Source organism: Equus quagga, chromosome 1 (genome assembly GCF_021613505.1).
Source record: "Equus quagga isolate Etosha38 chromosome 1, UCLA_HA_Equagga_1.0, whole genome shotgun sequence".
Lineage (NCBI taxonomy): Eukaryota > Metazoa > Chordata > Mammalia > Perissodactyla > Equidae > Equus > Equus quagga.
This window is the reverse complement of record NC_060267.1, coordinates 73,627,270-73,915,627: the sequence shown is the minus strand read 5'-3', so window position 1 is coordinate 73,915,627 and position 288,358 is coordinate 73,627,270. Positions and strand designations below refer to the sequence as shown.

Genomic DNA, 288,358 nt, shown 5'->3' with positions numbered 1-288,358 from the left:
TCCTCTCATTCCTTGCCTTCCTCTTCCTCTCCTCTCTTTTGGCAGGTTCCTCCAAATTGAGCAGTTTCTCAGCCTTTTATCTCTTGCCTCCAAGGATCAAGTGTGAGTGAATAATTACTTTAGGCTATTTGCCCCGATCCAGCCCCATCTAATACTCTGCTCCTCTCCTCCTACAGCCCAGATACTATTCTCCTCTGTAGGGACAAGCTTGGGCTGGAAGTAAAAGAAGGGATTACCAATTCTTGGTTCTAATCCTAGTTTAACCATCAATTGAAACCAACCCAGATTGTACTATTATTTTGTATCTGCCTTTGTGGACTGCCAGGAGAGAGAGAGAGAGAGAGAATATTTGTGTATGGTAAAGCAATAACAGGGTACGTCTCATCTTTTACTTTGCATCAGAATCACCAGAGAGTATATTTAAAATGCAAAGTCCAGGGCCAGCCCCAGTGGCCTAGTGGTTAAGTTCGGCATGCTCAGCTTTGGCAGCCCAGGTTTGGCTGCCAGGTGTGGACGTACACCACTCGTCTGTGAGTGGCCATGCTGTGGCAGTGGCTCACGTACAAAAAAAGAAAGACTGGCAGTGGATGTTAGCTCAGGGCGAGTGTTCCTCATCAAAAAACTCCCCAAAAAACAATCAACGTCCAAGGCCCTTTCACAGATTTTGATTCAGTCAATCTGGGAAGGATCCAGGATTCTGCGTTTTTAACAAATGCTACTGGTGGACCCTATTTTCTCTGACAAACCCTGGATTGGGGGACTTCAATTTTTATAATTTTCTGTTCATAGTAACAGCATTTTTCAAAGCTGGACCCATTTGAAATGGCTGTTATATCAGACTCTAGATTTTATTTCGTTATAGTGTGTTCTCGAAACACCTCCAATCTGGAAATTTAGGTGAGAGCAAACGAGATGTTGGTTTCCTCATGTTCTGGGTTGGTCAGAACCACCCAGCAAGGGTACTTGATTGTGTTTGAGGTGCCATCCTTTAAGAATGGTAGTGTTCTCAGCGGAGAGTGGAAAGGAATTGTAGAGGATCTGTGAAATAGGAATCACGAGAGAGGAAAGAAAGAAACAGGTGACTCGATCTCTGTCTTCATCTGCCTGACGCCTCTTCAGGTGTTTGAAGGATGAGAGTGAGTTTGATTACAGAAGAGCAGCTGGCTCCCATGGATGGGCTTTTTTTTGGTCAGGATGATTTGAACTACATTTAAGAGAGAATTTCTAGTGAGCAGCCTGCCCAAGGACTTCATGGCTGGCCTTGGAAGGTAGTGAGCTTCCTGTCATTGGAAGTGTTCCAGCAGATACCGGAGAATGTAGATGAGATTAAAGCATTGGATAAGAGGTAGAAGTAGATGACCTTAGAAGTTTCCTTCCAATTGTGAGATGCTATTAATTTTATGAATGGTGCATTTAAAAGTTTTAGGACACAATACAAGAATCCAAGGTTAAAATAGGACTAGGTAAACTATAGTTGGTCGATTGATTATACACACATGCACTTATGCACACAAATGATGAATGCCAGGTGGAGAAGCCCTTAGTTTTAGCTTGTAATGTTTCTAAAAGCGAAGTGCTCACTTGAACTGTCTTTGATTTGATGTTTATACGTGAAGTCTGCTGTGAATTTGGAAAGCATTGCAAAATCACTCCTTTAAAGATCAGAGGAAGGCTGGATAGAATAAATTTGAAGTTTTCTCCTGATATTTTGAATTCTTTTTCTTTGGCTGGGGATCTGCCTTCAGAGATATGCCTATGGAAAGAGAGGAAAAGCCATGGCATTTTGTGTGAACTCAGCTAGGCAATGTGAGGTGTTCCTATCGTTAGCTAATAATATGTATTTAAAGTCACAGGAAAGTATGTTTCCTATGGCCTGAATTTTTATTCCTGAATAAGTTGGAGATTAAAATCTGTGGTTTCTAGTTCAAGGATATTGTACACAAACACAGAAATCATATATCTGATGTGGATTTTGATGTCATTAAGATGAGAAGTGGTAGCAGCCAACATTACTAGCTTTGCCGTCCTTCTCTTGGTTGCATTGGTCTTTTCCCCTTAGGTTGGAAGGCCATAGTGGATGTTGACTTTACTCCTCTAAATGGCAATAATTGTAAATCTGAGTGTGTTTTGAGATAGGTGGTTTTAGCCCCTATCTTATTTTCCTGGTTCTCTTCCTTCCACTGTTCTGGTTCCCAAGACTGAAAATTGAGGCCAGATGTGTGTCAACACTGGAAACCCTGACTGGCCCTCTTGTTTTTTCCCTCCCCAGATGTTAATGCCACAAGGAAACTGTGGCACCAGGGACAGCCACTGCTTGCCTTCTTCTGTTATCTCTGCCCAGTATGACCCTGCAGGTTCTTGATGAGATCTGTACCTATTTTTATTCTGTGCTTTAAAATTTTAATATTTAAAGGCAACACTTTCCCATAACATTCTAAGTCTCTGCAAACATTGTATATAAACATATGGATATACTGCATATTTGTTTTCAGTTTTGATTGTTTTAAAATGGGGTTATTTTGCACAAAGTTTTACCCGGAATTCTAAGGCCGGCTGACCTACCCATGTAACCACATAAATATGTTAAAATTTTTTTCTTAATTCTGAAATAACAAATGAAAATGTATAAAATGGAAAGCATAAGCAAAAATAACAAAATTTGTAAAATATAAAAATGATAAATCATGTAACAGCATCCACAATAAAATCACTATGTATTAATGTTGTAAAATACCAAGTCTTTTTCCATCTGTATTTATACATATAATTTATTTGGTCATTGATTAGAAACCATAGGTAAAAATTATCCAAATTCTTACAAACTAGAAATATTAGCTGTTAACATTTTTGGTATATGTTTCTTCATATCCTCAAATATATTGCTATGTTCAGTATTATTTTCTTGTAATTTTTGGTAACTTTTCTTACCATAAAAGTGATACATATATAATTCAACCCCTGGAAAAGATAAAAAGCATAAATCAAAAATTGACAGAAATCAGACTGGCCCTGTGCTGAGTGGTTAAAAAATTCTGCCTGCTCCACTTTGGCGGCCCAATCCCGGGTGTGGACCTACTCCATTCATCAGCCATGCTGTGGTGGCATCCTACATATAAAGTAGAGGAAGATTTGCACAGATGTTAGTTCAGGGTTAGGCTTCCTCAAGCAAAAAGAAGAGGAGGATTAGCAATGGATGTTAGCTCAGGGTGAATCTTCCTCACACACACACACACACACAAATTGACAGAAATCTTTCCACTTAAAAATAAACTGTTCTTTACAAATTCTTTCAAGTATGTACATGTGTCTGTAAATGCTCATGTTTTGAAAATAAAAATACTGGAGTATATGTGGTTTGATTTTTTTGTGTGTGGTTTGATTTTTTTTAACTTTGGAATGTATGAGACAGTTTTTGCATCGATAAATGCTCTATTAAACTTGTTTTGGTGTGGAGTTTTTTTTTTTTTTTTAAATGATCTTGTTGTTCCCTAAATCTGAGGCTTCACGTCTACCACCAATTCTGGGGCATTTTTGTCCATTATTTCTTTGAACAACAGTTTACTTCTGTCAATTCTCTGTTTCTGGGTCTCCATTTAGATGGTTGAGACATTTTCACTCTCATTCCTGCCTCTGAACCTCATTTCCAAATTTTTTCCCTGCGCTTCTGTCCTCTGTTCTGTGTAGTTTTTTTTGTAACAATGGTCTCATTTACTAATTTTCTCATCAGCGGCATTTAAGCAGGTATTTATCTCACCCATTGAGTTTCTAATTTGAAATACTGTGTTTTTCATTTCTACAAACTCTGGATATTTTTCAGGTTTGTGTGTGTGTTTTAAAAAATATATCATTCTTTAAGTATGTCCTTTCTTATTGTTAAACATAGTAAACATCTTATAGTCTGTATCTGATAACTCCATTACCTGTAGACTTTGTAGGTCTAATTCTGCTATTTGTATGTGTTGGCTTGCTTCCTCATGTGTTTTGTGTTTTTTTTTTTTTTTAATATGAGTTCTCGTGTCTTAGGAACTTTTTCTCTGGGAATTCTTTGAGAACTTATGGTGAATCAATTCAAAAAGAACTTGTATTTACTTCTTCTGATGCCTTAAGGGCACCATCAACTTGTGTCCTCATCAGTTTAAATATTCAGCTTGACTTTTTTGATAGCTACACAGATTGTATGAATTCAGGCCCTCAGTCTGTTAAGAGCAAGTGTCTGGGTGTAAATTCTCAGGAGAGAGTTCTTTCCACCTAGATCCAAGTCTGAGACCGTCAGTTTTCTTACCCTCTCCCTGTGGGATGTCGGTCGATATATTTTCCCCTAGTTCACCTGTTGAGGTGGGATGTCCCAGCTTTTTGCAGAACTCTTTGATCTGACTTCTACTTTCCTCTTGGTTTCTGCCTGTAAAAGTCAAAACTAGAGGTCACCTGGGATTGGAATGTAACCGGTTGTTAGGTTCAGTGTTATTTTTATTTTATTTTATTTTTTTTACCATGATTGATTTCTTGATGTATTTTGGCTTCTCAGGAGATTCATTTCGTTTTTGGCCGACTTGGCTAAGCTTTTACAGAGCTAGGGCTGTGTGTGTATGTGTGTGTGTGCGCGTGCATATGTATACACACACCCAGGGATTTTAGATGCTTTGGTCCTGGGAGGGTTTTCAGGGTATTTTGCCCTCTGTATTCCTGGAAAGAAAGTCTACAGTATGACTTTTTAATAGTAGGACATAGTTCATCCTTTGAATATATTTTTATTTACTTAAATAATCCCTTTCCTTGAAACCTTAAGGTGGCTTTCAATTTCTCTTTTTACAAAGGATGCTTTCATCTAGCTATCTTAGCATAGATCACTGATTATTTCCTCACGATAAGTATCTTGAAGCAGAATTGCTGCGTCAAAGGATATGCTTGTTTGGTTTCTGGTAGATACTGCCAGAGTCATTCTGAAGGATCAGGATGCTTGTTCCATATTGAAAATCCCCATCAGAGTACTTGAAAGTGCTACACATCATTAATGCCTAGGGTTATAAATTTAAACAAATCATCAATGTATTGGGGGAAAAGGCATTTATTCTTAAGATTCATATTTCTTTGATCATTGAAGAGGTTAAGCATAACTTTTTCTTATGCTCATTGAACATTTGTATTTATCATGAATTTCCTGTTAATGTATATCATTTTTCTATTAGGATGCTCACTGGCAGGTTTGTTTTTATTTGTTTAAAGTATATAATAGATATAATTCTTCTTTTTAAAGATATTAACAGCTTTTCATATGATTTAAAACATTTTTCCCAGGGTGCGTTTTCCTTCTTTTGAAAAAAATACAAAGAAGCTTTAGATGTTTAGGTGGTCACGTTTATCAGTGTCACTTTTATCAGTCTTTTATTGTTTTAGTTTTGGCATTATGCTAAAATAGCCACCTCTTATTGTAGGATTATAGAAATGTTCTATTATGTTTTCTTTTAGGTCTGTTAAGGCTTTATTTTTTGTAGAAAACGTATTTATGAAATGTAAGGATCTGTCTCTTTATACCACTGTGAATTTCTTTTTCAAGATGGTTTGCCTGTGTGCCTGTTTGAAGGTGTGATTTACATAAAGCCAGATCTTTTGGGAATTTTTTCATGTGTAGGCTGTAACTTTTGAAAATGGAATTGGCGTGCTATGGAATTGGTAGCGTAGATGTTTGTACAGGCGGTGGTGCACTCCAAACTCATGATGAAGAAGGCAGGTGAGTGTGTGAAGGAAGAAGGAATGAGATAAGGGATGCATTAAAGAAGAGGGTTAACTATAACGCTTAACCATCACAGGGTCATCTTCCCAACAATTTGTATTTTCTCTTTGCCTTCCTAATGGCCACTGGGAATAGAATGCGTGGGATTGATAGGAAGGCTCTTGCACTGTCAAGGTTTGCAGTGATTTGAGAAAGCTGGGAAGAGTTGATATTACCAACACTTTGTTTCTTGTGTGGCATGGCCTTTTGTATGCAGCGGGTGCTCAATAAATATTTGTTGCATGAATGAATGAATAAAGGAATTCACTGGATAGAATATAGAGTTAACTTGTATTTAAATACTTTGTACTTTTGGGTAAACCAATGCTTTACTTAACTTTTCATTTCTAGTGGCCATATATCTACATTCATTTCTCCTTTTGTTATTCAACAGGCCTTTATTGAGTACTGTCTATATGCCAGGCACACTGAGCATTAGGATAAAAAGATAATTGTGCTGCTTTGTCCTTAAAGAGCTCAAAGTGCAGTAGTTGCCTCATAAATGAATAGTGTTTCATGTGATGAATGGTATCTCTTGTGTGCAAGGTGCAGAGATGATGGCATATAGGGAGGCACAACCAACTCACTACTCATGGTGATGTGTGTGTGACTAAGGAGACTTCTGAGAATTGATAATGAAAGACTGAAAGACAAAGAGGAGTTCATCTTGTGGGTGGGCAATGGAAGAGGGCGTTTCAGTCCGTGAAAATAGAATGTGAAAGGCATGAAATAACTTGATGTTTTCTAGGAACTCCAAGTAGTTTGGTTGTAAATAATGGAAGTCTTGCTTGTGTATAAGGCAGAGGCCAGATAGATCATGGGACGTCTTGTGGAGTGTGCAAAGGAATCTGAAGTTTGCCTCCTCCCTCCCAATTGAAAGCATTTCCATAGTTTTTTCAGTTAGATCATTATGGGAGGTTAAATTGGAGAGAGACAGAGAAGTGAAATAAGATTAGAGATAGAGACCCTTGCACTTGTCCCAGGGAGATGACCTGAAATAAGTAAGTGACAGTGGGGGCTGGAAAAGAGAGAAGGATTTGAATCTATTGGAAAGTGTGGTCAATGGGATTTAGTGACATGCCCAGTGTAGGAAAATAATAAGTTGGATTTGGGATATTTTTGAATTTGAGGTCCTTAAATTATATACAGGTCAATTGGAGCATGGGAGAATGTTCTGGAATGGTAATGCATATTTAAGAATCATCAACCTGTTGGGGCCGGCTCCGTGGCCGAGTGGTTAAGTTTGCGCGCTCCGCTGCGGTGGCCCAGGGTTCGGATCCTGGGTGAGGACATGGCACCGCTCGTCAGGCCACGTTGAGGTGGCGTCCCACATCCCACAACTAGAAGGACCTGCAACTAGGATGTACAACTGTGTACGGGGGGGTTTGGGGAGATAAAGCAAAAAAGAAAAAAAAAAAAAGAAGATTGGCAACGGTTGTTAGCTCAGGTGCTGATCTTTAAAATAATAATAAAAAAAAAGAATAATCAACCTGCAAGTGTCTGTGGGATCTACTGAATATGAATAAGATGGCCTAGGGAGAGTGAGCAAAACTATTCTAATTTAAGGACCTCAAATCATTTCATGCCTTTCAAACTCAGGGGTTCACCAACATTTCCAGATCCTCAGAGGAAGAGGATCCTGCAAAGACGCCTGAGAAAGAGCTCTCAGAAAGTTGGATAAGAATCAAGGGAGCGTGGTGTCATGAGCAGGGCAAGTTTAGAAAGACTGTGGTTAACAATGTAAAATGCCACTAAAAGGTCAAGTAAGATAAAGACAGAGAAATGTCCTTATTTAGAGGAAAGTGATCTTTTCTCAAAATTTTGAGTGGTGAGGGTAGAAGCCATATGCATCATGTAAGGATGCAAAAGCAACGAGCACAGACTGTTCCTTCAATATTCTTGGCCTTGAGAAGAGAGAGAGGGTAGGGGAGGGGAAAGAGGAAGAAGCAGTAATTGGGGTCAAGGGAGTATTTCTTTGTTTCTTTTTGTTTTTTAAATAGGAATTGTAGCATTTTTTTTTTTTATTCTGAAGACTAGAAATTGAAGAGAGAACAAAGCTCAAGGTACAGAAGAAAGAGTAATCGAATGAAGTAAACTTCAGTTAAAAACTAGACATGGTCAATTGAGGACTAGGATGTATGGGAGAAACGTCTCGCAAAGTCAATGTTGGCCAAAATTGGTGACTGTTACTATTATTGGGAGATACAGGTTTTCAAAGCAAGCATTTCACAAATGTTTATGGGCACGGAGATCTATGGCAGCTGTCTACTGGGTGTATGATAGAGCCTTGATTATGTTCTCAGGGACAATTAGTTGGGTGTTTTCCCTAAGTCTGAATTGTTGGGATAAATTTTACTGGAATAATTAATAGGACTTTGACACTACTAAAAGTATAAGAATATTACGTGTCAGTTGGAACAATGTTCAAAGACATATAAATATATTCAGTTGCTCCTGGCTTATTACTTCTTAGCCTAATTCTGGTTTCCATTGAATTCTTGTTTCTGTGAGTGACAAGCATCTGAAGTACAGTCAAAGGTTTTGGGAGATAAGGCTGGGCTCTAGAATGATTTGTGTGTCATCCTGCTGGTCCCCTATTGCTGTCCTTTATCTCAACAAGCAGTTGAGATGTGAGAGTGCCCCCACGAACCGTATCCTACCTCGGAGTGTTCTGGCTTTCCTGCTAAACTCCAGGGATCGGGACAATAGTCTGTCCGTTCTGTTTGAGAATGAATCTCTGTGGTTTAAATACTTTCCTATTGATTCCACAGGACTTGTAGATTTCCATTCTAAATGGGCTCCTGATGACCTGCCTGGATTCCCAGAGTTCCTAGTCTGGATATGCAAGTTAGGTTTCCTGTAACCAACACTTGCATATTTTAAAGAAAAGTCACACACCCCTAGTCCTTTAGCCTTTGCGTGGACACATCTGTCTAGAGCCTGGAATTTCTCTTGTATTCGTCTTTTACTGACAGTTTTAATTGCTTTGTTGTATTAGCGTTGGCAGGAAGAAGCCTATCTGGATTTATGGCTTTAGATCCTCTGGTTTATCTAACTTGGATTAGGGATAAGAGGATGCCCAGCTATCTAGCTCGCAAAAGGCGATGGACATTGCTTTACATTCATCTCACTCTTCCCACATTATTGGTTTACATCGTGTGAGACTTTCCCCAATTTTTTTTTCCCCCACAAATTTTGTGCATGGTGTGCTAGCACTGTCCAATAGAAATTTTTGCAATGATGGAATTGTTCCTTTTTTTTTTTTGGCTGAGGAAGATTAGCCCTGAGCTAACGTCTGTTGCCAATCTTCCCTTTTTTTGCTGGGGAAGATTAGTGCTGAACTAACATCCATGCCAATCTCCCTCTATTTTTAATGTGTGGGTTACTACCACAGCATGGCTGACAAGTGGTTTAGGTCCACCCCTGAGATCCGAACCCAGGCTGCTGAAGCAGAGCTTGCTGAACATAACTACTAGGTCACGGAGCCAGCCTTGGAAATGTTCTATTTTTGTGCTATCGTGAGTGACTATCATAGTGGACACTGCAGGCCTAGACTTTGGAGTTAAAGCCATCCTCCATTTACTAGCTATGTAGCTCCTAACTGGTTTCAGAAGGTTTATTTTTTTGGGCAGATACAGCTCCACATTCAGGCACACAGCTGGGTGACTGGGGCAGCACTTGCTGGATTCCAGCCCTTCTTCTCCCATTTAGCCATGTGCCTTTGTGCAGTGAGCAACCTGCACCATGGACAAGGTCAAGCCCCTTGACTACCACCAAGGCTCTACCCCTTTACTGCTGAAACAGGAGAAAACCCTGGCCCCATTCCGCAAAGAAGTCTCCCCAATTAAAGTGGGCCCCATTCTTTCCTGAGTTACAAATCTATGCTAAGAGACTTGGCTAGTGACAAAGAAATTCTTCATGTTAAAATTCTTCTGTCCCCAGGTCTTTTAGAATTGGACTTCTGTTCCATATTCAGGAGGCAGTGGACCAGCTGGTGGATTATTTATTGTGCTTACTGATTTATGCAAAGACTTCTTTGCAGAGAACTTCTGAAAGTGAGAGAGAAAGGGGGAACAGTGGATTGCTGTCTGGTTGGTTCAGAAAGCAGAGCTCCATAGTAAAGGTCTGCTCCCTGCTGCTCTCCTGGGTCCCCACTCTTTATTCTGGAAAATGAAGTCGAGTGGGGGAGGTCCGAACCTGCTAACTTACTTCTTCCTGTTCTTTTTCAACAAGGAAAGAATTCGTTGGACACTAATTGCTTTGAATTCAGCTCCATCTTCACAGTACTTAATAGGTATTACATTACTTAATAAATATTATTCTCAGGTTCTTATAAATGGCTGGTTGTTCTTGGTTTCAGAGCCATTTTGAGTTTTTGTCTTTTTGTTTGTCTTTATGTGTATTTTAACTGGAAATTAGTGGGGACACATCAAGGAATTTGGGCTGATATCATCTTTGTCCAGAAGTCAGTTTATGACCATTTGCAGGATTTATTGATTTAACCATAGCCTTTGATCCAAATGAAATGTCTGTGGGTTGAACTGACCTCAAAGATTTTAGACTTTGATGTTTCTTAAGAGGCTTGATACAGCCACACTGAGAATTGTGTACTATATAGGAAATATCTTTGGACGGATCAGATTTTATATCCAAATGATATAAAACCTGTCTGTGTCCACATCCCTTTGCCTTCTTTTAAATTTGTAATTTAATAACTTAAGCTTGTACGAATTAGATATTGCCTTTTCAGTAGGGCGATGGTATGATCTTATGCTTATGAGCAGGAAATGAATTTAAGAAGCCTCGGACCTGTTGGCCAGTCCTTTTCTTAAAGGGCAGCTTGCTATTGACTTTGTTGAAAGTAAAGCTGATGCTTTTGGCAGACACCCTTCAGATGGACAGCATTAAATAGCTTCATTCCACAGGTCAATTCACATAATCAGGAGGTGGGGACATTTTGCAGTTCTCCTCCTTATGCACACACGCTGGAATCGAGTCCTGCTCAAAAATAGCATGTTCTTAGCAGCTTCACAAAATATGTTTTTTGAAATGTCCAAGATTTACCAATGGTAACACCTGCGCCGAGATCTTTCCCATGGAGTTTCAGTTAAAGTCTTTACTGAATAATTCAAAAGCTCCTTTCTAAGAAATTTCTGGCAACCCTCATAATTGAATAGGTGAAAAGGCCTACAATTTGGATTACAGTCTAATTTATTTTGTTTTTTTTAAAGAAAATGCCAAATTTGCTTTTTATGCCTGGTATCAAAGCACATGAAACTGTTAATCAGCAGCACAACGCTTATACTTCAGACACTTACCAGAGACTGGGATCTTAAATTATCTCCTTTCTAGTTCTATTAAAGGCGATTTGAGGCAACTGGTGTATTAAATGGACAGTCTAGTGGGAGTGGTTCTCAAAGTGTGGTCCCTGGACCAGCAGCACCAGCATCACTTGAGAACTTGTTAATAAGTGCAAATTCTCAGGCCCATCCCAGGACTACTGAATCAGAAACTCAACGGGGTGGGGCCCAACCATCTGTGTGTGAACAAGCCCTCCAGTGAATTCTGCATGCTCCGTGCTGCAGTTTGAGAAATACAGATCTGGTGTGGTCAACACATCTGGCTTTCAACGTAGGCTCACTTTGAGCACTTGTTAAAATACAGGTTCTGGGGTTCCCACCCACAGAGTCTGGTTCAGTAGGCATTGGGTAGGGCCCCGGAATCAGTGTTTTCATACTGAGGCAAAGCCTGCTTTGGAAACCTCTGCTCTCATGTCACATTAGATCAGTCAATAGCTATACATGCAGAGTATAATACATTTGTTCCTATGTAAATGCCTTTAGAGAACTCTGATCTAAGACAATGGCATGTAATCAGAGGTTTGCTTTAGAATTGCTTAAGGAGACTTTAAAAATACAGGTGACTGGGTTCTGCTAAATCAAAAGGTCTGGTTAGAGGTGATGAGAAGTGTTTGTTTTTGTGCATGTTTTGTGTTTCAGTTTCGTGGGTGAAATGCCCTCTGAGGACCATGGATTTTTGTCTTCAACTTTCCTTGAGTGTTGAGAGAAGAAATGGCCATATGAATATTTCTGTATATTTTTTGCTATATGCTAACTCTTACTAGGATTTTGTAGAAGAGACCAGTCTCACTCTCTCTCCTGATAGTTAATGTGCAATTCTTCCTTTTTCTTTCTTTCTTTTTTTTTTTTTTGAGGAAGATTAGCCCTGAGCTAACTACTGCCAGTTCTCCTCTTTTTGCTGAGGAAGCCTGGCCCTGAGCTAACATCCGTGCCCATCTTCCTCTACTTTATATGTGGGACGCCTACCACAGCATGGCATGCCAAGCGGTGCCATGTCTGCACCCGGGATCTGAACCAGTGAACCCCGGGCTGCCGAGAAGCGGAGTGTGTCAACTCAACTGCTGCGCCACCGGGCCGGCCCCTCTTCCTTTCTCTTTAGCTTTGGATACCAGAGAGCTCAGAGTAGAATTTTGCACTCCATTTTGAAATACCTAGTATCCTTGCCCATTTCAGTCCATGACTCCTGTTCTTTACCCCCCAGTTTTATTGAGATATTATTGACATATGGTATAAGTTTAAGGTGTACAACATGATGATTAGATACATATTGCAAAATGATTACCACAATAAGGTTAGTTAACACGTCCATCATCTCACAAAATTACCTTTTTTTTGGTAGTGATAATATTTAAGATTACTTTCTTAACAGCTTTCAAGTATATAATACTATATGTTAATTATAGTCACCATGCTGTACCTTAGATTCCCAGAACTTATTCATCTTATAGTTGGAAGTTTGTACCCTTTCACCAATATCTCCCCATTTTCTCCACCTGCTAGCCACTGGCAATCACCATCCTACTATCTATTTCTATGACTGAGTTTTTAGGTTTCACACATAAGTAAGATCATACAGTGTATTGTCTTTCTCTGTCTGACTTTTTTCACTTAGCATAATGCCCTCCAGTTTCATCTATGTCGTGACAAATAGCAGGATTTCCTTCTCTTTTATGGTTGAATAATATTCCATTGTGCGTATGTGTATGTATATATATATATTATATGTATACACCATATTTGGTTTATCTATTCATCACCTGATGGGCACTCAGGTTGTTTCCGTGTCTTGGCTATTGTGAATAATGCTGCATTGAACATGGCTGTGTAGTTATCTCTTTGAGATAGTGATTTTATTTCCTTGAGATATATACCCAGAGCTGGGATTGGTTGAGTATATGGTAGTTCTGTTTTTAATCTTTTGAGCAACCTCCATATTGTTTTTCATAGTGGCTGCACCAATTTACATTCCCTCCAGTAGTACACAAGGGTTCCCTTTTTTCCACAGTGTCACCAACACTTGTCTCCTTTTGATAACAGCCATTCTAACAGATTTTAGTTGATATGTCATTGTGGTTTTGATTTGCATTTCCCTGATGATTAGTGATGTTGAACATTTTTTTCATACATCTGTTGGCCATTTGTGTGTCTTCTTTGGGAAAATGTGTGTTCAAATCCTTTGCCCAGTTTTTAATCAGATTGTTGTTGTTTTGCTATTGAGTTGTATAAATTCTTTATATATTTTGCATATTAATCCCTTATCAGATAGATGGTTTGCAAATTTTTTCCTCCTGTTCCATAGGTTGCCTTTTCATTTTGCTGATAATTTCACTGGCTGTGCAGAAGTTTTTTAGTTTGATGTAGTCCCACTTATTTTTTGCTTTTGTTGTTTGTGCTTTTGGTGTAATATCCAAAAAATAGTTGCCAAGACCAATGTCTAGGAGCTCCTTCCCTGTGTTTTCTAGTTTTGGGTCTTACATTTAAATTTTTAATCCATTTCAAGTTAATTTTTGTAGATGGTGTAAGATAGGAGTCCAATTCCATTTTTTTGCATGTGGAATCCAGTTTTACCAGAACCGTTTGTTGAAGACAGTTCTTTCCCCATTCAGCATTCCTGGGTCCTTTCTTAAATATTAGTTGACCATGTATGTGTGGGATTATGTCTGGGCTCTTGATTGTGTTCTAATGGTCTGTGTGTCTGTTTTTATGCCAGTACCATACTGTTTTGGTTACCATAGCTTTGTAATAAAGTTTCATATCAGCAATTGTGATGCCTCCAGCTTTGTTGTTCTTTCTCAGGATTGCTTTGGCTATTCAGGGTCTTTTGTGGTTCTGTATGAATGTTAGGATTATTTTTTCTTTTTCTGTGAAAAAAACCATTGGAATTTTGATTGGGATTGCATCGAATCTATAGATGGCTTTGGGTAGATTGGACATTGTAAAGTATTCTTCCGATCCGTGAGCACAGGATATCTTTCTATCTTTCCATTTATTTGTGTCTTCTTCAATTTCTCTCATCAGTGTCTTGTAATTTTTAGTGTACAGATCTTTTATCTCCTTCATTAACTTTATTCCTGAGTATTTTATTGCTTTTGATGCTATTGTAAATGAGACTGTTTTCTTTATGTCTTTTTCAGATAGTTGGAATATAGAAACACAACTGATTTATGTATGCTGATTTTTGTATCCTACAACTTTATGGAATTTGTTTATTGGTTCCAACAGCTTTTTGGCGGAGTTTTTAGGATTTTTTATATATAAGATCATATCATCTGCAAACAGACAACCTTACGCCTCCTTTTTGATTTGGATGCCTTTTATTTTTATTGCATAATTGCTCTGGCCAGGAATTCCAGCACCATGTTGAATAGGAGTGACAAGAGTGGGCTCCCTTGTCTTGTTTCAGATCTTAGTGGGAAAGCTTTCAACTTTTCACTGTTGAGTATGATGTTAGCTGTGGGCTTGTCATATGTGGCCTTTATTATGTTGAGGTACATTCCTTCTATACCCAATTTGTTGAGATTTTTAAATCATGAATGTATGTTGAATTTTATCAGATACTTTTTCTGCGTCTGTTGAAAGGATCATATTGTTTTTATCCTTTGTTCTATTAATGTGGTGTATTACATTAATTTGCATATGTTGAACCATCCTTGCATCCCAGGTATACATCCCATTTGATCATGGTGTATGATCCTTTTAATGTGCTGTTGAATTCAGTTTGCTAGAATTTTATTGAAGTTTCTTGCATCTATATTCATTAAGGATATTGACCTGTAGTTTTCTTTTCTTCCAGTATCCTTATCTCGCTTTGGTATCAAGGTAATGCTGGCCTCATAAAATGAGTTTCAGAGTGTTCCCTCCTCTTCAGCTTTTTGGGATAGTTTGAGAAGGATTGGTATTAATTCTTCTTTAAATGTTCTGTAGAATTCACCAGTGAAACCATCTGGTCCTAATCTTTTCTTTTTTGGGAAGTTTTTGCTTACTATTTCAATCTCCTTACTCATTATTTGTCTATTCAGATTTTCTATTCATGATTCTGTCTTGGTAGGTTGTATGTTTCTAGGAATTTATTTTTTTCTAGATTGTCCAATTTGTTGGCATATAATTTGTCATAGTCATGACTGTTGTTCTTTAATAACCTCTGTAACCTGGGTGAAACTTGTTTGGAGATAGATGGGGTCTAGAAACTAATGATGAAATATTTTCCCTTTGCTTTTACAATGAGCTTCTTGTTTGGAGAACATTTTACAGCTCTGGGTCAGTGTCTCCTTATGTCTCCCTCTATATGAGGAATACCCTACAATCATCAGTAGCCTGGCTGTGAAAGAGTTAATGTTTCCCAGTACCAGGCACTGACATAGGCAGTAGGGGAAATCTGGTTCATTTTGTTTCAAAATACACCATACTTCAAATAAGTACAAACAGCTGCAATGCGGGATTGGAGCCAAAAGAAATCAGTGTGGGGCTATGAACTCCAGCTGAGAGAAGTTCATGTAACACGGATCTGATATCTGGCTCCAAAACGAAACCATCAGACCCCAGCGGGAGAAGAGTCCTTGCTTGTCATCCCTGTCACCTCCACAACCACCACCCAAAGAAACTGGGGTGGTTCTTCAGAGAGGTGACGTTTTCCCTCTGGAGCCACTTCTCCGCAGTGGATTAAGCACGCCACATTTGGTTTCTTGGATCTCAGAACTACAGTAGTGTAAAATGGAGAAATCTTGGAACACAAGGGATTGATAGATACGCTGCCTGCTTATTTTATTTCCATGACTTGGCTCAAAACAGCAATCATATGAACACTGGCCCTACGGCACACTCCTTGCTTTTCAAGCCCCAGGAAATTCTTGGTCAGGTAGAAACTGCTGCCACTGAGTCTATTTGGTTGTTTCTTCTCCTCTTAGAAGAAAAAATCTAGAATTTTTATAGAATTTTTAGGGAATATGAGTTTAGCAAAGCTTTTTTGTTTTCTGATTCCTTTTATACCAGAATTTACTTTTTAATGTTATAATGCCTTATCTTCTCTTTGGAATGGCCACGTAATCCCTTTTCACACTAGTTAGAAGTTTTTTGTATGACATTCTCCATTTTCTGTGCATTTGAGTTTCCCCCTGGGGTTTTCTGGACATGTAGGACAGCATCTTTCGGGCTGATGGTTAGAAGTCTTTAAAGTGCTGCCTCACAGCTGTTCTCACGTCTCCAGTTGGTTTTTAGGTTATGTCTCAGGCATCAGGGCTTGTGGCTACTTTGTGGTTTTACTATCTCTTCAGTTTATAAAAAGGCTTCTTTTCCTTTTCATTTTCTGCTGCTTTTGTGATAAACAGCTTCAACAATAATTTTAAAAGATATCCACTGTTACATTTAAAACCCTTTCATAAAAGGAAAACGAGATAGAACAGCATTCACAAGTTAGAGAAGGGCCCTTTTTTTGTTTGTTCGTTTTCATAGTTACGAAATCACTGTGAACAGAGAAGAGTCATTTAATTCCCTTTGCCTCACATTCCTAATTTCCTCAACAGGGGTGATAATGTTTAAAATGTTACTTATAGAATTGTCATATTAATGAACGAGGCTATCCTTTCCTTACTGACCTTAGGTTGGCAAAAGCAAGTATGTGAATTCTCAGGAATCTACAATATGTATATATCCTCAACTCAGTTGGGAATAATTCATCCTCTAGCACAATACTAGTTTTCTTTAGATTTCCCTCTATACTTACTGTTTTAAAGAAGTCTGTTTTAAAGAGGTATTGCCAAGAGAGACTTCACTGAGGCGGAGTGGTGTATATTGGTGTATAAGGAAAGGAAAGGAAATTAAGTACCTCATTATTTTTCCCATGGCGAAATAGGCACAGGGTTGTATTCAATACATATTTTTTTCCCTCAAAACTTTGGGCAGGACATATAAGTCTAGACTTATGATGTACACTCATTTTTTTTTTCTAAGCTGTTATCTCCAGTTTAATTAGAGATTAGTGAAGGAAACTGGTTTCTTATTTGGGCCTGGAACTTTGAAAATAAATGAAACTTCCCTCTTTTTGAATAACACATTCAAAACAACATCTGGAAGAGATTATGCTCACTGGTAGGCAGAAGAAATTTCATAATCCAGCATCTTCAAAGAATATGGTACCTTGTCACATTTCCCCTATATCCTGGAAACAGAAGAAATTCTTAGGACTACATTGCTGGGGCACCCACCATTTTCTTTGTTTTGTGTTGACTGTAAATGTATTTCTCTAACACTATAATATTTCTTTAGCTTTTGAAAATATGGAAAACTTGGTGGTGTGATGCTGCCTGCGCTGTTTACTGTGGTCCAGACATCTCTTTTTTCTAAAGACCTATTTGACTTTGGCAACATGCCTCTTATACTCTGTGATTTGTCTGTGACATCTTTTCCTGTCTTCTCTAAAATCAAGCACATGTGTGCCTGGGATAGTTATGTAATTTGTAACAGCAACTTCTAACCAGATTTAAAAAATTTTTAAATTAAATTTATCCTTGGGCATGTCTATTCTTATGGTCAGTTGTGACACATGGACACTCTCTTCCAATTAAGCATATTTTATTTTAGGTGACGGGGCTGTTTCTGCTCCCCCCTCCTCCTCCCCTCTTCCTCCTCGTTCTCAACCTACAGAAAAAAGTTTCAAGTACAGTAAAAAGTGCAAAGAACCTTTTATCTCACCAAGTCAATTAAGAATGAATGGCTGACATGATGCCCTAACACCCTCAAGTACTTTATAATGTATTTCCTACAAGCAAGGACATTGTTCCACATAGTCACAAAATGATGTCAGAATTAGGAAACTAACATCGTTGTCTTACCATCAGCTAATTTTCAGATCCCAGTCAAGTTTCCCTCAATTGTCTCAATAATAGCAAAGGATCCAGGTTAGAATCTTGCATCATATTTAATTTGTCATGGCTTTTGTTAGTCTACTTTAATATGGAACAGTTTCTCAGTTTTTTTTCTTTTATGACCTTGATCTTTCAAAGATTACAGCCCAGTTATTTTGCAGAATGTCCTTCAGTTTGGGTTTGTTCCATGTTTCCTTCTGATTAAATTCAGATCTTGAAACTTTGGCAAGAATATCACAGAAGTGACGTTGTATTCTTCTCATCGCACCCCTCAGTTGGTGCACAATGTTGATTTGTCCCAATTTCCGGTGATGTTTACTTTAATCACTTGATGAAGGTGGTGTCTTCCAGACTTCTCCATCATAAAGTTACTGTTTTTCTTTTGTGATTAATAAGACTTTGGGGGGGAATTATTTGGGTCTATGTAAATATCCTATTTCTTGTCAAACTTTTATTTATTTATATTAAAATGAACTCATGGATTCCTATTTTGTTCAAAGGATTATAAATCTGTTACTGTCACTTATTTTGAAGTTCCAATTTTCCATTTTGGGCCTGTATTCTCAGGCAACGAATGATCTATTCATGGTCCCTATAGATTAATTTGCATTTTCTCTAGTTTTACATAAATGGAATCATACAGTAAGAGCGGTGTGTTGTCTTGTTTGGTTCTCTTCCTTTTTTGTGTGTTTGGTATATTTTATTTTATCTCCTTCTTCGTGTATTAGCTATAAATCTTTGTTTTCAGTGGTTGATTTGGTGTTCATAGTGGGCTTTAACTTATAAGCTGCTTATAAGGTGGCGTTAAACCTCTTTATGTATTGTATAAGAATCTTATTTTCATTTTTGAAGAACATTTTCCATGGGTATAGAATTCTAGATTGATAGGCTTATATTTTTCCTTACTTTAAAGATGTTGATCCCTGTCTCTTTGCTCGCAATGTTTCTGATGAGAAAACTGTCATTCTTATCTTTGTTTCTCTCTATGCCACACATCTTTTTTTATCTGGAGGCTTTAAGGATTTTCTCATTATCATTATGTTTTGATAAATTGGATTATGGTGTCCCTTTGTGCATTTTTGTTTCTTATGCTCATGGTTCATTGAGCTTGTGGAATCTATGGGTTTACAGTTTTCATTAAATTTGGAAATTTTTGGCCTTTATTTTCCAAATATTTTTTTCTGTCCTCCTCTTTCCTTTAGGGTCTCCAATTATGTATATATTAGTCCATTTGAAATTTTCCCACAGTTCACTGATGTTCTTTTAGTTATTTCTTCTTTTCTCCCAATGTTTCATTTTGTATAGTTTCTATTTCTATCACTTTATTAATCTTTTATTTTGCAATTTCAAATTTTTCTGTTAATCCCATCTAGTGTATTTCTCATTTTATACATTGTATTTTTTTTTTAAATTGAGGTTATGACAGTTTACAACATTGTGAAATTTCAGTTGTACATTATTGTTTGTCAGTCATCTTATAGGTGCATCCCTTTACTCTTTGCGCCCACCCCTCTACCATCCTTCTCCCTGGTAACCACTAATCTGTTCTCTTTATCCGTGTGTTTGTTTATCTTCCACATATGAGTGGAATCATACAGTGTTTGTTTTTCTCTATCTGGCTTATTTTGCTTGACATAATACCGTCAAGGTCTATCCATGTTATTGTGAATGGTTTGATTTTGTCACTTTTTATGGCTGAGTAGTATTCCATTAAATATACATACATCACATCTTCTTTATCCATTTATGAGTTGATGGGACCCTTGGGTTGCTTCCACATCTTAGCTATTGTGAATAATGCTTCAATGAATATAGGGGTGCATAAGTCTCCTTGAATTGCTGATTTAAAGTTCTTTGGATAGATACCCAGTAGTGGGATGGCTGGGTCATATAGTATTTCTATTTTTAATTTTTTGAGAAATCTCCATACTGTTTTCCATAGTGGCTGTGCCAGTTTGCATTCCCACCAGCAGTGTATGAGGGTTTCTTTTTCTCCACAACCTCTCCAACATTTGCTATTTTTTGTCTTGGTTATTATAGCCATTCTAACGGGTGTAAGGTAATATCTTATTGTAGTTTTGATTTGCATTTCCCTGATGATCAGTGATGATGAGCATCTTCTCATGTGCCTATTGGCCATCTGTTATACATTGTATTTTTCATTTCTAGAAATTTGATTTGCGTCTTTTAAAATATCTTCTGTCTCCACTTAACTTTTTGAACATGTATGATATAGTTGTAATAACTATTTTAATGTACTTGTCTGTTAATTCTAATATCTGTGTAAGTTTTGGGTCTATTTCAATTGAGTGATTTTTTCCTCCTCCTTATGGGTCATATTTTCCTGCTTCTTTGCATGACTTGTGTAATCATTGATTGGATGCCAGACTATGTGAATTTTACCTTGTTGGATGCTGGATATTTCTGTGTTCCTATAAATATTCTCCAGCTTTGTTCCCAGTCACAGTTAATTACTTGGAAACAATTTGATCTTCTCAGGTCTTGCTTTTAAAATTTGTTAGGTGGGATCAGCTCAGTGTTTAGTCTACGGCTCATTATTCCTCACTACTGAGGCAAGATGCTTCTGATGGTCTACCCAGCGTCCCGTGCGTTATGAGGTCGTCCAGTCTTGCTGGTGGAAACAGAGATGATTCAGATGGATATTACTCCATCCCTAATGGTTTCCTCATGTGCATTCTCTGATTAGTTCTCTGTTGAATACTTAGGGGAATGTCAGATCTCTGAGCTTTTCTATCTTTCCAGTTCTCTCCTCTGTGGTGCTCTGTTCTGTGAACTCGAGCTGTGTTGAGCTTCTCAAGTTCTCAGATGTGCCTCTTTTTAACTCAGTAAGTTCCCTGGGTTCCATCTTGATTTACTCTGTACTGTGGCTTGGACACTGTTGAGGCAGGAAGCTGGGGCAATCATAGGGCTCACCTTGTGCTGTCCTACTTCTTAGGGATCGTTGTCCCTTGTTGTCTGATGCCCAGTATTTGGTATATTTTATCTGTTTTATTTGTTTATTTTTTGTTTTGGTTGTTTTAGACAGGCAATTATATCTGGTTCCTGTTACTCTATCTCAGCCCTCTACATTCTTTTTCTATAGAAAATTAGAGTGCCTGTATCACCTCAGGGCATAATACATATGTGTGTATTATCTTCGTACGTTTTCCCAAATAGGAGAGATTTATAGATACATAATTTTGATACAATTTAATTTTTATTGGATGTATGAAATTGAATTGCATGTAAACATTGTTTTAATAACTCAGTTGGCAAGTACTGTATTATTGGATATTTAGATTGTTTCTAAAATTTTCCAGTCATATATGATACTGCATTAAGCATCCTTGTGGCAAAATCTTTGCCGTTAATGTTCTTTCCACAGTATAAATTTCTGATTCTGGAGTTACATACCCTTTGATTCAGCATACTTTTTAGGATTTTGATGCAAACCACACGCACACACACACACACACACACACATACACACATCTGTATTGTACTCCAGAAAGATTATAAGAGTTGCATCTACACTGGAAATAAACTTGAGTGCCTGTTTTTCTGATGTGGCAAACATATCAGAAAACTATCTTTCAAGCATAACTTTCTAATGTTGAGGTACAGTTTTAAATCACTATTCTTCAATTCAAACACTCAGAATTGATTTTGATTTAATCTTTCAAAAGTACTTGTAATTGAAGCTCCTGGAAACCTTAGATAATGGAAGATGCCTCTGTCAACAGAATTCTTTGCTGTTACAAACTAGTATTCTGGGCTGAATATTTCTCTTATCACAGCTGTAGACTTCTATATTCTGGCCAGCTATTTTGACGCTTTACCCCGACCCCCCGTTCTCTTCTTCCCTCTTTCCCTTTCCTTCACCTCCGCCAACACGAACATCTATATTTGTATTCCTTCTATTCTAGGCCGTTTTGGAATTACTTCTGATTTTAGAAACATGCACACGCTTTTAGAAGGAAATACCTCACAAGATTCCTCTATCAGCTCTTGTTGGAAGAGTGTAGCTCAGCCTGAGGCTTGATTATAGAGGTTGTAATTCTCCTTATCCTGAAGCCTGTGGACTGTGAACACTTCAAGTTGGTTCAGAAGCTGCCTCTTTATACATTCCTCAATAAAAATGGATCCACCCTATGCTTCAGGGTGCTGCCTCCCTTAGGTGGAACTCTAAATTACCATTAGTCTTTGCGCTGCTCTGGATCCCTACGCAAATGGCTGAGGGTCATGGCATGGAATTACTAAGAGCAAGAGCTTAGAAATTGTGGGCCTTGGGTTATGGAAAGAAACAAGGCAGTAGTAGGTCTGTCTGTTATCCAAAGAGTAATTCTTCTAATTGTCCTACCTTCAAGAAGATTTTCTCTGTTCTTTTGGTTGACTTCTCTTTGTTCCCAGACTGTGTCTTCTTGCTCTCTCCCTTTGTGACTGAGCATACTCACTTGAGTTCATTTTTCTCTAATTTGTAGGGTGTGCTTTTCTTTCTGGTCCATTCCTGTTCCATCATTCCTAAACTACAGATTTTTTCCCATTTCCCTACAAATTTCCCATAACAGAAACTAGCTTGAGCTTGAGACTGTAAACAGAGTACAGCCAATCCTTTGCCCTAGCAGTGACAACTGTTCTGAGATTTTTCTGCAGATTGTGTTTTACAGTTCCTGGTTATTTTAGCAAGTTTCAGGATAGCGTCTCTCCCCATCAGGAACTCTGTTCAAAAGTGGAAACTGGATGCCTGTCAATACAGTCTTTGAAATCAGGACAATGAGTTTATTTGAAGAATTTTTGACCACTTTCTTCAATCTGTAGAATACTGGACTCTGAACTGATAAAATACATGTAAAATTGTGCGATTGTGGTACTTGCGTTTCTCTTTCTGCAGGCAGTCTGAGCAGGATGGGCTAGCTGTATTCCTTCCTTTGAATGCATCAGCTGAGTGCCATATGGAAAGAATGATAGACTTTTAGGCCAAATGTAGAATAAAAGGTCTGATTGAAAAGCTGGAGAAGCAAATGGAAAAACTGATCCTATATGTGGAAAAGGAAAGACTTAGGAACATGAGATATATTGTCTTCTGGGAGTATATTGAAGCAAGATCTTGCCTTTGATATTTTGAAGGAGAGAGGAAAGTTTCTGCAGCCACAGGTAGAGATGGTATTTTAAAACAAAAGACGAGAAAATAATTTGGTTTCTTAAGTGCTTTTCTGATTTCTTTGTTCTAACTCTGCATGTGAAGCAAATGGACCCTGACAGTGATCACATGCTTACATCCTCCCAGCTGGACCATTTGCCTCACCAGTTTTATGGGAAGCAATGGTAAGGAGAGGAAGCTCAGATAAAAAAAATGTAGCATGGCTGTTCCTTTGTCACCCGTTTTTTCCCCTTTCCCTTTCATTTTTGGATCTTTAAGCCTGAAATTCTCATCTTTATCATCTTTAGAAATAAAACAGTATTGATGGACTCTCAAAAGGTGAAGAATTTTTTTCTTGTGATTTCCTGGAGTTTTTAATCTTAGTTTATTATAGTTATATGCATTTCAATCGAATAGCTTTCTTTTAACAGTTATCATAACTGCATTTTTTTTGGTCAACATTATTACAGGTATTCTGGGTTTATGTGGATTGACAAGCTGTTCATGTCAATGCTCTCCTGAGCACATTATTTTGATTCGTCACTTGATTAGTTCTATGATGTCATCGAGTGGATTTTTCAGGGTGGAATATATCCTGATAATTTTGTATTTAATAAAAGTGCCTTGTTATTGCTATCGCAAGTAAATAACAGCTTGGCTGAATGTATAATTTTTGAGTCATTCCATATTTCTGAAAAATCATCAGAGTTGCTCCTGTGTCTTGTCATCTCTTGTGGCCAGGATGATGACTGTATCCAGCCAATTTTTTTCCCTTGTGATTTGATTTTCCCCCACTTGTTTTTTTATGAGAATTCTTTGAACTCCTGGAGTTAACAAACCTGTGTTTCAGTTGTAGATTAGGTACTTCATATTTTCCTGGAATGTAGTGAGATCTTTTTTTTTTAATTGTGATAACACACATAACAGAAAATTTACTGTCTTAACGATTTTCAAGTTCAGTGGTTTAGTGTTAAGTATAGTCATGTTGTTGTGAAACAGATTTCCAGAATTCTTCTCATCTTGCAAAACTGAAACTCTATACCCATTAAACAACAACTCCCCATTCCCTCCTCCCCCTACCAGCCCCAGGCAACTGCCGTGCTCCTGTCTGTCTCTGAATTAGACTACTCTAAGTACCTCAAATAAGTAGAATGACAAACTATTTGTCTTTTTGTTATTGGCTTATTTCACTGAGCATAATGTCCTCCAAGTTCATCCACGTTGTAGCATGTGTCAGAATTTCCTTCCTTTTTAAGGCTGAATAATATTCCATTGTATGTATAGGTCACATTTTGTTTATCCGTTCATCTGCCAGTGGACACTTGGGTTATTGTGAATAATGCTGCTATGAACATGGGTGTGCAAATATCTCTTTGAGACCCTGCTTTCAGTTCTTTTGGGTATATACCCAGAGGTAGAATTGCTGGATCATGTGATAATTCTATTTTTAATTTTTGAGGAACCACCCTCCTGTTTTCTATAGCAGCTGAACCATTTTACATTCTTACCACCAGTACATAAATATTCCAATTTCTCCACATCCTTGCCAACACTTATTTCCTGTTTTTTTGATAGCAACCATTTTAATGGGTGTATCTCATTGTGGTTTTGATTTGCATTTCTCTAATGATTGGTGATGTTGACCATCTTGTCATGTGCCTTTTTGGCCATTTGTATATCTTCTTTGGAGAAATGTCTATTCAAGTCTTTTCTTCACTTTTTTAATTGGGTTGTTTGATTTTTGTTTGTTGAATTGTAGGAGTTCTTTATAGGTTCTGGATATTAACTCCTTTTCAGATATATGATTAAAAAATATTTTCTCCCATTCTGAGTCGTCTTTTCACTCTGTTGATTGTGTCCTTTGATGCACAGAAGTTTTAAATTTTGATTTGGTGCATTTAATCTATTTTTTCTTCTGTTGTCTATGCGGCGGTATGCTCATTAAAGCTACAAATTTAACAGCTTTTAAGAAAAATTTACTTTTTTTCTTGAAAATTTTTTTTTGTATGTGAGGAAGATTGGCCCTGAACTAACATCCATGTCAATCCTCCTCTATTTTGTACATGGGAGGCCATCACGGCATGGTTTGATGAGCAGTGTGTAGGTCTTCACCCAGGATCTGAAGCCACAAACCCTGGGCTGCCAAATTGGAGTATGCAAACCCAATCACTACGCCACCAGGCCAGCCCTAGGAAAAATGTACTTTTATTGTTAAATAACCTCTATTCCGTTTGTTCTTCTCAGGTATACTAATTATTGTTATATTGAATCTCTATTTTCTATCCTCCATAGTCATAATTTCTAATCAATGTAGTAACTTGTTGTAAGCGTGTATGATTTTTCTCAAACCTCTCTTCCATGGCATCAACTTAGTTTTCTGCAGTGGCAAATCTTGTAGTTTTAAATTTTTAGTTCCAAAAGTGATACTGTTTTTTCCTATTTTCTTTTTTTGCAATCAAAGTTATGAATGTTTATAATTTAAGGTGTCAAATGGCTGTACGGGGCTTCCTAAGAGAAAGGAGTTCCTTGCTCCCTCTCTGCTATTTCACCTTCCCATTCCTACTGTTTTCAGTTATTTTAACTGCTTCATTTGCTATTTGCATCACTCTAAGATTTTTACTTGTACTTTTTGATATATCAGTTTTAAATATTTATAGACTTCCCGTGTGGAAGGTGTGCCATACACATACTCCCATCCTGTACCTCGTCATCCTAATAGAGTTAGATCGTGATTTTGATTAGGTCAGTTTTCAGTGTTAATGTCCTAATGACCTTGTTAATGTCATTCACAGATGAGTCATCTCGAATTCTATGAACCCTTTTCTACTTCTGCAAATTCTTTGTTCTCCTTTAAGTTTTAATCATTCGTTTTATGTTTACTTAGTTTTCTACATGCTTATTACTTATTCAGTTCCAAGCTCTGTCAGTTCTAGAAGTCTGTCAATTTATCCAGATGGGCAGTTATTCCGTCAAGAGTACTTTGTGAGTCTTCTTACCTGTCACCCAGGGATCTCCTTTCACAATTATGTCAGGAATTCCCTTTGTTTTTCTCCTGTATTGAACTCCTGTTCTTGTATCCCGTGCCTGCCTTTTTCTTAGTTTTTTCCTTCTTTTGCAGAAGAACATCATCCAATAGAATTCTAGGTTGTAAATCATTTCCCTCATTGCTCCGTTGTCTTCTAGCTTCCAAGTTGCTGTAGAGAAATCCAAAGACTTTCTGATTTCGAATCCTTTGTTTATGAGCTCCCCCACACACTTTCTGATAGCTTAGAGAATTTTAAAAAATCTCTAGCATTAAAAAAAAAATCTTATGATGCTGTGCTTAATGTAGACATGTTAAAATCAATTGAAGTGGGCAGGTCAGCAGCCAGTGGGCCCTTACAGGCAATAAACTTATGACTTTTCACTTTAGAAAATGTTTTGAGTTAGTTATTTGCTTCCCCCCCTGCTTTATTTCCTTTATTCTTTCATTCTGGAATTGCTTTTATTTCATTATTAGATCTCCTAGACTAGTCTTCTAGCTTTCTCATTTTTACTGTTCTGTTTTTTCTTCACTGCATTTGTTGCTCTACATTTTGGACAAATTCCAATCCTTCTATTGCATTTTTAACAGTTTTTGAGCATCCTGTTTTTGTTTCACTGGATGTAATGTCTTCTTCCTGATGTTACTATTGTTAAGACTTTTCATCTGCTCAGATTCCAGAGAGAAGATTCTTCCAGTATCAGGCCTTAGAGGATATAAGGCTGGCTTCAGATGCTATTTAGCTTTAGTACGGGGAATAGATACTAAGAAAGACAAGTGATCGCTCTGGCATTTCTATATCTCATCTTCTTGTTCTTCCAGGTTTGGAGTTCAGAGTTTTTTCTGCTTGGTTTCTGCCAGACTATAGAGCTCTCTGCAGGAGGATACACAATTTCAAGTCTGATTTTTTTCTATTTGATCTAAATGACTCTATTTATATATAACACTTTCTAAAATTTTGAGGATACATTTTTTTCCTTTCCTAGTTTCAGCATTGATGGCTTCTTTCCTCTTTTAGTACTTTTGTTCATCTGTTCTGTTTTGGGGATGGAAGCTTTGAAATCTACCCATATAGCCACCCCACCCCCTGGACACAAACACACCAGCTCTGGTTTATCTTCTGCTTCACTAATACCATTTTCTACTTTATTTTTTATTGTTTTCTACTTTATCAACTGCCTTCATTCAAGTTCATAATTCAGATTTTTCTTTCTTTTTTTTTTTGTTAATGCAGTCTCATTTTGACCTCATATTTTTTTAAGTTTTCACTTTTATAATGTACACATATTTCTTAAGTAAATATTTGCTCTGATTCTAGAGTCTTCCCTTCTCTTGAACCATAATATTTTTCACTTCCCTGGTGGATTTGGCTTTTTCTCTGTTGCTTATCCTTAGAGAGGGAAGACTATGCATATTCAGCATCAGGGATTGCCCTGTGTTCTTTCAACAGACTGAAATGAGTCACTGTTTGACTCCAGTCCAGATGAAGGAAAAAGGTCAGACTTGTAGTAGATTAATTTGCCAATTAGAAATTCATCTTCCTATGAGGCCTCAGGAAGGAACCAGCCTCAGCTCCAGAGGAATCAGAGGGAAGTTTGCCTCAGAACCAGAGCCTTTCTTTTAGGTGTTTGGTGTGGTGTTCAGTAATTAGCAAGTTCATTGTCACTTGGCTTGGCTGCCCATATCAGAAGCCAGCTGATGTATTTTTTTCCCTCATGTATTTTGTGGAGCAATCACGATGGCCACATGTAAATTAGAAGTAAATACAGTCAATCATTACTTGCTTAGTTGGAGCCAGGAACCCCTTTTAAGGAATGAGCATATTTTAAATGTACCCTGTCTCTCCCTGGCTTGATTCCCTCCATCTCTCCTGCCTCTGAACTAGTGGTATCATGACGAGTCTGTTGGGATCTCGTTTGCTTATTTTCTGTCCATTTAGTTGCATTTTCACAGGAAGGGGATATTGTGCTTAAGTCCTTCTGTCAACCTCTTGTGTTGATTCTTTCCAGTGTATATTCCTGGAAGTTTAAGCAATATCTGGGATCCATCTGTGGCTTCTAGGGCTTGTTCAGGATATTTCCTAGTCTTATATTCAACTGGTTATTTCTCTAGTAATCTGGCACAGAGGAATGAGTCTGTGCAGCTTTCTTATTTGTAAATTGTATTTTGTATATCCCTTTTTAGTTGTAGAGAGGGATATCGAGGTAATTCTTACCCAACGACTTTGGGGAATGGATGAATGGGCCAGTAAGTAAATAAGTGACACAGCTCATCTTTTGCAAGTGAGGGGTGTTAGAGGTAGTTTTGTATTTTTGAGAAGAATGATATAGGTTAGAAGAAAGGCCTAGAATGGAAAAAGGAGACAACTAGGGAAGAAGAGGAGGAGTGACAGTAATGGTTCAAGGGCATCTGGGGTTGGTGGGGCCCACCCACATTGCTTTGTGGTTTTCTGCAGCTGGAAAAGTCTTTGGAGCTCAAGCAAAGGAAATGGAGAATTGGGTTGATGGCACATGGGAAGAACTCAGGACAGGTATCCACATGCTGGGAAGAGTTCAAAGAGGGGTGTATTTCTTTAATAATTCTGTGCGACTCTGTAGTTGACAGTCTGGAGCTCTGGGAAATGCAGGACTAGTATGTCAAAGTAAGCCAGCTTACGTGGCTACAGATTGAATTGTATTATTGTTTGGGATATTCTCTTTTTTGTCATCTTGTCTAATTCCCCCAGGATAGTTGGTAAGTAAATAGGTTTCAAAAATGTAATTTTAAGGCATCACTCCCATGAGAGAGTGATTTCTACCCTTTGAGGTAGTATTGCTTAGCCTTGTATTTTCAGAGTTAAGTAACCATATACCATTTTACTTCATTTTATTTATCTATTTATTTTTCACTAGAGGGAAAACTTTATTCAGTACAGATAGACTTTTCAGGATTTATTTTTTAAATATTTTTTTAAATTTATTTATTTATTTTTGGATGTACATCATATTTCGAATTCTGTGTAGATTACATCATGTTCACCACCCAAAAACTAATTATGGTCCTTCCCCTATATACCATTTTATAAAGAGCTCTTATAAGGTAAGAACAGGTTCAACGAAAGCCTCAAAACTAGATATGTCATAAATACTTTAGGGAAAGGCATTTAATTGTCTCTCATTTTCTTCTTGAAAATATGAACCTACCCTTTGTATTATCTACTGTGTATCTCAAGGATATGAAACATAAACCAAAACTAGGGACACATCATTGAAGTTTTATAGAGATGAGAGCAGCACAGTGTTCTCTGTGTCAGAGTTTGGGGAAAAATAGGTACTCTGCAGGACATCTGACTGTCATCCTGCTTACTTCAGGACCATCTGAAATTTTTGCTTAAAAAAACTCCACGCACTTTTTGTCTCTTCTTAATTTTTGTTCACTGGAAGGGTTAGTTTATGGAAAGGCATGGGCCCTGGAGTGGGTCCTGGTTCAGGTCTCAGCTCCCTCATTTCCTGGCTGTGTGACTTTGGGTATGTAGAACAACCTTTCAAAGCCTCAGGTTTCTCCTCTATGAAATGAATTAATATCTGCCTCAAACTGTCTATGAAATGACTGCTTCAGTGCTCAGAATCTAGTAGGTTTTCAGTAAATCCCACTGTCCCCCTTTTGTTGTCAGCAGTGATGCCATATGGCTTCTTTGTCACATCAATTTTTATATCCCTTCCCTTACTCCAGGCTAGGTGCTCAGTATTCACCTTTCAAGCAACTCTGTGTACTCTGAATATTGAAACTATTTTAAGGTTATATTACTTAATGACTTAGCTTGGCAGAAATGATATTGAACTGGAGCACACAGTGTGAGTCTTTAGGGATGGAGTCTCATTGCCTGCTTATTTTGTTTTTTTTGGTGGCTATGCTATTTGTATATTCATCTGTCCACCCCATAGATGATAGAGCAAGATAATGTGAATTGTAAATACATGAGAAGGAAAAATAGAAATGTAGAGGTGGGCACAAAATGATGCTAGGAGTAAGTTCAGTACACAATATCGCACCATGGGTCCTGTAATGTTCTCAGGGTAGACATGGCACTCTAGCGGCCTTCAGGAAAGAGGAAAGGCATTGCCCTATACATATCTTTCTCCTGGGCTGTTCATTTGATCCACAGTGTGATAAACAAGGGGTCATTTTTTTTTCCTGCTAAAGCTGGGATCAAGGAGAACATCACTGTTGTCTCAGGGAAGCTATGGAATTTTGTGTTGAATATTATACCAAAATAGCTTTACTTATTATGTATTAATAAAAACAGTCACTCTAACAGAGGTAAGAAAATAGGAAGGTGACACGGTTCTAAACAATTAAAACCTAAAGTGATTAAAACTCTAGTATGAAGGACAATATACAAAGACGGGAAAAAAAAAATTTAAAGTTCATAAAAGTTGCTGCCAAACCTAGATTATTTCTTAGGAAATAGTTCTTCCAAGGTTATGTAACTTGCCCAGTGTCATCCAGCTAATATAGAGTAGTGCCAGAGGATTTGGGGCAAAAGACTTGGATTAAATGTCTAACCCACCATTAACTCCTGCTTAAGACTTGGATCTTGCAATCCTGGTTCATTATCTTCGTTATTATGAAAAGATCATTTTCCAATAGTTAAAAAGTGTTCTGGTATCATCTTGCATGCAGGGTAAACTAGAAAGTATATTTACAGACAAAAAGCTTCCTGAAGGCAGGGGCTGGCTCAGCATTATTCATGAAAGCCTTAGTTCCCTGTGGGTGCTCAATAAGGATCTTTTGAATAGAAGGATATTGTTAGGTCGTGTGAAAAGCTAAAAATGAAACATTTTCTTAAAATGAAAAATTCCCCTTCTGGACTAAATTGGAACATGGAAACAATCACATCAGTCTTTTTATTTTATTTTTTTGGTGAGGAAGATTCACCCTGAGCTGACATCTGTGCCAGTCTTCCTCTACTTTGTATGTGGGTCGCTGCCACAGCATGGCTGATGAGTGGTGTAGATCCACACCTGGGATCCAAACTGCAAACCTGGGCTGCTGAAGTGGAACACACGGAACTTAACCACTAGGCCACAGGGCTGGCCCCCACATCAGTCTTTTGACAGAACTTGGGTCATGCTTTATGGCAGGGAATTTAATGTCTTTGTGAATTTTCTTAACAAACTTATCAATAATGGAGGATTTGGTTATACTTTGTGTTTATCTAGCATCCTTTCTTTAAGATGTCGAAAGGATTTTAGAAATGCATTCTTCCTCACGAAACGTGGAAGTCTGACTTATGAAGCCCCTGCGGAGTACCCGACTCATTCTTGTGACCGACTCCTGTAACTTTGGGGTGTCTTGCCTTTTTTAACTCTTGAAAGTGGTGACTAAGTTCCCTGAGGAAATGTAAGCACTGGGAAGGTTCACTTTCTTACGTTTCCTGCTGGACCAGAAATTGCTGGTGGTTCTAGTCCCAATTCTGGCATTAACGAAATGTGTGATTCTAGTCTCTTCTCTCCTCCAAGTCTGTTCTTTCATCTGCAAATGGCCAGGCTTGAACTGGGGGATCTCGAAGACGCTTGATAATATTATTTGCCCTTTGTGTGGAAACTGTCAGCTCTCAATTGTGGGTCATTTAATTCCTTTTTTGTTTAATGATGGGATGACGTCTCCCCCTGGCCCACTCTCCCCATCTTCACAACTTGAAACTACCTCCCCAAACCAACTAGCCAGCATGCAGAGTTGAAATTAAACTACAAAAATACGTCACCTTAACATGATTTGGAAAATGGTACAGAAGTCCTGCCTCTGGGGTGTTAGATGCTCCCTACTGGGTTCTTCTTTTCATTGAGATTGTAGCCGGCATTTGGGGCAGAGGTTTTTGCTTCCTCTGGCCAGTGGTACTTCTCTCTCAGATGCTGGTCCTCTCAGGCTAAATGTGGGTTTTCCACTCCTTTTCCAGGTACACGGTTTCTCCTAGCATGACCGCGATCTGATCAGGAACCGAGGGAATTTGACTCCTGTGTCTGGTGCTGCAGTGCTGGGGCCTGGTCACCGCCCGCAACTACGGAGCTGCCATGGCTGCTGCCTTTACTTCCACCCCTGTAATTTCACAGCCCCAGGTAAGTGATTCAACCCGGCATAGGTTTGGGCTAATCATAGTTTTGTCGAATATTTAAATATTTGTCAAATATTCAGAAAATGTGTTTGATTCAAGGGATCGTGTGTATTCTTCTAACGATCATTTGAGGGGTATTTGGATAATAGTGCTTTTGTGAGGGAGGTGCTGTTTAGTTCAAGAAGCAACTGGAACAATGAACAAGTGGTTTTAGTGAACCGGCCTCTGTTTGTAGGGGGCCCTGGTTTTCAATGCTTAGGCTGTCTGGCTGTACTAAAGGCATTAAACGCCGCATCAAGACTGTCGGTAGTAAATCCTGCTGCTTTCCCTCTCTTGGCTTTTCTAGGGTTTAACGAAAGATCTCAGCACAGATCTAATCTTATAACAAGTTTTCTGAATGCTGTCTCGTTGTCTTCCTCCTATAATGATGATGATTATTTTTCCTTGACCTGTTCTAGGAACTTTGAAGAGAAAATGCAATTCCAAAAACTTCTGAACACCAGTAATGAGTTATTTTTCTGTCGAAGGGAGAACAGTAATATGGGAGGGACATTGCCTTTGTTCAGATTATTTTACAATCTAATCTATTCAAGTATTAACTAGACTCCTGGAGTCCCAGCGGGCAGTGTGGTACAGTAGGGAAACAGACTTTGGAGTCATGAGGCCTGAATTCGCATCCAGATTGCTGGATAAGGAGCCTGAGTCATGCTAACCTTGCTTAGCTTCACTTTTTCTCAGGTAGTCATACCTCACAGGACGGTTATGTGGATTAAATGCCAGAATAAATGCAAAGCACATAGAAGGTCCTCAGCAAGTGTAGTTTCCCATTTGTTCTTTCTTCATCTTTTCTTCCTCCTTTTAGAGTGTGACCTCCCATCTCATTCAGGACAATCATTTTTAGGACAACGTTAAAGAAAAAAGTATACCTTTGAGAAAGAGCCATATTGATTGAAATTTGAATCTTGATGATAACCAGAATATGGTTCCACACTTTTTTTCTGTATCCTTTTGCAAACTACTAAATTTTGTAGGTGTCTGAAGTAGGGATGTGTGTGTGTGTGTGTGTGTGTGTGAGTGAGAGAGAGAGAGAGAGAGAGAGGGAGGGAAGGAAAGGAAGAGGGAGAGAGAGAGAGGAGAAAGGGGCCAAGGGAAATTTTTACTTCATTTACTATAAATCCTTTTTTTGTCCTCTAAAAGACCTTGGAATTTTATCATATGGACAAAGTCCTTGCTGTTCCTTAATGTTTTAAAGCTTTTAGTATTATTTTCCGAGATGTTGAGTGTTCCCACCTTCATGCATATTTCTTTCTGGTAAGGGGATCATTGCCTTTTCAACACTTCATTTACTCTGGGTGTTGGGTTTCCATTCCTCTCAATAGTGTTTTTGGTGCCCAAGAGACTTGGTGAATGGGTAAAAAGATTTAATGCCCATTACCTGAAGTCACCATTTCAAAGTCCACTGCAGCTGTTCCCATGCAATGACTATTCTTTTGTGAAGTGAATTGGGTCTAGCACAGGTTTTCTGGACAAGGCATTTCAGCATCCCAGTCTTGCTGCTGTCATTTGTCAGCATTTCCAACAGCATCATTTTATCTAAACACCTTCCATTTTACACAAGCTGCTGTCAGCTGGTGAGTAATAGAAATATTTTCAAATGATTCATTTAATTAAAATGTTTAACACTGCCCAAGGTAGAAAGAGGTCATATTTAATCTAAACACTTGGGGAATTGTGTACTCTTGTAAATTCTCTGTGGGAAAGTAAATTGGTACAGTCTACTGTGGACAGTAATTTGACAGTATCTATTAAAATTATATACCTTTGCACATACCCTGTTCCCATCTTGATATCCACATTAGAAAAACACTCATATATGAACCCTAGGAGACATGCAGAATGATTGAAGCATTGGTTGAAGGCCAAGAAGTACAAAACTTTCTAATATTCAATAGTGGAAGGACTTCATAAAGTCCAGAATGTTGATATGATTTAAATACCACACAGCAGTTAAAAAATTATACATACCTATCTATCTATCCCAACATGGCTCTATCTCCCGAAGATATGGAGAGACAAGAAAGCAAGATGCAGAATAATACTTACAGGAAGATATCGTTAAAACTGTAAAACAAGACCATATGTTTTTAGGGGTCAACATATGGTCCATTAATGTAAATGCATAGTGAAAGGTCTAGAACATACATTGTCAACGGGGATGATGTTGACCCCAAGAGGGCAAAAGCTGGATCTTGGGAGATGAAAAAATCCCTCCAGAACTCTAACCCTGTCTGATGAAATCCTATTCCTTAGTATTTAATTTCTCTCATTAGGGAGAATTTAAGTTTAATTAAATTTTTCTTCTTGAGAGTCACCAATGGAAAACAAAAAGTCAAGAAATACTCGTCTCGAAGGATGCACAAGGCTCTTCAGTCACTACCTTGGTTCAAATCCTGGCTTCAGTATTTACTAACTGAGGCTTGGGGGGAGGGTGGAGAAAGGTGTTCACTCTCTCAGTGCCTCCATTTCCTCATCTGCAACATGAGCATCATCATAATAAAGCAAACTTCGTAGGATTGTTTTAAGGATGAAATGAGATAATATGTAAAACTTAGAACAGTGTCTGGCGCATATTGCTCAATACATCTTAGTTGGTATCATTGTTCAGTATGCACTGTGGCAGGTGTGGGTATACAAGAATAAGTAAGATAAGCAAGGCTTTTGCCCTGCCAGAGTTTAGAAACGTAGTGGGAACTATGCAGATAAGGAAATAAAAAATCACAATGCTTTGTCACAAATGCTATGATATAGGAAGTATAGATTCTTTAGGAGTAGAGTAGAGCACCCGGGAAGAAGTTGGAGGATCAGAGAAGGCTTCTTGAAGGAAGACTACCAGGCTGGGGGCTTATGAATGAGCATGAGTTATTCTGGCAAGGGAGAGGAAATAGCATGTGTGAATGTCAGATGTCCCAAGAGGAGAGAGAACATAACATTTGGATGTCAGTTCGTGATATTTGTAGTATTGTTGTAAGCAGCAATATGCTAGAGCCAGCTCTGCCAGCTCACACGTTTGATTGTTAAATTTTCAGGAATTTAGTGAGCTGATTGACCTTATGCTTGTGACTTGAAATCAGCCACGGTGGAGTATGGACACCATGGAAATTGGCCAACACAGTCCCTCACTCCTAAGAGCCCATTGTTAAATATTTATCGGCGTACTTCTGGCTGTGGAGGGGGTGGGTGGATTAGGTTACAAGGTTGGAGAAGATTTTGCAGGGCCTTCTAAGCCACATGAAAGAATTTCGCATTAATCTTAAGAAGCCTGTGTGCTTTTGAATCTTAGACCTGGTTCAAACCCCGACTTTGGACAATTTTGTTGAACAAGTTCATTGATTAATCTCAACCAGGTTAGTGAGTCCCATTATTTTTTTTTTCCCAGATGTTGGGAACAGCAGTAGCTTCTGCTAGCTAGAGGCACTCAGCCTACTTGGAAGGAGTCAGCTCTAAGCTGGTCACAGGGAGAGGCAGCCTACTCTTCCGGAGAGGAGCAGACCATTGGGTCGCTTGGTTCCCAGGATCCTTTGGTTGATGATGGGCCTGCTGAATATGTCAGCTCCTCACATGTAATTTGTGCATTTGGATTTTAGTCCAAGGCTGAGGCTGTATTGATGTATTCTCTCCTATTATCAAGTTTACCCCAGGTTCAGAGACGCGAAAAGTAATTTAAATGCAGCATCTCCTTGGGCGAGGCGTAATAAGCAACTCACTCAATCAGCTTAGGCTGGCATTGTCTGGCACATCAGCTTGCATTCTTTTAGAGTGAATTCAGGGATCTGTGTAAAGATAAACCCACATTCAAGTGTGAAAGGCCTGACAATCCTTTTCTAAGGCAAAAACAACAACTAAACAAAAAAAAAAACAACTTTTGGGTTTGTTACTCTATTCATTTGGTAACAAAGAGCATTTTTCTAATCAAGGCTGCTGAAAATACTAGATATAAACTAATTAATAAGAACAAATAGCCTGTGATTGTTTCAAACAATACCAGGGAAGAAAGCTTTCATTGTCACTCCTGCTGGGATTGCTGTTTCGTGAAAGATATGCCTTGTGCTTTGAAGTGAGACAAGTTCGCATTCCTGCTGTACTCCTGAGATGGATTTTTGTTTTCTTATGCTGAGGGAGCACCTTGTTCTTACGAGGCTAGCTGAATCCTGAGGTGAAACTGGACTAGCAGCAGCAGGAAGGCTCTGTGTGTGTGTAGCTGATTTATAGTTCTGCTAGTCCAGACACCGATAAAGAGCTTCCTTACCCAAAGGAAGCTCCAGGGATGTGTTTGCAGACAGGAACACGCTCATCATTAGGTTAAATTAATGTGTTCCTAGCCTGTGGATATGGGAGGGATGGAGGTGGAATAGGAAACCAGAAAACTTGCCACTCTTAATGACCGTTTTCTGTTTCTAGAACTCTGTTTAGCATTACTTTAATTGCGGTTCATCCAGTTACTGTGGGTAGAGTATGGATTAAAAGTTTTATTTTCCTTTTGAATGGAAGGGTCAATAGTTCAGTATATGAATGAGTGGTTTGGCTCTCTCAAACCCAAGACTGGTATGAGACACCAGAATAGGTGTTTGAGGATTTTAAAGGTATTCAGATCTTACACCTGAGATTCAGTGAGGAATTTTCTCCATCAGTATGTTACAAGGTATTTCATTTTTGTCTCTCATTTGCTGAGTAGCTATCTTGGTTTTAAGCCAAGGATACAAAGATATTTTGAACCGCCAAATGATTTCCTGTAGGTTTCATTAAATAAAGACATGATTTGGACCCATTCTTAATGTCTTAACAGATTTGTTCTTCTCGTTCGTATCCAGCGTTCTGATACAACATAGGGGGTCTCTGCTTGTTGTCTGTTGGAAGATTGATGTTTGTGAACAACAGTACCAATAGGTTCTCCTAACAAAATCCATCATATTTCCAAAATCTATGCCTTAGAGTTTTTATTTCTTTTAGAGAGTGGGTACTTTTGGATTGAAGCAATTGAATTCCACGTTAAATAGATTGCATTTTTTGAGATTGAAAGACTTCTGTTTTTTTAGGACTTTGTGTTATAGTGGTTTCCAAACATTCACAAAAGTAGAAAGAATAATATAATGAATCCAAATATAGTCGTCACCTAGATTCAACAGTTATTAAGATTTTTCCATACTTGTTTCGCTTTCTCCCATTTTGGGGGGGGGATAAAATATTTTAAAGCAAATCCTTGGCGTCATGTAATCTCATCTCTACCCTCATACATCAGTATGTATCTCTTAAAATAATTCACTTACGTAACCATGATACTATTATTACATTTAACAAAATGAAAAGCAACTCTTTAGTGTCATTTTATGCTCATCCATATTCAGAATTCCCCAATTGCTTTTCTAAAAAGTGTCTTTGCAGTGGATATGTTATCTTTTAAAAACATTGATTAGAAAATATTCAATGACTTGTAAGGTGTAAAAACCCAATTCCATTTTCCCCCTTTATTCTCTAAGTGAGGAAATAGATTGACATATTAACTAGAATATTTCACCACTGAAGAATTAAAAAATGAGACATACACTGAAGGCTCGAAAGTAAAGAAATGGTTGCAATTATTATAAATAAAGAAATGGTTGTTAAATTATTAGTCTCTAATATAAGGGATCACAGATATCTTGATAGTGCTTTCTTTTAGACTAAAGTGTGAATGACTAATTGCAGTGTGAAGTTATGTTTCCAATGCCACACAATGAAGACATAGTGGGATCTGGCTTCATCTAACGTGGAACTGAGAAAAGAGAATGCATGGGCTTAGATCCAGGTGAAACTTGGTTCAAATCTATGTTCAAATCCTGTAGCTTAGGGGATCTTTCAATATAGGTATATCTTTCAGCTTTATTTTTTTTAATCTCTAGAATTCAAATAATATACACTGTGCTCAAGAGTTTAAATGGCAAAATATCCGTGAAGTGCTTTTTACAGTATCATCCCCTTAATAGATACCTGACATATGTTAGTTCCTTCCTTTTCCCTCATAATTATTCTGGGAGTTCTTTACAGGGAGAAAGTGGTTACCTCTACATATGGTCTGTGTATATGATGTGCTTATGTAGTATGCCAGAGGATCCATCAAAGGAAAGCCAAGTTAGATAAACACTCTACAGAAAACTCCAGTGGATTGCCAGGAATAAATGCACGTGGAGATAAACATTGAGATTTCTGACTTACTCCATCTTGAACCATGTTTCTATTAGAAGTTAAATTTGTTCTCATATTGCAATTTAAATTCGTCTGTGTCCACTTTTGTGTTTATAAACTCAGATCAAGTTTGAGAGACTATCTTATTTCAGAATCTGAGGGCACATTTTGAGTTTTCTATTCATAAGACTAAATTGTACCAGGATACCTAGAGTGAACCATAAATGAGACCTTTCACGTTTGTTTCTTTTTCTTTCTAATGCATCCTTTCTAATTGGCTTAGTGTTTAATGATTAATGGAGCCACCTCTTTATCCTTCAAAGTGATGTGGCTTTCTCTCTCTCCCTGCGCATTGTGCTGCGGCTTGCCCATTTTCCCTCTCACGCTCCTAGTTTCTCCAGCTATTTTTCCTTGAACTTGAGTTGCAGCTTTTCCAGGAATAAACACTAAGGTGGGACAACGCCCTGCTGTTTTTACCAGCTGAGGAGATCATAATCATAGGGCCCAGGGGATTTGTGTTTTTTAAGAACTGTACCTTGCTGTAATAAGACTGTCATTTAAAAAATCAACCTTCATTTGCTGTGTGATGATACTGCTATTTGGTAATTTCATAGCATCACTTAAGAACCGCCCTTAAGTTAAACTTATCCCATTTCGTAAATGATTATCCTGGGCAGGCTCAGGCTGGAAGAGAAGTGATGGTGGGTTGATACCTGTTCTTTGGCGTCAGGCAAAATGTGTATGAAAGGGCCATGGAGCAGATTACTGCCTGAAAGGCTAGGTGGGCAATGAAACAGTTTTCAAAAATTCAGACAACCTTTGGGAACAAAAACTCCAGTCCTGCCAGAACTCCAGTCCTGTAGGTAGAAGTCCTGTAGGGTATGGTGCTTGCTGAATGAGGTAGCTGCCTGATTTAAAAATATTTGCACGTAGACGAACCTCCACCAGCCAGCATAGAGAGGTTTTGGAGTCTTCCTTCAGGCCTGGAAGGAAGAGCCGTCCATCTGGATTCAGGTTAGGGCCCCAACTCTAAGGGCTTTGCATACTCTAGAACTCTGATTAGCATTCCGTTAATGATGGTTGATCAGATTATGGAAGTAACCTGGCTAGAACATTGGAGGAGGACTCAGGAAGAATCCTGGCCCTATGGCCTGTGTTCAGAGCTTACCTCTGATATGCTGGATCGAGTGTGGATGACCAATGGGAACTCAGGACTCAGCAGTCATGGTCAGATCCCACTTCTGTGAGAAAAGGCAAGATGGAGAGACTCAGCTGCTGATCAGCCCACTGTCTTATTCAAGATTAGCTTGGAAAAATCGGGAACACTGAACCTGCAGATGGGAATTCAACTCAGTGACAGTGGAGAGAGAGAAAAGGTAGAAGGAACAAGGTGGCAAATGATGGAGAATCTGTGAGGATTACAGTCCTAGTTATACTATGATGTTTAACTCAAATGATGTATCAGAAATATATTTTTTCTTATGAGAACTTTTTTGCATGATTTTTCCCTTAAAATTATTAAAAATAAATTGCTTTAAATATTAAATGCTGCCTCTCTGATTGCACATCTTATTGCTTTCCTCTAGGCTAGTCACAGAAAAAAAGAGTATAGGCAACTGTTTGTAAGAATTAGAGAGTACAGTAAGTGTAGCGGAATACAACAAAAGCTTAAAGAAATAGGTATACAGTCCTATTTTTGAAAAACACCTAAACCTAATACAATGTTATATGTCAATTATATCTCAATAATAAAAAAGAAACAACTTTTAGATTAGAATATTTCCTAAAAAGCTGTATACAAGGTCATTGAAAATATCATGTACCTAAGAATAACGTTAATAATAAAATAGGTGGAAGAACTCTTTGAGAAAATTTATAGAACTTTATATTAATAGACATTAAAGAAGACAGATACTGTGTCGATGGATTGTAAGATTCATTGACTTGATGTCAGTTCTCTGCAAAGGCATCTATAGATTGAATGCAATCACGACAAAAAGTTCCCCCAATTTTTTGAAACCTTTAAGCTGATTCTAACATTTATATAAAAGTACAAAAGGTCAAAATTAGCCAATAAATCTTGAAGAAGATGAACTACGTTGGGAAACCTGTTCTTCCAGATATCAGAATTTATTATAAAGTCAGAATAAGTAAGGCAATGTGATATATTGGAAGAAATAGAGAGCCTGGACACCAACTCACACACACCATTGAAAAAAAAATCAGAAATGAATTGGAACAAGATAAGGAAACATTCTATTAGCCTATGAAAAGCGCTAATGGAAAATAATTTTTCATTTTCTTCGTAGGATGACATTATATTGTTTTGATCTGTGGGTTCAAGAAGGGTGTACTTTAGAGCTGGTGTTTGGTTTATGAAGGTTCAAGCCCTCGGTGTGACTTGACTTAAAAGTTGCAGGAGAACAGATATTACAGAAAGAGTAATTGGTACTTAATCCTTAAAAGAAGGTCATATTTTTTATCCATTTTGCAGATGAGGACACGAACTCCTGAGAGGGGAGTATTGCGCAGTTTATTGAAGTCATATCATCACTAAACTAAATAACTGGAATTTGAACCCAGGTCTCACCGATTCTAAGGCCTAAACTCTCAGCTGCTGTAAATCTATAATGTTATCTCCCATACCCTCTGCTGTCTCCCAAGAAATAGAAATTTTAAGTGAAGCATTATTACATGTTTCACTTTTTATCTGTTAATCATTCTTTGGGCCTGCTTTCTTCTGTGAATTACTTTCCCCGTCTTAGCCTGTTTTACTATTGGACTATGTGGCTTTTCCTTTTGATTTGTAGGAAGTCTTTATCTTTCACTGCACACTAAGCCTTTTTTATGTTGTTGCCACACTTTCTCCTAATCTTCAGCTTTTCGTTAGTTATAAAGACTTCTATAGCACAGAAATCTTAAATTTCTAATTAGTCAAATTTTGTCCGTCTCTTCGTCTTTTAGAAAAATCTCCCTATTTGCAAGTCATATATGTATTCTTTTTGCGTATGTCTTTATATCACCTGAAATTGATGTCTGTGTATGATGTGTCATAGATATTCAATTTATTTTATTTTTTTCATATAGGTGAACAGTTATGCCATTTTCCCCATTGATGAGTAAAGCCATGTCTCTTATATCAAGTTACCACATAAGCGTCTGTCTCTGGCTCTCTATTCCATTGACTATTTGTGTATTTTTCTGCCAATATCACAATGTCTTTACTACTATCACTTTGAAATAGAATGTGTTTTTCCATAAGGCATCTGGTTCTTTGTCATCCAGGTTATCTTAGCCACTCTAATTCTTTTTGTACTTCCATATCAATGTTCAGGGAGCCTGTCAAGCTTCATGAAAACCCTTTTGGGATTTTCATTTTATCACATTGAATTTATATATTAATTTTGGGAAAATTGACATCTTAACATTTTCCTCTGCCCATGAAATATTTTCTCTCTTCATTTATTTAGCTTTTCTTGTACGCTTTTGAATATTTAGACTTATTCCTAGATACATTAGAGCTTTGGTGGTTGTAAATGTGTTGTTCTTGAAATAATAATTTTAAAATATTTTTCTGGTATTTCCATAGGACTAACAGTTGATTCATGTGGTTTGATAGTTAATCCAGCAAATTTACTAAACTCTCTTAATACAGTTTGCTTATGAATTATCTTGCATTTTATATGTAACATTATATCAATTGTGAAAAACAGTAAGTTTTTTTTCTTCTTTTCCTTTTTGTTTTTTTTTCGTATTGTTTTGGCTATATCTCCAGCACATGCTAAAAGCAATTGGTGATTGAGTCAGCTTTGTTTTGTTTCTGTTTTAAAAGGGAATACTTCCATCAAATATGACAATTGTGGTATACCTTTATCAAGTTAGAGAAGTTGCCTTCTAATCCTAGATTGCCAAATTATCATGAAAGGATATTAAAATTTACTAAACACATTTTGCTTGTCTATTGAGATGATCACTAGCTTTTTTTCTTTCCTTGAATTTGTTCACGTGCTGAATTATATCACCAGATTTTTAAATATTAAATCATCTTTGCATTCTGGAATGAACTCTCTTTAATCATAATATATATTTAGTATATATAAATATAAAATATATAAATATATTTATATAATATATAGTATATATAATATGAATACATTGTATAAAAATACATAAATATTTTTCTTATTTAGGAACTCATTTATGTTCTTAAATAATGCCAGCTGATAATTTATTTTACTCTTAATCTTGTTCTTGTAAAATGATTATGCTGGCTTCATTCAAAGATAACCAAGTAAACTTTGAAAATGTAAAATCAAAACAGTAACAGTAAGCAATTCTAGGTAGGTTTCAAAATAAATGGAAGAAAAAGCTGAGCCACAGTGTCATGTCAGATGGGAGCAGAGGCATTGGAGGGAAAGCTTCTCAAGGGAAGAGGATTACCTTGAGACCTCAAGTCAAGTGTGCAAGTTAAAATATTAAGACTAAGCACTAAAGAATAGAAATAACAAGGGTAACTCTTGAACCAGTTGAAGTGGAAACCGGCATGCTAAAACTCAATCGGTTCAATTTTGTCTTTAATCTGATATTCTTGGGTCTAATCCTGCTGTGGACTGTTCTGCCGATTCTCACACATGGTACCCTCGTGTGTTTTTATTCTTTTGGATGATGAATTCGTCTTCAGCGGGGCTGATCTGAGAGAATCCTGTGAGGCTGCATTGAGGTCTGGCCCTCCGGAGAGGTTTGATGCTTGCTGGTGCCAGGCGCACGGAGTGGTAAGGGGGTGGGAATGTCCCAAGCTGAGAACCATGGTTTGTGTTAATCCTTCTGTGGGTTCTCAGACTTGACAGTCTGACTTCAAATCTGAACTGTGTGATTGATAGGCTTGGGATCATGATTTCCGAAGTGAGTCTTTTAATTTATCTATTTCCCAACCTGGAGCCTAAGCTAAAACAAACAGACTTCCTTGTTTTCCCCAGTGCAGCTGGGTAGATTATTTTTTTCTGGTCTACTTCTTTCACTGAGATGGAAATCTTCAAGACTCCTATCTTAATGATTGCATCTCAGTTCTAACTCAATGCCTCAGTTAATGTCAAGGGTTCATCCTCTTTTTCCCAGTGATATGTAATGCCCTATCTCCGTAGTTGACAATCTGCTACCAGGGCTGCCGGTCACCTCTGTTTGTAGCTCTGCAATGCATCTTAAAAGACTACTGTATTTTTCTCTAGCGTGTCTTACTGTTTTTAGTGAATTTTTCCATTCCTTCCTCTTAGAACTAAATCAGAATTCTCTTTCTTTGGAAATTTGTCAAGTGTGATGTTGCCACTTTATCTGAGCCTGTGACAGATACAAAGTATTTTCATTGATTTACAATTTGCTTTCCATAGTGTGTTTTACATCCATGTAAATCATATTCATGTACATTGTTACTTTCTAAGAAGTAGCATTTTATGTACTTTTTTAGATAAATTTAAAAATCTAGTAGTTGCATATTCTTTAGCTATTTTAACAATTTTAGCTTTAAAACATTGTTACTTTGTATCAGCATTGTTTTGTGGCCTATTTTCTAATCCTCGTGGCAGCTCATTCCACTTTTTTTTTTGTTTTTAATTTGAGGCTCTAATCAGTATGAGAACTGTTTTTCTTGTTAATGGAGACTTATTGGCATTCAATTAAATTCTACTCTATCTCTATTCCAGTCTTATTTTGGGAGGGGGGAAGTGTGTGGAAGGTTTGATTATTTTAGATTTAAGAATTAGAATTGAAGAAACCTTGGAGATGGTTCATACCTTACTCTACAAATGAGAAAACAGGAAGTGGGCAACGTGGTTGACTTGATTTATATCTTATTACTGGTCCTTTACCCAGCATAGATTAAAATCTCTCTTTTAGAATGTCAGTAGATATTTATGTTCTTATCTAAATACTTAATAGGTTCGATTGCTAATCTATGAGCTATGAGTGTTCCCTTTTCCACTTGGCTAATGAATATGTAATCGTATTTCATGAAATTAAAAAACACATGGGTGGACTGTGCATGGCTCCACAGTAGGCACTCAGGTGTGTCATTTTGGCACCCCTTGAAGGCATGGTGTGGTGCAGTGCCATGCCCACACCTGGCATTCCATAAATGTCTGTGAATGTGCGAATGAATAAATGGAGGGCATAGTGAAGATGAACACCATATGTGCCTCTTTAGAGTTTAGGCTTGGTAGATTTGTTATGACTTCTTTGGGGATCACACACAGGGTGAGGTAAATTTCTCAGATTTGGAGCATCTCTTCTGTAGAGCGGCCAAGGAAGCCTCGTTTCTCCACCCCATCATCTGAGATGTAATTGGTGGATGTGAAAGGGCGTGAGTGTGGACTTCTCTTTTTAGCTTTAAGGACAGTTTATTTTTGGAATAATCCTGTTTTATTTATCTTTGTTTCTTGGGCAGGGCAGAATTCTGTAATGTATTACAGAGAAATTTCTGATTATAGTGATTTGGATTTTAGAATAATAAACTTTAAAAAAGTATTTATTGTTTTATCTGATTATATTTCTGTTTTTCCCTAAATTTCTTGCAAGAATAGTAGTTTTCTAAAGAAGAAAAAATCATTTATAACCTTACCTATATAAATTTCATAAAATTGTCATTCTGTACATCGTTTATCTTTTTCCCCTATTTTTCACTCTGTTTTTCTTCAATAATGTGAAAGTAGTCATCCTACTTGAGTATATTAATTACTCAATTTGGTGAGTTTCAAATCATCATTTTTAAACTTATTTTGGAAAATTATTGTTGCAATTTAAATAGTATGCTTTGATTCTTGAGTAATAAATGAACAGATATTTACATATTTCTGTTTTCTCATTTTCAAGTTCTTATTGATACAGTGATTTTTATCAGATTATTATTAAATTATTACTTTTATAATTATACTTTCAAAAATTATTTGTTTATAAGCATATGAAGGGCAATTACTTAGATTCATGTGTTTTGTGGGTTGTTGATGCTTCCTGTGGTTCTTTTTATTTATTGTGTTTTTATTTTTACTTTTCTCATGACTTACTTGCATTTGTCTTCTCTTTAGGAATGAAATGTAGATGATGTGCTTTCTGAGCTCTTGCATCCCTGGGACTGTTCTTTATGGTCCCCATAAGAGAACATCAGTGTAGTTGGCTGTGGAATTTATGGATCTTAAACATTTTCTGCATATAATGGAGATTTTGATTGCTAGTATTCTGTCCTCTGGAGTTCTGTAGCCGAAGCTTGGCGATAATCTGTTTTCTCTTTCTTTCTCTAGATATTTGATTTCTTTGCTTTTCGTTTTATTTTTTCTGTACTTTTAGAATTTTTAAATTTACCCTTAAGATTCCAAAATCTAACCAAGCTATGTTTAATTTTAGTTGCTTTTAATTAACTTTTATATAAACTTAACCCAGTAATCTGAGATCTTTTTTCCTAAACAATAACTTTTCTCATGTTTCAAGCTGTATGACTTCAGCTTTATCCAGGTTTTCTTGGATTCCTAGTATAACTAGATTTTTTCCCCTGTACATGCCTCCTTTCCTTTTATTTTTGTCATCTCTGACCTTCTCTGAGTACTGGTTGAACTTAAGTATGTCTATTTGCCATTGCAATTTTCTGGAATTTTCATACTTCATTTCATTGCCTGAATTGCTGTTTTTAATTCAGAAACTGCTTTTCATTTCTCTGGTGGGCACAATAATGGCTTTCCAAAGGTGCCCATTACTTAATCTCTGGAACTGGTGAATACGCTACCTTACATGGCAAAAGGGGCTTTTCAGATGTGGTTAAGTTAAGGATTTTGAGATGGAGAGATTATTCTAGGTTATCTGGGTGTGCTCAGTGTAACCACCAGGGTCCTTAAATGTGGAAGCGGGAGGAAGAAGAGTCAGTGTTTGAATGATACAATGTGAGAAAGACTTGACTGGCTGTTTCTGGCTTTGAAGATGGAAGGGACCTATGAGCCAAGGAATGGGCAGTCTCTAGAATATGGAAAAGACAAGAAAAATTCTCTAGAGCCTCTGGTAAGAAAGACAGCCCTACCAACCCCTTGATTGTAGCCCAGTGAGACCCACTTTCGACTTCTGACCTCCAAGACTATAAAATAATAAATTTTATTATTTAAACTACTAAATTTGTTACAGTGGCAACAGGAAATTTAGATAATCTCCGTGTAGTGTAGTTTTTACTGGATTTTTTTTTGTCTTCATAACAACTTGTTCTGTTTTCAATGCTAGCACTCTAACAAAGCATATTGAGAATACGAATTAGAAATATCGTATAATTTAATCTTTTTCTTTTTCCTTTTCTTCTTTCCTCACGAATCTGCTTCAAGGGGAAATGTTTTCTATTATTCTTCAGTATGGTCGTCTCCTTTGAGATCGGCATTGTGTTTGATAATGTTTTTCCCCTTTTTTTCTTTTCAAACGAAATATGAGTGTCTTCCTTTTCTTTTTTTTTAAGGTATGCTTCTTTTTTGGTGAGGCAGATTGGCTCTGAGCTAACATCTGTTGCCAATCTTCCTCTTTTTTTTTTTTTCTCACAAAGCCCCAGTACGTAGTTGTATATCATAGTTGTAAGTCATTCTAGTTCTTCTATGTGGGATGCTGCCACAGCATGGCCTGATGAGCGGTGTGTAGCTCTGTGCCCAGGATCTGAACTGACCAAACCTGGACCACTGAGGTGGAGTGGGAACTTAACCACTCAGCCACGGGGCTGGCCCCTGATAATGTTTCTCTGTTTGCTGTATCATTATAGTCATGGCTACCTTAATGGTTTAGAGTCCCATCACAGTTGAATTGGATTTTCCCAGAGCTCGATGTAGGTTTCTGCCTAAATCCTTCGGGTCCTGAAGAAGTAAGAAAGCCCGTTCACACCACACTGCTGACTACTGTTGGAGACTTGGCCAGGGTCTTCTTCACTTATTCTCCAGATCTGCTTTTTGCAGATGCTAGCAGAGGAGATTTAATTCTTCTTTCAGTTCAGTCTTGTTATACTAAATCTAGCTGAAATTCCTCTGACTTTTTCTCAGGTATATTTCACCCTTACTATTTATAATGGCTGATATATTTTCTTCTGTTTTAATGTTTATCAGGCAATTTTTATGAAATATAGAGTTCTTACTCAGAATTCTCTTACTATAGAATTTTAAATCTGAAATACACCTACTGTATAACTTAGCCCAATTTACTCATTTCACAGATGATAAAAATAAGGTTTAGGGGCCAATCTGATGGCATAGTGGTTAAGTTTGCGTGTTCTGCTTTGGTGGCCCAAGGTTTGCGCGTTCAGATCCTGGGGTTGACCTACACGCTGCTTGTCAAGCCGTGCTGTGGTGGTGTCCTACATATAAAATAGAGAAAGATTGGCATGGGTAGCTCAGGGTCAATCTTCCTCAAGCAAAAAAGAGGAAGATTGACAATAAGATGTTAGCTCATGGCCAATCTTCCTCACCAAAAAAAAAAAAAAAAAACCAAAAAAAGACACCCCTGAAAAAAAACCCCAAGGTTCCAAAAAATCATGTAAGTTATGTTATTAAATATGATATGGTTTTTATGGTATCACTACTCAATTTTTGAGAGATAAGAGATGGCATAGGACTCGGTCACGTACCATTTGCTGACTCATCATGTGGAATACCGTTAGAAAAAATCCATCAGTTTTATTCATCTTAGCCTATTGTGGCTTAAAAAGACAATTTTTATTTTTTCTTACTTTGTCATCCTTATCTGTCCTCAGGGTTTATAGCTTTATGTGGGGAGGTATCAATAGATAATTAAGCAAATATGATACAGTGTGGTAAGTGTTGTTACAGGGGAAATGCAGGGAACTGTGGTAGGAAACACCTTGCCCAGAGTTGGGAAGGTCTAGGGAGAAAGACTAGAAAGAATAACATTTCCACTGATGGATGAAGAGTGAGTATGAGGTTAAAATCGGAGGAAGGTTGATGTAGGCCAGTGGTACTCAAAGTGTCGTCCCTGGACCAGCAGCATTGGTATCACCTGGGGCCCCACCTCAGATCTATTACATCAGATCCCAAAAGTGTTTATATTTTACAAGTTTCCTTTCTACAAAGGATGTAGAAAAATCAGAAATTCTTGCGATGTGGACGGGAATCTGTATTTTACAAACCCTCTGGTTGATTCTGGTGCAGAAAACCACCCTCGTCACTGAGGCTGACAACCAGAGGTGTCGGAGAGAGCACAGCACTTTAAACCGAGCTGAAGCAGAGTTTGGAGTTATTAATAGCTCAGGTTGAGGCTAGAGAGGCAAGTGAGGCCTGATAAGGTGGTTGAAGAGTTTAGATTTTTATCTCAAGCGCACGTGTAGTCATTGAAGCATTTTCAGTTGGGAAACAGCTTGGTCAACTTTGTTTTAGAAAGGTTGCTAGAGAGGAGATTGGTGCTGGGTGGAAAGAACATTTAGGAAGCCAGCATAGTAATGATGCTAGTGGCCATGATGATGGGATGAAGTAGACAGGTTGAGTAGATACTTAGGAAGGAGAATCTACAAGATTTGGTTATTGATTAAATGAGGAGCCTATGAGGAGAAGAAGAAATTCCCAGGTTTAACACGTAGGCCACTGAATAGTGGTTCTCTAGCCTCTGGAACAGAGAAGGTAGAGGAAACAAGTTGGGGCTCGTGAGGATGATTATGACTTTGAGTTTGGTTTTGAACACAGAGACTGAAGTACTTGCGAGGTAGTCATTTAGAGATACTAGTAGGCAATTTGATATTTGCCTAGAACTCAGGAAAGAAGTATGGATTAAATATATAGATATGAGAGTAGTTGGAATACATAAGATAATTGAAATCTTAGAGGACATATTAGAAAACCTAGTGAAAGTGTGTTGAGTGAGAATATAAATAGTGTAGAAGAGTTGATATTGTGCAGATGATGATAGGGAACCCTCAGAAATGGCTGAGAAGGACCAGCCAGAGAGACGGATCCAAACCAAGGAGGATATGTCATGAATGTCAAAGAAAGAGAATTTTCTAAAAAGAGCCTCTCAGGCATTCATCTAATGCTCTGAGGAGGTCAGTAAGGTGAGGACTGATAAGTTGCCATTGGAATAGCCACAAGATTGGTGTGACTTTGGGAAGTTACATGGAACTCAAGAATTTGACTAGCGTGGGTTTGATGGAGGAGGAGGGGATAGAAGCTTAACTGAGAAATTAGCAGAGGGAGACACGAGAGGGCAATTGGCTGTGAAGGAGAAAAACAATCAAAGCTAGAAGGCGAACATGAAGTCATGTGGGACTTATTCATTTGAAGGTGACATACAGTAAACTTACTAGAATGTGTGTAGGAAAGATTCAGGGGAGGGGAGAGGAGGAGTGAGGGGGGATTTGAAGGTAAAAGGAGGAGAAAAGAAGCAATTTATACAACAAGTTTCTCGAAATAGTAGGAATGGATGGGATTCAGAACATTTGGATGGCAAAGGGTACATATTTTCCATTGTAATGGAAAAGGGAGAAAGGGTAGATTCTTGAATAGGTAATTTTGTCTTTTTGGTGGGAGAAAGGTGAAGGAGTTCCAATCTGATGCTTTCTATTTCCCTCTTTTGGCAGTTGCTGATGGGGAGAGGGAAGATGGGGCTCAAAAGAAAGCAGTAGATAAGTTTAAAATAGTCACTGTGGAGAAAATATAGAATAATAATTAAGGGGGAAACCAGATTTCTTGTGGCATTGAAGTCTCTGTTGATGTTAGACATCATGAATGTATACCAGAATCAATCTACCAGGTATGTTAATTTTCTCCAACACTTCTCAGAAGCCTTGGTGTAGGTATAGAAATGGCAACCAACGGTATTCATCCAAGACTGGTGTTATTCTAAAAAATTGTTATCGAAGTACAGGGGGGCAAGTAGGTTAAAAGATAAAGGTCCCTGCTTATCTGAAATTATAAAATTCAAGAGGATCTGAAAACTGAACATTTTTTCATAACGCAGTGGCAAAACCTGCTCTGAATGATTTGAGGCTATTTATAACCTTTATTTATCAAATTTAATGTATATATTCATATATTTTGCTTTCGAAATTAATTTGTATGATTATGAACTGCTGCCTTAAATTTCAATGGGGATGTGATATATTGATTATGTACTGTGTAACTGTTCTAAAACCAGAAAAAAATGGAATTCTGAAGGACATCTGACCTCAAAGTTATTAAAAAAAGAATGCTTTTATGTATTAGCAGTAAAGAGGTTGAAACGATATACTAAGAAATCTAAGCTGGATAAGGAAAAAGGGGAAGCTGGGGAGGGTAGTCCACTGGGAAAAAGTAGGATGCTTAAGGAAACAGATGACTTCAAAGAGCTGATATATCAGCTGAAATCAGATGGAAAAATTGGAAGAATGGGAAGTGTGGTGAGTCATTAAAATGTATAATTAATTATTTCCAAAGAAAGTTTTGAGTGGTTTACAAAGTCCAGGGTGTGGCCATGGGAGTGGGCAGCTGAGTTACCCAGAGTAATGGCAAGATTTTGGGTGGAATGGAACACTACAAGCTGAATTCTCAGGTCTCCAATGAATGAGACTCTGTGGAAGGTCCGTAAGATACCAAGATGTCAAAGTTGAGGTCTCCACTCTTCCCCTGGGCTATGATGTCTTTAAGAAACAGACAAGTAAAGCGATAAATAATTATACAACATGGTAAGTGTAGTGATAGAATCATGATCTAAAAGCTGTTAAAGTCTAAATGAGGAAGGTGACTCTAGATGTCTGGACAAGTCAGAAGACTAACCATTCGATAAGCGTTTCACGTTGTTTTGGAGATTTCAGTGTTTGGTAAACGTTTGTGCGCAACCTGTGCATATTCAGTGGAATATTTGATCAAAAATCGTGGTTAAAATTGTCATGTTTGCTAAGTAGTTTATTAAACAGTGTAAGATAAAAAGGAAAAGCTACAATGTGAGCCGTCTTCAAGAAATATTTTCTAATTCTAGGAGTCTCAGACAAACTTAAGGCTTCAGGAAAAGTGAATCTATTTGTAATTTTCTAGTTTCTCCTTTATGTTTTATTTTCTAATTTTGTTTTAATAGTTTTGTTTTGTACCTATGTTATTCTATTACAAAGTTCCTCCATCCTTCTTGGATTCAAGTGAGAGTATAAATGATTAATAAGCAAATATATTCTAACTGATGATGTTGAAAAATAAGAAAACACCTAATAAAACATTATCACTCCCCATTTTAAAAGATATGCTTTATCTAATCTAAGTATACTTCACTTTTTGTAGATCAGTGTCAAAGTGTCAACTTCTCTTTGGAGGTTACATTAGGTAACATATTTCTTATGTCCTCGAAAAGGAAAAAAGTTCTCCAACGTCATAGGTTGGTTGACGAACGCTATTCTGGGGATAAAGAGTCGTGGGGGTAGACAGTGCTGACCACAGGAATGTTGAACAGCAAATGCTGGCTTTGAGCAGAAAAGCTTTGATGCATAGTGACCTCTTTGAAATGTCAAGACTGATGGTCCTTGTGGGGACTTGCTTTACAAAATGTCACAGACTGAACATACTATCTGAGAACAGAAATGCAGAATAATGGGGCAATAGTACCCTATCTATAAACCAACTATGTTTACAGATTCCCTAAATAACAGGTCAAAATAGATTTCATTATAGTAAATATTCCAGTTGCAATGCTCTGCACAATTCCCATCTGTCTCGTGTATTTTAAGCAAGATTTCTGGGCCATGTGGCTTTTCTAGTAGACTTCAATGACATGCAATCACCAAGCACAAACCTTGTCATTTATTTAACTCCAACTGTCTTTAATCTTGAGGACAGTAATACAGTGAGAAACCTTGGGGTTTCACCATAATCATAGAACCTTACGCAGGATCAGATTTTCAAATTCTTTGCTTTTTTTTTGCCACATTTTTGCCACCATAGAAGTCTTGTGTTGTCTATACAACGTCTTTAAATTTGGATCAGTGGTTTCTTATTTTTTTTTTTCCCGTCTTTCCTCCTTTAGTTCACAGCCATGAATGAACCACAGTGCTTCTACAATGAGTCCATCGCCTTCTTTTATAACCGGAGTGGAAAGTATCTTGCCACAGAGTGGAACACAGTCAGCAAGCTGGTGATGGGACTTGGAATCACCGTCTGTATCTTCATCATGTTGGCCAACCTACTGGTCATGGTGGCAATCTATGTCAACCGCCGTTTCCATTTTCCTATTTATTACTTAATGGCTAATCTGGCTGCTGCGGACTTCTTTGCTGGGTTGGCCTACTTCTACCTAATGTTCAACACAGGACCTAATACTCGGAGACTGACGGTCAGCACGTGGCTCCTCCGTCAGGGCCTCATTGACACTAGCCTGACGGCATCTGTGGCCAACTTACTGGCTATTGCAATCGAGAGGCACATCACGGTTTTCCGCATGCAGCTGCACACACGGATGAGCAACCGGCGGGTAGTGGTGGTGATTGTGGTCATTTGGACTATGGCCATTGTTATGGGTGCCATACCCAGTGTGGGCTGGAACTGCATCTGTGATATTGAAAATTGTTCCAACATGGCACCTCTCTACAGTGACTCTTACTTAGTTTTCTGGGCCATTTTCAACTTGGTGACCTTTGTCGTAATGGTGGTTCTCTATGCTCATATCTTTGGCTATGTTCGCCAGAGGACTATGAGAATGTCTCGGCATAGTTCTGGACCCCGGCGGAATCGGGATACCATGATGAGTCTTCTGAAGACTGTGGTCATTGTGCTTGGTAAGTTTTGTCTTGACTGTAACTTATTCTCATTGTCTTAATATATACCACGGTAGTTTATGATAGTGGTAAACGACAATGTGAATATTTGCCAGGTATATATGTTGGAAGTATAAGGGGATGAGGCAGCTTTGTATCAAATGTCTGTGACGAAGTTAGTATAACAGTCTTTGTACAATTACAGAACTGGCTTTATGGAAATACGTGTCTCGGTGATGTGGTATAAATGATAACGTGAAAGGTGTCATTGATGAGTTTGGCTATCAAGTATTCAAAATACCAGCTTTTGAAAGGTTTCCTTACAGCCCAAATTGTGGAACCTTTTCCTTGTGGTCTCTTTCTTACAGATTTTCATTTAGAATTTGCTTTTATATAGTATGAATATGCTTTCATATGAAGTTATTTTTATGAGCCTCTTTCTAGATCTCTCTCATATTTTGTAATTATTACTACTTAGATGTAGGTAAATATTTCAAGGATTTATATTTCCCGCACAAAATGAATTGGAATTAATAGCATTCTGTGACTGTCATCCTTATGAAAACTTTTTTTTCATTAATTTTCTGTTTGTAGTAGTGGAAGTTAATTCATAATTCAAGGTGAAGAGCAAGATTTTATTCTTTTATGTGCACTCAAATAACTGTTGCCTTTAAATAACCATTATTTTTCCTGGATGAAAAATTTATGGTAATGATCAGGAGGAAAATATTTATTTATTCATTTATGTACCCAGAAAATAGTTAAAGAGCAGCTAATAAATTCCAGGCCCTGTGCTGACCCCTGGAGATGTATCCACGAAAAGGAGAGACACAGAACATTTCTTTTGGAGCTTAGAGTGCCTTTTTAAAAAGTTTACCCAGTGAGAATTTGTTTAAATAATTACCCTATTGAATTACATTTTCTCCACCAACTCTATTCAGGTTAACATTTGATCGCATTTAAAAAATCCTTTTAAAATTCTTTTAGCATTTCATCTTTCCCCATGGAAATTCAGTGGAAAGTTCCTCTAATTCTCTTTGCTCCAATTTGTAAATCAGAGTTGAGTGAATACAACCTGGGATTGTGTGGCACCTCTGAAACTAGGAGTTACATTAATTTTAGTCAGTGGAAAGAGAGCCCTAAATATCACTAAATAAATTAACATTCTAGTTGATGTGACGGTGCCATCTGGTTTGCTTAGAGCAAATGCTTCATGGACATCATTTCTGGGTATCCTGATTTTGACCCTCTTGTACACCTGTAAGAATAAGGACAGGCCTTATAATTGCTGATACAACTGAAGCCCTGCCTGTAACTAACTGGCACTCTTAGCTTATATCCCCACTTGGCCCCCATCACCTCAGATGTGAGATTGTCTTATTCCATCCAATGAAGTTCAGTGGAAGTACAAAAATAGTCCCCCTATATGTTTAATTATCAATAAAAACCTTGAGCATACCTGTGCCACAAGGATGTATTTTCCGTGATATAGATGAAACACATCTGAGTATGCCGTGGGTGCTATTTTTGAATGAAATTAAGTAATATGAGAAAGTTTACTTCTGTTTTGACTCAAATATTGATTTCTTTGCTGATGATCTGAATGTTGGTTGAGATGTTTCATATGAGTGTGCTTTTTGTATTACCAGAGTGCTGCTTATGATTCATAGAACCGCCAGCAGAAAATGCCTATTGAACTTGGACTATGAACCGGCTGAGTTCTTGTTTTAATTTTGACCTTTGTATAATGCCCAGCATAATCCGATGTGCAGGATGCTTCATGATTCATAGAAAATTAACTGTTGTGCCTCGTTGCGTTGTTTTGCAGGTTAAATGAGAAATATTTTGAGGGTTTATGGGGCAACGATTTCAGTGTACATCTGCCCTAAATGCCCTCTGCCCCACCACGCCAACCCCAAACTTGAAAATAACAGAAATAATGTTGCCCTCTGAGGCTTAAACTAGTAGACTCCACAAGATTGAATCCTTGTAACTACCTCTGGAATAAATAGAGTTATATCCAGAGATGTGTGATGGAAAAAATTTTAGAACATGGAAAACTGTAATCAGGGTGATAGGTGAAGAAATTTGGTGAGGCAAGAGGTGTATGTGATTATAATATAGGAAGGAGAAATTGAATAATGGACTGCAGCCTTTTTGAGAAAAGTAGCAAAAATGGGAGAAACGGCAGGGTGAGGTGGTGGGTGGTTGGAAAGTTTAGAATAGGGAATTTACAATGCTAAACAGTCAGATGTTTGTCAAGGTGATGCCTAATACCATTCATGCAATGTACTCCACTGCTTGAATTCTGTGTGGTCATGAGTGTGTGGAAGAGATGGGTGGGTCTTGGAGGAACAAAAATTCTAGTCTACTTGAAGCTCTTCTCTTTGTAAGTTAGTTTATTGACAATTGAGGTTTTTGGTTGCATGTTTAGTTTTGTTTTTTTTTTATACGCTTTTCACATTTCCTGACAATCTTTTTTTGTTTTAAAGATTTTATTTTTTCCTTTTTCTCCCCAAAGCACCCCAGTACATAATTGTATATTCTTCGTTGTGGGTCCTTCTAGTTGTGGCATGTGGGACGCTGCCTCAGCGTGGTTTGATGAGCAGTGCCATGTCTGCTCCCAGGATTCGAACCAATGAAACACTGGGCCACCTGCAACGGGGCATGCGAACTTAACCACTCCACCACAGGGCCAGCCCTGCATGTTTAGTTTTTAATGTCTGTCTTCTCTGCCAGATTGTCTGCTTTGTGACGGCAGGCAGGAATTGTAATGATGTGCTGTGCATTTTCTCCACATTACCTATCATAATATCTGACGCAAAGTAGGTGCTCATTAAATAACTGTTGAGTAAATGGATGGGGTGACAAAAGCAAGTTTTTTGAGCCTTCAGAACTGAGGACCAGAGAGAGCCATAGTGAATTCACTAAGCTCGTCCCACTTTATTCAGCCGTGTGGCAGGAGCCAAAGCTAACTACAATCCTAGCACATTTTGTGCCTTCCGATCAAATACAACAGCTTGGAAAGTGACTGGCCACAATGGATGCTCAATAAATATTGTTTAGTTTACTTTCCTTTATTCTGGACATGGTGACGGTTTGATTAACTGTGTAGAAAACCTTCAGTTTCCATTTCACCATGTCGAAGTGACCTTCGGGTTTTAGACCTGTTCGGTCCTCACGATCAACAAAAGGATTCGTTGATCAACAAGTCAAGTTCCTAGGAGTCAACAGGATAAAGACATCTTTGAGATTTATGATGGCAATACCAGTAGCAGTTTTGAAGCACAAGATGGCATATAAGCTGCTTTTGAGTGAGTACTGAATCTTAATATTTATTTTTGTCAAACACTCATGTAGCATTAATCATGTGACCAGCATTACTCTACTTTAGCAACCCTATGGCATATAGGTCCCATTCATTATCTATTTGTTAATCTCATTTTCCAGAGGTGACAACTGAGGCACAGAAAGTTTAGGTAATTCATTTCAGGCTGTGGTTCCTGAGCCCATGCATTTTTTACCTCTATGCTATCCTGCCTCTCTATAATAAAACAACTACTAGCACATGCTGTATTTTGTGGTAACGTTTGAAGAGTGCTGCCCTATTAAATTGAAACATTGTGATCCCATTTGTTTCCGTTGATGAAGCCTAGCTGCCTGGGCTTTGTTTCCTGGGTAGAAGAAAGCTTCGAGAGAGCATTCCTTTCCTCCTCTTGCTTCTGATGGTGAAGCTCATGACTCTCATTTCGTCGGCCCTTTTCCACTGTTTGGTGTTGGAGCACTAGTAACTGACTGCTTCTGATTGAAGGAGTGGTTTGTTCCAGGTGTAGTTAACTTGAAGCTTCATTGTCCCAGCATGAAGTCATGTTACCCTTCCCCAGGCTTGAATTCTCCCTACTTGACATTTTACCAAGAATTCCTTTTGAGTCTGTTCCATAGTTGAATCAGAGTGGCAGTCGCTGTTCTTCCTTATTTGACCAGTCTGTCCTGAGTTATAAGTCCTTGCCTTTCCTGCTCTGTTCCTTGCGATGACACTTCTGCTGCGAATGATTAGAAAGAGGAAAGCCAGGTTACAGTGTAGAGGTTTTTGCATCCGAGCCCAGGGGGAGAGTGAGGGACAAAAAGCAAAATAAACTCAGGTGGGTCTTCTCTCTTTGGGAAAGAAGAGGGAGACACTCGTTTTCTAGTTTAATATGTTCTGGCTGCAAATGATCACCCGCTGAAGCTAAATTGCCTCCTATTACCTGTGCCAGGGTCAATACTTGGCACTACTCTTTGTGCACTGTTTATAACTTTATACCAAGGAGAGTTGGATATCTCCCATTTTATATAAAGGAACTGGGTTAAGATAGGGTAAGTAACTTGACCAAGATCACTTTTTGTAAGCTGCAGAACTGGAATTCAGCTGTAGGGTTGTTGTAGCCCATGACTTTCCATCACAGCCACTGAATCTCCACAGACGATGCAAGAACCTATGACTGGTGGTCATAATAGTTGGGGGACCTGATGAGGTTAAGCCCATGCAAATCTTTACATACTTCTCTTTTCAATTTAGTTCAGCAAACATGCTGTTGAGTGCTAATTGTGTGCTAAAGGATAAAAAGATGAATAAGGTAATATCCATTCTTTATGGAGCCTATGGTATAGTAGAGGAGACTAAGACAGAGCTGTAAAAAAAATAGGTCCATGTGCTAGTAGAGTTGTGGGTGGAGTAATTTTGAGTGGAGAGAAGAGAGGGCTTCCTAGAGGAGGCAAAATTGAGCTAGCCATCCTGTAGGGTGATAGTGGAGGAGAGCTAAGCAATAGCAGGAGCAATGGTTGTCACCTTGGAGGAGCTGAAAGCAGTTAGGTATGATTAGCAGACAGTGGGTGTGCCAGTTGGAGTTTTGGCTGGTGAGCCAAAGCCTTCATAACATACTAAGGAGTTTGGACTTCTGCCTGTAGGTGGTCAGCGATGCTGAAGAATTCCCCAAGATAAAGAATACCAATTCCTTATAGGTGTAACAATATGGTTTATCATCCAAACTGAGACCCTTTTGGTAGTGACAACAGGCACTTAGTGGTCGGGACACTGGGACAAAAGGCACACACCAATACTCTTCTGGTCAACCCTCTTTGTAGGCTCTACTTTCTGTTTGTTTATACATTTTCCTTTGGCCTTTTAAATGCAGAGCTCAACAATGGACTTGTTCCATGTGTAAGGATAACGGAGAAGGACTTTCATCTTTTTTTAATGCAAGGGTCTGTCTAGACTTAGAATTTTTGAGCTGAAAGGGTCTTTAAAAATCACACCATCCAACTCTCTAGTCCCACAAGTAGACTGAAACTCTGAAGGTCATTGAGAAATTTAGGTCTGAGTTAGCTGGTGGCCCAACCAAGATCCAGGTTTGCTGCCTTCCCGTGAGGTGCTGTTCTTCCTGCCCATGCCTCCCCCTTGTTCAGTCCTATCCACATTTTCCCTCATTTTCTTCCTTATGAACATCAGAGTGTATTTATGTGGCTAGCCTGGAGGAGGTGTAAACATTGTGGTTTTAAAGGTACCTGGCTGCCCCAGAAAGAGTCCCCTTGAATTTGGCCTCTTAAAACCAACTGGGAATCTCTGTAATGAAGCTTTGACAAAAGTCATCAGAAACTGAATGGAGGCACATTTTATGGCTTTTACACATATTAGCATCCTGTTAGCTACCTTAACAGCAGTTGTATTCGTTTTTCATTCAGCTTGGTTTTCTGTTAAGTTTATGTTTTATCTGAGAGGTTTGTCTCCCACATATATTCATTGAGGTGAGATGCCCCTGGCATCTACTACTGACTCTGCCATTAACTCTCTGGGTGATTCTGGGCAGGTTACTTTCTCTGTGCATTAATTGCTCTGTATCTTCACGTGTAGGATGAAGCTGGCCAGTTTGATTTCCAAGATTAGAGTTCATTTATTACTCCATAAATGAAAGATAAGGGCAGTAACTACTATAGATCAGCTATGTGGAGTTTTCTAGTGGAAAACAGAAACAGAGTTGAAACAAAAGCAAGGGACAATGATTTCTCTCCATATCAGCTTCTTTAATAATTAGCTTTAGATGTCCTACCCTCCATTAAAGGGAGTGGCCCCTTTATAGAAGACAGTCTCAGAGAAATGGAATTTTTTTTCTTTACTCTCCTGTAGAGAGCTGTGTGACAGGAAGGGAAGGTTTCTCAGCTGGTCCTGTTGCTAGGGGAAGGGAGTGGACACAAGAGTCTCTTATTCCCTGGCCACAGTTGACCAGCTGCACATCCTGTTGCTCTGAAGAGGAATCAAAGCTCCCCACGTCTCCTCGGGTCTCTGTGGCATCCCTGTGAAGGCCTCTTTGAGGAAGAACCTGAGAGAATTTTTATGAGAACCTTGGTTGTTTGACCAGCCACAAGGCTGGCTTGGCACTGTGGGTGTGGTCAGGAGAGACCCCTGCAGAAGCCCCACATCCTAGGCCCAGGTCAAAAGAGAAAACAAGGTTCAAATACGGCTCTTTATACCCTTTTGTTGCCTGACTCCATTCAAATATTTTTACTCAGAAGAAACTTTTGAACAGAAACAAACAAACAAAAAATACCACATTAACCTAACAGAGTTCCTTTTCAGGTGTGGACAGAGCAGCCAGAACACGAAGCTCTTTCTTATTTTAGGTCTTGATGAGAGTGATTCAGACCTTGTCTAGTTGAGACTCCTGTCAGTCCCAATGTGAAGGTTACACAGTCATTTGTCCTTATCATTAAAGGTCATAAGTGATGCAAAGGTTCCTTGAATGAATTATAGAGACCACAGGGAATCACTGTTACGTAGGGACTGAGAGATTAGATTTGGAAGAAAATAGACCAGAGTTGGGAATTTGAATCCTGACTCCTCACTTACTAGTTCATAATCCTGAGTAAATGACTTAACTTCTCTGAGCCCCCGTTTTAGAATTAATAAAATAAGGATAGTAGGACCTTTCTCATCAAGTGGTTGTGAGCATTAGATGAGCTGATTCATGTAAAGCACACTTAGCACAGAGTCTGGCTCGTGACTTGCTCGACACTTGCTAAATGGTAGCAAGTATTATCATTACTATTAGGTCTTGTCTACACGTGCATTTCCTCCCCTCTTTTCTTTCTGACACACCCACACGCCAGCATACACATCACAGTGGATTTGGTGGTTGAGGCAGTGCTTCATTCCTATGATACAGTATAAAAATACTATTGCGTTTTACCAGGTGTTGGCTCTAGTAACAGGCTGTAAATGTTATTCTGAGTGGCCTTTGCTTTTTCAAAGATACATTTGTACTTCAGAGTTGCCTGCATCTTATTTATTAAGCCTTAGCCTTAGGTAAAAAAAAGTCCTGTTAACACCAAAGAAATGGCAGTCTTCACCTGGTAACCCTCCAGAGATGAATAAGTGGTATTGATCATTAAAATGAATTTTGAAATGGACAAGGCCACTTCGTCAGTATCTATCAGTTCTTCAGATGGACCTGCAGTGCTTAGGGCACAGCTGGCAGCCCAACCATCATTTAGGGAACCATTCTTTTTCCTTTTGATCAATAGTGAAGAACTGTGTCTGGCATAAATGGAAGAAATGGCAAATGGTTGGTTGGAGTCATGAGACCCCATGAGACCTCGTTGCTCTTCTCCAGCCAGTCCCAACTTTACAGTGTGATCACCTATGATTCCTTTAGTCTGGGCCTTATCACTGTTCACTTACAAAGAGAAGGATGTTTTCTCCTCTTTAATCTCTCACTACTACTTCATGAATCTCTTTGGAGTGTCCTTATGGACATTCCATGATGGCAGAGCTTTATCTTCCTAGCACTTAGAACAGGGCCCAGCACTTAGCAAACTCTAGATATCTGTTGAATGAACACTTGAAATATATCATTTATTCTGGATGGAGTTTTACAGGCTCCCTAGTAAGAATAGAAATATACCTGTAAGGAGTCTCATTCGAGGGAGTATTTGTTATTAGATAGTTGTAGTAAAGCAGTTTCACATTCTGCCTGTCCAGAACATGTTTTTAGGCTAAGTTCCAGCATGAACTTGTTAATAATAGTTTATTTTGTCAATAAACCTGTATCGAATGTCTACTAGTTGTCTATTAAGGAGTAGGGATGCAAAAATCAATGAAAATATGGACCCTGTTCTCAAAGAGCTCTCATTTAAGTAGATCGTAATAGATAAATAAATACAATATAATATGGTAAATAAAATATGCAAGGTGCTATGGGAGTGCTGTGTTGTGATTGGGCAATGTCAGGCAAGACTTCATGATGAAGGTGATGTTGGAATTATACCTTAGATGCTTTGTAGAAGTTTGCCACATGAACCCCCAGGCAAAGGAATTATTTCTATTAGATATTCTTTGCACTTTGAATTAAATTAAATATTCAATCACTTCCTTATATTGCATTTAATATGTCACTTAGATATGACAGTAAACTGTTAGGTGTGCAAATCTTATGTAAATTGCCAGGGATGGGAGGGAAAGCTTGTATAATTTTAAGACAACATTGTGCTTATAAATTTTTTGCCTGTGTTTTCACTGGTATAATGCATTTTTTTTGAAGTGACCAAAGTTAGCAGATTTGTATCATCAAAACACTTATAAGCAAATGAGTTTTGAATGGTTACTGACCTATGAGGACAGAGATGAATTTCTACGTGTGCAAATTAACATCCTGTGAAAAGTAAGAAGGGCTCTATAGTGACATGTACATATTTCAGGACCTGAGAGATCGTTGCCAGGAAATGTGGACACGTACACCTGAAGCATGAGAGGAATACAGTTTTCTGTGGCATCTTACGGTCTTTCACGGCATTGTGGGTAGGGAGATTTCAGAATGTTTATAGTTGATTTTTGTTTTTGTTGTAACAGCTGCCTCTGAATTCTACTGTTCTATCTAGAAACATAGAATCCTGTTTTCAGGGGTTTACATTCTTTTGGACTCTAAGCATTGTGTTGATTTCCTGATACAGAGGTAATAAGTAAGAATGAACATAGGATAAACACACACATACATGCGTGAATTGCCAGATTTAGCAAATAAAAATAATTGCATGGGGCATACTTATACTAATGAAAGTATTGTGTATCTGAAATTCAAGTTTAACTGGGCATCCTGCATTTTGACAACCCTAACACACACACACACACACACACACACACACACACACAGCATTGGCTGCGAAATAAAGCATTTTAGATGACAATCAACTCTTTAGGCATAGATTTTTCTCTTTGTATTACGGGCTTCCATATTATCCTGAAGATCAATTTAAATACACAAGAGGTTTCACTTTCTTAATATTTCTGATTTTTATTTTGAGTTGTCTGGAAATAAAAGGATGTATATCTTACGTGTTTGTGCAATCTTATATTTGGTTCTCAGATATTATGGATGATTATGAACAGGTAATGTTGTATACTTCCAGTTCAATACTGAATTATTCTCTTCGTTTACATATTCTTTGTCATGCTCTTTGGAAAAAAGCATTTTAATGAAATTTGTTTTTCCATATAAGCAATTCTTTTTCTTGTGTTTTCTACCTTTGATATTTTTTTCTCTGAGGTCTAAACTAGAGCCTTCTGCATCTGAGAAACTACTTTTTATTCATGTGTTTTAATGCAGATGATAGTGTCTAGACTGAGTGTGGTCATGGCTGTACTTAAACCCTGGCAGGTCTCCTCAGCCAATAGAGGAGTTATTGTAATGATCCAAAGCAAATATGAAGTTCTAATCGAGTGACACAGCAATAACAGGGTCTTTTTGAAGAAGTGGGATTTAATCTGGCATCGAGAGACTGGAAATTCATGGCTTCACCTATTTATCCTGTCCAAGGAGACTTTTGTTGACACAAAGAACACTGCATTTTAAGTAGGGTTTTCCATGAGTTCATTCTAAATGAGTATTTTCTTCACTTCAAAAAGCTTCTCTTCATGTGGCAGGCATGAATTCATTTGCTCAAGTTATTTTCCTTTTTTTTTCGGGAGAGAGAAGATAGCCACTTCGGAGCCCAGCTTCATAGGACCTGCAGAGGAGACTGATGAAGTGAAAAGTTGACAAGCTTTTGCTGTAGCCAGCAAGTGATTCACCATGTTATATTGCAGGGATTTGCTTTGCTAACCTTGCTGAGCACGTGGTGCCCAGGAATGCTCCTCTGTATATTGCCCCAGCCCAGAAGGAAAAGCCAAGTTATAAATTGAGGAGCTGGAATCAGTGAGTTTCTGAACGAAAATAGGAGAGGCTGTATTTGGACACACTACAAAGTACATATATAATGATCAATTAAGCAAAAGTTGTATAGATTAGAGCACTAGCTTTATTTAATTTGGCAAATTCTAATGTCTTAGGAGGGAAAGTGAAGATGTTTTCATTAAAAAAACACTATTTCTAAGGCACTATGCGTTTATTATAGCATATTTCCATGTACCACTACATAAGAACAACTTATTTAGAATGGAAGAGAATGTTGTAGAAACCAAATTTGAATAGTAAGTCTAACTGTAGTATAGATTATTACATTGCTAAGATAATAAGATTGATATCGTTCTAGAATGAAATTTCTTCATATTTTAGTTCAATCTGAATTGGTTCTATCGCTTTTAAGGCAGGAAATCTGTTGCTAAAACATGCATAAATTTAAAAGATACTAGAAACAGGATCAGAAAAATTAGATACAGAACTGGAAAATACATTCATTTATTTGTATTGATCTGTCTAAAATGCATTATATAGTAAGTGACTTGTTGCTATTACATTACAACCCATTATATGTTCAATGTGCTGTCCTCAGAAGTTTGACTTATAACTTTAATAACAATGTTATACGCAGCTTTGTTACAAGGTAGCTTATTGCGGTTATGGGATATTTTGACCCATTGTTTTGCTTAGACTTGAAGGACATTTTTGTGTGATCTTTAGAAATATAGATATTTAAATCAGAATCAGAGTAACAGTTTTTGTGGAGAAGGTATTTCCTGGAGTGTACATTATCAGTCTACTTTCATCCTTTCTTCAATTTAAAAAAAATAAGGATGATAATAATGGTTAACATTTGAATCCTTACTAATCATCCAGGCTCATTAAGTCCTACTACCTTTCCCTATATTATTATATTAAAATAATGTAAAATTTTAAGCAAGAGTCTTAGTCTCTCTGAATTTCAGTTCCCTCATCTGCCAAATATAGATAATATATTTTTATGAAGATCATATATAATGATTGTGAAAGCTCTTTTTATAGGAAGTGTCACATAAATGTAAGCTATGAATGTTTTTGCAGCTGCTGCTTATAGAGCTGGGACCAAAAAAAAAAATGTTCGGAATGCTGAGCAAGAAATGTGATGTAGTGTGGTTGCAAAGGCATTAACTATATAGTCCACTCCAGATTTGCTCCTTACTGGTTGTTGTGACTTTGGGCAGTCCACTTAACCTTTACGACAATTTCCTCATCGGTACCATGAAGGGCTGCACTACATCAGTGTTTCTCCAAGTGTGGTCCAAGGACCACCAGCATCTGAATCACCTGGGATGCGTGTTAAACAGGCTGATTCCCGGGCCCCAGCCCAGACCTGCTGAAGCAGAGTCTTTGTTTTGGCATCCAGAGTTCAGTCATACAAACCTGGCATTAAGCCTGTCTTTGCTCACTTCTAAAGTCTATTTTTCACCTTTCCCACCAAAATGAACACATTATTGGTACCGTTCAAACAGTGGGTGAGGACCCGTGATTGATAAAATTCTTGGCTCCTGAAGAGCTTACTATTAAAGAAAATTGATATTTTTAAACTAAATAGACTTTTCTCTCAAAATATTTGAAACATCCACACTAGTTGTTAATATCAGCCAAGGAAAATTCGTCACCTTGAATTTAATGACAGAAAATGCAGCTGACCTATTATAAAGGTACCTTGAGAAATAGTAGCATATCTAAGATTTTTTTCAAGTCGGCATGTAATTTTATATTATTCTAAGGAGAAAATTTTATCCCCCCAAGAGAGGAGATAAAGCAACGTTTGTTTTTGCATTAACCTGATACAGTTGTATGTGTCTGCATGGAGACCTTTCCAGAAAAGGATAAATCAATCAGGCGCTGTCCCTAGGCTACATAAAGAATATCCTATCCCCCCTTTTCTTTCATTTTCTTCCGGAGGCAGCATGGTATAATCTAAAGAGTGTAGGAGTAGGATTTATGTGTACTTGGGTTAAAAACCCCAAGTCAGCTGGCTTATAAACTTTGTGACCTGGGCAATATATTTGACCTTTCTAAGCTTCTGCTCCGCATCTGTGATTGGGGAGAACATTACTTATCATTCTCCCCGCTGATGGGGAGGTTGTTCTGAAAATTAAATGAGATATGTTAAAGTGCTTAGAATGCAGCTGGCGCATGTTAGAACACGAAATTTTCATGCTTTACCTGTTGCTCTGCATCCCTGACAGTGCCACCTGTGACTGGCTACAATTAGTCTTTTGAACTATTTTCCCAGGACTTCAACTGTTTTCTTTGGAGCCATTTAGCCTCTTTTATAGGCCTATGTCATCACTAGTGGCATTTTCCCACAGTCTGCCTATAGAAATGGAACTGGGGGTCCTATATAAGGATTCAACCCATTAGTCTGTTCATTCATCCATCCATGCGTTCATACCTTAATTATTCATTTAACCGATGAACGTAAAATCCTACAAACTAGGTGTGGGATGAAACTTAGGAGGATTATGGCATTCACACCCTCTTCCAAAGCCAGGCTTGGCCTGTTCGTACAGTTGTAATGATGCATGGGCTGTCAGCCTCTGCTCTAACATCTTGGATGCAGGGAATGCTCTTATCTCGCTAGAGGCCAGACTGTTTTCAGATAGATGGACTATTACATATATTGAGCCCAGATCTGGGAAACAACTATTTTCTAGGGTACCACCCACTGGATCTTGTTCTTTCCCTTTGGTACTATAAAGAACACTGCAACTATGGGCAAACCAATTCAGTTCAAATGACATATGTTACCTCTTGTGTTGGGATGACAAACACCAAAATGTATCATCCTTACTCGCTTACAAATATGACTACAGGGGAGAATGGGAGTAAGCCTTATGGCAGATACAGTTATAAAGCAAATATGACCCTACCATCCTAAAGCTTGAAGTCTGGTAGGAAAGATGTCACATGTACATAGGTGATTATTATGAAAGGCAAAGGTGACAAAAAAATAACAAAAGAGAAGTGTGGAAAAGCTACGTGGGAATTTAGAGGAGGAAGATAGTCTTATTAATAATATAATTGGGAAAGTTTTATGTAAATGAGTGTTTTGAGTTGAGTGTTAAAGTGTAGGTGATGTTCCAGGAATGAGGTATTCTGTTAGACTGCCTTTACCCCTTTAAGTACAGAATCCTGTTTTAATATTTTTTACTTTTTTCTTGATTACCAAAGTAACACATATTCACCGGGGGAAAGCAAGAGAAAATTAAAAGTTAAGAAATTAAAATTAAGAAAATTTAGAATTCTGAACCATTTGGAGAAGAACTGAAATATTACAATGAATATGCTATTTATTCCAATCCTTTATTCTAATTAATACTTTACAATTGAGATCATACAGTATGTACAGTTTTGTTGCATAATTTTAAAAAATACCTAGTGCATGTTACCATGCCATTAAGTAATCTTTGAAAACATGAGTTTTCTACACAAAGTTGAGTAGATCCAAATGATGGAATTGTTATATAGTCACTGGGCTTTTAGGGTTTATTGCTCTCTTTTTTTGCTGTTATAAATAGCATTGAGATACATATTATCTAATGTGAATCTTGACTCTCCTCGCTGAGACCTTGCGAATCTTGATTACTTATTTAGTTGAATGTTCTCCAGAAAGTTTGTACAATTTACACTCTTACCACACGGGAATGAGAACATTTTGTTATTTTCTTCCCAATGTTGGATGGCTTTTCTTTTTTCTCTTAAAGATGCCATGTTGTAACCATTTATATTATTTTTCTTTGTGAGGACAGATGTTAGCAAACCTAGAAAAGAGGTGAAAACTTTTCTTGGGTTTAGAAACGAAGAATAAACAAAAATAGGAATGCATTTAGTCCCATTTAAATATATGGACTGCTTTGAAGAACTTTTTTCCGTGTAAAAGTCTAATGCGTATTTATTTCTGTAGAAAGCTAAAAGCCTAACAGCTGAGCAGAATAGCACGGGGGCTGTCAGTTGTCTCTGAAGTGCTCACTGCCTAGGTTCTAATCCTGACCCCACTGCATTGCAGCGGAGTCAACTTGAGTGCTGTTTTCAGTTGCTCCGAGCTTCCATTTCCTTGTCTGCATAATGGGAGGCAGGACAGAAACAGGAAAACTTCAAAAGATTAAGTAAGATTGTTATATAAGATGCTAGGCCTGTAAGTACTTGGTGGATATTGTTATAAAATACGTAACTTAGTGTTTTCATTGAATGATGATATTGCTGTGTTGAAACCTAAAGTCCTTGGATCAATCCTCCTGGTGGTAGATCTTCATTATATTGTGAGAAGGGGCAGCCCAGAAGGATCAGGACCCATCGTGATTCCAGGACTCAGTGGGGCAGATTTTCCTTGAACTGGCTGGTGCTGCCATGTCAGAAGTTCCTGAATAGCTCTGAAAACAAACACACAACTCACTTCTGAGATCTCCCACTTTTCTGTCTTCCCTAGACAACTTTAGTCCTTAACGCAGAGGTTCTCATAATTTCTCAGTGCCCTTGTTGCCTCAATAATTTTTTCGCAATGCCTTTAGGCCAAAAGAAGGACCTAACAGTTTTGCTTATTAAGTGGTTAAATCAACTTAATAAGTATATATAGGTCCTAATAAATTGGCCACTTCATAAAACAAAATAAAAACACAAACTGAAAGAAGGAAGATTATTTTAATCTATTTCTTAACAGCAGTTTCCAAGGAATGTGTGTGCCTGTTGCGCACTGCACAATTTCTCAAAACTTGGACTCAGATTGGACACTGCTATCCTCACATCCTGTTCCACACTGAGTTTTATGCAATACTTGATTTTCATATTGCAAAGAAATGACGTCATCGAAAGGAATGTAATGCCATCTAATGTTGAAACTGTGAACTACCTCAAGCTAGTAGTTAATGGGATGTCTGACAGATGTTGAGTGTCACTGTTTCCCTCAAATTTAAAATATCTGGCAGTGCTCTTTTCACTGTGGAACCCTAGGGTACCTTGTGGCCCAGTTTGAGAACCAGGGCCTTACGGTATTTCTGGTTTCTGGCTTTACTTCAGTTTTGCTTTATTTTGTTTTCTTCTGGTTGGTTGACTCCTCTTGTCCCCTAGTTCCTGTTTTTGTTTATTCCTTGGTTCTAGCTGTCTAGTTTCCTTCCCTTTGTGCAGGGCCATTCTCTGCTTAGTCTCCATCAAGCAGCAACAGACTCTGTCTCTGCTGCTGGACCTTTGCAGACTTAGATGCAGCCCTGGAAGCCCTGATATGCTTTGGTAGCTGGCTGTGGGTCAATCCCTGTGGTCTCTTACAAGACTTCTTCAGTTCACAGCTCTCGGGAGCATGATTTCCATTGTAGGCTGCCTAAATAGTATGCCAGTGATGTGGCTTATGTTGAGGTGTCGATCTGTGGTGGTCTTTCCCTGTGGTGTGGATGGGCATGTCCTCCATACTAGACCACCCAACTCCCCAGGGGTGCTCTTTGCCTTATAACAACAAAGACCTGTCCAGATTGCATCTCATTGTCCCTGTTCTTGGCACGTCAACCCAGAAAACACATCTGAAGCAGTCAAGTGGTTAATTGTGGGCCCTGGATTAGACTGCTTGCTTTGGTATCCTAGGTTTACCACTATTGCTTAATTTCCTGAAACTTCAGATTCCCCATCTGCAAAATGAAGATAATAATAGGTCTTACCTTGTGTGAGAATCAAATTGGAAAATGAAATAAAAAGTGGTGCCCCTTAGCACATGCCTGACATTAATAAATGTTATTAACCCCTAAAGCACTTAATAAATGTTAACTGTTACTATTTTTTTCGACAGCAACTATGAAGTTTACTTTCAAATATTTAAATTTTTGTTAGGAATAAAGTAACTCATTTTTTTTTTTTTTTTAAAGATTTTATTTTTTCCTTTTTCTCCCCAAAGCCCCCCGGTACATAGTTGTGCATTCTTCGTTGTGGGTTCTTCTAGTTGTGGCATGTGGGACGCTGCCTCAGCGTGGTCTGATGAGCAGCGCCATGTCCGCGCCCAGGATTCGAACTAACGAAACACTGGGCTGCCTGCAGTGGAGCGCGCGAACTTAACCACTCGGCCACGGGGCCAGCCCCAGGAATAAAGTAACTCATTTTTAAAATTTAGGATCTGTGTCTGCCAGTTTATGAGAGCCTCGATACTAAAATGAAAAAGCACCTTACGTTCATTCACAACGTTTGGTTTATATACGCTAAGCTGTCTTCATAGACACATGTAATCTCCCAAGATTTTTAGGACATTGTACGTCTAGGCTGTATAGGTAAGATCATGAAGATATTTTTCCCATTTTAGAGATGGTAAAACTGAGGCTCAAGAGATTGTGTGAATTACTGAAAATATTTGCTGGAGCTCACACCCCAACTCAGGATTTGCAGTTTCAGTGCTAGTGCTCCCTATTTACTATGTTGCTACCTTTTAATGTTTCCGAAGTTAAAATGAAAGAGGAAGGAGGTAAGGAAGGTAAGTCGAAAAGGAGGAAAGAAAAGAAAATTGTTATTCTCCTTGCTCCTTACTATGTTGCTCCCTTTAATATTTAAAAATGAAATTTTTTAATATTTAAAAACAAAAGAGGAAGGAAGGAAGGAAAGGAAAGGAAAGGTGATTGTTGTTCTTAGATTTTTGTAAGCAATGAAAATTTGCCATGTCTGCTGTCTAGTACGTTGAAGTGTTATAGTAGTTTAAATTAGTGTATAAAAATCACAGGAGTTTGAAAAATATTGTCAATGCTTTGTTAGAAATAATTTCAAAAGAGAAAATGCTTGGTGGCCTTTGAATTGCACGTCAAAAACATTATCACTCAAAAACTATAATGCAAGAAGTTCAATTTCTGATCCATAGGAAAATGCTTCAGAAAAAGAGGGACAAACTTTCCCTTCCCCCTATTCTCCTTTTTTTCCCAAATGTTCACATGTCTAACCCTTTCACCCGTGCTGGAGTCATTGCTGCCTAACCGCTTTCTGGGCACAGTAGCATGGAAATGCATCATCAGCGTATAATTTTGCACGCAGCAGAGAGAACCTGCTATTATGGAACTGAGTCTCAGCTGAATGGCCTGGCTTTACACTGTGTTTTGATCTTAGTGTTAAAATGGAAATGAAACCATGTCTCCTTTCAGGTCTGTAGAAGTCTTGCTGGTCCCATGCTTGGTTGGTTGGCGAGGGGAGAACAAGTGGTCTTGTAGCTTTGAGGTGGAAGGCACTGACTGGAGTGTGCCAAGTCACTGTAACAGTCTAAAGATGTAGCTTGATTCTCTGTTGGCTGACTCGAAAACTGTGGAAGTCACAAGCTGGCCAGGCTAAACGTTTCCTGGCCTGCTGGAGGCAGGTTTCTTTGGGCAAGTAAGCACTGAATTCTCACAGGGACACCACGTGGTGGTTCTTCAGCCAAGCGTCGTGGCCATGGTACAGCAGCTTTAGTTTGGCTCTGAAACATTTAATGTGGGAGAGCTTGGCTAAGTGTGATATGAGCAGTTAAGAAAAGAGTCTGATATCAGCCATACCTCAATATGATGCTTTAAAAAATAAGCATTAAGACTTCAAAAAAAAAAAAAAAGATTATAAATGATAAATACCTAGAAACTCTTGGAAGAAAGAAAAAGGAGTCTGAAGTTTCCATTCCAGTTTTTCTTAGTTAATATTATAAGGCAATTCCCATACAAACTGATAATCTCTAGAAGTTGTATGAGTTTTCTGTGCTGCATAACAGGTTGCCACAAACTTAGTGGTGAAACATCCTTTACTATCACACAGTTTCTGTAGGTGGGAATTCCAGGCACACCTTACTGGGTTCTCTGTTCAGGGTCTCACTAGGCTGAAATCAGTCTGCTGACTGGGCTGCATTCTCATCTGGAGGCTAGACTAGTGAAGAATTTGCTTCCAAGATCCCCCAGGTGGTTGGCATTTCCTTATGGCTGTAGAATTCATGGCAGGTTGCTTCTTCAAAGTCAGCAGTGGAGGGAGAGTCTATGGCCTTTAGATTCTTTTTAAAAGAACTTACTTGATTAGGTCTGACTGACCCAGGATAATCTTTTTGATCAATTTAAAGTCAATTTAATTACATCTGCAAAATACCTTCACCTTTACCATATAACAACCTAATCAAGGAAGCAATGTCCCATAACCATTGCCATATTCTATTAGAAGCAAGTTACAGGTTCTTCCCACACACAAGATGAGGGGCTATACATGGGTGTGACTCATTGGGGCTCACCTTAGGGTGTGTCCACCATATATTTTAATATGAGTACAGTTGGAAGAAAAATTGGGTTTTGAAAAGTACCATTTTAAAAGGAATTAATGTTACTAGATGGATACTAAAGGATGGAATGTTATTTATTTAAATCTACATTTATTTGTCTTGAAAAAATATTTGCCCCAGAAATATTTGTCTTTCCTTAAAGAATGTATCATTTAACACTTCCTTCTTGAATTCTTCTCTTCCTTTGGTGCTGAGACGTTACTCTTTCCTGATTCTCCTATCTTTTGACTCATTCCTCCACTTGCACTTCCTCCATCCACCCTGTTTGTTTGTTTTTGGAATGTCATATCTCTAATCTGACAGTTCCCTTTGTCCACTCACCTCAAGGATAGCTACAAGTCTTATACCCTGACCTCTTACTTCCTGAGCAGAGTGGTATGGAAACACATAATCATGATGTCATTGTGACTCTGCAGATAAGCTAGCAACTCTGTTGGGGTCAGCTCTTAATCTGAGTGTCTGCTGAATGGCCTGTGGGTGACAGACCTTCAACTGTTTGGATCTCCCTGTTAAAATAGAAATGAAAATTTATCTTCTCCTTTTTGGTCTGTAGGAGACATGCTGGTTCCATTCACGTTGGGTGGTTTTTATGTCTAAATAGCAGTATTACGTAAACAGTCTTACAGACGTGTGCAGAGTATGTGCCTGTGTTTATTTACACTTAACCTTGTATAAAAAAAGGATTTAAGGCAGCTTAGAAAGACGCAGACAGTTCAGAGGACAAAGGTGAATTAAAAATAAGCAAGAAAAAGGAGGGAAAAGGAAAAATAAATGTAAGAAAGTGACACAGAGTCAGATAGGGACATGCTTTCTAGCAGTTAATGCAGGCATAAGCATAATTAGGTTCACGATTTGGTGGCCATAAAGTAAAATCAGGAGAAACAGCTCTTCTGAGTACTGAGCCCAAAGAGACGTTTCTCCTCTGGGTCTTCCTCTGTGATGGACTCACGGGACATGGTGTGATGTACTGGACAACTCATAATGTTCAGCACAGGCAGTACCCATAAGGTCATTTCTTGTAACATTCCTTCGTGAAGGCTGGTGGCCTGCTGCCAAAGTGCACTTCAGTGAAAGCATTTCTGTGGAGCTTTACTTTCTAATATATTGGTTGACTCATTCTAGAATGAAGTTTAGCATAGTATCTCCCAGTCTTTTAAAAACTTATTGCCCTGACCCCCAAAGGTTCAAGAAAGTTTTAAAATTTTATTTTCCATGTCTTGATTGTTTGAAAAGTTGTTTTCTCTTCCAACTATAAAGTTGTTATAGTATTAAAAATGAACATACGCAGCACTAGGAATTCTGCTGTATCTGCTCCCAACAGCCTTTAAGAATCTTTATTTTAGCTTACTTAGAAGAATGAGTTATGTAGTTTGCCATGGGTATTATATTATAGTCCTTTTTTCAGATTATATTTCCTGATAAACATCTGGACACTGTTATTTTAAAGTTTCTAGTTAAGTATAGAATGTTTTAAGTCAGGGGAGGGTTTTTTCTTTTCCCCCCATGAGAGTAGGAAGTGGGGGGTAATTAACATTCTTTTGAGAAAACCTGAGGAGCTTAGAAAAAAGCCATTATTTGCCTTATTAGGAGACTGCTCCACCTCAGTTGCAAGGAAGGGAAAAGGAGAACCCATGGCCAAGTGAAGGGTCTCCTCAGAATAATAATGGATGTCCTGTAGAGCAAGGGTTCTAGGCCTCATGGCCCTGAGTCACAAAGTTTGCGTGCGATATTATTTACTGTTCACTAGTTTATTCTTGATTATCGAAGTAAATCGCATCCAGTGTCAATGCTTTATAATGTACGGAAACATTTACACAAGAATACAAAAGTCATCCTGCGTTTGACCCCCACCGTTTTGATATATTTCCATCCATTCCTGTTTCTCTATGGCACTGTAGCCTGTGGCTCAGAACGAAGCCTCTGGAGGCATTTGGATCTGGACTCAGATCCAGCTCCACCATTTACTTACTATATTGTCCAGAAAAGCTTCTTGAGCTCTCTGAACCTTAATTTCCTCATTTATTAAATAGAGATCGTAGGAATGCCTATTTCATAAGATTATTGCAAGAACGATGTGAGACAGTATATCTGAGGGGCTTAGCACAGTGGAAGGCATATGGTGGAGCCCCAATAGAAGCCAGCTATTGTGTGTGTTACACATGCGTATAAATACATACAGTCGTATTATAAAATTGATACCATACTCAATACTGCTTCATTTATCCTTAACATTTAAAATCTTCCTAATATTTTACCATACTTACCATAGATTCTATACTTACCTGTTTGCTTTTTTTTTTAGTCATTCATGTTGCTAAATGGGTAATTTGATAACTTATTTTAAAAATGGATAATTTGATAACATTAAATTATTATATTGACCAACACTCAGAAGTAAGCAGGGAGAGGTAAAAGAAGGCAAACTTGTTAAATTTCTATTCTTAGGGAAGTCAGTTACTGTTTCATTATTGATGACAATAAGTATAGAAAAATAAGTTAAAATATACATCTAAAGACTTTAAACTGTTCATATCCTTTTATGTCTTTGTACTTCTAGACATTTATTCTGAGGAAAAAATGTATACAAAGATATACATGTGTGTGGTATGTGTATGTACACATATGTGTAAGATGATCACAGGTTTGATTTCAAAAGGGAATTATAGATAAATTTTCTATATTTCATTTTTCGAATGTTCTACATTATATATCTATTACTCATGATTATAAAATAGCAATAAAATTAATTTTTTAAAGTGAAAGAAGGTAAAGAAAAACTATAAAATTCTAAACACAGTAGTTTAAGAATATAGTTATACAGGGAGTTTAAAAACAGTTTAAAGTATCTTTGAGGACAGTGTCTGTCTCTTAAACGTATGCCCCACAGACTGCACATCCGTGTAGTTTGCACAAAGGGACTCTTATCATTCCAATCACTGAATTCAGGCTTTTATTTTTAACTTGTGGGATCTGTTTCACTCAAGCTCCTTTGCAAGCCAGGTGGTTAAAACTAAAGATGGATTCCATTTTCGAGGATGGGATTAGCACTTGGCTTAGTCTGAAGAGGTAAAACATTCATTTTTAAGGAGAAGGAGAAGTGAAACACAGAAGCGGCGTCTCAGCAAGTAAAATAAAGCAAGCTTATTTTTGAGTCTTTAATGAGGAAAGGCAGTGGAAAGAGAAGTCCTCTGTGTGTGTACTGTATTAGGCATCTTCCCTGTAAGTGTCAGCATTCGGCCTCCTTTGGTAAGAAAGAAACCATGAGTTATTCTCCCAACCAGGATTGTTCTAGATGTTTGGTAGAAGCACGTTTACTAGAGACATTTGTGCACTCAATGATAACACAGCTTAAAAATTAGGGAGACAGCTATGTAAGAATATGAAGGGAGGTATGATCAGAATAAAGCCCAGGCTAGAAGTTTGTAAGTTCTTGGGTGTGGAGTTTGCTTTCCCTTGGGAAGAGGTACCTTTTAAGATGATGGCCTTCTTTGTGGGCGGGAACCAAGGGAAAGAAGCAATCTGGAACTTCTCTCTTTTGCCCCTCATCTCCTGCCAAAGATAAAGGGCAGTGATACTTGTCAAGCTTGGACACGTCTCATTAATACAATCTAACCACAACCAGCCTTCCCATGAGGAATATATAGCAGGTACCCAGTTGAACTTGTTAGCCACTTTCAGCATCTTACTCTTCCTCTACATCCAGCAAAATAGTCACTTTGATCTTCCTAATCAAGAATTCAAATGGATCCCCACTGAGAAGGAGGGAAAGCTGAAATCTTTTAGTCTAATGTTCTTATCCTTCCAAAATCATATTTCAGCCTGTTCTTCAGATTTATTTGCCATAATTCCCTGTCACTTACTTTGTTCTATCCAAAATGGGCTATTGCTCCTTGGGCATATCATGCGTGTAGCTACTGGTCTAGTCTGCTTATTACATGGGTTTATAATATCTAAAGCTAAAACTAGATTTAGTTATTTAAAATATATATGCAAAACACCTTTCATCACTACTTTTGCAAAATTTCGGCTCAGACACTTTTAGAATCAAATATGTGTGTGTGTAATGACAAGTTGGTGCTGATTTTCATTTCTCTTAGGAGGATGAACCTTTCTGATTTGGCTGTAGGACTGACTTGTAATAGAGGTAAATACTACCTTTGCAACCTGTATTCAATGTAATGGCTGCTCTAAAAGTGTGTATTTTCCATGCAGCATGGTCTGGTGGAAAAATGCCTTTGAGTCAAACAGTTCAACACTTTATTCCATAAAGAAAGAAAGAAAGATAGATGGACGGACAGATAGATTGATAGCACCAATGATATTCCAGATCAATTTTTAGGTCTGGGAATACAGTGGAATATCTGTATTTAAATACAAACTTCAATTTGAATGGTAGCTTGACAAATCAATTGAATTCAACTTAGGTTCCTCATCTCGGAAATAGGACAACTGATCCTACTTCATACTCTGTGTTGAAGTGAATGCAAATATCTGCCACGGAAGCCTTGTTCCATGCCAGTTAACCTCTTTGCCTCGTTCCTGTGCCAAACCTTCCTGAGGCTGAAAATCTGGCCTTCCCAGGTGTGACCAATTGTTTAGTCCAGCTGAGGTCAGCCCTTTTACTTGTAGGGTCAATGCCAAGAGAGGCAAGATGAGCACCCTGTGAACTGAAAGGGGCCCTTCTCATCTGGAGGGTGAATAAGGAAGGACAAGGTGTCCTAGTGGTGACATTTAGAGTGGACATCTAGCCTTTCTCTGTGGACGCAGTTTCTGAGTAATGAAAAACTGATGTTGAGACAGTGTCTTCAGTAAGAGACAGATGTCTGTATTTTAACAGTTGGTTCAGATTTAGACGATGCCAGTTTCTATAGTTGATGAAAGCCTGAATATCCTAACACTAGCTCCATTAATAAAATTTCAGTGTTCCCGGAATGATGAATATCTGAAACCAGGTTTTATTGTGAAAGGATAAGCTCGTTTGATCTTTTTCCTCTTCTCTCTTTGCTTTTAGAAGTAAAAACAATTACATGAGAACTCTGCAGTCAGCAAAAAATGTCTTTGACTTCTATTAATTCTCTCTTTTTGTAAACTGTCATTTAAAGACTAGAGTTTTCCTTTTTCAGAGTTTTATATTCTATCTCTGGGTCTGGGGTCAGACATTTGCATCTGTAAAGAAGTCAGAACTGCCTTTGAGGGAGGGAAATTCTTGGCAATGTTCATGCTTCCAAGTTCCAAGGTTCTGTGACATGAAGTTCTTCTGGTCACCTTCGTGAGCGAGCGGGTCACAGCGAGGAGGCCTAGCCTTATGGGTGGTCAAAAGTAGGGTGTGTTTGGAAAGAAGTTGTGTTTTTCTTTCCATTTTCTATTTTTAAGTATTTTAAACCTGCAGTTAACTATTTTGTTTCTGCATTGCTTTTGTGTTTTCTTCTGTCCCTTCCACAGTCCTCAGTGACCCAGATTGCTGTTTGTCCACTTCCTCCTCCACTTGGGGTTTTCTGCCTCTGAGGTTTTCTTCAGACAAGATGTTGCCTCCCCAGTTTTTCTGCTTTCTTGCTGTCCCTCATACATGTATTTATCCTCTTAGGTTATTATTCTATTTTATATTTACCTTTGGATTTCTTTCAAAGGTATTATATGATAAGGCATTAATTTACATAGGAGTTTCCTATTTTAAAACTTTAAAATTAAACTATTATAGTTAAGGTATTTAATAGTAAAAATACTCATCTAAATAATAGTTCACTAATATTTTATTAAGTATTAATAAATCATTGTAAAGTCATTTAAAATAATGTCTTAAAATATTTTTAAAACATTTAAAAATGGCCTACTAAATATTTCTAAATATTTAAATAATAGACATTTAAAATTACTAGTACTTTAATTCCAAGGTTAAATGGAAAATGTTCTTAAAATATGCTTAAGGGGAAAAAAGAAAATAAAAAACTCCACACTGATTAGTTATTTCCCAAGAACAAATAAACGAAGACCAATTCATGGGAGGCCGAATTATTTGGATTGGAAACGAGCTTAAACTTTATCTACCGTGGTATAATTTTTTTATGAATCCATTTTAGCTTTTCCATAAAATCGGAAAAGAGGGGTGTGTGTGTGTTTAAGGATGTCTTTCTTTTTTTAGTATGAAAATTTTAGAACAAACTACTATAAATCAGAAATCTCAAATATTCTTTGAAAGCATGTCATCCTTCTACTCTCTGTAGTTCTTGCTTCTTGTTCTGCTTTAATCTCTATTATTAATGATGTTTATTTTCTTCCATTGTAAAGATAATATGTGATCTGTACAGAAAAATTGGGAAATATTGAAAATGAAAGAAAGAAAATAGTCACCTATTGTCCCATTGCGTCTCCCTTATCTGAGAAGGTCTTTCTGTTGGCCTGACATGTGAATGACAGGAGAGGATATAGAAGTAAGAGATCTAGCCATTTGCTGCAAGTCCTTATAGATATCGCTTTACTGGACCCTGATTTAGAAGAGTCTGAAGTCAGTCTGATTATTCTCCCTTTACAGATAACCTGTTTATCCTGAATGGTTGTAAGGTTCTTTCTTTATCTTTATGCTCCTTTCTCTGCCCTCTCTTCCACCAAAGAGCCAGTTCCATTGGAGGTCTGGAACTTTTACCCCTCACTTTTTACAGTTCTAAGGGGATTAGAACCATCAGTGCCTCCGGGCCTGCCAGGTCTCTAATGAATCTTTCTAGGTTGTTCTCCACCCTTGTCCGGCGGTTTTAGTTTCTTTCTGCTCCTCCCTTGATGATTCTGTGATGTTAGTCACTGGACAGTATGTTATCAGGAACATTTATTGCCTATGACATCACTATCATTAAATTCTTAATCTCTTCTCAGTATGGTGTTAGCCTTTCTCCCCTTTGTTGAAGTGATATAATCAATGCCTATTTAATATTTTCAAAACCATGTTAGCTTTTGTGATTTGGTATCTACATTGTAATAACAGAAACTGTATAGATATTCATAGAAGTTGTTTTATTCTTAATTTCAGTTTTTTTAAATTACAAAATTAAAATAATAATCCAAACCCATTTTGCATCCATGAAGGATTTCCTCATAACTTTTAGGAACTTCTTTTATCCTTAAGTTGACCCTGAAAGTATATCCAATCTCACTGTGGAAACTTTGGTCTTATACATATGATTCATGTATTTTATATGATACATTCATTATATTTATATTTGCTGAATATATTTACACATTTTATATAGCAAAGCATTTTAATTTAAAAAGTTTTGTCCTAGAAGAGGCCTAGAAGAAAATTAGCTGTTTTTAAAGTAGTTTGATAACTGGTTATCAACTCTAATAGTTGTGAGAATCGAATGTAAGAAAAATATTTCAATATGAAAAAAATTCTACCACAGAATGATTGGAATGTGTGCTTTTATTAGATAATTTTTTGAGGTGACCATTTTGGCATGTATTGGTTGATATTAAAAAAAAGAAGATAAGCTTGCATTTCTAGTACAGGCCAAAATTTTGGAGACGATATTCTTAATGATTATTTGTCTTTACTCAGAAAGTTTTTCTTAAAGAAAAGAACACATGGCTTGAAATATGCTTTTTAAAAAAAATCACCAGTGGCAGTTACATGATATGAACAATGTAGGATTTTACTCTGTTTTGTGGAACACATTACACTAAGCATGGAAGAGGTTATCGCTATCCTAACACAGGAGACAGAGGATGGCTTAGTGTTGTGGTAATGTGGTAAATGACCTTAGAGTCCCAAACATGAACACAGGAGAATTTTGGCTTCAGAGGTAACATCTCTGTTGTCCATAGAACTTGCTCCATTTTTGTGCCGTAACCTTCACTAATCTGACTTCTTGAAATCCTTCACTTAGTTGCCAAAATTTTGCCTGCCTCTGACTACAGAGTTTCTACTGTAGAATGCTTATTCTGTGCCAAGCACTTGATGTCTATGACTTCATTTGGTTCTTAAAGCAATCTGTAAAGTAGGTATTACTATATTCTTCCTACAAACGAACAAACTGAGACCTAGCATGTTAAACTAGGACATGCAGCCAACAAGTACACAAAGCAGGGTGTTCTATAGCCCAGGTACGTCTGACATCAAAGCACACTCTTAGTCACTAAGCTGGACTTCCTTGTTGAGCAATTCCATCTGATTCTGTTGAGGATAAATAATTGATTCTGCCCACAAAATATAAGAGACTGAAGGGAATTTGTAGTCTTTTTCATCCATACATATTACTGATAAGAAAATGGAGGCCTTTTAACTTTTTTTTTGATAAAATTAAGGTGTTTATACTTATTTATAAAACGTAGTAAAGGCATATTTTTGTTTTAAATGCATTTCTTTGTCTAATGTACCAAACTATCCATATATGACTCAGCACTTCCCAAGGGTAAATTATCTTTGGACCACTTGTGCAAACGTGGTGAGCTGAGGAAGGAGTGAAAGCATGTTGAGTTGGTGTGCTATGGGAGGTATCAGCCACTTTTCATATAATTTCTTTAGTTTCAGGGATTTGATAGAGGTTGATCTAAGAGGAATGCTAAATGAACAGCAGTAAGTGGGCCCTGCCTTGCTTACTTCTGTTCTGTACCAGTGGTGGGAAAGAAATGAATAATGCCTCTAAGTGGAAATGGTCCATGCTCCAATGGGTATATGTTACACTTGAAGTCTCTTCCTGCTCTCACTTCTTCTCCTCTCTTCTTTGGAATCCGTGAGAGCTTTTTTGGTTTGTAGACTTTCTCACAGTTTTCAGAGCACTTTTAGAGACATCTGAATCATAAGGAATGACACAGTGGATGAGAAGAACAGAGATCTATAATTTATAGAATAATCAAATTTTAGCACAGGAAATGGCCCAGGTTGTTGTCTTACAGACGTACCTCTTCAGCCACTTCTATTTCAAAGGTGTGGAAACTGAGGCCCAGTAAGTTCTGGTGATCTACATTCTCAGTTAAGATTCAGAATGCGCTCTACTCTAGATCCATCCCAGAGTGAGGTAGCTCCCAGTCCAGGACTTTTCCCTGAAGACTTTTTGCTTTTATATACATTTAGCCATATAATATGTAGAATCTCAAGTAGATATTCAGGGCTTTTAGGATTGCATCTTGACTTATTTACAGTGTTTTTTGAGTGTATCTGTTTGTATTGTTTTCTTAATGGATGCTCCAGGTATTACAGTATACATACATGACTTATCACAGTCTACGCATAAAATTTTACCACTTTCAAGTATGGAAGCCTTACTTCCATTTAGGTTCCTTGCCCACTTTTAAATATCATTGTCTTGAGTATCGGGATGTTATAGTGTTTGTTTCAATCATCTAATATGTTTTATAAAACTCGTGAGGTGGATCATCTATGGTATGTGGTCATATTTCTGTTCCTTTTTTTTGTTGTTCGTTCTGTTTTGATGTTCTAAGATTCCTTCTTTCACCATTTCCTTTCTGTTGAAAAACTTCTTTTTTTTAAGATTTTATTTTTTCCTTTTTCTCCCTAAAGCCACCCGGTACAGAGTTGCATATTCTTCGTTGTGGGTCCTTCTAGTTGTGGCATGTGGGATGCTGCCTCAGCGTGGTTTGATGAGCAGTGCCATGTCCGCGCCCAGGATTTGAACCAACGAAACACTGGGCTGCCTGCAGCGCAGCGCGCGAACTTAACCACTCGGCCACGGGGCCAGCCCCTGAAAAACTTCTTTTAACCATTCTTTAAAGATAGGTCTGCTAGCAACAAATTCTTTTAGTTTTCCTTCATCTGAGGATGTCTTTATTTTCCCTTCCTTCCTCGAGGATAGTTTTGCTGGATATGGAATTTGAAGGTGACAGTTGTTGTTTTTGCAGCACTTGGAAAATGTGCCACTTCCCTTCTGGCCTCCATGGTTTTAGATGGGAAATTTGCTTTTATTTGAATTGGTGTTCCTTTGTGGACAATGTGTCATTTCTTTCAAATGCTGTCAAGATTTTTTTTCTCTTGCCTCAGTTCTCAAAATTTAATTGTGAAATGTCTTGGTGTGGATTTCTTTGGGTTTATCCTCTTTAAGTTTATATAGTTTCTTGAATTGGTAGGTTTATATTTTTTTGCCAAATTTGGAAATTTTAGACTGTTGTTTTTTTCTAATATTCTTTTAAACTCACCCCCTTTATCCTGTCTTTCTGGGACTCTGATGATATTCATGAATGTTATATCTCTTGTTATTGTCTCAGTTTCTGCCATTTTTTAAAGTCTATTTTCTTCTGTTGTTCAGATTGAGTAGATCCTGTTGATCTGTGCTGAACTTCATTGATGTCTCTCCTGTGTCATCTACACTCTAGTATTGAACCTGCTAAGTTTATTCTTGTTATTTCATATTTATTTTTATAACTTCCATTTGCTTGTTTTTTATAACTTCTAGTTGTTTGCTGAGATGTTTCTATTTTTTCATTTGTTCTAAAGAATTTGCAGTTGCATGTTGAAGCGTTTTTATGGTGACTGCTTTAAAATCCTTGTCAACAAGTCTAATATCTGATTCATCTCAGTGTTAGTATTAGTTGATTCTTTTGTCAATCAAGTAGTGATTTTTATAGCTTTTGGTGTGATGGGTGATTTTTCATTACATCCTGGACATTTTGGCTGTTATATTAGGAGACTCAGGGTCCTATTTAAATATTTCTTTTATCAGTCATCCTAATTAGGTTTAGCACACAAATCTGCCCTAATTTTATAGGTTGTGCTTCCAATGACAATTACATTTTCAGAGACTTTGCAGTGCTGTTTTGATCAGCCTGGTTTATCTGGTGCTTCTAGGGATCCCACTGGCCCCTGCTGGTTTTGACTGAAGGGATGGAGGAGTTTCCTTGGGTAGGGCTGCCTCGTCCCCCTGGTGGGGGTAGGGGGAGGAATTCTTTGGTCAATGAGGACAAACAGGCTTCCTGGCACTTGTTGTGCTGCATCCTCCTTTCCCTTCTCCTCCCTCCTTCCCTGACACTGCAGGGAAGGAGACCACTTCCTCAGTGAGGCCTTTTTGTGGCAGAATCCCCTTTGCTGGTGCTGCCAGCCACCTGCTGTCTCTCATTGAAGGAAGGGAGTCTTAGTCCTGGTGAGTAAGGAGAGTGCTTTCCCTGGATACTTATTGTCAGTGGAGCTTCTGATCCATCCCACTTGAAGTGCTACTGGCTAGCCTGGTGGTGGTGGTGGTGGTACACTGTTTGATCTGAAGGACAAATAAGCCTAGCTGGGCTCCCTTCTGTTGCTAGGTTGGGGATCTGGAAAATCTGGGCTTGACCACCTTCTATGAGGTCGAGGGTTCCAAGACCATTCAGTCTTGAGTTCTCTAACTAATTTACCTTCCTTTTTCCGCTTTTCAAGTTCTCTTTGTTTGCCTCTTGTGTTTTTTCCAGGTTTGTATTTATACTTAGCTGGGAGGTGCAAGGAGAAAGTAGTCTACATCATCTTGCCTGGACCAGAAATCTTATTCAGAAACTTGGGCAAGTGGCCCCTTAAGACTACTCATAATAGAAAAAGTGAGTTTGGTCAGTGGCTTCGTTTTAGCAGCAAGTACTCTATTCTTTTACGTTTCCACTTCTCATAGTTTCCTGTAAACAAAACCAGAACATCATCTACCCTCTCTCTCTCTTCCCCCTCCTTCCTCCTCTTCTGTAATCATGCGACCGCCATAGGCTTCTATGAATGGAAGATCTTGTATCTTTGAGGGTGTGGATGAAGAGTTAAATTAAAACCTCAGTTTCAGTTTGCCTCTCTTTGTGGTGGGAAAGTGAGTCAGCAAATACCCTATCCTTAGGCCACCACTTCTCCCTTTATCTTCCTCCTAATTGCCTCTTGTCAACTTCACCAAGCTTAACTCCCCAAGACTGGGAAAAGGGGCTTTTAAAGACAATTAGTCAAATCTTATACATCAAACTCAAAAAGGGAAAAGAGAGTTAAGTGTAAATGCCACTGGTTTTATTTACTCATCATCACCCATCTCTTTCAGCAACAGTTGAGCAGATGCAGGCTTTTACTCTAAAGAGAAGTTTATAGGAACAGATTGAAGAAAGGATTTGTTTTTAAACTTTTTGAACGATAGTTAGGTTTAGTTAACTTTGCCACTAATTGTTCTGTAACTGAAGATGCCCCAGCCCTTGGCACATTTGAGCCAAGATCTAAAAAATACAGGGAAGAGGGTTCAGATAATCAAATATTCCTTTCACTTTTAAGGGAGATAAAAAATGTAAAAGAAATTTAAAGAAGTAACAAATATAACTGCTCTAATATGACTGTATCCCTCTCAAATTCGTGTGTTGAAACCTAACCCCCAAGGTGACGGAATTAGGAGCGTGGTGGGGGGGGGGCTTTGGGAGGTGCTGGAGGTGGTCGTGAGGGTGGATTCCCCATGAGTAGGATTCGTGCCTTCATAAAAGAGACCATACAGAGCCGCCTAACCCCTTACACCATGTGAGGACACAATGAGAAGTTGGGAGTCTGCGACCCCCAAAGAGAGCTCTCACCAAAATGTGGCTGTGCTGGCATGCTGACCTTGGACTTCCAGCCTCCAGAACTGTGGGAGATAAATTTCTGTTGTTTATAAGCTACCTAGTCTGTCATATTTTGTTATAGCAGCAGGAATGGACTGGACAATAATTATATGTGCATACAAGTGGAATTCTCAAATTCTAGAAAAAATCCAAAGAGTTATAAATGAACGATATTTTCTTGTATGTTGGGTGTTAAAAATGTAACTTTATACCATGATCTCAACAGGGCTGGGGAGGCGTGGGGGTGGTGCCTGAGAACTGTAACATTAAAAGTGGGAAAACTTGATTCTTTCTTAGACAAATTTATGTGTGAATGGAAAATGCTATAAAATGTTTTCAGGTAGGCAAGTACTTGCAGCACAGAATTAAATCACAATTTCCTAGGACTTTGGGGGAAAAATTTACCTCAAATTATTTTAGGTATGAAATTATTTACTGCTTTCAGTTTTCATTTTAATACTGTGGTAGTGGGAAAAATGGCCCATCAAGGATATCTATACCCTTCTCTCTGGAACATGTGACTATGTCCCCTTACATGGCAGAAGGGACTTTGCAGATGTGATTAAGGACCTTGAGATGGGAGGTTCTGCTGGATTGTTGGAGAGGGAGGAAGTGTCCATGAACCAAGGAACACAGGTGGCCTCTGAAAGCTGGAAAAGTCAAGGAAACAGGTTATCCCTTAGAGCCTGCAGAAAGATATCCAGCCCTACCAACTCTTTGATCTTACCCCACTCAGACTTCTGATCTCTAAAACCATAATGTAATAAATTTGTACAGTTTTGAGTCACTAACTAACCCCGCTCACCCGGAAAAAGCATTATCCAGTCCAAAATGTCATTAGTGCCCAGGTTGAGAAATCCTGAACTAGGCTGACTTACATACTCTACAAACATGGGAAGTTGAGACCCACCACGCAGTTTCTTCTAAATTAACTGCGTAGTCTAGACCTGCACTGTCCAGTAGGGTGGCTATTAGACATGTGGCCCTTTAAATTTAAATTCATTAAAATTAAATAAATTTAAAATGCAGTTTCAGTCACAATTGTCATATTTCAAGTGCTCCCTAGTCGCAGTGCCCAGTGGCTACCATGTTGCATAGCTCTGATATAGAACATTTCTGTCATTGCAGAAAGTTCTGTTGGGTCTAGAAGACCATTGCTACCCAAAATGTTATACATGGACAAGAAAAACCAGCATCACTTGGGAGCTTGTTAGAAACGCAGACTCTTAGGCCCCACCCCAGACCTATTAAATCAGAATCTGTATTTTAATAAGATTCCTAGGTGATTCCTATGCACGTTCAAGTTTGAAAAGCAGTGGCCTATGTCACTTTCTCTCGCTTTCTTGTTTCTTTTCTCCTTCCTTCTGTTGCTCCCTCTTCTGTTTCTCTTTTAGTTATATAAGTGCCTTTCTTCCCCACTTTAGTTTCTGGGCTTTTAAAGGCAGAGCTGTGTCTTATTTCATCTCTGTACCCCGTCAAAGACACATAACACATTGCCTTGCACAAAATGACTGCTTAGTATTATTGTTTCTGCATTGAATTTTACTGAATTAACTTCTCAACAATCTTAGTGTAGGTCATTTCCCTTTTAACCAAAAGGATGGCTATTATTTTCATCTTTTACTTTATAATTTGATTCGGGCATTTCCCAGAGTTTCAATTATGAAAAAAATATAACCTTTTCAAATATCTGGAAAGTTCATAGTGAACTGAAGCTTCCTAGTGATTTCACAATGTGAAAGAGAGAATGCATCATAAGTATGTTATATTCAGATTCTTTTCTATATGTAATGAAATGTAGCAAAACTTCTCATTCTTAACATTAATTGCAAACATCTCTGGAGTCATCATTTGTTCTAATGAAATAATTTGTATTGCATTAAAAAAAATTGCCTAATGTTTGTCTGAGTCACTCAAGAGGGTGTTATCAGGTTTTTTGGAATTGATCGAAATCTGTTACTTTATGTGATAGTTACAGGTACAAAAATTAACTTGTTCTTTCTTTGCATTAATGCAACGAAAACATTCATAGGATGTTTTGGAGTTAAGATGACACACAACATGAAAGGCTTGATTTTCTGAGTATTACACCTTGTAGCATAAATAAGAATTAACTGCTATAGAAAAGGAGCAAATTAAAAATTCTAGTTTAATTAGCTATACATTATTCAGGCTGTAAGCGATCTCCTTCATTTTGCAAATAAGGAAACTGAGGCCCAGAGAAGTCAGTGCTGGGCAAAATCGGACCCATTGCTTAGGTTTTGTGGAAAGGGCAATATCAGAGACTTTCTTCTAGACTTCATTATCTTAACCTCGTAAATGGGTACAGTAAACCAGATGATCCTTGAGTGACTTGCAACTTTTTTAACCTAGTTCTCATTTTATATGTAATGTTCTTTTTATAGTTTCACACTGCCTCTCTGCAGACTACTTCTGTCTGGGGAGGGGAAGGATGGGGGAAGACATGGCTAAGTAGGTGGGAGGGTGGAAGCCTTCACTGAAAAACTAGGATTGAAGTTAGATTTAAATTCATGTTTCTCTGCACGTATTAATCTACATGAAAAAGTTTTTAATTCACACGTAAATGCATAAAAGTGCCAAATTATATTAATTCTCTGATATCATAGTTCTGCAATTCCAAAGCTACTTAGACAAAGTCAAACAGATTTTTTTTTTTTTAATTCCTGAAAGCACAACCAGCACTGGAAAAAATAATTTCGTCCAGGAATTCTGGTGTGGATTGCCTAGAATTGCAAGCAAAATGTTGTTTTAGGATACTTTTTTTTTTCCCTGAAGATAGGGCCATTGCTTTCATTGGACACTCAGAGGGGTCAATGTGACAGAAATGATTACGAGCCACCAATCTTTTCAATTCCGGAAATATAGATCTGAAGGCCAGGGAGAATGTGATTTTTCCAAGACTAGGAGTCTAATGTAGGATTTCTTGAATCCCCTGTTTTCTCATTTAAATATTTTTTTCTTCTTCCAAAAACATTATGATTGAAGATTTTATGTAAGCTTTATGAAATAATCCCAAAATAATGAAAATTCAACAACAGTAGTATAGAGCTGGCAATCATTGACGAGCAGTGTGGATGTCTGCTTAGTTTAAAAAAAAGAAAAGCTCATTTTAGTCAATACATAGTTCTTTCTCTTTCTACTTATGCTCAATGTTTCTCCCTATCTTTCTGGAATTCCTTTTCTGGTTGTCTTTTTTCTTCTACTTTATGTCTTCTCATCTTCAAAGAAAATGAGATGGGGATGCTCTTATCTGAAGAACACAGGTGCCTGTAACTTATGCAAGAGAAAACTAAATGATATTCCATTCTCAGATAAACAGATGGCGCACTGATGGGAAGGTTTCTCCCTATATGATCTGTTTACAGTTGTGTAGGAGCTTTGCCAATATGCTAAGGGAGTTGAAGAGTGGGAAGGCAGGATGCAGGAAAAAAATTTCCTGCCTGATTAAAAAATTACGTATTCATATAGAAGTTACTGATGCCCCCCCACCCCCAACTTTTAAGCCATGCTTAAAGTATTATGTATGTGTTAAATGTTCATGCGGTACTTGACTCTTCAGAAGTCTTCAGTGTAGCAACCTCACTCTTATTATACTATTATCATAATAATAGTTCCATCTTATTGGAGCTTCCCAACCTTATTATACTATTCCATCTTATACTATTTCATCTTATTTTACTATTCTTGCTGATCCTTTGCTTTGTTTTCCTTACCTACTTAAGCTTAGGGTTACTTTCCCCATTGTACCGTGGAACACGATGGGAAATTAAAAAAAAAATCAAATGCTTAAGTGCAAACTGCAAAATAAGTTGTCACTTAGTAATCAGACTAAGCATTTAAATTTCACACTCTGGGATGCCTCGTAAACTGTTCCAATGTGGGTTGCCCCTGATAAATTCCCCTAGGCATTATAAAAGATATCGTGTAAAAATGCACTAAAAGATATAATTGCACCTTAAAATCAAAAAGCCACGAAAGTCTGGAAGAAATAACAGATGCCTGAAAAATAGAGATTTATTAAAAGGGAGCTATCCATAGTTTTTTGATGTTTGTTTTTGTGAGGAAGATTCACCCTGAGCTAACATCCATTGCCAATCCTCCTCTTTTTTTCTTTTTGCTTGAGGAAGATTAGCCCTGAGCTAACATCTGTGCCAATCTTCCCCTACTTTATATGTGGGATGCCTCCACAGCCTGGCTGATGAGTGGAGTAGGTCCACACCTGGGATCCGAACCCACGAACCTGGGCAGCTGAAGTGGAGCACACGGAACTTTAACCATTCAGCCGTGGGGCTGACCCCAGTAGTAATTTTGATAAATGAGAGCCCTAGAGAGTATCAGCAGAGCTTAAAATCTTAAGTGGTAACAGGACTAATTGCAAACTAGACTTGAAGCTCTTTATTAGCAGCAAATCCCTGGATTAAATTGAGAAAACTCATTTCTCTCTCCAATCTAAACTGGAAGCAGACATTTTATGAACAGCCTGGAGCCAGAGGTAGGCAAATGAACCGACATAGCTTATATCTTCCCTGGCAAAATTTTTCTCTTTGTAAGCCTGACTGATTAAGATCTTTAAGAAATGTATATGAAGTGGGTGGGTAAATGTGGCGAGAAAAGCAGGAAAAATGTCCAAGGTGGTCTAAAGTTCCCTTCCTACTCCTTACAGGGCAAATAGGAAGCCCCTCTCAACTTCATTTGGTTCTGTGTGGTTGTTACTTTATTTCTTAGGAAAGTTATTTTTTGCTTTATCTCGTTTTTTTCTTCTTTAGCCAAAACTGGACTGTGATGGAATTCTCTCAGCACTGGCCCTTTCCCAGCAGCCCAACTGTTTCAGGAGGGTGGGGTCCCATCCCTCAGAGGTGGCTGGAGCGTGTCCAGCCTGAGCACCCAGTGCTTACGCTGCCCAATACGTCTCCTCCATCCCCTCCGAAGCTGTAACCTGTGAAAAACAGAAAGATGAGGCCTGTGTCCACTCCCTGAATAAGTTCCCACCCTGCCTTATCTGTTTTCCTCAAACATCTCAGCCGGGTCTGGCCCGGTCATTAAAAAACAAGTCCATCTCATCCAGTTTCCCAGCTAGGAAGATCTGGCCTCTGCCTTCGGCCTGTGGACTCAGTCCTGCCTTTCTTGATTGAGGGGCCCACACTGCCAAGTGGCCAGGCCCCAGCATCGGCCCCAGAGAAACTTGGAGCAACCTGCCCAGAAACTCCGCTGCCTATGGGCTGTGGGCAGCTGCGTCTGCACCACAGCGCTGAGCATGCTCAGAGCAGAGCATCACCATTTCACTGTGTTCCCAGGCTCTCCAGAGCCAGAAGGATTTCATCCTTTTCCAGAATGCCCATTACTCTTTAGAAATTGTTTCCCTCTGCCTGAAGCCTAGTAAAATCAAGGATCATTTAAACTTTTTATTTGTCTCTTATCTCAGATCTTTTTTCGAATGAAATAGAGTCTAAAAGGAAGAAACTAAAAGTAAACACTCATTTTATTTCCAACTTAAAGTAGATAGGGGACTGACTCTGAAATTTGAGAGCTCGTCAAGAAATGCTGGTGGGTACACCCTTTAGAAGTTTCTCAGACTGCAGGAGGATGGCCTGATGGTCTCTCTGTGGCTGAGGTGATGGCATAACAGAGAGTGCAGCTCCCTGATTTGCTATCTCTAGACTGAGAGAACCAGTAATATTTCACCCCAAATATTTGTATTTCTTGTAGACTTATTCCTTGGGTTTTCCCTGAAGAAGGAGGAAAGAGAGAAAAATGAAGGAAGCCTCTTGGTGGCCCTGTGCTTTATATTCTACCTGCAGGGTCTCATTCTGTCCTCATAATAGTGCTGAAAGTAGATAGCATCCCCCGTTTGACAGATGAGGAAACTGAGGCTCAGCAAAATTGAATAACTTGGCCAGTGTCACATAACTAGTAAAGGAAAGAAACACCGTGTGACCTCAGGTCTCTCTTTCTTTTCTCCTATGAAATATCAATACATGCCCTTAAAGTCCCCTGAATCACACAGCCTAGGAGATTAAAAGAAATTTTATCTCCAAGGAATCTCCGTCCAGATTCCTTCCCACCAACTGCCCTCTTCAGTGCCCATGGGAATAATGTCTGAATATTGTCATCTATTTCCTTAATTATTAAAGAGGGACATGCTCTTTATAAAAATTTGCGTTAAAATTTAAAGGCCACGCCACCACCCCTGGCCTCGAGATAACTACGGTTAACAGTTTGGTGTGTATCATTCTAGACTTTTTCTAATGCACTTAGAGTATATATGCATTAAGCACCTAGGGCAATTTTGTAATAAATGGAATGGAACATGGTATAACTTTAGAGACTTACAGTGTGCACATTCTCATGTGGGTAAACATAGCAGAGCAGTGTCGGTCTGCGTGATGGCTGCTTACCAATCTACTTATTTATAATATTGATGAGTGTTTAGGTTTACAGTTTCTCACCATTACAAATATTGCTCCAGTGAGCATTCTGTATTCATAATTTTACATGCTACTTCAAGTATTTCTGGTTGATACATTTGTAAAAGTAGAACTGTTAAATTGAAGTGGACATTCTAAATTTAGACATTGCCAAATTGCCCTCCGAAAAGATTGTCGAATGACTCTTCTATCAACAGTATATGAGTCTGTCTATTTATTTATTACTCATTCTGTCATTAATAGGATTTTAAATCTTTCCCAATCTGCTAACTATTCTTTATTGGATAAGAATAACGTATTTAATACTGATGAGCTTTAGTTCTGAAGCCAAAAGGGCTTGCCAACTTTTCATTCCTGGATCACAAGACTCAACCACCCAGCTACAGACATTGCTGGATAACCATGGGCCACCCCAGCACACAGCCTGCACCACTAAGCTTACTGCATGGTTTTGAGCAAGCCAGACCCATGCTTTCTACCAATAGATGGGAAGAAGAAACTAAAGAAGGTTGGTGCTGGTCTTGGTCAGTCTCTTTCTTAATCTCAATCAATCTGTCCTTCTGCTTCCCTCCCCCTTCCGCCTTCTCCCTCCATCTCTCACCTTTCTTTCTTCCCTTTCCCCTTTATTTAAGTATAATTGACATACAACAAACTGCACATATTTAAAGCATACAATTTACATGTAATTGACAATAATCAATTTCTGGTGTTGCATTTAAAAAGTACTCTCTACACATATGAGCATATATGTGTGCAGGGGTATACATATACACACACACAGTATAGACCTATTCTTAACTTTCTCTTAACCAACTTCATTGTTAACAAAAGGTTTGTAAAACATAATAATTCATGCCCATAGCCACTTTTTTCTTACTCCCTTCACAGCAAAACTGCCTAAAAGCATCATCTCTACTTGCAGTATCTAATTTCTCTTTCTGTTTGCTCTTGACTCTACTCCAATCAGGCTTCCATTCTCAAGATCCGTTGAGCTGTCATCAGTGACCTTCTTGTTGCTAAATCTTTTATTTCAGTTGCTTACAGGTTTCTTTGACTCCTCACTCTCTCCCAAATGTCGTCTATTAGCGAATCATACCAGCTTTACCATCAACATAGATCTGTGAGCATCACCTTCCCATGTTCAAAGCCACCATTATCTCTTGACTGGATTATCATGAGACTCTAACTGCTCTCCTTTCGCACTTGCTCCCCCATAGTTTCCAAACACTATCGCCTCCTAAAAGATATTTTACTTATTTATTTTGCTAGTTATCTTTCACACCCCTCCTAGAACCTAAGCTCAATGAGAGGAGATATTTTTTTTCCTATTTGATTCTCTGTGATATCCCCAGTACCTAGGAGAGTACCTGACATATAGTACACACTCACATATTTAGATGAATAATAAAAAAAAAGTTTAGTAGTCTGTAACCTGAAGGCCAAGTAATTCAACTCCTGACAGTTACCAAGAATCAATTGCTTTTGCTCCCAAAGCTGTTTATACCAGGTTATTATAATAATCATGTAATTGGTTCTAGATACATTTACCATAAGCATCTTTCCACAAACATTTTTGTTGTATAACTAATTGGCCATAAGGCAGTTTTGCCGTAAGAGATGAAAATAACTGGTTGATGGTTTGGTTTGATAATTTGTGCTCTGATTTTTATATAAACCGTAGCTCCACATTTCCCATAGAACTTTGGAATGTCTACCAGTGGACATGTGACAATATGCCAACAACAAAAAACAGTGTGGAAGGCTTTTCACAAGGCAAAACAGAGCTCAGCTACTAATGTGCATCCTAGCATTTGGGTACTGAAACCTCTCTCAATGAAGGAAGAGATTTTAGCAATAATAAAAAAGTGCAATGGGTGACAATGAGACAAATCAACATGCCAAAAAAGAAAAAATAAAAGTGTTATACTTGAACGAAAGGCTTTGAAGACAAGTGCTTAGGTACAACCCATGAAATAATATCAGTTATTTGTGTATCTTTGCTATGAATCTATACACATTTTATTTTATTTATTTCTAAAATTCTTTTAAAGGTATGCTTTTTTTTTTGGCAAGGAATATTGGCCCTGAGGTAATGTCTGCTGCCAATCTTCCTTTTTTTCTTTTCTCCTCAAAGCCCCAGTATGTAGTCGTCAGATCCTAGTAAATCCTCCTAGTTCTTCTGCATGGGATGCTGCCACAGCATGGCTTGATGAGCGATATATAGGTCCATGCCCAGGATCTGAACTGGCCAACCCCGGCAGCCAAAGTGGAACGTGCCAACTTAACCACTACACCACTGGGCCAGGCCCCCTACACACATTTTAAGTGTATTCAAATATTTTGTATTTCACAATAAAGCCTTTTTAATTTTGTTATCTTTTATGTTTCATTGTCTTCTTTTTAATGTCCCCCTTTTAGCTTTCATTATTTTATCTTTTATGGCAAAATTACCATACACCTAATTAGTTATACAGCTAAAATGCGGCGAAGATGTCTACAGTAAAGATGCTTACCAGGAAAATACTGGACACAATGTCACTAGTTAAATATTGCATTATCTAATAAAAATGAGTACAACAAGAAAATATTTTCTGGAAAACTAAAGTGAATGCTTTGTTAATATTCAATAAAGGCGAGTTGCCAAAAGAAATTGCTTTAAATTTGCTGGTGAGAACACCTGTAAGTTTGGAGAACAAGGTTGTTGTACTTGACAAGAATTTTAAGTTCTGATTCCACTTTGAAGGACCTAATTTGGAAGTAATATGTGATGCTTTATTGGTGTGGCTTTGCTTGGAAGATGGTGCAGAACTCCACTTAGCAGACCCATATTCAAGTATAAAGCCTTGGCTCCATATTAAGGGATTGGCAAATGAATACAATTTGGTATTCTAAGTTCAAATAAAATATTTAAGGTATCTTTTATAATTTCATACTCTAAACACTTTTTGGATTAATTGGTTATTACCCTCAATTGGGGCTTCTCTTAAGGCATCTGTGTGTGTGTGCATGCTCTTTTTGTTGTTGCTAAACATAATTGGTAGCATTTTATACAAATTTTTCTGTATCTTGTTCTTGTCACTTGATAGTGTATCTTGGAAATCATTTGGTGCCAGCAAAGACGTGATATCTTAATAACTTTAAAAGGTTGAATAGGATTCCACTTTATGAATACAACGTAGTTTATTTTACTTGTCTATTTGTGGTTACTTAGATTATTTCCAAGTTTTAAAAAATTCCTTGCACATGCACAGTTGTATTGTGTATGAATATATCTATAGGATAAATTCCCAGAGACGGCATTGTTGCAGTTTATTTTGATGGCTTTAGAATGGATTGACTTTTGTTCAGGGTTTATGTTTGAATTTGCCTTCTGATATTTAGTCTTAGTTTTGAGCAACCAATATTTTACTCTGAACTTGTAGTTAAATAATTGAAATTCATGTAGAAAAATATGTTTATGATTTGAATCTGCAACTCTGTTTTTATAACAAAAAAATTTTTTAATAAAAGTTTTTGATAACAGGAGATATCTTAGGTACGCAGTTATCATATTATAGTGGAACAGACTGTACTTCCCTCCTGCTTTGCCAAGAATCTGTGCTTCATAAATATCAATCCAGGACATTTGACAACTGTAGGAAACATAGCCAATCTCTAAAAGAATGGTCATATTTACGATTTCTGCCAATCTTCTTTTCATGTCTTTTAGCCATTAAAAACAATATACATATAACTTTTTTAATAAACATTTTTAGATACAAGAATATTTCACAAAATTTTCTGAATTTGCTTTTGGATTAAATTTTAGTTTCCCTCTCATTTTAGTCATAAGAAAATGAATTATAAATGAAATTTCCATTGTGTTTCTTTGTCCTTGAAGTTTGTCTCCTGAGTAATACATACATATCTTGTTGATCCATGCCCGTAGTTCATGAACTGCAAAGAATAAAATCCACAGGATGCTGTCATCAGTTATATTCTGTGAGCATTTTCAGTTATATTTTAGTACTCATTTAGACTTATATCCTTTTGGAAGAATCTTAATTTGTAGCTGAAAAATTAACTGTTGAAAAACTAGTTATAAATTCCATGTTTGTGTTGAACTTTTGCTAGGGGAAAATTTGGTGGTGGGGGGTGGATTTCATTTATCCTTTTAAAGGGATAAATATTTTTCAAATCACCTTGGTAACAGCTGGACCACAGTCATACAATAAGTTTAGCATCACTTTCTAAGTTAGATGGTGTTGGTCTGGAGTTGACAACATTGATTTTCTGTGAGAATTAAGATTTATCATTTTTTAAAATAAGGGGGGAAATTTGCTTTTTAAAAAACTTGCACTCTATCACTAGGTTTAGGAGGCAAAACAGATTTAACTATTCTGAGAATCGGTGAATTATTTTTACACGAAGAATATGTAAGTGGTGTTATCCTTTTTGGTTGGGTCTCAGTCTATTGCATGTGAAAGGAAATAAATCTCATTGTCTTTTTTTAAGACACTAGTATGCAGTGACTCTTCTGAATGTGTATGTGAGTGTGGATAAATATCCGTATACAAATGTACATTTATGTTATATATACATTTATATAGTGTATGTGTGCGTGTATATATATAAATTATACATATTTATATTTTTTATAAGTTTAAAATGTATCTCATTTGAAAGTGGTAAGGGCTTGCAAGAAAATCCTTTGGTAGGCTTTGGACTGGCACTGTTTTTCAGTTTTAGTGGGTAATAATGCTCTGGTGAGCCAGGCTTACCCTCAGCTAGTTCACCCCAAGACGGAGCTGGGTAGAAATCAGAAAACATGTTTAGGAAGGAAAGGGAGCGGCAGTGACCCTCTTCAGTTGGTTTTGTTGAAAGTAAATTCAAGCATTTCCTGTTTTTGTACGCTTACAGGGACCTCAGGGGTCATATGCTACTTCAGGAGAGCATTAGCTACTGTTGGAAGTGGAGCGGGTGTCTGTTTGCAAGGATGTGTAACTCAGTGCATCTTTAGTTTGCTAGCTGTCTCTTGATTTCTTAGAATTTGGAGCTAAGGAGATAACCATGCTAATTTTGTGTTATTGAGCCTTATTGAGGCTTCATTTTCTCTATTCATAGATAAGAACTTTCAGAAGAAGGCACCTCTCCGTGTGTGATTGTCTAATATAATATTCTGCCTACTGATTAGATGGCATCGCTGGATGTTTTAGGTAGAGGAAAAAGCTGGCTTTGGTAGCAGTCCTGTCTTCTTGTTGGGGGGGGGGGGGAGTTCCCCTATTCAGGAAAGTCTCCTGCAAAATGGGTGGACATTCCCTGAAGCGTGGTGACCCGCTCCCCCCATACATTGTATGTAGTGCAGCATCTTACATGGAAACAGAGGTGGTATATGAAACACAAAACAGCTTCAATAAATTATAATTAATATCCTCACAGATTCAAGAGGATATTGTATTGGCCAAATTAGGACACATTGCTATATAAAAACACCAATTAGAACAAAAACCTGTTCCTGAAAATAAAAAATCTGATTGCCTGCTCTCTCTTACTCATTGCTAATAAACCGACAATATTTCTATATTAATTTCATATGCCATCAGAAAAAGGCACAAATTTAGACAAAGCAACATTTTATAAGTGCAAAGTCATATACTAAAATATCTCTAGACTGCAGGACCATAAATGACTTTTTAAATTTCTTGTTTATCTTTTTCTGTATTTTCCAAACTTCCTATAGGGAAAAAAGACATAATAATTCAAGGCATTAGCTTCATACCCTTTAGACATCAATTGCTGAAAGGAAAGAAGCTAGTACTTTCTGGAAAGAAAAGTTAGATTAATGAGAATTATCCTTATCATTCTCTCATAAATTATGTTTTTTAAAAAAAGTAAACTGTGTTACAAATTATTAGGACATAAATGTATGAAAACAGCACATCAATTAGAGTCCTTGCATAAAATTCAGGTAGAGCACTTGAAAAAATCTTGTGAATATTCAAACTTAATATTATGGATGGACGCTGATTATGTGATAAATGGTTAGAACTGTACTTTATATTTAAAAAGTAAGTAAGACAGTTTGAGGGGTAGGATATAGTCTCTCTCCGCACTCCATGATAGCTAGAGCATGGATGTGAGACTTAATCATGGCCAGTCAAATGCCCCTGTATGGGACTTCAAACCTTGAGGATTAATGCAAAGCTGTGTTGGGTCAATTAGTGATTTTTTCAGGCGGCTACTGCAGAACCCAGGGTCTGATGAGGCAGCATCATCCTATTGAACCATTCCTGTGGCATGCAACTTGGCTAATGCCATGTCTCCCTTCATTCCTGACCCAACCTGGCTCTCCACTACTCAGTACATAGATTCTATAGATAATCTACACCAATCCATATTTTTTTTATTGCCGTTAACATTAGTTTATAACATTATATAAAGTTCAGGTGTACATTGTTATATATTTTGATTTCTGTGTAGATTCCATCATGTTCACCACCCAAAGACTAATTACAATCTATCACCACACGCATATCTAAACACTCCTTTCACCCTCCCCACTCCCCCCTTCCCGTCTGGTGACCACCAATCCAATCTCTGTTTCTATGTGTTTGTTTGTCGTTGCTTTTATCTTTTACTTATGAGTGATGTCATACAGTATTTGACTTTCTCCCTCTGACTTATTTCACTTAGCATAACACTCTCAAGGTCCATCCATGTTGTCACAAATGGCCAGATTTCATTATTTCTTACAGCTGAATAATATTCCATTGTGTATATATACCACATCTTAAAGATCCCTCAATGGGCACCTAGGTTGCTTCCAAGTCTTGGCTATTGTGAATAATGCTGCAATGAACATAGGGGTGCGTGTATCTTTATGCATTTGTGTTTTCATGTCCTTTGGATAAATATCCAGCAGCGGAATATCTGGATCATTCGGTAGATCTTTGAGGAATCTCCATACTGTTTTCTATAGTGGCTGCACCAGTTTGCACTCCCACCAGCAGTGTATGACGGTTCCCATCTCTCCACATCCTCTCCAACGCTTATTGTTTCCTGTCTTGTTAATTATAGCCATTCTGACAGGAGTGAGACCAATCAGTATTGTTAACAATAGGCTCATTTTCTGCTATTTAACTATTGCATTATAGTGAGACTTTTGCATATAGGGTCCACCTCATGCCTCTTTGAATGCCTTGTAGCGCCCATTCAAAGACCTTCACAGTGTAGGTGTTAGTGTTTATTTTCCAAACCTTATTTAATGACTTTTCTACTAATTAATTTTCCTTATTTTGGATATGTCTGTTGGGCAGTTACCTGTGACTTGCCAATTCATTCAGAAGAAGATATATTGCTGTATGCCAACCACTGTTGTAGATGTCAGAGATACAGACACGAAACATAGCATTCCTTCCTTTATGAAGCTTACATTCTTGAAGACAGATAGAAAATAAACACGTAAACGGATAAATAGTTTTGGGTATAGATAAGGGATATAAAGATTATAAAATGGGCTAATATAGTGAGGAGAGGGTGCTGCTTTAGCTAGGATAACCAGGGATAGCTTTTGAGGAAGTGATATTTAATAATACATAAATAGACGTGAAGATCTACAGAAAGCGTATGCCTAAGTGAAAGAACTGTAAATGCAAAGGTCCTGAGACAGAAATGGACTTGGTGTATATGGTTAGAATCTAGTGAGTGAGGGATGAGTAGAAAGAAATGAAGTTGAACGTCTGGCAGAGGGGCCAGTCTTCTCTAGGGCATTGTGGACCACAGTAAGGATTTCAAGTAGGAAGTCTTTGCAGGAGTTTAAGCAGGAAAGTGATGTAATGTGAATTGATTTATGCTTTTGAAAGATCATTCTGGCTGTTCTGTGCAAGCTGGACTTTTGGAGGAAGAGGAATTGGTTAGGAGCCTGTTGCAATAGGCAGATCGAAGGTATTGCTTGCTTGGCTAGGGTTGTAGCCATGGAGAAGTGGTTTCTGCTGGCTGTTCCCAAGCACAGATGTTCTGTTATGAGAGGCAGTACTAGCATGCGAGCCACTTCAGCATGTGCTTCCCAATGTACAGTTGCAGGATGAGATTTAGAGCCTGTTGTAGGATATGGAGCATGTATGTATATGATACTCACTTCTTAACATGAAAGAGAGTATAAAATGCCAGAAGGAAGGCAGTGTTGGCATTCCCTCATCTATAGGAAAGCCAGCATTTATTAAGGGGCTGAAACTTTCACCCAGGAATATTAAAAAGAGATCATAATGAGTGTTCTACTCAGCTTTGGAGATCTGTGTGTTGTTAATGCCCTTTTCTAAAAGATGAGTGATGGAAACACTGGAATACCTCACACAGTGAGTGAAATCATGAAACCTTAAATGTATAAATAATTTACTATGACCATAAAGAGGTAGAAGTGTTGGGCATTAAACTAAACGAAGTAGAATTGGTATTAAGATAGAAATGACTTATTGTGGAGATATCTTAGTTGCATTAATTTTATCTTCTCAATGTTCTGGAAAATGGATTTTATTTATTTGGTTTTTTGAGGAAGATTAGCCCTGAACTAACATCTGCTGCCAAGTTTCCTCTTTTTGCTGAGGCAGATTGGCCCTGAGCTAACATCCGTGCCCATCTTCCTCTATTTTATATGTGGGACACCTGCCACAGCATGGCTTGATAAGTGGTGCATTGATCTGTGCCCAAGATCTGAACCCTGGCGAACCCTGGGCTGCTGAAGTGGAGCGTGTGAATTTAACTGCTACACCACCAGGCCAGCCCCTGGAAAAAGGATTTTATAATTAATCTAGGTTATTCTTTTAGAAGAAGCTTTAATCTCAAAAAGTCTCCAGTACAATGACCCCCTAACTGACCTAGGAATAAGCTTTATATCTGTGGTCTGTTATCTAACATAGCCTCTTTTAAGGGAGATATTTTAGAAGGATTTCCTAGCTAGCCAAATCTTATATGTGTACCTTCATAGCAGAAATCAGACTATAACTACAGAAATGATCTAAAATTGGATTGGATTCTGGGATACCAAGATGCTTCCCTGAAGGAATACACCTTTTAGTGGCCATAGAAAAAGTGGTTTATGTATTTGAACACTTATTTCCCCCCTTGACCTCTACCGAAGCCTCTGAGATAAGAAGGACTGTTGCTGAGATCCCCATTCGAGAAACAAGAAGAGTGAGGCCAAAGGAGAGGTTAACTTGGACACAGCACCGGTGGAGAATTGATTTAACTTGACTTGTTTTAGATCCGTGGGACGTCTGATTTTTTTTTTTTTTTTTGGAAAAACACAAATTTGCCAGCCAGACTGGAAATGCTTTCTGTTTTTTTCATCAAAAATCTTGGGCTTTCTCCCTGGAGGTCTTCTTTGTCAAAGACTTTTCTTCTCTTTAACTTTGGTTCTTATGTTCCCTATGTAAGCAAAGTTCAACGAGTAGGGAAAAGTCACTCTAGAAAAAAGACTCTAATTGTGGGAGCAGATGGTACGTATTAGTCAGCTGATGGGGTTGTGTCGATTTGAGAGAAGATGCGGTAATATGATCTTGTTCTGCAGCTGTGACCTGTTGTTCCAAAACACCTCCTTCCTCCCTGCTTTTTACATCTACATTCCAGCACCTCTCCATCCATCTTTGTGGGCATTGGAACCCTCACAGATTGATTTGACAGATGTATAAGAAAGGAATGAAGCTCGCTCTAGGAAGAGCCATTTCTGCTGTTTATTCCAGCCCACAGATGTTTTTTGAAAATCCTTCTCCCCATGTTCCTTGTAATGTTGGCAAATCATGCAGAGTGTAACCATTCTTGTTCAGCACACTAAGAGCCAACTTCCCAGGGCTCAAATTGCCATAAGCCTCTCGTGATGTCTTTACAGCATCTCCATCTGAAGTCTTGCTGGTACCTCAAACTAAAGATATATGGAACCAAGGTCATCATCTCTGTTCTCCTCAGAAAACACTAACTAACCCTTTCTCTTGTTATTTCCTCCTTCAGTGAAAGATAGAACCGTTCTTCCTTCACCTAAATGGAAAAATCTAGGAGTCATCCTAGACTCTTTTTATCTTTCTCATTCATTTCATGTAATCTATGTCCTAAATACTTTCCAAATCCTTCCATACCTCTCTTTCCACATTGTCAGTACCTGGATTCAGCCTTTCATTATTTCTCCTCTGGATTTGGAAACGTCTGAGGTTCTTTCCTTGATTTTTATCCAGATCATTTTCTTCTTCCATTCTGTTACAGTGTTGTATATTAAATGAGACTCTGACCCATGAGGCCAATGAAATTAAAATCTTATAGGAGGAGGTACAAGTGAGGATCATTGCTTCTTGTAAGCTCCGGGCTCTTGTAATATGTGGCTAGGTTTGAGAATCAGTGTTGGACTAGAGAAATTTCAAATGTCGTAGCCAGATACACAAGGTCTTCATGACCTTGGACATCTTATCTTCTGCTACTTCTGCTTCTGACTTCATAATAAGTTACCATAAACTGCTTGTGCTTCCTCTTACTTTCATGCTATTGCACAGCATCCTTTGGTTTTAGGCCATGGTCTGTGGGGATTCGTTCATCAGAAATATTCTGGAAATATACAAACTACCTAAAGCCCTGTCCCTACTGAGTAGCACGTTGTTTTATTTGCCGTTTTGGTATAGGGATTGAGTTGACCCATGAGAACCTCCACAATGATTTGGGGCTTCTATGCTTGTCTGTGTTCCCTCTCTTTTCCTTCTTATCCTCCTTATATCCAACTGCAAGTCCTTGTGATCTCTCATAATTAGGATGGTATCATCTCAGAGCTTTTTGAAATGCCGGGTCTCTATGGTCCAAAACATGCTTCCGTCTTCTGCCCTGGAGGAAATCTGCCCTGGTACTGTGCCGCACCCTTTTCACAATGGCAATTGGTAGGGTACAGAGGGCTTTCACATGTTGTATCTCAGTTTCCTCCTCACCACCCGCTACCAGGCAGGCAGGGAGCTATTACTCCTCCACTTTACAGATATGGAGAAGGAGGTTCTTTTTACTCTTACTAACCTGATTTATAAGTGTGCACTTGAGTCTCTACAGATTACGTGTTGATAGGGTCCGCAATGCGCATCTCAAGTCCTATAACCCAGTTGAATTATGGTTGATTAGTTATTACTAAATGGGTTTGGGTGTAGTTTGTTTTTGTTTTTAGAAACTGGGAAGTAAGTCTATAACTTGAGCAAACTTGATTTCATAAAATTCACTCACTATTGTTTAGAAGCCTAATCACCTTGGAATTTTCCAGGCTCCATTTTCCACTTCTGTAGTCCATCTTCATCTTCTGGTCAGTTTGGTCCCTGGCACCTCTGTGAAAGAGGAGAGAAGGGAAGAGAAGAAGGGAGAACTGTATGATTGGTTTTAGATGTTGATTTTTGAGGCCTGTACTGTGAGTCCCTGGAATTACTCCATTGAGTCTTGAAGATCCAAACACAGGGTGTTGGGACTGTATGGTTGGGCTTAATCACAGTACTAAAAACAGTTCCTTTCAGAGAAGAGGGGAGAGGACTCTGAGTTCCTCAGTGAAGTGTCCACATAGATTACTCCTGCATCAGGCCATGGTGTTTCCTACTTCCCATCTCTGATCTAGCAAGGCACCTTGCATTTTTTGGCCCAAAAGTAAGGCCCATGGGCTAGCCTCTGAAACCATGGGTTTATTGAAAATTAGAAGAAATTATAAACAATAAATGACTGTATTTGAATTCTTTCTCTTTTGAATAAAGTCACGCAATTTGAGCAAGTCAGTGAGAATAAAGATGTTCCCTTCTGCTGCCTGGCTGGAGAAAAGGATCATTTTATTTAAAATAAATCTGTTGAGATGCATATTGCTGGTATCTAATCAAGCTCTGAATTTGAGTTCAATTAGAGCTTTGATGAAAGAAAGGGGAAAGGAAACTTGAAAGAATGCTCTTCCATTCATGAAGGGCCTGCGTGTTTTTAGTTTCCAAGTAAATAGAATAATGGGACCATGTATTTTCCATCCAAGCTTTTTCCACCCTGAGAATAATTCCCTTCCTGGCTTCTCAATGAATAATGCATTATTTCTGAAACCCATGAGGCATTCCTTTGATTTTCCTTTATGTTTAGCTTTCTGAGTGATTTTCAAGCAAGGAAATTCAAGGACTTGGAATGAATGCTTTATTAACATTTTTACTTGAAGTTCAAATAGCTCCTTGGCTATTATCTCCTGATATTTGAAATATTTTTTCTTCTCTCTAAGGCAAGTCTAAGGTATTGTATTTATTAGAAAATGAAGCACCTTGGACAGTCTTCAAAGTGAACAGCAGTTTAAAACCAATACACATTTGTGTTTTAGAACAAAGAGCTTTATGGGGGTACTTTTCTCCTTTCTTTATTTTCATTTCCCTGCTGAAAAGGTTCAAAAAAAGAAAGCTCACATTCAAGACTGGCTGTTTGGAGCCTAAATCTCGTTTGTTTATATTTTGTGAAACTCATTCCTTGAGGCTAGTCCAATTCCATGACCCCAGTCCAAGCCTGCATGCACCTAGGCCAATACCATTTAAGTCTCAAGATTCACGTGCTTTTCTGTGATCACCCCTGTTCTCTGTCTGCCCATTGTGTAGCCTGATTATACATATGGCATGAGATGGAGGGGAGGTGAGGGCGCCTACCTGTTCCGTTGGCTCATGTTTTATTAGCCAAGACTCCCCAGCAGATCCTGGGGTAATATGGTGGCAGATTTTAATGCTATTTCACAACCTCCATTTCCCCTGGGAGCCAAATGAGTGATTTCTGAAACTAAATAAACTGGAATTAAGAATATAATCTATATTTCTATTCTTTTTTCAGTTATAGTAAAATCTTAATGGTTCAGAATAGTTGAAGAAAGAACCAAGTTGGTCTAAATTAGTAAAACACCTAAAGCTTAAAATTTGGTTTAAAATAATTTTATTAAATTCAAGAAATAGGGAGTGTAACATATCATTTTCTGGAGTGTGGCCTCTGGAGCCAGTCTCTAAGAGCAGAAATTCTGAGGTTTGTCTCCTGTCTGTCACTTTCCAGTACCATGGATTTGAGTAAGATAACTTTTCTGGGTCTTAGTTTCTTCATCTGTATGGTGGGACTATAATTTCTATCTCATATGGCTCTTGTGCAGATTAAACGAGTTAATATTTGTAAAGCATATAGAAAAGCACTATGTAAGTGATTGTTGAATAAAAATAAAAGTAAACATACATCTTATCATTGGAAATTGCTATTTCCAAAGAGGTCCATGCTACTGAGTAGATAATAACAATATTGTCGTTATTATTGTTATTGTTACTGCTAAGATATACTGAGTGATTATTATCTTAGCACTTGTTTACTCTTTACAACAAACCTAATGAGGTAAATATAATCATTTCTATTTTTCACGTGAGAAAACTGAGGTAAGAAAGTAATGGCTTGAGTTCACCCACTTTATTAAATGGCAAAGCAAGGATTTGAGCCCAGTCAAGGTGAATCCAGAAACTGTGCCTTAACACTAAAGGACATTTGTCACAGTGCTTATCTTTTGCCTGAAAATAATATGCTGTTAAAAACCATATTTTTATAAGCACTGAAGTTTGTATCCTGAAGGCAGTTTTTCACGTCTTAATTGCATAGCAAACTCTGTGTTTTGCTCAAGGTAATCATCATCAGTGTCTCATAAATACTCAATTTTAGTAGGGGCTGAATTAATGAGAGTTCATTAAACTGCTTATTTTATCCTTAAAATTTTTTTCTGATTATTGCAGATAATGAATACTGCGTGTCAGATGATCTGCTGGCTTCGAATCAGTATTTTTATATTGAACTGAAATCATTTTACTTTATGGTTGTTTGTTTCATAATTATATATTTTTATTCTCTCTTTTTAAAATTCTCCTGGTCCTTGTCTTTGTAGGTGCCTTTATTATCTGCTGGACTCCTGGGTTGGTCTTGTTACTCCTCGATGTGTGCTGTCCGCAGTGTGACGTTCTGGCCTATGAGAAATTTTTCCTTCTGCTTGCCGAGTTCAACTCTGCCATGAACCCCATCATCTACTCCTACCGTGACAAGGAGATGAGTGCCACCTTCAGACAGATCCTCTGCTGCCAGCGCAGTGAGAACACCAGCGGCCCCACGGAAGGCTCAGACCGCTCGGCTTCCTCCCTCAACCACACCATCTTGGCTGGAGTTCACAGCAATGACCACTCTGTGGTTTAGAAAGGAAGCTAAGATGAGAAGCAAGCCATCATCCACTGAGGGATGAACAGCCTCCCCCTACCCAAATGCTAGGGCCAGGTGGCATGCGAGAGAGAGAGGAGAAATGAACTCGTACTTAAACACTAACCAATGGCAGTATTTGTTCCTAGACCCAAGAAGACTTGATATATATTGAAAATTAGCTTATGTGACATCCCTCATCCTGATCCCCATTCGTTTTGAAAGTAGAAGGTGGAGATCTTGCAATGGAATTCATAAATAGACTCTGGAGTGTCCATTTAGACTACACTAACTAGGCTTCGAAAGATTTTGTGTGGTTTGGTGCAAGTCAGAATAAATTCTGACTAATTGAATCCACAACTTCATTTATATACAGGCTTCCCTTTTTTATTTTTAAAGGATACATTTCATTTAATAAACATGTTTATGCCTATCAGCATGCTTGTGATGGATAAGCCTAAGACTGTTTTTACACTACCATAACTCCATTTTTTTCCTTATTTAGGAAAACTGTAAATTAGAATTATTTTTTAGAAAGCATGCATATAATGTATGTATGCAGTATGCCTTACTTAAAAAGATAAAAGGGTATTAATTTTAAATCTTCTAGAAAAGAGAAGAACCTAGATTTCGAAGCCAGTATTTGTTTAGGTTATGAAACAAACAATGCTTTGATCACAACATGACCTTTTTTAAAAGTGTTGTAACACATATAAAACAGGGGGAATGTAAATTTATTACCAAAAGAATATGTACTCTAAGAAAGTCATAGAAGATGAAGCATAGTAATATTGTTCCACATATTTATAATAGCCAATACATTCTAATTATCAGTACGTCAGAGGAATTTTTTAATAGCCTGTGTTTTTCTGTATTATAAAATAATACATAGACATTGTTGTAGAAAACTTGAAAGATGCAGAAATGTATAAAACAGAAAAAAAATTACTGATAATATCACAACTCAGAAGTAACCACCGTTAACAGCTTTTCCCCCTGTGTATGCCTATATGTATATTATATACCTTTTTATATAATTGGGATAATATTGTAAACAATTTTATAACCAGTTTTTTTTTTCCACTGCAGAATTGCCACGTTTTCCTGTGGCATTAAAAATTTTACAAAAACATAATTTTAGTGGTTATATAATACTCCATTTAATGGGCGCAACTCAGTTTATTTAACCATTCCCATATTGTTGACTACTTAGGTTATTTCTAATTTTCACTATTATAAATAATGTTGCAAAACTTTTGTATATAGAAAACTTTGTCCATGTAATTGATTATTTTACTTAGGACATATTCCCATGAAGGATTTTTTTAAAATGTGAAATGTCTTTTTATGCTCTTACCTTTTATAAAAAGGGATTTCTTGCTTTGTACCGCATTGGTGGCAATTGTGAGGAAAGCCAGTTAAATTACCTTTTTAGAAAGGAAATACAGTGGTTTCTTTAGTTTAGAGTGACTTTTTTTATATAACAAGATGGCCTAGAAACAGTCAACTGTCATAAATAACCAGGGCACCCTGGTTAATATGTCTAGCAATTCCAAATTTTGTTTGAGGGACTGATTCTCAGCTGTTGGTAGCCATGACTGTCATGTAGAATTGGAGAAAATGCAAAGAAATCAAACGTGCCGAGTGTAGAAAGGATCTTCATATTAAATAGCTTGGACCCTTCTGTATCAGGCAAGTAGTGTGTGTCAGTGTGTGACTGGATGCCATGCATTATCTACGTAAGCTAGTAATTGCACCAGTTTGTTATAGTAAGTAACCAGCTAAGCCACAGTCATGAAGCAAGTATGGGAAAGTCAGGAGTACGTTTAAGAGAAAGATGTCCAGAAGAAAAATGGTTGTGTAGGAAGGGGGAAGTCAGTGCATGGGCACCATTCGAGCAGAGGGCAGACTTGTAAAGTGCCCAAAGTGAAAAGAATGTGAGGAACCAGTTAGCAGAAAGATGTTTGCACATACTTTATACAAACTACAGAGCATCTTATATTGGAAGTGAAAGCAATGAACTTGGACTTTTACTCATGTGCATATATTCTGAAGGCAATATGGACTATTTGAAATTAAAAACATACTAATTGGACCTTAATAAATCATTCTCAATCCGTGTTTTGGTAATGTGTGGTTCTGGTCAGTGCTGTCTCTCTTGTTGGAGAGTCTTCCGGTTTGAATTGCGTGGTGCTTTCCTTCTGTGACCTCTTTTATTTCACTGCCATGAGGGCCAGTGAACTTTGAGGTGAAGCCGTCATATGCTTCCCCAGCTCAGAACTGCTTTTTTCAACCTAACAAGTCTTTCCAGTGTCCAAGAGACGGTGGTTAATGTTGTACGAAAGGAGGGATAACATCTTAGGACAATACTTTACTTCAGTGGTGAAACTGTTAGAATGAGTGTCTTTTGGAAAAACTCTGATTTTATAAAAGCTTATGATGACTTAATGGAAAATGCTCACTAGGAGTTTATCAAGTTACAATGGTCTTTCTGCTTATAGATTTAATAACGAGATAAAAGTGATAAGTATCTTGCAGTTATATGCTAATTGTATTCTTTTCAATATATTGCTAAGAGGTTGGAAAAAGATAGGTTTATGTAAATGAATGCCTCCATGAGTACTGGAAGAGAATGCTGAATCTTAATTTTAGGTGGATGTAAGATTGTTAGAAATCAAATGTTTTGGAGCTCTTCTTCACAAATTACCCACTTCTCACATATTGCTTTTTTTTTTTTTTACTAGTGAAACCATAATTTCCTACACCCAAAACCTCAGCTAACATTTTATAATTAGTCTTGTCAGTTTTCCCATTCTCGTTCCCAATTAACTATTACTTTAGGTTCCACTGTTCATCTTTCTAATTTATTCTATTAGTCTCTCCACTGCTGAAATGTAATTTTGTGATATTGTTTCTAGCCTTTCTTAAACCCAGAGTGTGACATGTGCTAGATAAAAGGCATAGAAATGCTTCTTTATCAGGTCCATTCATTATACCAAGGTCGGCAGAACGTTTTTATGTCAAGATCTTTTGAAACAAATTGCTTGTTTTTTAACACCAATTGAGCATCACCTGATTCCAAACCCTTGGAAGGACTGGGGTTTGTGTATGGGGATTGGCTTGGATTTAGGGACCATCTAACAGAAGAAATGTGTGTAACTTGGAGCCAGAATGGGTCATCAGTCTTCCAAAGCAGGGAGCATTCATTTTATAATATTCACCTGTACATTGTGTAGTCTATGTATAAAATTCTCTAATTCTTTCCTTAAATTATAAGATTCCTATTCATAGATTATTTACTAATAATCTATTTAATGATGTGGCATGTTAAGACCAAAATCTAAAGCAGAGGCTAGCGAACTAAGACTTAATGGCCAAATCCCTCTCTTTTTTTTTCCCTTTGGTGAGGAAGATTGGCCTTGAGCACATGTGTTGCCAATCTTCCTCTTTTTGATTGAGGAAGATTGTTGCTGAGCTCACATCTGTGCCAGTCTTCCTCTGTTTTGTATGTGTGATGCTGCCACAGCATGGGTTGATGAGTGGTGTGTATGTCCATGCCTGGGATCTGAACCGGTGAACTCCAGGCCACCAGAGCAGAGCACACGAACTTAACCCCTACACCAGCAGGTTGGCTCCCAAACGCACCCTTTTTTGTATGATCTATGAGCTAAGGATGAGTTTTACATTTTTAAATGATTGGGGTAAAAGGGACTATTTTGTGACACATGAAAATTCTATGAAACTCAAATGTCAGTGTCCATAAATAAAGTTGTACTAGAACACAACCACACTCACTAGGTTGTGTATTGTTTATGGCTGTTTTTGTACAACAGCAGAGTTGAATAGTTGCAACAGATTGTCCCTCAAATCTAAAATATTTACCATCTGGCCCTTTACAAAAAACGTGTGCCAATTCCTGATTTGGAGAAAATTCCATTTTCAATCATGCTATCCTCATTTGACTAAGTTCATCGGAAGAGGAAGGAGAGATTGGGGACAACATGATCTCTCAAGCTCCAGATTGCAGAGAAAATTATCTGTTGCATTTTTTATAATAAACATGATTTTGAAACAATCTCAGAGTTCACCAAATTTATGGAATATTTTTCCTGAACTGTTTGTAATTCGCCAACATGATGCCCCATTATCCTTGAATAAAGAGTAATTCCTCCAGACAAGGACATTCTCTTTCAGAATCTCGATACGACCATCAAAATCAGGAAATTAACAATGATACATAAACTACCATTTAATTCACATACCCCGTTCAAGTTTAACCAATTTTTCCAATAATGTTTCTTATAGCAAAAAAATCCAGTCTAGGATCACTTTTGTATTTCGTTGTCATATCTCTTGAGTCTTCTTGAGTCTAACAGTCCCTCAGTCTTTTCTCAACCCTAATGACCTTGTCATTTAGAGATCACAAGTCAGTCATTTTACGGAATGTCCCTCAATTTGGGTTTGTCTGATATTCATGATTAGATTCCTCTTATTTATCTTTGACAAAATAACATAAAAGCGCTCCTGTGGTTCTTCTCACTGCGTCCTGTCAGGGAGAACATGATGTTGTTTTGCTCCATTACTGATGATCTTAACTTGGATTACATGATTAAGGTGGTATCTGCCAGGTTTCTCCACTGTGGAAAAACTGTTTTTGTTTTCCTTTGTAATAAGCATTTTGTAGGAAATGTTCTGTTCCTCATCAAAGTTGAACATCTAGTCTTAGCATTCATTAATATTTCTTGGATGAATTAATCATTACGCTGAGGCTTGCCTAATGATGAATTTCTAATTCTCTTTTCGAAATTTATTGTCGATTGTGAGAAAAAGTTATGTCCTCTCCCATTTTCTTATTCATTTATTTATACCAGTATGGGCTCATGGATTCCAGTCTTATCATTTTAAAATTAAACTTTCCTTCTGAGATCACTTTAGATTCCTTTGCAGTTGTAAGAAATAATACGGAGCAATCCTTGTAACCTTTACCCAGTTTCTCCCAATGGTGGTATCTTGCAAACCCAAAGTATAACACGACAACTGGAATATTGACAGTCAAGGTACAGAATAGCTTTATCACCCCCAGCATCCCTCCTGTTATACTTTTGTAGCCACACTTATCTCCCTTACCTCCATCCTGACCCCTAGCAACCACTAATCTGTTCCTCATTTCTTCAATTACATTTTAATTTTTTTATACTGAAACTTCTAAAACTTCCTTACAACCATCATTTCAGGATGTGAGGCTGGTACTCTGTGGAGGAACATCCCTTCCTTCCCTTTAATGTAAGGATACTTCGTATATTAATGTATTTTATTTTAGTCTGTCTAGAGAGAGTTTCGTGATTATAAAATCTACACAAACTTATAAATATTTTGAAAAATACATAAATGAATAAAAATCTCTCCTGTAGGATGGAAGCTAGACCCCAGGTATCTGTTACACACATTACCTGATAAACCCAGACATTCACAAAGTGATGTTCACATCTTGTTTTGTGGAACTCTCAATGTCTTCCCATTGGCATCGCCGGAGCCAGACTTTGTATTACTTTATCTGATATTTTTAATAATTGGTTTCCATCTTACCTCTTAACTTGCTTCTTCTTTCAGGAAAGGAATCTCATTTTACTTTGTATTCTCCACCTCACGTAACACAGTGCTAAGTAGTGCTTAATATTTGCTTCTTTCAGTGAAAGGAAATGTGTGCGCCACAAGTAAAGGCATTCTTGACCAAGAAATGCTCCTTAGTTTCACAACCCTGATAAAGGCTTTCCTTCATGTTTAAGAATATTGCAATTAAAATTAAGTAGAAACAATGAAAAACTAAGGTCATGGCCCTTGATGATGTTTTACCAAGATTAGTTTGTGTTTTCTGGTGTGACTTTAACTTATTTTGATATGCTTTGGAAGATTTTTAATATTACTGTATGTTGAATTTGTAATATCTACAACTTACAGAACACATTCATATAATTTTTATTTTGATCTTTGCAATGACCCTGTTAGACATGAGGAAACTGTCTCAGAGGAACCATTGGGGGCCTAATATTTGTTGTCTATAGAATTATTTGAACCTAATTACATGTTCTTTATATTGCAATCCATAATTCCTCAAATGTATCTATCTTGGCTCCCCAAATAAATTGAGATCCATGAGAGGTACAATATTTTACATTATTTTAATCCTTTAAAGACCTTAGCACAATAAAAGTAATAGAAGATAACATGAGGTCATGAACAGGTGTGTGAATTGTCCTGTGTGGGTGCTCATATTGTTGCAGGTATGCCTATCAATGTCCCAAGCTAGTTATAAATTCTTTAAGAATGAGACAATCTTATACTTTCTGCCTCCTTTTTATGATCCAAATGACTGGAACAAAACTAAAAATATGGTGCTGTTTACTAAATGGTTCTTGACTGAGAACTATAAGACCATAATTAGCTGTTATACTTGTTATTACTATTATTCTTTATTCATTCACAAGTACTTTTTGGGAGCCCTCTATATACTAGGCCCATAGGACACTGCTGTGAGTGAGATATGCAAGATCTTCAATGGAGCTTAGGATTCAGTAGGAGTGAGGGAGAAATAAGTTAAAAATAAAATTAAAAATTATATTGAGTCATGAAGGAAACTATGGCTTGACACAGAAATTAAAGGAAAAAGGGATAATGAAGGTGGGGAGAGGAACCACCTTTGGAACGATGGTCTAGGAAGGCTCCTTTTTAGGACAGGAACTGTTCTCTTAGAGCCCTCACCTTGAGTCTCAATTGCACAGAGGTGTGGCTTTGTCAAGCTCTTGAGCTTGCATCCACTCTGGTAACTAGTAGACATCAAAACAACCCATTAGAAAAATAGGCAGGGGAGATAGAAATTCCTGGAAAGATGTGTAAATGCTTGGCAAGAGAATGCGTGTCATTTTGGAAAGAAGACTAAGTGTAGACTGAGATTGAAGCTTGAAAGGTGGCAGGCATGGTGTCTTGAGTGATTTTGAGAGTAATTTTATCCTGAGAATTACGGGGAATGGATTAAAGGATTTAAGTAAAGGAGTGGCACAGTCTGGTTTACATTTCAGAGTAAATCCAAGAGAAGGAAGTCTGGAGGCAAAAAACAAGATCAGAGGCTGTCACATTAACCGAGATGAAAGATGAATGGGGTAATGGAGGTGCAGAGAAGGAGATAGGAATGGATTCAAGAGCTGTTTGGGACCTGGTGATTGTGTGGATAAAGTCATAACTGAGGTTACGACCTCGGCCACTGGACAGATGGAGATGCAATATGGTGAGATAAGGAACATAGGATGAGGAGCAAGTTTACAGGAAAAAGATAGTGACTAAAGTTTGAGATATCTATGAGCCATGCAAGGAGAATGACAAAGTAGGGAAGTGGCTATGTGATACATGAAACTCAAGATACATCTCTGGTCTGAAGATCTAGATTTTGGAGATTTATTTCTTCGCTGTATCCTGTGACATTCCTCCTCAAGATAGAAAGCACAGAGCCTTTGATCTGTTTGAGTAGGAAGAAAGGAAGAAAAAGAAGGAAACAGGGAGAAATAAAAGAGTAGAGCTTAATATCCAAATATTATCCAGAAATATGTGGCGATGTTTCTTTTTGACAGGATAAGGTTAGCTATATATAACATAGTTGGTTTTTTTTTACTTGATAATACATTACAGAGATATATCCAGGTTGGTAAATCTGTATCTGTGTAATTGAGGTAGAGATTTTTAGAGTTCATCCGTATCTTATTTTCCCCTCCTTCCTTGGCTCTTGGAAAACTACAATTCTGTTAGGCGAGCCCATGTGACTAGTCATGGCCAGTGGACTGTGAGTGGATGTGACAAGTGTCTGTCATCTCTAGGCTGAGGAAGTAAAAAGTCCATGTGCTACTCTCCAGATCTTTTTTTCCATGAAAGCCAAGCAGAGAGATGTGACCATGAAGAGAGAGACTTCCCCAGCAGCCTGGGATCTTGAGTGACCATGTAGAGCGAAATCCCTGCCAACTATCCTGAATGTATAGCATGATCAAGAAATAAACATTTGCTGTGTTCATGGGGAGATTTTTGTGGTCCATTTGTTACTGCATCATGACCTAGTTTATACTGACTAATAGTATTAAATTTTGATGAATATTAGAGTTCTTTCTAATTTTTTGCTTTTCTGGATCATGGGGAATGTACATTTAAATTTTTAACTTTGGTAGTGAATACCAAAATAAATTCCAAAATATTCTACCAGTTTATAGTCCCACAGCATACGAGAACATTTTTTATCCATGTCTTCACCAATACTGGATGCTACCAATCTTTGAGGTTTCTTTAGCTGAAAGAGAGTTTGGATGAAAAATCCCAAAATACTTAGAGATAAAGCACTTCTAAATAACATATGGGTAAAAGAAGAAATCTCAAGATAAATTTTAAAATATTGTGAACCTAATAAAAATGAATATATAGCTTATCAAAATTTGTGGGATGCAGTGAAAGCAGTGTTTATAGGGGATTTTATAGCAGTGAATGCATGTATTCTAAAAGAAGAAAGATCTAAAATCAGTCATCTAAGCTTCCACCTTAGTAAACTAGAAAAAGAAGAGCAAATTAAAACCAAAGTAAGTAGAAGAAAAGAAACAATAAAATTGGAGCAGAAATCAATGAAATTCAAAACAAAAAATCAATAGAGAAAATCAAAAACTGGTTCTTTGAAAGGATCAATAAGTTGATAGGCTTCTAACCAGGCTAAAAAAAGGGCCACAAATTACTAATATCAGAAATGAAAGAGGGGACATCACTATCGATCCCATGGACATTAAAAAGATAATAAAGGGATACTGTGAGCAACTCTATGCTCAGAAATTTGATATCCTGGATGAAATGGATCAATTCCTTGAAAGTCAATCTGCCAAACTCACACAAGAAGAAATAGACAATGTGAAAAGGACTGTATCAAAGAAATTGAATAAAAAAATCAATAACCATCCACAACAGAGCATCAGGCCCAGGTTGGTTCACTGGTGAATTCTACTTAAGAAAGAAATTATAACAATTCTCTACAATCTCAGAAGATAGAAGCAGAGGGAATACTTCCTAACTAATTCTATGAGGCCAGTGTTACCCTAATGCCAAAACCAGACACAGACATTACAAGAAAAAGCTACAGACCAATATCTGTCATGAACATAGATGCAAAAATTATCAATAAAATATTAGCAAATCAAATCTAACAATGTATAAAAAGAATTGTACACCATGATCAAGTAAACTTTATCCCAGATAAGTGAAGCTTGTTAAACATTCAAAAAGTAATGTAATCCATCACACCAACAGGAAAAAAATAAAAGTCACATGATCATATTGATAGATGTGGAAAGGGCTTTTGACAAAATTTAGCACCCATTCATGATAAATAACTCTCAGTAAACTAGGAATAGAGAAGACCTTCCTCAACTTGATAAAGAATATCTACAAAAAAGCTACAGCCAACATCATACTTAATAGTGAGAAATTCAAATCTTTCCCACTAAGATCAGGTACCAGGCAAGGATGTCCCTTCTCACTACTCCTTTTCAATATTATACTGGAAGTTCTAGCTAATGTACTAAGACAAGAAAAAGAAATAAAATGTATACAGATTAGGAAGGAAGAAAAACTGTGTTTGTTCTCAGATAACATGATTGTCTATGTAGAAAATCCAAACACATCAACAACAAAAAAAGAATAAGCGATTATAGAAAGGTTGTAAGATACAAGATTAATATGCAGAAATCAATTATGTTCCTATATATCAACAATGAGCACGTGGAATTTGAAATTAAAAACAATACCACTTACGTTAGCACCAAAGAAAATTAAATACTTAGGTATAAACCTAGCAAAACACGTACAAGAGCTATATGAGGAGAACTGCAAAACTCTGATGAAAGAAATCAAAGAAAAACTAAATAAATGGAGAGCTATTCCATGTTTGTGTATAGTAACTCCCTATTGTCAAGATGTCAGGTTTTCCCACATTGATCTATAGATTCAATGCAATCCCAACCAAAATCCCTGCAAGATAGTTTGTAGATATTGACAAACTGATTCTAAAGTTTGTGGAAAGGCAAAAGACCCAGAATAGCCAACACAAGATTGAAAGAGAAGAAGAAAAATGGAGAACTGACACTGTCCAACTTCAAGATTCACTATAAAGCTACAGTCATCAAGACAGGCTGATATTGGTGAAAGACTGGACAAATAGATCAATGGTACGGAACAGTCTAGAAATAAATGGTCAACAGGTCTTTGCCAGAGGAACAAAGGCAATATAATGGAAAAAAGATAGTCTTTTCAACAAATGGTGCTGGAACAACTGGATATCTACATGCAAAAACATGAATCTAGACACAGACCTTACACTCTTCACAAGAATTAACTCAAAATGGATCAAAAACCTAAATGTAAAATGCAAAACTATAAATCTCCTAGAATTTAACATAAGAGAAAATTCAGATGACGTTGATTTTAGCAATAACTTTTTAGATACAATAACAGAGACATGATCCATGAAAGAAATAATTGATAAACTAGACTTCATTAAAATTTAAAAACATCTGCTCTGTGAAAGATGCTGTCAAGAGAATGAGAAGATGAGCCACAGCCTGGGAGAAAATATTTGCAAAAGATGTATCTGATAAAGGATTGTTATCAAAACTGTACAAAGAACTCTTAAAACTCAGCAATAAGCAAACAATGCAGTTTAAAAAATGGGCGAAACACCTGAAATGGCACCTCCCCAAAGAAGACATATAGATGGCGAATAAACATATGAAAAGGTACTCAACATCATATGTCATTAAGGAATTACAAATTAAAAGAACAGTGAGATACCACTACACGTCTATTAGAATGGCAAAAATCCAAAACACTGACAACAATGAAATGCTGGTGAGGAGGTGGAGCAATGCAAACTCTCATTCATTGCTGGTGGGAATGCAACATGGTGTAGCCACTTTGGAAGACAGTTTGGTGGTTTCTTACAAAACTAAACATACTCCTTTCATATGATCCAGCAATCTTTCTCCTTGATATTTACCCAAACGGAGTTGAAAACGTATGTCCACACAAGAACTTGCACATGGGATGTTGATAGAAGGGACACTTTTTAGTTTTTTAGAAGCTCTGCTGTTTGGATGGCTCTTGGAGGCACCAACATAGATCTTTCTGAAATCTGAAGACAATATTATACAGTCACAAACTTAACTTCATCTTTAGCCCATGTTTTCCTCAATTTTTTTTTTGCCTGAAGGCATTTTTTACTTAGCATCATTTGCCATTTCTAGAAATTGACAGTTTTCAAACCAAACAATTTCTGGATCCTTTATATTTAACAGTCTTTTCTTTAGCTCATCTCTCTCCTGTCACATTTTACTATAAATGGCAAAAACCTCCAACACATACCTGGAAATCTCCTTAGTTAAACCACCCAGTTTATAGGTACATGGTCTACTTTCCATGTTACTGTAGGTGTCAGAGTTACTCAACTTTCTGCGACTATTTTAAAAGGATCTCCTTTCCTCCAGCTTCCAATACCATTTTTATCACTTTGAAGTCTTCACCAACAGCAGCCTTGAAGCTCACATTTATGACTCTAGATTTAGAAATTTCCCATTGTCACTTCTTTGGTATTATTAGAATATTACAGTCATGTACCTCAAACATTTTGGTCAATGACAGACTGCATATCCAATGGTGGTCCCATAAGAGTAGTACTATGTAGCTGAGATGTGTAGTAGGCTATGCCGTCTAGGTTTGTGTAAGTGCACTCTATGATATTCGCACAACGACCAAATTGCCTAATGACCCATTTCTCAGAACGTATCCCCCTTGCTAAGCAACATATGATTGTATTGAATAATTTCCTCTGATGTCCCCCAAAGTTCAGTCCTGTTCCTAGTCTCTTCTTTTCCTATCTTTTCTTACTAGGTACTCTCATCTAGTTCCATGACTTTAAAAACGTCTATAAGCTGACAACTCTTAAATTTTTGTCTGTGATCACTGCACAGGCTCTGGAATCCATACATTAAGGTTCCATTAAGGAGGGCATGGGAAGGTTAATGGGATGTCATGTGTAAAAGTTTTAAAGCGTGCACTTAAGTACCTGAAAGATTATACACAGGGAGCATGAAAAAAAGGGGCTAGAGTTGGGATAATTATTAGGAACATATTAGACAGAACCATGTAATTCATGCTAAGGAGTTTTTCCTTTGTTCTAAGGGCAATGAGTACTCAAGGGCTTCAAGTCTGGGAGGGAAATGATGAGATATATAGGTTCAAAAGCTTGCTAATTGGATAATAGTTAGAAGGGGGCATGAGTGGATGAAAGGAGACGAGTAGGATGCTACTCATATATCTGAAGTGAAAAATGACGTTAGCTCAGACTAGGGTATTGGTGGTATAGATGGAAAGAAGTGGGTATATTCCAGCTATATGTAAGAGAGAAAACCAAGCAAGATTTAGTAATTTTTATGAGATATATGTTATAAGGGAAAATGAAATAATAAAGAAAATTCTCTTGCCTCTGACTTAAGTAGCTGCATGGCAGTGGTGCCATTTACTAAGATAGGGAAATTTAGAGATGGGGCAGATTTGGGGTGAGGGTGGGGAGAAGAACATGAGCTCATTTATAGACGAGTTTGGTAGTTACTACATCTGGGATATCTACGAGGAGGTCTGTTTACCTCTGAAGCACAAGACTGAGTGTGTGTTAATAAGTTTCTCTCATTAAAAAATATCACGTTTGTATTGGTTATATTCCTATCTCACTATTAATGTATTAATATTTCCTCTATTTCTTGATTAGCTGTGCCAGAGGTTGTCAAATGTGTTAGTTAGTATTTTCCACTGCAACAGCTCCTGGGTTTTGTTATTCCTCCACTGTCTTCTTATACCTGAATTCATTAATTCTCAATTAGATTTTCATTAATTCTTTTCTTTTGATGTCCTTGCCTTACTTTATGACATGTGAGTTGAATGTTCCATTACGTATAAAACGTTTTAAAGATGTGAATTTACCTAGAGTCCTGAATTCAGATTTGGAAGAATGTATTAGATTTTGTTTAATTTAAAATTAATTTATTATACAAAATTTAAATTACCATTTCACACAGAATAATAGAGAAAGGAATGATAAACTCAGAATGATTATATCTATAATTCATAACTTTAAAAAATCAATATAACTCCCTAACTGAAATATAATGGAAAGTATATACAAGGTGTTTCAATGTATAAATGCTCAGAAAAACACTACAGAAGAGGAGATAACGAGGTATCAGATGCCTGCCCTACTTAGGTTGAATAAGTTTAGATTTAAGAGAAATAAGACATTATTCAGCCAAATACAGTAAATCTCATCAGTAATACAATCAGTGAAGTCCAACAAATTTAATGACCTTAAATGCAGTGTCACATTATTTAAAGGTCAACGAAATGATTAAGGCAAATTGCAAGCAGTGAGCCATCTGAGATTTCCTGGGGTTGGCTGTGAGGGCTCAAACCATGCCCTCCCTTTTGCGGTTTGGAGCCTCCTGGTGGTAGTTGTCCTGCTCCAGCTCCATAGTGAAGGGAAGAATTCCAAATCCTGTACTTTCGATTCTCCTTTGAACCGGATTGTAACATTTTACTGGTTCCCTCATTAATTAATGAACTGAATACTATCTTTGCCATGTGTTCATTTTATTTTTGTATGAGTCATGATTTTCTCTCTTGAAAAAAGATAATCACTTAGTACTATCATCTCCTCAAAAAAACATGGCGTTACTGCATAAAGGCTGAGACCCGGTGAGTGGGAGGAGCTTGAGGGTCTGGGATGGAGAAAGTAGAGTGTGCAGAACTCATGGTCTACGGACATGTCAGAACCACAGACAGCAGCAGTGCATGCTGCAAACACAGAAAAGCAGGGCGGGACCAGCTACACCTAGGCAGAAGCCAGTGTCCAGTCCTCAGACACCAGGTGGGACAAGCCTGGAATCCTCGAGAGTCTCGGAGATGGACCACACCTCTTCTTTCCAGTGTCACGATATCCATGAGCTTCCTCGTGTATCTAGGTGACTCAAGCGAGAAGTTTCCAAGATAAAATAAAGGAGAAAATGGAGTGAGGAGAAAATTTTCCCAAAGGAAATTGAATTAAGCTTCAAAACTGTTTTAAAATAATTTTTGAAGTTACCCCGCGTGATCATTTTTTTCTACCACTGCATGGAAATAGGACCTCCGAGGTTTGAATTCAGTTATAAAGAAAGTCACATTTTTGCACCTCCAATATGTAACTGTAAATTGTAACATCACACAAGAATTGGATCACGCATACGTATTGCATCCTAATCTATTTTTTTCTTTCTTACTTTGGACAACTTTCATGCTTTTGCACACGTATCTCAACTTTTGAATTGCTGCATGATATTCCATTGTGTGCATGTACTGTAATTAAAATAACGCTTTGAGAACATTTAAATTTTTAAAATTTTTCCGTCATAAAAATTGCTGAAATATGAATCTTATGTATCTTTGTGCACTTGTCTAATTACTTCTCTAAGATAAATTTCGAGAAGTGAAATGGCTGATACAACAATTGAAAATGTGTATTCAATTTTTGATATTACTTACTGGATGAACTTGAAGATTTCCAGTTATTAGGGAGCTCATTTCCCCATGCCTTCATTAATATTGGTCCTGAGCAATCTTTTGATTCTTAGCTAATTGGTATGTGTTTAACTATTTCTCACTTTTATTTTAATTTTGATTCCTTTTTTCGTTGGTGAGACTGAGGATTTTTTTCATAAATTTATTATTTTTCTTTGCATATCTTTTTACTATTTTTATGAGTTATTTGTCATTTTTAATTTGGAAGTTATACTAACCTTTTGTCTTTCTTATATGGTGAATGTTTTTCCTAGCTTTGAATATAACGTCTTTGGCAGCACAAAAGTTTTTCATTTTCCCTTCAATTCTGTATTATTTTTATTGTAGCTTCTGAATTTTGTGGCAAGATTAAAAATGTGTTGTTCTCCCCAATTTTGTAAATATAAATATGTGTTATAAATGCATGTGCACATAGGGAAACAAAGAATAGGAAAGAGAAAAAGTAGGCTGTTGATCTCAACTCTTACTTTAACAACTTATATATTATAATTTAATATTTATTTTAATTATTACAATGTTAAATATTTTAATATATGACATGGAAAATTACCCATACTATTCCTTTGTGTCAATACTTTTGTAGGTGTTCTCACAGATTTGTTCTATTTACAGTTTATCAAATCCCCATAAAACTTGAAAAGTATGTGAGTTCTTTGCTAGATATACGGTTCTATATTTTCTTCTAATAAAGTCTGTGATTGGGACCTTTAATTTAATATATCATAATTTATTCTCTTCTACTTTAGGTATCAAATTAAGATAATTTTGACATAGTCCTTCATTATGATTGTGATTTTGGCCAAATTAAATTCTTATGGCTTAGAATGACATTGTTGAACATTTTTTTATTTCACTTAAAAAAATAAAATTTTTGCTTGTTTGTTTGAATTCAGACTTCTCCAAATGTTAGTATTTCCAAGCCTGCTGTTATCTTCATTATTTATTTTCCAACTCCATGTTATTTTGTTTTGGGCACCTAGCTTATAAACTGCAAAAAGCTTGGTTCGCTTTACTATTTATTCCGTGAGGCTTTGCATAATAGGGTTACAAAGTTGATTCTCTTTTCTATACTTTTGTATATCTTTATTTTTCTTTGTTCTAATTTGCCATGTTGAAATAACTTGTTTAGTTTCTTTGAAGTTCCACATTTGAAGATATTTTTCAAAAACATTTTAACCTCTATCAATAAAAAGAATGTGTGTGTATTTCCCTTTTCCAAGTTCAGAAATTTACTAGTTTTATTTCCTTCCTTCCCTTTTCTCCAAAATTTCTCACGTATTTTAAAAAGTCTGTATATTTATTTTCAGATCCTTTTTTTCATAATGTAGTTTCTCTTTGAAGGATTTTGCTCACATGCCAATATGTCCTTAGATAACTCTACTTTGCTGGTTATATTGCTTGTTAGTTTTTTTTCTATCACATCTTCCTCTTTCTTTACTTCATTTTGCTGAATCATTTTTCTTTGGCTTCCATGACTGTTTACTAATTTTCTCTTTCAGAAGGCATACTTTACGACTGCTTGTATGTGTGAAAATGTGTTTCATTTTTCCTCTCACATGAACATTTTCTGGCCAAGTTTATAGCTTTTGGGCAATAATCTTCTTCTTAAGAAGTTTTTAACATTGCTCAATTGTCTCTAGCATTGAGCATTGCAGGAGTGATAAATGATGCCAGTCTGGTACATTATCATAGTGTAGGATTTAATCTTTATTCTGGAATTCAGAAATCAGGATCTCTATCTTGGTCTCTTTCTCCTAAATGTCTCTTGTATGCTTGAGAATAACTAATATTCTCTAGCGGTTGGAGGCAAAATTCAATATGTTTTTTTATTAGATCAAGCAAGTTGATTTTGTTTAAAAATATTTATTTTGCTGTTTTCTGCTTCTCCTATCAACAATGCAGAGAGACTTATTGAGATCTCCCTTGATGGTGCATTTGTCACTTTTTCCTTGGTGTGGTCTATGAATTTCTACCTTGTGTATTTTGAGGCGATTTTATTAGGAGCATTCATGTTTAAAATGATCTTCCTAGTGAATTAAATCTTCTCTCATTATGTGGTGGTCCTTGTTATCTCTAATAATACTTTTTAACTTAAATGTTTTTAAATTTGTTATTAATATAATTGAATGCTTCTCTACCTTTTCTCCTGAGGACCCAGTGAGGCTCTTTGATGTAAACTTCAATCAGCTCAGAGAAATTTTCGTCTTTTATTTCTTTCATATGCTCTCTAGTCTCCTTCTGAAAGGCCTAATTATATAGATATTGGATCATCTTCAGCTATTATTTATACTACTGACCACTCCTCTTATTGTTTACTTCAATGTCCCTTTTTGCTCTAAATTCTGTAATAATTCCCACTAGAATGAAAGCTCTGTGGGAGCAGGGGTTTATTTGCTTCTTCCTGTATCACCAGTGTCTGGATATGAGCCAGAACAGAGAACAGAGGAGGTAGTTAAAGAATATCTATTGAATAAGTGAATGAATTCTTGGAGTGATTGTTCTAATTCACTTTCAGCAGTCCAGTATTCATTCTACTATTTCTGGCCTCTATTATTTATTTTTAAATTTTATAAATCATCTTTTTTTCCATAAGAACTCATTCTTGTTCTCTGATTGCTGCTTTTCCCATAGCACCCTACATTAGTTTTATGTTTCCCTATAGTCTATCTTATCTATTACATGGCACTGAAAATACACATTGTGATTTAAAAAAATTTTTTTTCCTGTTTTTGCTAATTCTCTTCCTCTGAGGAGCTTGGTACTAAGCTAGTGATCCTCTCTACTGTAAGGTACTTTCTTTTTTTTTGGTAAGGAAGATTGGCTGTGAGCTAACATTGTTGTCAATCTTCCTCTTTTTGCTTGAGGAAGATTGTCCCTGAACTAACATCTATGCCAATATTCCTCTATTTTATATGTGGGATGCTGCCACACCATGGCTTGATGAACGGTGTATAGGTCCATGCCTGGGATCCAAACCTGCAAGCCCTGGGCCACCAAAGTGGAGAGCATGGACTTAACCGCTACACAACCAGCCCAGCCCTACTGTAAGGTACTTCTGATGAATATCTTTTTTATCAATGAAAGATAGGCTTGATCAGTATTGGAGCTGACCTGAGCCCTTTCAGCAATTGTGTATGTCACTTTTTGGTGTCCCCAGTATGGCTTAACCTGACCGGTTACTGACTTTTCTTTGGCTATGGTTAATGAATGGAGATTCTAGAATTCATACAGTGTCAATCTACAATCAGGAATTATTAAAGAATATTGAACATCATTGCTACCCTGAAGACCCTCAAAGTCTTGCTATTAATGAAGAAGCATAGAGTTAAGGAGAAAAAGAAGTCAACATTTAAAGCTTTAGGGGTACAGGATTTCTTAATGAAGCTGAGAAAATGCTGAGATAGAGTGTGCAGACACACCTCCACTCTCCAAAGACAGAGCATCTGAAAGAGAGGTGCCAGTGGGACTCTCCAAGGGGACAAAGCTGGGATTCGGAATTTTATTTGTAATGGTTCACTGAGAAGCTCTGCCTGCAGATATTCTTTCCCCCTCTGGTCATAGATCCTGAGGTAAGGTGGACACACTCCTCTGTTTAGGTTGAGGGGAAGCGGGACATCTAGTGGTCATCTGCAACCAGGAGGATTGTTACCAGAGATATAACTTAGGTGCCAAAAATCTGGGACAGAGCTTCTGGAATGACATCCTATTAAATATTGAGTTGACTGTGCTTGCTTCTCAGAATTTGTCCATCCATCAGCATCATGTTTAGTAAAGTGGGGGCTGTGGTTGTCCAGCTGGAAGACGCCCAGAAGCGCATCACAAGGGCGATTTCAGATATCTCCAGTAGAAGAGAGTGGGAAAGCTAGACTGTAAATAAAAAGAGTTCCTGGGATGCCCACTTAATGTAAGAATTTTCTTGTGTGTGTGTATATATGTGTGTATGTGTGGGGGGTAATTTTGACCAGAGGGGCAGGGGAACATAGTCAAAAACTATTAATGTATGTAAATTATCTCAGTATCCCACCTTCCCCAAGAGAAAGCTCTTTTCCCCCTTGGCTATTTCCCCTCCACAGCTCTTGAGGAGCATTTCTCTCTGCCTCACCAGCTCCTGGAACAGTGAGAGGGCACAGAAAGCCCTAACTAGGGATGGGAGTGTGAAGAGGGGAGAAGGGCTCTGGGGAAGAGATATGAAGTTGATATCCATAGTATGTCAGAGGGAAGACAAGGGTTTTGAATTTGGTGCCATTTACCACTTTTTCTTTGTTTGTTTTTGAGTTGCATGTTTAAGATTAAAATTTTTTTAAAAATTATTATTTTTGGCTGTTTTGACCACACATCTTTGAAAGTGACATCATCCATGAATCGGGTCCACTTGTATCCAAGATTCGTAACGGCCACGGCTTCTGTCCTTGCTGTCATATCTTCATTGTTGCTTATTCCTAACCCGAGTTCAGAGTTCTGGCTCTTTCCTCAAATGACTCTCCAAGGCTCGACACATGAGCTTCTGACTCTGACCTCTCTACGTCTGTCGTAGGAAGAATTTGACCCTTGACTCCCCATTTTATCAACTTGTCCCATCTCCAGACTCTTCCTGACAAATCCTGTCCTTGATCCTCCCTTCTGATAATCTACTCCCAGTGTTCCTGTTCGGTCTGTCAGCTCTGAAGAGCAAGAGGCACGTTCCTGTTCTAGTATTTTGTAATGCTCTATATTCCTTTTCACTAATTCCCAGACAGAATCTTTGCTAAGTAGCACTCCTGCCATTTGGTTATTCCTATACGAATCTCATACTAATTTCTTTATCACAAGAGGTTGTTCCATAAACAGATTATTTCTAATCTGTTACTTAGAACAGATTCTGTTAGCACACAGATTTCAATTATTGCATAACACCATGCATATCTGTGATACCCTATAAAAGAAATCGATTTCGGTAGAGAAAGATGTCTTGGCTTGCTTCCTCTCCTGATCCCATCCTATACTCTGCTTTGCTGTGCAGGCAATTCTGGGAATATTTGCACCAATATAGAGTATTCCTTTTAGATATCTTCAATTTAATACCAATGGGGAGATATTCACAGGGATACAGAAAAATATTCACTTCTTTCCTGGAAAACAGAACCTCAGAGGTAAAGCTGAACAGAGCAGGTGAGTTAATTTGAATAATTAAAGCACATGAAGGGTTACTGTGAACAGGACTAGGTCCAGCTGCTTTCTCTCACACTTGTTAAAAGCTGGAACAGGCTGTAGATAGAGCATGGAGCCACCAAATAGAGGAAACCTTGGCTTGAGATGAGGTCTGAAAATTCATCCTCTGAAAATGAAATGAAAATGAGCCTCCTATTCTGTGTGTATAAACACTCAATAAAAAAGTGGAGTACTTTTGCTAATGAAATATTTCAAAGCCTTCAGCAAAAGACCAAGGTATGTCTCATATTTAATCAAGAGAACCAAGCATGTATATATAACTGGTATATATTTGAAGTAAACAGTAATCTTCTCAATTGTCTTGTGTTGGAAGGACGGTAGTCTGTGTGGGGTCTAGAAACTCTAGAGCCAAAGAATGGGTCATTTCTCTCTAACCCAGTTTAGGGAGGGGGCTATGCCAGACTTGCATGAGCAGTGGAGCCCTTGATAGGAATATCTCTATGGGGAGATGCCAGGAAGGTCTTCATAAGGCTTTGTTCTGGGTCAGTGCTCACTGAGAAACATTTCTTTTTCAACTTTCAGTTTTTATTTGTAGATATTATTTTATTCAATGTATTTATTATCTTCATCATAAAGTTATATTTGTACATTGAATATTTTGAAAAATAGAAACATTTCAAAAAAATCACTCAATTTCACTTATCTAAAAACCATTTTTGGCATGTATTTTCTTCCAGTCTTTTCTAGGAATATGTATTATAATAATAATGTGCAAACAATTTTGTTTTCTTTTTTTCCTTTAACATTCTATCAGAAGCATGTCTCATACAGCTGGATCATAATCATCATTTTTAATTTCTCTGCACAAGTATCACAAGGCTTGTTTGTATATATAACACAGAAGAATTAATTACGAAGTTTCTGTACCACCACATGAAAAGTTTTGCAATAGAGGTGGTCCATGCCAGCATGACTCCCACCTGTGTCTGAGGCTGCAGGGCTCCCTAAACAAGTGAGGTGATACCTTTTCATGAGTGTAAGAATTGGGTACCCAAATTGCCTTTCTCCAGACTCATCCTGGGATCCCCTGTCTGCCTGTTCATCTGAGTTCACCAGTGAGTTTGGACCGTGGGCCAGTCTTTTTGATTTAGCGTCTCCCCAAGACAGTTCCTTTCAGATTTCTGTTCTCACTGACAAATCTCTGACCTACCTTTACACTTGCAAGACACAGGTTTTCGGAATACTAAGCTCTCAGTGGAGCCCAACACCCAATACCTTACCTCTTGGAATGAAAAGCTCAGGCAAAAGCACTGGGAAAATAAGAATAGTTTTACTGGGGCCAGCCCAGTGGTGCAGCGGTTAAGCTCGAATGTTCCGCTTCAGTGGCCTGGGGTTCACAGGTTTGGATCCTGGGTGCGGACATGGTGCCGCTTGGCAAAGCCATGCTGTGGTAGGCGTCCCACACATAAAGTAAAGGAAGATGGGCATGGATGTTAGCTCAGGACCAGTCTTCCTCAGCAAAAAGAAGAGGATTGGCAGCAGTTAGCTCAGAGCTAATGTTCCTCAAAAAAAAAAGAAAAAAGTAGTTTTACTTGCAAAGTTTATCAAGTTACTCCAGACTTCAAAAGAGCCGGGCTCCCTGAATAACCGAGGTTAAAGTTGGCTTGTTCATGGCAGGAAAAACACGTTTCTTCACACGATTGTTGTCTGAACTTAAGGTTTGCATGATATGTAGGCATCAGTCTTGTAAAAGTCAAGGGTAAAATTGTTTTTGCCAGAGAATTAGGGCTCAAGTCTTCATTTATTTGGGGGAATAGTGCTAAGCAGGTTGTTCTTGCCTTTTTAAAAAACTTTATCAGAATGCAAGGAGAAGTTTTTTCCTTGTGACTCAAGTTTGTGATGTGTTTAATAGTCATGCCAGCAGGACAACGTGCCAGTTTTGCTTTCTCATTTGTCTTGGAGGGAAACTGGATGGAGGCATGCAAGGATGCTATGGGAGGAGAGAGAAGGGACGAATAAACCACCTTGCTTGTACCAGTTAATTTATTACTATAATACACCGCCTAATAAGCAACCACAAAATCTCAGTTGGGTATAACAGTAAGCGTTTATCTCACACGTCTGTGCTTCCTCTGAAGGTCAGCCAATCAAAGCCGGACTCGGTTATGTCAGCTCCCTGGAGAAGTTCTGCCCATGAGTTTCTCATGCTCCTACTGGGGCAGGCTCAGACATGTTCTTCTCATAGTGATGTCAGAAGTTTGTTTAAAGGGGATTAGAACTGGCTCATTATCATCTCTGCTTCTGTGCTATTGGCCAAAGCAAGGCACAAAACCAATCTCAAAAGGAAGACTTCTTGTGAAAGGGACAAATGAACTAATCCTAGGAGGATGAGAGAAGAATAAACTTAGGGGTTTGAAATGGCATTCCAACAGAAGGAAGGGAGAGTAGGGAGGCAAGTATGCATGGAACGGAATGATGTATTTGGAAAAATAGAAGTAATTAGTTGAGATGCAAGGAATGTGGGAAGGTGACTGAAGATGAAGGCCCAGAAGTGGGATGAGGCCAGACCATGCAGGGCCTTGTATACAAAACAAAGGAGCTTAAATAATTATAGAGCCATAGAAGGCCAATTCAGAGTCTTAGATTTGCCTTTGATAAAGGTCATTATGGGAGAAGTATGTGGGAAAGGTTGGCATGGTCCAGAAAGGTGTTGGGGAGATCAGTAGAGAGAGAGTAGAGAGGCTTTTGAGGGATATGTCATAAGATCTTGAATTAAGGCAGTGGAGGTGGGGATGATGAGGAGGGAAGGGTTATAAACAAGGCAGAATGCAAGGTAGACCTGACAATCGAGTTGTTGGAGTTATGAAAAAACCTTGCTTCTCAAACCTTGCTACTCAAAGGTCGTCCACAGACTAGTAGCATCAACTTCACCTGAGGAGCTCATTTTCTGCTTTGGACAGTGTGGGAAGGCATAGGGTAGATCTTTAGTTCAGTTTAGGGCCTATTGTGTTTAGGTTTCCATGATTTGTTCCGGTGGAGATGTCCAGTCCATAGTGCTGGGTCTCAGGATAAAGGTCTGGAACTTGAATCAGTGGATTTGGATGAGGTCGAATCAGTGGATTTGGATGAGGTTTCCCAGGGAAAGTGTTTTAAACACAAATAACTGAACACTGAAGTCAGATCCTAGATGCAAGGAGTGAGCTAAAGGATTAGAAGAACCATTTGATGGATAGGAGGAAAACCAGAAAGGTGGTGAAGAAAGCCCAAGGAGGGAAGGTAGTTAGCAGGATCCAAAGCCATAGGAGGTTAAGTAAGATTTTTAAAAAATTTTTATTTATTTATTTATTTTTTAAAGATTTTATTTTTTTCCTTTTTCTCCGCAAAGCCCCCTGGTACATAGTTGTATATTCTTCGTTGTGGGTCCTTCCTAGTTGTGGCACGTGGGACGCTGCCTCAGCGTGGTCCAACGAGCAGTGCCATCTCTGCGCCCAGGATTCAAACCGACGAAACACTGGGCCGCCTGCAGCGAAGCACTCGAACTTAACCACTCGGCCACGGGGCCAGCCCCTAAGTAAGATTTTTAATAAAAAAGGCTATTGAACTTAGGAATCAGCAGGTTATTGGTGACATTGATGAGGCTAATTTTAGGTGAATGATGGGTTAGGTGGCCCAGCCAAGATCACACATAATATTTAAATGGATAATTTGGGACTCAGACCAAGGTTCTGACTCCAAGTCCATTTTCATCTGGTGCACCCCAGCTACTGATCTATTTCTAAAGATAAATTCATATATTGACATCTTAGCCACAAAAGCCTTTGTGGGAGGGAGGAGAGTAAAGATGCATAAATGGTGGTTTATCAAAAAATATCTGATAACTTCGTTAGGTCAAAGATCTTGGATATCCTGATAGCCCTTGGTTGAACAGATACTTTTGGGCTCCTGGATGTGCAAAGCTGAGGATTCCCTTCAACCTGGATCCCTGGTGACTCCAACAGTCTGCAAGATGCTCCATGACATTGTCACTTTGTAATTTCCTCACAGCCACATGGACATCAAAGAACTTTGAGGTCCTTTCTTTTTACTCCACATGACTGGAAGTTTTGACAAGTAGGTCAGGGAAGAAGGGAATACGTAATGTTAGTCCTTAGCTTTTCCATTCTCCCTTTGCAAAAGTTCTTCCTTTTTCCATGTCAGTGATAAATCCTGTGACTAATAAAATGTCAAATTGCTGTAACCTAAAGATTCAGGAAAAATCCTCTTCTCTTCCTTCCAGTTAAATACTGACACACAAAAACAAACTATCTGTCCAACAGTGTGGTTTCAAGCATTTTTCCCGGCAAAATAGGCACGGGAAAAGAATGTAAAGAATCTTAACTGGTATGCATTCTTGGGAGGTGAAGCAGGACTTAATGATTTCCAGTTTATGGGGACTGTGCAGCCTAAATGACAGATTTGAGCTCTAACCTCCACTCCCATGGCCACTCCCACACACATTTATCTTGTTGTTTTATGTTTCACAGTCTTCCATTCAGCTTCTTAGATTACTGGAATGTTATATTACTGGAAGTGATTTCGAAGTTCATTTTTTAGTATTTTTCTATTTATGTAATCCATTATATAGAAATAATTATTTTGCATTTTCTCTTTCAAGAGAAACTTCATTTTTTTTTCTTTTTACTGGCTTATACATTGGTTGAAACTTCAAGAACAAATTTGTTAGGGTAATGACAATTGGATGTATTTTATTCTTTATTACTTACATATGACTTCATTGTGTCACTGTTAGGTATTATAGCTATTTGAGATGGGTACATATTTTATAAGCATTCGTCGATTCTTGTTTAGTTTTTTTAATCTGGTTTTTTTTCCCTAGAAATGGATATTGAATGTTATAAAATGACTTTTGGCATATGATTTTGTATTGTAATTATTGATATGATATATCAAATTACTACATTTATTCAAATCAAACCATTCGCATATTCCTGGAATAATTCCTACTTGTTCATGAGTTTTCATTTTTGTAACATAAGATGATGTTGGTGGCAAACACAGTAGCTAAGAGAATGTGTTCTGAGGGTAGACTGCCTGAACTTAAGTCCCACTTCCGCTACTTACTAATTATGTAATTCAGGTCAATTTTCTTAACTTCTCTGTGCCTCGATTTCCTTATTTGTATAGGGGGGATATCAGACCCGACCATATAGGGCTGTTGCAAGGATACAACAGATTATGCAGGTCAATTATTGGTATGATGCCTAGGGCTATTGGTGGGGTGGAGGTGACAGATAAAGGGAGTGAGACTTCTTTTTGGGGTGATGAAATGTTCCGAACTTAATTGTGGTGATGGAGGCAAAATTTTGTGAATACAGTAAAAGCCATTAAATGTGAATGGCTTTATTGTACTTTTTTTGTTTCATATAATTTATTCAGAAAAGACCACAATTTTTTTGAGGTTTTTAAAATTTAATTATTTCATTGAGGTCACATTGGCTTATAACATTGTGTAAATTTCAGGTGTACAACAATATATTTTAGTTTCTCTATCGACTGCATCGTGTTCACCACCAATAATCTAGTTTTTGTCTCTAACAATATATATGTGCCCTTTTACCACTTTTGCCCTCCCTCAACCCCCTGCGATGAACATAGGGATGCATAAATCTTTGAATTGTTGATTTCATGTTCTTTGGATAAATACCCAGTCGTGGGATGGCTGGATCATATGGTAGTTCTATTTTTAATTTTTTGAGAAATCTTCATACTGTTTTCCATAGTGGCTGCACCAGTTTGTATTACCACAAGCAGCGTATGAGGGTTCCTTTTTCTCCACATCCTGACACTTGTTGTTTCTTCTCTTGTTAATTATAGCCATTCTGGTGGCTGTGAAGTGATATCTCATTGAAGTTTTGATTTGCATTGCCCTGATAGTTAATGATGTTGAACGTCTTTTCATGTGCCTGTGGGCCACCTGCACATCTTCTTTAGAAAAATGTCTGTTCATATCCTCTGCCCATTTTTTGGTCAGGTTGTTTGTTTTTTTGTTGTTGAGTTGTATGAGTTCTTTATCTATTTTGTAAATTAACCCCTTGTCAGATATATGATTTGCAAATATTTTCTCCCAGTTAGTGGGTAGTCTTTTAAGTTTGTTGATGATTTCCTTTTGCCTTTCAGAAGCTTTTTAGTCTGATGTAGTCCCATTTGTTTATTTTTTTCTTTTGTTTCCCTTGCCTGAGTAGACATGGTATTTGAAAAGATGCTGCTAAGATCAATGTTGAAGAGTGTACTGCCTGTATTTTCTTTTAGGAGTTTTATGATTTCACATCTTACCTTCATTCTTTAATCCATTTTTAGTTAATTTTTGTGTGTGGTTTAAGATAATGGTCTACTTTCATTCTTTTGCATGTGGCTGTTTTCCCAATACCATTTATTGAAGAGACTTTCCTGTCTCCATTGTATGTTTTTGGCTCCTTTGTTGAAGATTAGCTGTCCATAGATGTGTGGTTTTATTTCTGGGCTTTCCATTCTGTTTTGTTGATGTGCGTGTCTGTTTTTGATTATTTTAGCTTTGTAGTATATTTTGAAGTCAGAGATCCTGATACCTCCAGCTTTGTTCTTTTTCCTCAGGATTGTTTTTGCTATTTGGGGTCTTTTGTTGACCTGTATGAATTTTAGGATTCTTTGTTCTATTTCCATGAAGAATGTCATTGGGATTCTGATTGGGATTGCGTTGAATCTGTATGTTGCTTTAGGTAATATGGACATTTTAACAATGTTCATTCTTCCAATCCATGAGCATGGAATATCTTTCCATTTCTTTATATCTTCTTTGATTTCTTTCAATAATGTCTTATAGTTTTCAGTGTAGAGATCTTTCACCTCCGTGGTTATATCTATTCCTAGATATTTTATTCTTTTTGTCATGATTGTAAATGGGATTGTATTCTTGACTTCTCTTTCTGCTAGTGCATTATTAGTGTGTAGCAATGCAACTGATTTTTGTATGTTGATTTTGTACACTGCAACTTTGCTGTAGTTGGTGATTATTTTTAATAGTTTTCCGGTGGATTCTTTGTGTTTTCCGTGTATAGAATCATGTCATCTGCAAACAGTGAGAGTTTTACTTCTTCCTGTCAAGTTTGGATCCCTTTTATTTCTTTTACTTGCCTTACTATGTTGAATGAGAGTGGTGAGAGTGGGCACCCTTGTCTTTTTCCTGTTCTCAGAGGGATGGCTTTCAGTTCTTCACCATTAAGTGTGATGTTGGCTGTGGGTTTGTCAGATATGGCCTTTATTGTGTTGAGGTACTTTCCTCTGTACCCATTTTATTGAGAGATTTTATCATAAATCGTTGTTGGATCTTGTCAAATGCTTTCTCTGCATCTATTGAGATGATCATGTAGTTTTTATTCCTCATTTTGTTAAATCATTGATTGATTTGTGGATGTTGAACCATCTCTGCATCCCAGGAATAAATCCCACTTGATCACGGTTTATGGTCCTTTTAATGTATTGAGGTGTTTGATTGCTAATATTTTGTTGAGGATTTTTGCATTCATGTTCATCAGTGATATTGGCCTGTAATTTTCCTTTTTTGTGTTGTCCTTATTTGGTTTTGTTATCAGGATAATGTTGGCCCCATAGGACGAGTTAGGAGCGCCCCATCCTCTTTGATATTGTGGAATAGCTTGAGAAGGATAGGTATTAAATCTTGTTTGAATGTTTGGTAAAATTCACCAGAGAGTCCCTCTGGTCTTGGACTTTTGTTTTTTGGGAGGTATCTGATTATTGTTTCAATCTCTTTACTTGTGACTTGTCTATTCAGATTCTCTATTTCTTGATTCAGTTTGGGAGTTTGTATGAGTCTAAGAATTTATCCATTTCTTCTAGGTTATCCAGTTTGATGGCATATGTCTTTTCATAGTATTCTCTTACAATCCTTTGTATTTCTATGGTATCCACTGTTATTTCTCCTCTTTCATTTCTGATTTTATTTGTTTGAATCTTCTCTCTTTTTTTCTTTTTACTTTTTGTAGTCTTTTTTTTTTTTTTTTTTGGTGAGGAAGATTGGCCCTGAGCTAACATCTGTTGCCAATCTTCCTCTTTTTTTTTCCTCCCCAAAGCCACAGTACGTAGTTGTATATCCTAGTCAGAAGTCCTTCTAGCTCTTCTATGTGGGATGCCACCACAGAACGGCTTGACAAGCAGTGCATAGGTCCGCACCCAGAATCTGAACCGGTAAACCCTGGGCCAATGAAGCAGAGCATCTGAACTTAACCATTATGCCACTAGGCCAGCTCCTCTCTTTTTCTTAGTGAGTCTAGCTAAGGGTTTGTCAATTTTGTTTATCTTCTCAAAGAACCAGCTCTTAGTTCCATTGATCCCTTCTATTGTTTTTTAGTCTCCATTTCGTTTATTTCTGCTCTGATTTGTTGTATTTCTCGTAGTATTCATAGAAATTTTATTCTTTTTTTCGAGATGTAATTGATATATAACATATTAGTTTCATGTGTACAACATAAGGTTCAATATTTGTATATATTGCAAAATAATCATTTATAATAAGTCTAGTTAACATACATCACCACACATAGTTACAGCTTTTTTTTCTTGTGATGAAAACTTTTAAGATCTGCTCTGTTAACAACTTTCAAATGTACAATACAGTATTATTAACTGTAGTCACCATGCTGTACGTTACATCCTCAGGACTTGTTTTATAACTGGAAGGTTGTGCCTTTGACCACCGTCACCCATTTCACCCACCCCTCACCCCCTACCTCTGGCAACCACCAAGATGATCTATATATCAATGAGTTTATTTTGTTTTTTTTTTAGATTCCACATATAAGTGAGATTATACAGTAACAGTCTTTCTCTGCCTGACTCATTTCTCTTAGCATAATGCCCCCAAGGTCCATCTGTGTTGTTGCAAATGGCAGGATTTCCTTCTTTTTATGGCTGAGTAGTATTCCATTGGATATATGCACCACATTTTCTTTATCCAATCATCAGTCATTGGACACTCAGGTTGCTTTCATATCTTGGCTATTGTAAATAACACTGTAATGAACATGAGGGTAAACATATCTTTTTGAATTAGTGTTTTTGTTTTCTTTAGATCCATACCCCAACGCGAAATTGCTGGATCATATGGTAGTTCTATTTTGCTGAATTGCATTTTATGTTGGGGCCCAGTACATGGTAGCTAACAATCTTAATATCAATAAGAATATTTAATATTGTGATTGAGAGCTTAGGTTCTATATCAGAATTGCCTTGCCTAGCTCAATCACTTACTAGTTGTGTCACCTTAGGCAAATTACTTAACCTTTTATGTGTGTTAGGTTCCCTTGGTGTAAAATGAAAATATTAATAGTATCTACCTCTTGGGTTGTTATAAATATATTAATACATTTAAAGCACTAAGAACAATGTCTGTCAAATAGTAAATTTCCAGGTAAATGTTTTATTAAAATTATTTGTTAGCTAATATTTTACTTAGGATTAAAATTTTTTTTTCTAAATTATATTGGTTCATTGTTCTCCTTTTGTTTTTTTAAAAACAACCTTTTCTTTTAATAAAGAACATACTATGTTATTATATATCCATTTAAAAAATTATAATCAAGCAAAAAGATATGAAATGAACTCACAATCCCACTGTTCTGAGATAGTCATTGTTATCCTTTTGATGTAGAGCCTTTTTCCTTCTCACTCATTCTTTCTCTCTCTAGATAAATACATGTCATATGTGTTTAGTTATATATATTATAAATTGAGTATATATATTACATGTAATATATCTACTAATGCGTATAACACAGTTACAGGGATAATTCACAAAATGGGATAATACTCCTCACTTGGTTTCATCTGATTTTAAAATTCAATGATCCGTTGTGAACATCTTTTCATATCAGTAAATATCCTCTAATTCTTCTTCTTCTTCCTTTTTTTTTTTCTTTGGTGAGGAAGATTGGCCCTGAGCTCATCTGTTGCCAATCTTCCTCTTTTTGCTTGAGGAAGATTGTTGCTGAGCTAACATCTGTGCCAATCTTCCTCTATTTTGTGTCTGGGATGCTGGCACAGCATGGCTTGATGAGTGCTGTATAAGTCTGTGCCCATGATTGGAACCTGTGAACCCTGGGCCACAAAAGCAGAGCATGCAAACTTAACCACTATACCACCAGGCTGGCTCCCCTCTAATTCTTTTAAGAGTTGCATGACAGTCCATATGATGTACCATAATTAACTTAAGCAATTTCATACTGATAACTTTGGGATATTTCCAACTTATATTATTATGTACCACACTGTAACATATAGCATATTAATACTTAGACTGTTAAAAATTAGTTAAATACTTAAATATATTGATATTTTGTTCTACTCTATAACTTGGTTCTTATATGTAAATTATCTGAGTTATTTTGGTTTGTGTGAGTTGGTCTGCTCACCATCTATTCCTCTTCTAATGCACCTCCTTGCATTGCGCGTGTTGGAAAGCTAAAACCTGCAGTTCCCACACACTTGTGCAACTAGTGTTTCCGATGTGATTTAGGTTTTGTGAATTGAATGTATTTGTGTGAGACTTGACTTTGCAAGTGAGTTGAATGGAGAGAAAGGTGGGGTATATGACATCCATTTCAGTGATATGGAAACTAGCAAAGCACTATGGTTTCAGATATGGCAACTGGAGAAGAAATTCAGCAGTTTGGCACAACTCTCTTAGCCCAGACCTTCCATGTGGCTTTGGGAGTCATTCCTGGAAGTACAACCTCTAGGCTAATATTTTTTCAGTCCTCTTAATGGTTCTGTAAGCCATTTAGTACCATGTAAGAAATTCATTTCAGCTTAAACTAGCTAGAGAAGACACTGGATTTTTTCAGCTAAATGGGATAGATACATAATGGTTCTAACTTTATTTACCACCAATGTAATTCATTACCTAATCCATTCTCTTCCTACTGATTTGAAATGTAACTTTTATCATATGCTAAACACTTGTATATATTTTAATCTGTTCTTTTTTTTGGGGGGGGGGTGATTAAGGTTGGCCCTGAGCTAACATCTGTGCCAATCTTCCTTTATTTTATATATGGGACACTGCCACAGCATGGCTTGATGAGTGGTGTGTGGGCCCGTGTCTGGGATCTGAACCTGCCAACTCTGGCTGCCCAAGCAGAGTGTACAAACTTAACCACTATGCCACCAGGCTGGCTCCTCTTTCATTAAATTTTTAAATTAAATTAAATTAAATTTTTTTTTAGGAAGATTAGCCCTGAGCTAACATCTGCTGCTAATCCTCCTCTTTTTGCTGAGGAAGACTGGCCCTGAGCTAACATCCGTGCCCATCTTCCTCTACTTTATATGTGGGATGCCTGCTACAGCATGGCTTGCCAAGCAGCGCCATGGCCGCACCCAGGATCCAAACCAGTGAACCCCGGGCTGCCGAAGTGGAATGTGCGCACTTAACTGCTGCGTCACCAAGTCGGTCCTCCTCTTTTTTTTCAATTGAATTTTTTTTTCTGCTTATTCTACTGCCCAATATCACACTTTAAAAAAAAAAAAAATTGCTGTAGCTTTTTTGTAATCTTTAATATGTGTTTGGATAGCTGCCCCATATCAGTCCAACATTTTATAAACTTCATGAGCTTTTCTTCCAGATGAATATTTTTGTCAAATTTTAAATATATCCTTGTTGAATTTTACTTTAATTCAGGAGATAAATTACATCTTATGATATTAAATAGTCCCATCTCAAAACACGTTTGTGTCTATTTAAGTAATCTTTATTTCCATAAACAGAATTTGTTGTTGTCGTTGTTGTTTACATAATGTTACAGATTTATTTTCATCCCAGTTCCCAGATGTTTTATTTATTTTGCGATTGAGATTGACAGTCTGTACTGTATATTTTAACCAGTTCTATCAAGAATACATTGATTTGTACATGTTTATTTTTAACTATTTACCCCCCTGAACTCTTCTGTAAGTTCTTGTAATTTTCTGTTCCTCATAGCCTATCAGAGTAGTCAGTCTTATCTGTAAAATTATAGTGTTTATTCTTTTCTAATACCTACGGTTCACTTTGTCTTATGTAAAGTTATAATTAATATAGTACAGTGGATTAGGTATCCTTTTGATGGATTAGCTTTGGATATCAGTGCGATCGTGAGAAGGGGAAATCCTTATGGATTGGGTAGTGTCCTTGAGGTTCAAGAAGTATTTACTGAGTTCCAGTCCTCCTAGACTATGATTCAGCACCCACTCACCAACCCTTCTGTCCATTCATTCAAAGACTCCCTTGCTTAGCATGATCTTACTATCCCATATTTAGCCACAAATGATCTCATCATTTTCCCAATGGAAGCTAAAACAAATTTATATCAATAGGAGCCCCTGTTCTCTGAGTCCAGAGTCTCTTCCTGATATCCATTCCTTCAGTATTTCTGTGGCAAAGCCATAGTGTGCAAAAGCTATTTCTGAGTATGCCAGCCATTAGACTGTAAAAGAGAATTTGCAAAGATTTGAAAGAATGGAAATATCCAGAGTTAATAAGAATGGAGAAAAACAGGCACCTGTTGTTGGGTAAATGAATTCCCTCTGAACTTTCTGAAGAACAACTTGGAAATAGGCTTCAAGACCTTTATGATGTGCATATGCTATGTTAATTAAAATTCTTTGGTTGCAAGTAACAGCAAGCAACTTGAGTTGTTTTAAATAAAGAAAAGGGGTCATGGCGTTTATTATAAGAATATAGAAGTATTACAGGCAAGTCAAGGGCAGAGTTGTAGTTGGGCCTTAACACTGTTAGAACCAGGATATGAGAGGTGTCAAGAACTCAGCTCTTGAGTCTCATATCTCTCTCCTCTGTGTATCTGTTTCTTTTATCTGTACTTGTCTGTTATTCGTGTTTGTTCTTGCTATGGAGCGGGGTTCTCAGAGGCACTGTGCATGGCTTCTGGAACTTAGCATACATGCCCCTGATTCTATGTCCTTGATCTTGAATGTGCGTCTTTGACCATGGTTCAGGCTTCCCGATATAGCCACTTGGTGTTCTGACCCCTTAATTTTTTTTTTTTTTTTTTTGAGGAAGATTGGCCTTGAGCTAACATCAGGGCCAATCTTCCTCTACTTTGTGTAAGGGATGCCGCTACCACATAGCTTGATAAGTGGCGCGTAGGTCTGCTCCTGAGATCTGAACCCATGAATCCTGGGCCACTGAAGCAGAGTGCGTGAACTTAACCAACACGCCACTGGGCCAGCCCCCTGACCTCTTGATTTTTGACTTCCATCTGTCTTCAGCTTTTGCTCAATATTTGCATTTTGCCTTTCTGTGTATCTTCTGATATTGGTTTCAGACTTTGTTCCAACTGGCTTAGCAATATACTTATCTGACATCTAATCACTAAAGTGCCTAAAACTACTACTTCAACCTGGAGGTAAGTGATTTTTATAACTTTTTTTCTCTATTACACATTAATTCTCAAAATAAATTACTGGCCCTCTCTGTGATTAGGGAAAGTGTTAAAACAGAGATTTTTGTCTGGTTTTGATGTGAGGTCTATTTGAAAGATAAATAGAACCTCTTCAGGCATCATTCCGGTTTGGGACTGCCAGTCTCTGCCCCAGGATAGGAAAGATGCAAGCCTGCTGGGTCTCTCATTTCATCTTTCTTGGCTTATAATAATGAAGGGACTCAGCTTGGGATTTTATAAAACAATGAGTCATCACAAACTATGGAATAAAGTATAGCACTTTTGTTTAATAACCTTGGTCGTCACAGCGAACCCCATCCCCCCTTCTCTCTGCATGTATATCTATGGTGGGTCTCTATTGTTAATTACCAGTTCTTATTATTAAGTTCTTCGTTAAACCCTGAGCCTAGAGTGATCACTACTTGGCTGGTCTTCCCTGGACGCCATGTCACATGGGATATATACCACATTAGTTACTTCTGGATTTTAGACAAGACAAAATGATTTCACAGACCAAAGTTTTGTAACAGACCAACAGACCACACTTTAGGGACACACCAAAGTTTAGTCTTAAAGGTACTTTCTGCTGTGACTACATGATTTCCTCAACTTTTTCCATTACCCTGGCTCTTTTTAGGTTCTTTTCGCTCTCTATGTAGGGGTGCTGGAATTCTGTCTGTTCCATAACATTAATGGTTCTGGGAAAAAAAAAAAAAGCCATCTACAAAATTCCTGAAGCTGTGGTGGGAGAGAGTTTAGACACTTCTCTGGCTTTAGGCAGGGAAAGAATATTTTTCAAGCTGAATGTTTCCTGAAAGTCTTGCCCCATTAATCAGAAAGCCTTTCTTCTATGGCTGCTTTCTATTTACAAATATTTAACAGCCTTTGGCAACAGGAGGCAGGGTTAAGAGCTGTTTTCTTGCAGCATTTCTGGGATAATGCTGCTGTTTTTCTAAAAATGGAAAACTTCATTAATTAACGTCTAACCTATTATGGTTTTAATCATCGTATCATTGCGTGAGCTGATGTCTTAAATGTTAACGGGTATGGGGAAAGATATTTCTAGGAAACAAGACAGGATACTTAAATCAGTGATAATAATCTATTTTTATGCATGGCTCGAAGTAACTGGATATAACAATTTGAAGTCATTAAAAATGTTTCTCATTCATTCTTGATAGGTTTTCCAAAGGACTGTTAGTAGTTACTCTTGTTTATTCACTAAAAGGGCACTTAGAGAAATAAACTATCCCTCTCTTTAAAAATTGGCTCTGATTCTTCTTCTTTTCTTCTTTTCTCAACCAAACAAGTGAATTTTTATAACGTCGATTATTTTGGTTAGTAATTAACTTTCCATTTGCGGTTAATAGGTGTTTTGTATGGAAAATTAATTGCTTTAGTTTTTCAACTAGCATTCTTCTCTATAGCCTGAAAAATTTGAATTTTTTTTGGTTTTGGTGAACTATTCAGTTCACATTCTCTCCTAATCTGCTCATATGTGTGTCAGCTGCTGGTTCCTATCCAAATGTGGAATTCATTTAACTAAGCATTGCCAGGGCCTTTTCTGTGGGATTCCCCCCTCCTCCCCATTTCTGGAGGTTTCTATTCTTCCTGAATGCCCCTGTCTGGGAAAGATTATCTTGGCACAGAAGGGGGACATTGGGAAATAAGAGATGGCAGTTCTTTGTTGCCAAGCAGAAGTAGTCCCTCACTGACTTCAGAGAAATTTGAGTGAGAGAACTGGGAAGCTCGGAGAATCCCGCAGTGTTTAAGAAGTGTAAGTGATCTCATTCTTTTCCTTAAATGACTTTAACCCCATAAAGCAAAGAGGGATGGCTGAGAGCTTGATATTCAAGCTCATTACTCCTCTTTTTACGCAGCCAGGGATACACTGATATGAGATGTAACAATATTAATGTATGATTTGGGGCACTAAGATAATACTGCTGAGCACTCAAAAGTGAGTCACTTGGTGTATTTGTCTAGTTTACGGCATTTTGTTACTATTGCACTTTACGTGGCTGTCCTAACCAGCAGAGTGGTCTTCAACTGGTAGGCATCAGGGGCCGGTTGTTAAAATGTTGAAATACTTCAGGAATCCTCTGGCTCTTCCCTAGATCCACTAACTAAAGTGTTGTAAATCTGGTAAGAAGGGGTCCACAGGCCTCCTGTGGATGGTGACCTTTCCAATCTGTCAGTACCTGGGCCCTATCAGTTGGTAAATGTTTTGACTATCACTCCTAATAACCAATCTTCTTTCCAATTATTCCTTCTGCCAACCCACTCTTTCACTTTTCATTCATTTGTTCAACAAATGCTCACTCATGACCTGCTAAATGCAAGGCATCGTTGTAGATGCTAGAGAAACACTGGTGAATAAGACGGACGAAGTCCCTGATTCAGTGGCATTTTCCTTCGGGTAGAGAAAACAAACAATAAAAATGAACTCAAAGATATAAACAAGATCATTTTAGGAGTGATGGGTGCTATGGGGTACTATAAAGCTAATGAGATCATTGCCAAGGAGGCTCGTTAGGTGGAGGGGTCAGGGAAAGCTTCCCTGAGAGGGAGTGTTAGCCGAGACGTGAATGGATAGTTCTTCTGATCTCTGTTCTGCTCCATAGCACATCTAAGAGTTGGCAGGCTGTCAGCTGGAGCTCTGCTCTACGTGTCTCTCACATATGTCCAGAAGCCTAGATTAGGCATTTCTATGGCAATGGCAGAAGTGGAAGAGAGGGAACACATTTTTCCAGATTCTGCCTACGTCACATTCGCTAGCATCCTTGGCTAAAGGAAGTCACCTATATGAACCCAGTGACAAATAGGAAAGGTACCATGACGTTCAAAGCAAGGGATGTGGATAAAGTGAGGGGTGAAGAAATGGAGTTATTAATGCAAGCAATCAACCATATATTCTTCTGTTGACTTTTCTCTTTTAGCTAAAATATTTAAAATTTGAAAACATTATTGTTTTTCTCTCCTTTTCTATAGCAACTGTTCTTGTAGTTTTGGATGCAGTATCTCAGTATCTTACCAGACTTCTCTGAGAATACTAATTAGAATATGTTTTTCTTAGATATTCTCAGTTCTGCGAGAAATTGGTTTTCCCCGAGGGTCATTATTAGTTTTTGTAATTTGCTCATCTTGCTCCTTCTCATTGGTCCTGTGGTTTGTCTCGGATGTCTGCTGATGCTTGGGTCTCTGTTCCCTTTTGTGAAGGACTGGGTTGATTAACAGAAGGTGCAGCTGTGAGTTTTTTCTATAGGCCTTTCCTCCAAAAGGCCTCTTCCCTGGATGGGAGGGCTGACTGCATGCTTGGTATACTTAAGGCAGACTTTAATTTAGAGAGTAAAAGTACTGAGCAAGCAGATGAATGTCAAACTGAGTATGATTTTACTCTGAGATGCCAGTATCCACATGGGCAACCTTGATTCTATCCATGTTTAGATATGGATGTTTTAGAGAATAGCCTCGAGTTTTTGTAGGGGGTTAGATGCTGGTGCCACCCACCACTCTGCATGGTCAGGAGCCTGGGAAAGAAGTGAATGGCTGAGAGGAGCAGCTGTTGCATTGGCAGAAAGAAATTTATGTTTTTCCTTCTCCTTCCACTCTCTATACCTGCCTCTAGCCAGAAGCCTCTCAAGGGTTTAGCCAAGAAAATGGTTTTTACCTTCACTGGATCATTCTCTTGTTTCCCGTGCTCTGTGATCTGTCAGCATGAGCCCATCTGCTTTCTATCTTCCAGAAATTTATCAAATCTGTAGTCTATGGAGGCCCCAGGTAGTGAGACAAAGCCATCCGTTTCCTCTTTCATCTTGAACTGGAAGCTCATCTAAACATTTAAAACCCCACAATAAACTCCTCCCAAATTAAGATGATCAAATCTTAAATCCTCAAGGAATATAAGTAAATTGATTTATATTAACATTATCCATCTTATATCACTTATAACACCTTATTCTTCAGTTTTTCCTTTGTAGCAAAAAAGGGTATTAGTTTTAAAGATTTCCTTTCAAAAGGCATACATTCATTAAATCCACGCTGATTGCCTTTTGGCGTTAGCCATTCCAGGAGCAAATTGCCCATAGCAATTACAGGGTTAACCTATCTTTAACTGAACAGTCTTTCACTTAAAACTGTTCTACAGCTCTTAGATGCTTCTTTAATCTATCCGGGAAAGACACAGTTAGACATGAATGAGGATTGTTTTGAAAGCTCTCTGCCGAAAAAACATCTCAAGTGGACCCTTTTGCTCCAGACCCAGCCCCCTCCATCTGCCCCCAGCAAAGAAATTTCCTGGAGATAAACTGTTCTCAAGCCAACGAATCTGCCCAAGAGATTCCAGGCTCACAAGGGCTTCAGGCAAATTGCCCACTCTGCACTGCTGGTCAGCAGCCAGGGGTTGTCCAACAACACAAAGCTCAGGTTCCACTGTCCACATCTTTGAGGTTTAAGGTTTAGGGAGGGTGAGCAATTCTTTCATCCCTTTACCTTGAAATTTTGTTGGGAGGCTTCTCCCTTTTGCCTGGGCTGGATAAATGGAAAGAAAATCTCAACAGTACATACACAATGTCATTGTCATGTCGGTTCTAAACATGTTCATAATAGCATGCCCTTTCTTCAGAACGCTGGAAACTTATCTCTGACTGGAATTTTGTTTGACCATTGAATTGTGAAAGGCATATAATTATAATTCCTAGATCTTAAACAGAAAACATCTTGGCTTGTTTTGGAATCTGTTAACGTCAATGAACAGTACGTACTGAAGGAAGAAAAGAACGTATATTAAACCAATTAACCCTTTATATACACATTATAATTGCAGCACTGCTGTGGACACTCTTATGCTCTAAATATCTCCCAACATTGGAACTATTTTTTAATTAAACTATTTTAATTGAACTTTTTTTTTTTTGTCTACAATAGGTATGAGGTAGAAACTTTGGAAGGTGGCCAAGTAACTTGGACCAGGTTCTCTGGTTGTCTACCCTATATGTAGCCAGTCATGCATGCCTCAGTGGTCACCAGTCCAGGAGACACACAGATCAGCTTTCTTCTGCAGGGACCTCCAAGCATCCAGGGGTACTGCATGTAATCCTGGACCCCCTTTTATTGCTTTCATGAGGCCAGGTAATCTCTCCACCGCTTGCCGAGATCCCATCCTGACGAAGGACAGAAGATGGGTAAATCCATCTGAGAGCTGGAGAATTTCATATGAGGTTACTGAGTTCCTAAAGGATGGTTTAAATAATGTTACTGGACCAAGTTTACCGTGGTAAACTAAAAGGGAGGTTTCTTCTCTATGCAGCAGGTGGGGATAATTGAGAAGTAAGAAAAGGTACATTTTCTATATTTTCTCTGCACAGTGTTGTGAAGAAATCTGTGACTCTGATAGTATATGTATTTAATGACCTATTGCTCCAGCTTGGAATACAAATGTATTCACACTTACTATTTTTCCGATTTTTATTTCAAGCATCCATTAATTCTTCCTCTTGAATACTCTGCTTCTATATCACCAATTGTCCAAGGACCCCAGTCAAAGGAGACCAGCTCTATCTTAACATTCTGGAGGAGACAGGGAACTGGAAGGAGGAATCAGTCCATCAGTTCTACTGTGCAGTTGTTGCTGTTGGAGATCTGTCCTGCTTGTCCTCTGTTGCAGTGATGTCTTTGCTAGCCCAAACCCATCCCTGTGCCTTGGCAAGAGTTTGGACCAGCAAACCTTTGTGTGGGTCACTGGTCCAGAGATGCTTCCTACTTCAGCCTCTTGTTGTTACGGAACCAGTCTCCCCTCCCAAATTTCACGCCCCTGTGTTGAGCTCTACCACAATCCCAAACTTCCCCTCCCTTCTGGTGAATGCTTTTGGGGAGCTTTGCTCTTCTTTCTTGCTAGTAGAACTTGGTCTGACCATCACAATCCATCCTGGCAAGTTCTACTAACTTTGAATCTCAGGCATAAGGAGTTGAGTTTCCTCCAGGAAACCAGTGGCTTCCTGAAAATCAGTCTATCTTGCCTTCAGGGTATATTAAGGGCTCTCTGGGAAAAGCAAACTCCATCAAATGACAAAAAGGTTCTCCTTTGCCCTTCAGTCATGAAATTAATCACCTCATTCTACATTTGTCTAACTAAGCAGGGCCCCTCAAGTGATAGCTCCTGTTTCTGCTATTTGAAATTCATCCTAAGAATATAGGCACATATCTGATGATGTTTTATGGTGTTATTTAAAATATACAAATGATGCAAAATGTGTAACAATCCAGATATCCTATGTAATTGTTTGTCAAGATACTACTTTATATTTTCTCTTTGCTGATGGAAAAAGTAGAGATATTTGAGATAGCTTTTCCCTGTGGAACTTGTTCCCAGTTTGAAGGCCTTTGTTTCCTTTGCCACAGATGTTTTTGCAGGGCTTAAAGCCTGAGTTGCTTGAACACAATCTTTCTTCCAGACGCTTGGGAAAACCTAAAACAATTGGAGAGATTACGTTAAATGTCTCAGAACGGAGGGAAGACAGAGGAAAATGCTCTTTTTATTGAGTGAGTGAGGAAAGAAAGCAGCGAGAGAATGGAGGAGAGTCTCCAAGGCTGAGAAGGAAACAGGAGTCTTTGGGTTCCACTGGTGGTGGAGACCACTCTCTAGGTGCCCTGGTGAAATGGCAGGACCCCCAGGATGCATGGCTGCTGAAAGCATCGAAGGACACTGGGCTCTTAGGACAGGAGTTCCTAGACTGACTCTAGGAAGTGGCCAAGGTCCCCAAACAAGTGATCACATAGACTTGAACAATGGACATCTCAGTGGCGACCAGGATAAACAAAAACCTAGAATGTTCTTCCCAAATAGAGTGCTCTGCTTACAACCCCCAGAGCCTACACATTACCTACTCTGACAGGAGTTAGAAGGCCCAAAAAAGACTAATAATAAACATAAATTTCTGCTTCGAGTCAAGATATCATGATTTTGCCAGCTGCTAATTTTGTCATCTGTGAGGATCACTTTTCTTGCCCATAAAGTAAGGATATGCACTACCAAGTTTCGACGATTCCATCTCTGAACATTCAAAAATCCGAATTTTCAGAGGAATGTTATGGCTTCTTCATATGGGATAAGTTTTCAGAGGAGGATTTTAGGATAAGAGTCATGGTCTTAGAGGTGTAATAAACCCTTCAGGTCTGGGTCTGCACCTCCCCTCACTCTTGACAGTGTCTCACCCTGAGTTAGTCATAGTCCCTTTTACTTTTGCTTATCCTCCTATGGGAGGCTAGACTAGACTATCCTGCTCTCATCTTGTTTGCTTGCCTATCTTGGACCTAACCTTTAAGACTTATTTCAGGAATCAGCTTCCTCAGGAAGCCCTCCCTGACTCCGTGGCCTGGGTTAATTCCCTTTGCCATGTGCTCTTGTGGCAAACTGCTCTATAGCACCTGAGACATCTACTTGTTATCAGGAAGCAAGTTGTCATCTCCAATAAAATCCTGAGTTTTAAAAACCAAATTTCACAGGAGATTCTGATGCATGTCAACATTATCCAAGCTGGAAACTCACAGAGGGATAAAACACTGTATTGGAATAGTGAAAAGCTTGGGAGCACAGATTATGGAAGCAGGTTGCATGGGATCAAATCTTGGGCCCACCACTTACTGTGTGACCTCGTGCAGGTTATTGACCTCCCTGTAAGCATATATCCCATCGGGTTGTTGTGAGGATTAAGTGAATTTGTGTATATATGGTGCTCAGGACAGTGCCTGCCGTCCTGCCAGTCCACATAGTAGCTCTATTGCTATTTGAACTGAATACTGTTATTTATATATATAAATAATATATGTATATATATATATATAAATAACAATAATAATAATATAAGTAATATCTATGGCTCTTGAAAGTTCTCTGCTGTATATGGTGGTATGGGAAGAGCTGGACCCAGGACCACCATCCTTCTTCTTTCTTTTCCTACCCCAGGGTCTACCCAACGTGTGAAGGACCTGTGCACACATTTGTGTTCATTCTTCTCATAACAGCTGCCCCTTGACCAACCCATCATAGAGGTGTGCACACCAGAAGAAGTGTCCACTCTGGGGTGGAGGGACTCAAGAAAAGGCTTGTGCCAGCACTGAAATTCTGGGGTTCCTGATACCTGGACCATGGTTTAAAAGGAGGGGTATAGGCTCTAGGTGGGCATGTCTCCTTGGCTCCTTGGGCCCCTCACCCCATGGTTGGAGAAGGACCAGAATGAGTGCCTCTAAATTATGGAGATCGAAGGTTGGTATTGGTCTGTGCTGTGGATTATTCACACCGAGTGAGACTTGCTGGTGCCGGTTGATAGATTACATTGTTTAGTGCCAAGCTTGGAATTTTCCTTGCTGAGCAAGTCCTTTTGTGGTGTTTGTGATATATTGTCAAATCTGCTTTGAGAGCTTTCCCAAGTGTGAAAAAAGCTGTGAAATCCTTGACAACAGGAAGAGTTATGGTTTACCAAACTTTAACTGGGATGCTTCCCCTTTTGCATTTCCAGCATGTAGAGGCGTAGACCTCCAAGGAATATTCTTCATCAGAACTACAGAAAAACTTCTATTTCCTCTCAAATGCTGAGAACCCAGATTGCATCCATGACAGAAATCAGGGACACACTATAGTTTGTAAACAGTAAAGGGGATAACAGATTGTCTCCCTGCTCCTTCTCCTTTCTCTTTCCTTGTCCCTTCTTGGCATTTGTGACATTTTGAGGACTCCCAAAGCCTGGGAGAATGCACCTCTCCTATGACTAGTAATCAGTAGTAGCTTTGCCATAGGGAAGAAGATTTAACTAAGGGGCTGAACAAGTGGTGTCAGGATTGCATAGAGAAAACATGCAACAGGCTGTTTCCATCTCATTCCTTTTGTAGCCAGCTAAGGTTGAATTTGGAGAGTTTGTTCTTTCTCCTGAAGTTCAACCGCTGCTTCAATGAGAAAGGAAGTCAGGGTCCTGGAGAAACCTAAAAGATTGATTTTGTTACCAGGATTTGTGTCTTATCTGCTAGTGTATTAAGGGAAGTGTTCAACATAAAAGGCTAAGGTATCAGGAGTCTTTAAGAAGATAAGCGCATCCATAAAAATAGACCCAATAATAAGGACTATTTCCAAATTCAAAGTTCAGAAAGTCAAGAAACTCAGACTTTGAATTGAGGGTGGTGATTTCAGTGTACCATTTAATCTTTTAGCTCCTTCCCCTCTTCCAGATTTTGAATGAATCAATTTTTTAAAATCCGGTAAAAGGAACACTGTCTTAGCAGTGGGAACTAGGGAAGCATGCCATCTACAAGGCAGAAGCTTTGAGGATCTTTTCTACAAGATAGAAGGAGGTGAATCTGGGTTGATGACCTATGAAGGAAGACTGTCTAGGAAGCACATGAAACAATCTTCTGGCAAAATTCTCTGGAATTCAACTCAGAATGGCGGAGGGGAAGATGACAGTGATATAGCAGGTGCTCTAACGCCCCACTCAGATCCTTTGGAAACCTACCCTTGAGCTCCTACACCAACACCTTCTCCAGAAGAATGCCCTCCAATGACAGGGGCTGTCTCATGTGGTGATGCCTGAGAGGTCACCTGCCACTACCACCCCGCCCTTGCCTGGCGGTGACTCCTAGCCCAAGGCTGACCAAAGCACAGGCATAGCAACAGTTCAGTCTCCTTTGCCTCTGGGTAGGACAACCTCTGTGGTACAATTTATGCTCCAGAGTGCACTGTGAGGTCAAGCTGAGCCACACGTTGGCTGAAACCACCCCTTTACCCTGCTCCTTCACTGCCCAAGCCTATTTTCCTCCCTCCCCTGAGAATGCCCCCTCAATAAATCACTGGCACAGAAATCCTCATCTCAGGCTTGGCTTCCAGGGAACCTGACCCAAAACAGTGACCTAGAAGTGGTCCTCGGAAACATGCTCTAAGGGTGGGATTCTGCAAACACATCACACACTAATGGCAATGAGGACTCCATCACTTGAGTTGGTGGAGTATTAACAGCCCTTGGCATGCTACAGCAGTGCAATTGCTAATACATGTATTTGTGGTGGGCAGGTGGAGGGAAATACACTAGTTTGTGCAATGTTTCTGCCTTCATAGCACTCATTGTTATTTGAAATTATCTTTGTTTTCATGTTTATTGTTTGTTTTCCACTGGAATGGAAACCACCACATCTGAGACCTTGTTCGTCTTGCTCACGTGTGTTTCCCCAGCACCTACAACAATGCCTAGCATTTGGTAGCTAATCAGTGACTGTTGGACAAATGAATGAATAAAGAATTAATGGATGGGCTGGAGGAGGGAGTGGCTGAAAAGAAGATTTGTAAGTAGGTGTGATGGTCAAAACATTTACTGGTGTGGCCCAGGCTCTGACAACATAAAGATCCCCATCTATAGGGTGTGGAGTCCCCCTCCTGCTAGGTGATAATGGTTTAGTTAGCAGATCTGGAGAGAGAGCCTCTACTTAGCCTCTCAAGGGGTTAGCCAAGAAGAATGGTTTCTACTTCTACTGCATCATCCTTTTGTTTCCTGTGCTCTGTTTTCTGTCAACACAACTCCATCTGCTTTCTATTGTCCAGAAACATGTCGAAATCTACAGTCTACTGAGACCCCAGGTGTTGAGGCAAATACACGTGCTCCCTCTCCCATCTTGAAATGGAAGCCCATCCAAACAGTTAAAAATCCCACAAGAATGACACTGAATGGAATTATGAACATGTTAGGGCTTAAGCCTGCCGTTTTATTTGTTGCTTTCTATTTGTTCTGTTTTTCTTCTCTCTCTCTTTTCTTTTTCCTCATGTCCTGTGGGTTACTTGAACAGTTTTTGGAATTTCTTTTGGATCTATAGTGTTTTTCAGTATATCTCTTTGTACTGTTTTGTTGTGATTGCTCTAGGTATTACATTATATATACGTAACTTATCCTAGTCTATTGATGTCGACATTCTACCAGTTCAAATGATGTGTGGAAACTTGGCCTTCCTTTACACCCCCTTCAACCTCCCCTGTTTATAATATAACTGCCTTAAATACTTCCTCTACACACATTTAGAACCCAGCAGGGAGGCAAGTCTTAGCTCCCGAACTGACTCAGGGTTTGAGAGCCTCATTATGAACAGGTGACCGTGAAAGTCTACGTCCCTATTTGGCCTTAGCTGGCCCGAGTGGGGGTGAGGTCAGTTTTTTTTGTGGTGTTTGGCTAGAGTAGAACAATTATTGTTCAAAAGTGTCTGTCTTGCCAGGCTTCCCTTTTCCTGGCTAAAGAGAGCAGGCTTTGAGTTAAGGCTTTTTTGGGTATATGTCCATTGGTGTTTCTGGGTTTCCAGCTTCTTCAGCTTCAAATCTGAGTTATTTGAGGCAAAAGCAAAATTTAGAGAATGCACCACTGTGTCATTCCCTGGGTCTGTCTTCGTTCTAACCTACATGCCTTCTCTCCTCCATCTTTCATAGTTTTCTTACATTTGTTTTATATATGATGTTAAGGGTTTTTAGTTGTACTTAGTGGGAGGAATAGGGAAAGCATGGAAGTCTGCTGTATAGATTTTTATAACCTTTGAATGCTGACTCTAGTGACTATATTATTTATCAAAAATAATTAAATAGAAATTAAAATAATGTCATGGAAATAGTAAAATGCACATGGATCCTTTAGATAGGAGATGTAACGAATTAGAAAATCAGATTAAGACGTTTACCCTATCTCAGAGGAACATAATATGAAATTAATAAAATAAGAGTAAAAATAATGAATATGAAGGGCAGTTCCAGGACATGCATTGTAATAGCAATTCCAAAAAATTAGAACTGAACAGATGAAGGATGATCAGCAGGAAAGAACGAGTACAGCACACTTGGTAATTCACAAAATAACAAAAAAAAAAAGTTAACAAAAATATGTGGAAAACATCCACAATGTCTCCAGGAATTAAAAAAAATCAAATTAAAGCAAGGTGATAAAGTTTCTCTCTTATCAAACTGTCTACATATTAAAATTTTATGTCATTCTAAGTTAGGTAGAGTATGAGAAATGGGTACTTGGATATGTTGCTGTTGGTTGTGTAAATTGTTGCAAGATTTCTGGAGGGTAATTTTGCAACATACTTTAAGATTCCTAAAAATGTTTATTGAGTCTGACCCAATTATTTCAGTTCTATTATGTATCCTTAGGAAATAGTGGAAAGAGATATGCAATGATTGAGCTGTAATTTGGTTCATGGCAGCTTTCTCTAGAATAGCAAAAATTAGACACAATTATATTAGCAAAACCTTCAGTGGTATTTGCTAGGGGTAAGGCACTTTCCTAAGCATCGTCCACATATTAACCCATTTAATCCTTCCAACAACCTATGAACTAGATGCAATTATTCTTGCCATTTTATACATGAAGAAAATTGAGGCATAGAAGGATTAAGTAAATGGTTGGGATTTGAGTCCGTGCCTGAGTCCGTCCATGCCTTTCACCACTCCATCTGCTGTCTGTCTAGATAACACCCATGCAACATGTATATAATGGTTTATTATGCAGCCAGCAAACTAATGTTGCAAATGTTCATATTTAAAATATGAAAGTATGTTCCAAATTTATTGTTAATGTGAAACTGGCAGGTTGCTAAATAATATAAGGCAATTTTGGGGGGAAAAAAATCTATACTTAGAATCTAAGTATAAAAGATTCGTGTCAATGGATTAGTGATTTTTCCTTTAGAGCTATGATGTCTTGGAGTCATCTCATTGATTGTGCTGTAGATATAATGATGTACCTAGTAATGGTAAGTTCTGGGCCAGTGCCAGATGAATTCGTATTTATTGCAATAAGAAGAGAAGTTGTTCATAAGAAAAATGGAATTTTCTCCAAATTTCTCTAAAACTGCATAAGCAGATGCACATTTCCTCCCAAAGTTGTCTTGTGTTTAAAAATTAAAAACTATGATTTCATAAAACTTTGTAAAACTGATCTCATAGTTAGAAACTGGGTTTGTCAGCCATTGAAACTGAGAAAAAGATGTTTTCCCTAAAAAATTAGAGGCTTGTTACGAAAAATTATCTTAAAAATTGTAATGACTCTGGCCTCTTTGCCTTCTTAGAAATCGAATTTACTATGATTCTTTGCTCCCTCAATGTCACTCCTCTGTCGGTCTCTCGCTCTTCTGTCATTTTTTTCCCTCATTGTCTTTCACTTCTGAGAGTACTTTGGGGAATGGACAGAAATCAGGTGGTTCTTTTTTCAGGTTGCCGTATACAAAGTGACCGGAGCAGAGTGACATGAGACGAATGACCCACGATCTCTGAGTAGGAAGGCAACTTAAATGGATGAAGATAAAATGAATGGATCCATGACACTCAGTGGGCATTCTTAAGATCCTTAAATATGATACATGGCGATAATTTTACAAGCCAAGATAGCAAAAGTGGAGCTGACATTTAATTGTATGTTTAGTCCATACTTGAGTAAAGCAGCAATTGAAATAAGAAGGAGCATTATACTAACCACCATGGTGCTAAAATTGCTAAAAAAAAAAAAAAAAGTTCACAAAGCAGTGTCATGTCAACACTTCTAATTTTAATCACAGCTCTAAATAGTTAAGAGCACACCCAGAAAATGAGAGTGTCTGAGTCTGGTGTTTTTTGTGGTTAACATCTCTCTTTAGATAACTTTAGATAGCACAGGTGGTTTCTCTTCTTAGGGGCGAAATTCTAAATATGGCATGTACTTTCCAGAGGCTGTGGTTTGAAAGGAGAGTAATGATGGATCCTTGTGTAATTACAAGTATGATGACGAAGCTTATAAGAAAAAAATATCCCTTCTGAATCTCTTTGAAATTTATGTTGCCAATTTTCCTCTTTTATGCCTGAGGAAGACTGTCACTGAGCTAACATCTGTGCCAATCTTCCTCTATTTTGTACGCAGGACACCGCCAAAGCATGGCTTGATGAGCAGTGTCTAGGTCTGCCCCCGGGATCTGAACCCACAAACCCTGGGCAGCTGAAGTGGAGTGTCCTAACCTAACCACTACGCCACTGGGCTGGCCCCAGAAGTTTTTAATTAAGAGGGATTCAGTAAGGAAGACAAGTAAAGGTTTAGAAGTCATGTAATTATTTTCCTTTACCCTTATTTTGCTTTATACTCAGATGACATGATCTTTTAGAAGGCAAGGCAAACATCTACACACATATATATCTTTTTTTATAATTATAAGAAATGCACTGGCACAGACTGCTGTTTCTTAACGAGACCCTCAAGCCTATGAGTCCTTCCTACTGATGTAACTTCTGACCCTTCCATAATTGTAATGACTCACAGTCCTGAAACCCACTGAGTGAGTGGGGCTATTGATTTTATGGTGATCTATACCAAAGTAAAGATTTATAAGTGTGTGGATCTTGACGACTGTGCTACTTAAAAAGACCTGAAACAAGTGAAACATTGGTGAGCTGAAATAGGTTTGCTGTAAAGATTTGAATCCATGAGGACAGGACAACATCCTCCCCACAACAAGGAAGTCTTTGGTTAAAGTGGTGAAATGAGCACAGCATCAAGCTATCCCCTCCCAAATTGTCATAGAGTGACACATAGACCACGTCAAAAAGGAAACATCCACATCGGTACTGCAAATCGGGACTGGATAACAGGAACTTGCAAAAAACTGGTGAATTTCTGCCAGCTGTAACAAAAGGGTGAGGGTATTAGAAACTATTGTAGTGGGCACAGTCTGCCTTCTTGAGAATAAGTACCTAAGTCAGCAGCACCAGGACACTAAGCATGCACTCATATTGGAGGGGCTCTGAGACTCTCCCTCAGAGCAACACCAAGGTGGGAAGCAGTTTCCAGCTTTGCTCCTAGATCGAGTGTTGACTTAGAGCAGAGAGCCTGGCTCTGGGGAGGAGAATTTGCTCTCATCTATAAAATGTTGTTAGAAATATGAGTATGAAGTTGGAGAGAGAGGTTTGAGCTAAAGATAAAAATTTCAGCATATACAATAGTCTCCCCTTATCCGCAGTTTCACTGTCATGATTTCAGTTGGCCGCCATCAGCCGTGCTCCAGGAGCATATAATCCTCCTTCTCATCTATTATCAGAAGGTCACTAGTAGCTAACTCTATTCACAATGCCTACGTCATTCATCTCACTTCATCTCATCGCCCTAGGCATTTTGTCATCTCACATCATCACAAGATGAAGGGTGAGCACAGTACAGTAAGATTTTTTGAGAGAGTGAGAAAGAGAGACCACATTCACATAACTTTTATTACAGTACATTATTAAATTGTTCTACTTTATTATTAGTTATTGTTGTTAATTTCTTAATGTACCTAATTTATAAATTAAACTTCATCATAGGTATATATGTATAGGAACATAGCATATCCACGATTTCAGGCATCCACTCAGGGTCTTGGAATGTATGCCCCATGGATGAGGGGGTTCTGCTGTAGGTGGTATTTATAGCTGTACAACTAGAGGAGATGACTAAGGGAGAGTATACATAAGAGAGAGATGCTGCCCAAGGTTGAGCTGTGGCATGTTCTAACATTAAGAGGCTGGGAGAAATAAGAGGAAAGAAAGAAGCAACACAGAGGATTAAGGAGGAGTCAGCAGATATTTCCTTGGCTGTTCCAACTATTCCAGAAAAGCTTCTTGATCAAAATGATAGGCTGAACACTTTCCTTTCCTCCCAAGATTTCACTGATGTGACAGTAAATGTATATGAGTAAGAATAAATCTAGATACACGCCGAAACCCATCTAAGTGCCATTACTTTGACAAATATTTGGAAAGCGGAAAGTATCCTAGTGTTCTTATTTGTGAATAATACAGGGTACAGGAAACGTAAACTGCAGCCTGCGGTACACAGGAGCCAGCTGTCAGGGATGTGGGAAGTGATTTCACATGAGTAAAGACTCCGGGCTCTGAGTCAGCAGATACAGAGAGCAGGGATGGCCGTGGGCTGTCAATCAGGGTGGTCAACGAGAGGCTTCACCATCGGCTGGAGCCCCACAAAATGCTCTGTGAGTAGATTGGAAGATTTCCTGGGAAGGGGCCTTGGTGTGAGTGTTGAATCTGGAAAGAGAGGCAGAATAGAACATGGGGAAAATGTTACAGTCTCACAGAGGATGGAAGGATGGAGGAATAACAGCTCTCTCCAGGAGCGAAATATACCGAAGTATTATATCCTCAGAGTGGAATCCTTCATCACTTCAACAATTTAGGAGGCTCTAACTCAGCCTGCCTATACCCTCCCCATGAAGCGTTTGAACCAGATATGCACAGCTCACAGGTAGCCATCCCTTTGAAGAGAGAGACTTCTGCATAAACATTCCAACAAAATTGCAAAGGAACCCCACTCCTGCTACCAACATGAATAAGAAAAACTTTACATTTGTAATTGTATATGGTAAATCAGTGATCAACAGACATTTATGGAAAACAAAAGCACAAAAGAAGAGAGGCAGAAGAAAGAGGAAGAAAAAAATAACGGTGGAACAGAAGAGAACGTAGAAATTCGGTGATATCTTAAATGATACTTCATCCATAAAATAGAGGAAATAAGAATTAATGGATCTTAAAATATGTTATCAAATTAAAATAATTGGATACCATTATTTGTTTGGCAATGTGTACATATTTACATAATCACATTATTATAGACATTTTGCTTCTTTTTTCATAATTAGAAGCAACCAACAGTCAACACCCAAATTTTAATTGGTTGCAGAACAAAATGCAAATGTTACAGATCCTGACAGCACAGAAATAGGTGTCTGACTGACAGAGCATAAGGAAAGGGAAAAAGTGGTGGGAGGAAGTGTGGGAGCTCTTATTGTATCTTACATAGTCCAGCATCGACAGGTAACTTTTGTTCAAGTACATTTTTAAAAGTTATAATGATAAACAATAGAACTGACAATAAAAAGTTATATCTCAGGAATTCGAGAGGAGGTTTGAGTAAAGGTGTTCTAAACTGCCCATCTTCATGAAGGGAGATAGTACATACCTTTTAAACTGATCAATTCAGAAAGAGATGTGAGCATATTTTTAGAGTTGCAGTGGTAATCACCAGAAGAACTGAAACCAGAAATGGTTAAAGTGGTTTTCACTTAAGGCTAGGACTAGAAATAAATAGGAGGAGGGGAATTTTTGTTTTTAAATTTGTACCCTACTTAGGAGTTTTTTAAAAAACGTGTAGGTATTGCTTTTATAAATAAACTACAATTATTTAAAAATAAACTAACAAAGATCATAGGGAAACTCCTATGTTTATGAAACTATCATAATGCTGATACCAAACTGTAACAGAGAAAAAACTGACAAACTTTTAATTTTATTAACTTATAAATATTGATGCAAATAAATGTTAATAAAACAGATTTGGTAGTAAATTAAAAGATTGATGCGACACACCCAAAGAGAGTTTATTCCCAGAACGTAAGAATATTTCGATATTAGCAAATCAGTTCATACATCTACATATTAACAGATTAATTAAGGAAAAAGCCACAATCATCTCAATAGACTGAAAATTCAACATTCTTTCCTGATTAATAAAATCTTATAGTAAAAGACAAATAGAAGTATACGTTTTTAACGTGATTAAAGTGGTTGGAACATGTATGACAAAATTTAACTCCTTAATATATAAAGTGCTTTTACAAAGCAACAAGAAGATACATCCAATAGAAAAATAACAGTAGGAGGTATATCACAGAGTAAATCAATTGTCCCCAAAACATTGAAAAAATGTTCAACTTTATCTTATTTAAAGAAATGTAAGCATAGGCTACAAAATAAAAATTTTAAGCTGTTTATTGGCAATTATTAAAATGCTAATACTTAGTATTGGTGAGGTTGAAAGAAATGGGCTCTCCTGTCTGGCTGGAAGATGTATATGTTAATAAAATAATTCAGGAAGGTAATTTGTCAATATATTATAAAGCATTAGAAGTTTATCTACCCCTTGATCTACAAATTCCATTTCTAGTAATTATAGCTAAAGAAATCACTTAAGATAGACGCTCACAAAATTTAGCAACAGGATTAATTATGAAAATACTGTATTATATAAGAAAAAATAGACATAAACCAAATGTCCAACAATAGAATAATAATTAAATAAATTATAATAAGTCTGTATAATAGAATATTATTCTACCATCAAAAGTGATGCTGCACATGAATACTTGCTGATATGGAAGATGCTTATTGTACATCTTGTGATAAAGACAGAGATTGAAACAGTATAACAGTATGATCTTGTTTTCATTTAAAATGATTATCATCTATCTATTTACATACCTACCTACTTGAAAAAGACTAGGAGAATATTTATCATGATGTTAATGCTAGTTACTACTGGTTGGTGTTTTCATTTTCTTTATTATTGTACATCATACGTTATTGCTTATTATTTTTTCTTTTCAAAAAATAAACAAGTATTGCTTTTGCAATAAAAAGTAAATGTTATTTTAAAGTAAAACTATGTATATATTTTCTCTTTTGTGTAAAGTATGATAAAAGTTTAATCTTATTTTTATAAAATGACTCTTACAAATTAGAAAATGAACAACACAATAAAAAAATAGACTATAGATGATTCCCCCAAATACAAACAATAAATGACCTAGGAACAAGAAAAATTCAACCTCACTAGTAATTTAAAAAATAAAATCAAAATGAGATAATCTTTTTCTATAACCAAATAGACAAAAGGCTTCTAAAAAATAGAGAATTAATTCTCTATGACAGCAAATGTGTAGGGCTATGGGATCTCTTGTACAATGCAGAGATGGGAACTATTTCTAGAGAATGTGACAATACATAATAAAAGCCTTAATGTTCTGCATGCCATTTGGCCCAGACATTCCCTACTCAGAATTTCCATAAAGAGATAATTATGGACATGTGATGTAAGGATGACTATTACAGTATTGTTTGTAATAGTGAAAATTAGAAAAAACTCGTGTTAAAAAATGCGAGATTAAATGATGATACATCCATACAATGGAATATCATTCAGAAATCAAATTGGACTTTCAGAAGAATATTTAATGACATGGAACAGGTTCATGATATACTACAAAGTGGAAAGAAGTGTTCTTTTCCTGCTCTATTGCAATACCAGGGAATGGGTTTTTTGACATCATGTGCTATACTCTGTTCCTCTTATCATGTTTGATATATGACCATTTAAATGACTTGGTGCCTCACGGATGCCTGTCCTGACAGTTAGTAACAATGGCACTATAAGTGTCTCTCTTGTCTCCTGCTTTGAATTTGTACAATGATTCTACAGTGGGAAAAAAATCTTTATTTAAAAAAGAAGACAATACTGGTAAATAACAGTCCGTGTTCCTGAGCTCCAGAACCTTGGGGTGAGCACTGAGAAAATAAGATTGTGATCGTAACATAAATTTAAAAGTGCACTTAGAGCTAATGAATAACTAAACTTGCCACCTCTTTGAGTTTTTGATGAAACTGACAACGCTAAAATAGACTTTTTTGCTATTCAATAAAAAGACTTGGGAAGGAATTAGTGGTAAAGGGGTATAGTGGGTGCTTTGAAACTGCATGCAAATTGCAAATCACCTCCACACAGTCTTCAAAGGTCAGTTATTTGCTCGCTGATGAACTGAAGCACATGTTATTGTGGTTGAGAGCCAAGCCTCTTCAGGTCATAAACGAGCCTCTGTTGCTGTGTGTGTTTGGGCCAGTTACACAATCTCTCTGTACCTGTTTCCTCACCTAAAAAGTGGGCATAATGATAGTACTGACATCATAGCTATGTTGAGTGGTTTAACTTAATGTATTTAGAGGCCTTAGAATATACATAGTAAGCCTTCAACGAATGCTAGCTGATAGTATTATTTTTATACTACCATTACTATAATGGGAGTTCTACTTATTTTAGTTTTCAGTTACTTTAAATATTTAATGAAATTGAATGGTTTCCATAATATTTACTTGCTCACTCACTCACTATATTTACCTATATCTCTATGATTATTTTTCCTTTGGGATCTTGAATAGCAAAGCCTAAAAAAAATACACAGACTGAGCATCCGTGAGGCTGTAGAAGCCGCGCGGGAGAGACAGGGAAGTAAGGGCAGTTATTCAGCTGTGGGAGGGAAACAGAGACCAGCTCAAAGCGGCGGGCAACAGAACTGGCGCGATGGAAACCTGGTTCTGAGGGACAACATGGTACCTGCAGTACAAGCCACATGGTGGGTTCTCCAAGTAACTGTCTCTATCCTGCTTTCCTGTGGGGTAGCTTTTCCAATTGGCCTGACTTCCATGGCTTGCTTTTATCCATAAACTCTATCAGCTGAGGAAACCTGAGGACATCTTTGAAGTTGGCAGAGCATATGTGACCCACGTATGTGAACCATTTGAAGTATGCCATGGATATCTACATGAAAGTTCTAGACTTCTTGGTGGTCCTCTCCAATTTTTCTGCTTTCTTGGCCTCTTGGCCTTCTGTTTGGGACTCATGCTTCAAGCTTTTTCCTTCATCTAGCCCTTTGGATGACCGTCTCAATTTTGGACTTACAACCAGGACTTCAAAGCACTTCGTTAGGTCTCAATCCTAAAGTTCTACTTCTCTATTTATGAATCAGAACTGTGAATGAGCACATTCTTACATTGTGGAATCTGCTCTGGCCTGATAAGGGGGGGAGGGTAGATAACAGATAATTAGGCAGTGATATCGCGTGAATAATGGGCAGGCAGATTGAAGGGGAGGGAAAGAGAGCAGGAGCGTTTCAGAAAGCAAGACTGATAGAATGTCAGGGGTGAAGGCGAAGGCAAAGTCCAGGGTAATTTCTATGTTTTTGTCTTGGTTGCCTGGTGGGACTGTGAACAAGAAATGGCAGCTTTTCCAGCAAAGATGACAAGTTGTTGCATGCAGGTGGATTTGGAGAATTCAGGTGGAGCCTTCCAGCAGACCGTTGAAAATCTACTCAAGAATTCAGACCATTTCTCCATTGCCCTAACTACCAATTAGTTTGAATTAAAGTAAGCTGGTATTGAGTAGACTGCTATTTTCTCTTCCCTGTTTATTTGCTTTTCAGGAGAATCTGGGTCCATCCTTTATCAGGAATAGACTCCTATCATTGATGTTGGCCTTAGATAAAGATACATTGTGTGGGGCTCCACTGAGAAATCTTGTGTACCAGGAATCTGAGTTCCAGAGGGATTTTGTTTTTAAGAATCAAAAGATGTAACAAGATAGGTTAATAGTCGTGCATAAAGTTGGTAAGCAACACTATGTTAATCCTACTGCCTATCGAATTGGTTTCTAGAAGGAAAAAAATATCAGAACGCGCACAAACATCAAACATCAGGTTTGAAATAACTCAGAGCCACAAGAGCATCTTGTGAAATCCAATGGTATAAACCATGGTTTCAGAGATTTAATAGACTGTGGCAATTAAATTAGAGATGACAAATTTGAAATGTGTGGCCTCAAAAGCAGGTACAGAAGAAAATAGTAATACTTTGTAAAGGCATATACATACTAGTCCACAAGGTTATTTAGAATGTTATTATTTCTTCCAGGGTGTTTACTGTATGTATGAAATAAAAGGAAAAAAAATAGCCAAATAACTGAAAAAAGATAGGAAGTCCTGGAAAGAAGAAGAAATAAAGATTAAAGCAAATAAAAAGGTACCAATAAAATTTTCAAAGGAAGAGGAAAATTAATAAGACACAAAAACTTTTTTTCAGAAAAAACTATAGGAATAAAATAAGCAGATTAAATTCTTGACAAGTGCTCACAAAGGAAACACTCCTAGAGAAGGAGTCAGCGACAGAAAAGGGAACTAAAAATCACACTAAGAATAGAGCCTTGCAGATTTGTCATTTTATTCCTTAGGCACCCTCTATCAATAAAGTAAACCACAACTCTGTAGCATACAAACAAATAGAAAAGTATGCATTTAATGCAAGAAAGAAATTCAATAAGAAACTAACACCCATCTTTGGGTGTGGAGAATGAATGGTTTTTTCCTTCTTTTTAGTTTTCTGAACTTTACCTAAATTTCTTACAGGAAGATATACTACTTTCATAATGGACAGGAATTAACTCTACTGAAAATGAAGCTCCGAATTATATTTCATATTAAAATTTCATACAGCAGAGTCTTACTCCACTGCCAACTAATTCAGGAACTGAACAGGATGACATTCTTTCCTGTACAATATGTAATACAAACTTTCCCCGCGAGGAATAGTTATCTCTGGCTATCTGACACAATTCCTAGCCTGCATTCGCAATCATCAACTTTCAATAGATTGGTCTACTATATGAGTTCTGCACTGTCTTTGTTTCTCTCAAGAAACAAACAACATGCTACTCGTGTCTACTATTAGTCTTTCCTATCTGTGTCTTCTTGGGCCTGTGGCATTGGATTCCTCTGGCTCAGAGAGTCTATTGACACATCTTTGACCCTAGACACTCACAGTTCCCTCTGCCCTCTCACACATGCGTTCCAGAATTCGGTGAATACTGGTGAAACTGGGTCTGTCCGCAGGTAGCTTGCTCCAACACAGTCGCATTAGATTATACAGCTCCAGGGGGCAATTCTCAGGGCAGGAGAGGATGTTGCCATCTCGCACATAGTAAATGACCTCCTCATGGGCCATCCCATAGTAGGGCTGCAGGCCGTAGGAGAAGATCTCCCACAGGACCACCCCATAGGCCCACACATCAGACTCCGTGGTGTAGCGGTTATAGAAAATGGATTCAGGTGGCATCCAACGGATGGGGATAGCATCGTTTTCATTAGCTTTGTAGTAGTCAGCTGAGTAGATGTTTCTAGAGAGGCCAAAGTCAGCAATTTTCACCACCATGTTCTCACCCACCAGGCAGTTCCTGGTGGCTAAATCCCGGTGGACAAACTTGCGCTCTGAGAGGTAAGCCATGCCAGCTGCCACCTGCCTGGCGATGCAGAGCTGCTCGGCACAGGAGAGGGGCGGGGGTCCAGGGCTGGAGACCTGAGCCCTCGTGGACAGGTCACTGTGGCTGAGGCTGCACACGCTATGAGGAGACATGCTGCGGAGGAACTCGTTGAGGTCCCCATAGGCCATGTATTCAAAGAGCAGGCACATCGGCTTGCCGACAGCACACACGCCTGGAACCAAAATAACGTTCTTTGTGAGGTTGGGTTTGTAAAGTGACACACTGGAAAGAACATCCAAAAGGCTAATGCACAGATCAGAAAATATGGGGCCCTGTTTTTTTGTTGACAGCATTATAGCAGAACCCTGACCATGTTTCTTTGTATCAAGATCTCCTATTTACCTGGTAAGATGCAGCTTATTTATCACTCTTCCTTATTTATGGCTCCCGACCCTTCCAGTAACAGATTTTCCATCAGCCTTTAACAAAGCTCCTGCATCCTGCTATAATCACCCATTTATTGGAGGTTTCTCCCCCAACATTTTAGCACTTTGAAAGTAGCAATCACGTCTGATTCTCGTTTAAATTCTGCACACCTACCACATGTCTGGCAGAGCGAGTGCTCAATAAGTGTTTGGTGAACGAACTTATGAATGCTGTTTGCTTTGAGTCTATAACGTAATTCCTCTGTGTTTCTGCTACTTCTCTGGAGAAGGATAATAAGGAGGCTGTCATGTGAAATTTGGAAAGGATAACAAAAACAATCCAAGATCTTAGATGCAGTCTTCAGCTTGCTGTGATAAAACATTCTGAAATTTAGGTTTTACAATATTCATTCCAGAAAGGAAAATATGCTAATATAGACTCAGATTTAGTGCCTAGAGGACATTTGAAAATCTTAAATTCTTGCTATATTTGAGACAGAACCTGGACATCTTGGAGGGTTGGATCAATTGAGCACAATTTCACGTCATTGTAAAAATAGATTATTGGATCTATTTCTTTTTCAGGCAAAAATTAGAAGTCTCTGTCCAAAAAAGAAAGAGAAATAAAAAATAGCATTATCCTGGCTTATTTGTTCTGGGGTCAGTTTTTAATTGCAGGGACTTTAGCCATCATTCTTATTTATATATGCTAGAGAGAAAGTTAAAGAAATTACAATATATTTCTCTAAGCAATTTAAAAAACCAATTTTTTGAACTAGGTTATTTAATGAAATGTTTCACTCCCTGGTACAGAAAATATTATATGGAAAGGAGCAGAGACATCTCTTTGGTCAAAGAGTAAAGGAAAAAGCTTAAGTATGAAGGAGACAAACTCGGAAAGCCTCTCTTTTTGGATACAATAAGTTCATTTATTTATATTTCCCTACCTAAGAGTTTCACAATGTTCGGGTTATCAAATTCTGCCATGAGGGCTGCCTCCCTCTGGAAGTCGGCCTGCATGTCTGCTGAGGCTTCCTCCTTGAGCATCTTCACTGCCACCATGGTGAAAGGTTCATAGGGAAGTAAGCCTGGAGCCCTGAGAGTTACATTTATTTAGAAAGAAATCAAAGAACAGGAACATTATACATACTTACTTTGTATCCACCCACATTCATACACATCCCCCAGCTTATGCAGCCTTTCCCAGAGCCACAGAATCAAATAAAGATGCCAAGAGTAGATTGTACTTAAAACGCCTTGACTCCAATTAATAAACTTGCAAGGACTATTTTCAACGTAGATTAAGTTTGAAAAATGCATTATTTATAAATTACAGGAATTCTAAAGTGCGCAGATCCAATGAGATTATCATCACCATGCTAACCCCTATATCACTGGCCAGAATCTAAATTCCTGGAAGGCAGGAACCATGATTTATTCATTTTATATCCCCAAAGGGCCTAAAATGGTGCCTTGCATATTTTTGGTTCCCAATAAGGATTTGTGTGAGATTTTCATTAATCACGTAACCTCCATACCAGGGCCACTATGAGTGGAGGTAAGGTTGTGTCCTGCCCAAGAGCACCAGGGCAAAGTCATAAGTGGTGATTAAAACCAAATCCGTATTCTCTGGCTCAGCTGTGTGTCCATGAGCTACATCTGCGCAGAGAGGGTATTTTATTCCAATACACACAAAGACATTAAATGGGCTAGTGTTGGCCTTCATGCATACTCATTTCTGGAGTTCATTGTTTTCTGACATTTTTGTATTATTTTTTCCCTTTTCTGTTCTGCCATCCCATGAACATCTATTTAATATCTACACATGTCAGGCTCTGAGTTCTTAAACGGAAACACTAGTTTGAAGTAAACTTCAAATGCAGTGGAGAATGTAGCAAGAGAAAATGGAAGAGAAGTAAATTTCAGAATTATTTACTAAAAACTGCAAGAAATTATGATTGAAAACATATGAGAAAATTATTTTCTGAAAAGGAAACATGATTAAATTTTGCTAACTGCTTGTAATTTGAATGCTACATGAATGAAGATTCTCTCCATATACACACTACCCTATTTTCCAGCACAGAGGGAAAATTAAGATTCAAAGTATAGTACTCAATACAAATAAGGTCAACGATGTGAAGACCGAGCTAATTTGTTAATAACTATTATACACGCTGTATAGACAGCAGATAATGGTCTGGTAGCTTTTCAGATGCAGCATATTTCACTGGAGAGATTTTTACATTGGTAACTTTACCTTGCTTGAAAGACCCTCCCGAATGCTCCCTCTCCGATATCTCTCACATATTCAATGTTATTCCTTGGATACTCCAGACTGAGCAATTTGGGATTCAGAAGGAGTGGCATCCTCTGGTACATGGGGTTGGGATGAAGTCTGTCTAGCAAGAGCTCAGAAGGAAGAGTAGTGAGGGTTACTGCTGCTGATTCTCTGCAGATAAGACAGGTAAGACCAACAATGAGCTCAGGACCAGGTGAGAGCTTTGTACTCATACTTAGGTTCTAAAGAGATATGACATTAAGGAGGAAACAAAAGAAATTATACTAAGGTGGACAAAGATTCTTCGGTTCTAGAGTAAGAAGTATCTTGTTTGATCTGGAGTCAAAAGGCACATTTTCTCAGGAATTTTGTCACTACCCAATCTAGCAGTGGCAATGGGGCTGAGAGGGAAGATGGGGAGCAGGAATAGCCATATTCTTCCAAATGATTGTTTAGATTCTATCTGCTGTGAAAAATTAGCTTTAGGAGATGTGATCCTATGCAAAAAGTTATTGATATTTTTAAAGATTGTGGTGGGGGTACTTAATTTTAAAGCAAGGCAATGGATGTCAAAAAGAGACTGGCAGTGTTATCAATATTCCTCCTCCCATCATCAATTCCAGTATAAAATATGTAGATTTTAAAATATTACTACATGTGATTAGCTTAAATCAGAATCTCACCTTTTCTTATTTTTCCATTGTTTTCGTCTTCGGCAGCAGTAAAGAGTAGTTATGGTAAGAAGCACAAATATCGCAAAGCTGGACATGATGGAAATTATTACAGTCATGGAGTATGTAGGTGAGACAGCGAAGGAGGAAGAGGAGGAGGAAGGCAAATCTGGAATGTCCACACTGGGCTTTGAGGACGGCATTGGCGGGAATGCTGTAAGTAAACAATAATTCTTTTCATTCATTCTTAAACATTTTTCTTTTGGTGAGAAAGATTGGCCCTGAGCTAACATCCATGCCAATCTTCCTCTATTTTGTATGTGAAACGCCACCTCAGCATTGCTTGATGAGCGGTGTTGTAGGTCTGTGCCTGGGATCTGAACCCCCAAACCCCAGGCTGCCAAAGTGTAGCGGGTAAACTTAACCACTACATCAGTAGGCTGGCCCCCAAGTCTTAAACTTTTAAGAAGCAATTTTTGTATTCAAGCAATCAGTAAACTGAATTTAATTTTAAGACTATGGTTTTATGTATCAGGTTCTTCCTGGTTATCTATCTATAAAGTCCAATTGTAAGAATCCAGTGAGGTCCAGTTGTAAGCAAATCCAGTTTATAGAATCACAGAATTTTAAAGATGGGACTCAGAGAAAGGAAATATTTTTTCCAAGACAAATGCAGATGCTGAGCTAGTGCTCTTTACACTACATCACATATTGTTTATGACCTGACAACAATCATGGAATTATTAAGTTCTTAAATAAAATATTTTTATGAAATTATACTTGAGGTCAGGATTGTCTAAATAAAAATACATATTTACTGTTGATTTACAAACAGAATAAAAAGAATGGAAGAAGACGAAGAATGAAAATATGAGGACAGAAATGAGCAAAGTTAGCTCATCTAACAATTGAACTTCTATCAAACTCCTGTTTGAAAGGTCAATGTGATATAAAACAACATAAAATCTGCATTATTGATGCAAATTACAAGATATCATACTCACATCACTTTGTATGGTGCAAAGCCCATTGTATATCTATTAAAATAACCTTATTAATTATATTTTAAACGCTTTTGTTGATTTAGTAAAGACAAAAAACATGGATACAGAGGATTTTAATAATATAATCGACAAGAATGTTTTAATAGTGAAGAATCAACTTTGTTCCCTAAAAAGAGAGAATAACCCTTATTTTCAAATATTTGCAGAACACTGACAGACATGATATTTTGTCAGGCCACAAAGGTAAATCTCAATAAATTTCAAAAGAAAAAATTATGTAGATCTATTCTTTGACCAAAATGCAATTCACAATAGATTAAATAAAATCCAATAGGACATCTAACAAAAGAAAAAATTCAATAACTTTTCAATCAAAGAGTAAAAAGTAGCCGTTGAGACAGATTAGACAATAACTTCCTAATAGTGTGTATGAGATTTGGCCAAAGCTGTGCTCAATGATAAACTCGTAAGTTTCTCTCTTTCCATTAGATAGAATGAATGAAAATGAATGAACTAAACATTTAAATCAAGACTTTGGAAAAGAAACAAAAACTCAGAATACAAAGGAAAATAGGTGATAAAGTAACAGCCATGTACAAGCAGAAGTTAACATGTTAGAATCCACATACTACAAACTATAGACTTAAAGAATAGGTCAATAGTGGGTCTTATTCGTATTTATAAGGTAGCCTAATCAGTGGAATTTTAATTTTAAAAAGATAAGAAAGGCACAAACATACAAAATTAAGAAGATAAAGGAATTATGACGATAGATTCAAAGGTCCATAAAATTGAAATAATATATAATTATTCAATTACATTTTTAAAATCTTAAGGAAAATGATAGGAACATATTAATTACCAAGTTTGAAGCATAGGAAAATCTGAATATAGCCACAACCAGGAAATTTAAACGTCCTTATAGAATTATGGATACATTCAGTCTTGGAAGAGATAAAATTTCCATATTTTATAATATGTTCCAGTAAGAGTAAAACCTTTCAAATTATTTTAGGAAGTTATGATAATATTAATATCACAACCTGACAATGTCAGCACAAACGTGCATGCATAGATTGTAGAATGTAGATTTAAAAGCTCCAAAATGAAATATTAACAGTCGACTGCAATACAGTAAAAGAATAATGATTTAATATAAGGAAATATATTAATATTATACATCATGAAGTCAAAAGAAAATATTTATTACAGCAGATGCCTAAAGCATTTGAAATGGGACCCTTGTAAAAGCAGAGATTACAGGAGGTGCCATGTATGACTTCTTGGTCCAGGTGTGGACTCAGAGATTACGCCCTTGACACCAATGGCTAAACAAGTGGTTTTGAAGCCTGGGGAGGCTTAATTTCATCACTGCTGTGACTGGGAGAACATCAGCACGGCAGTAAAAGATCTGTGAAGGACCAATGACAGCATTTCTTACCAAGCATTACAGCAATGGTGAATTTAACAGACTGCCCAGGTTCCTCTTTGATTGGTTTGAAAGCCAATATGACTTTCTTTGGATTGAGTCATCCAAAAGTTTAAAAAATCAATCCAAGATGGATGGAGAGTGGGGCTTAAACTGGGGAGCTAAACCTCTGGTGAAAAATAAAGTAGGAGCCGTCATTAAAAGACTGGGAGAGGTGACTATTTTTGTATCTGGCTTTTACAGAGCAGTTCATACCATATTTAACATGTGAAAGAATGTAATGTAATTTCTAAAACTGGCAGTGTAATCTCATTAGTAAATATAAGGGTAATTTTTCTCAAAAATATCAGAAAATAGAATTTAATGACATTACAAGAATAATCCACGGTCACTTAGTAACATTTATTTTCAAAATGCAAGAATTGGCATAGTTTGAACAATAATTTTGCTCTATGGATTTAATGATTTCTTCCTTTCAGCATAGTTTTGTCTTGTTATTCCTTGATCATTGTTTCTGATCTGTTTTCTCTGGCCTTCCTCACAGCGACATCAGTTATTTCTTTGGATTCAAGTTTTCAATTTGAAGCTCCAGTTTCTTTCCTTTTAAACTTTTTATTCTCATCAATTTTATCTCTTTATCCTTGTTCTTTGAACATCAGGGTAGTATTATTCACTCATTCATCCATACATTAATGTATTCACTAAATTAATATTGATTGTTAGGTATCAAGAATATTATGGTGGACATGACAAATCTTTGTGTTAAACCATATAACTGGGAAACAATTAGTAAGCAGATAATTATAATAAAATGTAACAAGTGTTACAAGAGTGGCAAGAACAGGATGCTTAAGAACATCCTCAGCCCAACTCCAGGTCTAAGGGTACTGGGTAGACTTTCTAGAGCAAGTATCTTTAAATTAAATGTAAAGGGTGAGTAGGTAGTTGAAGTTGAACATATAAGTGTGTGTGGGAGGCTGTAGTGGGGGAAGGCAGTGGGGTGGAGTCAGGGTGGGAGATAGTATTCCACAAAGAAGGAACAGCATGTGTCAGGGCCCAAACCAGGCAGTTGTAGTGCTTTTCTAAAAGTGCACCTAGAAGTTCCACTGTTGAGTTGGGGAGTGTCTATAGGTAAGCCGCAGATATCAGGTCTAGGTCATAAAAGGCCTTGCAAGACAAATTAAGTAATTTGGACTTTGCCCTGTAGTAAATGGAGAGAATCATCAGAGGGTTTTAAACAGTGGAGTAGCATGATCAGCTTTTTGCTTGAGAAAGATCACCTGGCTACAGCCTGACTTCTGTGATGGCTGACAAGCTACCAACATGAAGTCCTGAATGTGGAATTGGAAAGAGATGTTCGGTAACACACCGTTCCAAAGGATTTCCGTGATGCAGATAACAAGGAAAAAAGAGACAATCTGAAAGTTCTTTCTAGACAGAAAGAACAAATTACTTATAGGAAAAAATAACCAGACTCATATCAGACTACTCATTTCTAAAACTAGAAGCTAGGAAAGGATGAAATCACATTTGTAGACCACTGAGAGAAAAGAGATGTCACATAAGAATTCTATATCTAGCTAAATAGCTTTCAGCTATCCCAGCTATCCAGGTAAAAGAAAGCTATTCTGAAGATATGCAAGGATTCAGAGACTCTCTCACCCAAGAACTCATTTAAGGAAATACATAAAATTGTGCAGTCCCACAGAATTCAGGAATTCAGGAATAGTGAAATGTAGACAAATAATGTAAAAAATACGAAGGTATTACATGCTCAAAAAGATATCTCACTTCAACAAAAGAGTTATAAAAATGAAAACTACTGAAATTCTAGTCTGTTCAAGTGAGAAAGGAAAAATGTAAAAGATAAACTAGTGACTTTTTAAAAACTGTTTCATCATTCTTTAAAGTGAACTAACTGGTACTAATCTTTAGACTTTACTCAGAAATCAAGAAACTCTTCTTGAAATGTTTGAGGGCTTTACATGCTTCTGTAGAATATGAGACATTTTGCCTAATAAGGATGCCTTCTTTACTCAACTATTGATCTACCAGAAGAGCTAAAACCAATTTCTTTAATAATAATTGCATTTAACTCAGGGAGCACATTTTTACACATTCCTCACAACATGTTCAGATGAAATGATCATTTGGAGTTCATTTTGCTTACATGTACAAAAGATTTCATAAACCTTTTTTTTAAGAATAGGAAATTAGTTTATTGCAGTTAATTTATGCTTATATCCTTATAATCAAGGTACAGGACAGAAATATGCATGCTTTTTTGTGTGCGTTGTTCCCATCTAATCTAGGATTGAAGGTCAGCAGCTTTCACACAGTAAACCCTCAATGAATGAACAATCAAAGGATAGCAAAGACCACAGACATCAATTAAAAGTCTAATCAAAGGAAACTTTGGTTGCTTATATGACAAAGAATTGAAACATTTCTTTTTCACTCTTTCAACTTGGGAATAACAATTTGACAGACTTCCAGAATAATACTTTTTTAGGGTTTTCCATAACTGCTCTTGTTTACTAACTCTGAGGGAGTCAGTTGGGACCAGTAGAGTTCCTTCTTTTAGAATTCTAAGTCTTAATCCTTTAAGTAAGCTGGTAAAACCAAGTCCTGGCACTTAACCAAGTGCACAGGCCATTAAACCTGGAATATATATCACAGGAAATGGATATGATTTGAGCCTTAGAACATGAAAACCAGAGGAAGTTAATTTGCATGAAAAACTTTCCTAATTTCATTCTGAAGATTTCTGCATTCTGGTAGGTTTAAAGCATCATCTGATAAAAGTTAGTTTCCAGGACATCCCTTTGCAAGTAACCTTCTTGAATTCTTTCCTAGGGATTTTGAGACAACTCTTTTAAAACCATTTAATTTGACCCTGTAAACTTTGTACTGGAAACTAGCTGTCTTAAAAAAACTTCTATCTTCCAAAAGAAAGACCTCTTGTCACAAATGAAGATCTTGAATTGGCTCACTGAAGAAATAAACATTTGTTTTCATCTAGATATAAATAATATCATATAGATATAAATAATTCGATGGTACAAAAATCATGCATGCAAAATCAAAAGGTGACACTTTTAATTTGGCTTATTTTATATCTCTGGAAGAGATAAGACAGGTTAATAACCTTAAAGTAGGAGATATTGTTTGTATCATTCACTAAATATAGTGCTCTCCATGGCCTAATTAGAAGCTGTAAACTGGGATCCTCAATGATCTTCCTTCATGATCCACCCAGAGTAAGTACTGTGAAAAGCCTTTGAGAGCGGCTGTACATTCTGTTCTGGACATCCTGAAGCATGAGTGTAAATACGCATGCATGAATCCAATTACATACACGTAAGGTTTCAAGGGCATAAGAAAAATTACTTACTTGTTAGGTTTTCTTTTTTATAATCTGAAGGGGAAAGGATAAAAATTTGTTTTAAAAGAGCATCCAGATATCGCAAATAATCTGTGAGAGAGCACTAAGAAACGCAAGTTCTCTTTCAGTTTTTTAATATACAACTGGAAAACAGTCTTTGCATTCGAATGAGAAAGGACTGCGTCTTTGAAATTAAACCAGCTGTTAGGGCTAACGACAGAGTTCCTTACAAACGAAATTCATTAAAGCAACATGCAATGATTCAGCCTTGTCTTGCACGATCAGCATTTTCAAACATGTAGCTTATTTTTCCATGCTTAAAAGTCTGCTTCATTGGCTAAGAAAGAGGACTTTTTTCCCTTATTCCACTGCTCTGACAAAATATGAGATGTTTCCTAGCCATTTCTTTTCACATTCCAGAAAACATTACAAGCTCTCATAAAACCCCCTGTATGAAATACGGTAAGATTTAAGCAGCAGTTAAACATACTCTTTAATTTATTATATGACTAGTGAAATAAAATCTTATGATTACCTCTGAAATTAGGATGGCAGTAAGATTCTGTTATTAGATAGCTAAGAAAGGCAGAACTCAAAAAAACGTTAGAAATGCCTAGAAATATTAGGAGATTTAAGTTCACACCTTAGTTTCTTCAAAACAGTAAATGTCTCTTAACTCCAAAGTCTCGAGAGAACTCAGTTACCTAAATATGGCAGTCTGGTACAGGCCATGGGGTCCCAGTGCATGCTGGGAAGCTTGTTGCATTCTGGCACTGAGAGCAGATGCATCCCAGATCTGTAGAGTCCTCTGTGGGTCTTTTCTTCCATCTCCAGCCATTCTTTTGCACAGAAGAGCTCCTTTACTGCCAGGCAGTATTCTCTAAAATATTTTTTGGAGAACAAAACTTGATGAATCATAACATGTTAAAGCCAAATTGGTGACAAAACGTAAATTCTGTATTTTTTTTTTTGAGGAAGATTAGCCCTGAGCTAACGTCTGTGCCAATCTTCCTCTATTTTATATGTGGGACACCTGCCACAGCATGGCTTGATAAGCAGTGCATAGGTCTGCACCCGGGATCCGAACTGGTGAACCCTGGGCTACTGAAGTGGAATGTGCAAACTTAATCGCTGCACCACTGGGCTGGCCTCTAAATTCTGTATTTTCAAAACGTCATCATAGTACCTTGTCTGTTCTTGCAAAAGTGTTTTTGAAAGGACTCTTCTATTGTAAATAATGTGAGACTTTATGAGATAAAGTATATTATCCTGTGAGATGAAATGCTATTTTGTTTTGTTTTTAAAACATAATTAAATGCTACCAAGGAAAAGAATGTTCAAGTTCAAAAAGTAATCAGTTAGGAATGCCTGATATGTTTTATCTCAACTTCTTATTTAAAATAATTACAGGAATTGGTGTCAAGATGGCAGCATAGGTGGACTCTGAACTCACCTCCTCCCATGGACACAATAAATTTACAACTACTCTTGGAACAATTACCCCTGAGAGAGAACTGAAAACTGGATAAAAAGAACCCCCGCAACAACGGACAGTGCTGACTGAGGTAGAAGAGGCAGAAATTGCTTTCTGGAGAGAAAAAAGCCACCTTTACAAACTGCGGTGCTTCATGGCCAGCCAGGAGCAATCCTAAGGTACGAAGCCTTCCCTGGATGAGAGGGAATCTGAATGGGGGAGCATTACCACTATAAGCAGCTTTTGGACTCAGCACAACTGAGGCGAGTGTCAAAATATCTGGCTTTGCTAGCTACTAACAACAATGGGGAACACCCTAGATAAGCTATGGGGCATAAGGGGAAAAAAATCCTGCTCTTAAAGGGCCCATGCACAAATTCACCCATTTCAGGAAAAACCCTAAAATCACCAGAAAGAAAGGTACACAGTCCTTTGGTGAAGAGATTCACATGATAGGCTCTGGGTGCATCTCAGTGAGAGGTGAGACATCTCCAGGGACTGAGACATTGGCAGCAGCCATTATTGTGACCCAGTATAGGCATGCTTACGCAGATGCTGGCGGATGTCATTAGAGTTCTTCCCCTGTCATGTTAGACCAGGGTCTGTCCTACCCACAAGAGAGCTGATTTAATCTATCTCAGCCAGGGGAGGCAGCCTGAGCTAGGATCTGGCCCTACCCAATGGCAAGCTCTCAAGCAACTTGTGGGCCTGCATAGGCTGGGTGCCTGGATCCTCTGCAGCCAGGCAAGTGGGTCTGCCTCTCCAGGGCAAGACATGCATGCATAAGGAGCAGGTGGAGTGTACGGGGCATTGGTGGAATGTGTGGGGCCTCTGCTGTGGGGTGCCTGGATCCACTTCAGGGGGCCCAGGAAGGCATGTGGGGCAGGACTTTGTTGATGGTGTGTGTGGCCCTGTGGGCAGTGGGGCTTGTGAGCTGCAGCAGACTTGTGCTTCTCTAACAGCTACACAGGGGATTGGCCCCACCTTCCAAAGCCTGAAAAAATTGGGTTTTCCCATGCCTGGGGCTAGCCCCAGTCAGCTGCAATCTTGAGAGAGCTGACAATGGCCTTGCAGGCCAGAGGCCTACAGCAATTGTAAGCCCCTGAGACCAGCCACACTGGGGGCCTACTCACTTAACAGAAAAACTGGACCAGGAATGTGCTATTAGACCTTGCAGCCAACTGTGCTGGGGCTCCCCATGCCCAATAAAGTGACTGAAGCATCCATAGCAGCCACACACAGCTGAGCATTACAACCAGTTGGCCAGGGGAACAGCCTATCCTCCCTGGGCACCTGCAGCAAGAGCAACTCTGCCACAACAGAAGGACACGTGTAGCCCACACAGGGGTCACTCCTGGAACATTTGGAACTGGTGATGAGAGGGAAGCATACTGCTGGGCCTCATAAGGCATGTGTTACATAAGGCCACCTTTCAAAGATCAGGAGACGTAGCTGACCTACCTAATGCACAGAAATAAGCACAGAGAAAGAGGCAAAGTGAGGAGGCAAAGGAATATGTTTCAAGTAAGAGAACAATAAAACACCAGAAAAAGAACTAAACAAAACAAAAATAACCTACCTGACGAAGAGTTCAAACAAAGGTTATAAGGATGCTCACTAATCTTGGGAGAAGAATGGATGAATTCAGTGAAAACTTCAACAAAGAATTGGAAAATATAAAAAAGAACCAATCAGAAATGAAGAACACAATACTGGAATTGAAAAATCACTAGAGGGACTCAATAGCAGAGTAGACAATACAGAAGAATGAATCAGTGAGCTGAACGAAAGATTAGAGGAAATCACCCAAGCTGAAGAGATAAAAGAAAAAAGAATTAAAAAGAATGAGAACAGTCTCAGGGACCTCTAGGACAACATAAAGTGCACTAACATTCATAGTATAGTTGTCCCAGAAGGAGAAGAGGGAGACAAAGGGGCAGAGGATCTATTCGAAGAAATAATAGCTGAAAACTTCCCTAACCTAAGGAGGGAAACAGACATCCAGGTACAGGAAGTACAGAGAGCACTAAACAAGAGAAACCAAAGAGGCCCACACCAAGCACATTATCATTAAAATGTCCAAAATTAAAGAGAGAATCATAAAAGCTGCAAGAGAAAGGCAACAAGTGTCACACAAAGGAAACCCCATAAGGCTATCAGCTGACTTCTCAGAAGAAACCTTATAGGCTAGAAGAGAGTGGCATGATAGATTTAAAGTGCTGAAAGGAAAAAATCTACAGCCAAGAATACTCTGCCCAGCAAGGTTATCATTCAGAATGGAAGGAGAGAGAAAAAGTTTCCCAGACAAGCGAAAATTAGAAAAGTTTATCACCAAGAAACCAGTCTTACAAGAAATGTTAAAGGGACTTTTTTAAGTGGGAAAGAGAAGACCACAAAGAGGAATAAGAAAATTATCAAAAAAAAAAGAGCAATAAAATCACTTGTAAAGACAAAAATACAGTTAAGGTAGCAGATCAATCACCTATGAAGATAATATGAAGGTCAAAAGACAAAAGTATTATAATTACCTGTTTCCATGATAAGAGGGTAATGGATACACAGACACAAACAAAGAGGTTAGATATGATATCAAAAACATAAAATATGGAGGAGGGGAGTAAAAGAGTAGAGCTTTTAGCAAGAGGTCAAACTAAAGAGACCATCAACTTAATATAGATTGCTATATAAGTAGATTATTATATATGAATCTCATGGTAACCACAAACCAGAAAGCTATAATAAATACACAAAAAATTAAGGGAAAGGAGCCCAAACACAATACTAAAGAAAGCCGTAAAACCACAGGGGAAGAGAGCAAGAGAAGAATAAAGAAACAGGGAAGAACTACTAAAACACCCATAAAAAAAGTAACAAAATGGCAATAAGTACATACTTATCAATAGCTACTTTAAATGTCGATTGACTAAATGCTCTAATCAAAAGGCATAAGGTGGCTGATTGGATAAAAAAATAAGACCTACGTATATGCTGCATACAAGAGACACACTTCAGACCTAAAGACACTCACAAACTGAAAGTGAAGGGATGGAAAAAGACACTTCATGCAAATGGCAAAGAAAAGAAAGCTGGGGTAGCAATATTTATATCAGACAAAATAGACTTTAACAAAAACTATAATAAGAGACAAAGACACTACATAATGATAAAGGGAACAATCCAACAAGAGCATATAACACTTGTAAATATCTATGCACCCAACACAGGAGCACCTAAATATATAAAACAATTATTAACAGACATAAAAGGAGAAATAGACAGCAACACAATAATAGTAGGGGACTTTAACACTCCACTTACACCAATGGATAGATCATCCAAACAGGAGATCAATAAGGAAACCTTGGCCTTAAATGACACATTAGACTAGGTGGGCACAGTAGATATATACAGAGCACTCCATCCAAAAACTGCAGAATACATATTCTTTTCAAATGCACATGGAACATTCTCCAGGATTGATCACATATTAGGCCACAAATCAATTCTCAATAAATTTAAGATTGAAATAATACCAATCATCTTTTCTGACCACAACAGTATGAAACTAGAAATCAACTAAAGGAAGAAAATCAGACAAGCCACAAATATGTGGGGATTAAACAAAATGCTCTGAACAATTACTGGGTCAATGAAGGAGTCAAAGGAGAAATCAAAAATACCTGGAGACAAATGAAAATGAAAATACGACATGCCAAAATTTACGGGATACAGCAAAAGCAGTTCTAAGAGGGAAGTTTATAGCAACACAGGCCTACCTCAACAAACAAGAAAAATGTCAAATAAACAATCTCACAATGCATCTAAAGGAACTGGAAAATGAAGAACAAATAAAGCCCTAAATCAGTAGAAGGAAGGAAATAATAAAAATCGGAGCAGAAATAAATGAAATAGAGACTGAAAAAGCAATAGAAGAAATCAACAAAAACAAGAGCTGGTTCTTTGAAAAGATAAACAAAATTGACAAATCTCTAGCTAGACTCACTAAGAAAAATAGAGAGAAGGCTCAAATAAATACAATCAGAAATGAAAGAGGAGAAATTACAACAGACACCTTAGAAGTACAAAAGATTATAAGAGAATACTACAAAAAGCAATATGCCAACAAATTCGATAATCTAGAAGAAATGGATATATTCTTAGAATCAAACAACCTTCCAAAACTGAATCAAGAAGAAATAGGGAATTTGAATAGACCAATCACCAGTAAGGATATCAAAACAGTAATGAAAAACTTCCCCCAAAATAAAAGTCCAGGACCAGATGGCTTCCCTGGAGAATTCTACCAAACATTCAAAGAAGACTTAATACCTATCCTTCTCAAACTCTTCCAAAAAATTGAAGAGTAGAGGAGGCTTCCTAACTCCTTCTACGAAGCAAACATTATTCTGATACCAAAACCAGACAAGGACAACACAAAAAAAGAAAATTACAGGCCAATATTGCTGATGAACATCCATGCAAAAATCCTCAACAAAATACTAGCAAGTCCAATACAACAATACATTAAAAAGATCATACACCATTATCAAGCGGGATTTATTCCAGGGATTCAGGGATGGCTCAACATCTGCAAATCAGCCAACACGATTTACCACATTAACAAAATGAAGAATAAAAATCACATGATCATCTCAATGGATGCCAAGAAAGCATTTGACAAGATACAGCATCCATTTATGATAAAAACTCTGAATAAAATGGGTATAGAAGGAAATTACCTCAACATAATAGAGGCCTTATATGACAAACCCACAGCTAATATCATTCTCAATGGAGAAAAACTGAAAGTTATCCCTCTAAGAACAGGAACCAGACAAGGATGCACATTTTCACCACCCTTATTTAACATAGTATTGGAAGTCTTAGCCAGAACAATCAGGCAAGAAAAAGAAATAAAAGGGATCCAAATTGGAAAGGAAGAAGTGAAACTGTCGCTATTTGCAGATGACATGATTCGTATATAGAAAACCATAAAGAATCTACCAAAAAATGTTTAGAAATAATAAATGAATATGGTTGAAGTGCAGGATACAAAATCAACATACAAAAATCAGTTGCATTTCTATATGCTAACAATAGAGTAGCAGAAAGAGAAATTAAGAATACAATCACATTTACAATTGCAACAAAAAGAATAAAATACCTAGGAGTAAACTTAACCAAAGAGGTGAAATATCTGTACATGAAAACTATAAAACATTGCTGAGAGAGATAGAAGAAGACACAAAGAAATGGAAAGATATTCTGTGCTCTTGGATTGGAAGAATTAACACACTTAAAATGTTCATAATTCCTAAAGCAATCTACAGATTCAATGCAATCCCTATCAAAGTTCCAACAACATTTTCGACAGAAATAGAACAAAGAATCCTAAAATTTATGTGGAACAACAAAAGACCCAAAATAGCCAAAGAAATCCTGTGAAAAAAGAACAAAGCTAGAGGCATCACACTCCCTGATTTCAAAATATACTACAAAGCTTTAGTAGCCAAAACAGCATGGTACTGGCACAAAAACAAACACACAGATCAATGGAACAGAATCGGGAGCCCAGAAATATACCCACACATCTATGGACAACTAATTTTTGACAAGGGAGCCAAGAACATACAATGGAGAAAGGAAATTCTCTTCAATAGATGGTGTTGGGAAGACTGGACAGCCACATGCAAAAGAATGAAAGTAGACCATTATCTTACACCACACTCAAAATGGATTAAAGACTTGAATGTAAGACCTGAAACCAAGAAACTTCTAGAAGAAAACATAGGCAGTTTGCTCTTCGACATGTCTTAGCAGTATATTTTCAAGTACAATGTCTGACCAGGCAAGGGAAACAACAGAAAAAATTTAAAAATGGGACTACATCAAACTAAAAAGCTTCTGCCCAGCAAAGGAATCCATCAACAAAACAAAAAGACAACCTAACAACTGGGAGAAGATATTTGCAAACTATATATCTGATAATGAGTTAATATCCAAAATACATAAAGAACTCATACATCTCAACAATAAAAAAACTAACAACCCAATTAAAAAATGGGCAAAAGATCTGAACAGACATTTCTCCAAAGAAGATATACAGATGGCCAACAGGCACAAGAAAAGATGTTCAACATCATTAACTATCATGGAAATGGATATCAAAACTACAATAAGATATCTCCTCACCCTGTCAGAATGGCTATGATTAACAAGACAGGAAACAAGTGTTGGAGAGGATGTGGAGAAAAGGGATGTTTCAGACACTGCTGGTGGGAGTGCAAACTAGTGCAGCCACTATGGAAAATAGTGTGGAGATTCCTCAAAAAATTACGAATAGAACTACCACACGACCCAGCTATTCCACTGCTGGGTATTTATCCAAAGAACATGAAAACATGAATGCATAAAGGTACATGCACCCCTATGTTCATTGAAGCATTATTCACAATAGCCAAGACTTGGAAGCAACCTAGGTGCCCATCAAGGGATGAATGGATAAAGATGTGGTATATATACACAATGGAATACTACTCAGCCATAAAAAATGATGAAATCTGGCCATTTGTGACAACATGGATGAACCTTGAGGGTATTATGCTACGCGAAATAAGTCAGAGGGAGAAAGTCAAATGCCATATGATCTCACTCATAAGTAGAAGATAAAAACAACAACAAACAATCAAATAGAGACAGAGATGGGATTGATGGTTACCAGAGCGGGAGGGAGGAGGGCCAAAGAGGTGATTAGGTGCATGTGTGTAGTGATAGATTATAATTAGTCTTTGGGTGGTTAACATGATGTAGTCTACACAGAAATCGAAATATAATGATGTACACCTGAAATTTATATAATGTTATAAACCAATGTTACCACAATAAAAAAATTAATTAAATAATTACAAAGGTACAGAAACAAGGTACACAGAGTTTTAGAAGCAAATATACTAAAAGTCATGGATCACTGTCGATTATTTTCCAGCCTGTGAGATTTTCTTACAAACTCAGGGCTAAAGGGCAGGACCTGAGGAACACAGTCAGCGCCTCTGCCTGCTTTGTTCTCTGAAACAGAACAGTACCACCTTCCTGGCAGGTTATAGGAGGGTATATGGGTCCTTACCCGGCTCTAGTCTTGAGAACGCCGAGTCCTGTTCCATTGCTAAGTGTGTGCACATCTGAGAAAGCCAGAGTAATATCTGCTTGAATATGAAGCTGTTACATTCATCCACGTGCTGTATGATGAGTGAAGATGCTGAATAAAGACTAGTTGGATTAATTAGAATTTTGTAGATTAATATGTGTTCCAGCTTATCCTACAGAAAATAGGATAGACTATATTGGAGAAACCTGATTAATTCCAAATTAAGATATTTGTGATTAATAAAAAGATGAAATTAAAGATAAAGAAATGAAAGATTATCAAAGAAATTGAAGATAATAGCAATGTCAATCATTCAATATCTGAAGGATTCAGAGAGGAGGAAATTGTGTGTGTGTATACCTACATACGTGTGTGTGTGTATATATATGTATACATATATATGCCACAATGGTGTCTTTTTTCAATACTCATGCCTACACTCCTGCTTTCCTAGGCAACCACTTGCCAATATGGGCCAAATAGGCATGGGTAGAAGAAAGAGCTGTGCATACAAATGTGATGGGATACAATGGGAGTCAGGGGTACAATAACAGGATTTAGAATTCTTGATATGTCTGCAAGGGAAGGGGGAGCAATGGGGCTTTCAAGGCTTCTGAGAAGCTGAAGAATTAGTGGAGCATACCTTAATTTGTTTTTTTCATGCCTGGGTCCCACCTTTGAGTTGCACAGGCACATCTTTCTGCACTCAGCACAAAAAGCAATGTGGGACATATGAAAAAACTCTGTAGCCCACGTTATGTGGAGGAAGCAAATACCTGGGAGGATTTCTTGTTCTAAATGGAAGAACACATTAGAGAATGTGTTTTTGTTTTGCTTTGTTTTCATTGACGTGCTTTAAAGCATGCCCTGTATGGAAGAGTTTTTCACAAGGGAAAAAATCAGGATAAAATGGAAAATAGACTGAAAACTAGGTTAACCTGAACAAGGTAGTCATTGAAGAAAATAAAGACTGTAAAGAAGTGAAATGAATACCAAGAGATTTAAAATCTTCATGGAAAACAGTCAAGAAATGGCACCTCAGGAAATTGAACAAATAATAGAGGAAAACTTTGGAAGTCTTAATTGAATGCAGAAAGAAAGAACCAAAAGATGAAAATGATGTGTGAGTAGATAGCAAAGAGGCAGAAACAAGTGAGAAATCCTAAGTGTAAATAATAATGTTTCCCAACAAGAAAACCAGAGCACATAAAAAACAGAAAATAGTCAATGATGTACTATATGAAAACATTCTTTAGATAAAATGGACATAAAACTGATAATCAAAGCATATTATCCATTACTTTTTATATTACTTATAGGAAAGAACATAATGAAAAGAGATCTACGCCCAGATGAATTTTACAAATATTTTGAATCTCAAGGGTTAAAGAAATAATCTTTTTACTCTCTGGCAAGAGAAAATTATTCCCTACAAATGAATAAAATTCAGGATGGCCTTATATGTTCTTCATTACAACACCCAAAAAACAATAGGTCAGAGTGCACAGAGTTTTGAGGAAAATTAAAGGTAACACAAGACTTAAATATCCAGTGAAAAACATGTATTTATAAGATTACAGAAAAAAAATTTTTTCTACATGTAATCTTCTAAAAAACACCTACTCTAGCTGAATGAGAGATAAGTCAAAATTGAGAATTTAAGAGAAGGGAATATTTTCTATGAAGTGAGTCACTGTGAGCATCAGGGATAAGGGACGTGAAGAGCTCCTTCAGGCACCTGTGTATGTGATTATGCAATCAAATGGAGAAGCTGAAAATAATGGTCCAAAAATTAAGCGTATGCAAATAAAACATAATTGAATAATACTAACCTGCTTATAATTCCAGATAACGTTTCAGAGAGCAAGTGTGGAGGACCCAGTAAAATTATGCTAAGTTAATTAGGCTGACCCTCAAGACTCTATTTTTAAATTACAATTTTCTCCCCTACCCTTAGCACTCCTCATCTCCCCTAGATTGGTGCTCATTTTTTCTTCTTCTATGACACTTAACACCTTCTTGGGTAGTATAGAAGTTATTTATTTCTCTTGCTCATTGACTTCTCCTGCTGGAATGTAAACCCCATGGACAAATGACCTAGAACAGTGCTTGGAGCCCAGTAAGAGCTCAATAAATATTTGTGGAATAAATGGAATTCCTTGTTATTCATGGAAAGAGGCATGAATTATCGAATGGCTGTTTATGGTTAGAAAATGATGAGCAAGAGTATGCATTTAAAAATCTTATGAATAACTGGAAGTAGAATACAAAATGGTGGAATGAAATGGTTTGAACCACTTCGAAAGCTAAAGGCAAACAAAAACCATTATGAAAGACATGATAAGAAAGCAAGGAAGCATTAAGTAAGAACATCTGAAGAGCAAACTTACTAGTTATTAACTTTTATTTCAAATGTTATTGGTGCAAAAAGCAGAAGTTGCCAGAATTGCAAGGAAACATTCTTAGAAAAAACAATCATGAAAAGATTTACTGCATCACTATTGAACTATTGAATCAAATAGACAAAACTCACTTAAGAGCAGAAAGGACTGGACAATTTAATTACCAATTATACTAATATATACATAATACATGAATTTTGTAACTTAAAAGCAGAAATGTCTTTTCTTAAATGTCTAATTTTTTTAAATAATTATTAATTATATATGAGAGAAAAGAAGATCTCAATAAAATGCAAAAATGTGAAAACTTCTAGACTATATTTTCTGACCCCAAAGTGAATAAAATGTTTAACTATAAGAATTTAAGGGGCCGGCCCGGTGGTGCAGCGGTTAAGTTTGCATGTCCCACTTCTCAGCGGCCCGGGGTTCGCCGGTTCACATCCTGGGTGTGGACATGGCACCGCTTGGCAAAAGCCATGCTGTGGTAGGCATCCCAGGTATGGAGTAGAGGAAGATGGGCATGGGTGTTAGCTCAGGGCCAGTCTTCCTCAGCAAAAAGAGGAGGATTGGCAGTAGTTAGCTCAGGGCTGATCTTCCTCAGAAAAAAAAAAGAATTTAAAAAAAGGGGCTGGTCATGTGGCCAAGTGGTTATGTTCACGTCTTCTGCTTTGGCAGCCTGGGGTTCACCCGTTCGGATCCTGGGCACAGACCTGTGCACTGCTCATCAAGCCATGCTGTGGAGGCATCCCACATAGAAGAACTAAAGTGATCTACAACTAGGATATACAACGATGTACTGGGGCTTTGGGGAGAAAAAATAAAAAGAGGAGGATTGGCAACAGATGTTAGCTCAGGGCCAATCTTTAAAAAAAATAAAAAGAAACGGGACCAGCCTGGTGGCATAGTGGTTAAGTTGGCATGTTCCACTTCAGCAGCCCACAGTTCACAGGTTTGGATCCCAGGTGTAGACCTACACACTGCTTGTCAAGCCATGCTGTGGTGGCATCCCACATACAAAATAGAGGAAGATGGGCACAGACATTAGCTCAGGGTCAATCTTCCTCAAGCAAAAAGAGGAAGACTGGCAACAGATGTTAGCTCAGGGCCAATCTTCCTCACACACATACACACACACACACACACACACGCGCACACGCACACACACAAAATAGAAACAATTTTCAAATAAAAAATGCTTATCTAAATAATTGAAATTAAGAAAAAAATTTAAAGTACACTACAAACGACTTACAGATTTAGGAGATAATTAACTATGCTATTCTAATAAATTTGAAATCTCAATGAAAGGGTTTTTTCCTAAAGAAACAAAAAAGCTAAATTATTTTCAATCTTAAAAAGATCATTTAAGGCCCATTCAGGTAAACTTAAGACATAAATGTTTGCAAGTTACTCCATAAATTTATTTGTACTAGCATACAAGATAGAATTTGATTTTCATTCTGGCTTTTCCTTGAGAGATACTTAGTTGTCATGTCTGACGAAAATATAATCTTCTTAGGGGAAGCAACAACAAATTATATTACTCTTAGAATGTCTCCAAACCCTCAGAATCTGCAGTAAGTTGAGGAATAGAGCACTCTATTTTAATGCTCTCACCGTAGTCCTTTTATGCTAAATAGAATGCCCTACAGTTATTTCAATATTTAAATAGTTCCTGGTTTTATCAAAACAGAGGTGGAAATGTGCTGTGTTGGTAGTTTTCATGTGTTTTCTTCAAAAGAAAACAATGTCTATCTAGTTTCTAATATATGCCATGGGAGCAATTTATCCTTTAATCCTCTCAACTCTTATTTTACTGATGAGAAAACTGAAGTTTAGCCAAGAACACAAACAGGATTGGAACTTTGTCTTTTCTACATAAGAAGTAAATAAAGGCAAAGATAATTCTATTGAACACAGATTTATGAATTTCAGTATTTAAAGAGTATGGGGTTTTTAAAGAAATATCAGTTTATAACCTATCCCCCAACCCCCCCAAAAAAGTGAGACAAGAGCATCAGGACTTAAATTAGATTATTAGGTAGAATGTATTTTAAAATAATATTCTGAAATACTCACCAAGATCTCATTTATTGGCAAATAACGCTGAAACACTTGAAATGTAGTCTTTATCTTCTTTATTTTGGCTCGCTAATGAGGTCCATGTTAGTTTAGGATTTCATCTTTTATTTCATAGAAAGCAGGGATATTTATGAATATGATTATGTGAACATAACAAGGGTAATAAATATTATACCTTTTATGACATTTTCTAGAAGCTCAGGGCCCTTATTTTATAACGTATCATCAGTGATTTATATGGTAGGAATTTTGTCCAATTAATGACTTTCTATTTTGGACAAAAGCCAGCTTTGCCTTTACTATTGCACATGACAACTTCCTCTTTTGAAAATGCTTCCTGTTTGCAGACAGACAAATGGAATTTTCCCATCTATTTATTTTTTTAAATTTTACCTGCAAATGGGTATAGGAGTAGGTACTACTCCAGGGTTGCATTCTTGGAAGATGTGGTTACACAGCAAAGCCTCAGCAGCTGGCCGGCAGAACGGGCTCACTGTGTTCAGTTCATTCCAGGCGCTGTGGACCAGTAGTTCTTGAGCCTCCTCAGGGTCTGCGTAGGAGTTGTTGAAGAAAACAAGAGCATCTTTTGCCAGGACAGCATTACACACCTCCCCTCTGTACTGGGCGCAGTAGCCTTTGTTATCTTTCTGTGGTTTACTGAAAGAGGCAGTGAACAAGTTCCCATCACACGCTATTTCTTAGCATTCAGTCTGCTATTTTTTTTTTGTTGTTGGTTTCCACATCTGCATCACAGAAATAGGAGAAGATTGTATTAGCAAATTGGTGGAAATGTTCATCTGAATATTGTCTTCATTTCCAGCTATAATCATATCACCTCCAGCTACTCCAGAGGGCTCGTAGGAAAACCAAATGTGATAATGGATGTGGAAAGCTTTGGGAACTATCAAGGATTGAATAGATTTAAGTATTTTTATTATTTACATTAAAAATAGAATTTGACTACTCTTAGTTAAGCTGCCTCATACGCTTCTTACAAATAAGTTGATTTAAGCAAATAAATACATCTAAAAAACGTATTCATCATGATGATTAACAAATGATTAAGCATAATAATTGCTCTGATCCAAGAAGCTTGCAGCTTATGATAGTTAAATACCTGAATTTTGTGGAACATATCCATCTTTGCAACACCTTCCACACTCAGATCTCTCACTCACGCATCTTCCCAGCATTCCATTAAAGAATAAAAAGAAAGCCACGTATCGGGGAGAAAGCACAGGATATGGATCTCAGAGGAGCTAAGCAACATCTTTAGCTTTTCTATTTTCTCATCACATCTTGGGGAAAGTCGTCTGGTCCCTCAGAGCCCCAGTGTCCTAATCTGTAGAGTGATGTAAGTAATTATTCTGGACTCAGATTATTGTGTGTTAATGGGTAATATTATTGGGTAATAATATTAATGGGCATGTTAATACGTGCAAAAAACTAAATCCTATAGTGCTAGCACAAAAATAAGATTAAAAGCTTATCTGCTATAACAGCTGAAGAGGACAATAAGGAGAATGGAAAATGCTGCTAGTACTCTCTTCACATATCCACTGCCCCCTTAATGGAATGCCGGGAATTATAATAATAACTCCTATACTCACCTGACAAATAGTTATTGAACACTTATTATGTGTAGGCACTGTAATGGTCTCAACGTACTCTTATGCCTTCCGTCACATTTATATTGTAACAATGACACAAACCTCTTAACTTATATTCTCATTTAGATTTGTACAACTGTTGGAATTTAGCATTTTATTGTCTTTATATAAAGGATCTTAAGATAAGAAAACTAAACCAATTGGAATTTGTAGGAAAATTTTAAATTAAGGGACTCCATTTGAATTTGAAAAATTGATTCTTTAAGTAGAAACCATCATTGACTAGTCTTTAAAGCAAATCTATTAAATGTGATATAACTCATTCAGGTAAAACAATGAACTTTCGAGAAATACTATATTTTAAAATAATGTTCCGTAATATAGAATCCTCCTGTAATTCATACTAGCCTTTTCCTAATTAGCCAACGTGAGTTTTATTGCATTACTTGTAGTTTGTTGAAGATTTTTAAAATGACGGCCTTGAATAAGAAAACACACACACACAAAAACCTCCATGAAAACTTGGGCCAGGTAAGGTTGAGAAAATACCCAGAGAAATATCACATGACCCCAGCTCTTAGGGAACCTGGTCGATGATAGCACTAAGAAAGTTCAAGAAAAGCAAGGATTCTGGGCTTTAAGAAACAATAATAATACCTAATAGCTAGAAATAGCTCAAACTGGTTTACAAAATGGTCTCACATATTAATATCTTGGTAAAAAGGGAAGATGAGTAAGAGCAAGTATAACTCCGTTCACTTAATACAAAAAACTGTATCATGTCAGAGTTAAATACTTCCCCCACTGTCTCTGAGCTGAGAATCGCTCATCCAGGTTCTGCTGTCATGTGTTAACTACTGAATGACTCTGTTCTTTATTTTCCTGTGAGTATTTTTTAATTACACAGGCTAAAAACAGTTTTTGAGAAAACATTATAAACTAAGAAATAGTACACAAAAGAAAAATTAATGCAAGCTTCAGAGATAAGGATTATTAACAATTAGTTAATAATCTCTCTCTCTGGATTTATGCTGATTCTCTTAATAAAAGCCCTAGAAAAATCTCTGGGACAACCTCTTGGGACAACCTCAGCTGACTTAACAGTATTGAGTCCTCATTTATTTTTGAGTGTTAGGGACATGATGCAAAAGAAAAAAATAAAAAACAAAAGTATAAAAGCAGAATAGATTTTGAATTGAAATTAGAGTTTAGTTGTAATTTTGGTTTTTCTTTCTACCAGCTTAAAGATAACTAGCCTATGAAAACCCTTTGCATGTTGAGCAAAACCATACAAATACGAAGTATAGGGTTCTTGTTAATTTTCTACATCTCTGATGTGTTCCTGGGAGAATTAAAAACTTAGTTTGGGTAGTATATCTATGCTAGGATGGCTCCACAAAGTAAGGGATATATGGGACCAAATATATACATATATTATTTATATATACATAGTGAGAGAGAGGGACTGCCTAGTCACAGTTTCAGAGTTTAAACAACTTCCTTTTCCTTTTTCTCTCCTCTTTTGTAGACCTAATAAACCTCAAATTTTAGGCAGTTAATCAAATTTTAGAGGCAAGATGTGGAGGCAAATTGGGCCATTTTGTCCCTCACTTGAAAAAATTTTTAAAGGAGTTTACAACAAAAACAGGCAAACAAGATGAAGGCAAAGAATTTCTATTGGTGTCTTCTGCTGTCTTCTGCAAGTAATGAGACCCCTCTCTATCCAAGAGGAGCTGTGTTTCTCTGCATGCAGTTCTTGGGGCTGCCGGTGGAGCAACACCAGAAGCAGCTGGTCCTGTTGCTCATGGGAACAGTGGGGAAGAGGTCACGAGGATCCGTTCACAGAATGCTGGTTATTTTGGAACGATCCGCCGGACTATCTCCAAAAATGCTAGTTAATATTGCACATGGAGCCAGGCCCTCTCTCGCCTCCTGACAAGCTAAAACTGACTGACCTCCCTTTTTGCAGTTTCTCTTTTTAGAAGCAACAATGGCTATTTGATCTGAAATCCTCTTTTGAACTTCTTTTCTAACAGACACCTCTCCTTGGTCAAATGGAATATTTAAAGGATTCTCAGTACAGCTTTTACTCTTAGTTCTCTCTGCTTTCACATGTATGAATCACATTCAATAGAACATTTTAAAATGTGTTCTTGCAGTTTCTATGAGAGAGACCTCTACTCCCTTTGAACACATACTACTTTGTCCAAGGACACGTGCAGATGACCAGCTGTGGCTTGCTCGGGTTAACACAACCCTACTACTCCAGTGGAAACTCCACACCTTATTTTCCTGCTCTCCCCAGGAGGGGCCCATCTCATAGCTCTACCTCTCCTCTGGTGTAGGCAAATCTTTCCTTATTTAGCAACAGCCTGGTCTCCAGTCCTACTTTCCCAGCAAACGTGATGACGAGGGTTCTACGCCACTTCCGGTCTCCAAAGTAAACTGGAATTATCTGTATTCTTTCACGCCTATGTCTGTATATGATTCATTTTCTAAGGTGGGGTCCACAAATACAACCTTGCCTGTTGTCAAATTTCGGCAGCTCAAATTTGGCCTGCTGCCTGTTTTTATAGAGCCTGTGAGCTGAGAATGGTGTTTACAGTTTTAAATGGTTGAAAAAAATCAAAAGAAGTGAAAAAATATGAAATTTAAATTTTAGTGGCCATAAGTAAAGTTTTATTGGAACAGAGCCATGTTCATCCATTTCCGAATTGTCTGTGATTGCTTTCACGCTGCAACAGCAGACGTGAGCAGTTGCAACCGAGACCGTGTGGCCCACAAAGCCAAATATATTTAATATCTGACCCTTTAAAGAAAAAGTGTGGCAACCCTTGCTCTAAAACACAGGTCAAATGTCATTTTTCTGAAATGCCATACCCAATGTGCTCAAGAAGAAGGACACAGCCTCCTCTGAAAAATATCTCTTCTATTTCTCTGGCTAAAATTAATACCTATTTATTGTGTAAAATAAAGAGTGGTATAAAGAAAAAAATTTTTAAATTAAAAAAGCTTGAAAATTAATTATAGTAGCCAAATAAACACTTTATATACTTGCACATATATCAGTTATAATCAGTATGTACCTAATTATAATATATACAGTATACTATGTAATATGTACATAGTATATATACCATATAAGTATAATTAGAATTATCCTGTACATACATTTTTGCATCCGGTATTTTTACTTAGTGTGATATTATAAACATTTGCCAATGCCATTAATTACTTTTCAAAAACATGGTTTTTACTCACATCAGTTTCCCTTATTGGTAGATATTGACATTGCTCATATTTTTCATTGATAAATATAAAGTTGTTTTTAATTCTGTTGTGCATAACTCTTATTATCTCATTAGAATAGTTCATTAAAAGTAGATTTATTCAACCAATAGATACAAACATTTTAAGGTTCTTAACAAAAATTGCCAAATGCTGTCTAGAAAGGTTATAAGAGTTTGAGAGAGTGCTTGTGTTATCACAGCTGAAAAATGGTATATAATTTGTCTTCATAATTCTTCTTCAGTTAATATTTATTTGACTACTAATGAGTTTTAAAATTTTCATTTGCATTACTTGCATGTGAATGATCTATTTCTGTCCTTGAGCACTTGAGATTTGTACATGCGTCCATTATTATATTGCCTTGTAATTAATCTTTATGGGCATGTGTGTATCCCCTAGTAAGATGTAAATTCCTTGAGGACAAGGCATATGTACGATTTGTTTTGTTGCTATGCTTTCTAATATATGCCAGGAACAGACTGAGTGGCTTAAAAATGCATGGGGAGGACAGGTGTGCTGACCAGTGTGAATGAAGATGACATCTCTTCTGTTGGTGGCCTGCATGGGATTTTCCTTTGACCACGTTTATGTTGTATAACCCTTCAGTAGACGTTTGGTTTTACCCTGAAGTCCTTACGAGTCAGGTCTCTGTCTTTAGAACTGTGATAGTCTCAACACCTATTTATCAGGTGAATGAATGTATCAAAGCTATATGAATTAGGACAAAATTGAGAACAAACCAGATATTTTTATGCAATGAATTACTTCATTCCACGGAATTAGAATCAATGGCTGGGGTTCCAGGTCCTGCTGAGTTACTGTGCTACCTGGGTTAGTGGGGTACTTATGAATCTGTGTTCTTAAGTCTGTCTGCCTGAGCTGAGATTGAGGCTTCACAGTTTGCTAGCTATGTGGTCTGGGCAAATCTTGGTGCATCAGATTCCTTAGATAAAGAAACAGGGATGATAATAGTTCTTGCCCCATAAAGTTGCTGAAATGTTAATGTGAGAAAAGTGGTAATCATAAATGTACCACCAAATTTAGCTGCTATTATCATTATCATTATTATTTATTAATCATTCTGAATCTCAGTTTCATCATTTGTAAAATTAGATAAAAATAGTGATTGTACTTCACAGGGATTTTATGAAAGTCGACATTATGCAAATAGAACACTGTAAGTTGCAGAATGTTGTATTACAAGGTGACACTTCCTTATCTACAGGATAAAGTTATGATGGAGAATTTGGGAGTCAGTACTTGCTTCATTTTCCATGCCTATCATTTACTAGCTTGTGTAATTTACTAGCTAGTGTAAGTAACTTGAACTCTCCAGTTCAAAGAAACTCTCTTAGTTTCTTTTCTGTACAATAAGGATAATAACAGTACCTATTTCATAGGGTTGTCCTGAGGTTAATTTAAATAATGCAAGTAAAGCAGTGCCTGATACATAGTAAGTATTCAAAGATGTTACCTATCTTCATCTTCATCATCATTGCGTAAGAGTATTAAAAGGATTAGAAATGAAAAAGTTTCTGGAATATTATAGTGCTCAGTAAATAGTAGACATTCAATAAATGGCATGTTAAACAGAACAAAACATTGGTATAGTAACAATATCTTACCTCCATTCTATTAACAGGAAAGGAAGTTCCCACAGGAAATCAAATTAAAGGGGAAAAGAAAGAAATGTTAGTCTATTTTTATCTCATGATTTGCAAGAGATAGTTTTGATACCTCTAATCTCTAAGTTTCTGGAAAGTTCTCTGCTTCTGCTAGGAGGCCAGGTACTGCATTAACAGGCAGATTTGGAGAAAGAGATTAAGATAATACTGAGTATCCCCAGCAACTGAATTCTTCTTTTCAAGTTGAGGCAACCGTGACATCATCATCAGCCCAAACTGTGTCAAAGCTCCGAATTTCCCTCTGTAAGCCACCCAGGGACTTTGCATCAAGAAAGCAAGGTGTGGAGGTTAAGCTGGAAAAGGTGGGAGAGGAGGGGTGGAGGAGAGGTTAGAGGGCTGTTATTCCCACAGATCCACTGGCTTCATGGATGTGTGACCTGTGCAGCCACACAGGGAACTGTGCTCAGAAGAGCCCTGTGCCTAGTTTAATGCTCTTCTGTCACCATCTTGAAACAAGGACCCTGCATTTTCATTTTGCACTAGGTACCATAAATTATACCAATAGAGGTGAAAGCTCAGGGCACTGAGGGGACTGCCCCTCTCCTCAGGTGAGTTATGGGGCTCCTGGCGTGAATAGCTCCAACTCACACTCTGCCTAGGCATGAGGGCTCTTAGGAGCATGTAATGGGACCAGCATTTCTGAACGATTCCATCTCTTTTTGTATAGGAAGTCTAAAACTTCACACTCTTTACCAAGCACTTTGTGGTTTACTTCCTCCTGTCCTCCCCAACCCCATTATAAAAGTAAGAAGTAGAACATATGCTTTGTCTAAAACTAATTTCCTTATTAGAATTTCTGCTAGTATCAAGGTCTAACTCCTTTTGAAGGTTTTATGTCCATCTGGGTGTTATTCTTTTGGTATTTTTAAGAGTTCTAAAATAAATTCCTCAGAGAAGTCAGTCTTCTTGAAAAACATCATAAACTCAGAGTTTTATTTCTAATCATTCCCTTTTACATTTGGGGGGTTGGTGAGTATGAGGTCTTGGTAACCTTGAGTGTGTGACTTTTTTGTCTTTATGGACTTTTTATTCAATGAGCCTGAAGATGAGGCACAGAAACCAATCTACACGAGGCACCTACAGGACCCAAACCTCATGACAATTCTGCCACTGTGCAGATAGAACAGATGGAAGGAGACGTCAGGAAATTCTTCCAGAGAAAATGGTATATAATTTGGAGGGGTGAAGGCAGATTCTAATTGAAGCTGAGCAGGGAATCCTGTTGAAACATGAGGAGGCCAAAGTCATGTATATGAAAAAACCCTCAATTTAAGATGTAAAAGGAGGATTCAATAGCGTGGAGATGAGCCAATGTCTAAAAGAATCCAGCCATAGTACTTGGGAGGAGATAATAAGCTTAGACAGGCTTCTATTTCAAAGACAAGTAAGCAAAGAAAAATGAAGCTAATTGAAGGGTGCTTGGTTGTCTCAAGAATATTAAGAGAATCAAAGGATGCCCTCATTACCAGATTTCTACTAGTCATATTTTCTTTTTGGGGGAAAGTGGGGAGCAGGGAAGGGGTCCAAAACCCTTGCAATTATAAACAAGTGCTTTTATCTCAAAACTAGATTTTTAAAAATTCCAGAAATTTCCAACAGTCATCAATATTTGTAGTATCTTTAAAACTATCTGGAAAAGTGAGTAAAGCTTTGGTTCTCTTCTAAAACATACAGCTACTCTATTATAAGAAAGCTGCCTGTGCCACAACTAGAAGGACCCACAACTAAGATATACAACTATGTACGGAGGGATTTGGGGAGATAAAGCAGGAAAAAAAAAAAAATTGGCAACAGTTGTTAGCTCAGGTGCCAATCTTTAAAAAAAAAAAAGAAAAAAAGAAAGCTGCCTGATTGTAAAAAGAAGGCTTACCTCTTAGGTCTAACTGCAGAACAGCTGGTAGCAATTTAGTGTGGCTACTGGCTGTTACTCATTTATTCTGTTCCCTTTTATTAAAAGCAAAAACAAACACCTTTAATCAATTTAAAACCAGATAAAGTCGCCGTGAAACACCAGGGATGGTTTCTATTTTGTTGATAAGAACACTATCTATTGTGGCTGAAGCACTGAGTGGTAAAGGGGGTATGTGCTCCTTCTGTGTCACATGTCTCCTAATTGGGGAGGACATTGGGGGGACAGAGAGTGTGGCTGACACGAGAGAGAGAGCGTGAAACATGGTAGTACATTCAATCAGCTACATGGATTTAAAAATATAATTCAAGGTTCTATGTACTTTCTGTAACAGCGTGAAATATTGACTCCTTTAAAATATAGAAAGTAAAACTATGTGCTACATTTGGGGGTGGGGGACTTCAATACCACCACATCAGATTTCTCCCTACTGCTCATTTTTGGTTAGGCTACACATATTCATTTGAATTTTAAATTTAGTGACCAGAAGCCCCAGACCCTGAGGTCAGTTCAAAGAAAGGACATTGCAGATGGCATGAGTCTTGGTAGAATGGGGAGTGACTTATGTTAGAGGAGGGATGTGGCCACAGGCTCATTTGTCTTGAGACTGAATAAGCATAGACAGAACTTTGGACCTCACACTCTCATGAAGGACCTATTAATACCATGGGAAAAGGGAAATGCAAACACGTATTTTCCTCTACTGAATCCCTGTGTCTATTTTTTTCTTAGCTTTATTGAGGTATAATTGGCATATAACATGGTGTAAATTTAAGGTATACAATGTGTCCATTTATACACTTATATATTGCAAAATGATTCCCACCATAGCGTTAGCTAACACCTCCGTCACATCACATAATTACTTTTTTTTTAGTGAGAACACTTAAGATCTACTGTCTTAGTAACTTTCAAATATATAATACAGTATTATTAGCTATATCACCATGCTGTACATTAGATTCCCAGAACTAATTCATTTTATAACTGTAAGTTTGTACCCTTTGATCAACATCTTCCCATTTCCCCCACTCCCAGACCCTGTTAACCACCACTGCACTCTGTTTCTATGAGTTAGACTGTTTTAGATTCCACATATAAGTGATATGATACGGAATTTGTCTTTGCTGTTGGAAATGGCAAGATTTCGTTCTTTTTTATGGCTGAATAATATTCCCTTGCATATATATACACCACATCTTCTTTCTCCATTTGTCCACTGACAGACACTTAGGTTGTTTCCATATCTTGGCTATTGTGAATAATGATGCAATGGACATGAGAGTGCAGATATCTCTTTGATATCCTGTTTTCATTTTCTTAGCTATAAACCCAGAAGTGGGATGGTTGGCTCATATGGTAGTTCTATTTTTAATTTCTTGAGGAATCTCTATACTATTTTCCATAGTGGTTGAACCGATTTACATTCCCGTCAATAGTGGTCAAGGGACCCCTTTTCTCCACATCCTTGCCAACACCTGTTAACTCTTGTCTTTTTGATGATAATCATTCTAACAGGTGGAGGTGAGATCTCGTTGTGGTGTTGACTTGTATTTCCCTGATGATTAGTGATGTAGAGCACCTTTTTCATGTACGTGTTGGCCATCTGTATGTCTTCTTTGGAAAAATGTCTATTCAGATCCTTTGTCCATTTTTAAATCAGATTATTTGTTTTTTTGCTATTGAGTTGTATGAGTTCTTTATATATTTTGGATGTTAACCCCAAATCAGATATACGATTTGAAAATATTTTCTCCCATTCCATAGGTTGCATTTTCATTTTGTTGATGGTTTCCTTTGTGAGGCAGAAGCTTTTTAGTTTGATGTAGTTCCACTTGTTTACTTTGCTTTTGTTGCTTGTGCTTTTGGCGTCATATCCAAAAAATCATCGCCAAGACTGATGTCATAAGCTTGCTACCTACATTTTCTTCTGGGAGTTTTATTGTTTCAGGTCTTACGTTGAAGTCTTTAATCCATTTCAAGTTAATTTTTGTGAGTGGTGTAAAATAGGGGTCCAATTTCATTCTTCTGCATGTAGTTATCCAGTTTTCCCAACACCATTTGTTAAAGAGACTGTCCTTTTGCTATTGTATATTCTTGCCTCCTTTGTCGTAAATTGACCATATATGCATGGGTTTATTCCTGGGATCTCTGTTCTGTTCTATTGATCTATGTGTTTGTTTTTATGCCACTTCCATACTGGTTTAACCATTATAGCTTTGTAATATAGTTCAAAATCAGGAAGTATGATGCCTCCAGCTTTGTTCTTCTTTCTCAGGATTACTTTGGCTACTTGGGATCCTTGGTGGTTCCATATAATTTTACAGTTGTTTGCTATATTTCTGTGAAAAATGCCGTTGGAATTTTGATAGAGATTGCATTGAATCTGTAGATTGCTTTGGGTAGTATGGACATTTTAACAATGTTAATTCTTCTGATCTATGAACATGGGATGTTTTTCCATTTCTTTGTTTCTACTTAAACATCTTTCATCAAAGTCTTGGAGTTTTCAGTGTATAGCTCTTTCACCTCCTTGGTTAAATTTATTCCTAAGTATTTTGTTTTTGATGCTATTGTGAATGGAATGGTTTTATTTCATTTTCAGATGTTTTGTTGTTAGTGTATGGAAACACAACTGTTGTCTGTATGTTGATTTTGTATGCTGCAACTTTATTGAATTTGTTGATTAGTTCTAATAGATTTTTGTTGGAGTCTTTAGGATTTTCTATATATAAGTTCACATCATCTGCAAACAAAGACAATTTTACTTCATCCTTTCTAATTTAGATGCCTTCTATTTCTTTTTATTGCCTGATTGGTCTGGCTGGGACTTCCAGTACTATGTTGAATAGAAGTGGTGAGAGCAGATACCCTTGTCTTGTTCCTGATCTTAGAGGAAAAGCTTACAATCTTTCATTATTGAGTATGATGTTGGTTGTGGGTTTGTCATATATGGCCCATATTGTATTGAGGTATGTTCCTTCTATAGCCAACTTGTGGAGTGTTTTTTATCATGAAAAGATATTGTATTTTGTCAAATGCTTTTTCCACATCTATTGAGAGGATCATAAGATTTTTATCTTTCGTTCTATTAATGTGGTATTTCACATTTATTGATTTGTGTATGTTGAACCATCCTTGAATCCAAGCGATAAATCCCACTTAATCATGGTGTATGCTTCTTTTAATGTACTGCTGAATTCAGATTTCTATTATTTTGTTGAGAAATTTTGCATCTACATTCATCAGGCATAGTGGTCTGTAGTTTTCTTTTCTTACAGTGTCCTTATCTGGCTTTGGTATCAGGGTAATCCTGGCCTAGTAAATTTGTCTTGGAGTTTTCCTTCTTGTTCACTGTTTTGGAAGGGTTTGAGAAGGATTGGTGTTAATTCTTCTTTAAATGTTTGGTAGAATTAATACCTGTCTATTTTGATGGCCTCTGGCTCTTCCAGGACTATGCTTATTACAGGGATCATGGGCAGGTCTCTGGTGTCTTACTGGTCTCTGCCACACGGCTGAGGATTCTGATGACAAAAAGAAGGCATCTTGCCAACTATCTGGCATCCTGGCGAGTTTAAATTGCAACTTGAGCCTTTCAAGTTTGTGACTGGAGGGGAAATGCAACTTCCTGGTTCATAGGGAGAGGTTCCAAAAGTTTTTCTGACTCCTTTTGATGACTAACAGCAAATGTAAATGAGTCAGATAGAAGTATATCACATTTCTCAAACAATGCATAACGATCTGGGCATACACATGGAAGAGTTTTAGGAAAATGAAGGCTGGTCTTTATTTTTTGTTGTCCCTCAAACACTAAAATATCATTAGCCATAATACTAAGCACTAGATTAGATTTTTCCATTTCCAGTTTTCCTGCTGGGATGAGTAAATAAACAGATGGAATAAAAGCTTCAAAGCAAAACACGGAGAAATTGACAAAGGGAGCTGTTGACTACAGAACAGTACGGGAGGATAGGGATGGCTGAAATGAGAGAAAGGAGAGTCTGGGGTAAGGAAGCAATGACAGAATGTCGAGGGGAGGCACCATGTCTGACTGGAAGCTCTGGACCTCTGGTCAGCCCCATTAGAGGCCAAAGGAGACAGGCGCTGAAAGCATAAGTGGAGAAAGTAGATGCTACACCCAAACTCTGGGAGATCTGGGGAGCATAAGACCATGCTTCTTTGAAACAATTCTGAATTAAAATGGCTCTACAGATCTGAGTTTCACCAGAGTGGCCTTATTTCCCTGAAATATTGGTTCAGGGAGCACCCCAGAGTTGGGAGGTAGTTTCCTCAGTGATGACAGAGGGACCCTCATAAGGCATCTAGCAGGTTTAACTGAAAAAATAAAGACAGGAAGAGAAAGTGGCAGATGTCTCATGGGGTTTGAGGTCTTATTCCATGGCACTCATGAGACACCCTCATTAGATCTGCTTGGGGAAATTTTAGGAAAAGTAGGGGAGCTTCAAGTCTCATAGTCAGCAAGATGCAACAGGGAAGACAGATTAGGAGATGAACAAAAGAGTCTTCTAGCTTTTTATAAATTAGCTCCTTGAGGTCGTCCCTCTTTATTCATCTTAGTAACTTTTTTTTCCCATGTGCATAAAGATTCACATTTATTAGTTCAAATAAATACCTAACACTCTCTAAACACACATCACCAGGCCCGTTGGCTGAAGTCAAGACATTACTGGTTCTAGTCTACATGACTGTTGCCCCACCTGGGGTCACTGCTCCTCATCTGCATTCAACTCTGCTGCTGCAGCAGATTTCAAGCCCTCTCTGCTGCTACACGCCAATCCATGCATTGCTCCCACATCAGTTTCCCCATGCACATTCTACTGTTATGTCCCTCATGTTACTGTTGCTGATTGCCCTCATCCTCACCCTGGTCTATTATCCACGTTGATGTCTAAGACCACTTCTCCCTGCATCCTGGGACATGCCTTTCTATGTTGCCTGTCCACATCTAAAGTTTCTTTCTACCACCAGAGGATACCATTATTTTTTAGGATTAGAGCTTCCTCTATTTGTATATTCCATTTATTAATGGAGTTGGATCAGGTTCTCATTTGGGCTAGGACAGGGATGAAGGGGTGATGCTGCCATATACGATATGGTGGCAGTCATGCTCTGTAGTCCTTTCAGCATCTTGGAGATCATGTCTGTGTGATGAATCTGCTTTTGTGTGGGGTAGACTACCCATTTTATTAAGTTCTCCTCCTTATTGGTCATAGCAGTGCCTTCAAGCCCATCTTTATACTTATGATGGGTAGGCTCTGAAGGTTACCACTCTGAAGGGTGAGTCCCTAACCAGTGCCTCCAGGAATCTTTGGTCAGATACATAGTTTATACATTCCTTTCTCTGAACCAAAATCCTAAAAGAGAGATATATTGATAAATTAAGGAAAAAGCCAAAAGCAGTGGGAATTTTTCCTACTTCTTATTTGGGACTCTAGAAACAGAGAACCTTATAGGGGTCCTTTACCCCAACAAGAGATGGCCATATTAGTGTAATGGTGCATGACATGGTTGGGTAGATGGCAGAACTGAGTTAGTAGATCTGAATCTCTCTTGGATTTTGTATGATATAAAAGTGAACCAGAAGTCACCTCAGGGTCCATAAGGGATAAGGAAGGAGCTGAGTTGGAATTAAGCAGGCCTGCCATAGTAAGGAGAGATAGGGTGACCTAGTTGCAGAGGTTTCAGAGTAGACTTTTAAGAGGAGCTTGCTGAAGGCTTTGACTGAGATATAGAGGGCTGTGCTGCTCCAGGAGGAGCCTCGAAGGGGCTGAGCCAGCCAGGGAGAGCCTCTGGGCCCTAACGAAGCCAAGAGATGACATCACAAGTTTTCCAACTATAGACTTCGCCAGAGATCAGGGGGGTTCCACGGGGGTACCATTGCATGAATCCAAGTTCCCTTTTCCCCTGCCACGTAGTGAAGAGACAGAAGGAGGAAGGGGAGGAAGAGGCTGGCAGAGAATTGATCTTTGAATGACTGAATAGTTACCTGAAATGAGACTCTCTTAAGATTAGCAAATTAATTTTTCTCTTCTGCCCAGTGGAAGTGTGGGTTAAAGTAGACTAGATCAGTTTATTTTCTTGGATTTGAGCATTCATATGTAAATGTTTCTCTCTCTCTCTGCACACCTACACACATATGTTATACAAATAGATATATGAAATATAAACATATATATTTATTTAACATTGGGTCTGATCAAATATCAACTAAAACATAAGATAGTGAGAACAAAATAATTCCAAGGCATCAACAATTTTAATTACTTTATCATCTCCTGATTCTTCTCATGTTCTTATGCTTTGTTTCATCTATTATTATTTGTCCTAGACACTTTCTTAGAAATCTCAGACATATCTTAACTCATCCTTCTACCACACTGCCATATTCAAGCACTTTCAAATCTTATCATTACCATCCTGAGGGGTCACATGCATCTCTCCTCTTCTCTCTGTACTGATTCCTGCTGCTGTTGTTCAGACCTTCATTCTAAACTCTTGGAATAGCCTCCTAACTACTTGCAATGCCTCCCAACCTTTTGACACCCAACATCTGTTACTTTGCTAAAGAATATACCTGACCATATTACCTGTCTCCTCTAAAATAATTAAATGACTTCCCATTGTTGGAAGAACACATTCAACCTACTCCCGTTCTTCATAACCTGGCTAGAGCCCACATTTCAAGCCTTCCTTCCCACTCTCCACCTCACTCCCAGTCTCCATCATGCAATAGAACATAGGCTGTGCCATAATATATACGGCTGACTGACTTCCTTTCTAGACTCCATTGCTAATGATCCCATTTGTTAATTAAGCTTGTATCCTTCACTCTACCTAACACAATGGCCTGAATCCAGTGTATTTAATAAGTGCATGTAAGAATGCTTTATCAGCAACAAAGTGCTATATAAATAGTAATTATTTTATTATTATTTGTTAAATTGAGTTGGATTTACTTTTAGGATTCCCACTATTGTCTAGGAGAAATGATTTCCCATCAGTGGAAATTCTAGAAAAACCTACATGATGTCTGAAAATACTATAGGCAGATATATCCCTGGAGGAGAAGGCAGGAGGATCCCTTGGTTTTGGAATCTTCTCTTTCCTTCATGAGCATGCCTCAGGGGGCCAGCCTTGTCTAATGCTCCCTATGTGTTTCTCTGTGTTCTCTATTCACCTCATATTAAAAATTACAAACATTACTGGAAATTTCCCCATCAAAGAAGATCAAAGAAGTGTCACTGAAATAAGAAATAGCAGGCTCTGGAGAGCTGGCCCTGGGCACAGGTTCTGCCAGTGCTTGCCTTACATGTGAGGCCAAGCAACTCTGCTGACCCTTGGGCGGTAGGCATGCTATGAATATAACATGCCTGGCATTTCCTGGTACAGGGAATTTCATCTCTAGGAATTCCACAAATGTTCTCAGAAGCCTTTGGGACATTTAAATTTTAAAAATAAACCTTTATACCTCAACACAAATATCCTAGAAATCCATGTGTCAGCCCTTTTCCTTGAAAACACCTGTAAGTCCTTTCATCACTTGCATGAAACAGGAAAGGGAAAGACCACAAGGCAGATCACATGCTCATAAGTCAGAATGCCCTCAAGAAATAGCCACGCAGAAATTGGCACAATTACGTTAAACACCTGCCAACTTACTCTTTGGAAGCCTTGGAAAGTTTGATTAACCCCGAGAAAGAAAGAGAGAGGAGGAAGGGAAGAAGGAGAGAGAGAGGGGGGAAGGGAAAGAGAAGAAAGGAAAGGAAAGAAAGAAAAAGAAAGAAAGGAAGGAAGGAAAGAGGGAGGTAGAGAGAAAGCAAAGAGGAAGAAAGGGAAGAAAAGAAAAGAAAGAAAAAGAGATAGAGAGAAATGAGCTCCTGGAAGCTCTTACCCATCACTTGGGCAGGTATACGAGGATTTAGTTTTTGAAGCAACAAATCAGCCAAAATCAATGATCTAGGTCAACCTCTGGAGTGTCCCCATGGAGGAAGAAATAGCCCAAAGAGACATGAGTAAGAGGTAAAAGCAAAAAGATTTCCCCAATATGAGATGTTGTGGAACAGTGCCAAATTTCCCCTCTCCTGGTATAATGCAAATGTCAAAATCTATCCTACCTGCTATACTGATGGTGGCTGCAGCCTTTGCAGTACTGAATTTCTCTCCATGCTTATTAGTAGCTATGCACGTATAGAGGCCTGGCTTGGTGATGAATAGCTGTAGTCTTGAATCAATCACTCGGTCTTTCACACTTTCTTGAATGGACCCGGAAGAAACCTGGTGGAGTAGGGGAAAACAGAAGATGAGATTAGGTCAAGGATTTCCTAATATGCTGCATCAGCAGACTTAAAAGGAAGTGGATTAGGATTATGATCAAAAGGCATGTGGTGGATTGCAAAAATAGCCAAAAACTTTTCCCTCCTTAGGCCCATGAACTTGCAATGTGACTTTGTATCTCTTCCCTCAGGAGGTAGCATCTTTCTCCATGCTTTGAGTCTAGATTGGCCTTCTGACGTGTTTTAGAAAGACATACAGACTTGTAAAGTTCTGGCATGTCGTGGCTTGCTTTCTTGTTGCTGTTGGAGCCTGTGAACTTCTGTGAACAAGCCAGAGCTACCCTGTTAGAGGATGAGGCTCACGTGGCCTGGTTATCCCCACTGCCCCAGCTGGGAGCCAACAATAACCACCAGATATACGAGTAAGGCCATTCTAGATCAACCAGCACGCAGTCCATCTGCGAACTATAGGAGGTTAATCAGCGAAGATCAGGCAATCCTGGCCCAAATCAGCAAAACCACCCAGTTGACCCACAACTTGTGAGCATTAATAAATGGTTACTGTTTTAAGCCATTGAGCTTTGAGGTGGTTGTGATAGAGCAAGAGATAACTAATGCAAGGTACAGAAGATATATTGTGTGGATATTTCAATATGTGATCTCTAAATCTTGAAGATAGAGGCAGTCAGTTTTGAGAGGTTTCAGACTTTTTTGACTTACTTCCATAAGTCCTGTTCAGTTCCCCACAAATACACATCAGAGAGATGGATAGTTATCAAGAAAAATGGTTTTGAAGCCAATTCTATTTCTGAGGCATGACATACATCATACCATACTACTTAAATCAGAAAATGAAATGTCCTTGAAGAGCCAGAATATCAATGCAATATTAGTACATAGTTGACAGGTTAATCTATGTAAGTGCTAATTTATTAGCCATCATCATTGCAACTCTGTGGGAAAAACAGCTGCCCAGCACATTCTGTTAGGTTGCAGAGTTGGAATTTGTACCCTAGTTTATTTGACCCCAAAGCCTGTGCTTTAATCATTATGTTACAGTGCCTTCCCTAGTGTAGGAGAACAAATAGTTGTTAAAAAACCAGAACAACAATAACCTCAACAAGTCAACCATGAACAATACAGATGTCTGACTTAAATGTATTGTTAAGGATGGTGGCATGTTTTTAAAATAGTGATACTTTCTTCACCATTTTCTTGAGCACTATGCCACCTTTTCAATCATTATTATTTAATTATCACTGTTTATATGAGGGAAAAATGTCAGTGTGAGGGAAGTTTGAATCGAATGACAGCCAAGGAATCAGCCTCTAGTTTGCCTTGGCTTTATCTTGAAGGAGTGGGAGTGGGTTCCATGGTGGCCTTGAAAGAGGTCTCTCTGTCACAGCAGTTGGGAATGAGAAATTTGGAGGCAGTTATTTTACTGCTTTGTACAAGGGAGGATTTTCACAGACTAGTGAGGAGAAGGGAAGCCCTGAGATGAGACTAGCTTTGTTCCTTCTGCTGCCGGGTGGCTGGCTGGTCTTGGAACCAAACACTCTCTGTAGCAATTAAGCAGTGAAAGTTTGTCCAATTAGCTTCTTTGCCCTTTTATTCTCTCCCTTCACTGCTAGTCTCCATCCTTGTGATACACACTGGTTTATGCCACCATCAATTTACCTTAACTGGGGAAACTTCCCAGGTCAGATCAAGTATTGTGGCATTTTCCCCAGATAAGCAGCCTGGACTCTATGAGAAATTGACAAGGCAGAGAAAAAAAATGTCTTTAAGAGACACACTCAGGAGGGAATTCAAATAGAATTCATCACTATCATATTTGTCCGTGGTGCAACTTCTTATGGATTTGAGCGTCCAAGTTAGATGGAAAGGACTGAACAATTTGAAATACAACTGTGGACTATCCCTGAATTTTAATACCAGAAAAAAACCTCACCCCTCTGTGCTCAATCAGTATGCTTTATGCTATAAGGATATTTTATTTATAAATATAATTTTTTTCCACTTTATAGAATTCTGTAGAATAGTTATCTTCTTCCTTAACAAAGTTAGTTCCCTCCTTCAAGAAGTAGGTCTGTACAATGCCTAGGAGACAGCTTATTCCTCAAATGCTGTCTAAACCCCCACTATTTTCATGTTCACACCTAAGAAAGTCATTCCTAAATACCTCTTCAAGGTCACTGAAAACGTTCTTGGTAGGAAAGAGAAGTGAGTTTTGAACTGCCTCATCTCTTTTCTCCTGGACTTCATCCAGGTGTTGAAACAGTTCAGCAAATAGACCGACAAGTTACAAGACTCATTGCTTGATTATGATGTGGCTCCTAAATGCTTTTCCTCCTGTTTCCAGAGGCCTTGCTTGATTCGGGTTGTGACTCATGCACAGCAGGCCTTGTTAGTCATAGTTTGAATTTGTTTTTCTTTCTTCATGGATCGTCCTGACCAACAGTTTAGCATTTTTGATGACCTAAAAATAAAAACAACCCTTTGCCCTCCATTTTGATCTTTTGCCCCTCAGGTTTAAAAGATCAAAGTGATGAGTACAGATTATTACTGTGAGCATTGACCAAGGTATGCCTAGGCAACACCAAGTACGTAATTGAGGTGACTATAACTGGTATTTACAGTAAATACGTTATTTTCTCCAAGTCACCCAGGCAAACTAACCTGAAGGAGCTGGACAAACAGCTCTCTGCTCTGTACATGATGTTCTCTTTCTGAAATAGTGACCTCAAAAGGAGGCAGTCAAACAGGAAGTTCTATCAAATAGGCATGATAGTGCATATCTGAGATAACATGTGTAAAAAGCTTTTTGAAGGTGGCAAAGCATCGATCTGTGGAATATTTTTATATATCATTAACACATTTATAATGCTGTTTTGTGAGAATCTCCCCCCAGTTATGGCTAATCTCGTAACTTCATCATGATTTAAGTTTAGTATAGGAAGCCCTCTGAAAGGTATTCTACCTTCAGTGGCTTTGTCTTGCAAATAGTCCCAGCTGGCTGGGCATACCTGTTAGGGTGTGGCCCTGTAGGGACCATGTTCAGGGAGGTGTAATAATGTCTGTCTGTGCATCATAGAAAAAGAGATAGTAGGCTAAGAAAAATTTCCATACTGTTTCTGATCAACATAACCATAAATATTGACCTCTTTCCATCTGGGCTGCTGAAATATTCCACATAATATATCCCACTTGATATATGTAATTATTTTAGTTTACACAGCTAGTAAGTTAAGATGACTCCAAAGCTCATTGTACTTTGAATCAAAAATACTGCCTCTTACAAATATGTGTAAAATATAGGTGAGTCTTCCTTTAAGAAAATTAAAAAACACAGTTTTCAACATAGATGACTTGGCTATTTATTTTATAAAATCCTTCTAACAAATTAAAATGATTCAACTTTAAAAATATTTTGGGGACTATATTTACTGGACAAAGCAAGAAAGACCTGCAATTTTTCTACATTTTTTGTCTGAATGCCAAAATAATAGAGATATTATCAATGTAACTTTAAATAAATCTGTTTATCAAAATACAAGGATATTTTCTGTGAGAAAAATCAGCTCTGCTCTATCCACACAAAACTACGATTTCCAATCTTGTAAAATAAAAGGAATATTACCACTCACTCAGAAGTTCATCTAAGACTACAAATTTTCATGAACAATGAATGATGTTTCTGTAGGAAGAAAGCTAAATAATTCTTGACCACTTTGGGGCATGTTGCTTGCCTTCCTACCGTTCTTTGGCTCTCACTGTTCAGGGCTTTAGTTTATTGGCGTGTTCACAGATGGGGAGACAAGAGCCTTCATGCATTTTAGAGTACTCCTTATACTTAGTGGTGTGTTAGTAAAGTTACTTCCCTGACTTGTAGTAAGTGAGGAGCCACAGTTGAAACTCTCTCTTATTTTGTGCCAAACAGCTCCCAACTCTGTGTTCATCTTTGTTCAGTCACCCAAAATGAGAGCAGGGCTGTGGGCTCTTCCCTGTTCTCCTCAACAGATTTTTCTGGTTTGCTACTTGTACAACGTTAAACGCCTGAGATTGCCTCCATTTCCTGTGATTTGCGTCAGCACAGGCAAAGTCATCTCAATTTTGATTTGGGCTTGTGTAGCAACACCAAGGACGAAACTTGGCCGTAAGACCAACTCTCTCTCCGACCATGAGAACACAGTCAGATGTACTTCCGTTTTCTTCCTGGAAGAAAGTCACTATTCATTTGTTTTATTTCCATTTTAGAATGTGAGGCAATGGATCTATTTTGCCTTCTGCTTCTTGTGAATCACATCTTGAATGATTAAGTTGGGGTCTCAGTAAGACCAAAACTAACTCAAACCATCTGGCTTTTTTATGACTCCTCAATCCCAACAGAGAATAGTCATATATCCTCCAGATCTAAACTCACTGAATTTTTCAAAAGCATATGTCTTTCCATTTTCTTCATTACGGTTTTCACAGAGTAAGACAGATTAGTAAAGTCATCAGTCCTCCAGTTTTCTTAGGGCATATCTTTAGACTACCTGGAGGAGCTTAAGACAACTACAACAGCTTCCACGCAAGAGCCACAAAACATAATGCCAAATAAGATTAGAACTTTAAATGACACTTGAAATTTAATTAGAAAGCTAAAGAACAGAGACTACAAGTTACTTTACTTTAACTTAACGAAATTAGAGAGCTTTAGCCCTGATGTCATATTAGAGATTATCTTCTCCAGCCACCTGACATCTCTGTCATTATAGATATGGGAAAATCAATGTCTGAGAGGTAAATGGACTCCCCTAAAATTACATTAGCTGAAAAGGAGCATTTACAACTTAATTCTTCCAACTCCCCATCTAAATCTCATTCTACTATGGTAGAATGAGTTACAAGCCTATAAAGTGACATTAATTTGTTCACTTGCTATGTTTTGAAGAGGTGGATGGTAGGCAATTAGATAAGGTAAACTGATTTTAATAACAAATTATGAGAATGGTTTTGTCCAGGTATCAGAAAAGAAAAAAGAAGCTCTTCCGTAAACACAATAGTGAAAACAAAATAATAAATGAATTGTAAGGCTTACAGGGTGATGTTTAAGATGATGCTCTTTATTAGTTGGGGTAGCCTTAGAATTTGGCATCTTTTTCATGGTTTACAACATCCACCAAAATTTAACACACTGACACACTTTGTCATTCACACACTTCTCTTCCCTGCCCTCTTTCTTTTCCCATATCTAGTATCCTAGTTCTCATCTTTCCCTTTATCTTCTTTTTCTCCTCATTTGGAACATTCCTTTGATTTTAAAATGCTACTGTTAATATATTGTAATATGATAATATATAGACACTGCAGCAAAGGTAACAAAAAGTTAGAAAGGCACTATCCTGGAGGACTTGGAAAATGAAAACAGCTGAGAACTCCTTAGATGACTTATCAAGGTTTGACTTTTTAGCTGTACTGAGAGCTATCCACACTCCACCCAAAGGACTAGTTTGAACATGCACCCCATCTCCTTAAGGCATGAGTGTCCTCAATAAGATCACCTGGAGAGTCGATGTATGTTCTCTGCTGTGTGGTAAAAGGTTCACTCAGCTGGCTGGAGGCACTCAAACCCTTCACGTGTGAAAAAGAAGACTGGCCTTTGACTTGCTCCTGAGATAAACTTTCATCCCTTGGAATATCCTGCCTGATAAGAGTGTCTTTGTATACCTGAGACTTTGGGCCATGCCAGATAGTTTATATTAACAATGAATATGTAATATCTCTTTTTTTCACCAGGGACCCTGGCCATGCTGCATAGTTTGACCTTTGGGAGGGCTGGGGACTGGCTAAGGTCAGTCATATGAGCTCTCCATGCTTACATAACTGACGCTGAGTAAAAACTCTGGACACCAAGGCCTGGGTGAGCTTCCTTGGTACAATACTTTATATGATTGTCACATATTGTTGCTGGGAGAATTAAGTGCTCTCCATACAATGCCACTCAGAGAGGACAGCTGATTACTCTACTGATTTTAATCTGTATTCTTTCACTATAATAAACTATAACCATAGTTTCTGAGTTCTGTGAGTCCTAGTGAATCATCAGACCTGAGGGTGGTCTTGGGGACCCTGACTCACCTGCAATTTGTTGGCACAGCAGACGAGTATCTAATTCCCAACTGTAAAATCTGAAGAAGAGAGTCAGGCTGCCTGGTGGCTCCAATGGAAGGAGCCAAATTGGGTAGGGGGGTAGCTCTGTACAATGGTTTGGATCCAAGAGTTGGTGAATACAAAGGTTTTATAGACGATCTGAGTTAGAGTCATTTTCAATCCTCCCCAAAAGACCTTCAGATAGACACCAGAGAGACTTTCCATCAACTAACAAATTGGGGACTAACAGGGGGTGGCTATCCTGAGGAAAATGTGTCACGGGGGTCATTTTGAATATTCTCTGTTTTCTAAAGAATTGTGAGTGTGTCCATGATGGAAAGAGTCAGTTTTAAATACTTGTCAAGGTACCAGAGTGTTAAGCCAACTTAAAAAGAATATCAGTTAAATCAGAACTTTTCCACTCCAATTACTGCTCCTCCCTTCTTCCCACCCCAAACCTGTGGGAGTCATAAATAGAAGTTTGGAAGTGGGGGAAGAATGAATGAGTATGAGCTAAAAAGCCAACCAAAGAACTTTTGTCGAAGGCAGGCCACACTCCTGCAACAGTCCGGACACAGGAAGAAAGGTAAAGGTTCTCATCTGTGAACATAGTCAGTGGCTCTGGTGATTATTTAGGGATAGACACTTAAAGTGACTAAATTGGAATGATGTTGGTGATTTAAAATCACTGAAAAGTGACCAGAAAAACAGCCGAGTCTGCTTGAGGCAGATCTCAATGGTGGGAAAAGAACTCGCTCTGCTGAATAAACATAAAAGAACAGAGTAAGCGTTAAATAAAGTTGTATTACAGGCAAGTCATGCCTGTTCAACACCTGAATTACAATAATAATCTTAGCCCATATGTTGAACTCTCTTTTTTCTACCTGAAATCCTGAAGGATAAATAAAATCTAAAAATAGGAAAAATAAATCCATAGAAAGATGGAAGAGTATCATCAACAAAGGGTCAGAAATTTTCAGCCACTTCTGGAAGATACAAAGCTATGTGACTGGATTGGCAGAAAAATTGATATCAACAAAAAGGCTGAAAACTGAAAGTTTACTGAGAGGAGAATGGATAAATTTTCCCTATAAAGTCATGGAAAATTCCAAAGTTCAGATAGCAAAGCTGTAAGACTTTGAAAGAATCAGTAAAGTAGTTGAAGAACTTTGTAAACTATTATGTATGCATAGCACTAGGCTGAGGCATCTGACTATGGGCCAGAGCTTGTGAATGAGATTTTCTTTAGTGGGTTCTTGTGGTGGCCATTCACAGTAGGCATTAGAGCCTGAGAGAAAGTTGTCAGAAGTAGGACTCCCCCTTGTCCATCCACAAAAATATTCAGAGAATAAAGATTAGAAAGATTGTAGCTTTAAAAGAAATTAATTTAGTAGAAATCTAAGCAGAAACAATGTAGAAGAGAGAGAAGCAATAATTCAAGATAACAATAGAAGAAACATCCATGAGTTTAGGAGAGATTTGCATTTCCGTATCAAAGGAAAATATTTAAACTTGCCAATTGACTCTCTAGGGTTGGCGTAATATTGTTAACAAAACCTGATCATAGTAGTCCACTAAAAATAGACCATTCCTCTTTTTTAAAAATAGGTGCAACAATCCTAAATAAAATTACAGCAAATGGAAACAACACAATTAAACACAAATAGCCGTGTATTCAAATAATGAAAGAATGGTTCAACACAAGGGAAACTTTGTAATTTAAAGTGAAAAATTTCATGTTCATCAAAAAGTTGAAATAACTGATGACAGGCATTTATCAACTTTAAAATATATTTATATTAAAAACACTTAAGATTAAAAATAAATATTCTTAACCTCATAAGGAATATCAGAAACTAGAAACTGAGTGCAAATCAAACATAAACAAGTGGTTAAAGTCTATAAAATATAATTATGATAATAATCTATGATAGATTCCTCTTTCAGATATTGGTAAACTAGGTGATTCAGACCAACTCTCACAATGAAAAAAAATTCTGGAAAAATATTTTTAACAGCTATAGCTATAGCAGACTAAGAAGCTTTTATTTCCCTTAAGATAATTTGCCAACCCCAGAAAATTTTAACTTTCCTTGGCCTTGAGCAGTGACGAGACAGAAGTCAAAGCTCAGGTTCTGCAAAATGAGGAGTTTGATAGGAGATACAATAAACTAACTAGATATCAGGGAGATATCAGTGTGAACTACAAGAACATAAAGAATTGCAGACTGTGTTATAATCATCTGGGATGTCAAAGGAGCTTCGAACCTTCAACCTACTTTCAAGCGGTCCAAGATTAGTAGTAGCCCCTGGTCCCTGGCAGAAACAAACAAAAGTTGTCTCTGAAGAAGAGTACCTTCATCTAGACCTCAAGTTAATCCCTGAGATTTTTTTTTTCAAAACAATGAACAGAAGGTAATCAAAGATAACTAGACACACAGGAAACAAAACACAAGGAATGAGAGTCAGCGGGAAAGTACACAATAGAAACAGACCTACGATGGCATCTCATTGCACTCGAATAAAAGCCAAAGTTGTTTCATTGACCTACGTTAGCCAATATGATCCACAACCCCTATACACACCCCTCACCTCTTTCTTTTTGCTCTCTCACCTCTAGTCACACTGACCTACTTGCTCTTCTCCTGACATAGCATGTGCACCCTTATCTCAGAGACTTTGCCCAGTTATCTTCCCCCGGTTATCTACACAGCCTCGTCCTTCAGCTTCTTCAGAGCTTTGCTCAGATGTCTTCTTCTTAATGAGGTTTCCCTGACCACTCTATTGAAAATGGAATCTTTCTCCTAAGGTTGTACTTTCGGTCTCATTTTCCTGCTTTATTTTTATCCATCATACCTGACACTATCTGCCTTGAATATATATTCTCCTGTTTGTTTTATTTTGCTTGTCTTTTCCCATCATAATGTAAGCTCTTTGAGGCCAGGGCACTTTACCTGTTTTGTTTGCTCCTGTATCCACAATACCTAGAGTAGTGCCTGATGCCCAGAGATACTCAATACATATTTATAAAATGAATAAGTGAACACTTCCATGTAAAGTGGTTAGAACAGGGCCTGGCTGATAGTAATCATTAATGTATATTACTTATTATTACCAGTATTAAAAATGAAGAAAAGCATGTTGAACTGACAGACATGGGTTCTAATTCTGGATTACTTTTCATCAAAGTAGACTCCAGCAGTGAACTAATTCTTAAACTGATGAGTTTTATGAAAATTATTTTATTTGTGTGAGAAGGAATTGTTACCACTTCCCTTTTACACAAAGACATAAAGAAAGAATTTGATTTTCTACTGTTCTCCATGATACAAGAAAAGAAGTAAACCCATGGAGTTCAATTTCTATGGCAGTGACCCCTGGGATGAAGATATTGGGAAACTTTGAAAACTGGAAGTGCAGTTGGGACCAATGACAGAGATCAAGGTATCTCTACAAATATGTGGTCTATCCTGACAGTCACCACGAGTGGCTCTTCCCCAGACAAGTCCCCATACAGATGACACTCACGGCATTTCCGTTTTCAATCCAGGTGATGGTGGGGACAGGGATGCCTGTTGCTGTACAGCGCAGGGTCACAAAGGAGCCAAAGGTGACATTGTGGGATTCAGGAGCCCGCAGGATTCTGGCAAAAACTGTTGGGAAAACAGAAGTGGTGAGTGACTTTCCTGTAGGGGATGATCAGGCTGGAGTGGTCTTCAAAAATGCAAATCAGATCATGTTCTTCTGTGTAAGATCCTCTATGCTCCCTCTGTCTTAAGGATAATACCAAATGCCATGCCCTGGCTTCTAAGCCATTTATACTACCACCTATGTTTCTCGCCACTCCAGGATATGCCACTCTTGTTCCCAACTCAGGAGCTTGCCTGTGCTTTCCCTTGGCCTAGAGCACTCATCCCTCAGATCTTCATGTGGCAGTTTCCTTATGTCATCCAAGTCTCTGTCTAAGTGACATTTTCTCAGAAAGGCCCTCCTTGACCATCCAACATGAAGTCTAATCCTCCCCCCATTCACTTTTTTTATCATCCTCTTTTATTGTCTTTACATACTTTACCGCTATCTGAAATTATGTATTTTTTATTTGTCTGTTGTCTTTCTCCCCACAGTAGATTGTGAGTTCTCAGCAACCAAAAACCTTGCCTGTTTTGTTCAGTACCTAGAATACCTGACCAAAGTAATAGTATTTAATTAAATGAAGGAAATAATTAATGCTGTACACCTTTGACTGTCATAATGGGAGGACAGACAAAATCTGTCACACTCTTCAGAGAATGAGATGAGCATATTGGGTGAAAAAGAAAAGAAATAGTTTACGGGGCCAGCCCCGTGGCCGAGTGGTTAAGTTCGTGTGCTCCACTTGGCAGCCCAGGGTTTCACTGATTTGGATCCTGGGTGCAGACATGGCACCACTCATCAGGCCATGCTGAGGTGTCGTCCCACATAGCAGAACCAGAGGCACTCACAACTGGAATCTACAACTATGTACTGGGGGGCTTTGGGGAGAAGAAGAAGGAAAAAAAAGGAAAAGGAATAGTTTAAGCAAAATGTGGGCAGGAGAATGAGTATTTTCTATTCCTTTCTGAGGCTGAATCCCCACTAATTAGATAACAGGAAGGTCTTTTGAAGTGAGAAGAAATTTTAAAGAATGGGGTTGAGGCTCAGAATGTACAATAAATTGAAGGATACTTAGAATTGCAGAATCACTAACCTTGGAATAGACTTCAGAGATCAACTCGATTCCCGCTCTTATTTTATAGATGTAGAAACCAAGTCCCAGTTAAAATAACTTGCTTTCCCAAGGTAATAAAACCTATGAGTAAGAAACCTGAACTCAAGTCTCTTGACTTCAAATCCAGTGTTCTTTAAAACCATAATAGAAGCTTTTCAATCACCCATTATACTGTAAATATAATAGTTTATGCTCTTTCCTTTTGTTTTCGAGGACTTAAGCACAGAACATAATATTAAACTATGAAACCCCAATTAACATAATGCTCTGAGGCTTTGTTCTAGTTAATTGAATTTTGTGAAGTTGGAATTCTGAAGGAAAGGAGAGGACAGAGAGTATACACTAGACAGGAGATGTACAGGACATTAATAAATCAAGTTCAGAGCTGGGTTAGAAGTTGGCCTGATTGTTGAACACCTCTTAGAAAGGACCAGATAATTCAAGGAGATAAAGGGAGATATGACTTGTTTGACACTGGGGTGCTTTTTGCAGATTCTAATTTCAGATTTGCAGATTCAGATTAATTCAACTTTCTATCTTTTGATATTGAGGACTTTAAGTGATGGAATTTAGAAGACCATGCTAGAAATACAAATGTTGACCCCAAAGGCCAGGAGAAAGGAAAAGCAAAGAAGGCACCATCTTCAAGGCAACAAGTGGTTAAAAAAAAAAGTGAGGCCAGCCTGGGGGCATAGTGGTTACGTTTGCACCCTCCACTTCGGCAGCCTGAGGTTTGCAGGTTCAGATCCTGGACGCAGACCAATACACTGCTCATCAAGCCGTGCTATAGCGGCATCCCCCACACAAAAAACAGAGGAAGACTGGCACAGATGTTAGCTCAGCAACAGTCTTCCTCAAGCAAAAAGAGGAAGATTGGCAACAGATGAGCTCAGGGCTAATCTTCCTCACCAAAAAGAAAAAGAAAAAGAAAAAGGATCAGATGTTTCAAATGCAGCTGATTCTTCCCCTAAAAGACAAAATTGAGCCTGATTTTAAGTAAATCCTGGGGTCTAACTACCAATCTATAAAAAATAAGGGGTTAGAACATGTTACCACTATGGGGATGCAATTCAATCAAATCCAGAATATAGACAACTTAACAGAACAAATTATTTAGTTTTCTTCAACAAATAAATGGCATCGGGGAAAAAAAGAAAAGGGGAGATATTATAGACTGAAAACAACTTAAGAGACATAGTCGCAAGTGCAATGTGTAGATCATGTTTGGTTTCTTATTCAATATGTCAGATGTAAAAATATATATTTGAGACAATTGGATAAAAATTGCAGTATCCTGATAGTAGTGAATGGCATTAAGAATATAGTAAATGGCATAATTGGGGGTTGGTGGGGTGATGAAAATGATAATGTGATTATGTTTAAAAAAAGTCCTTATACTAAAGTACATATGGATTGATTGAACTGATGTCTGGGATTTGCTTTAAAATAAAAGAGCAGCAATAAAATGGTAACGGAATAAATGAAGCAAAATGGCAGACTGTTGATCATTGTTGCTGTTGGGTAACAGGAACATGGAAATTTACTATATTATTGTACCTACCTTTTTTGTAAGATTGGAAATTTTATAATAACATTAAAATAGAAAAAGAAAATTATAGTGGAGCCTATCCCCCAGCTCCAGAAAAACATGTAGTGGGACGCATACTTCTTCTGCCATTGAAATAGCATAAGTTACTAGAAAACCTGAAACCTGAAGGAAGGTAAGGTTCTGAGGAGAAACATCTGGCAGAGGTATCAGCCCTAAGAGTTTCAGAAATTTCCACAACCGTTTTAGATCAGAACTCTGTGGGGGATGATTCCAAGTCGAAACAAAATGTGGGACTCAGGGAAAATTTTCCCTAGCAGGCAATATTTACAGCCTAAAAAATTCCATAGCAAGAGGAGGGACTGTCACCCTTGTGGTCAGCAGGGTCAGCTCCAAGAGCGAGTGACCTGTGTAGTCACACAGGGCCCCATGCTTGGTTTAATTTCCTGCTGTACATGTCTTGAAATTATTAGTGATTTTTGAACTAGGGGCCCTGGATTGTCATTTGTATCTGGCCCACAAATTATGGAGACAGTCCTGGTGGTTAAAGCTAAAAATGCCTGCTTAAAAGACGTGAGGAAGGCTGCACCTCTACTGCAGTTCCAGAAAAACAAGACTCAAAGGTGAAATGGAAAATAAACAGATGCAAATATGCTGTATGGATCCAAAGGAAATGTCAGTCAAGACTAGGTGACAGAGATTGTCCCCATTGGAAATTCTAAATTTCTCAAGAAGACAAACCAGCTAGGAGGCAGTGTACATTTGACAAAAACAGTGCCCCATCTGACACCTGATAAGAGATTTCTCCCAACTTAATCTAAGTTCACAGCTTGTGGACCCTTGACAGCTGACACAGACTGACTGGCATCCTAGCGACGGTGCACCCAGGCATTCTCCTCTTTTCTAATGTTTTCTGTCAACAATAATGGAGACCTAGATTGCACAACATATTTGAATCCGTGTTCATCGTTTGGCTGAAACAATTCTTGTTGAGGTTGGAGCTACACTGTTGTATCCTAAATTTTTTGAATGTGAGACTACTGTAGTGGTCATCTTGTGGGTTCCAGTGCCTCCAAGAATCTGAAAAAAGCAGGATCCTTGAGAGATTGGGAGTGGGATTATTTCAATCCTATGAGTGCTGGACAAGTGTAGACAGCAGGTGCTGAAGATAACACTGACTACGTCCTTGAACCTGAATGAGGGCCTTCTGGCTGAAGACGAGAAGAATAAGAAATTGGAGAAGAATGAAATCTAGGGGTTTTTTCTGCCTTGATTTGTTACGGCAAGAGTTTTCAGTTAGGGACTTTAAATTCTTCCTGGAAATTTAGTAATAAGGGAGGGTTTATTTTGTTCTAATTTATAGCTTTTTATTTTCTTTTGACTGATATATTACATTATTTGGAATATCACTTGGGCTCGTTGCAAAACCTCTGTTGATTTCTATTGCACAATACAGTTAAGCATAATGTGAGATGGTAAATGAAATAGAGTCAATTATCATTCTAGAATTCAACGTGGCTCAGAGTGAATTTAATTAATATACTGCTCTGTCCCATATCAGAACCTTCCGGAAGGTCCAGCGGGGCACAGAAGGGTCTTAAAGGAGCATAATTGACATTGCTTCATAGCGGCTTCTTGAACGTGAGACTGTGCTGACAGACTGCGGTCTCCTCCTCCAAGAGGACACACATACCCTTAGCTGACCACAGGTTTCATTGTCAAGTCTAGTGAGTTAAGAGAAAAAAAGGCCAAGAATTAAAGGGAAGCTGGGTTCTCCTGCACTTCCACATTCTTGCCAAAAGATAAAATAGAAACTTGCCCCCTTTTTCGGTATGAAAAGATAGCTTCCACCCTCCCTGCCTGACTCCCTCCCTCAAAGAAGCTTGCAAAAGTTTTTTGGGTTTCGACTCCAGTGTCTCCTTCTCTTGATGCTTTCTCGACCCATCCCTCTTACCCTTATTTATGTTTCTTCATTGCACTTAATCACCATCTCATAACTATTGATTTGTTTTTAGCCGTCTCTCTCCCTGGAATGCAAGCATCACAAGGGCAGAGCTTGCTTTCTTCATTAACCCAGGCTGATTGATAGATAGATTGACAGACAAATGATAGCTTGATCGAGAGAAAAATAGATCCAGAATACTGCATGGTACATGGTAGGAACTCAATAAATATTTGCTGAAGGAATAAATGAATTAACGAGTAACTCCTCTTATTGGTGAGATTGGAGAAAGAGATTTGTATATGTTATGAGTATCTAAGCCCTTTCTGAGCCATCATTCTCCCAGCTACCCTGCAAACAAGATGAGTATGGGACTAATGTGCAGTAGGTAAGACCCCAGGTCAGGGCTTCTCCATCCTACAACTCAGGTTGAAGGTGGAAGAGTGGGGAGGGGCTGAGGAGGATGAGGAAACAGATGTGATGTTAGTCTAATTCTTTGATGAAGGAATAGAAAGCTTTGTTTTTCCATCCAGCATTAGCAGCAATAAAGCTAATATTTTTATACCTATCTGTATTTGTTACCAGTTCCAAACATGAAAGGTGAAGGGGTGGTGAAAAAAATTCCACCACATTTACCAAACATTGAAAACAATAAAGCCAGTTGCAATTAAAAATAAATGCCAGGTTAGCCTCCATGGATAATAACACACCTGTAATAATAAACTTGGACATAGTCCAAGAATTGTTGTTGTTAGTGCCGTAGAGTCGATTCTGACTCCTAGTGACTCCACAGACAGCAGAGCGGAGCCCTGCCTGGTCTTTTTGCACCATCCTCTCACCTCCCGGCACTGTATCAGACAGTGCTGTGCTGCTATTCAAAGGGTTTTCATGGCCAATTTTTTCAGAAGTGAGTGGCCACATCCTTCTTCCTAGTCTGTCTAGTCTGGAAGCTCTGCTGAGACCTGTCCACCATGGGTGACCCTGCTGGTATTCAAAATACCGGTGGCACAGCTTTCAGCATCACAGCAACACACAGCCACCACAGTATGACAACCAGCAGCTGGGTGGCGGGTGGTGTGGTTCCCTGACTGGGATACGAGCTCAGATCGCAGCAGTGAGAGGGTGGGATCTTAACCACTAGACCACCAGCCTAATAATAAACTTCCATTATTTTAGTGGCAGCCACAAACTGAAAATACATTCTAGGTCATCAATTTAAAAAGTAATGTGATACGTTTCATATCAAATAAAATGTGCATTTTGAATATCCCTATTTTGTATATTATGTGCATAAAAGAAAGTATAAAAGTGGGGTTTTTTTTAACAAAAACAAGTGGCTTAATTGAAGGGATATGAAACTACCCAGTAATTTGGAAAATGTTTACAACTATTTTGATTTGTATTTTTAATGAAAAAATTGTCCAAGTCCTCTTTCTGTATATAGTCTCATCCATCATTCTGCAATTCACTGTGAGCTCTTTTCCACTCACTTTCCTGTGGGCAGGCAAGTTCTTGTTCATCTGCACCATGGAAAATAGACACAGGCAATCTATTTATCCCTGGTTTTTCTCTCACAAGATCTATTCATGAGTTTTGGGCTTTAATTTCTCTTGGGCAACTTTATAGTGCTAACTGCAGGTTAAGAATCGTATATTCAAAATAGAGGGGCTGGCCCCGTGGCCGAGTGGTTAAGTTCGCGCGCTCCGCTGCAGGCGGCCCAGTGTTTCGTTGGTTCGAATCCTGGGCGCGGACATGGCACTGCTCATCAAACCACGCTGAGGCAGCGTCCCACATACCACAACCAGAAGAACCCACAACGAAGAATATACAACTATGTACCGGGGGGCTTTGGGGAGAAAAAGGAAAAAATAAAATCTTTAAAACAAACAAACAAACAAACAAAAAAAACAAAATAGGGCTTACGCAGCCAGTGATTCCAAAGTCCTTTATGACATAACCGTATTATATTCTCATTCTCTCTCTCTCTCTTTCTCTGTCTCTCCCTCTCTCCCTCTCTCCTCTTTCTCTCCCCATTTTTCAAAGCACTTTCAGATACATAATCAGTTTTAGTACTGATTGTCATTTTAAGGGGTAATTTGAATTTGTAATAAGGAGATAGAGCCATTATTCACTCTGAAATTGCACTGGTGGTGTAATGGAAAATACAACAGGCAGGGGGCCCAAATTAAGTCCTGAAATTAATGAGTAGTTTGGCTTGAGATGAATTAGCTCTCTTTTCTTGGTAAGAGAGTAGGACCAGAGGAATACAGTACTTAAGTCCCTTATAAATTCTGTTTCTGAGCAATTATTTCAGAGGACACAATGTGCTCACATGGATTTTATTTTCTTTTGTTCTTTTCTTTCTTTATTATTTTCTAGCTTCCCCTAAAGAGGTTTTTTAGGTTACTTGATTCAAACCAGCAATAACTGATAGGAGTAAATTGAAAACAAACAAAAACTAAAAAAAAAGAAAACCACACAGGAGCAGGTGAAATGATTTTATCTAAGTTTAGTTATAAGCAGCCTGATATTTAGAAATAAGAAAACATCTCAGATGCCTTATTTGAGATACTATGAGGAAGTGCTGTTTCAAATAATTACCAGCCTAAGGTTTGTTCCTAGAGTCAGGCTGTATTGTATGAGAACCTGTGAATTTCACCCCCAAATATCGAAGTTTAGCTTAGAACAGCACAAAGTTTGAGTCTTAATCAGGATGAAAGTTGCTTTCTTTGAAGGAAAATTCTTGTCCCACAGTGGAGTTTCTCCCAAACAAATTTGATTTCCAGCCACTTTCCTTTAAACATTTCCACTAAATATATATGTCTGTGTGCAAATAAATTTAACTTAATTTTGATTCATTTGGTTTGGTTTGGAGCAATTGCATAATACTTCTTTTCCTCTTGAAGTAATAACAATAAAAACCTAAGCTGGTCCTGTGACTTTTTTGCATTTCTCCAAAAATTGTACCTCCTCCTACCCCCAGAAAAAAGCTTTCAGTCAGAGGGTAACTTTCTATTCCAATCTGTATGAGATTTATATTCTCATACTGAATTATGTCATTTCATTTTGTTTGCATTTTCAGAGTTTAGAATAGCAAGGCTAAACAATTCTGTTGACTCAGTCTTTTCTTAATAAAAGCAAATGGTCAATAAGTTTATAAAATATACTTTTTATATAATAAAGCAGCCCATCTAATAACTGTTAAATGCTGTGACTTAATATTCCCCACACGTCCTTTTTTATTTCTTAACAAAATAATGGCACTTAGAGTCATTTATAAGGTTAACAAAAATAAACAATTGAATAGACCCACACATTTAAAAGGAAGCAGTGCAGAAAGAAAAAGAAATACCTTTAGTATCTTGCTCAAGTTCACTTTCTTCTATTAATAGAAACAAGACCAAACAAACATAATAAACACACAAACAAGAACAACATGTCATGAGAAGGGAACTCTTCGACCACAGAAACACCAGTTGTGCAACAAGATTAATTAGAATCTGTTTGTTTCTCATTTCAATAAGAAACAAATGCAGTCAAGGGAAACTGCTGACCTTTTAAAAGCAAACTATTAAACGACATAAAATTTCAAGGTCTTACTTTTAGTCAGACAGTACTACACAGAAAATAAACTGCATCATACCCAACAACATAGCTCATTCATGCATTTTTATTTTAATGTTGACAATCGTCCTTTCTTTGGAGGCAACAGACTGCCTACTATTCTGATAAATTCTATTTCCCTTTGTTAGTTTGGCTTCTCCTCTTAGGAGGCCTTGCTGTGAAGTCAGTGATGTTGAATCTGGGATCTCAGCTATCATTTCTATGGCAATAGACTCATGTTGTGGTAAACAGAGGATTAGGGGGTTTCTGTAGAACAGAGCCTACCACCAACAGAGATTCTTTTCTCTGTATCAACTCCTAGAGGCTGCTCACAGAGCAGAGAGGAGCAAATCATTATCGTCTACAAAACTACTAGGAAAGCAAACTACAGAGAAAAATGTGAAAATGTCTAAATTAGGTATACAGAATTGGGAATCTACAAATTTTAAAACATCTTAGAAAAGAGACAACACCAAGTCAACTGTTCCGTAATGTTTAATGTAACCGTAGCAGGTGTAGATCCCACATGGAGCTCTGTTTTTCTTTCCCGAAGTTTTACTTGTTTATGTCAGTTTAGACCTTTCTTTGAATTAGTGATGAGCAACTGCAATATTTGTTTATAGCATAAAATAGCAAGACTCTTGTTAACTACTTTTAACGATAAGGATACATTTTCATAGTTTTTCACAGATTATGGATATTTTCATACATATTGTACATTCTCTCTTTTACCCCTCACTGTATGCCTGTGATTGTATATAATTGATTTTATTCAGCCCATTTTCCAGGCAAGGAATCTGAGACTCAGAGATTTGCAGCAGGTGCAGGGCCGGAAATACCACTCCAGTTTTCAGACATCATCTTCTATTCTAGTACCATGGTGAGAAAGCCTCATTTTTACATTTAGCACCCAATCCTCTTAAATTTCAGTGAACTTATCATTTCCAATGTAGATTTTACTCTGTCTGAATTTTCCCTACCTCTACTAACCAAGTCAGCGGTACATGCTTTTTAAAAATATTTTTTAAGTATCAAAGTCAAAGACTACCTAAAATTTCTAAATTGAATACATTTGAGGTTAAAGGAGATGTAGAGATTGTCTGTCAAACGTGCCTCTAAACAAAGAAATCGTCCTTTACAACATCTCTAATGTGCCTGACAAAGCATAGGTATTGGATAAATAGGAGCTCTTTTCATACTTGAAACAGGTCGCACTTGAAACTCCAGAGATTCTCTGTAACACAGATATTAATCAGAAGAAATAAATAAATGAAGGCCCATAGTTGGGCCAGATTAGGACTGAAAAATTGCATTTGGATGCCTTTGGGCTGGGCATGTCTTTCCAGTTCCTCAACACAATTATGCTTGGGGAAAAAACATCCTATTTATTTTTCCTCAGGCATATATTCATTTATGAGTGGCTGTGATGAGCTTGGGACTCTTAGGGGGATGTGAAGTGTCTTTATTCCCGGCCTGCTGTATCTCCAAAATCTTATTCCACTACAGTTGAAGGAACTCAGTAAGTTCTGAGAGTCTTACTCACTCATCATTTTCTTCTCTCACACTACTCTTTTTAGAGTTCTGGGGTAAGTGCAGGTAAATTCTGAGTCTCCTTTCAATTTTGCTCCAGTGATCTTTCACTGGACTGTACCTCAAATTATACTCAGAGGACAATGCTCATTTTCCTTTGCTGTTTTTCACTTTGCTGTTATTGTTGTTACGATTGTTTGTTTTGCTTGATTTGTTTAGAATTGGAAGCGATGTGAAGATTTGAAAGAATGCACCCATTTCTTCCACTGCAGATATCTAGAATCAACTCAAGAGACGAAAGAATGTCTAAAATTTGCCATTTTCCTAGGAGGAGGCTTAGAAGTTCTACCAGAAATTACATTTTCATATATAGACTATCAAAATCTCGTTCTATGAACAAATACATATATACATCTTTGTACATACATCTGTATATATGCTTGTGTGTTAAGATACACACACATGTACACACAGTCACACACATGCACACACAATTAAGGTTGCTTTAAATTAGAGAAAATTGTGCAAGAATAATCTGCAAAACCTATTTAAGCTTGAATACACTCGTTCAGTATATGAAACTGTTCATCATTTCAAGGTCAAACTGTAGTCCTAGTTTTTTGTGTATCCTGCTTGCCTAGCCTACTGTGATCCCTCTTGACTTCTGAAATTATTGTTTAAACACTTATCAATTTTTAAATATTCTGCTTCATGGTCTCTATTCCTATTTATTTGCTAAATTCTCATTTAACTGCTTTATGTGAAATGCATCAGTCTTCCAAATTGATTTGTAATCTTCTTTGAGGGGCAGGAGAGGGAACAGAATATCATACTTGGCTTTTGTTGTGTTTTACTCCCTAAAGTCCAGCACAGTCTCTTGTAGAATAAAGAAAATACTTAAAAAAAAAAGAGTTGGATTAGTGACACATTTTCCTTGCTCAGTAGGACATTTAGAATAGGGAATCAGAGACATCTCTTATTGGAATAATCTGAGATATAATCAACATCCAAGTTAAATAGTATATCCATCATTTTCTTGAATACTTTGATTCATGGGGAACTCAGCATTATCATAGCAACCCATTTTTTAAAACTCTGTTAAAAAAAAAAGTTCTAAATCAAACAAAATCAGTGTCCTTATAATTACCACCCACAAGACCTAGTCCTCACTTATGGACAAAAATGAAAAAAAATCCATCAAATATTCTCATTTTTCCAACGTTGCTAGCCCCAGTTCACCATCCTGATTGCTCTCTTTTGAACTTATTTTACCGTCTTATCTTAACTTACCCTTTTACCTTGTGGTACCTGGAACTGGAACTAACATACACATAGAGTCTAGCAAATTCAAAGAATATGAAGACTCTTTCTAAATAATCTACTTCTATGAATATCAGTTTGCATAAGTTTTTATTTACAGTCATTTAATAATACAGTTAGGTTATTGATTCCATTGAAAGTCGTGAATATCCAACATATTTTTATTCTTGCTCTTATTAAGATCTGTCTCCCCAATTTTGAATGTAAATGTGTATATATGTGAATATGGTTTGTTTCTAAGAAAGATCAAATAAATCTTTCCTACTCAATTTGCTGTATTAGTTGATTAGAGAAGGAATTTGGAGGGGAAATGTATTGTTTTATAGAAAGAGGGAAAGCCATCAAAGTCCCCTGGTAAACAAAAGGAATACATTTAGTAAAATCATAAAGGTCATGTAGACCTTGTGGAGAGAAAAAAACAAAACCAGAAGAGAGAACAGGCTCTGTGGAATGGTTTCCATTCTTTTGACTACGAGAGTGAGCAGAACTAAGAAGATAATAGGAATTTGGCTACCTAGAGTTGAAGTCTCAACCAAGGCTGAAATAGCACCTTGCTTGCTCTTTGTAGGATGGCATTGTTTATAACTTTTTTTCATAGGCAATATCTTAAAGAAATCTCTAACCTTCTGTTACTCTAGGAACACCATTCTATGCTCTTTCTAAGGATATACTCAGAAATTGAGAAATCAAAATCCTATTAATAGATTTGTTTCCTTACAGTTATGTATAATTCCTTTATCACAAGCCAGGCAGGTGGATCTGGGTTTGAATCCTCACTCTACTGCTTGTTAGCTATTTATCTGGGCTATTGCTCAACCTCTCTGAACTTCAGTTTCTTCACACAAAAAAGGTAGGTATCAACTCCAAACTGTTAGAATTATGGAGAAGATGAAGTGAAATGATTTGTACAAAGTGGTTAACATAGCAACTAACACACAGCTAGAAAGTATTGGAGGCTAATTCTGAAGCCAGATCTTCTGGGTTTTTCTTTTTTTCCTTTTTTCAGAGCTATTTCTATCTCCAGAGTATCTTCCTGACTCATGAAAGCTGTTCTTCCAACTGGCTCCCAAGGGAGACAGTTTTTAAATTTTATCTTCTTTTTAACTTAATTTTTAATTTCAGCCTGCCTCAGCTGGCTGCATCCCAGATATTGATCATGATGAGTACCCTTTCCCTAGGTGTTAAAAGAATGTGCTTAAATCCAATCTTCAATTCAATTATCTGAGAAGGGAAGAATCACTCTGTAGAAAGAAAAATACATTCTTCAGGCTCTTATTAAAACATAGATGCTTATCAATACTAGATTGTTTGAATCCGTTCTTCAATAGGCTACATTTGTCTCATCTAGCGGTGTATTTTAAGAATTATTGAGTCAGAGGTGCCTATAAGAAGACAAGTACTACAAAGAACAAAAACAGTCATTTTAATTGCTTTAATTTTTACTTGAAAAAAAAAAGGGCCCAGAGTGGTTGAAAAGTAATCAGATTGAGGCTCTGTGGTACTTTGTTTCTGAACAGATTCTTCTTTTGTTTTCCAATCGTTAGAAGAAAACCTGACATTAATAATGATAAACCTGAGTAAATACTTGGTTTTTTTCCCCTGACTTCTTGGGAGCTAAAGCAAAGAAACCCGATCCTGGTGTGTTGCCACTGTTTACATTTCTGTCCCCTTTGAAGCAGAGCAATACATGAGGAGGTTTATCCACTGTGGCTTCATCTCGGAAGGAATCCGAAAGCAAGCTCCTTTAGAAGACATAGTCAGCACCCTCACAAACAGGCACTCTTCTCCAAGTCCTCAAAGTCAGGCTTGCCTCCGTGACATCATGATTCTCTAAAGTGGCTTGAGTTGGGAACATTTCTGTGGCCTTTAGGATTATAACATTTTCCTGGCTTGTAAATATGGACGATGAATAATGACAATAAGCATGAAGTGTTTACCAAATAAATCAGACAAGAGCCACAGGAAGTTAGCTTGTTTTTATTTCAGTCCTAGATGTAGATAGTACAACTGTTAAGAATATTTTTGTTAAAATGGTTCTGAAAATATATTAGGAATTTAACCATAAGCCAATCAAATAGTTAGACTTAAGTTCTGATTCACTTTTTCATTCCTTAAAAAAAATTCATTCTCTGGTTTTAATGGGAGGAGATGCTAAACTGATTAATTACTAGGACAGAAGCCTTTTTTAGTTTACCCTTTTAAAATGTCCTTATTTTGAAATAATTTTAGATTTACAGAAGAGTTTCAGAGACAGTATAGAGTTTCCACGTACCCTTCACTCAACTTCCTCTAATGTCAGCATCTTAGATAACTATAGTACATTAATCAAAATCTTAGTTTACTTTTAAATAACATTTTTGAACTAATCTCATGAAAAGAAAGATAACCGAGCTCTGACCACCATCAAACAAGCTAAAGTTTATTAAAAACCAGAATTTTTTAGCTAACTACAAATTTTAGCTGGAAAAAGAAATAGGAGCCATAACCTTACTCTTAAATGACACCATAGTATCCCACTTGTCTAAAGTGTCTTGGATTAGGAACATTTCTATAGCCTTTGAGATAGAATTCTGGATACCCAAATAGGGCCAAGGCCTCCAAACTGTAGGTTCCAATGGTGATGAGATAGTTGATATATACCCATTTAAAAATTACATCTAAGAAAGGACATTATAGAGTACCATCTCAGTGTTGTCCATGAGTTAAATCACAGCTCATTCTGGTTTTTATGGCACCAGCAATAGGTACTGTCCCAAACTCCCTAGTCCGCCATTTGCTCCTTGGTTTTGAGTCAGTGTCAGCATTTTTACCCTCTTTTTCCTTTTTCTCCTTCACTGTGAGATGATCTGCACCATGGGCAGCTATTTATCAATTAAAGCCCTGTTGGACCTCACCTCTCTGAAGCTTTCCCTGACCCCTCACTATCTCCCCTGTCCTGTGTATGTATCCCACCCAAACTTCTACCATCGCAAATACATTGAACTTTAATTATTGTAATTACTTGCTTGCATGCCCATCTTCCTCACTAAATTTGAAAACTTTTCAAGAAATAAATCACATATTATTTATCTCTATATTCTTAGGAGTTGCCTCCTTACATGGAATATAGTAGACACTCAACAAATGAGTAAACTTGAAGTGATCCTAACATTTATCCTACTAATTGTGGATAAGCTTTCTCCTTAGGTTTTAAGTTTCATCTGGAATAGATATTCCAAGTAGAAATCTTTAAGTCAATGTTTCTCAAAGTGTGGTTCATAGACTACCTGCACAAGGATCATTTAGGAAATTAGTAAATGGCCCTAACACAGACCTGTCAAATCTGAATCTCTGGGGAATGCACCCTGGAGCTATGCCTTTTAATAAGATCTGCACAGTTGCTAGTGTTTGAGAACCACTACCTTGGAGGAAGAATTCTTTTAATCCATCAACTTAGTTATTTCCATCTCTTTCCATAGAGGTTTTGAAGTGGATATATTCAATTATATGTCCATAAATTAAATGAAATAACAGCACATTAGTATCAGGGAAAAGGAGACTTCTGGTTGGTTTAGTGTAACAGATACTATAACTAAGCTTCAAATTGGATTCTGAGATACACGTCAGGCAGGGCAAATAATAAGGTAAAAGAAAATAAAGTACGTAATTCTTAGTACAGGAAGGAAAACAAATGCCAGTTTCTCAGGAGAGACCATTTTTTCCCCCAAGCACTAGATTTTTAAAGCAATTTCTCACTTGAGATTTACTTTGGAGCAGTGAGCGATGGAATGATCAATATTTTCAGCAAGATTTTTGGCAAACAGGATACGCACTAAGGTTGTCTGGGATTTTATGCTGTTATACTATTTTTTTTGGACAGGTTGACTGTAAACAGCTCCTTTCCAGTTTGCCAGGAAAGGCACATCTTCATACAGCTCCTTAGAGAAGCTTCTTTGCATCACTTGTCACAGAGGGGCCAAACCAAAGTTATAATCTCTAACAAGTACCAAGAATGCAGGTACAAAGCGTTGCTGATTGAGCGCAGATTTATGTTCTTTGGAAACAAGAGGAGCAGTTGGTAATGTTGACAATCTATTTATGAAATTTGAGAAGACTAACTAGCAATATTCTCTGGGTAGAAGTCATCCAGCTTTATAACGATGTAAACAACAGACAACAATGCCAACAATAGACGATGTTAATCAAAGAGCTACCACTTAGACACTGGATATATGCTATCTTAGCCCATTTTAAGAACTCTGTGCTCTAGGTAATATTGCCCCTATTTCACAAATGAGGAAATAGACTTGCAGAGGTTAAATAAATTATCCAACCTCACATAACTAGTAAGTGACAGAGTCAGGATTAACACCCAGGTCTGTGTGGTGCTAAAGCATGTGAATGCTCCAGAGTACTGATCTACGCAGCATAAATATAGAGAAAGAAAAGACTCAAGAATGGGGCAACGGAAGCTGTCATGGCCTTGGAATCAAGACATCCAAGCTCCTTGCTAACTTGGGGGAAGTAATGATTTTTCTGGTCTCAAGTTTCCTTATCTGCAAAATAAGAGATTGAGTGATATGGCTTTGAGGGCCCGCTCCAGATTTAAAGTTTATGATTACTCTTCTGACAGGACCCAAGTTAATAAAAATTAACTCTGTATTAAATAAAAATTTAGTTTTTGCCATTGAACTTTATTGCTTCTACCTCAAAGATAAAGATGACACGTGGACTAAAGAGCTGTGATTGTCTTCACAAGTATTGAAATGATTGCTTCTGTTGCACAGAAGTTACATTAGCCCTAGAGCTAACATTGGTAACTGTTATTTGAGTGACACCCCATGCCAAGCACTCTTGTAAGAGCTTTAAATATATTAGCTAAGTTTATCCTTCCACAACTTATGAGGTAGAGAGTACTGTTAACCTCACTTTACAGATGAGGAAACTGAGGCACAAAGAGACAGAGTAACCTATCTGAAATTACACAGGTGGTGAGTGGTGAAGCCAGGATTTGAACTCAGAAAGTTGACTCTAGACTTTAGAGCCCATGCAGTTTTCTCAAGAGTCTAGAGCCCATGTAATTAGCCAGTGCATTAAGTTCCCTCCAAGTCATGCCTCGTATATTTAACATTTACGGAAATTAATATACTAATTAAAGCTTGAAAGTCATATATTTGATTTCTGAAGGAAATAACTGAATGTAATGTTATTCAAATTCCATATTGCCGTAGCGTTCTAATAGCTTTCTGTGATATGTTGCGTGATTCGAAATACTGACATTTTGAAATTAAGCCCAGTGAAGGGATGGCCTTCTCTGTCTCGCACAGTACCTGGCGTATCACTCAATGAATCTTTGTTGGCTGAATGAATGCATTAAAGAGAAAGAACTTTTCCGTTTTTGTGTATGTATGTTTGAGATTGTGCATCTCATTTTAATACCTAAAAATTGGAAATGAAAGCTTACTCTAAAGTATGCATACTTCAGGTCACAATAACTTTTCATTTCAAATAATGTCAACATTATACTGAACAATTCAATTATCTTAACAATTTAAGACAAATCTTGGAAGCACATTTTTCTTCTAAGCTGCCATTAAAGAGAGCCTAACTCAGCTTTAACTTGAAGTATTATCTGTTCAGTGCTATAATCATTATATAACTTTTTTTCTCCTTAGAGAACGTTACTGACAATTAATTCTTTAGAGAACGTTACTGACAATTAATTCTTCCATTGAAGGACCACTTGACCATTGTTTCTTGAAAGCACTACAGAACTTTTTAAATGAGAATGCAACATAATATCCCCTAAGTCAGAATCAAGGGGTCAAACTCTTCTTTTAGAGCATGCACTCTATTAATCATGCAGACTTAATTTTCCCCAGGATAGCCCCAGGGATATCAAAGGTTTATGTTGTTTTCTTTTGTTTGGTTTTAAAATACACAATGTACTCATGACAGCAAATCAAACCTGTTAGTGGCATCAAACAAGTAGAATTGATGCCGGGAACAGGACCACTGCAAATTTTATTAAAACTGCAAACTGAGAGCACAGCACACATTGGGGTTTTAAATACCTCTCTCTGTGGCATTTGTCATATTAAGAGCTGCAGCATAAACAAAGGAAAAAGCAAATCAAATGTTGTGTAAACATTACATGAGTTCCACTTTTCTAGATGCAATAAGGAAATCTGATCTCTAGGAAAGAACGCAGCCAGAAGTCTAATGTTTTTGAAAACAGTGCTGATCTCTTATAGTTAGATCTATTGACATTTGCCTCTGGGACATCATATGGATATATCATCACATGCATATATTTTTTGTGCATAAAATGATTTATTTTGGTCTTTCGGAATTCTACTTGTCTTATTTACTACATATGTCTGCAAAAAAATCTTCAAAAAACCCCAAAAAGCCTCTGATAGACAAGGTCAGCCCTAAGGATAGGAGGTGAAGCTTTTTGGACTGCGGAGAAATGGCCTGACAGCACTCAAGTGCCATGACAAGTGATGCAGACTGAGGCACTGAGGTCGCTTGAACTTGCCAAATGGCTCACCTTCTGTCCTTACTCCCCAATACGGCTCTCCCAAGTGATGAGACACGGCTCTGCTTTGGAGACCTCCTGCAAATGAGGAGTTGTTTAAACATTAGGCAAGCCTACAATAAGCCTCTACCTAGAAGGGCTTTGTTCTTTTTCTTGGTCTGCTTCTAGGCTCTCATTTCCAACTTTGCACTGGTGCCAAGCCACCTCTTCCCACTGGTGATGGATGACTGAGAACCTTCCCTCGGTTCCAGCTTCACTTCTGCCCAGTCTTTTCCTTAATGTCTTAAGGCTCCAACGATAAACAAGGTAATAGAAAATGCAATCAACAGGGAGCCGACTACACTCCAACATCCATCTATTTTAATTTGAGTCTCAAGTATTCTACACTCAAACAGTTTCTATACACAAAGCAGGATTCATCTGAATGTGATATTCACAATAATATGGTCCACACTCAGTTCCAAATAAATAACTTATTTCATAACAGTTGAGTCAATGAATATAAGCGAAATATGTAAGAATATAAGGGAAATATAAAAAGGTTAGATATTTGTGAACTTTTAAATAGATCTTCTCCAATAATGAAAAAACTCTTAACAATGACCTCTCTGGCTATAATAGCAAGAAGAATTACATGATCATATTAAAAGTGTTTAATTTCTGTGTCGCAGTATTTATTAAACCCATTTTTTAAAGGGAGAATATGCCTCTGGTCAAAAACAGGAAAGTAAAATCAGAATCTTGCACTTCAGAGGTTATCTAAAGCCACAGGATGGCAGGATCTCCTTGAAAACTCCAGCCCTACTACTCACATCAGCACATTGCATTGTCGTTTCGCTCTGCCACCAAGGGTCTATCTTCCTATCCTTTAGAGTACTCAGGAGAAAACTGTTTCAGTAAAGATACATAATAGAAACAGTATGGACCATTCTTTGGATATGCACCATACCTAAATGAGAATATGAAGCAGATTGGAGAAACAGACAAGACTGTCTTTTGACTTAGAAGAGAATTCTTTCTACAGGGCACTGAAAAGTCACTTTGTCTCTCTTTTCAACCCAACAAAACTTAATAGGCAGCAAATATAATTGTTGGGGAGGAAAAGGCTATATGGAAGACCGAAAACGATGTTTTCACCTCTGTGAGGAACTAAGTAGAAATGATCTCAAGCAGAAGTTATATTTCTAGTTAAATATAAGGAAATCTTTATAAGCCAATATGATTGATTTATCTTTATCATTGTATATTTGTTCTCACATTTGGAGACAGCGATGGAATGATCTTAGCTAGAGGGCAGAAGCCACAAGCCAGATGTGATTGCCTTTAAGACAAGTCTCAATTTCAGAGATATTAAAATGCACAACAAAGAAACAAAAAAATCAGTCAATCGTGATTATATGAAACTGATGACTCTGAGATGCATCCCAGATATGGTAAAATATGAAAAAATGAACATCTTAGAACCTATGAAATGTGATATGGAGATCTCTCTGGCCCTCATCACATCCCACTATGAAGCCCATCCTAAGGCCCATTGTCACAGAGGTACCTGATTCAGGGGTTAAGATTTCCAAAGGAAGAGCCTCCAGAGTTGTGAGACTGATGGCTCTTTTCTGCATTCCAGGTGACTACGGAATTTGGGAAACCACAGAGGCTTCCCTGCCAATGTCAAATCAGTATACCTATATTATTCTCACCTAGCAGAGCTTCACTTTTCTATGGGAACTTACCTTTATTTTACCTTTGAATCAATTAACACCCAACCAAGTGTAGAAAATGTTCATTGAGAAATCAGAACCCAAATCAAATTTTAGTGTTGGATCCTCCAAGCCATTAGAGAATCAAATTCCAGGTTTCTACCCATAAGCAAGAAAGAAGAGTCAAAGGGGGAAAGAATCCACCAGCAGCTGCCGCTCTCTGAATCCCTTCACTTCCTGCTCTGTTTAGGTGGCTCCCTTACTTCCTCTCACAGGCCTCAAGCTTGCTGTCTTTGTGGACTGATTCCTTCCTAAGGAAATAGCAAGTTACACGTTCTGTTCATCAGGACCCACCCCCAACATTCTCCAGCCAATAGCCAAGTGTTGTAAATTTCTAATCAACGTAGAGATCAACTGCCTTTGACAAAACTTTTTTCATCTCTGATTCTGTTCTAGGGCAGAATGGAGGAAGAAAATTGCAAAAATAATATATCAAGCCAATAAACAGAAAGGTTGATGCTACTTTATCAAAATAGTTCAATATTTAGAAGAAATAATTTTTCCCAAAACATAAATGTATGTATTGATTCTTTCTAATTATAATTGTCTCTTCATAAAAGTTCAAAAAGTATAGAACTATATAAAGTATATGATAGAAGAAGTTAACCTCCCCATATACTCCTATAGGCAGAGATGATGACTATTAACAGTTCGGTATACTTAATATATAATATAGCATACTGTTAACTCACTTTTTCACTTATTAACACATTAACATTTGTAATGAGTTAATATTCATAAAGAAATGGAAAGTACCTTACACATGGTAAGCACTATATATGAACTTAGTAAATAAATGTAATAAATAATAATAAAAACAGCAAATAATTGTATAGTGTTTACTGTTTGCCTATATTAATTCATCTAATCATTGCAACACCCTAAGAGATAGGTGCTGTTTTTACCCCTATTTTAGAGATGAGGAAACTGAGTCTCGGCGATGGGAAACACACCCAAGTCACATGTATGGAGGACTTTTTTTTAATGCTTTTTGGTGAGGAGGATTGGCCCTTAGCTAACATCTGTTGCCAATCTTCTTATTTTTTCTCCCCAAAGTGCCAGTATATGGTTGTATATCCCAGTTGTAAGTCATTCTATTTCTTCTATGAGGGATGCTGCCACAGCATGGCTTGATGAGCATTGTGTAGGTCTGTGCCCAGGATCTGAACCAGCAAACTCCAGGCCACTGAAGCAGAGCGCACAAACTTAACTACTCAGCCACAGGGCTGGCCCAATATAGAGGATATCTTTAAAAGTTAGTACATAGAGATCGATCTTATTCTTTTGAATGACTGCATAGAATTTCATAGCATATTTTGTCAGTCTCCTATTAATGCAAATTTAAATTCTTTTAAAATTTTTGCTGTGATAAACAACTTTGTGATAATCTTGAACACAGACTTGTGTAAATAATTCCTTTAGATAAATTATCAGAAGTTAAATTATTGAGACAAATCTATACACATTTTAAGGTTTGATTTTTATTTTTTAAAACAAACCCACCTCCACTAGGCTTTAGCAAATTGTAAGAACAGAGGAAAATGCTGATTTCCCCATATCCTCTCCATTGTTGTCATTCTAATTCTTGTCCTTCATAAGCAAGAACCTCTGCTTTTCCTCAATATTTTAAAATCATCTTTTTGTTTCTGGTATTCATTATGATGCGTCTGATGTGAAATTATTTCTTTGTCTGCTCTTTGTATTTATTGATTGGGACTCTCACTTCTCATACTTGAAGATTTGTTTTTCTTCAGTTTTGGCAAGTTCTCATTCATTATACTTTTGAGTATAGCCTCTCACATTTTCTCTATTCTCTCTGTAACTTATATCCTTAGTTATTTCTGAAATTCAATTTCATATTTCTCATCTCTTTTGTCTCTCTGCACCGAATTCTAAACTCTGAAGAGCTAACTTCAAATGTGTGGATTATCTCTTTATCTCTAGGATACCATTACTCATCCATTGAATTTTAATTTCAATCATTATATTTTTCATTTACTAAGATTATATTTAATTTTTTTTACCTGAACTGCCTTTCTTCTTCCTAGTGTATTTTTCTTTGTTTTTGTGTTCCTCCTTTTGTGTCTTTAATTAGTTTAAACATATTTATTTTAGAATCTCCATTATATTGTGTTATTAAATGAATTTCCTGGGGTTTTAATCCCTTTGCGTATTGTGTCAACTAACTCTCACTCAGGGCAGGTTGTTTCCTGTGGACGCTGTAATTTTGCATTGTGAATTCATCCTCAGGGTGGCTTTATCTATGAAAATCTTATGTAACATGGGTAAGGTATTTCTTTTTTGTTGTTATTAAATTTTTGGCCTGGTATCAATGGCGGTGCTGGCAGTATGAATTCAAAATGAAACCTATATGACATATAGTCCTGAGTGTCAAATATTCATTCATAAGAAGACTTGGTTTTTCTTCTTATGAAAATACAGACAATTCTCTGCACTGTCTTTCTGTGCCAGTGGATGGAATTTTTCTGGCCCATCTTTTCACCTCTGTGATTCTCAGCTTTATACAAGGGTCTCAGTGCTAACCTCCACTTCACAGGGGGCCAACCTCTGTCTCCTGTTCCTTGAAGAGTCTTAAATCCCATCTTCTAGGTTATAGAGACAGGCACTTCTTTCACTACCTCCAGGACAGTGCAGAACCAGCTCATGAGCTTCTTGCTCTGTTTTTTCAATTCCTATTTATTCCCAGCCTCTGGATATTTACATTTTATTCTTATGAATTATACAACTAACCCAGCATTTCTGGGTATTTGTAGTAGGAAGATTTTCACATTATCTTGTCTGTCATATGGCTGGAGCTGTAAGTGTTTCATCTCAGGTTTGTGTATTTGGTACATAAAGATTCCATGATCCATCACTTCAACCATTCTCTTGCAATATTCTCAAATCCTTCATCTTATTTTTCTTTCTGGCGAGACTCCAATGCTTATATTTTGCCTTTGGATTTAGCTTTCTACTTCTTCTGGACTTATGCCTGCACTGCTGAGCAATCTTGGGGATAAAACCTTGCAACTATGCAAATTGATGCCACTCCATATTTACAGTCCCCTTCTCTACTGAAACCTTAAAGTTGCCTGGCAATCCTAGTTTCCCTTGTCAGTCATCTCTCCCATTCCCCACAGCTATTTTAAAACCTTTCCATTCTCCTCACCCTTTCGCCCCCCTCCCCCCCTTTACAGAAGTATTTTCAGAAGATAACCTTACTTTCTGCTTCCTAGAGGAAATAGAGACCATCAGAACAGACCTTTCTTAAATGCCATGCACCACACTTATGAACTCATTTATACCGGAATGCCCCCCTTTTTCTCCTTTCTTCCTATCACAGGAAGGAAGTTTCCTCTTCCTGTGTAAGTGGAGTGCTCATATAATTTATCATCGAAGGCTGGATCCTTTTGGAAGTAAAAGAAGAACTCTATTAATAATTATTCCAGGATAACAGGTGTAAACCAGAACTGTCCTGGGCAAACCGGGACATGCGGTCACCCTCTATAAAGTTTATTGCTCCACTTGTCCCCTGAATACATCCCTTTTGCTCCTCAAGTGCCATGTTCCCTTGAATAGTCCCCCTCTCTTTCGTATGTTCAAACTTTCCTTCTCTCTGGGCTCCTTCTTAACATTTTCAATTTTTTAAAAAACATTTCGATCTTTTTGAAAGAGAATTCTTACAAAGCAACACTACCTATATGCCACATATTACTCTAGCTACTGCTCAATTTTTTGCCTCTTCCCTTTTCTCTTCCAAATTTATTGAAAAATTTGTCTAAACTCACAGCCTCTTTTTTTTCCAGCTCCCATTCCCCATCATTTGCAGGATTCTGGCTTCTTCCCTCATTCCCATTCTGACACTACTCTTGACAATGTCACCCATGATTACCTTGTTCTTTAATGGAACAGACGGCATTCAGCGTTACTGAATTTCTTAGACACTTCTATCTCTGTGGCCTGGAGTGAGCTAGTTATCACTTCTGTCCCTCGGTTTCCTAAAATGGCACAATGATAGGGCCTTCCTCACTGACTGTTAGTGAGGATTAAATAAAATAATACATGTAAAGCATTTAGCATTTTAAAATGTCAGCCATCCCATTGTTCATCTTTTTAGTAAGACATCCATATTTGACTATGCTTGAGTTGGGTGGTTCCATCAGTAACGCTGTGTGTCACTGTTTGAACCTTTTAAGACAAGACAGAAGGGCAGAATATCTTTCCATGGCCATTCCAGAGATCCAGCAGCCTGAGGGTGACATTCTAGAAAGGGAGTTTTACTTCTGTGTTGAAAGGTCTTTCTTTCACAGTTGTTATGGCAGCTAAGATTTAGTGAACATGCTGTACCAAATCCATGGCCTGGCATGCCGATCCTCATTAGAAGCTGGCAGTGGCAGACAAAGCCCTGTCTTTTCCTGGCATACCCATTTGGGCGAGAAATGTAGCCCAGCGTCAAATGGCACTTCTGGAGTTCTCTTTCTAATTTGCTCACAGAGTTACTGACACAATGTGTAACAAATACTTATCTACCCCAACTGACTACTACCCAGCCTCATCCTCCCTTCACCATTGCCAAGCTATCAGCCATTTGTAGGCACTTTGGGGGTTCTTCCAATTGCTTCTCAGTTGCTTTTTCGCCTGTTCTGCGTTGTAGGTTGAGTTGGCCCTTCCTTTAAATAGATCATGTCTACATTTCCTCTTGTGGAAATTCCTCAACTATTTCTTTCAGTGGAAGCCAACCTTTCAGAGCTTTAAGAGCCAAGACAGATTTGCTGCAATTTTTATGTTCTAATAGTAATAATTATAGTTCATGCCACTTATTAAATAGTTGTTATGTACCAGCAGCGGTGCAAAGCATGTCACGTATTTTCATGTATCTTGGCTACTTTAGCAGAGATTGGAATGGGGTAGAAACAGACATGTGTGCTAAAATGATCATCTTACCTACTGTTAGAGTGACTTTAGAGGATATTATGAGCTCTCAATACCAGCTAGTTTAATAAAGCCTCTAGCACATATTAACTGTTAAAGCAATGAATATCACCATTGAAATGTTAGGAAGAAAGACAACATTCAGTTTTACTGACAGGCGTGATACAAAATTAAATCGCAGGGCAAGACCAATTGTAATTGGACTCCAACTAATTGAGATTTGTAATAATTTTCTTTAGGCCAAAACTAAAGCAGATCATTTCAATATCTGATGACAGTGACCTGAACAATCAGTGATATATATTATAATATAGAGGCTCTAGAAGAGGAGAATCTTTATGATATTACATACAAATTGATAACATTAATTCTGTATCATTCCACATATAGTTCAAGGAAACACTAAATCCAAGAAGATCTTCAATGTGTCTGAGTGGGTTTGTATGTTTATTTATTTTTCATTGAATAATTCACATCAACTGGTTGTCGCATACTGAGCTTTAAATAGCATGGATAACTTGGAAGACATTAAATTATAGCAACTATGCTGAAAATACATCTTTTGTACATCTGACAGGTACTATTCCCACCAACCTCATTCTTTCCCATGAAAAGTTAATGGATATTTTATGAGCAATTGATGCAACGACATAATAAAAATATGTTCCTTCAACTAGAAGCAAATGTTGAAATTGAGATCATTAAAGCTGTGAGTGGAAGGTCTAGCTAGGAAATAAAAATAATCTTAAAGGAGCTAATACAAAACTGTATGATTGAGAAGGAAGAGATATGGGAAAAGATAGATTTTGGCCTAATGGGAGTAGGATGGAATCAAAGTAAGCTCTGGTGAACCCTTGAAGTCTTCCCTGATTGAACTACAATTTGTGCCAGTGGGCGATAGTCTGATCGCTTTATCAATCAGATAAGAGAAAAGCAGAAAAATAGGTAATTATTCTTATAGTCAATATTTATTGATGTTTACAAAGAGCCAGACACTCTGCTAAACCTATCAACACCTCACCTCATTGAATACTCACAACAAACCCCACTTTACAGATGAGAAAACTGAGAGCCAGAAAGGTAAATTCTACAGCTTGTAACAGGAAGAGCTGGGAAGAGTTATGTACTTAGTGTGATTAGCTAGCACAGGCATGCTGGTACTTTCTATTTTTAAGCAAAATGTGATGTAATTTTAGGTCGAGAAGGATCCGATGACCTAATGGACAGAACCAGCCCTATCTGAGTTCTGATTTCCCAGTGAAGATCTTCCACAACTAGTTGTTGCATTGGTTAGCTTTAAAAGAACATTTTAAAAAGTGAAAACTATTTTGACACTGTAACTCATAGAACTAGGACCATTTTTGGTTATACATTTTGGGTCAGTGTTTTATTTTTCTCAAGCTTTGTGATAGAATACAATCTGAAAAAAAAGGTGCTTTTTCTCTTTCGATATCTTTTAAAAAGTCGTCTATACACTGTAAAAGATAGGATGAGTGTTTTCAAATTTATAAACAAAGGAGAATTTTCCAAGCCAGGCAGAAGTTCTAAAATGGTGTCCTACTGTTTTAGTATTATAGTGAGTTTATCTGTTTTGGTCAAAATTACCAGTGATTGTGGGCAATGGAGTGGGATGGAGTAAGACCTATTACACTAGCGAAAATTTCTTTATCTTTTCAGTTTGACTTTTCCTAGTTTTGACCTCAGCGTCTAGTATCTGGAACAGTTGAGGGAACGGGACTACCTACCACTCTGTTTCTGCCAGCTGAAGTGCAGCCTTCACAGTAGAACGTGAGGCCCTCTGATAACACGATAATGGGAAGCACTGCAGTTCCTTACCCTCAACTTCCAGCTTCACCAATTTGGAATATGCCGTCCCGAGGCTGTTTTTTGCCACACATCGATAATGTCCTGCATCTTCCTTTTGCACATTATGAATCCTTAAACTCCCAGATTCAAGAACTGCAATGCGGGCATTTTCCTGCCAGGGATACGGACAAGAATTTTAAAACATCCATGGCTTTATCAAGGACACAGTTGCCATATCTCATCACGTCATCATCATCGCTGTTATCAAAAATATCATTTAAACACTTATTTGCCATTTATTATGTGTAACGTACAATATTAAATGAGACAGTACAAGATTACCTAAATTAATTTTAACAATGATCCCATAAGATATAGTTTATTTTTATTTCCTTTCATCACACATAGACACCAAGGCTTATTTCATTTCCCAAGTCACACCCAAGTCTGTTGATTAAAAGCATTGCTTTTAACTACCATATTTACTACATATCCAAATGGTATCCTTAGGGGAATATATGTCCTTTAAAAAATTGGAAAATTCTACTAATGATACAAAAACTGGTCTTTGAAATGAAAATATTACATTGATTTTCTTTTTTGGGAGTCCAAATTCGGTATCATACAAAGAGCCACACTTATTTTTATTGTAGGAAGAGCACCAATATTTATGCCAAAGGAAAGCCAGAGAATTATATAGGTTACCATAAAAAATTTAATGTAAAACAAAGCTAATCAATTTTATACTTCCTTTCAATTAATTGACATATATCAACACCTATGTATTCTCCATGGAATGTTCTGAGCATCGTAAGATCAAAAGCATAATATCTGTGACCTCATTGAGTTCACAGTTAGGAGATGACACAAGGATGGAAAAAGGCAATGATGGTACAGTGTAATAATTTATTGATAAGTGTAGGCATAAGATATAAAAGCAGTACAAAATAGGCAGGTGAATAATACATTTTTAATTTGACTACTCTTTGTGATTGAAGTATCTGTCAACGTGTGTCTTCACCAGTCTTGAATCTTCATGTTCTACCATCACTCCAGTGTTCTCATTCTTTTTCTTTTAAACCTCATCTCTCTCTCTCCTCCCAGAAACTGTCTAGTCTAAGACCTGGATTTTAGTTCTATCTTTTTTATCCCTTAAGTCTCAAAGATTCCATGTTAAAAAATAAATGATTCGACTAACCAACCAACCAACAAAAAAGACTCTAGCTTTGCTCTGCCTCTTTTTTATCCCTAAAAAGGACTACTAGTTCCCATCTCTTTTTTTCCTTAGCCAGCCCCAACTGGAATGCCTTACAGTTTGTGTATATGGGAACAGAAATATTTAAGTTTGGTTGAAACATTATGTATGGAAAAACATTTATACTGGAAAATTGTAATCGTGTTACTGAGTTTACAAAGGATTGTTGTATTTGAAAACATGTTGTATATACATGTTTTAACATAATAATCACTTACCCTGAGTGCATGGTCCCCCTTAATCCACGTCACTGATGGTTTGGGATTGCCCATTGTAGTACATGGTAGAACTGCCTTTAATCCTTCTGTTATCTTTACATTTATGGGAGGACGAGTTATTTTAGGTTCTAAAGGGAAATAAGAATTCAGAATTAAAAAGGCAATATGGCTGTACTAAACTTAGAGTTTCTAACCTCCTATTTAATTCTAAATATTCACTTTAAGAATAATTTGTTACATTACAAAATTCTCCAAATTTTAAGGTTAATTTTTAGTGCATATCAAAAGAAATCATTTTTTAAAAGTTTAGGTTATCTCTCTTTTATTAGTATCTTATTTGAAAACACAAATTCATGAAACAGGAGTTTGAAGTTGTAGTATTTTTTGTGTTAAAAATAGTTAAAAAGTTGATTAAAATAAGCTGTCACCAAAACAATTCATTATTTAATTCATACCAACAGACATGAAAACATTTGAAAAGACATTTTTAATATAAATTTATATTTTTAATATAATTCTGAGTTATGACCTATTATCCCTTTAGTTTCTATCTAAAATTGACTATTAAATTTAATGGTTAAAAATTAGAAACATTTATCCCATAGAAAGTAAATCAGATATTATTATATAAGTAATCAGAGAAATTCTAGTCATACAATTTAGGGTATCTGCACTCTGCAAAGCAAACTTGGGTAATTTACTGTTCTGTAAAACACTTAATTCTTTCAGAACAAGTAGTTTATGTCAATTTTATTCTCCAATGTTAAACTTTCAGAGGAAGAAGTTATTAAATCCAATGTATAGAAGAATTGACAAGTTCAGGATGCCAGTTATTTTACTACTTAAAACATTCATAAAATAATGCAAACTACATTTATTTCCGTAGTAATCTTACATTACAGATACAAAACAGAAGACTGTCTTTGCAGGAGAGACTACCGAGAAGAAGATGCATTTCATTTCTTTCAGGTCATGTGCCATAATCAATTTGTTACTTTGACAGAAAAGTGCATGCAATAATGACTCTTTTCCTTCTACTTTAATTGTGTGTGTGTGGGAGGGGGTGGTTTGGTGGTGGTTGTAAGTGGCATTTGCAAAGACTCATGGTCTATTGATATTTAATAGAGGAATTTACTGTCATATAGAGTTGGTATGATCCTACATTGCAGCAAAAATACAAGATAGGCTTAAATAGGTTATTGGAAAACATCAACTTAGTCACTTTGCCTGCTATCTAAAGCATACAGCTCTTCTTCTAATCAACAACAGTGAATTCCTACATTTAGATAATGGCCAGGCACCTCAATTGTGAGTTGGGTTGTCATATAGCCAGCAGCTGATATACTTATCAGGAGTTGATATACTTATGACATAGTCAAAGAGAGTGTTATCAATTCCTTTCGTTGAGTTCCCTGTGCTGATCCCTATGGCAAACATGAGTCATAGATAATATCTTAGGCAGAAAACCTTTGTTAAAGCAAATAACTTCTATCTTCTCAGTGAAATACAGGTCTTAGTCACCTCTTGGAGGAGAGGTGAGGGGAACCCTTGTGGGAAATTGAATACAAAGTAAACTAGGAGTGAATTGAGTATTGATGTGGAGTCATGGATTCCCCACACTAAGGGAACCTGATTCAGGTGGAGCCATGAGCACTGACTCATGAGAACTGGTCACCTTGCTGGAGCAAGATACTGAGAGTATCTTGCTATGCCAGCATTGAGTCCTTAGTTGATGGACCATAAAGAAGTTGGGGGAGGGAGCTCCTGGGGGAGATCCTAAGGTAGTTGGAGTGACAATGGAGGTGGGGACCTTAGGGGCCTCAGGAAGCAACTCTTCAACAAGTAGTGCAGAAGCATTGCAAAATTTTAACAACTAAAAGAGCCACACCAGTGTATACCTACATGAAAGGGAGAGCTTTCCTAAGGAGAGGGTGGAAAAAAGAAGAAAAGAGAACATGACCATGTTGGTGATGGTTTGTAGTGGGAATTTTTGTGAGAGAGTGAGACAACCAGACTGTTCTTAGCTGAGAAAGAGATAGATGGAGTTTGTGCCTTCTATTTGGAGGCAAATCGTGAGTGCAGGAAACTGCTCCCTTCATCGGACAGAACTAGAAATAGAAGTGTTGATGATCACAGTGTGACATACTGGAGGTTTTTTAAATACAGTCTATTTCCTGGGGCTGACAGGTCATTGATCGAGTAGGCTGATAAAGAGTTAAGGCAAATGTAACTGGACTTGTGGAGGTCAAGGAATTATAAGGATGAAGTGGCTAGGGGTTCTGTTTCACAGCTGTTAAAATCCCTTAGGATAACGGCAGGAGTCGTGGTGGATAGAAGACAGTGAGTCTGGAATCAGAGACTTTGATAAACATGAGGTAGTGCCTGGAAGTGAGTAGATGACTTGATGAACAGAGTTAGAGGAGAGAATGGTCAGAATGGCATAAGCCCTCATGAGAGGAAAGATTTTGTTCAGGAATACAAAATACAATGGTTTAAAAACAGCAAGAAGGCCTAGGAGATCAGCCATGACTACTTGTCAGCCTTGTAGACATGAAGTGGGGAAAAATAAACAGCTTTCATTTAAGGAGAAAAGTCACTCAAGTTTGAAAATTTGCTCAAGAAAATTGAGTTTGATATAAGGCAAAAGGGTAGAAGAAGTGCCTGCAAAGAGGTTAAAGTTAAAAAAGATGTTTGGTGGCTGGCCCGGTGACCCAGTGGTTAAGTTTGAGCACTCCACTCCAGCGGCCCGGGGTTTGCCAGTTCGAATCCCGGGTGTGGGCATACACACTGCACACTGCTCATCAAGACATGCTGTGGCAGCAACCCACATACAAAATAGAGGAGGACTGGCATGGATGTTAGCTCAGAGATAATCTTCCTCAAAGCAAAAAGAGGAAGATTGGCAACAGATGTTAGCTATGGGTCAATCTTCCTCACCAAAAAAAAAAAAAGGATGTTTGGTTGTAATGGAACACTTTTAAAGGCACAGGGTAAAGATTTTAGAGGGAGCTTCCCTGGTGAGAGAAGTCAGGGTGGAGCAAATAAAAAGCTGCATAAAGGCAAGAAAATGGAGAGGATAGAGAACTAAGAAGCTTGCCTTTAGGGCGGTGGTTGATGGCAGGAATAAGAGGGGTCGCATTAACTGCCTCAAGCTTGTGTTTTGAACTTGAACTTGTCTCACTGCTGAACCTCCAGATATGAGGGAGTCTCTATTTACTGCCTGCTTCAAAGTGGACCAAGTTAACTTTAGAATCAATAGATGCTTCTCTTTCTCACTCACTCATCTTCACTTGCAGGGCTCCACAACTCTCAGCAGCTCCTCCCACACCATTGTTGGCTATGCAGCAGTAGATGCCATCATCGCTGTCTTCCACACTCAGGATGGTGAGGAGCTGTCCGTTCTCCCGAATGCTGTACCGGGTATCAAAGAGCCTGCAGGTCACGGAGGAAAATGGCAGGTTAGGGCTCATCTATGACTTTTTGGCTATAACTAACTGATCAAACAGATGATTGTTAATAGAAGAAGTAGATTATAGGTAAGAGGAAACTTGAATGAGTTCTGCATAATAGAATAACCTTATTTGATAATATAAAGCTAATGTCATATTCTAATTTTTCCTAGGCTCCAATAGTCAAAGCACCACTGAGTCCTCCAAAAATGGTTTCAAAAGATAATGTCTACTGATAAGACCAAACATAAAGTTTAAAGAAAGCATATTATTACTAAGATGTATGAGTCTTCTTTTAGTTACTGGGAAGTAGCAGCTGGATAATGAACACACACACACATAAATGTGACTAGCAGAAAGGGTTAAGTACTTACAGAAGTAACCAACAATTAACTGAGTATTTGTTCATTCATTAAACAAATATTTGTTGAATGCCTAACAAGTGCCAGGCTTGGTTCTAGTTCTTTGGGATACAAAAGGAAGCAAATAGCCCTGACTTCTCCACGTCAATTAAATCACTGTGTTGCTTTGGGCAATTCTTTTAACCTCACTGTAGTTCAGATCCTACATTTATGAAATGAGGAAATTTGCATTTTACATATTATAGAAGGTGAACTTTAGTACCGCCAAGAACTATGGTTGCATTTATGTCAAAGATAAATCACAAGGCAAATGTGGGCATTCGTATCAGAAAAAGGCAGAATACTTACTTAATGAGAATTTTATTTTTAGTCCAGGAAATTTCAGGCTGGGGATAGGATTCCACTGCACACATGAAAGTAGCCACTTCTTCAACTAAGGCATCCACTGTTTCAAGAGGAGTGGTGATGACAGGAGCTGAAAGGAGAGGACAAATAAAATGAGAACATACTAGAATGCTGTTTACTAACCCTTCTGTAAGCAGTCAGAGGCCACTGCATACCTGAATGAGAATTGTATTTCCCCACAGCATAATAAATTTGCCAAAAGGAAGGAAGATTTTATTTAGAGAATTTTGCTTCTACTTCCAAACTAGGCATTTGAAAATCAAAAAAGAAGAGTCTCGGGAGAATAGGACTTAGAATTTATAGTATATGAATAGGGGCACATCCAGGCTTTGTGAAGCCCAAAGTTATATAATTTGGATGCCCTCTTTAAGGAAAAATATATAAAATTATGAATACAAACTGTCTGTGGCCACTCCAACATCAATCAACTTGAAAGGAGGTGTGATTGAAGGGAAGTTAGAGTGGAAAGAGACAGAAATCTTAACAATTGTTGTTTAAAAACAATTTTTCCCAAAGTTCATAAAAATACATTTTCATACGAATACATTGCTAGAGTCTGCTGAGGGTTTTAGAAAGGGATCCTGCAATTAAGAGACTTTGAAGCTTAAGCTTCATCAGATTTATAGAGAATTCATATCTGCATATGAGTAGAGTAGAAAAAGACTCAATAATAAAAAGATAAATAACCCCAATTAAAAAGTGGGCAAAGGATCTGAATAGACATTTCTCCCAGGAATGTATACAAATGACCAACAAGCACATGAAAAGACGCCCACCATCATTAGCCATTAAGGAAATGCAAATCAAAACTACAATAAGATACCATTTAATACCCCTAGAATAGCTATAATCAAAAAGAAAGATAATAGCAAATGTTGGCGAGGATGTGGAGGAATTAGAACCTTTGTGTATTGCTGGTGGAAAAGTAAACTGGTTCAGTCACTGTGGAAAACAGTATGGTGGTTCCTCAAAAAATTAAACATAGTATTACCATAAAATCCAGAAATTCCACTTCTGGGTATATACTCCCAAAAGAATTGAAAGCGGGGACTCAAATGTATATTTGTACCCTCATGATCACAGGAGCATTATTCGCAAGAACTTAAAGGTGGAAGGAACCCAAGTGTCTGCCAATAGATTAACAGATAAACCAAATGTAGTTTGTCTATACAATGGAGTATTATTTAACAATGAAAAGAAATGAGGTACCAATACATGCTACAACATGGATGAAACTTGGAAACAGTAAGTTAACTGGAAGAAGCCAGACACAAAGACAACATATTGTACAATTCCATTTGTATGAAATGTCCAAAATAGGCAAATCTATAAAGGCAGGAAATACATTAGTGATTGCCTAGGGCTGGGGGACAGGATGAAGGGATGAGAAGGTGACAGATGGCTAAGGGGTATAGGATTTCTTTTAGGTGTAATGAAAATGTTCTAAAATAGATTATGATGATGAACGCACAACTCTGTGAACTGTACACCTTGAATGGGTAAAGTGCATGGTATGTGAATTATATCTCTGCAAAGCTGGATTTGTGTATGTGTTTTACAAAAAGAAAGACAACAGGAGGAGAGGCTGTAGACGTGGTCTCTTTTCTCCTTCCTCGCCTCTCCCCCATGAAATGAGGGTCACCTGGATTGGAAAAATTGGGGAGGAAAAAAAGAAGTTAAGAAGGGTGGGAGTGTATTGGTAGTGGGATACACCCCTCTTCAATGCTTCAGGAAACCTGAGAATCCCACCAAAACAAAGGAGTAGGGTCCTGGTGACCTCAAGGGCTAGATGATGTGGGAAAGAATGTGCCAGCACCTGTATTTGGGTGAGTCTGGAAATCTACCCTATTGCACAGTCTGATTTAAAATAATTTTCATCATCACCACTTTATCATTATTATTATTTATTATTATTATTTTTTTGGTGAGCAAAATTGGCCCTGAGCTAACATCTGTTGCCAGTCTTCCTCTTTTGGCTGAAGAAGATTGGCCCAGAGCTAACATCTGTGCTCACCTTCCTCTATTTTGTGTATGGGATGCCACCACAGCATGGCTTGATAAGCTGTGTATAGGTCTGCGCCTGGGATCTGAATCTGCAAACCCTGGGCAGCTGAAGTGGAGCACACGAACTTAACCACTATGCCACCAGGCTGACCACTCATTATTATTATTTATCAGATGTTTATTTACTATTTTCCCTGTAGCAGGCACTGTGTTGATGTGAAGCAAAAAGATGCATAACACACATCTCTGCCTCCTAAAGGCCCACAATCTAGGTGATAAGGTAGGATAGACACACAAAATGATCAGCTGTGATAATAAGTTATGCCTGCTATCCTGGTATAACTATTAATAGGGCCCCTTATGCTCCAAAAAATACCTTAGTTTGGACAGTAAAGGATATGGTCATTTTAGTTAAAATGCAAGGCTCATAGAAAAGCCAAGTAAGCAAAGTGAACAATATCTCAGATGTGGAGTAAGTGGTGACAGCCTCATGAAACACTTCAAACAAACTGACACATGGGCCATAAAAGATGCATCTACTGCCTAAACAAACCTTATTTTTTCAGTAAACGCATCAGCTGAGAGTGAAAGAAAATGGTGGTTGAGAGTGTTCCACTTATTCCATATCTCCCTTGTTAGTGTTATTCTTTTCTTAAGATCCGGTTTAAGCATCATCTCCTCCCAATTTCTATGACTTGCCCGATAGAGTCAAATGCCCTTTTCCTTAACCTCAGGTTATCCTGTATATGTCACTCTTATAGCACTTGTCACACAGATGCTATTAAAATGATCTGTGTGTATCTTTGTCCCACACTCAATTATAAAAACCTTGAGCTTTGGGTCAGGGACCATATCTCAGACCTCTTTCAATTCTCAGGGCTAGCACATTGACTGATGTATTGTTTCAGTGAACCAGACTATATTTCTGAGGACTTTATAAAAGGTATATATTTTTTAAAAGGCTGAAGGAGAGTAGCTGAAATAAGACAGCAGAAATTTTAGGTAAAATGACATCTTATAAATAGGCATCAAGGCCACCCTTTTCCAACTTTCCCCTGAAATAACCATTAAAATATACAGAACGAAGTAGGAAGAAACAAGGATATGAAAGGTATTAAAGAATAGTTAAGAGGCATAGAGTATAGATTGACAGGCACTGATATACTTCTAATAGAATTTCCAGAAAAATAAAATAGAGAGAAAGCTGTTCATTTTTCAAAATTGAAAAAAAAAGCATAAATATTAAGATTGAAAATTCCCACCAAGTGCCAAGCCAGATAAAGAAAAATCAATTCATCCTTAAATACATTGGATTAAAACTACAGAAAATTAAAGATAAAAGAAAATCTTAAGACCTACCAGAAAGAAAGGATCAGTTACCTTAATAGGAATGCCAATTAGGCTGACCTGAGATTATTCAGATTGTTCAGCAACAATTGATACCAAAAGGCAATGGACCAACATCTTTAAAGGGCTGAGAGAAAAATAACTGTTATCCTGGAATTCTATAGTCAGCTTAGATAATCGTTTTGAAATGTAGACAAAATAAAGACACACAAATATTGAAAGTGTTTACCACTCTACCTTCTCTGAAACAGTCCCTAAAGAATATATACTCAGCAAGAAACAAATTTTTCCCAAAAGAAAGGGGTGAAGGACAAGGAACAATAGCAAGCACAGATGGTGGTAAAATATAATTGCAATTTTAACGCACTGTAGAATATTAAAAAAAACAAACCACTAATTTTTGTGTCTAAAAAAAGAGTGGAACTAAAATTCTAAATAAACAATTACAAGATGAAAATTCAGGGGAGAAGTTCAGCAGATAGTTAAAACATGTTAAGCTCTTTACTGTAAACAGGAAGATGACAGAAACGCTGAACATGGGGAGAAAAATATATGGTTAAACGCATATGTTAAAATTTTATTAATGGTCACCACTAAAAGAATAGATGAAGTCAAAACTTCCAAAGTAGTAGGAGAAAAAGAGGGTCTAGAGGTGAATCAATCAAAAAAAGAAGAAGGGGTCAGCCCTGTGGTGTAGCAATTACGTTCACACACTCCGCTTCGGCAGACCGGGGTTTGCTGGTTCAGATCCCAGGCATGGACCTAGGCACTGCTTATGAAGCCACGCTATGGGAGGTATCTCATGTATAAAATGGAAGAAGATTGGCACAGATGTTAGCTCAGGGCCAAGCTTCCTCAGCAGAAAAAAAAAAAGGAGGATTGGTGGTGGATGTTAGCTCAGGGCTAATCTTCCTCAAAAAAAAAGAAAAGAAAAAAAAGAAGAAGAAGCAGAAAAAGAAAAAAAAAGGAGGATAAATAAGCCAAGAAAAGGCGTGGTTAACAGAAGACGTAAAAGAATGGGGGAAGAAACATGCCCAAATAAATCAGAAATCACAATAAATGCCAATGGTGTAAACTGACCTATGAAAAGATAGACACTATCATACAGTATTAAAAACCACAAAAGACACACCTAAATAAATTACAACAGAAACGTTGGAAATAAAGAGAAGGGAAAATATATACAAAGTAAATACCATTCAAAATAAAGTGATAAAGCAATAAAGCACTACCAAGAAAAAATCGAATATAAGGTGATAAGCATTTATAGGATGAAGAGAAACATTACTTAATAATAAAAAGAACAATCCATCAGGAAGAGACAACAATCATGAGGCTTAATTATTTAAAAATATAGACTCAAAATAAATAAAAACAAAGCCAGAAGATATTACAATGAAGTAATAGGTTCCTAAATTTTTAAAGAAAATCACACACACACACGTATATGTCAGAGAGAGGGAAAATGGAAGAATGAACAAGTACCAAAATGTTAAAAGCATTTATCCCTAGAGGCGAGCATTCTGCATAATTTTTTTTTGTTTTGCTGTATCTTATAATGTTAAAAAATAATATATATTATCTCTATAATAGAAAAAGTTACAACAAATAAATCAGAATGTCACAGGAATGTTTATCTTCCAAAGAAATGGAAGCAAACTTGTAACTGATAAGAAAGTTTGAGAAAGTCAATCTCTTAAGAAAAAATTATGTATTTTCTAAACAACTAGTGAGTGAAATAAGCAATTGATTGTATAATTATGTAGAAATTAAGAGATAAAAACTAAAAATATTACATTAATTTTATGCGATGTAGGTTGTGATGAGCCCAAAGGTAAACCAATAATCTTGAATGCTTTCATTGTTTGAAAAGAAAGACTATTGAGCAACTAGGCATTGAGAGTCAATCTAGGACAGGGCTTGACTTCAAATTCCTGATCCCATCACTTTCCAGTTCCATAAAGTCACTTAACTAGTGCTTTGGCATCGTCAGCTGTAGATGGAATGATAATAAAACCACCACTTGTCATGAGGATTAGAAAAATGAATATACGTAAAGCATCTAAAATTGTCCTTGGCCCATAGGGAACACTATGTGTTATTTGATTCTGTAAGTTAGAAACAGAAACCTGAGCTGCTCAATGGTTCTCCTGGTCTCTGGATTACATGCAAATTTACCATTAATATTTACTCCTGGGACTCTATCCAAGGAAATAATCACAAAATGGAAAGGCACATAGATGACTTTCACTGCACCAAACAGATTAATTGTACTAAATTGTACTTATAGCATGAAAGTGGGAGAAGAGTTAGGCATGCGGTTTGGTCTTCCTAACCATGTTCTGCTAGAGCTTGCTTTTACCGGCTGGCAAGAGCAAGTGTTAATTTTTCAGGAATTTAGTGAGATAATTGTTAAATACAGCTATTGTTAAAAATTAAGTCATATAAATTTATAACTAAATAAATTATGTTAAAAACAATATAATAACACTAAAAATTTGTCATTTCCTAATGGTTGTACTGCATTTTACTAGTATCTGTGTTCTTGAGGTTATTCGCATCTAGTGAATCTGTATGGTAGAAACAGCATATAAAGGTGTGCTCCTGCACGTCTCTTCCCCATTCAGTGTTTGTTGTTACCTTGACATTGGCTGTGGTTGGAGTATTTACAGTACAGAAACAAACAAATGCAACAAATCAGGGCCTTTTTATTTTCTCAGAGAGGCAGATACGAAACATATACCAGCCACTCTTATCCAAACAGGATATTATTACACAGTTGCTTCAAATGGTATTTTGAAGTATTGATGATATAGAATACGCTCATGCTTTAGTGTTAAGTAAAAATGGAAGGCAGCAGAATTGTATAAACAATTTTATGATACCTTTTTATTAGGCTATATAGAAAAGAATGGAAGAAAATATACCAACATGTTAACAGTCCTGGATGTATGTGTGACTTTTTCTATTTTAAACTTTTGCATATTGTATGTTTTCCCAAAATCATTCTTAATCACCCTGTATTATTTTTATTTAAAAAATAAACTTTGTTCATTAGTTTCTTCTTACTTAATACACAGATGCAGAAGTGACAGAGTATTAATAGTATTAAATAATTAATATTAATACTATTAATATTACTTTTCCAATGAGGTGACACAAACTCTGTTGAGATCAGTTAAGATCAAGGGAGGAAATCTTAGAATGTCTTGACAAAATGGATGTGGAGAAATACACGAGGTGTTACTAAGTATCTTGTTGACACCTTCCCATGATGTTCAGTGGCACGAGAGTCTTGTGTGATGTTTGCCTCTGTTTTTAGCAATTTTGGTATCTAAAATTGATTAAGAACCTGCTATGGGTCACACGTTATAATTTTCATTCATTATCTCATTTACCACAACAAACATAAAGGCAGATATTATTATCATTCTCATCTGGAGATGAGGAATGGAGCTAAGAATGGTTAAATAACTTGTCTAAACACAACAAAAGTAGGAAGTGATAGAGCTGAACTTCAAGGTTAAGGTTGGTTTAAAGTTCCTATCTTTTAACTCTAAGTTATACCATGTCTTCAGTATAGTACTGGTTACAGACGGGGGAAAAAATAAGATTTACATCAATATCAATTTCTATAGGCAGAATATGGTTGGTTACATCCACTTTGCCTATATTCCAAAATTGTCCAAACAAATCTGCTTTCAAATTTTTACTGACACGCTCACATGGTTATATTTAATGATATTTGTTGGCTCAGCAGACTGTCTCTTGTTTACTTTCATTCTACTACCCAGCTTTCATCTCAGTCAGAGCCTGTTTAAGCTAGGGCACTATTTCTTCCCTCAATCCAAGGACCATAGGAATAACAAATACATGAAAATGAGCACAACGCTCTTCTGGACCAAAAGAGTAACTTGACTTGAATACCAGCTTCTTGAAGAGAAGGACATATTACCCTTTTTATGGGCTCTTGCACAGGCCATTGACATACCAACTTCTCATTGAATAGTTGCTGATCAACATGACCAAAGAATGGAGTAAACAAAGAAGTCAGGTGTAATTGCTCCTTTCTTTTTTAGTTAAATTAGGTTTCAGATTTGGAACATATTCACATTTTTCTAAAGTCATGAACATAGTATTGTTTTTTCAGTATGAGAAAATGCTTTGGTGTTGGAAATTTTTAAAATCCCCCAAAGAAAGAGGATACTCAGTGTTGGTCATTATTTGGCATCTCTTAGAAACTGACACATTTATTCTACTGGTGATGTAATGAAATATGTTAGTTTTTATAATGATGTCGTTGGAACTTGCAAGATTTGTTGATAATCTCAGTAATCACTTAATGCTGTATCTTTAATTCCTTGTCAGAGATCACAGTCTTGGTCTTTGCCTTTAGGAACGGCCCTGGGCATAGGCAGGTATGAGTTCTGGCTTAGCCTGTTAGAATTTCTGAAATTGTCTCTTCTGGGGGCATTCATTTGAGTAGGACATGATCTCATAGGGACCCATTTAAAATATGCCTGTGGTCCAGGAGTGATCATTTCACTGATCATTGACAATCACAGTACATAAGATTATGTGTTGAGCACCAGTAGGCACTTCATTTTAGGAAGAAACTGAGGATTATAAAGACTACATGGTCTCCCTAAGGACACACAGAAAGACGCTGGAGACCAGGAAAAAGAACTTGATCTTAACATTCTCTTCCAGGCCTTAAATGTGCTCATTTCACTTTCTTCATTATTCAACCTAGACTGCCTGGTATGTTGCCATATAAGCTCAACTCCCTTACTCTCTAGCCCATTAGCTGCACTGACCCCGGAAAGCTCTAATCCAACCAGCTGTCCCTGATGCTCCTATGTTCATATAGTATTGTTGGGTAAAGTGAAACAATGGTGCAGATCAGGGCCACTGTAAAGGTGCAGTCCCCAGCCCCAGTTGAGCCCTCAGCACGGCCCATCTAGTCCTTCTATATTCTCTGGTCCACTCCTTCTCTCATCTTCCTGAATGGGACCACTTCCTTTGGGTCCTCTACTCACTCCTCACTTGTCAGTTTTTGCTAGTGACCTCAAGTCCTATTTCACTGAGAAGTTGCCTATTTCGCCTTTGGAATTATGGTAGAAATCTTGACATTTCTGCTTCTTCTTTTTGTTCTGCAAGGTCAATAACATTTAACGCAACTGTGTTTTCGCCAAAATGCAATGAGTTACTCTTTCACTGCACGTCCATATAAAACATTCATCCAGGACTTGGTGTTCTGGATTTCAATGACAGCTGTGCTTGCTCTGACTTAGTCATATGTCAAACCTGTGAATCCTGTCCCTGTATACAAAACGATTTAAGAGGAAGTTACTCAAACATATCTAAAGATAAATCACTTAGACTCAGAAACTTCTAGGTATGGTAGTAAATGGAGAAATTTTAAAAGTGGAGTTTGGACAGGAGTTCTTTGTACATATTAAACAAATTCAGTGCTGCTTACATGAACTGCTATACTCCCACATAATTTAAATTCAACCATACACTTAATATTTCTCGATAAAGCAGTAAATGCTATTGAAGTACGGGGTTAAGGCAATTATTCAGTGAAACGTTGGCTGCTTTCATACATGATGGTTTGTAAAGTTCTCCTGCTTGTGGGTTATGACATTGAGCTTATCATGGAAAGTATCACTAGTCGAAATGATTCAGAAAGGTAGTGCCTTTTCCCCTTGTCTTTGAACAGTAGGAATCTCAATTAAACTAAAACTAAAACAATAAACTATTAATCCTACAAAGTTCATTATTAATTTTATTGAAAAAATGATACACCAACAGAAAAGGATCCACTGAATACTCTTGCACTATTTTGAATCTTTCAATCTATTTTGTAACACATTATCGTGCAGATTCCTTGATTCATTCATGATAAAGGATTTAGAAATAAGGTATCCCATCTTAAAAACTCTTCTTATTATTGCCTTCTATCAAGAATAGAGAAAGCAACCTATGAGGTAGTTTGTGTGGAATGTTTTATTAATTTAAATAGCATTAAAATAATAGCATATTATGGTGGGGGTTTTGTACCAATATATTCCATGCACTTTGACATTTAAAATTTTAGGGACTGTGTTTTCACAATAATGTTTATTCTCAGAACTGGTTTGTGTAGTTAATGGATGTTTGCCCTGCTAGGCCTGGTGTTTTGGGCTAAGGGTGATGTCAAACCCATACTAATTTAGATTTTACAATAAATACAGTAGACTAGGCAAAAACATTGTTTTAATTTTCGATTTTACAATTGAATTATAGCAGTAAATAAATTATAAACCAATAAACAAAGTTGGATTAAAAATCTGATCACTTTGGGCTGGCCCCGTGGCCGAGTGGTTAAGTTCGCGTGCTCCGCTGCAGGCGGCCCAGTGTTTCGTCGGTTTGAATCCTGGGCGCGGACATGGCACTGCTCGTCAGACCACGCTGAGGCAGCGTCCCACATGCCACAACTAGAGGAACCCACAACGAAGAATACACAACTATGTACCGGGGGGCTTTGGGGAGAAAAAGGAAAAAATAAAATCTTTAAAAAAAAAAAATCTGATCACTTTATTTAAAAGCCAGGATGTTTGTTTTTGTCGCTGTCATGCCACCAGATTTTCAAATTTTCAAAATAGAGATGGTGTGCATTTGAATTAAAGGCTTTACCTGTAAAGTTTGGAAACTGGCAATCCTTTCCTTCTAGAATATAAATTAGGAGTTCAGATAGAGAGGCTGTGTTTTTTTTGTGCACCAAATTCTAATTTGAACCATCAAAATCAATTGTCCTGCTCCTCATAAAGTTGAATTCTAGAAAAGTTCAGCATTTAATCATGTTGTTATTATGTAACTTTGTGGTTTAGAAAAGCACAAATAAGACTTATAGCAATCTATAAATTCGAACATCCAGGTGCTGCCTTCCCGGACATCCGTTATATGATCAGGAAGTATTAAAATAATCTGAAGCCAATGTTAAGTCTTTCTGGCTATTCTTAGTTGTTTGAAAAGTTCTAGGTTCTCTTTTATCTGGAGATACCTTAAAGTATTAGTTGGAATTAGACATTTAAATACATTTGAAGACACCATTCTGCTCATGTAAATGGAAAAAGAAACAAAACAAAATAAGTCTATGAAATCAGACTGTGTGTGAAGAAAGCTGTATCAGCATGTGAATCTTAACCTTGTGACTCCAGAAATTTTATTGAATTTCTATGTTTCCCATCTACATACAGACACTACCTTCACTTATCTACACAATACAAATGTGTTTAGTTCTTTGGTAAAGTAATATAAAGGGAAAATAATTCAAGCATGTCATCAAATACGGAACTCGTTTTACTCTACTGTAATATATTTAACTTGGATATTCTTTACTTTAATTGATACCATTCAATCTATTTCCTCATGTCTTTTTAAAAAAGATTTCAATGAAGCCCTCGGTCACTTTGCACATCATACTTTCCAGTCTTTCTTCCTGATTTGAAATACACTAGTCTCAGTTTCATAATACGCTGGCCAGAAACCATTTCGCTGTGGACATTCTTGCTACTGCGACAGGTGTTTGTCAGTTTCTTAAGTTGCTTTCCTTTCCCCCGAGGTGGTGTTATTTCCGGTACATTCCAAAGGCAGTGAAAAAAACTTTTGCAGCCCCTTGCCAAGTCAAGTCGTGATGCCAGCTTCAAAGTTATTAAGAACCCATTGTCTTCAGGCTTTTATTATATAGGCGAATTCTGTGCATCTCTCTCCAATTTTGATTTTTTAAGGAACTAAACTATTTACTAAGAGTTTTGTAAAACTAAAACTGAAAATGGAAATGATTTTTGTTCAGAAGCAGACGCTCTGGATGTCTGGGAGTAGGGTTGATTATATTCCTGGCAAACCTGATGTGAAAAGGTTTTCATCATCCATTGAGACCACCCTGAAATTTGACACACACGTAAACAATACAGACCTTGATAACTTCCAGTCTACTTGCTGTTTCCCCTACGAGTGAGGGCTGTGCATGCACTTTATGGCTAAACTTTTTAGTGCAAAACTTATAGGAGGGAGGGATACCAGTAGAAAGGAGACCATCAACCAATTGCTTATTTATCCAGTTTTCTCTCTCTCCTTACATTGCACTTCTACTTCACCAAGTAAAACCCAAACCCACCATAATATGAATTGGTCGTGATCAGAGCACACACACGCACTTTAGAATATGACAAGGCAACAAGAAGACAAGATTGCTCAAACCAACCTTTTGGAAGTTTCTCAGTCCCGCTGAAGGCAACCAAAGTAAGAATATGTACCAGTGGAATGTTGACGAGCTCTCTCATGATTAATCCAGGCTCAGGCAGGAGAAAGTTCCTTCTGGACAACGCAAGGAAAATGCCCCCACAGTTTACATTTTAAAGCATAGTTTGTTACAAAAGGGTCGACTGCTAATGACTGTTTGTGTCAGCAGCTCCACAGGCTCTAAGTATAATCAGGAATTCTCAGACTTGGCTGTAATGATGGACACGGCCAGCTGGTGAGTATCCACTTAGGCCAGTAATGCAAGTGTAGGGCTGGAGGAACAAGGGAAAGAAAATCCCTTTAGAATCCCTTTTAAGACAGTGGCAGAAGGACAATACCAGATGCCTCTTGCAACCATCACCATATTCCCTGAGGTATAGTTTTTGTGACCTTCGGATTCAGCTCACCACCTCTCTGCGCTCAAACCAGAATCCTGGGTGTATGTGATCGTGACTCCTCCCATCTCTCACTCCACCTCCCGTATCTAATCCATTACCAATTCCTACAGATTGCATCAACTCAATATTGTTTGCTTTCCTCTCCTCCTTTGATTCCAGCTGGTATCGTGCTATCTCAACCTCCTTTTCAGAAGTTCATCTTTTCTAAATGACAGTGATAGCCTCCTGTTACCATCCTCTAACCTCTTTTCAGATAGCCTGTCCTGCTTAAAAGCCTTCAGTGGCTTCCCATCACATCAAAACATATTCAAACCTCCCTGATATGACACAGGAGGCCTTGCTGGACTCTGCCTACCTCGTTAGCCTTGTCTTTTATAATATTTGCTTCTTATTTTAATATTTAACAACTTGTTATAGGTTTCCTGTCTACAGTTTTCTCGACCTCATGAATTGCTCATACTGTCCTGCTGTCTTGGAATGCTTTTTCCCTCCTCTCCACCCAATTAATACCTATCTCAGCTTGATCATCATCTCCTCCTGGGAGCCATCCCAGACCAAAAATCCCATATCTTCCCAAGGTTGCATTAGGCTTGCCTCCTCTGAACTTCTGTAATATATTGTGCACATCTCTATCATTGCATTTACTGCCTTGTTTGAAGATTTTTTTCCTGTTGTGTTGGTGGTGATCTCATGGCCTCATGAGTCCACTGAGTCAGCAACTGTGGGCCGTCAGCCAGTTATACTCCTTGCAGTGGGTTCTCCTGAAAGTGCACCTCCATGGCTCCCAAAACTATGCAAATCACCTTTTCTCACTGAGCAATATGTCCTGGACACTTTTCTAAGTTAATATATACAGAACTGCTTCCTTATTTCTGTTGGCTACATGGTCTTCTAAATACTGGATATATGATGGTATATTTAACTAATCCCCAGTAATGATGAGAGAACCCATTTTCCTACACTCGCATCAACACTTACCTTTGAATACATTTAAATAGAATAAAAACAGTATTTCATTGTTTTAATTTACACTTATTTCACTGAATACTATTGGTAATGAGAATTTTTCATATACTCGTTAATTATTTTCCTTTTCTTTGGCTTTTGTCTATTTTCCTTTTAGGTCATTTTTTCTTTTCTTATTAATTTATAGGATTTTTAAAAATATTCTAGATGCAAATAATCTATCATTTATCTGTTACATATTTTGCAAATAATTTCTACATAGAATACCTCCACTATGTAGCCATAGTGATTGATTTGGAAATGGGCTTATGGCTCAAGCTGGCCAGTCCAAGTTCTCCCTGGTGCATAACTAGGCCTGATGCAAAATAAATTCTTCCTTCTCAGATCACCACCTGTGAGGACCAGGTAAGCCAGAACTGTTGGAGGCTGCCATGCGCCATTAACAAGAAATAATGTGCAAAGCCAGATCTATCAAGTGGACTTCCTTGTTATTTAAATTAATAAATTCCTTTTTGGGTGGCTTGGCTAATATGAGTTTGATTCCTTAAATTGCAATCAAAATAACTCTAATTTTAATAGAAGAGATATAGATTCGATCAGGTTTCTGCTCTGAGAGTATCCTGCGAATGCCACATATTTCATGGGAAATTTAGACATTAGCAGAATGAGCACATTTTTAACGTGAAATTTAGGAATCAGCAGGATGAACAGTGTGGTTACCTACCATTCCCATAAGCAGCACTAGGTAAAGCACAGAGTTATGGAAATCTGGTGACTATATATTTGTGAGCCAAATTCAGCTCAGGATCAGTACCATCAGTGAAGAAGTCCAAGGTGTGCCAGTCAGGGGGCCTCTTCATTCAAACGTCCAAGAGGAGGATTTGTGAGGGAGCACTCTCCATCCTCATTTCCATTTCCCCCAAAATATAGAACAAGTATTGATGGTGCCCATTTGGAATCCAACAGGAACGGCACTCTCTAGAGCAGTGACCCCAGCAAGTTATCCCCTACTTCAAATTCCATCTTGACCTGAGTCTGAAGGTGACAACAGTACTGTGTAAAGCTAAGAGGAGACAAAACTCAACTGAGGGAAAAATCAAGCCAGAATTTGAGACAGAGCGCTGGTTCAAAATGAATCAATCACTGGCTGAGAGAAGCGCGTGGAGAGTGTGGCTTAGGCGTAAACACTGCAGCAGATCCCAAAGTGTGGCAGCTGGAGGCTGTCAGCCAATTATGCTCCTTGCAGCAGTTTCTTGGAACCTGGATACAACATGGCCTTCCATCCTACAACACAAGCAAATTTATTCCTTACAATAGCAGGCTCATTCAGCCGCGGAGAGTGGAAACTGGATGCCAGCCAGTTATTCGGCTTCCTTCTGGGCATGAGGAGAGTCCATGGGGCTGATGGCCATTCTTCCCTTTAATAAAATACACCCAGCCACCAATTAAGCCTGCTTTGCCACCTGTAGTCTCTCTGCTTCTTCATCTCAAGCTGGCCAAGACTCCTGGGAAGCAGGCTCAGAAAGCAAGTAGCACCATTCTGAGTCACATCTTGAACTAGACACCAGAATTCAGCCACACAGCAGCTGATAAGAGCAGCCCCATTCTTGCTGGAGTCAGCACATCACCAACTAAGTGCTCCTGGACTGCACCATGCTCTCATACATCTGGTGAAACTTGGCAAAGAGCCCCTTCTAATTATCACAAAGGCCAATGACTTAATTTTATGCCTCAATGGTCAGCAGACAGTTGGTCAGAAATGGATTGCTCTTTCTAGAAAAACTCTTGGGGAGTCAAAAAAATATTCTGGAGTTATATTTTTAAAAAGTGGATGAATTCTCCCATTAAATATTAGGATAGCAATTAAAGGTGCATCAATATTTTGCAGGGGGCATACACCTTATAAAATTGCGAGAGACTCTTAAAAGAAAATGTTTGTTCAATGAATGAATGAATTATATTGAATACCTACTGTATGCTGGGCATTCAGCAATAAACAAAGTAGCTTAATGTCTGGTGAGGGAATGAATATTAAACAATTACATAAATAATCAACTAAATTGTAATCTGGAGAGATATATTGTATTGTGAAATTATATAAAACATGAACTTGGCCTAGTCAGAGGGCTCAAGAAATGCTTCTCTGAGAAAATGCCCCTGAGGCAGAGCCCTGCAGCATAAATAAAAGTCAGACAGCCAAATTAGGTAGGTCTGGGAGTGGACTATAACAGGTAGTGGGAGAAGGATGTGGGAATGACCCAGGACATCAAGGAACATGGTGATGAGATGGAAATGAAGAAGATTAGCATGTTGGAGTATGGAAACTGAGGGTAAAAGCTACAGAGGAAGGTAGGGAAGATCATTCGGGATCTCGTATGTCTCAGTAAGAACTTCATTCTAAGAGCACTGAAAAGCCATGGGAATGTAGATTTCAATTAAAGCTATAAAAGTGAATCAGATATGCTAAGTATAGAGCATAGAAGGAAAGGAAACTCTAGAACTGAGCCATGAAACACCCCAGCCTTGAAAAGTCAGTGAACAACAAAAAGTTAGAAAAAGAGATTGAGAAGTAGCAGCTAGTGAGACAGAAAAAAATATTGATAAGGTAGAGTGACACAAAGGTGAAGGGAAGGGAAGGGAGCATTTCCAAAAGGAGAGCACGCTTTCCAGGAGTATGTTGAATGCTACCGAGAAGTCAAGTAAGGAGGAACCGAAAGATTTCCACTGAATTTAGCAACATAGAAGTAATTTATGACCATGGTAAAGGGTAGTCTCAGGGAATAGTGGGGAATGAGATGAAACCAGAGTAGTATAGATAGATTGAAGAGTGAATAGGAGGTGAGAAAATGGAGACAGTACATGCAAGTGATTCTCTCAAAAAGAGTGACTATGAAGGAGAGGAGAAAGTTAAGCAGTGGCTGGAAGGAGAGATTGGATGGAGACAGAATTTATTTATTTTTCATTTATTTTGAAGGTATACTATGAGAGATCCTGTAGAGAGGAAGAGGTTAAAGACAGAGGAGAGAAAAAAGATAATAGTTCAAGGTCTTGGGGAAGGCAGAAGGAGCTGTACTCGAGCACAGGATCTTAGAAGATGATGAGCGAGAGACGAGTAGTGAAATTTGCAGGCAGCATGGCAAACAGTTTACCAAACCCTCATCTGATGACTTCTATCATCTCTATAAAGTATAAGGTGAGATTGAAGATTTAAAACAGTTATTCTGGAGAATGAGAGAGCATACAGTTGAGGTTCTTTACTATAGGGTTGTACTGATACTCTTATGCCCTGGTGTGATTTTTTTTCTCTAGCACTTCTCAGCTTCCCAGATGACAGATGTTGAATGGTTAGGTTTATTTTGGGGGTGGGGGAGGAAAGGGTATTTGTTAGTGATATATTAACCCAAGGAAGCAGCATTCCAGAAGAGAGAATGAAATGTGATGCTAGGAAGCAAAGTGGATGCATTGAGAACAGAGATAGTCAGTAAACAGGTGATGATACTGGCAGGACAAAGAAGGTAGGAAAATGGACAATGGAAGCAAGGACTATAAAGGGAGTGATTCAGCCATGTGGGTATGTTCAAGCCAGTTTAGGAGTTCAGAGCGGGGACACAGCCCATGACCTGGGGCCATTTTGCTTATGTTGGGCTCATTTCTCAGAGTGGAGACCAGCACTGAGGCCATTGTTATTGTGCATGAAGGACAGTGAGGTTGTAATAGTGTGCATGGAGAGGGAAGGATAGATTTGAAATAAATATGGAAAGGGGAATTAGGATTGGTCATAAAGTCTAGATGAATTGCTGATTTCCAACTTGAAAAATTGAGTAAATGTAGAAAGTGGAGTATTTAATTATATGCTAGCAGGAACTTCCAAAGAGAAAAGTTGTCTACTTAAACGGTCAATTTATATCTTATATGTCTTGGGCTATTGTCTGGCTCCCTAAACAAAATAGATGGTCCACCCAAAAACAATAAAGGGAGATATACAAAGGCATCTGGTGTTGGGAAACCACAACAATCAGTGCAGAAACTGAACCACTAACAGTCCCCCTTTCCCATCTCTAGGCCTGAGGGTCCAGAAACCTCAAAGAAGCAGAAACACAGTTACTGGAACCTAGAGGCAGAGATGACTGTATTGACAGAGAGCTTCCTAATAGGAACTAAGACTTTTGGTTGAGGGATTCAGCCAGTTCATGAGGATGCCTTTGACTTCTGGCAGATTCTCACCATTGGCCAAACCCAAGAAGAAACTAGAAGGCAGGAAAGCCCATTGATAAAGTTCACAGAAGTCAGTTTCCACAGGCACAGAGGAGGGGGGAAGGGAACCTGGAGGACAAATGGAAGAACACTCCTGTTGACCTTTTTAAGGAGTCCCAGTTTTTCCCGGAGCACAAATGAGACACCACATAATAGAGGCATTCCTGTACTCCCATTCATTGCAACAATTGCTTTTTTTTAAAAGATTTTATTTTTTTCCTTTTTCTCCCCAAAGCCCCCAGGTACATAGCTGTATATTCTTCGTTGCGGGTCCTTCTAGTTGTGGCTTGCAGGACGCTGCCTCAGTGTGGTTTGATGAGCAGTGCTGTGTCCGCGCCCAGGGTTTGAACCAACAAAACACTGGGCCGCCTGCAGCGGAGAGCGTGAACTTAACCACTCGGCCACGGGGCCAGCCCCAACAATTACTTTTTGAATCAATCAGCATGTCACACTTTCATCCATCTCTCTACTTGCTCCCAAAGACTGACTTCACTGCTTTTTTGTCATACCAGCCCTTGCCCCTTTGAAGTACAACTTTGATACTCCAATGTGTTACAAGGGCCTTTCCGGACTATGGATCTACTTCTCTGGCTTTTCCAGACTATGGAACAAAACTGCTCTCTAAGACCTCTAACCAGTTCATTATATCCCTGGATTCAGCACTTCTTCCTGGTTCATCCTAGTCCCCGTGGCAGCATGGAGATGTCGGTCTGAAAATGCTATGGAAAATTCTGATATGGCTACAGTTCAAAGAACCTTAAGTTCTCATATATGGCTTAAATAATACTGAGGGAAGAAGCCATCCACCCTGCCTACTGGGGATGCCAATGTCATCAGCCACCTGCTGGAGAAACCTACAGAGCTCTTGTTATTCTTGTGGGCTTCGTCTACCTTGCTTCTCTCTGCTGCCACAGGCTGTTTAGACCCTTAATGCTGTTGCCAGAGGTATTTTCAAGTAATTAAAAAATTATCTACTATACTCCTATTAGGATGACCAAAATCTGGAACATTGACACCAAATGCTGGTGAGGATGTGGAGCAACAGGGACTCTCATACACTGCTAGTGGGAATGCCACTTTGGAAGACATTTTGAGCTATCTTACAAAACTAAACACACTCTCACCATATGATCCAGCAATCATGCTCCTTGGTATTTACCCCAAGAAATCTTCAGTAGGTGAATGGATAAATAAACTGTGGTACATCGAGACTATGGAATATTATTCAGTGCTAAAAAGAAATGAGCTATCAAGCTATGAAAAGACATGGAGGAACCTTAAATGCATATTAGTAAGAGAAAGAAGTCAATCTGAAAAAGCTACATACTGTTTGATTCCAACTCTATGACATTCTAGAAAAGGCAGAACTATGGTGACAGTAAAAAGACAGTACAAAGTGATTGCCGGGAGCTGGAGGAAAAGGTGAAGAGATGAATAGGCAGAACACAGAGGATTTTTAGGACAGTAAAAAGACTTTGTATGATATAATGATGAATGGATACGTCATTATATATCTATCCAAACGTATAGAATGTGCAAGACCAAGAGTGAACCCTAAAGTAAACTATGGATTTTGTGTGATTATGATGTGTCAATGTAGGTTCATCCTTGTTAAAAAATGTACTATTCTGGTGAGTGATGTTTACAATGAGGGAGATACACAGCTGTGGGCGCAGAGGGTATATGGGAAATCTCTGTACCTACTTCTCAGTTTTGTTGTAAACCTAAAACTGCTCTAAAAAAAAATAAGTCTTAAAAGAATTTATGCAAAGACTCAAGTACAATGACATTATTCATGTTTTGTTTACAGTTTTCATATATATATTCAAACATTATGACAACTACAGAGGTGATTTTATGAGCAAATCCTAATCATAAAAACATCTTTGCAAGGAAGACAGTATCCTCTATGGTGAAGTGTTTGTTTTTTGAAAAAAACTCAGTATTTGAAAGTCTTTCTATGTTTGTGTGAATTTCAGTAGGAGGCAGGTCCCTGGTCTCCCTACAAAAGCCAAGAAAAGTGAATACTTACTCTTGTGAACACTGAGAGCTAAGTATGAATAAGTGACCTAAGCTCAGACAATCAGACGCCTTCCTGGGACTTTGAATTTGGAACTAGTCGCACAAAAAAGGAGGTACTTGGAATTCATTCCAGTGGTGGTGGCATCAAGTGTTTGGTGGCAGCAGTGCCAAGAGCAGCATTCAGTCATGGCAGTGCCTCAGCAGTATCCAGTGTCCGATGATGGCAGTGCCAGTGGCTGTGCCCAGTGTCCAGCAGCAGAGCTGTGTCACCCTGACCAGGCTGTTCCTCTGGTGAGATCTTTGTCATAGTTATCGTCACCTCACTTCCTTTGGTTCCTGCCTGGCTCTCCAGCATTCCCAGGGATTCCACAGATACCCAACATCCTTACCCAAATTCCATTTCTCCTAGGTTAACCAGAGTCATTCTCTGTTGATTGCAACAGTAAATGTGTATTTTGCAGGTAAGAAAATTAAAGCTCCGAAAGGTTAAGAAACATGTTCGAAGTTTTGTAATTAGTAAATGATGGAGGCAGAATTCTAATGCTAACTTCGGAGTATGAATTTTCCCCCCAAGCCACTGCGTCCACATTGCAGATGTACACTTCTTATTATAGGTGGGAGTTTTAATGTCCAACCAAGCTTAGAGGTTAAACTAGTCAAGGTAAGTGCTGGTTTTATCTTCTTCTCTGATGAGTACAAATTGAGAAGTCAGGGAAACAGCAAACATGATTATCCAGTGACTCTGGAAGAAGAACAGGGATGGCAAATGCTATCCCAAGATCACACTGGACATGGCCTACCATAGGTGGATGAGTCATCCAGGCTGCTTTACAAATTGGTGTGAACAGTCGTGGCCAGCAGCCTGACTTAGATGGTGACTCAATATCTTTGCATGTCTACTGATGAGATCAGTCAGGGTTCTGGTGGGACTTAGCCTAACTTGGGAAGGCAAATAGGTGTATGCCTCCTCTCTAGCACCAAAAGCAACTTCCTTGGCAGGCACAGCTTAGGTATTCCTGAACTTCTAGGAGACTAGACAATTCGTGCAGGACTTTCACCCAAGTCACTGACCCCCGTCCTGCCTTCAAACTTGACCTCATTCCCAAAAGTATTCCAGTTGTCTATGGAGATGTGGGAAGTAATGTCGTCCCTGCAAGAATAGGAGCTGATATCCTCAGGAATTATTGACCCCAGAAACCTGAGAGTTTCTCCACCGAATTGCTGTCATACGTGTTCACCCATTGTTTTTGCAACTCACAGGACTATGAATGGGAGATTTGATTACTAGATTTTATCTACTTAGCCTACTGTCATCAATATTGATTATGAACTTCTTGGGCACCTACCTATCTTGGTGTATCAGTACCCAAGATGTTGGACAAGTGTACAAGTGACGGAGAGATTTTGGGGTTTGTTTTCTTCTTAACAGAAAGAAGAACATATTTCCCCTCCACTGGGACCTCACTTTTATATCAATCCTATGCATGTGGCCTTAGTTCATGTAATCTTTCTTGGAGCTAGAGATCTAGACACTAAAGGAGAGTTACTTGCAGTGGGGTTTCATTTATACTTCAGTTTCTCCAACCAGAATCCTAGTGCCGTTTGTGAAGAAGAAAAATGGCAAGCTACATTTTTAGCAGAACTATTACTCCCGGAGATGGTGTAGTCTATACACTTGAGGTAAACCCAGTAAAATTCCAATAGTATATTTGGAACTAGAATAACTGATTTTAGAATGAATATATAGAAACTAAATGAGCAAAAATAATCATGGAAAATTGTTGAAAAAATAGAGTAACAAAGGTTAATTTGTCTACCAAATGTTAAAACATGTTGTAAGGCTGTAATAATTAAAATACTGTGGTACTAGACTATAAATAGATAAATCAATGGAAATTGAATAAATGATAAAGATGACATTTTAAATCACTGGGAAAAGATGACTTATTAGGTCGACTGCATAGCCAGCTAAAAAAATTAATTTTATCTGTACTTCATATATTACACCAAAGTAAAATTCCAGATCAATCAAAAGTAGTAGAAGAAAACATGAAAAAATGCATATATATGTATATTCTTGTGGGAAAAACCTTTCATATGACACAAAACCTATGAGTCATATAAGGATGAATACATTTGACTATGTAGAGTTTTAAAATCTGCCTGGGAACACATTTCCAAAAGTCAAATATCAAAATGAAAAAGAAAAATACTTGCTAACTTAATAGATATCTCAGCATGTATCCTTCTTGAATTTTCCTCAACATATGACAATATTGGCCAATTCTTTCTATTTGAAGCTCTTTTTCACTTGGCTTTTTGGATAGTGCTCTTTCCTCGTTTTTGTTTTTGTTGTTGTTGTTGTTATTTTTTGTTGTCTGCTTCATAAAACCCTTTTATTCCCCCATGTAGAATTTAAACGTTGATTTTTCCCAAAGTTAAGTACTTGGCTTGTCTTTTAACTGTACACATACCCTAAGAGTAAGTGGTTTTAACCATTTTACAGCATCAGGCAACATCTATATATGTTTGACTCCTATACCTGTGTCTGAATTAAATCTCTCTTGGAAACACCTGTATATCTGGTCACCTACATGCTGTCCCATGTGCAGCTGAAATGCAACAGTTGAGATATAATATTGTTAATCTTAGAAATGTTCAATATTCAACTAGAATTAACAAATGAAATCAGAGAGGATAGAAAACCTTCAAACTTTGCTTTCTCTCCCCACTACCAGGGGCTTTTTAAGACAAAATGCCATTTACAAGCCATATCTCCATAATGGCTTTCCACTGTTCTCACTGGGCTAAAATATTTCTGGAAACCAACACACCTCCAGACATGTGTGGGACATACCCAGTTCCAAATTCCTATAAATGAAGGTATTGGAGGGAAAGTTGGAGAATATGCGTTTCCTCTTATTGGTGAATTCTATGAAAGCAAGTACTTTAGAATAATGACTGGCACATGGAATGTGTTTAATACATAAGAGTCAAATATAAATTCAGAATTTTTTCAAGTTGTCATGGCTCTAAGTTGACCCACAAAACATGATTTTCAGTGTTAAAGTGCCCTAAGGGATAAGTTAGTATCAAAGAGCTAATCTTACACAGCTAGCTCTATATTTATATAAGGTAGTCTCCATCATTTGTTCCCCTATTTACCCCAATCCCTATACGGTAGTGGGAAGTTATTATGGGGAGTTGTGAGTGACAGCTTAGGAAGGTATTATGATTTCAGAGCTGATCAAATCTGATTCAAAACTTTTTCCCAAGGCTCTCAAGACCTGGGGTCTGAATTTCTACTGATCAAAGAGTCTGTCTTAATTTGAATGACTCTAATATCCTAGTAGTAGGGGAAATGGATCCTAAGTCCCTGTAGCATCAATATGTCCAACACTAAACTCATCATCTTCCCTGAAACCTGGGGATTTCTCTCTTGTTTTAGTGAATATCACCATCCTCTTCCCAAGCCATTAAGCTGTGAATCATCCCTGACACCCTTCTTTTTCCTTAACCCTACATTTAATCTGAGTCTTATCAGGTTTACATTCTGAAGGCCATTCTAATTTGTCCCTTCCTCACCGCCCTCACCACCTTGCTTTAAGCCCTCTTTAATTTATCGTCTGTTTATCACTGCAGCTCCCTAGTGCGTCTCCCTGCCAATCATTTCTCTACACTGATGTCAGAGAGCTCCTTCTAGTAGATAAATTTGGCCACATCGTTCTCCTGCTTGGAATGTTTAATGGCTTCTCATTATTTGGATGAACTCCACACTCCCTAGCATGGCAAAACTCTGTTTACCTCTCCTGCCTCTACTCTTGTCTTCCCTTCCTCACACTCTTTGTCCAAGACATAACTATAATACCTTGGGATCACCAAGCTCTTTCTGACCTCCATGCCTTTTAACATGATTTCCTTTCTGCTGGGGTGTGTTTGTTTTGGCCTGCTTATTTTTGGCCAAACACAGCTTGTCCTTCAAAATTCCACTTGCCTCTTTCTTCCCTGAGAAGTCTTATTCGATGTCCCAAACCAAGCAGGACATCTTCTCCTCTGATCTCATCGGGAGCTCCTACTCTGTGCCCACCTTCCTCTTAACTCACAACACACTGTACAATAGAATTCTTACCTGCTCGTGAGTTTCTCTCTCCCCAAGAATGTGAGCTTATTGAAGGTTGATTTTTGTCTTTTATCTCTGTGATTCCTGCATCTATCAGATTTCCTGATGTACTGTACCATTTGGTACCTATTTTGTAATGAAATGAATAAATTATTGAATAAATGAGTGAATACATGAAACCGTATCCGCCTTTCTCCCTATGACTTTTAGGCCCTTGTTGTAGATTCTTTTGCTAGGAGAGTGAAACATTGAAAGAGATTTCTTTGGCTTACTCTCTTACGTCTTATTTCTTCCTTTCCTCTAGAGTAAAACCTTTTGACTCTCGGGTAATGCAGAATTGCATTTTGCACCTTGGGGAAATGAGTGTTTGAAGGCACACTCAATGCTGGAGAGAAAGCAGCACTAGGTTGCAAAGTGCTGGATATTTGAAGTCTATGCTTTAGGTAGAGAAGAAAGATTATCTATGTTATTACCCAGATCACTGGGGGAAAATGGCAGGCAAGAATTCTGGACATATTCTGTGTTCTGGAAAAGAGTGAATTTGATTTGAGGCTTCCCTGACCTTTCTCATTTGGGAACCTGAGGGAGATGGTAAGCAGATGTACCTCTCTGGTTCCTCTTATAATAAAACTGGTACTTGAGTGCCCTGCAAGCCCCACTTCTGCATCCTTATCTCTTCTGCTTCCCTAACTTGTAAACTTCATCCAAAGTTGCCTGAGGTATTGTGAAGAGAAATATAGAAATCAGAAAGCGATCATCTAAGCCCCTTCCAGGATGACAAATACATCCCTATTTCTCCCTGCCATCTCCTTCCTCCTTCTTCATTATAATAACTGGAGTGTTCCAGACTTCTACCACATATTCCTCAAAAACATTAGATATGTTTTTAGGACACTGTGGAAAAGATAGGAAAACACTGAACCAGATCATCTTCAAAGGAAGCATCCAGTCTTGTGAGCTTTATTTCTCACTTTAGTCCCAACCATCAGGACTGTTGACATATTCTGACCACGGCTGAGAGATGTACAATTCAGTTCATTGCTAGGCCCTATGCCAAGCACTGGAATCCAAAAGAAACATTGACAACTGCTTCCACTAGGCCATGTGGTAATGTAAGGAGAGAAGCTCTTGGCAGGGCTTGGAGTACTGCAGAAGGATCAGAGCCATCCTCACCCAGCCTGCCCTAACAGTGGTGGAGTCATTAGGCAGCCTCTAAGATGGCCCCAAATGTGGCATGCCCCTGTGGAAACCCCTTTCCTCGAGTGTGGTTTGGATTTAATGAATCTAGACTTCTAACGAATACATCACAGCAGAAGTGATGGCAAGTCACTTCCAAGATTAGGTTATGAAAAGACTGTTGCGTCCATCTGGGGTAGTCAAACAACAGGACTTGGTGAAGCAGAAGGAGGAACAAAAATGATGCATGGGTTCTGGAATGAATAACTGGATGCATGTGGTGTCATTTACTAAGATGCTAAAGATTGGATTTTAAAAAATTCATAAAGGAAAATCATGATTTCTTAATTTTGGATTTGGATGTGAAGTTTGAGATGTGACGTCAAAACAAAAATATTGGATTTAGGTCTGAAGCTCAGAAGAGAAGTTTAGGCTTGAGTATAAACCTGGGAGTTTCAGCATGTTGATATTTAATTATGAGACAGCAGAGGTTGTCATGGCTGAGCATAGGTGAAGCAAAAAAGAGGGTCCAGGATTGAGCTCTTACTAACACCAACTTTTGGAGGCTGTATTGAGGAAGAAGAGCAAGTTAATAAGGTGGAAGAGAAATAGAAACAATTGCCAGGGAAGTTGGAGGAAATTCAGGCATGTGCACTCTTATGGGAAGGAGAAGGAAGTTAGCGGAGAAGGATGGAGAGTTTAACTTGGTCAAATGCTGCTGGGAGAGTGAGGGAGTTTAGCAATGGGAAGCATCCCTCTGATTTGGCCACATGGTGGTTGCTGATGACCTTGACAGGAATAGTTCAAACTTGCAGATTTAAGGGCTAACATGAGCACAAAAATACAAGATTGCACATATTTCACATGATGAATCCTTAGGTGATCTCAGCATCTATTAAGTTTCAGTTGGATTTAATTTGATTTATGGAATCCTCATTTCAGAAAACTAAAAAATAATATGTTTGAACTGTTAACACCATGTTTAAAGTAGCTTTGTAATTTGCTCCCAAATTTACTAGCCCTCTTTTTTTTGCCAGATGACTGAAAGATGAAAGACAAATACAGTCAGCTCTCCCTTCTCTTTACCTAGCAGTAATTGCTAGGTGCACACATAGATTATGAAAATGCTTGTTTATAGGATTGAATTCACTCATCTTGAATTAATTCTAGAAGATGTTAAGTGTATCTTCTATAAATAACATAGTACACTTATAGTGACGATGCTGGGTAAATAAAGGCTCAGGAAGTTTGTACTAATGTCAAGGCTACCTGGAAAGGAATTTTCCAGTTTTGAAAATATACCACTGCAGGGAAAGAGAATCATTTATTTAGCCCCTCAGCAGCTCGGCAGCACAAAATAACACTAGGAAAATTACACCGCACACTGAATCAGTATGACGTGGTCAATTTATTCATAGTCTATTTTTGTAGTGATCTCTTTGAGCTGACGCAAGGATTAATAAATGTGGTTTATGCATAACTCTGACACTCTTGGGGAGATTTAATTTAATAAAAATATCAACCCACAAATAAGTCTTATTTTTGTAATGTCCTGGTAATCGCCAGGATTACGGTAGGCAAACCAATGGTGCTTCTGGCCCTTTCTCAAAGCCTGGGTGTGTGGCCCATGGACCAGATGAAAGGTTGCTTTAGGTTAACCCAGGGCAGGGGCTGGAATGGACTGTGCTGACTAGGGAAAGTCCTGGAGATTTTTGAGGTGTGATTTATACAGGCCTATATGTATTATTACAATATGTACTCAAGGAGACATTTTCTGTGGTTTTCTATCTTTGTGAGTGAAGTAAGATTTTTGAGATGTTTCTTTGGCTGCAATCTGCTAAAACATTTGTTGATTGTATCTCCTGGATTAGGAAATATTTGGGGACTGCAATAATCTGATATGATTTTTAGGTACTTTTTGTTCTCTGACCTTTTTTTAAAAAAAATCTTCTTATGACTTTTGCTATTCAGTGTAAAAAATAATAAGAAGAAAACAACCATAAAACATTGAAAACAATAAAAACCATAGTCAATCATTTTAACAGTAGCGCCTAGACTTAGAAACAAACATTATTACCGTGTTTGTCCATTTATTTCTCAACTTCTTTCATATTACGTATATGGAAAATATATGTTAAATAAAATTTGAAGCATATGGCACATGGTTTTTTGTACATTTATTCCATCAAATGTTATTACAAATTTTATTTTAATGTACAGATATGCATTAAATATCTGTGTAATTATTCACTCATTTTAGTTATTTCCGATTTCTAACCATAGGAATAAAATGTCAGCATCTCATCCATTCCTTTTCTTGTGATCCTCTAATTATGGCCTTCAGATAAATATAGAAATGGAATTACTGAGTCAAAGTATGTGAATATTTATGAGGCCCTTGATAAATGGCCTCAAATTTCTTTCCAGATATTTTCACCAACATGCACTCTATCATGACATTACCATTTGTGAAGTATCTCTGATAATTTGATGGGCTAAAAAAAGGTATTCTCTGTTATTTTGTTGTTAGTGTGAAATGCAGCCTTTTGCAATATGTGTATTTGCCATTAATACTTCTTCTCTTCTAAATTATGTTTTTTCTTAGTCTAGTTTTCCTCTAGAATGTTTGCTTTTTCTTATTTAATTTATAAGATCTTTATATATTAAGAACTTTAAGTATTATGCACATTGTCAACCTTTTCCTCATTTGTTCAGTTTGCCTTTTATGACTGAAAAAAAGATTTTAATATTTTTAAAACCTAATTGATCAGTCTTTTTCCTTATGTCCTCTTCCCAGCCTCTATTTTTATGTTCATAAAAGTTTTCTGGGTCCCAAGCAAAGATAGTAATCACCTATATTCTCTTCTAGATCATGTAGGAGTTCATTATTGTTACAGTGCATTTTTTAAACAATCCAGAATTATTTTTAGCATGTGATGGAAAGTAGAAATATGACATCATTTTTAAAAGTGTCAATTGTTCCAGGACTATTTATTGAATAATCTTTCATTCAACTCATTGATCTGAAATCCCACCTTTTTAGTATATTCTATTCTTTAGGACAATAAGACAGTGGGCAGGGAAAGTCAAAAGGGGTTACCTTGAATGATAACTAAGATAATTGCACAGAGCATCCTGTTAAAACATATTCTGGAGCAAATTTAGGATCAGAACAGAACAGAGCGCCATGATTGATTACTGATGTCTCCTATGGGCACATAAGTGGGAGGGTAAAAGTAAAGATGCTTTAATATTTGTACTTTGTGCTTTATTAATGTCTGTCTATTCCTGACCCATTATCTTATATGGTGGCTTTATGTATCTAATAATATAGCTGTAATATGTATATAAAGCAAAAATTTATAGAATTACCATAAGAAATTGGCAAATCCACAACCATTGTGGAAAGTTTTAACACATCTCTGTAACTGAAAATTCAAGTGGAAAAATAATAGTTTTTTTCTAGCTTCATTGAGGTGTGATTGACAAATAAAATTGTAATAAATTTAAAGTTTACAATGCGATGATTTGATATAGGTATACATTATGAAATGATTCTAACAATCAAGTTAATTAACACACCCATCACCTCACATAGTTACTTTTTTTTTGGTGAGAACACTTAAGATCTACTGTCTTACCAAATTTCGAGTATACAATCCAATATTAACTGTAGTCACCATGCTGTGCATTAGATCCTCATGTACGTACTTTTCTTCTAACTGAAAGCTTGTACCCTTTGACCACCCTTTACCCATTTCTCCCAACACCCAGGCTCTGGCAACCACCATTCCACTCTCTATTTCTATGAGTTCAACTTTTTTCTTTTTTTAAGATTCCACATATAAGTGATATCATACAGTGTTTATCTTTCTCTGTTTGACTTATTTCACTCACCATAATATCTTCCAGGTTCATCCATGTTGTCACAAATGGCAGGATTTCATTCTTTTTTTAAGGCTGAATAATATTCCATTGTATGTATATACCACATTTTCTTTGTCCATTCATCCATCAAGAGACACTTAGATTGTTTCTATAACTTGGCTATTATGAATAATGCTGCAATGAACATGAGAGTACAGATATCTCTTTGAGATAGTGATTTCATTTCCTTTGGATATATACCCAGAAATGGGATTGCTGGATCATATGGTAGTTTATTTTTAATTTTTTTGAGAAATCTCCATATTGCTTTCCATAATGGCTGTACCAATTTATATTCTGACCAAAAGTGGACAAGGGTTCCCTTTTCTCCACATCCTCACCAAGATTTGTTATCGCTTGTTTTTCTGATAATAGACATCCTAATAGGTGTGAGATGATATCTCATTGTGGTTTTTATTTGCATTTCCGTGATAATTAGTGATAATGAGCATCTTTTCATACACCTCTTGGCCACTTGTATGTCTTCTTTGGAAAATATCTATTCAGATCTTTTGCCCATGTTTAAATGGGTTATTTGTTTTTATGCTATTGAGTTTTAAATGTTACTTGTATATTTTGGATATTAACCCCTTATCAGATATACGGTTTGTAAATATTTTCTCATATTCCATGGGTTGCGTTTTCGTTTTGTTGATTGTTTCCTTTGCTGTGCAGAAACGTTTTAGTTTGATGTAGTCCAATTTGTTTATTTTTGCTTTTGTTGCCTTTGCTTTTAGTGTCAAAATCAAAAAAATCATTGCCAAGACCAATGTCCAGGAGCTTTTCCCCCTATGTTTTCTTCTAGTTTTGCAGCTTCAAGTCTTACATTAACTCTTTAATCCATTTTGAGTTGATTTTTGTGTATAGTGTAAGATAGGAGTCCAATTTCATTCTTCTGTATGTGGATATCCAATTTTCCCAACACCATTTATTGAAGAAACTATCTTTTCCTCATTGTGTATTCTCAGCGCCATTGTTGAAAATTAGTTGATTGTAGATGCATGAGTTTATTTCTGGGCTCTCTAGTCTCTTTCATTGATCTATATCTCTATTTTTATGTCAGTATCATACTATAGCTTTGTAATATAGTTTGAAATCAGAAAATGTGATACTTCCAGCTTTGTTCTTCTTGCTCAAGATTTCTTTAGCTATTCAAAGTCTTTTATGGTTCCAGATGAACTTAGGATTATTTTTTCTATTTCTGTGAAAAGTGCCATTTGAATTTTCATAGGGGTTGCATTGAATCTGTAGCTCACTTGGGGTAGCATAGTCATTTTAACAATACAAATTTTTCTAATCCATGAACCTGGGATTATCTTTCCATTTTTTTGTATCTTCCTCAATTTCTTTCAACATTGTATTGTAGTGTTTTTTTTTTGTTTTTTTTTTTTTTTTTGAGGAAGATTAGCCCTGAGCTAACATCTGCTGTCAATCCTCCTCTTTTTGCTAAGGAAGACCGGCCCTGAGCTAACATCCGTGTCCATCTTCCTCTACTTTAACTGTGGGACGCCTACCGCAGCATGGCTTGACAAGCGGTGCCATGTCCGCACCGGGGATCCGAACCAGCGGACCCCCAGCTAAGGAAGCGGAATGTGCGAACTTACCCACTGTGCCACTGGGCCAGCCTCTGTAGTTTTTTTTAATAAGGAGGAATTCAGCAGCAGATGAATAATTATACAAGATCTTTGAGTTTGGTCAAATTCTGAGATTCAGTGCACTGGTTTAGCTTGTGGGATATTTGTGTGGATATAGGCTAAAATCTTGTCTTATGGACTGAAAACAGCAGAGCTCCTATGAGAGAATAAGAAGATGGAGATTCCAAATAAGGAGAAGATGAACAAATTAAGGCTCTAATACAGGAAGGCACATCATTAAGGCCAGACTTAGGGTTTAATACCATAACGGCCTTAAAGGTAAGGAAGGAGTGGATCTTGACATAAATGTATTTTAATTTCAAGGAAAATATACTCACTTGTGCATGGAAATAGGCACTTTGAACAGCACCTGCAGCTGAAGATCACAGGACACACTCCATGTGTACATATGGTAAGCAAAAAAAAAAAGTAGCTGCTCCCAGTTCAGCTGTTTTAGCAGTGTGTTCTCACACATTATCATTGTCAGTATTTTATCACTGGAAGTAACATACAGCAATATATAAAAGTTTTTTTTTAATCTTTGATAATCAAAATATCAATTAATCAAATACCAAAATCCTATTTGTATCATTCTTTAGTTCAAGCCCAAAGTGTCATAGACCATCCCTAGTATAATGGCTGGCACATATTTGACACTCAATAAATTCACATTAAGAGAATGAATCGGATCCTAAGACTCTAACAACCATGCAAGTTTTGCTCACAACATTATAATAATATACAATTGTTAAATATGGCATTTTGTCCCATAGTATTTATCAGTAAAGCCTTTAAAACAAAATAAAACAAATACAATGATTACCTCTGTTGTTACAGAATTATGTATATTTATTATGTTCTTCTTCTTTCCTTTCTAAATTTTATAAAATTTCCACCCTGAATCTTTATTACTGAGATGGCCCTCGCAAGAACTCAGAAATAGGAATAATACAGCTGCCATCATAGATAAGCTCTGACATCCATGCATAATGAATCAGTACATAGATACAAAGCATCATGAAAAGAAAATAGAGTGCATTCCCCGCTGGAAGGGCTTGGGTGTAACCTGCTTTAATATAATCAAATATTTAGTTAAATATTTTTTCTCTTACCAAAAAGATAGGTCTGCTAAACCATAGAAACCTAAAAGAAATCTTCAGAGGTTAGTATTGATTGCACCCATCCCAGTCATGTCCCAGGGAAATTGAGTTTTAGCAATCAGACTTTCAATTTTTCTTAGAATTAGCCTTTGCAAGAAAATATTAAGAGCCAACTCTGCTTGAGTACTTACTCTGTGCCAGTCCCTCTTCCAATTATTTTACATCTATTAACTTACTTAATCCTCATTAGAATGCTGTGAGGCAGGCACTCTCGCTGTCCTCATTTTACAGATAACGGATCTTATTTTGTAATTTGTTTGAGCTCATGTAGTTATGAAGAGGCAGAGCCAGGATTTCAATCGAGGAAGCCTGAATCCAGCACCTGTGCTCTTAGCCACTACCCCATGCAGCTCCTTCCATTTATTCATTTAACAAATATGTACTGAATGCTTGCAGATGTGTCAGCCACTGTGCTTGGTAGTGAAACCTAGTGGGACTCAAACAAAACAAAACAAAACAAAACAAAACAAAACATGGTGCCTGCTCTCCTTGAGTTTGCAGTGTAGAGAGAACTTAAAGCAACAAATAAGTATATAAATACAAATTGAGGTAAGTGCTATAAAGGGAAATGACAGAGAGTGCTCTGGAGTGTACAGTGGGGGCCCTTTCTTAGATAAGATGACCAGAAAAGGTCTCTCTAAGAAAGTGATAATTAAGCTAAGATTAGATGGATTAGTAAAAGTTGGTGAAGAATGGGGAAAGAATGTACCAGGCTTTGGGAAGAGCACGGCAAAGTGTTTCTAATCCTTTGACAAGACCTCATAGGGAGGCGGACGTTTCAGGCTCTCAGTACCATTAAAAATAAATTTCTCTGTGTCCCCTTGTTCTGACTTTATGTTCACTAACCAATCTTATTATAATTTGGCTTCACGTGTAGTTCAACATTAAGAGAATGCACTGATTGTGCAGGCCTGTAGTATTTTGGTTATTATGAGAGTCCTTTCTTATCATAAATTAATAAATTCACATTTATATCAATCTCCAGTGCATTCTTTTCTTGTTACCAAACTCATCAATCTCAGAGTCCAAGCCTTCAAAGCAGAAGACTGAATCCTCAAATGGAACAACCTGGATTCCAAGTTGAGTTCCCGTCCACCTCCAACCTGCCTTTCCTTTGACAATTCACACACTTATATCTGATCTTTCTCCTTTGTGAAATTTTATTTATATGCAATATTTGCTACAGTGAAAGAAAGATGAATGCTTTAAGAAAAAAGTGAAGAATAGATTTAGAATGCACATGATCCAGGATTATTTTGATTAGTTTTACTGAAGAGAAGGTCCATCTGGGAGTCTGAATGAAATCATGTTTTGAATATTTAGAGAACAAAACAGACACCATCTTGTCTTCACAATCATGTGCTGAATGAGTAATGCTGGTATTCTTTTACGAGATTGTTTTAATATAAGACTGTAGTAAACTCTGCTAGTAAGTGTTTCCCCACTACAAGCATGGAAACGAGACTTACTCATAATATTTATTTCTTCTCCAGAGTGCCTTTGCAGACCTGAAACATCTGAACTAACAAAAGGCCTCCAACTTATAATATAACACAGCTGCTCTGAGGATTGCGTGCGTGCGTATGTGTGTGCACGATGGGAGGGGATTTCCTCGTATTTATTCGTTTACGTGCCCTCTGGAGAAGGGGCAAGCTCAGTCCAACTGGAATTCTAAGTGTCTTTTACTGGGCATTTGTTAGATGTAAAAAGTTGGCTCGTGTCTAAAGTATGTTCCAGGCAGTGTGCAGCTGAGAGCCATAAAAGACAAGATTGTATATTGTTTAGGAGCAGCAATGCTAATGGGGAGCGGTTTCACAGTGAACAATTAGTTCTTCTACCACTGCAGAATAGTGCATTTATTATAAAGAAATGAGAATTATATAGGAACTCTTATCGAAAGCTGTGTTTATAAAGTTATCTGCTGTTAGTAATTATTTACAATCAGTAAGTTAACCTCCAACACGTTGCACTGTGCTTTTAACAGAGCATAAACAAAAATGATTATCAGCTCAAGAATCCAGCTCTTTCTTTATTCTTCACATTTGCCCTCCCATATTGGCTAAACACAGCATGAGAGATCTTAAATGATACCAATTTAGGAACAATCTAGAGGTTCTAAGGAAATTTTTCTTCTTATCTTCTCTATCTCTTTTCCAAAACTGTTCATTCATTTAATTTACTGAACTTGACCTGGGATACAGTGATGGGAAACTTTCCATCAGGGAACTCATAGTCTGGCTAGGGAGATGGGTGAATACATCAACAATGAGTATAGAGCACAGTAAGTGTTAGAAAGTCATGTTTAGAGCATGCTGGGGCACAGAGTATGGGCACTTCTAGGGGTCAGGCAATGGGGAGGGCAGTATGAGATGACTCAGCAAAGAGGAGAGCATTTGAACTGCGCAGTTGTTAATTAAGTAGATGTGAGAGTAAGGAGAGGAGTAGAGCTCACAACAAACAACCTCTTCAATATGTGGGGATATGAGAGAAATGTGCTATTTCTTTTCTCATCTAATTCATTTTGCTTCATACCTTACTGGCAATGCCAAGAGAAGGTAATGAGACAAGAATTCAAAGGAAGAGGTGAAATAAAATATAAAAAGGACAAATGCAGCCCACGTTGCCATCTGTGGGAAGGTGGCTACTTGACAACAGATGTCTAGCATTTCTGTTCCCAGTAACTAGTGAAATCAGCCGAGAAATGGAGAAACAACGACATTCATATAGAAAACTAGAGAAGGGTAACATCCAAATGCTAGAATTTCTGTTCATTACAGAGCACATGGGACCTGTTTAAGGTTAATCAGGATTGACTTGTAAATCGTTTGCCTTAGAAATTAGAGCCTTTCAAAAATTAACAAGAAATTCCAAATGCTGTAAACATACATTAGTTTATATGGTTTAGGGCTTGAGTTGGAAATGGACCATCAGGTCATAAGAACACCCTCCTGGAGGACCTTTGGCAGCTGCTGCTCAGCAGACTTTGATGGTGTAGGTGCCTTGGGGGAATCCAAGAATATTTGAGAGTAGCTATCCCGAGAGGTCTGAGCCACGGAGGGCTTTATCAAGTCACTGGCTACTGGCGTGGTGACATTGGAAAACTTTTGTCAAAGCTCAGACTAAGTATTCAGGGTGTTAAAATGGGGGTGAGTGGAGGTGGGGAATGGTCTCCTGTAGGTGGCACATTTACATCATTTCCATGGCTTCTGCTGCACCAGGAATGGGGTCCACACATACAAGATGTGGCATCTAGTATGTAAGTTTTAAGAGACACAAATGAGAACTCTCCATCAATGGAATTTACCTGCAAGGACTGCCCATTGCCCCAGAGCCCTCTGCACTCAGTTTGGGCTACTGGATCAAAGAGTTGGATATCAGCCATCCCTGGGGAGATCCGTAAGAACCCAAGCACCTTATTTCTAGGAAATTAGCAGGCCCTTATCAAAAGGATGAGCAACAGAAGATATTTCTTTCACCAAAAGTATAAGAAAAAAGACCTTAAGAAATATCCTTTTCAAAACAAATTATTGCAGAACCTAGCTTTTTATTACATAAGTAACAAATATTCAAAATGTTCAAATTTCAGGTATAGAAATCCATTGTTAATATATTATTTGTGTGTATATTTCTTTCTTTTTCTCTTTTCTTTCTTCTTCTTTTTTTTCACTGCTGTCCAACACCCAGTCTCTCCCCTCCCACTCTCAGACCCTTGCTAAGGAGTGAAGGCCTTGCCTTCCAATAGGGAAGACCAAGGTTCCAGATTCTCCCTCCTTGCCTTAAAACCCAGGTGGGCACATGACCAGGATCAGCCTGATCAGGACTTTGGGTCTTGAGTCTTTTTCTTGAAGCAAAAGTCAAAGGCACCTTAGAATTCATTCACTATCATAGAGCAGGGCAGTGGTAGAGTCCGGGGCAGAAGTGCTGGTGCCAAGATGTCACCAGATCCCAGCTGCTCCTGGGGCCTGACTTTGACATAGTGCCTCCTGCCTAACTTTGCTTGGTTTTTACCCATTTTTCAAGTTTGATTCTCTAGTCTTCCTGCTGATTCTGTGAGCTTTACAATATTCTTCCAGTAATTACTTTTCAGCCTATATTAGGCTGAGCTGGTATTAATTGGTGCCATCTAATACAACAGATCAGGACATTTTTTTAATAATCTTTGCCTGATGAAGTGGTACATTTCCATTCTCTCATGGGCATTTAGAGTTTTCACAGACATAAAAATGTGAAAACTTCTTGTTATAACTCATGAAGCTTCAGTGCTGGGATCTCCTCCAAGGTTGTCCTACTGACTGGTATTTAGCGATCCTATATTCTTCATGCTGGTCCTGATTAGTGTCTTGCCAGCCAAAATCAGATCTCCTAGATCATAGGTGTTTTCCCAACATACTCCTCGTTATCAATCCCCTTCTTCATTCATAGTTGATGATATATTCCTCTTACCTGATTGAAAACTCTAGTTACAACAGTTTTCATCATCGTGACTTAAACGCGAGACCCTGTGATATTCCTCACAGCTCAATCAGATTAAAAATGTGACCTAATTAATTGTGTCGAGCAAGCAGGTCGAAATTCTCTTTTGAATACAAGCCAGTTGTGTCTCTCACATATGGGTGTCATAAAAGCTTTAGCAAGACCTTCTCATGGCTCAAAGAGAGTCATGCCTGATTTACGATTTCTTGATAGCACTTAACATTTTATTTGGATTTAGAGACAACTCTAGACACATCAATCAAGCAAGCTGTTTTCAAATATTTCTTCTCAGCTGTTCCTGGTGCCAGATTGTCTAACAAATAGAGGCATAAACAGATGTAATTTTTAACTGGTGATGACCATTCTCCATCATGCAACAGGCCAGCTGGTAGCACAATCCCCAGTATAGTCCATGGCCTGACTCACAGGTGGTAGGTTTCTCACTCCTCGTACACATGGACAATGTTTAAATATCATACTTATAAAATGAAAGTTTACTCCAGGAAATTCATTTAAACACTTGCTTGCAAGCTTGATAGTTGAAAATTGGTATTTTATTATAACATGTATTCACATAATCAGATCATGCAAAGTAGAACTTTCCTTACCTGATTAAAAAAATATATGGGGCCGGCCCGGTGGCGCAGCAGTTAAGTTCGCACGTTCCGCTTCTCGGCGGCTCAGGGTTTGCTGGTTCGGATCCCGGGTGCGGACATGGCACTGCTTGGCAGCCATGCTGTGGTAGGCGTCCCAAGTATAAACTAGAGGAAGATGGGCACGGATGTTAGCTCAGAGCCAGGCTTCCTCAGCAAAAAGAGGAGGACTGGCAGTAGTTAGCTGAGAGCTAATCTTCCTCAAAAAAAAAAAAAAATATGTAACTGTGGTAATTGAAAAATAGAACTTTGGCAAAAGATTGATATATTTGACAGTCCAGAGATCTGACATATATGAATATGTATGTAAACATACATATGCATATATATGCATATATACATAACATAAATATATGTGTATATATACACACATATACATATTTGGTATAGGATAAAGTTATAATTTTGTGAATAAAAAGGATTATTTGAAAAAGTTGTGTCACAGTATTTTCTTAATTATTTGGAAAAGAAATCTTCACATTTTGTACATAAGCTAATTTCAAATGGATTTAAATAACATACAAAAAGCCAAACTATGTAATAGCTGGATGAAAATACAGATAAATCTGAATAATCTTAGCACAGGGAAAGGATATTCTAAGGATATTCTAAGGATAAAAGCAATGTAAGGAATAGAGAAAAGCAGCAATAAATTTGACTTCCCAAGAATCAAAAAATAAATTTTGTATTATAAAAACCACATCATTAAGAAGTGAAACTCAAATAAAAGGAATTCAAAGTTCCAGTAAATAGTACCCCTCTACTCTGTCCAACTTCTGAACCAATTGAAAAATAAAGGAGATGAGTCAATAAATGGAGGTCAAAATATCATCTTTATTAGTATCAAGCTAAAGCTGGAGAATCTTGTTGGACAGTGGTAGACATTAAGTTTACTAAGATATTGCTGCTGACTTAAGCAGATATTTCCCCATAAACCCATATGGTTCCTGCCCCTGCCAAATTTACAGCATGAAAGAGCAGAATGGAACTTGTCCCTTCTTGTCTCACCTTGGGGGACGTTTGCTCCCAAACGAGAAAAAACTTGAAAGAGTGCTGGGCTAGCTATGCCCTGATTCTCCCCCTAGACTCATCCGTTGGATCATGATGCTTCTTCTTCCTCAGAAAGAAGTGGTAATAAGGTCAGAAAATGTCCAGGAATCTTATGCAAATAGAACTCACACATAAACATCAAGAATGAGGTAGACAGAAATTAAGGGGAAATATTTTTTACAGAGATTGCAATTGATTATTAACTATAGTGCGCAAAGAGCTTATACGAATGAATAAGGAAAAGAATTCCAACAGAAAATTCAAAAAGGACATAAAAAATTCACTGAATTACAAATTCCTAATAAAATAATATGAAAATTCTTAAACTCGTCAGTATTCAAAAATACAAATAATAAACATTAACATAAATATGAAGTTTCTGAGAGTTATCAACCCATCTTGGGCGATGAGAAGAGAAAAGCAGGGTCCATTAGCTTTGTGAAGCTGGCATCATGATAAACTACAAGCAACGACCTTGTACCAATCAGCCACTGGTGACTACAAGATTGCCTTAATTTCTGATGTTATTAAGATTTATCTCATCAAGGAGTTAATCAAATGTGCCAGTAAGAATTGGTATCCTGTTTCTAATTAGCAAATTGTAGGAGAATGTTAATCAGTAAGCAGCATTTACTGTACCATGCTCCTAACTTGAACCTAACTTGCTTTGCTCCAGTCTGTATAGCGGATGGTGTGAGAATATGATACATCTCAATAGAAAGACAGACAATGTCATGAGAGAGTGGTGGATGGAATGGTAGAAAGTGGGGCTGGTGTGGTGGAGGAGTGTGTGTAGTGAGGATGTAGACAGTTTATTTAGATAAGGTATTGAGATAGAACCTGATTCCTTGTCTCCTTTACCAGCCACATTTATCCCGGAAGAAGGCCCCAATTTGAATTTCTGTAGATGACATAGAATCTGAATGGAACAAAATATGATGCGTCATTTCCTTTAAAATTAGAAGATGAGTATGGCTATCGATGACATAGTGAGACCAACACTCATACACAGATGGTGGTTGTATAAATTAATTAGAAATTTTTATCAAGAAATTCATAAAGACAACAACTTTTGAGTCACTAATCTCACGGTCAGGACTCTATCCAATGCAGAGATATAAAAGATATTTACATCCATGTTAAGTATAATAGCCAAAAAGTAGAAATGATCTAAAGACCCTCAAAAGGAAGTGTTTTGAAATGATAGGATATCTATAGAATATATATTATGCAAATATATTAAAAATAATGTTTTTAGAAATTAAGACTATTAGATTTTACCCATTATTAAGTAGTTAAAATATGAGAATGAAATTTGCTTATATAATATGGCTTGTAACATGCATTTGGCAGCAGGAGAAATTACACTGAAATGTAAAGAACTTTTTTTCATAGATAGAATTGCAAATGATTTTTTCTTTATACCTTTTTTGCTCCCTAAATTATCCACCATGATTTTGCACTACTTTTAAATATACATACACATGTATACACTTATAAATAAGCATTTATATATAACTTTAACATTATGTCCAATTTTGTAGCTACTTTTACAACATTCATTAAACAACTCCATACATTATTCATGTACTCATTAGTTCTTACGATCAAAATCATCTTGTGAATTTTGATTCATTTTTCTATTGAGCAAAATATCTTTTCAAGAAGGGCACATAGTAGGTATGTTTTCTGAGACTTTGTATAACCAAAGAATACCTACTGAAGACTCTACGTGTAAAAGGCAATGGATTGACTACAGATTCTTCTTCATTGTCGTCTAACATTCAGTATTGCACAGAAGTTTGAAGCCAATCTAATTTTCGTGCCATTGAAAATCATGTTTTGTTTCATTTTGTTTTTGCCTTCTCTAACAGAATTTCATTATCATTAAACTCAAAAACCTTCGGGTCCATTTGTCACTAATTTTACCCATAAGACAATGACTTGCTTCAATTTGAAGGTCAGTGTCACCTGGAATATGGGAAGTTGAATGGTCATCCTTGGTGGCTGCACCAAGGCGATCAGATGTATGTCTTCCCTAAGAGCACCAAGCTCAGGGCAGTTGGCTTCAATCCTGCAGGTGAATTTATAGATAGTCACTCTGACTAGTTTAGTAATCATCCATAAAAAACTATGGCGTGTAACATATGAGGGATTCTTTTTAAGTCCTACATTAGCTGTCCTCTGAGCCCTGGTTTTATCATTTGCAGATGCTTTAGTGAAAAGACTGATAGACTCAGGATCAGCATAACTGGATCTAAGCCATCATAAAGCATTGAAAGCCAGCTATGAACTAGGGCTGTGCGAACCAATCCTTCGATTTTGCAAATGTGACTCCTGCCGAGTAGGTTATCTTGCCTTTACCTTCTCAATACAGCATCCCCTCTGTAGTAGAAAAATCCTGTATTTTCTAGACCATACTAGCAGACAGGTTAAAGTAGGGCTATTTCTCAAGAAACAAGGAAAACTTTCTTCTTTTGAGTCCACCCCCTCATGTGACATCAGGTCCTTTTTAGAGTCTATCATATTTATTGGAATCCTCAAGGCGGGTGGGGAGGGGTTGCACTGAATTCACGATTGAGTCTCTTCGATGACCCCCATATCTGCTGTCATCTTCCTCTCTTGCACCAGCCCCTTCAATGAGGTGTCTTGCCAAACCTCACTTGTGAGAGCCGCTCATCACTGTCACTGCGTCTCTTGCTGACCATAATAATGTCACCAGGCCTGCCAAAGAGACTGTCTTCTAATACTCCCTAAGCTGTCAAAACAACACTGCGGTCGCCTAGGTCCTGCCACTGGGCATGCCGACCACGGGGCACTAAACAATACTGTGTCACATACCATCATTTTACAGAGCTTTAAATAAAATCAGCACTTCAGTTTTTATTTGCAGCCTCTCTCTTTCTGGCATGGCTATAGAAATAAAACCACAAACAGATATTTTTTTGTGTGTGGGTTTGGATCCCAGCTGTCTTACTTTGGACAAGTAACAATCTCTGTTTCCTCATTTCTAAAATGTTGCAATATTAATAATTAATAATTATAATAATACCTACTTCTTGTGGATACTTTGATGAGTAAATACACCTATCCTTTCCTTAAAGATTTTAAATTATTCCTGAAAAACCTGTCATTAAGTGAGTGGCCATTATTTTAAAAAATCCCTTAATTTTAACGGGGAATATTCAATCTCAACTAGGCAGCCCCGTAAACATTGAGCACATAAGAGACATTCACATCCTCTTTTATAGCATTTATATTATGGAAATCAAACCCTACTAATCCACTATATGTGATGACATGGACCTGTGGCAGGGTTCCAGTTTGAAGGAAGCCATTGAAAAAAAATCAGACACACGATGAGTAAAATGTTTAAAGCTACTGAAAGATCAAACTTTTCAACCACTTTAGAAGCATCCATTAATTGATATAGTAATAATATACTAGTTGATACATTAATTAGGGAGAATATTAAGTGTAATTTGAGTTTGAAAAAAAGAAGAAACAGAGGCTGGCCCAGTGGCCTAGTAGTTAAGTTTGTGTCCTCCACTTCAGTGGCCTGGGGTTCATGGGTTTGAATCCCAGGAGTGGACCTACACACTGCTCATTGAACCGTGCTGTGATGGCATCCCACATGCAAAGTAGAAGAAGATTCATACGGGTGTTAGCTCAGTGACTATCTTTCTCAAGCAAAAAGAAGAAGATCAGCAACTGATGCTAGCTCAGAGCCGATCTTCCCCACCAAAAAAAGAGAAAGAAACAACTGAACTGAAATAAGGCAAAGAACTTTTTTAAAAACCAAAATGCAAAATCTACACTGAAAATGAGTTAAAAGCTTTTATGCATCGAATAATATAATGACAAAAATATATAAAGAAAAAACAAAGACAAGTGGAAAGAAACACAATTGTTGGAAATTGTAGCATCTCTTTTCCATGAGAAGTCAAGTGATCAAAAAAATAAATAGCACTATATAGAGAATTTGAGAAATATAACAAGATTGTAAAATTTGAATTCTATAGTATACGAATACAGACTCTTTTCGTAACCCCTGTGGACATTTATTAAAATCAATCATAAAATAACAATTAAAGAAAAGTTCAATAAACTTTAAAAAGAAGAAATACATACTTTCTAAAGTAAAATAATGCTCTCCTAGATGACTCTCGGGTTAATGGCATTGGGATATTTAGAATAACCTTATCGGCAATGATAACCTTAATCTATAAAGAGTGCTTACCAAAAAAGTAGAGAAATCATGAATTATTCTGCTTCTGTTTTTAAAAAGCGGTAAAAGACATGAATATGAAATTCACAAAAGTCAAGTAGATCATAAACCTAGAAAAAGTTTGAAAATATTTAATCAAAGACAGACAATTTTTTTAAAAGTTACATTTTGTACCTATTTTGAAGGAAATTATTTTTAATATAATATTCAAGGTATATAAGTCAAAGGAAAAAGAAGAGTGCAAATTAGTATGTCCTTTCTTGGCACCAATTTGAAAATAATACTTCAAAAATATCGATATATTTTAAAACAGAAGTTCTATTTTTAGGATTTATCCTGCAGAGACAATTAAGTATGTGATCCTTATAGTTAAGGAATTAGGCACAAGGATGTTCATGACAGTGTTATTTATGAGAATAAGAAATTAGAAATAACCTAAATTTCATACAACATGCTATTGGTTAACTAAATTACGGTATAGTTTTATAACCATAAAAAATCATGTTACTTAAAAAGATGACATGGAAATTTGTTTGTAATACATTGTTCATTTTAAAAACCTGGCTACTAAGCTCTTGTAGGATATAGTCCATTTTGTTAAACACGTTAATACAAATTTGACTATGCACTAAAACGTTCATGGTGATTTTATCTATAGTTACGGATGATTTTAAATTTCTTCCATTTGCTTAACTTTATTTTCTCATTATTCTACAATACACATGTGGAATTAAAAATTAATGACAGCTAATTCTTTCAAAAAATCATGTCTCCAATTTTTAATGCATCTAGGAATTGGTTCTTCAAGTTAGCAGTGCCATCTGCTGATCATGTCGGGAGCGTTTCTTCAGAGCAACAAAAAGAGTGTTCAGAACTTAGGGAAGTCAGTAGTTATCAAAATTAAACAGTATAAAATATTTAAGAAAAAAGAAGAATATATTAGAAGCAAATTGTGCAATTTACTTAGTCTGACTTATATGGTGCCATTAAAATGGTTATCAAAATCTGAACATGGATTCTATCATTCTTTTATCCCTTTGTTTTATGTTATAGTTTGATATCTTTAATTTACAGTCATCACTTTTCATGAAAGTAATCAAAGAGAGAATATAAATTCTAGCCAAATGTAGCTGCTAGCCAGCAAATGGTAATGAGCAATAATTCCAAAGCTCAAGATAAAGTCATAAACAGAAAAATAAATCGGGTCAGAAGTTGGGGTAGAAATAAACATGAAACAAATAAGGGAAAATTGTTTAGAAGATGGTGGTGAAAAAAGATGTGCGGTTGGACCTCTTTATGGTGGAATGAGTATCTGATGCAAAGAGAAGTCTAACAGCTTAGAGGAAACAGTAAGAAACAGATAATATTATAATATAACCTATATTTTTCCATTTTGTCCAAAAGGATGTAATAAACGATTTGTCAAATGTCTTCTCAATTCCAGATACATAATATTTACAATAATCCCCAAATCTCTTTATCCTATCAAAGAAAGTAGTCTAGCTGACTTGATAGTACTTCTTCACAATGAACTCATGTTCAACCAATGCTTCATCTGAGTAACTCCAAACTACCTTTTTAACAACCATTCTATAACCCTATTGAGGCTCAAAATCAGAATTGCTATAATTATCTTACATAATCCATTTTTCACTTTGTGAAAGTTTCAACAATATTTACCCACTTGCAATATCCTTGAAACTATCCCATGTCCCTTTGATATCCCAAAGACCATCAGTAGTGATTCTGGTAACTTGATAGCAATTTCTCTTGGAGCACAGGCCTGAAGACTTAACATGTCTTTTGCTGCAAAGCACTTTATGCGACTTTGTAGATTTTTTTTTGGCTTTAAAAAAATACACATTGGGACTGGCCCGGTGGCACAGTGGTTAAGTTTGTGCACTCTGCTTTGGTGGTCTGGGGTTTGTGGGTTCGGATCCCAGGCATGAACTTAGCATTGCTTGTCAAGCCACCCTGTGGCAGCATCTCACCTGAAATAGAGGAAGATTGGCACAGATGTTAGCTCAGCAATAATCTTCTCAAGCAAAAAGAGGAAGATTGGCAAAAGATGTTAGCTCAGGGCCAATCTTCCTCACCAAAAATAAAAAATAATACGCATTATATTTGAAGTTACTTTCAGTTAAGTTGATGATAATATAGTAAAATCTACCACCTAAAACCAAAATGTGGGAGATTGGGGAAGCCAAAGCAATGGCAATGGTGTAGATTCAATTCTCCCAACATATCCTCTAAAAAAAAAGTCAGAACAAGAAGAACAAGTAAATCTATGCAAAACTCCCATTGTAGAGAATGTCCAAACTTCCAATAATGTGTAAAATTATAAAAATAAAAACAAAAGATCATGAACTGTATATCACACTCCTGACAGAAGTGTCCACTGAGAGCAACTGCAGTTCATTAAAAACTGCATGGAAAAGAGAAGAGTAACTGGCAGTAGGCTTACGATTGAGCTAAAAATCATTTCCAGGGAAAGAAAATCAGCCCTAAGTGTAAAAATACAATCATGTACCACAAAACAATGTTTCAATCAATAATAGATAGCATATACGAGGATGGTCCCATTAAATTAGTACCTTATAGCTTAGATGTGTAGTAGGCGATACCATCTAGGTTTGTGTAAGTACTGTGGGGGTAGAAGAAACTCTCCGCTACCCTTCCAGGTTCTTCAGGCTGGTTTAAGAACTAAGTTGACATGAGACAGACTAACAGGAGAAAAACAAATGAAAGTTAATAACATGTATACATGAGAGAAACTCAGGAAAACTGAGTAACTCACCAAAACGGCTGAAGCCCTCTCCTTAAATACCATCCTCAGCTAGAGACAAAAGAAGATGTTGGGGGGGGGGGGGAGAGTCAGGGACTTCAAAGAGAAGAAAGTCAATTCATAGATAGGTGAAAAGGAGGAAATGTTGGGAAACAAATGTTTGTTTGGCCACACAGAAACAGAAGAACACAGAGGGGAGCCCAACAAACAGGCTTTTCTGAGTTTCTCCCCTGTCTATCACCTAGTTCATGCTATGTGATGAATAAATTACAAGCAATAAAGCTAGTAAGAAAATTAATATATTGAGGCATATGAAAAAGCCCTTTGGGTTTAAAACTGATTTGGCTGGAACTTGCTGTTCCAGAATGGCCTGACTTATGGCCTGTGAAGCATGAATTGTACACCTGCTTTGGACATTAAACAGTATCCCAAAGCAAAGAACCTTGCCTTTAAAGATAGAATTGAATGCCTCCCTCCCATATCAGCATTTCTTTTTCTTTTTTTTTTTTTTTATCAAACACATTTATTCTCATACTTGGGAGATATACTTCAGGTATTGCCAAATATCATTCTTTTTTTCAATTATTTTTTGAGGTCATAATAGTTTATAACATTGTATAATTTCAGGTGTACATTATTGTTTACCAGTTTCTGTATAGACTGCATGATGCTCGCCACCAATAGTCTAGTTTTTATCCATCACCATATATATGGGTCCCTTTATCCCTTTCACTTTCCCCCAACCCCTTTCCCCTCTGTTATCTTTGTCCATGTGTTTGTTTATCTTCCACATATGCATGAAATCACATCAGCAATTCTTTGGAGATAAGCATTCCTTTCCAGAAATCAGGGTCACATTGACCTGCTATGTACATGGCAAGACATATTGTAACTGTAGTAAAAGAAAAAAAGTATTCCAGTCATGTTTGATGTATGTTCTTTGTTTCAAAATGGTAAATAACCATTCTGTACATCTTGTTTCTCCAGAGTGCTTTCTTCCCTGGTGGAGATTGCACTTCTGGGCTTCACTTCTCAGACTGGCTCATATAATAAATTCACCTCACTTTTAGTCTATAGATTAATTATTGGTTATTTGCATCAATGTATGCTAAGACGATAGCTCGCTTCCTGAGACAGGTTTTTCTACCTGAATTCTTTTAGGTAGTTAATGGGGAGGTAATAAGAAAAACTTTCTGAGTCTTTTGTTTCTTAAATATAATCAGCCTAACATAATCCTTATGTTAAACAGATCCATTTTAGGGTGGCAAATTTTGTTCCCCTTCAGTACACTCTGTGATGTTTGCACAATAATGAAATCACCAAACGATGCATTTCTCTGAATGTATCCCAATTGCTAAGCAGCACCTGACTATACTGAAAAAGACTACTGACCTCATGAGGAACTTAGAAATGCATGGAGGATGCAAGGAGGTAACTGGAAAAGAATAAATTTGGGGGGGGGATAAGGGTTAAAAAGATGAGAGAGACACTTCTTGGAAAATACAGAGTGAATGAGAAAAAGAAGCAAAAGAGGGAAATTTAAGATCCTAGAAGACAAACAGAAATAAAAATATCAAAGAGGATACAATCATTCCCCCTACCCCCTACAGAAAACAAAAGCTATCTAGAAAGAAGTTATCCTTTGTGACACTGACAGAAAAATGTGCTTTTGAACTAAGAATCTCATAAACTACCCATAGCAGAGAAACAAACAGTCTTTGTCCGTAAAAATTACTACTAAAAGAAAGGACAAACGAAAATCAAAAGTTTATCTGATGAACTTTTCTCTAAACAGAAGAAAAGTAAAGCAGAAGGAAACTATAACACAATGTTCCAAACTGAATTAAATATTTTCAAAAAAGCATTTGAGTATTAAATGAAAAAAAACCACCTTGTATTAAAAATTTGGAAGTCCAGAATAGGAAGAAATGAAATGGGAGTTGGTTGAATTTGGGGAGAGGAGGGAATCATGTAAGAAATAAAGACTAAATTATAGGGAACTCAAGGAAGAAAAGATATAAATGAAAACTTAATAAACTGCAATGAATAAAAGTAAGAAAACAACCAAGAGAATGAAAAAATAAAATAGAAAAGAGTTTTAAAAGATCAAAGAAAAGTGGTTGAGATGGTATTCAGGGAAAGAAGAACCAATTTATGTATAACTGGACTTTCAAAAGAAGAAAAATTAAACAATCAATCAGAACTAATATTTGAAATTACAA

At 37.7% G+C, this 288,358-nt stretch overlaps 2 protein-coding genes across 15 annotated transcripts in view; one reads left to right on the top strand and one right to left on the bottom strand.

Annotated features, from left to right (window-relative positions):
• LPAR1 (lysophosphatidic acid receptor 1) overlaps window positions 1-108,292 on the top strand; it is a 133,526-nt gene extending 25,234 nt beyond the window's left edge. For all 6 annotated transcript variants that reach the window (XM_046643277.1, XM_046643270.1, XM_046643297.1 and 3 more), the window contains 3 exons: window positions 32,091-32,250; window positions 52,455-53,202; window positions 104,536-108,292. In XM_046643277.1, coding sequence (XP_046499233.1) covers window positions 32,206-32,250; window positions 52,455-53,202; window positions 104,536-104,837 — 1,095 coding nt within the window. In that variant the 5' untranslated portion in view covers window positions 32,091-32,205 and the 3' untranslated portion in view covers window positions 104,838-108,292. The remainder of the gene's footprint in view (window positions 1-32,090; window positions 32,251-52,454; window positions 53,203-104,535) is intronic.
• Window positions 108,293-156,714: 48,422 nt separating this feature from the next.
• Window positions 156,715-273,256, bottom strand: MUSK (muscle associated receptor tyrosine kinase). 9 transcript variants are annotated; one of them, XM_046644929.1, is made up of 20 exons: window positions 273,124-273,256; window positions 272,126-272,284; window positions 253,253-253,562; window positions 241,594-241,720; window positions 240,715-240,866; window positions 237,435-237,562; window positions 235,992-236,133; window positions 227,479-227,544; window positions 227,000-227,029; window positions 217,846-217,875; window positions 209,787-209,911; window positions 199,965-200,124; window positions 189,861-189,867; window positions 183,728-183,991; window positions 170,937-171,112; window positions 170,242-170,265; window positions 164,427-164,628; window positions 163,723-163,914; window positions 162,410-162,558; window positions 156,715-161,269 (listed from the first exon to the last, which is right to left on the bottom strand). In XM_046644929.1, the coding sequence occupies exons 3-20, from the start codon at window positions 253,329-253,331 to the stop codon at window positions 160,587-160,589; spliced, it is 2,736 nt and encodes a 911-aa protein (XP_046500885.1). In that variant the 5' UTR covers window positions 253,332-253,562; window positions 272,126-272,284; window positions 273,124-273,256; the 3' UTR covers window positions 156,715-160,586. The 9 variants fall into 9 exon arrangements, with proteins under 9 accessions (XP_046500885.1, XP_046500963.1, XP_046500801.1 ...); XM_046645007.1 differs by lacking the exons at window positions 272,126-272,284; window positions 273,124-273,256 and adding an exon at window positions 255,379-255,917; XM_046644845.1 differs by lacking the exons at window positions 272,126-272,284; window positions 273,124-273,256 and having other exon boundaries at window positions 253,253-253,733.
• Window positions 273,257-288,358: the final 15,102 nt, after the last annotated feature.

Excerpts from the sequence above, each read along its gene's own strand:
- MUSK (XM_046644929.1), bottom strand. The coding sequence starts at position 253,331 with ATGAGAGAGCTCGTCAACATTCCACTGGTACATATTCTTACTTTGGTT. Across the intron at positions 241,721-253,252 it reads GACTGAGAAACTTCCAAAAG|CTCCTGTCATCACCACTCCT; the intron begins GTTGGTTTGAGC and ends CTCTCCTTTCAG. Across the intron at positions 237,563-240,714 it reads AGCCCTGCAAGTGAAGATGA|AACCTAAAATAACTCGTCCT; the intron begins GTGAGTGAGAAA and ends ATTTCCCTTTAG.